The sequence below is a fragment of the Capricornis sumatraensis genome, chromosome 12 (genome assembly GCF_032405125.1).
Source record: "Capricornis sumatraensis isolate serow.1 chromosome 12, serow.2, whole genome shotgun sequence".
Taxonomy (NCBI): Eukaryota; Metazoa; Chordata; class Mammalia; order Artiodactyla; family Bovidae; genus Capricornis; species Capricornis sumatraensis.
In genome coordinates this window covers 25,958,120-26,191,146 of record NC_091080.1, presented here as the reverse complement: position 1 = coordinate 26,191,146, position 233,027 = coordinate 25,958,120, and the positions used below count along the sequence as shown (strand labels likewise).

The 233,027-nt window shown below is 40.2% G+C and overlaps 2 protein-coding genes across 4 annotated transcripts; both read left to right on the top strand.

The window, feature by feature from the left end:
• Positions 1-9,894: 9,894 nt before the first annotated feature.
• On the top strand, positions 9,895-70,295 carry CPB2 (carboxypeptidase B2). Of its 2 annotated transcripts, XM_068984786.1 has the most exons (11): positions 9,895-10,027; positions 26,785-26,860; positions 30,000-30,124; positions 32,220-32,328; positions 36,664-36,765; positions 39,157-39,261; positions 47,278-47,388; positions 50,336-50,429; positions 60,683-60,885; positions 64,575-64,662; positions 69,962-70,295. In XM_068984786.1, exons 1-11 carry the CDS (start codon positions 9,954-9,956, stop codon positions 70,144-70,146), a joined length of 1,272 nt encoding a protein of 423 aa, XP_068840887.1. In that variant the 5' UTR covers positions 9,895-9,953; the 3' UTR covers positions 70,147-70,295. The 2 variants fall into 2 exon arrangements, with proteins under 2 accessions (XP_068840887.1, XP_068840888.1); XM_068984787.1 differs by lacking the exon at positions 39,157-39,261.
• Positions 70,296-71,228: 933 nt separating this feature from the next.
• On the top strand, positions 71,229-177,738 carry ZC3H13 (zinc finger CCCH-type containing 13). 2 transcript variants are annotated; one of them, XM_068984265.1, is made up of 21 exons: positions 71,229-71,288; positions 77,044-77,169; positions 77,464-77,573; positions 80,208-80,319; positions 102,804-102,912; positions 112,717-112,856; positions 113,855-114,015; positions 119,554-119,751; positions 132,841-133,151; positions 135,660-136,124; positions 156,512-156,703; positions 160,707-160,790; positions 161,136-161,667; positions 164,867-164,970; positions 165,330-166,508; positions 167,152-167,670; positions 170,077-170,226; positions 171,897-172,097; positions 174,599-174,762; positions 176,560-176,743; positions 177,095-177,738. In XM_068984265.1, exons 2-20 carry the CDS (start codon positions 77,053-77,055, stop codon positions 176,728-176,730), a joined length of 5,019 nt encoding a protein of 1,672 aa, XP_068840366.1. In that variant the 5' UTR covers positions 71,229-71,288; positions 77,044-77,052; the 3' UTR covers positions 176,731-176,743; positions 177,095-177,738. The 2 variants fall into 2 exon arrangements, with proteins under 2 accessions (XP_068840366.1, XP_068840367.1); XM_068984266.1 differs by lacking the exon at positions 160,707-160,790 and having other exon boundaries at positions 176,560-177,738.
• The last annotated feature ends 55,289 nt before the right edge of the window (positions 177,739-233,027 follow it).

The following is a 233,027-nucleotide window of genomic DNA, read 5'->3' as shown; positions in this document are numbered from 1 at the left end:
CAGGGTACACTTAAGGTGTCTCTTGGAAGAGCTTCTCTTACCGGCCGCCCAGAGCTGCCGCTTCATTGCATTCCACCCACTTGGGATCCCACCCATCCCACCCACGTCACTTAAGTCTTTTCTCCTTCCTTACCCTTGTATGTAATGTTCCTTCCATACCCGCATCAAGCCTGCTGACTTTTCTCCCACCATCTCTGTAGCAATCTCTCTATGACGTCCAGTGCCGGTTGGGTGACTTAGTAAACTTAACTGTCCCCGAGGGAGGGGACCGCGGCCCTTCAGTGCCTACTCTTTTCTCCTCCCAAACCCACCCTTTACAGTGACTTTCTGGAGAGATAGCTGCATCACTGATACATTAGCCAGTTTCCTACCGGCAAAGAGAGAGCAAAGTGCCTTCTGATCGAACAGGTATAATATGCAAAGGTCCAGAAGAAGAAGAAGCTGGTTACTTTTGAGGAACTGAAAGACTAGAGAGCCTTATTCATGAGAAAGAGATGGACTGGGACTTCCCTGGTCGTCCAGTGGTTAGGACTTCACCTTCTAAGGCAGGGGGTGCAGGTTCGATCCCTGGTCAGGGAACTAAGATCCCACCTGCCTTGTGACCAAAAAAACCAAAACATAAAGCAGAGCAATATTGTAACAAAGTTAATTAAGACTTTAAAAATGGTCCACATCAAACAACAGGAACAGATGGACTAGTGCAAGGAGTAGGGCTGATTATCAGACTCAAGGATGCTTGAGAATCACCTGGAGAGTTTTAAAGCAAATGTTTCAGATCCCACCATGAGATTCAGTGCTTAGAGGGCTGGTGGGCCCTAGAGTCTGCATTTTCCCCAAATATCCTCCGAGATTAGGGGACTCACAGGCCACCCCTAGAGAAGCACTGGTCCAGCCCAGTTGTTTGACGCCCTGGCTGCACAATGGAGTCGTCTTGGGAGATTTATAAGCTGCTGGCGTTTATGCCCTGCCCTCTGAGGATCTGATATAATTGATCTGATGGGCAAGCAGGGCAGCTGTATATTTAAAAGATGTCCAGATGGCTTTTATTGGCAGTCAAGTTTGAGAACTGATGGGCTACAGCATCTTTAAAAAGCAGTTCAGTTCAGTCGCTCAGTCGTGTCTGACTCTGTGACCCCATGAATCGCAGTACGCCAGGCCTCCCTGTCCATCACTGCCGGGGTCCAGCCCCGGTGGATCCAGGGTGATTCGAAGGTGGGGACGGAGTCGGCATCTTTGGAAAAATACCTATTTAATCACAGATATAGAGAGATTGGAAATGGATAGTGCAGTAGGAAGATTAGTGGAGAAAAAGAGGCTGAATAACTTGGATTACGTGGAATAGCATCCATGCTCCAGATGGGAATTCAGCCAGAAAAAACGGGAGCAAGAAAGAAGCGACATGGGGGAATCAGTCTTTCCGGAAACTGATCCGATTTCTTTATTTTTAGGTTTGCTTATATACCTTTTGTTACACATAGGGATTAATACAGAGTCGCCGGGGGGTCAGCAGCCGTGACCTTTAAAATCAGGTGCTTCACATAAATGTATAAAAAAGGTCTTAGGGATATTACATCATCTTCTGGCCATGAGTGAGACCTGCTGACATTTTATGATCCTTTCTTCCTGAAAACCAAAAAACTTATTTCTTCCAAGGGTGTTTTCTCTTAAACCAGGAACCACCCTCCAAATAAAGTTGCATTCCTATAGGGTGAGGGTGTAGTGAGTTACAATCAAGAAAGGAATTTATTTAACCCAACGTTAACATGATTAATCTTAAAGGTTAATACTTATTTCTCCTATATGCTTAAAGGTTAATACTTATTTCTTCCTATATGCTTGTTATATTCATTATAAGTGTAGAGAACATAGAGATTTAGCAGCAAACATCAGCCCAACAAATGAAAATCCTTTCACCAATGCTCCCCTTAAGATCTATTTAGTCTTAAGATAGTGATAAAGCTACATTTTTACATAGCAAGGACACAGTGATTTATAACAAAGTACAGTGATCTATTACAAAAGAGAAAATCCATTAACTCAAAAAGTTTAGTATTGCTAACATCAAAAACTACTATATTTCCTTTGCTATATTCCAAATACATTGATTAATATATTCCCAAGTGCCTAAGGATATGGAGGCCTGGCGGCAATCATTGACTCAACAAGAAGAAAAAGCCCTATGCTAATTAAGACTCTCAAAATACTCCAAAACTCTGCTGTTTATGGTTAAGAGGTAGTAAACAATCATGTGGCAGGAGTATGGATAATCCTGTCACACAAGCTAGTCTGTCAGCAGAGAGGTTTGACCTGAGACATCCTTGTCCCACCCAGAGCAGGGAATTAGCAGCAATTATTGACACAACAAATGAAAAACCCTTCACCAATATAATTCCTAACCAACCCATTATACTAATAATTTCTAACTCCCCAAAAGAATTCACCTTTAATAAGTCTAAAACATCTCATGCCTCTCAGGTTGGGAGGCTGTAAACAATCACATGTGGCCGGACAAACCTATACAGGAGGGCTAGATAACCTTCAGAGCAGTCCGTAAGCTGAAACACTCTTGTCACGCCCAAGAATTTTTATTGCCTTGGAGCTGCGCGTTTACTCCTTCTCCGAGAGAAACGGTTATGGGGGAGAGCCCCCCGTAAAGTCAGAGGTGTAGGTGAGAGCATAAAACAGACTCTGGTTTTGGGGTTAGATGCTCGGGAACAGGGGGTTTCCTGAGGCTTGATCACGCCTTTGCATATGCCAAGCCTCCTTCCTCATGACCTTTGCCATGGGCGGAGTTCCTCACGCTGGCCCCCGGCACATCACCAACTCCCAGAGTTCACTCAGACTCACGTCCATTGAGTCCGTGATGCCATCCAGCCATCTCATCCTCGGTCGTCCCCTTCTCCTACTGCCCACAATCCCTCCCAGCATCAGAGTCTTCCAATGAGTCAACTCTTCGCATGAAGTGGCCAAAGTACTGGAGCTTCAGCTTTAGCATCATTCCTTCCAAAGAAATCCCAGGGTTGATCTCTTTCAGAATGGACTGGTTGGATCTCCTTGCAGTCCAAGGGACTCTCAAGAGTCTTCTCCAACACCACAGTTCAAAAGCATCAATTCTTCAGTGCTCAGCCTTCTTCACAGTCCAACTCTCACATCCATACATGACCACAGGAAAAACCATAGCCTTGACTAGACGGACCTTAGTCGGCAAAGTAACGTCTCTGCTTTTGAATATGCTGTCTAGGTTGGTCCTAACTTTTCTTCCAAGGAGTGTCTTAATTTCATGGCTGCAATTAAAAAGCAGAGAGACCAATAAAAAGGAGCAATGGTTAGAAACAGGGAATGAGAGGAGGAAAGTGTTTTAAAGACAATCCCTGCTTTCTTCACAATTTAACCATCCAGCCAACAAGCATTTACCTATTTGGGTACCTACTAACACTCCTGGTGCCACAAGTCCCCAACTCAGTATTTGCAGCCAAAGCATCAGAACCTGGGATGGAGTTCCCTGCCTTCAAGCCTCAAATCTCCTTCTTCAGTGGCTCCCGAATGGCATCATATTTCCTCCCCTTCAGAAACACAGGGGGCTGGATACACCAGCCCTTTGTGTAAATTATAAAACCTTCGCTCTGCATGAATAAACATGAGAGAGAGTGTGTGGAGGGAAAAAACATTTATCAATTATGTGTCTTCCAAACCTCCCAAGATTATGCAGCTTTAATGGCTGAATGATTTTGAAAGGAAAACTTGTAAATTGAGCTGCACCTGAACTCATGATAAAATGCCGTGAAATTAATTGACTCTCTCGGTGATTACCTAACAGGACACCTGAGCTGCATATCCAAATCCAGGCCAGGCTGGATTGTAGTGTTATTGTCGTCGTTCAGTCGTGTCCAACTCCTTACGACCCCATGGACTGTAGCCCTCCAGGCTCCTCTGTCTGTGGGATTCTCCAGACAAGCATACTGGAGTGGGTGGCCATTCCCTACTCCAGAGACCTTCCTGACCCAGGGATCAAACCTGCATCTCTTTCATCTCCTGCATTGGCAGGTGGATTTTCTACCACTGAGCCTCTAGGGAAGCCCCAGAAACAGAAGTTTACAGCTCTTGAAGAAACACTTGCTGTATTGTTTTTGCCATCTAGTGTTCCAAATTGACTCAAGAGTAAATATACAAATTAGCTGGGCCCCAGGGGGCGTGATTCATTGAAATCAGTCCCCCAGGGGCAGATTGGCTTCTGGGGCTGTGTCTCATCCTCTCTTTGGGAGCGGCAGAAGGCGAGGACAGTTGTCCCCAAGGTCACCATGACCTGGATCAGGCTCTGGGCAGAGAACACTTTGGCCCCTATCAGCTGCCTTCCTGACTTACCTTTTTCTTGATGAATGGGACATACTGAACATCTGTTTTGCCAGTCACTTTCAGATGAGATACCTCAATTCCACAATAGTCCTCAGAGATATTTTATCATTAACCTCATTTTTCTGAAGGGGAAACTGCACCTTTAAGAAGCTAAGAGATTGTCTTGTGAGCTAGGGTGGATAGAGTCCTCCTGATCAAGCTATTGTGTTTTCACTTTCTCTCTCTCTTTCTGTCTGTCTCTCTTGCTCTTCATGCAATATATTTAAGAGTTGCTGCTGCTGCTGCTGCTGCTAAGTCACTTCAGTCGTGTCCAACTCTGTGCGACCCCATAGACGGCAGCCCACCAGGCTCCCCCGTCCCTGGGATTCTCCAGGCAAGAACACTGGAGTGGGCTGCCATTTCCTTCTCCAATGCATGAAAGTGAAAAGTGAAAGTGAATTCGCTCAGTCGTGTCTGACTCTTAGCGACCCCGTGGACTGCAGCCTACCAGGCTCCTCCGTCCATGGGATTTTCCAGGCAAGAGTACTGGAGTGGGTCGCTAATGGTTGGGGGGGGGGGGCATGTAAAATGATACAACCACCTTGAAAAAAGACACTGGAGTTTCTTATAAAACTAAGCATCTCTGACCTAGCAATTCCCTTCCCAGATATTTATGCAAGAGAAACAAAAACAATTAGTCCATCAAAAAAGCTCTGTACAAGTATATTCATAGCAACTCTATCCATAGTAGTCCCCAGCTGAAAACATCTCAGATGTTCATTAGTAGGAAAATGGATAAGCAGTGTTATATTACTCAGCAATAAATAGCAATGAATTGCTCACACATGCAGCAACATGAAAGAACTTTTTAAATACCCTGAGTGAAGAAAGTTTAACCCAGATCAGCACATGCCACATGATGTAGACTGAATGCTTGTGTCCTGCCCCCGACCTGCCCCTCATTTACTTGTTGAAACCTAAGCCCCAGTGTGATGGTATTTGGACGTGGGAGTCTTTAGGAGATGATTAAGTCATGATGGTGGAGCCCCCATAATTGGGGTTGCTGCTGCTGCTAAGTCGCTTCAGTCATGTCTGACTCTGTACGACCCCATAGACGGCAGCCAACCAGGCTCCCCTGTCCCTGGGATTCTCCAGGCAAGAATGTTGGAATGGGTTGCCATTTCCTTCTCCAATGCATGAAAGTTAAAGTGAAGTTGCTCAGTCGTGTCCGACTCTTAGTGACCCCATGGACTGCAGCCCACCAGGCTCCTCTGTCCATGGGATTTTCCAGGCAAGAGTACTGGAGTGGGGTGCCATTGCCTTTTTTTTAGTGCCCTTATAAAAGAGACCCCAGAGAGCTCTCCATCTTTCTTTCTACCGCAGAAGGATACAGCAAGAAGGGGCCCAGGAAGCAGGTCCTCATCAGACATTGAATCTGTGCCTTGATCTTGGATTCCCACTCTCCAGAACTGTGAGAAATAGTGTTTATTGTTTAAGCCACCCAGTCCATGGTATTTTTTTGTTTTTCAGTAGCCCAAAGAAACTAGGATAACATATGATTCTGTGAAGTTCTAGATCAGGCAAAATTAATCTGTGTTATACAATCAGAGCAGCTATTGTTGGGGTTGGGGGAGGTAGTAATTCATTGGAAGGAATATGCAAAATTTTTCTGAAGTGATGAAAATTTTCTATACCAGACAGAAGTGTGGGTTACTCAAGTGTACGTGTTTTTTGGAAGCTCTAACTATATACTTAATATCTGTATTTCATTGTATGTACCCCAATTTTTAAAAGACATTGCCCACTGCTGTCTAGGACGGTTTATAACAGCTGCTGGTCTCTAGGAGACAAAAGAATAACTAGACAGGAGTAAATAAGCCAGTGACTAAGTCATGTCACCTGACTGATTACTGGATCTTTGAAGGTCACAGTGTTACCATGTTATGCTGCTGCTGCTGCTAAGTCGCTCCAGTCGTGTCCGACTCAGTGCGACCCCATAGACGGCAGCCCACCAGGTTCCTCCATCCCTGGGATTCTCCAGGCAAGAACACTGGAGTGGGTTCCCATTTCCTTCTCCAATGTATGAAAGTGAAAAGTCAAAGTGAAGTCGCTCAGTCGTGTCCCACTCTTAGCGACCCCATGGACTGCAGCCCACCAGGTTCCTCCGTCTGTGGGATTTTCCAAGCAAGAGTACTGAAGTGGGGTGCCATTGCATAGAAACTCTGAAAACTGCTGTGAGACCTTTGGAAGCCCAGGGGCTTCTTGAAGACTTGTGCAAAGCAGAGAGGCGTGAGCAAAGAGAAAGAAAGACAGAAAAAGAAAACAAAATGCTTCCAAATGAGTTTAGAAACCCAGGTTCCAAAACACAGAAGAAATCAAATGCTAAGGGAGGCAGCCAATAAAACCAAAGCCCAGAGCATAAAATTACCCCAAATACAGTTAAACTTCTAGAGCAGCCTGGCACAGACTTTAAAATAAGTATTCTGAGGATTCTCAGCAAGAGCTCTGAAGAAACAGTATTCATAAAAAATCAAACAATAAAATATTTTTTATTAGCGTATAGTTGCTTTATAATGTTGTGTCAGTTTCTGCTGTATAGCAAAGTGAGTCAGCCGCACATGTACATATCGCCCCTCTTCCCTAGATCACTTTCTAACACTGCACACAAAAATAAACTCAAAATGGATTAAAGATCTAAATGTAAGACCAGAAACTATAAAACTCCTAGAGGAGAACATAGGCAAAACACTCTCCGACATAAATCACAGCAGGATCCTCTATGATCCACCTCCCAGAATTCTGGAAATAAAAGCAAAAATAAACAAATGAGATCTAGTTAAAATTAAAAGCTTCTGCACAACAAAGGAAACTATAAGCAAGGTGAAAAGACAGCCTTCTGAATGGGAGAAAATAATAGCAAATGAAGCAACTGACAAACAACTAATCTCAAAAATATACAAGCAACTTATGCAGCTCAATTCCAGGAAAACAAACGACCCAATCAAAAAATAGGCCAAAGAACTAAATAGACATTTCTCCAAAGAAGACATAAGGATGGCTAACAAACACATGAAAAGATGCTCAACATCACTCATTATTAGAGAAATGCAAGTCAAAACCACTATGAGGTACCACTTCACACCAGTCAGAATGTCTGCGATCCAAAAATCTGCAAGCAATAAATGCTGGAGAGGGTGTGGAGAAAAGGGAACCCTCCTACACTGTTGGTGGGAATGCAAACTAGTACAGCCACTATGGAGAACAGTGTGGAGATTCCTTAAAAAATTGCAAATAGAACTACCTTATGACCCAGCAATCCCACTGCTGGGCATACACACCGAGGAAACCAGAATTGAAAGAGACACATGTACCCCAATGTTCATCGCAGCACTGTTTATAATAGCCAGGACATGGAAGCAACCTAGATGTCCAGCAGCAGATGAATGGATAAGAAAGCTGTGGTACATATACACAATGGAGTATTACTCAGCCGTTAAAAAGAATTCATTTGAATCAGTTCTGATGAGATGGATGAAACTGGAGCCGATTATACAGAGTGAAGTAAGCCAGAAAGAAAAACACCAATACAGTATACTAACACATATATATGGAATTTAGAAAGATGGCAATGACGACCCTGTATGCAAGACAGCAAAAAAGACACAGATGTGTATAACGGACTTTTGGACTCAGAGGGAGAGGGAGAGGGTGGGATGATTTGGGAGAATGGCATTGTAACATGTATACTATCATGTAAGAATCGAATTGTCAGTCTATGTCTGACACAGGATACAGCATGCTTGGGGCTGGTGCATGGGGATGACCCACAGAGATGTTATGGGGAGGGAGGTGGGAAGGGGGTTCATGTTTGGGAACGCATGTACACCGGTGGTGGATTCATGTCAATGTATGGCAAAACCAATAAAAAATAAAATAAAATTTATGTTTCATACACAGTATCAATAGTGAGTATATGCCAGTCCCAATCCATCCACCCTATCCCTCCTTCCCCTTGGTACCCATCCATTTGTACTGTACGTCTGTGTCACTTTACAAGTAAGTTCATCTATACCATTTTTCTAGACTCCACATATATGTTTTAATGTATGATATTTGTTTTCCTCTTTCTGTCTGACTTCACCCTGTATGACTCTAGGTTCATCCACATCTCTGCAAATGGCACAGTCTCATTCCTTTTTATGGCTGTGTAATACTCTGTGGTGTATATGTACACGACAGCTTCTTTATTCATTCCTCTGTTGACGGACATTTAGGTTGCTTCCATGACCTGGTTATTGAACAATAAAATATTTTAAGTGATACTTTGGGAGAGGGTGGGATGATTTGGGAGAATGGCATTGAAACATGTATACTATCATGTAAGAAACGAATCGCCAGTCTATGTTTGATGCAGGATACACGATGCTTGGGGCTGGTGCACGGGGATGATCCAGAGAGATGATATGGGGTGGGAGGTGGGAGGGGGGTTCAGGATTGGGAGCTCGTATACACCCATGGTGGATTCATGTCAATGTATGGCAAAACCAATACAGTATTGTAAAGTAAAATAAAGCAAAAATAAAAATTAAAAAAGAAAAGAAAATAAAACACAGATGTAAAAACAACATGAGTGTGTGTGTGAAGTCGCTCAGTTGTGTCCGACTCTTTGCAACCCCGTGGACTGTAGCCCACCAGGCTCCTCTGTCCATGGGATTCTCTAGGCAAGAATACAACATGGATGAATGTGAAAAGGAGCCAGCTGCAAAACTTGGAGAATATATACATAGCTATTAACTTAAAAAAAAAAAAAACCACCGCAATTGAGTATGAATCTAAACAAGACACAGAGAATGGATTATTGTATTTGAAGATAATGCTAAAAATGAACCCAGAACTCAGCATACCAAGACAAAGATGATGGTTTGGGGGCTTCCTTGGTGGCTCAGCTGGTAAAGAATCTGCCTGCAATGCGGAAGAGCTGGGTTCGATCCCTGAGTTGGGAAGATCCCCTGGAGAAGGATCCACTCCAGTATTCTGGCCTGGAGAATTCCACGGACTGTATAGTCCATGGAGTCGCAAAGAGTCAGACACGACTGAGCAACTTTCACGCTCACACACTTTAAAAACATGAAAGGACGTGGATCTCCAAAGGGAGATACTATGACCTTCCATACAGGTGCTTCTTCTCAGTCATAAATTTGAAAAGCTCACCTTCGATGTTTTCGCCTAGGTGGAACATATTGAAAAAGACAAAGGCAAGGGAGGAGCTCATTAGTACTCCCCAAGGGGCCTCCCTCGGCATGGGCTGTGATCCAGGGACCAATACTCTAAGGCTACGGTTCTTCAACAAACCAGACACGTTTCTGCCATATTACTGTCTTTTGTGTTCTTGGCTCATCTCCCTTGAAGACTTAAATACTTTCTAGGTAGTTTACACTGAGAATAACAACTCAGTGTACTTTCTCTTTGAGGGTGGAAATGGAAGTGAAGTCAATTGATCACAGAAATGAGAGGGAGCAGGCCATTACAGTTTAACCAGTGTGTAAAGAAGGCTCTTGTGTAACCAGCTATTTGGACCCTTCTCTTCGGAGAGTTTGGTTTTATAGCGAATTGCTGTGGGGATGAAGCTTTATAGCTTGGGAGTCCTTGTCGCCGCCGTCCTGTTCTGTGGGGAGCATGCCTTCGCCTTTCAGAGGTAATCCGCTGGACTGCTAGGTGGTGGTGGGTTTCTTCCCCCGTTTGCTTGACCCTCCTGGAATCTAGTCAGCGGACTGGGCTAGGGAGCAAAACATTCAAGTCTGAAGGTCACCTCTTCCGAAACTTTCCCTCTGTTGCTCTTCCAGACTGTAGATTTCAGCACAATGAGGCTCTCACTAGATCTAGGGTCTTCTTTTCTTTTCTGGCTCTAGTTTGATTCCTGAGAAAACTCTGAATGATACGTATATTCAGCAGCTATGAAAATTAAAGAAATCGAGTCTTCTGATTTTTTAAAGTGTTTAATTAACCTTAACACTTCACATAATTTATATTTTCCTTGTCTTCACATATATGATGTGTTGACTGCGGATGATTTATTTATTTTCATACGTGGAACATGAGACGGGGAAGAGGGTAAAGTTATCACACTGGAGGTCTGTGTTGTGCATGGGTGTTCAGCATGGAACAGGAAAGGAAGAACAGGTGTGGTATAAGAACACACGTGTGAACATATCTAGTTCTTATTTTGCTTGGCAGAGTGATCCCCTTAGGACTTTCTACTATAAACCACTCGCAAGAACTCTAGCATATATAAACATGATGTAAGTACTTCTGAGGCTATACACACTATTGTTATTAACTAGTCAGTTTTTAAGCTTTTCAAAATTGATATTATTTTCTTTGGAATTATCTTTTTAAAATTTTCATTTATTTTTGTAATTGGTAGACAATTGCTTTACAATTTTGTGTTGTTCCTGCTAGCCAACAGGAATCAATCATAATTAAATATGTGTATATGTGTGTGTATGTGTATATATATGTGTGTGTATGTGTATATGTATATTTATCTCCCTGCCCTCCTCAGCCTCCCCCACTCCATGCAACACACCCCTCTAGGTCATCACAGAATGCCAGGCTGGGCTCCCTGTGTTATTTAGCAACTTCCCACTATCTATTTTACACATAATAGTGTATATATGTTTTGTTTTGTTGATCATATACAAAGTTTATTTTTAGTAGTAAAATACAAATAATTGAATGGTAAATTCATTTGATGAGCTTGTCAAGGAATTCTTACTCACATAATAGTGTATATATGTTAACGATACTTTCTCAGTTCATCTGACCCTCGCCTTCCCCTGCTGTGTCCGTTAAGCCTGTTCTTTGCTAGGTTCATCAGCACCATTTTCTAGATTCCATGTGCATGTGTTAATATACAATACTTGTTGCTTTCTTTCTGACTTACTTCACTCTGTATAAGAGGTTCTAGGTTCATCTGCCTCACTACAACTGACTCAACCTGTCCCCGTTTATGACTGAGTAATATTCCATTGTTTAATTGTGCCACGACTCTTTATCCATTCATCTGTCGATGGACATCTAGGTTGCTTCCATGTCTTGGCTACTGTAACTATTGCTGCAATAAACATTGGAGTATATGTGTCTTTTAGAATTGTGGTTTTCTCAGGGTATATGACCAGTAGTAGAATTGCTGGGTCATAGAGCAGGGCACAACTGAACCGACGAAGCATGGACGTGTAGTGGCTCTAGTCCTCGTTTTTTAAGAAATCTCCATACTGTATTCCATAACGGCTGTATCAGTTTACATTCCTACCAACAATGCAAGAGGGTCCCCTTTTATTCACATCCTCTCTAGCATTTATTGTTTGTAGATTTTTTTGATGATGGCCATTCTGATTGGTGTGAGGTGATACTTCATTATAGTTTTGATTTGCATTTCTCTATTAATGAGCAATGTTGAGCATCTTTTCATGTGTTTATTGGCTATTTGTATGTCTTCTTTGGAGAAATGTCTGTTTAGGTCTTCTGCCCTTTTTTTTTTGATGGGGTTTATTTTTCTGATCACCAAGTGTCAAGTAACAAGTTCCACCACCAAAGGATTGTTAAGAAATTGACACAGAAGTCGAATTGCTAGGGTCATTGGTTCCCTATGTCTCTATGTCGTGTCAAGAAATGAGATGGCTATGATTTCTAAGGTTCTTGCTAGTTTGAATATTGAATTTCTTGGATAAAGGACATAGTTTATTCAAGTAATTGGATATTACTTGGGTAAAGGAGAGGGATGGAAGAACTGCTATCAACACATCCAACCTGGATGCGGTAGGCAATGGCAGTATCATTCCCAGAGAGGGAAAACGGAGGAAGTACATGAGGATTTAGCTTCTGTGTTGTCCCAGGCACTAAGACAGGCCCTTAGGAATGTTATCCTGTTAAACCCCCACAATCCTCCACTCCAGGGATCGTTTTCCCTGACATTTTACAGAGGAGGAAAATAAGCCTCCTGGGAGAATAACATTGGCCCCATATCAAACAATAAATGTAGAGCTTGGATTCAATCCCACTTTTTCATCATTTCAACTCTTCTTACTGCATACCACTGCCTCTAAAAATTATAAAAATTAGGAAGAGAGCCAGTTTGAAGGAAGGTCAGATTTAGTCACAGTGAGACGGCACAGACAGTTGGTCTGCAAGGTAGCCTGGGAGAGGGGCTAGGGCTCGGGGTCTCCAGCGGCAGGTATGATGGTGACCTTAGGGCTTCTCAGGTGGCTCAGACAGTAAAGAATGTGCCTGAAATGCAGGAGACCTGGGTTCAATCCCTGGGTCAGGAAGATCCTCTGGAGAAGGGAATGGCAACCCACTCCAGTATTCCGGCCTGGAGAGTCACGTGGACAGAGGAGCCTGGTGGACTGTAGTCCATGGGGAAAGAATGGACGTGACTGAGAGACTAACACTTTCACTTCACTTCACACTTTTAGCCCAGCCCAGCCCAGCCTAGCACAAGCATCATCACCACTGGCTGTGGCAGAGTTTGGTGGGCTCACCTACAGACCACCATTTGCATCCTATAGTGAACTAAACTCCTTGGTAAGACAGCCACTAGCAAGATATACCAAGGCTTGACCATGTTTTTACAAAATGAGTAAGTTTATAATAGTTCAGTAGGACTAAATATTAAAGAAATACACTGAAAGAAAGTAGTAAATGAATGAGGAAAATTCCCTCATACATGGCTGTTCTTTCTTTCTTTTTTGCTTTGGTTTGGCCAGAAAACTTGTTCAGGTTTTCCCATAGATGTTATGAAAAAATCCAAACAAAGATTATGGCCAACCGTATACTTTAACGTCTGATTGATTGTTGGTCAGTCCCTAAGTTGTATCTAACTCTGTAACCCCGTGGACTGCAGCAAGCCAGTCTTCCCTGTCCTTCACCATCTCCCAGAGTTTGCTTAAACTCATGTCCATTGAGTCAGGGATGTCATCCATCCATTTCATCCTCTGTCGTCCCCTTCTCCTGCCTTCGATCTTTCCTAGCATCAGGGTCTTTTCCAATGAGTCGACTCTGCACACCAGGTAGCCAAAGTATTGGAGCTTCAGCATCAGTCCTTCCAGTGAATATTCAGGATTGATTTCCTTTAGGATTGACTGGTTTTATCTTCTTGCTGTCCAAGGGACTCTCAAGACTGTGATTGATACTTATGCTTAAAAAGAGGGAAGAGACTATGACTAGTATCTTAATCAAATTATATTATATTGACAACACTTAATATTTTGTGCCTACCCTGCAGGGCCCCAAGTATTGGGGGAGGGAGGGACTGCAGCTTTGCAGGCAGATGCATATCTGATTCTTGGGTCCCCTTCCTCCACTAGAAATAAAATCACAAATCTAGCTTCTGAGTAAAAATAATTTTTTAACCAAATGTTTCTGAGCATCAGTCTTCCAGGAATTGTCTATTACTGAGGCTAAAAGAAAAATCTAATTTTATTTAGGGTGACAGACTTGGATGAATTATTTCTGGGGGTGAAATATATAACCCCTCCTAAAAAGAGCTAGGGGTCTGGCTTTTTCCTAAACCCGCTCTTTGTTATCGTTTTCTTGGCATGATCATATTCCTAATAATGCTTAGTGTTCAGGCAATCTCTCAGTGGCTGATTTGTAGGTGCATTTTGATAAATCTCATCAGTGAAATGCTCTGGAACGGAAACAAAAAAAGTTTTAAAGGCATAAATACCATATGCCAAAGAGAAAGGCAGCCAAAAAAAAAGTCTCCATATTCACTTGCTTTTAAAGGCCAAACACTATAAAGGGTAAAAATAAAATACTAGCAAGAATCTTGTAAACAGTCGTTAATTGCATTGTGTTCTGATTACCTAAGTGCAGGCAGTCAGCTGAGGCTATTTATTTGGAAAGGGGAAATGAAAAGAAGTAGGAAGAAAAGAAGGAAAACGAATTGGAGAGTAAAGAAGGGTTGAGGATAGAGGGCTTCTGAATTATTAATAGACCAGAGGAAGTGTTCCTTCTGTTGACTTCATATACTATCTGCCACCTGGAGACCAGCTTGTTCTCTTTCACTTAGCTCCCACTGATATATTATTTTCATCTTAGAGAACAGGGCACTAGTAGCTTTAAAATGCTGTAATGCAGAAAACAAAATTGCAGCCTTGGGCTATGTTCTGTTGTTCAGAGGCATCTCACCAGCTTTTTAAATTACAAAACAATCTTTCAGAGCGATGGCAAGTGTGAACCATCCCTGTAAACCATACACAGGACAGACCTTGAGGAGCATAATCATATTCTTAGAGGGGACTCAGCAGTTCAGTTCAGTTCAATTCAGTCACTCCATCGTGTCCGACTCTTTGCAACCCCATGGACTGCAGCACACCAGCCTTTCCTGTCCATCACCAACTCCCACAGCTTGCTCAAACTCATGTCCATCGAGTCAGTGATGCCATCCAACCATCTCATCCTCTGTCATCCCCTTCTCCTCCTGCCTTCAATCTTTCCCAGCATCAGGGTCTTTTCCAAGGAGTCAGTTCTTTGCATCAGGTGGCCAAAGTATTGGAGATTCAGCTTCAGCATCAGTCCTTCCAATGAATATTCAGGACTGATTTCCTTTAGGATGGACTGGTTGGATCTCCTTGCAGTCCAAGGGACTCTCAAGAGTCTTCTCCAACATCACGGTTCAAAAACATCAATTTTTCGGCACTCAGCTTTCCTTGTAGTCCAACTCTCACATCCATACATGACCACTGGAAAAACCATAGCTTTGACTATATGGACCTTCGTTGGCAAAGTAATGTCTCAGCTTTGTAATATGCTATCTAGGTTGGTCATAGCTTTTCTTCCAGGGAGCAGGAGTCTTTTAATTTCATGGCTGCAGTCATACTCTGCAATGATTTTGGAGCCCCCCCCACCAAATAAAATCTGTTACCGTTTCCTTGTTTCCCCATCTATTTGCCATGAAGTGATGGGACCAGATGCCATGATCTTAGTTTTCTGAATGTTGAGCTTTAAGCCAACTTTTTCACTCTCCTCTCTCATTTTCATCAAGAGGCTCTTTAGTTCTTCTTCACTTTCTGCCATAAGGGTGGTGTCATCTGCGTATCTGAGGTTATTGATATTTCTCCCAGCAATCTTGATTCCAGCTTGGGCTTCATCTAGCCCAGCATTTCGCATGATATGACCATGTTCAGCCTTGAGGTACTCCTTTCCCAATTTGGAACCAGTCTGGTGTTCCATGAACAGTATGAAAAAGCAGGAAATGTTGCCTAGGTATTAAAACTCAGGAGCTGGAAAGTTGAGTTTCAGCCTCAGGACTGCTACTTGTCATGAGCAATTTGAGTCGTCTTTGAACCTTGGTTTAAAGTGACCTGCTGTTTCACTGTGCTTGTATTTTTCATGCTATTTTTGATGCAAGCCTTCCCCCACCACCAAATGATTATTGGTTAAATCCTGTAACTCTATCCCTTCAGAGATGTCATCAAAACATGTCTTTATTTTTCATCCCCCATTGCCCCAACATATTATACATGGCAGAATAACCTTTCCTTTCCCTTCCATGGAAAGTTAGAAAATTCTATGGCTTTTTAGCCCACTCTTAATTATTGACTGGGAGATTTTTGCAGAAACGCACACCTATGGTGATTTTTCTTTTGGCCAGCCAAAAATTAATTCTGTTCGCTTACTAACACTTTGCGGGTTATTACATTCAACAGTCATGCCTGACACAACTGTGGAGTCTAATTTTTGTGAAATATTGTCTTCAATCCACTCTTTCATAGAAGTAAAGGAGCATTCTTCAGCACTGTGAGCTTCATTTTCACTCTCTTTATCAGAATCATTCACTAAGGTTTTTTGTCTTTTTGTGGCCTAATATTCACATTGAATCAGAACTATATTCTGAAGAATTATCATCTTCATTAGTATACATGTTGCTTGGACACTCAGAGAAAGGATATGCCTAAAATTCACCAAAAAATTCTTCTTCACTTCAGATTTCACGATGTGTCATTTTTGAAATTTTTTCACTTATAATATACACTGTGTGTGTTATTGGCTCAGTTGTGTCTGGCTTTTTGCCACCCCATGGACTGAAGTGTGCCAGGCTCCTCTGCCCATGGGGTTTTCCAGGCAAGAATACCGGAGTAGGCTCCCATTTCCTTCTCCGGGGGATCTTCCCGACCCGGGGATCGAACCCTCGTCTGCTGCACTGCAGGCAGATTCTTTACCATCTGAGCCGCCAGGGACCCAAGGTTGAAACAAAAACCTAACATAGCAAAATGTGAATGAGAACAATAATCCGAAATTATGTAATGAACCCTCGATTAATTTTAAGCTCTAACAACGTCACATGGTGATGTTAATTGTATCACCCTCTACAGGATAAAGTTACCTATTTCTAGTCAGTTGTGACTCCATCTTCAATTCTAAGAATCTCGCTTTTACCTCCAGATTCTTGCCGCTGTAAGATCTCACCACTCCTTTAGGTGGCACTATTGGATGGCATCTGAGCAATAACTGCATCCCATGAAGTGATTTTTCTTTGGATTTTATTTACCAACCTAGAGAGAAGGCAATGGCACCCTACTCCAGTACTCTTGCCTGGAAGATCACATGGCCAGCAGAGCCTGGTAGGCTTCAGTCCATGGGATCGCTAAGAGTCAGACACGACTTGAGCGACTTCCCTTTCACTTTTTATTTTCATGCATTGGAGAAGGAAATGGCACCCCACTCCAGTGTTCTTGCCTGGAGAATCCCAGGGACGGGGGAGCCTGGTGGGCTGCCGTCTATGGGGTTGCACAGACTCGGACACGACTGAAGCGACTTAGCAGCAGCAGACCCTTTTGGCTCAGCAGTAAAGAATCCACCTGCATTGCAGGAGATGCAGGAGATGTGGGTTCGATCCCTGGGTCCGGAAGATCCCCTGGAGGAGGGCATGGTAACCCACTCCAATATTCTTACCTGGAGAATCTCACGGACAGAGCAGCCTGGAGGGCTATGGTCCATGGGGTCAGAAAGAGTAGGACATGATTGAAGCAACTGAGCACACACGCACAGACAACTGGAGGCCAGTCTTTGCAGGTTTAGCTTTTCTCAGGTTTAGCTTTCTCAGGCACCAGTCCTTCTGTCTATAAACTTGAGGGCTGGCCCATCATCCTCCCTACCATGCTGAGTTGAAGGAAGTAACACCCCCAAACTTCATCCCTTTGGGAGAGTGGGAATTGAGAGAGAATCACAGCAACTTGTTGCAAAGAATGTCAACTTAAAAATAAATGCACAATGTGAGAGTCTCAAGTTAAGTTTTTTGGGGGGCACAATGAACACTGCAGCCCAGGAGACAGCACCTCAGAGAGCTCTGAGAAACTGCTCCAAAGAGGAGGTGGAGTTTAGTGTATCTGTGATTTTTGGTGAAGTGGAAATACATTCAATCAGGCACATATTTTTCCAGAAGATTTCTGCTGGTTTTGTGAAGTCTTTACTAGTCATGAGGAGCAGCTGTCGCCATGAAAGGTTTTGATGCTTTTTTAGATATGAGGAGATACAAGAACTGGGCTCTTAAATCTGGGCTGGAGAACATGTAACTATCTGAAGACCTGTCCTGACCATTTTCCCAGTTTGCCTCATTTCTGCTCTCCACCCTGAACTCCCTTCAGGGGGCTTGAAGGTCAGCAGCACCTGATTTCATGCTTATAGAAGTAGATGGCAAGTACCCTTGGCAAGTGCCAATGTGTAGTGGACAGAACTATTTTCACAAATCCTCCTCCTCTCTCCACTATGACCACTTTTCCCGGTCTCTAAGTAAGGGGGCACAGAGCCAGGGAATGGATTTTCAAAAATGGAAGGCTCGACATTAGGTGATCTCGTTACTAAATGAGACAAAAGGCCCCCGTCTTGAAGCCTGGCTGAACAGGAAGTGGGGTCAGGAAGCTCTTTCCCTGCTCTGGTTCCTGTTGCCAATGATGAACCCGAGTTTGGTGCAAGCAAGACAGGCCTTTATTCAATGGTCAGAGGATGGAGAAGGAGAACTCAAACTCCAAAGATACTTTCTCTCTGAAGGAGGGGAGTACAGGAATTTAAGGGTTAAGAGGCAGCCGAGTCATTAGGGCTCAAGGGAGTGGGCTGAGAATTCCCTGGGTGGAGAATTCCAGGGCCAGCCCATGTGCAATCTAATACTCCTTTGAACCCAGCAAAAATTGTGCCAGCAGAGTACAAAGACCCCCTTCCAGCAGAGATCTAAGCATGGAGATGAAGCAAAATTAACTCCAGGACACATCCAGGTTTTATCTGCGTGGGCATGTTCTTGTGGTCAAGTCAGAGCTAGTTGGAAGTGGTTGACCCTTGTATGTCTCAAAATGCAGCTGCAAAGCACCTCTGCCGAACTCCAGTACTTCTGAAACAAACTCAGACAGAAATCAAGGCCAGGACAGCCTTTAGCCTATTTTGCCCTCTATCTAGGATCTGGCCTGTTCAGTCCGGTTTTGTTGTGGGCCTTCCTAGCGTCCTGTTGATAAAACCCAGCTAGACTGTCTGGTTAAGACCAGTTTCTGTGCCTGGGGCCTGGGCTACATAGCATCTGACTGACCCCATCTCATTATTTGATTCTGCTGCATTGCCCTTTGGTCAAACTGGAGATAGAAAGAGTCCAGCTCACCACAATTGGAACTTGGACGTATTCTTATATTAGTGGTATTATGGTAATTACATATTAATGGAATGGTGTTTCATAGTAATGGTAAATTTATACCCCCATCATTGTACTCCTCCACATTTTTTTCTTTTTCCTTTTGTTGACTCATTTTAATACTTTCTTGTCCCTTAACACATTTTAAAATGCCCAAGCATCTTATCTTCTAGTCAACACAAAATTTCCTTTACGTGGAACTGCAATTCAACCTCTATTCGAATAATGAAGAGCTCGTTGTTTTGTAAGGCATTGTATTTCATTGTTAGGTTAACTTGTAAGGGGTTTCATTTTAAAATTTAGAAGTAAATTCTAAAAGTATAATGATTTAATTATACAAATCCCCACATCCTGTTTTTAATTGAAGTGTAGTTGATTTTACAACATTGTGTTAATTTTGGATGTATAGCAAAGTGATTCAGTTATATATTACGTATTTTTCTGATTCCTTGTTTATAGGTTATGACAAGATGTTGGATATAGTTCTCTGTGCTATGCACTAAATCCTTGTTGTTTATCTGTTTTATATGCAGTAGTGTGTATCTGTTTATTCCATACTCCTAATTTATCCCTCCTCCCACCCTTTCGCCTTTGGTAACCATATGTTTGTTTTCCATCTGTGAGTCTGTTTCTGTTTTGCAAATAAATTCATTAGCATTATTTTTTATATTCCACATATAAATGCTATCACATTCCCTGTCTGACTTATTTCACTCAGTATGATAATTTCTATGTCAGTCCATGTTGGTGTAAACGGCAATATTCCATTCTTTCTGTAACTGAGTAAGATTCCATTGTGTGTGTATGTTGTTTGTTGTTTAGTCACTAAGTTGTGTTGGACTCTTTGAGACTGCGTGGACTGTAGCCCGCCAGGCACCTCTGGCCATGGGATTTCCCAGGCAAGAATACTGGAGTGGGTTGCCATTTCTTCCTGCAGGGGATCTTCCCAACCCAGAGACTGAACCCACATCTCCTGTGTCTCCTGCATTGGCAGGCAGATTCTTTACTGCTGAGCCACCAGGGAGGGAAGCCTGTGTGTGTGTGTGTGTGTGTGTGTGTGTGTGTGTGTATCACATATTCTTTATCCATTCATCTGGTGATGGACACTTAGGTTGCTTCCATATCTTAACTTAGTGCTGCTAAGAACATTGTAATACATATATCTCTTTTCAAATTAGACTTTTCATCTTTTCCAGTTATATGCATAGGAGTGGAAATCTTGAATCATATAATAATTCTATTTTTAGTTCGTAAAAGAACTTCCATACTATTTTTCTTCGTGGCTGTACCAGTCTACATTCCCACTGAGAGTGCCAGAGGGTCCCCTTTTCTCCATACCTTCTCCAGCATTGATTTATAGACTTTACCATGAGAGCAATTGGACAGGTGTGAGGTGATGACTCATTGTAGTTTTGATTTGCATTTTTTAAATAGTGAGCAATGCTGAGTGTTGAAGAAAAATTAATCTCCCTGATCTAAGAAAGAAACAAAAAATTTTATTTGAGCCAAGTTGAGTATTATAACCTAGAAAGAGCATCTCAGAGAGCTTGGAGGACAGTTCACCTCTTAGAAGTCAGTTCAGTTCAGTTCAGTCGCTCAGTCGTGCCCGACTCTTTGCGACCCCATGAATCGCAGCACGCCAGGCCTCCCTGTCAATCACCAACTCCCGGAGTTCACCCAGACTCACTTCCATCGAGTCAGTGATGCCATCCAGCCATCTCATCCTCGGTTGTCCCCTTCTCCTCCTACCCCCAATCCCTCCCAGCACCAGAGTCTTTTCCAATGAGTCAACTCTTCTCATGAGGTGGCCAAAGTACTGGAGCTTCAGCTTTAGCATCATTCCTTCCAAAGAGATCCCAGGGTTGATCTCCTTCAGAATGGACTGGTTGGATCTCCTTGCAGTTCAAGGGACTCTCAAGAGTCTTCTCCAACACCACAGTTCAAAAGCATCAATTCTTCAATGCTCAGCCTTCTTCACAGTCCAACTCTCACATCCATACACGACCACTGGAAAAACCATACCTTGACTAGACAGACCTTAGTCGGGAAAGTAATGTCTCTGCTTTTGAATATGCTATCTAGGTTGGTCCTAACTTTTCTTCCAAGGAGTAAACGTCTTTTAATTTCATGGCTGCAGTCAACAAGGCACGGTTATATTAAATATGTTTCTTTTGAGATAGAGGGTTGACTATTAAATGACATATTATTGACAGTTTACAAAATCCAGATCTAAGCATCATCGTGACCCTTACAAGATCAAGAAGGAGTGTTATCTTTTAAGGAGTTGTCTTACTGATGTTAGGAGTATATTGCTCTTTAGATAGGTATGTCTCCTGATTGGGGATAATTCAGATGAAAGATATGGGGAGAGAGGAGGCCAAAGAACAGAGAAAATTTTTACGTTTAAATTTTTCCTGTCTTGCCATAAAAATTAATTTTATTTCACATGAGTATCTTTTCCTGTGCCTGTTGGCCATCTGTATGTCTCCTTTGGAGAAATGTCTCTTTGGGTCTTCTGCCCACTTTTTGATTGGGTTGTTTGCTTTTTCGATATCAAGCTGTATGAGCTGTTTGTATGTTTTATAAATTAACCCCTTGTCCGCTGCATTGTTCGCACGCATTTTCTCCTAGTCGGTAGGGTGTCTTTAATCTTTTCAGATAGTATTGTCTGAAGTCTGAGAGGATTCTGCCTCCAGCTTTGTTCTTTTTCCTCAGGACATATCCCCACTTTTTTATGAAAGTGAAAGTTGCTCAGTCATGTCCAACTCTTTGTGACCCCATGGACTATACAGTCCATGAAATTCTCCAGGTTAGAATACTGGAGTGGGTAGCTGTTCCCTTCTCCAGGGGATCTTCCCAACCAGGAATCAAACCAAGGCCTCCAGCATTGCAGGCGGATTTTTTTTACCAGCTGAGCCACGAGGGAAGCCCACTTCTTTATACTTCACTTCAAAAGAAATCTTTGATTTGGTCACTTTTTTGTTCAAACTTCCAAAATGGTACCCAGGATTTAAGACCTTCAGTGATCAGGTCCTAGGCTGCCCATGTATCCTGGTTATATTTCCTGGTATATCCCAACGTAAGCCCCATATTCCTGCCCACCTGGGTCACATGCCATTCCTTGAGCTCTGATTTTGTTTTCCACTTACTCATCAGCACTTAACACCATTTCATCTCCAATTCACTTGCTTAAATTCCATCTGTCTTAGTGTTAGGCCATTCACTGCCCATTCACCAGTCAAATCCGACCTATTTCAAAAGTCCAGCTCAGAATGTCTCCATCCTCTGACTACCCCAGACAACAGTAACTTCTGATGTTACATTCTTAGAGCATTGATACTGTTTGTATAGCAATTTTTCATGTTTTATCTCACACAGTAGGCATTTGTACTGCTGTGGGTGAGTTTCCCCAGGAAGCAGACTCTGAGATAGAGATTAGCAAGTAGGGAATTTACTGGAATGGGATCTCAGGAGCAACATGTGTGGAGGAATAAAGGAAGGAGATATGAGCTGAGGAGGAATTGAACTGTGATGCAGTCTTAACAAGGGCCTCAGCTGTGCCTTCAGGGCAGATTCTTAAAGACATCACCCGTAAAGATGTCGGGATGGTTGGTCTAATGAGAACCTACTCTGCAACACAGGGAACTGTGCTTGGTGGTCTCTGGTGACCTACATGGAAAGGAAATCCAAAAAAAAGAGGGGGTATGTGTGTACATAATAGCTGATCCACCTTGCTGTACTGGAGAAACAAACACAGTATTGTAAAGCAAATAGACTCCAATAGAAAAGAAAAGAAGAAAAAAACCCACCTCCACATGCTTGAGTGTTCCTTTCCCCAGTGGGCAGAGTGACCTGAGTGAATAGCCATAGCTTTCTTTTGAAAAGGACTGAGGAAGCACCTTCTCTCTACCGCACCAGGTCTGTCTTTGTGGGGACCTGACTCCTCCCTCAGGCAAGAGATCCTGGGCTAAAGAAGTGGCCCAGGCCTGGGACCTGGACAGTGGATTGAGTTTTTGACTAGGACAACTGTCCTTAGCCACTGTCACCCATCCCTGACTCCTTTCGGCTGTAAAGATTGAGCAATACCTTTCTTGGCTTCCCTCTTTCTTGCCCCTAAGAACTCTGTGTTCTCTTAACCAACTCCAGTTTTCTGAGGGTCATGTCCCTCTGGGTACCACTCTGACCTTGCTGCTTTTTATAATAATTGTGTCCAACGTGTTACAGCCGGTTAAGCACTGCCACCTGGCTTTAAAACAAAGCAATCTCATCATCCCTGTTGCTATCAGGACTTCCCTCTGTAACATCATCTCTGATTATAAGCTTTCTTCTACCTCCCCCCACTGGCCTCCAAACTAATACCTCGGGTTAAGTCATGACAGAAGCTGGATGTCCAAGTGCTGAGTGTGTTAATAAGGAAAAAGATCTCTGTCCCTAAAGGGGTGCACTTGCCCATGATACTAGATTTGACATTCTAGTTAGAGCCTTGGGAGGTGGTGCTAACCGTCACCAGGATGACTCTTGGAAGCTTGGAGAAAATAATGGCCTCCTCTAAGTGAACCAGGAATGTCAGAACTATTGTGGCGGATGTTGAAAAAGGGCATCAAAATATTCCTAGGGCATGGGACTTCCCTGGTGGTCCAGCAGCTAGGACTCCGTGTTTCCAATGTAAGGGGGCCTGGGTTCCATCCCTGGTCGGGAAACTAGATCCCACGAGCCATAACTAAAGATCCGGCATGCCGTAGTGAAGGCTGAAGGTCCCATGTGGTGCAGCAAACACTCAGCGCAGCCAAATAAATAAATTCTAAAAAAATTCCTAGGGAAGGATATGCCAGAATAAAAGTACTATGGAAGGCTAGGAAAGTCACCAGTAACTATGTTCCAGTGATGACCCAGAGACATTTGAAAACAAAAAGGAATGTGCTTGTGAGAGGGCCACCAGCATTGTTAAGAAGCTTGGTAGTGTTTTTTTTTTCACAGCCAGAGTAACTTTTTTTATGTAGTTTCCCCCTGATTAAAAAATAAAGAGTCCTTTTTGGTTAAAGAAGTAAACAATATGGGAAATTATACAATTAGGAAGAAAAACACTGAAATTTCATCACCCTGAGAAGATATCACATTCTGGTGATTGTTCTTTTATGCATTTCTCTATACATTTATGTGAAAGCAAAAGTCACTCAAAAAGTCGTGTCCGACTCTTTGCGACCCCATGGACTGTACAGTCCATGGAATTCTCCAACCCAGAATATTGGCGTTTCCTTCGCCACGGGATCTTCCCAACCCAGCAATGGAACCCAGGTCTCCTGCATTGCGGGTGGATTCTTTACCAGCTGAGCCACCAGGGAAGCCCAAGAATACTGGCGTGGGCAGCCTATCCTTTCTCCAGCGGATCTTCCCAACCCAATAAAGGGTCAAATCAGGGTCTCCTGCGTTGCAGGTGGATTCCTTACCAGCTGAGCTACCAGGATACCTGTGTACAATTTCACATTAGTTGAGTATCATCTCTCATGTGGAAGTATGGAGACCTTTCTTTTAATAACAATCTTTATTTGCTCCCTCTACTTACCTACCCAGTCCAATGATGGTGGTCATTCCCCACCATCCAAATCAATGTTAACAATGGGCTGTCTATTTGTTTAGAACTTTTCTCCTGTTTTCAACACTTAATAATTTTCTTCTTGCTTTCCAACTTATTATTTTATAAAAATGGGATAATATTTCATACAATTCTCCACTTATTTCTTGCTTCTCTCTCTTAATAAATAACATAAATCTCCCTTAAGTTAACTATTCTATTTATTTTATTTATTTATTTGGCCATGCCATGGGGCATGCAGGATCTTAGTTCCCCGACCAGGGATCAAATCCATGCCTCCTGCAGTGGGAACGCAGGGTCTTAACCACTGGACGATCAGGGAAATCCTCCAAGCCAAAGAATTGATCTTTTGAACTGTGGTGTTGGAGAAGACTCTTGAGAGTCCCTTGGACTGCAAGGAGATCCAACCAGTCCATTCTGAAGGAGATCAACCCTGGGATTTCTTTGGAAGGAATGATGCTGAAGCTAAAGCTCCAGTACTTTGGCCACCTCATGCGAAGAGCTGACTCATTGGAAAAGACTCTGATGCTGGGAGGGATTGGTGGCAGGAGGACAAGGGGACGACAGAGGATGAGATGGCTGGATGGCATCACCGACTCGATGGACGTGAGTCTGAGTGAACGCCGGGAGTTGGTGATGAACAGGGAGGCCTGGCGTGCTGCGATTCATGGGGTCGCAAACAGTTGGACACGATTGAGCGACTGAACTGAACTAAAAATTAAATCGACTCTTTCTTAATAACGGTGACACAACATTCTAGAATGTGAAGACATCACCAACATTTAAAAATTCACTTACTGATAAGCGCTCGTGTGGTTTCTGGACTTCCCAGGTGGCACAAGTAGTAAAGAATTCACCTGCCAAAGCAGAAGACTCAAGAGACACAGGTTCAATCCCTGGGTTGATAAGATTCCCCTGGAGTAGAAAATGGCAACCCACTCCAGTATTCTTGCCTGGAAAATTCCATGGACAGAGGAACTGGTGGGCTACAGTTAATGGGGGCTCAAAGGGTTGGACATGACTAAGCCCTCATATATGCGGTTCCCAGTTACTGTTACTATGAATGATCCTGCAACACATGTCCTTGGACATATACCCTTAATCACTGGTTGAAGAGTTTATGCTTGAATTGTACCAATAATTGACACAAAACCTCTGAATTTATTGTTTCCGTGAGATCCTCTTTATCTCTTTCGATAATCAGGTCTCCATAGATTTATTTCTAGAATTTAGAATTTTTTAATCAGGCTTTTCAAAATAAACCATCCTCCACCCTGTTGTCAAAATTATTCTTACAAATCACATGTCACATGATATCAGTTTCCTAACTCCTCATTGCCTACAAGATAAAGGCTAAATTTCTCAGTGTGCATTGGAAAATTTCTCTAGGGGAGAAGGAACGTAAGTTTCCAAACTCACTTCTGTTTGGCTACCATTATTCTCTTGCCCTAAACACTTAAATCGTCCACTTGGCAAAAATTAACATCTTTCCATCTCCCCAATGATGCCCTTTTGTCTTCTTCCAGCCTGCCTTTCCACTGCTAACTTACCAAGTTGCCTCTTCCGTGAAGCCTTTTCTAATAGCGACAAGCAGAAGTTATCATAACCTCTTGAGCTTCTAGAGTTCCTGGTACATATTTTTGTTTTAATTTTTAATTCAAATTTTATCTGAAATATTTTTAGATTTACAGAAAAGTTGCAAAGATATTAGAGAGTTTTTGTATACACTGCACCAAGTTTCACCTAATGTTAGCATTTTATATCATCATGGTATTATTTGTCAAAACTTGGAAACCAACATGGGTACTCTATTATTAACTAAACTGCAGGCTTTATTTAGATTTCACCAGTTTTTCCACTGTTCTGTTCCAGGACCCCATACAGGATATTGTGTTTCATCATGTTGCATACGTTCAATTTCTTAAGTGCATTGTTTTACATGTGTGTATATGTATGCACACATATATATTAGTTTTCAGGTAGAAGGAAGGGTAAACTTGGTTCCTATTTCTCCATCTAGAGTGAAGCAAAATCTAGGTTATTTAAAAATCTATGGTGAGATCCTCTTTTATTTCAATATTTTGTTTCCTTTTCATAATTACCTAGAAGCCCTTCCCTATATAATTTATCTTATTTTCGCTTTTTACTTAACTTCAAAATCCTGTGTGTGTTTTTCTCCCAGGGGCCAGGTTTTATCTGCTCTTCCTAGAACCTCCAGGCAAGTTCAAGCTCTGCAGAATGTTACTACAACATACGAGGTAATTTCTCCATCATTTATCTTCATGTTTCATATCTTTGTATTAAGTTTTATGAAAGAATGGTGTGTCACGTTCTTGCCTATGTGTTGTCTGACTTGTATATAGTTGGTTTATATCCCTCTCCTTGTAATTTTCTCTTCTTTCCCCTAATCACTTGATTCCCCAAATAACACTTTCTTCATTTGTGCTATGAACTTTTCAGCCAGTTAAAATAATAGTGACTTGTGATTGAAGTGAACTCACAAAGATGCTACAATATCAGAAGTCCAATAGATGTTATAGCAAACACCCTCTTCCAACAACACAAGAGAAGACTGTACCCATGGACATCACCATATGGTCAACACTAAAATCAGATTGATTATATTCTTTGCAGCCAAAATGGAGAAGCTCTATACAGTCAACAAAAATAAGACCAGGAGCTGACTGTGGCTCAGATCATGAACTCCTTATTACCAAATTCAGGCTTAAATTGAAGAAAGCAGGGAAAACCGCTAGACCATTCAGGTATGACCTAAATCAAATCCCTTATGACTATACAGTGGAAGTGAGAAATAGATTTAAGGGACTAGATCTGATAGACAGAGTGCCTGATGAACTATGGATGGAGGTTCATGACATTGTACAGGAGACAGGTATTAAGACAATCCCCAAGAAAAAGAAATGCAAAAAACACAAAATGGCTGTCTGAGGAGGCCTTAGAAATAGCTGTGAAAAGAAGAGAAGTGAAAAGCAAAGGAGAAGAGGGAAGATATTCCCATTTGAATGCAGAGTTCCAAAGAAAAGCAAGGAGAGGCAAGAAAGCCTTGGTCAGTGATCAGTGCAAAGAAACAGAGGAAAACGATAGAATGGGCCAGACTAGAGATCTCTTCAAGAAAATTAGAGCTACCAAGGGAACATTTCATGCAAAGATGGGCTCAATAAAGGACAGAAATGGTATGGACCTAACAGAAGCAGAAGATATTAAGAAGAGGTGGCAAGAATACACAGAAGAACTGTACAAAAAAGATCTTCACGACCAAGATAATCATGATGGTGTGATCACTCACCTAGAGCCAGACATCCTGGAATGTGAAGTCAAGTGGGCCTTAGGAAGCATCACTAAGAACAAAACTATTGGGGGTGATGGAATTCCAGTGGAGCTATTTCAAATCCTAAAAGATGATGCTGTGAAGGCACTGCACTAATTATGCCAGCAAATATGGAAAACTCAGCAGTGGCCACAGGACTGGAAAAGGTCAGTTTTCATTCCAATCCCAAAGAAAGGCAATGCCAAAGAATGCTCCAGTTCAGTTCAGTTCATTCGCTCAGTCGTGTCTGACTCTTTGCGACCCCATGAACTGCAGCACACCAGGCCTCCCTGTCCATCACCAACTCCTGGAGTTCACTCAGACTCAGTCCATCGAGTCCATGATACCATCCAGCCATCTCATCCTCTGTCATCCCCTTGTCCTCCTGCCCCCAATCCCTCCCAGCATCAGAGTCTTTTCCAATGAGTCAACTCTTCGCATGAAGTGGCCAAAGTACTGGAGCTTCAGCTTTAGCATCAGTCCTTCCAAAGAAATCCCAGGGTTGATCTCCTTCAGAATGGACTGGTTGGATCTCCTTGCAGTCCAAGGGACTCTCAAGAGTCTTCTCCAACACCACAGTTCAAAAGCATCAATTCTTTGGCGCTCAGCTTTCTTCACAGTCCAACTCTCACATCCATACATGACCACAGGAAAAACCATAGCCTTGACTAGACGGACCTTAGTCGGCAAAGTAATGTCTCTGGTTTTGAATATGCTATCTAGGTTGGTCCTAACTTTTCTTCCAAGGAGTAAGCGTCTTTTAATTTCATGGCTGCAGTCACCATCTGCAGTGATTTTGGAGCCCCAAAAAAAAAAACCCAGAAGAAAACTGGCTAACATTTTCATGTCTGGGACTGAACTCCCCTGAATGCAGAAAGCTGTTAAGAGTTACAAAATATCATGATAAAATATTGCTGGCTCCATGGTTACTGGACTAAGGTTTTCTGAGAAGATTAGAGATATAAGAGACTTATTACGGGGTCTGCTTGTGAAGGATGAAGAAGGAGCGGGAGGTGGCGGGGCGCACCCGCAGACCATTGAGCAGCCGCCACTGTGCCAAAAGGAGGGTCATATGCCTGGACAACCTCTAGACTGCAGGACAATCCTGATGAAAGTTTGACTGGACCATCTAAGTCCTTAAGACAAAGTCAGCTGCAGGAGGAAACCCTAATCTGGCAGGAATGGGCCTGCGACGATATGCCTGCAGTACGCCCTTGCTGACTGGCCGCAGCCCTGGAGCCGCGCAACCGCAGCCCGTAGGGGATCAACAGGGACAGCAGCGCACAGGGTCAGGGAACTGAGCGTCCCCAGGAGAAGAGCGGCCGCTGTGTTCCCACTGCGACTGCACCGCAGACAGAGGAAGCATCAGAGGCTCAGCATTTAGGTCTTGTTTGGCCACTGCTTGGCCTGTGATTTTTAGACGGCTTAGCTTCGAGCCTTAATTTCTTCATCTGAACAATCAAAATAATAACTCCTGCCTAGATTATGGCAAAGAATTAGTGAAAAGATCAGAGGCAATGGGTGTGAAAGTGCTTTGAAAAAGCACAGTAAAGCCAGAAAACAAACAAACAAACAAACAAACCTGTAAATATTATGGGAAGGTTTTGCCCAAAGGCCACAATTAGATTAAAGGAAAGAAACACCAATGTGATGTTAGAATCAAGGGTATGGGATTTTTATTAAAGAAAAGCACCATTAATCAACTTTCTTTCCAGACCAACCTTCATTTCTCTTTAAACATCTGACATACACCTCCAGTCCTACAGTTGGACTATAAATATTTACGTGTTCATGCATCAGTTCATTGCCTCAGCAAACATTTATTGAGTACCTAGTAAATGCCAGGCCCTCATTAGCCACTGGGGTTACAGAATAAAACAAGCCCCGTACAGAATAAATGTTCACACTACCACATGTGTGAATGGGATTGGTGACTGTGAGTGGACCAGTGACCAGAAATTATTTTTTCATTTCCTTTATAGATACTCTTTTATGGCGTTAGCTACAGATGAGAAAAACCATGTGAAAAACTGTCTTTGTTTTATCAGTTTTCCTTCTTGAAATTGCAGATTGTTCTCTGGCAGCCAGTAACAGCTGAATATATTGTGAAGGGATATGAAGTCCATTTTTTTGTGAATGCATCTGATGTAAGCAATGTGAAAGCCCATTTAAATGCAAGTGGAATTCCATTCAGGTAGGCATAATTCCATATTTATTAAGTAACTATTATAACTACTAGGAAATGGAAACCTGCTCCAGAATTCTTGCCTGGAAAATTCCATGGACAGAGGAGCCTGGCGGGCTACAGTCCATGGAGTCACAAAGAGTCAGACACGACTAGCCACTGAGCGTACACAAACCTTATAAGCACCTGTGATGCCTTTGGGGCTTCCCAGGTGGCACAGTGGTAAAGAATCCACCTGCCAGTGCAAGAGACTCAGGTTTGATCGCTGGATCAGGAAGATCCTCTGAAACAGGAAATGACACCCCACTCCAGTATGCTTGCCTGGAAAATTCCATGGACTGAGGAGCCTGGTGGGCTACGGTTTGTGGGGTCGCAAAGAGTTGGACATGACTGAGCAACTGAGCACACACACAGGGCATTTACTACTGGATGGTATCATTGCTTCCTAGAAAAATGAATACTCACATTAAACATGCCACATGGGAATCTCTGGAATGGACTTGTGATGAAGCCCAAGAGGCTGGCTCCATGACCTTGAACAAGTGGTTTACTGCTCAAGGCCTTGGTCCCTTGTCTGAAATGGACTGTTAGATTCAGTGATCTGTGGAGCCTCTTATGGTTTTTCCCAGTTCCTTCTTAAAATTCCTCTACTCTGTTCCTGGACTTAGGAACCAAAATGTCATTTACTTTTGTAGGCTTGGTGATATCACTTTAAAAAGCAGCTGCTAAAGGGAATTTTGCTTTAAGAGGTCAGTGAGCATTCTAGAATGTCTGGCTCTAAACTAAAATATGCATTAAGTATGCTTTCTGTTCAAAGCCCATGCCTTCTTCCCTTTAGAGTCTCCTGTCCATACCTCCTTTCGTATCCATTACCCAAGCATCAGTGTTTTCCTGCCGCCCTCGCACTTCCTGGATGCTAGGCAATCTTTGGATAATACACTATGATTATTATAATAACATGTTATTAGCATCTGATGCCTTTCAGGAGTTTACTGAGCTTTTCTATATGTTGTATCTTTTAACCCTTATTAAACCCTGTGAGGTGGATACTATCCTCACTGTGTGTAAGAAAAAATGTTTCAGGTTTACAAAGGAATTTCTCAAGGTCAACCAGCGAGAACGTGGCACATTTAGGACTCTTAACTCAAAACTTTCTGATGTCGAAGTCTTGGCTTTTACCGAAGTCTGAGCCACCAGGGAAGCCCACGGAGAAGGGAATGGCTACCCACTCCCCTATTCTTGCCTGGAGAATTCCATGCAAGAGAATTCCTCTTCCATGGAGGAGCATGGTGGGCTACAGTCCATGGGGTCACAAAGAGTTGGACACGATTGAGCAACTAACTCTAAATAAAAGTACAGAAAGCTTTATTAGAATGGCAGCTAACTTTTTCTTGTTCATCCCAGGTGACAGAATGGCTCAATTTCATCTTAGTTAAAATGTTTGTGCCTAAGTTAACTGTGTGACCCCTTGCTGCTGCTGCTGCTAAGTCGCTTCAGTCGTGTCCGACTCTGTGAGACCCCATAGACGGCAGCCCACCAGGCTCCCCCGTCCCTGGGATTCTCCAGGCAAGAATACTGGAGTGGGTTGCCATTTCCTTCTCCAATGCATGAAAGTGAAAAGTGAAACTGAAGTTGCTCAGTCGTGTCCGACTCTTAGCGACCCCATGGACTGCAGCCCACCAGGCTCCTCCATCCATGGGATTTTCCAGGCAAGAGTACTGGAGTGGGGTGCCATTGCCTTCTCTGGACCCCTTGCAAGAGGAATTAAATGAGATCACTTTTCTCTACCTTCCTTATTCCTGAGTTCATTTAAAAGGCACTAATAAGTCACCATCAAGAAATGTTGATAATGTTGGAGAAAGGGTCAGGTTTTGAAGGCCCTGAAAACGTACCCTACAGGAGCCACTGTCTCTCCAGCGCCCATGAGGCTCTATGCAGAGGGCTTGTGAATTTCAGCTCATGATGCTAGCAGTGTTTTCACCTTGAGCTTGCTAGATTTCTTAGTGACTTTCTGCCCACACTTCCCTGTTGTGTCTGCAATGGCCACAAGGGAAAATCAGAGCCCTGTTTGGAAACCAGCTCACACTCTTGTTTCATCACCCAGGGTCCTGGTGGAAAACGTGGAAGATCTTATCAGGCAGCAGACTTCCAATGACACCATCAGCCCCCGGGCATCCTCCTCCTACTATGAACAGTATCACTCACTAAATGAGGTAAGCTGTCACATTTCTCTCCAAAATTCCTGTTTTCGTTGAATGAGCATTGCCATTTCAGCCATGGGAAATTATTAGAGAATCATAATTTGTGGAAGAAGGTGAAAAAAAAAATCACCATTAGATTGATTCAGTTCAGTTCAGTCGCTTAGTCGTGTCCGACTCTTTGTGACCCCATGAATCGCAGCACGCCAGGCCTCCCTGTCCATCACCAATTCCTGGAGTTCACTCAGACTCATGTCCATCGAGTCAGTGATGCCATCCAGCCATCTCATCCTCGGTCGTCCCCTTCTCCTCCTGCCCCCAATCCCTCCCAGCATCAGAGTCCTTTGCAATGAGTCAACTCTTTGCATGAGGTGGCCAAAGTACTGGAGTTTCAGCTTAAGCATCATTCCTTCCAAAGAAATCCCAGGGCTGATCTCCTTCAGAATGGACTGGTTGGATCTCCTTGCAGTCCAAGGGACTCTCAAGAGTCTTCTCCAACACCACAATTCAAAAGCATCAATTCTTTGGCACTCAGCTTTCTTCACAGTCCAACACTCACATCCATACATGACTACTGGAAAAACCACAGCCTTGACTAGACGGACCTTAGTTGGCAAAGTAATGTCTCTGCTTTTGAATATGCTGTCTAGGTTGGTCCTAACTTTTCTTCCAAGGAGTAAGCGTCTTTTAATTTCATGGCTGCAGTCGCCATCTGCAGTGATTTTGAAGCCCCAAAAAATAAAGTCTAACACTGTTACAGAGGTAATTGGTCCTTTTGTAGACATCTTGCCTGGAAAGATTGTATCATATTTTGGACTTTGCCTCTCTAACTAAGCTAGAGATATTCTTCTAGCTAAGAATATCTCTGACTGTCAGGAGTAACAGTGCATTCTAAGGAACAACAGGAAATTAAAAAATAGGACCTTTTTATTGAAACTGCCACAAAAAAAATAGCAGTCCGACCATTATCCTAAATGAATTCTTACCGAGTTATTGCCGCATTATCTCACTGAATTAAAGGAATTTATCCACTTATATTTAGGACGCAGTAAAGTGTTTAAGTGTATTTTATTCCCTTTAGAAGGAACCTATTTAAAATAATAATATTAATAGTAATGATTATGATGATGCCTGTATTTTAATATTTAAGAAATTGGTTTTTTTCCTTAGTACTTACAGGTTCCAATTTTCCCAGAGGAAACATAAGCTTGATACCAACGTTCAGTTGACCTCAGTAAGCTTTCACATCATACTCTAAGAGCCATTTCCCCATATTTGTTCCCTTAAAGGGTAAACCCCTTGGAGCCCTTTCTTTTCAATATAATGTTCTCCAAGTAGTACAAATCCCTTGATACCTTTTATTCTTTCATAGGAGTACTGCTATATTCCTTAATAGAAGTATTTTTTAAAATCATTTTTGGCTAGGTGCCCAGAAACTGTTAAGAACCATATCCATATTTTTGAGACATCTAACACTTAAATAATAAGCATCAATTTTCTATTTAATCTTCAAATGCATCTGTTCCTTTCCAGTTAGTTAAACCAGAACTCAGTCTTCCCTAGTGGCACAGATGGTAAAGAATCTGCCTTTAATGCAGGAGAACTGGGTTTGATTCCTGGGTCAGGAAGATCCCCTGGAAAAGGGAATGGCTACCCACTTCAGTTTTCTTGCCTGGAGAATTCCAGAGACAGAGGAGCTGCCAGGCTACAGTCCATGGGTCTCAAAGAGTCGGACATGACTGAGTAACTAACACTTTCTTTCAAACCAGAGATCAGCGTGCTTCTAGAACTGATGTGCCTGGCTGGTAGACAGGGATCTTAACATTTCAGCCCTCTCCTTTCTCTCTCCTACCTTGACTTGGTCTGTTCCATCTAAACTATCTCCATCCAGCTGCTTACATCAGCCCTGAATGAGTAAGCTTGAGGCCTGGAGTGGAGAGGTTGGGTAGGCAGTATTTACAAGTGGAGAAGATGACAGTGTCACTGCTATGTAGGGTTTGATGGGAAGAACGAGATGCCTTAAACAGAAGTATTTAAAATATGTTTCTGGGTTGTTCCTGGCAGACCAGTGGTTAGGATTCCTTGCGTTCAGTGCCAAGGGCCTAGGTTCAATCCCTGGTCAGGGAATTAAGATCCCACAAGCTGTGTAGTGCAGCCTAAATAAATAAATAAAGGATATGAACATTTAAAAAGAGTATTTTTTTTGATATATTTTAAATATTTTGTTCAAAGAGGTTATTTTTTTTTTCTTACCCTCTCCGCAGGAAAGAGTTGGAAAGACATGGGAGGAAAACAGTATTAATTAGCTATAGTAGTGTTAGTCCTTCAGTCGTGTTCGACTCTTTGCAACCCCATGGACCGTAGCCCACCAGGCTCCTCTGTCCATAGGATTCTCTAGGCAAGAATACTGGAGTGGGTTGTCATTCTCTTCTCCAGGGCAACTTCTTGACCCAAGGATTGAGTCTGGGTCTCCTGCATTGCAGGCAGATTCTTTACCATCTGAGCTACAGTCTGTTGCAACAAAGTGCCATTTATTGAGTGGCTTAGACAACAGAAATTTATTGTCTCACAGTTCTGGAGGTTGGAAGTCCAAGAACAGGGTGTCAGGAGAGCTGGTTTTTTCTGAGACATCTCTCCTTGACTTGTGGATAGCCACCTCCTCACAAGGCCTTTTCTTAGTGTGTGCACATCCCTAAAGTCTCGCTGTCCATTCTAGTCTCCACTTCCCCAGTCGGGTTGGATTAGGCCCCTCACTGACACATCAGTGCAACTTAATTACCACTTTAAAGGCCCTGTCTCCAAATATAGGCATATTGTAAGGTACTGGGGATTAATATACGCATTTGAGGGGGAACACAATTCTTTTCATCACAGTGATCTTTCAGAAAACAGTTTGGACATCTTCATCCTTCCCATCCTGAATCTTTTCTAAGAAGTTTGTAGCAACTGCAGCAATCTTGCTCCCCTAAATCCTGCCTTTCTTCCCCTTCAGCACGGCTCTTCAGTCCACACTCATGTTCACTTGGAGAGCAAAAGGGGTTTCTTTGGTCATTGACTCTCACTAGGAACTTTTAAGTACGCTACAGTAGGGGAGAAAAACAAATGACCAAAAAACACGTCTTAAAACAAACGGCAAAAGAAGAGCATTATTCAAAGGATGTAACCTTGATTATTGCAGATTAGATGTAAAGATTTCTGTAAAGCTGCCTTACTATAATTAATATAGTACAGCCTCCCTTGTTGGAGGAAATCTACTGAGCTGTCAGTGCTGTGACACAAAATAGTTGGAGCAGTTCTCTTAGATGTGTGCACGCCTTAGAAGAGTAGCGCAGTAAACAGAGGAAATCGCGGATGGTTGAATTTTCAACACTGCGGACACTGACAGCATGGGTACTTGGCAGCAGGTAGACCTTCCAGAAGCATCTTAATTCCTCGCACAGGACAACCCGTCACACATACCACTCGCCCTAGTTACGCTCCTGTAAGAAGACCCAAGGATAAATGGTACTCCTGTTCCCTTCAGCTAGGACTGCTATTTGAAATTACCTTCAGCGAATTTCCTAGAAATGAGGCCAAGGGTTGGTTATTCCCATTACAAAAAGTGTAAACATTTTTAAATGGCCCCTGAGAAGTTGGTCTGCTTTAAAACATGACCAGGCTCCACCACTCAACACCTGCTTTGAAGTGGGGGCTAGCCTAAAGTCAAGCCTAGAATTTATTTGTTTGTTTCCTTCTACTATAAGCTTGTCAGAATCACAAATCACTAGACTTCCACCTAGGAGAGAGTTTTAGAATCAAACTCCTTCCCTGGATAGAAGAGATTCTTTTTTCTTCCAGATTGTTCTCCCCTTTGCTTCTTATCATTTCACATCCCTTGTGGTGAGTCCACAAGTTTCCAGTGGGAAACAAAGGCAGCTCCATTTATCCCATGCAAAAACAGCGCCTGGGGCTTCCTTAGGTTACTCTTGAAAAGTGAATATTTTTTTAAAATCTCGTATAAAAATGAACTCTTGAATGGTAAACAGGATTTCATACACAGAGGTGAGGATTCAATATTATCAGCCTTTAAAAATAACTTAAGGAGTTATGCTTTAAAGATGATCTTTCCCTACTTTGTCGTAAGTTTCTTAGTACATTTCCACTTTCCCTAAACCTTGATACTTCTCAAAAGTTTAATTTTATTGATTTTCCTAAGCAGCAGAAGAAACACTCTGCCTCAAGTGTTTTAGTTCCTCTTATCTCCACAAAATTTTTTCTAGAGGGATAACCCTTCCTGGAAGAATTTATCTGTTTCCTTTGTCAGAGAAATGCTTTGAACTTGTCTGTGACCCCTGGTTTCTGCTTTGATAGATCTATTCTTGGATAGAAGTTATGACTGAGCGGTATCCTGATATGGTTGAAAAAATCCACATTGGATCCTCATACGAGAAGTACCCACTTTATGTTTTAAAGGTATGGGAAGAGTCATTGATTTTTCAACTTTGGGGAGGTATTAATTCTCCAGTGGTGCTTGGTATTCCTTGGATTTTTTTTTTTTGAATTCTGGAAATATGTGCATTACAAATGATCCTCAACTTTAATGTCCAGATCTTTAGTGGTTGGTGATTACCTTTAAATTGTTTTCCTTTGTTACTACAGTGTTGATCTAGGAGCAGTAACCTCAGTTTTAGAATCAACTCTGTGACATGGATAAGCCATTTAACCTTTCTGCCCGCCTTCATAAAATGAGGAGAGTGATCTGGATTATCTTTCCAATCATCTTTTATTTATACCACCACAACCACCACTGTCAGCACCACCACTGACTGACTGACTTAGGCCAAAAAAAGGAAAGGGATCTGTTTTGAATAAACATTGACATTAATATAATTTTTAGAACCAAAGGATTTGAACAACAGGAACTAGGAAAGAATAGGAACCAGAGCAATGCTGGGATTCTTGGCAGTAGGGCTGATATGACACTTTCTGCTTCAGTAACCATCTGCTGCTAAGTCGCTTCAGTCGTGTCCGACTCTGCGTGACCCCACAGACGGCAGCCCACCAGGCTCCCCCGTCTCTGGGATTCTCCAGGCAAGAACACTGGAGTGGGTTGCCATTTCCTTCTCCAATGCATGAAAGTGAAAATTGAAAGTGAAGTCGCTCAGTCGTGTCTGACTCTTCGCGACCCCATGGACTGCAGCCCACCAGGCTCCTCCGTCCATGGGATTTTCCAGGCAAGAGTACTGGAGTGGGGTGCCATTGCCTTCTCCGCAGTAACCATCTGTTTGGTTATTTATTCTCAGTTGAACAAACTGGCCTTAGTAAAGTCAGTGAATTGGGCCACAGGAAGAATATTGGGAACCATGAAACCAAACTGATTCCTGCCTGTTCATTTCTAATTCTGCAGTTCTGTTGTTGTTTTTAAAACCACTCTTTCTCCTAAAAAAAAAAAAAAATTAAAAAGGAGGTCTGCAAAAATTTAATCATTGGAGAAATACATTTAATTTAGTAAAATTTCATTCATATATAGTTTCCCCACATGTTCTAAACTGTGATAGGTGATGCTCTTTGATTGTCCACAGATATGATTTGGAGTCAGGATTTCTGGGTTTTAATCTGTTCTGACAAGAGCTTGCAATACAAACTCAAGTCAGACCCTAGGCATCATTGAGTTCTCTTGGCAGCTGAGTTAGTCTACTAGGCTGGATCCATGTAATCATGGCATACCCACCTATGACATTTACTTTTTGCCCTGTTGTATGTACTCTTTGGAACTTGTGTTTCTGGGACCTGATATACATGTTGGAAAACCATGCTTCCTGCAAGCTTTAGTCCCAGTCTCAATCGAGGATGTGCACATCATGTGAGTCCCTAGGGTTCCTCAGTGTCGGAATGGGTACCAGGAGAATTTGCTCAGCACAGGTAAACAGAAGGTCGAATAAAGCAACTAGTCAAAACAACTCAGGATTTTCTTTTAAGTTGAGGAGATTAAATCAGTTGGGAAATTCTCTTTGTACAATTCAATCCTTTGTGGCCAAAGCTTTCCACACTTGCCTTTTTGTTGGACATCAGTAACTTCAAGTTTGTTAAGAAAACTCCCTGAGTGGTATAGATGGCAATTTAAAAATGGAACCCTCTCTTTTTCTTGCTTTGGAATTCCAACCCCACATATCTCTTTGATTTTGCAACACTCTTCTCCCTTCCCTCCATATTCTAAAGTTGTATAATATTTAAAAGTAGATGAATGATGATTCATTTTATATAGAGGTGTTTGTGAGAATTCTTCTAAAGTCATCAAAGGCTATCATTGAAGACAAGTTGGTAGTTCTTAGTTCAGAAAGTTGGCAGCTTACACTAGTACCCTATATGGTAAATCAGAATAAGGTCTCCATCCCCAGATCTGTTGATAATGAATTGATGTCAAGTTAGATGTGTATTTATTTTTGTGTGAAATAAGGAAATGATCTACACATTAAATAAAAGTGTGCACCCTGGGAAAATGGTGAGGGAGTCCAAGGTTGTCTTGGGCACCACTAACTTCCCTCTCCCAAGCCTTTCTTTGTGCCTGCTTCCCACAGAAAGCTCCCACCCAGCACATGCTCCTTTCATTCCAACTGGAGTGTGAAGATATGGCCTGAAGCACTAGTTCTCTGGTCTCTACTTCTGCAATTTCTCATGTAGCTCTGGTATCATCAGGTATTTGTTTAGGAATAAAAAGAATTTTAAATCAAGAATTCTGCAAGGAATGAAGAGAACAGGGTGTATTTCATAGATTTGCTAAAAGGATGAAATCTAAGCCCGATTATTCAGGAAGTTATTATCCTGAAGCTTCTTCTTAATTGTTTTTTGGTTTTCTCTGAGCAGGTTTCTAAAAAAGAACAAAGGGCCAAACATGCCATGTGGATTGACTGTGGAATCCATGCCAGAGAGTGGATCTCTCCTGCTTTCTGCTTGTGGTTTGTAGGCTCTGTGAGTATTCACATTCTCTTAAAGCCCAGAGCTGTGGCCTAAGGATGTGGCCTAAGACCACGTGCAGTAGAGTCAACTGGCTTGTTGATTAGATGCGTTTTCCTAGGTCACCTCCTAGAATTCTCACCTTGAAATCTCTGGGGTTGCGACTTGGGAATCTACAATTATCTCATGCTTCTTAGGTGACTTTCATGCATATTGAGAACCATGAATTTAAGCATTTAAATTACCCTAAAGATTATCTGCCTTATCTTTTCTACATTTCCAGCTGGTACTAAACCCTGGCTTCCCCAGTGGCTCAGATGGTAAAGGATCTGCCTGAAATGTGAGAGACCTGGGTTCGATCCCTGGGTTGGGAAGGCCCCCTGGAGAAGGGCATGGCAACCCACTCCAGTATTCTTGCCTGGAGAATCCTCATGGACAGTGGAGCCTGGTGAGTTACCATCCATGGGGTCACAAAGAGTTGGACACGACTGAGTGACTAAGCACGCAAACACTGGAGGGCTTCCCTGGTGGCTAATATGGTAAAAGAATCTGCCTGTAATGCAGGAGGCCTGGGTTTGATCCCTCAGTTGAGAAGATCACCTGGAGAAGAGAATGTGTACCCACATCTGTATTCTTGCCCAAAGAATTTCATGGACAGAGGAACCTGGAAGGCTGCAGTCCATGGGACTGCAGAGTTGGACATGACTGAGCAACTGAGCGCACACACCTGCAGTTGTAATACATTTACTAACTAAAAGAAAGAACTGAAGCAGTTGAGTCCCAATTAATTTTTTTCTGTTGCTTTGAATTATCCATATATCTTTTGCCATATTCTGCTCTTAGAAACTGAACATAAAGTACCCCATTACAGAGCAGATTATATATTTTTCCATATATAGCAGTAGGTACTTTTGTCCCTAAAGAAGGCCTTGTCATCAAAAAAATCCATGTATGAAACAAAGAGTATGTCATAATGGTAAAAATTATAATGACTATAAATCTATATAACAAATGAAAACAGTAAAAGTCACTTTTCTGTTCCCTATAACTGTATTTTTTTGGCCCACTTAATCAGTGCTCAACATCCACTTCCTGCATTGGAAATTTAAATTAATGCTGCAGGTTTAGACTGAAATACAACTCTGGGGTCCGAAGAGGACTTAAACAGTACCTACTATTGGGTTAAACGGGTTCTTACCATTGGATAAGGTCTAAATTATTCATCCACACACTGGGACTTGGATAGCTCTTTGTTGTATTTTTAATGGTCATGAGCAAGATAGCTTATTTCAGAATCTTCCATTCAAAATGTCTTATATGCTTTTATGTACAGATTTACTCTCTGTCGAATGGTTATTGGTTAACTTGTTGGCAGGCATTGTTATTCTTGTCTAGGATTATAAGAAAGACAAAGCTTCAGTGTCCCCCAGGCAAAGAGAGCTGAGTGATCATCTGTCACGGGATGGGAATTAGTCAAGCCTTTATCTCCTGCCCTCTAATTGCTCACTCGCTCTTGTGCTCTCTCCTCTGCCACCCTTGCTCCTCATTTTTATTCTTGTTTTTTGCTTTTTTAACTGCAAGACAGTGGTTTCAGTTATATTACTTATCTTTCTGGTGAATCATTCCATCAATGAACATTTATGTGTTGTCTTTGTGTGTCAGACATTATTTCTGTAGCGATCATCCTCACTGAGTGATTCATTCACTAGATATAGAACCATAACTGTAAATATATTTATAGATTACTGTGAAAACTCATCAGAAAACATATGCTTGGAGAGCCCCGTGATACACAGATTAAATTCATAGTAAAGAGTTAGATTCATGAACATGTTCAACTCGGTTGAAAATGTTATTTTAAAAAATCGTGTCTTTCAACACAGTTAAAGTACACCAAGTCAGAATTTTAAGGCTTATAGAGAGAGGTTACATGACTTCAGGATCATGATTAAATATCTAGATGGCATACTTTTGAAGTATAAATAACTGGATAAATGTCAGATATGAAAATATTTTTATAAGTAACAACATCATTCACAAAGTTAATTAAAAATATTGTTTTCGCCCTGGTAGCTCAGACGGTAAAGCATCTGCCCACAATGCTGGGTTCAATCCCCGGGTCAGGAAGATCCCCTGGAGAAGGAAATGGCAACCCACTCCAGTACTCTTGCCTGGAAAATTCCATGGATGGAGGGGCTTGGTAGGCTACAGTCCATGGGATTGCAAAGATTCGGACATGACTGAGCAACTTCATTGGTTCACTATCCCTCCCTGTTTTATATTTTATTTATTTTAGGTAGGTTTTTTTCAGCAAAATATATGACTTTAACCATTTGGTTTTTATTTATTTAAAAATATTCTGATTATGTATTTATTTGGCTGTGTTGGGTCTTAGTTGCTGCACTTGGGATCTTTAGTTTTGGTGTGCAGGGTTTTTTATTTTTTTCTTTTCAGTTGTGGCAGGTCAACTCTTAGTTGCAGCATGTGGAATCTAGTTTTCTAGCCAGGGATCGAACCTGGGCCCCCTGCATTACAAGTGTAGAGTCTCGATTGGTAGACAACCAGGGAAGCCCCTCCAACCACTTTCTTTTATTGAAGCATAGTTGATTTACAATGTTGTGTGAGTTTCAGGTGCGCAGAAAAGTGAATCAGTTTTATATGCATTTTTTTCAGATAATTTTCCCTTATAGATTATTAGAAAATATTGAGTATGGTTTCCTGTGCTATACAGTAGATCTTTGTTATCCATTTTATAGATAGTAGTGTGTGTATGTTCAGAGAAGGCAATGATACTCCCCTCCAGTACTCTTTCCTGGAAAATCCCATGGACGGAGTATCCTGGAAGGCTGAAGCCCATGGGGTCACGAAGAGTCGGACACGGCTGAGTGACTTCATTTTCACTTTTCAGTTCCATGCATTGGAGAAGGAAATGGCAACCCACTCCAGTGTTCTTGCCTGGAGAATCCCAGGGACGGAGGAGCCTGGTGGGCTGCCGTCTATGGGGTCGCACAGAGTCGGACACGACTGAAGCGACTTAGCAGCAGCAGCAGCAGCAGCAGTGTGTATATGTTAATCCCAAACTGCTAATTTGTTCTTCCCCAACTTCCCCTTTGGTAATCATTAGTTTATTTTCTATGTCTATGTATATAACCCTACCCTTAATCCCCACAGGCCTGAAGGAAACACAGGTTGCCCCATTACCAAGTTCCCTTGGCCAATCAGAAAAATACCCCAGGTCCTGAGGATCCCGATTAGTTACCTGACTAATCCATTCAGGTCATCCTTCCATTGGGGCCCACATCTCCACTTACAGGCATTAAGAAGTCTGCTTATTGCAGTTTCTCTCTACTCTCCCTTTCCTAATCCTCTCCCCTGAGGTACTGGTTTCATTCTGCTGTGGCTCCATAGTTTGTCACCAATTCCCACTTGCTCTGGACTGTCATCTTCTTTAATCGAAGACCTGAAGAGGCTCACCATCAGTCCCGGTGGTGCCCTTGTGCAGAATCAAAAGGGGGCATGCATTGCTGAAACAATCAGCTCCCCATATGCCAAAAAAAAAAAAAAAAAACAGAATCTGGACTCCTATCTCACACCATATGCAAATATTGACTAAAAGTGGGTCACACACCTAAGTTTAAAAGCTACAATTACAAAAATCTTAGAAGAAAACTTAGAAGCAGTGAATCTTTGTGGTTTTGGATTAGGCAACAAACTACTAGATCTGACACCAAGAGCAGAGCAACCAAAGAAAAAAGAGATAAATGAGACTCTATCAAAATTTGGGAGAATGGTATAAAAACCTTTCTGCTTTTCAAAGGACACTATCAAGAATGCTAAAAGATAACTCACGGAATGGGAGAAAATCTTTGCGAATTATAAATGATGAGGGACTCATATCCAAAATATATAAATAACCTTAACAAATAAACAATGCAAAGATAAATCTAGTTTTTAAATGGGCAAAATATCTGAAAAGACAATTCTCAGAGAAGATATACAAATAGCCAATAAGCATATGAAAAGATGCTCATCAGCATTAGTCATTAGGGAAATGTGAGTCAAAAGCACAAAGAGATACCACTTCATACCCAATGAAGTGAAGTGACGTGAAGTGAAGTAAAAGTCGCTCAGCCGTGTCCAACTCTTTGCAACTTCATGGACTATACAGTCCATGCAATTCTCCAGGCCAGAATACTGGAGTGGGTAGCTGTTCCCTTCTCCGGGGGATCTTCCCAAGCCAGGGATTGAACCCAGGCCTCCTGCATTGCAGGCGGATTCTTTACCAGCTGAACCACAAGGGAAGCCGTCCTACCCAATAGGATGGCAAAATTTTTTAAATAGCAAATAACAAATATTGGTAAGAGTATGGAAAAACTGGAACTCTCATCCATTGCTGTTGGGATCATAAAATGGGGCAACCATGTTAGAAAACAGTTTGACAGTTCCTCAAAAGTTTGAGCGTAGAGGTACCATTTGACCCAGCAATTCTGCTCAGGTATACAGCCAAGAGATTTGAACACATATGTTTACAAATGTTCATAGCAACACTATTCATAAGTCCCAAACTAGAAACAGGGACTTCCCTGGCAGTCCAGTGCTTAAGACTCCACGTTTTTAAAGCAGGGGGCACCATTCAGTCCCTGGTTGGGGAAATAAGGTCCCATATGCTGCACGCTGCAGCCAAAACATTGAAAAAAAAAGTGGAAACAATCCAAATGTCCATCAACTTATGAGCAGAAAAATACAATGTGGCATATCCTTATAATGGAATACCATTCAGCAATGAGAAGGAATGAAGTACTGATTCAGCCTATAACATGGATGAATCTTGAGAACATTTTGCTAAGAAATAGAAGTCAGACAGAAAAAGCCATATATTTTATTATTCCACTTACATGAAATGTCTAGAATGGGCAAATGTACAGAGACAGAAAGTTGATTAATGGTTGCCAGAGGCTGGGGGAAGAGAAGGGAGAAAGGGGTAACTCCTAAAGGGAGTTTTTGGTGTTGATGGGGATTGTGAGAGCTGGACCATAAAGAAGGCAGAATGCCAAAGAATTGATGATGTCGAACTGTGGTCCTGGAGAAGACTCCTGAAAGTCCCTCAGACAGCAAGGAGATCAAACCAGTCAATCTTAAGGGAATATTCACTGGAAGGACTGATGCTGAAGTGAAGTTCCAATATTTCGGTCATCTGATGTGGACAGATGACTCACTGGAAAAATCCCTAATGCTGGGAAAGATTGAGGGCAGAAGGAGGAGAGGGCATCAGAGGATGAGATGGCTGGACAGTATCACTGATACAATGATCATGAACTTGGACAAACTCTGGTAGATAGTGAGGGACAGGGATGTCTGGTGTGCTGCTGTCCACGGGGTCACAGAGTCGGACACGACTGGGTGACCAAACAACAGCAACATTGATGGGGGTGGTGATGAAAATACTGTATAATTGGATAGTGGTGATGGTTGCTTAATTCTGTGAAATATAAAACCCACTGAACTGTGCACTTTAAAATGCTGAATTTTCTGGTATATGAATAATATCTCAATAAATTGTTTAAAAAAATAGGTCCCCTTCCTCTGGGATTCCAGCTGCAGCCCCACATGAGGGTAGGGCTTGACACACAGAGTAGAGGCTGTATTTCAGCTCTCACTCACCCCTTCTGTTTGGAGCCCTGCTTATTAAACGAATTTCCGGGCTAATATTTGATCTTCTCTCAGAGACTAACTTTTTGCTGAAAGACTTCCATCCAACCATTGCTAAAGTAGGAAGGAAATAAGGAGAGTGAAAAAGACAAAGAAACTGACCATGAGATACCTATTAAAAGTTCAGCAACCACTGTAGAAATGAAAATGATACTTTCACATTTTAAAGAAAATAAGATCTCCTAATTTTTTTCTGATAATGAATGCTACATTATTCTTGAAAAAAATGACTCTAACATAAATTTACTAATTTGTAGCATAAAAATGATTTCATTAGTTGCTCAACTACTTAAAATATTGCTTCTTTCTTTCTATAAAACCGGTTCCTTTTCATGAAGCTTTCCTTTCTGACCTATAGTGGGTTAAAAATTAACTTGTACTTTTTCTTTCCTTTCTCCCATTTAGTAAGTAACCACTTACTAAATGGTTACCTATGGCAAATTATTTATTTATTTATTTATTTTTCCCTACTCATTTTCCCTTTTCCCACTGTTTTGAGGAAAATCTCAGGCTTGAATTTTGTGACTTTGGTCAAATTACTTAATAATATTAAATGTCAGTTGCCTCCTCTATAACATGGGAATGATCATATCTAGCAAATAATTTAAATTTGACTATTATGGTTGTCCTAGGGAAATAAGGATATAGTATTTTAAATATTTAAAGAAAAATGGTAATGTTTACCTATAGCAAAGGTAAGATTTAGAAGACATTTTTCTTGAATATTAGCCCCTTATTGATCATATCATTTTCAAATATTTTCTCACATTCAGTAGGTTGTCTTCTTGTTTTGTTGATGGTTTCCTTTGCGGGTGTATGTGAACCTGTATTATACACCTGTTAACTTATATAAAACTGTACAGCAACTATACTTCAATTTTTTTAAGAGACATTTTTCTTCTACCAATAATGAAAAATGTTTCTTAACAGTCTTTTGAGTAAAGTTTAAATCAGCAAAAAATTGTGAATTAATCCACGAATTTAAATGCAGCAGTGTTACCATAAATGAAGGATTGATGCCAAAGCTTTGTTGTTGTTTAGTCACTAAGTTGTGTTTGACTCTTTCGCTACCCCATGGACTGTAGCCCACCAGGCTCCTCTGTCCATGGGATTTCCCAGGCAAGAATACTGAAGTGGGCTGCCATATCCTTCTCCAGGGGATCTTCTCAGCTCAGTGATCTAACCGGTGGCTCCTGCGGCTCCTACATTAGCCAGGCAGGTCCTTTACCTCTAAGATCACCAGATGAAATCATTTAACTACCTGAAATCTGTCTTTGTGGTTCTTCTGCATCTATGTTTGGTCATTTTGGGGTTAGCTTCTTAGTCACTGGAATGTGGACGTCCCTGGATCATGTGAAATTTGTGACCCTAGCTGGGTATGAATCTAAAGCACAGAAGAGCAGGGTCAGATGATGTCTGATAGGAAACTTGTAGTCAGTACCTAGGAAAAGCTACCACTGACTTTAAAGCCAAATGACTGAATGCTTGGGAAATACACTCAATTCTAGCAAAAATTTAGCTCACAACTTATAAGACAATGCAGAAAATATTATCTAGATATGTCTGGGAATGAGACAAGGTTAGTTTAAGTGGTGACTGATGGAGATTACTATAAAAAGAGTGGAAATATATCTAGGTTTTGTTTCCTTAAATCTTTGTGGTAGGCTTTATGTATTAATAAATAATTCTTCTGTTTCTTGAAGGAAGTTTTAGAAAACACATATTTCTGTCTTCTGACTCCATTAAATAGGAAGACAAGTTGTCCCATGTCCAGGACATTTACCATCACTTGTCAGCATAGTACCCTAAGTCTAGACTTTTCAAGGAATTAATACTCTTCCTGAAAGTTAAATCTGCAAATCTAAATGTCAAATTAAAAAAAAAAAACCATAGACCAAGTTTAGTGAATGTTAGCTAGATGGATATTAACTAGACTTATTGCAGTGATTCCTTCACTATATATACAAATATTGAATCACTAGGTAATACACCTGAACCTAATATAGTTGACCCTTGAACAATGCAGTGGTTAGGCGCACCCACCCTCCATACACTCAAAAATCCACACGTAAGTTTATATGTGTTTATAAGTAGACTTTCCATCTGTGCACAGTTCTGCATCTGTGGGTTCAATGAACTGCAGATTGTGTAGTTCTCTAGTACTTAATATTGAAAAAAATGTCTACAAGTGGACTCACACAGTTCAAACCTGTGTTGTTCCAAGATTATGTGTCAATTATATCTCAATTAAAAAAAAGAAACAGGCTAAGTTTAGAAGGAGATAAAAGATACATTATCAAATATACTTGGTTTAATCTGCAGGTAACTTATTACTATGGGAAAGAAAAGATGCATACCAATCTCCTGAAGAACATGGATTTCTATATAATGCCAGTGGTTAATGTGGATGGTTATGACTACACATGGAAAAAGGTAGGTGAAGGCAAAGAAAACAAAATACACTCCTTTAGAGCATACAGGATACACCGACAGAATTACTCATAGAATCCTGGATCCCAGCATAATGGTTTTATTATGAAAAAAATTTTGTTTAATTCATTATGGGAAAGTTCAAACATATATGAGTGGAAATAATTGTATGGTAAACTCTGATGTACTTATCACATAGCATCAATTCATGGCCAATCTTTTTCACCTGTATCCCCAACTCCCTTCTATCTTGCTGCTGCTGCTGCTAAGTTGCTTCAGTTGTGTCTGACTCTGTGCGACCCCATAGACAGCAGCCCACCTGGCTTTCCCGTCCCTGGGATTCTCCAGGCAAGAATACTGGAGTGGGTTGCCATTTCCTCCTCCAATACGTGAAAGTGAAAGTGAAGTCATGTCTGACTCCGAGCAATCCCGTGGACTGCAGCCTACCAGCCTCCTCCATCTATGGGACCTTTCCGGAAAGAGTACTGGAGTGGGTTGCCATTGCCTTCTCCCCCTTCTATCTTACCCATATCCTTTTGAAGCAAATCTCAGATACCATATCATTTCATCAATGAATATTTCAGGATGTATCTAACTGAAGTTTTAAAAAATAGAAATACAATTATACCTAAAAATGAACAATAATTATTTACTATCATAAAATTTCTAATCAGTATTTAAATTTCCGATCATACCACAGCTTTTTAAAAATGTTCATTTCTTTGGTTAAGGATCCAAATGGTGTTGATATATTGTGATTGCTTTATAGCCTTTATTTTTATTTTAATCCATAGATTCTCTCCCCATATCTCTTTTTCTCTATTTCCTTGCAATTTATTTCACTGAAGAAGAGAGTCTCCTGCCTGGATTTACTCATTGTGTTGCCATGTTGTGGTTTAACACATTCCTTTGTCCTCTGTGTTTTCTGAAACTTGATATTTGAATTCTGGAAGATAAAGACGATGCAGGTTTGGCTTTTTTGGCAAGACTACTTCATTGTGATGGGGTGTTTTCCCAGCAAGAGTGGTGCAGGTCTGGTTTTACGTCTTTTTTGATGTTAGCCACCTTGATACACGGTGCCCCCATCTGTTCATTCTTACTAGGAGTTGTTTGGATGGTATTTTGATTTATAAAAATCATGAATTGCAAGAATTAGAATGGTATTCTAACAGAATGTGCATCAGAACAGAATTGCACACTAACCAATATGCAAATTTAATCCTAGTATCCTTTAACTCAATCATGAACACATATATAGGAGTATCTTGTTCAGTCTTGTCTACACTGGAAACCGTTTTAATCCAACAGCATCATGATTCACGTAAAATTACTCAAGCAATATGAAGTACGGTCCTTTCTAATTTAATGAGGAGCACATAAAAACTCTGGCCTGTACACTTCTGCAAACTTCTTGCTTGAGTTTATTCATAGGTGTGCATGTGTGCAAGTGCAAGCATATAAAAACTTCAATTTTCTGAGTTATTAATGTTGGTTGAAATAAATTAACTCTTGTGTAAAAAAAGAAAAAGACTGTATTGTAAAGTAACTAAACTCTAATAATAATTTTTAATTAAAAAATTTTTTAATTATAAAAACAGTCAAACATATATGAAAAACATACTTGAATAGCATATTTAAACACTCAGGGAAATGGGCATAATTGCAGTGATTAGAAACATAAGGAATTATACAGGAAATATTTTCTGTAGCGGTTAATTTAAGCAGAAGAGATGGGAATGGTGAAGGAGATTGATGAAAAAGTCATCTCCGGGAAGATGAATACCGTGAACAAAAGTCTTTAGGGGGTAATGAGCAAACCCTGAACTAAGTAAATGGGAAATACCTTGTACAGTATCTAACATAAAATTGGAGTTCAATAAATGGTCACATTTATAGATTGCTATTACAATAAATTTATGCCTTCACTGGACTCCCAGTGGAGTTCAGCCACACTTTAGTTAGTTTTCCTCTGCAACCGTCTTTTGTATCTTAACTCTGCCAATTAACTCCTGAAGTATGAGAACCCAATTTCCTCAGAGCAACTGTTGCCAGAATCACAGGACTGGGGTTGGAAACAGACTGGGAGGCTGGGCAGAAGGGTTGGTGGAATAGGGAAGAGGGTACCATGTCATCCCGACCCAGAACTCAAACAAAGTCTATGCAACTGTTTACAAGATTAAATACCCAGATTACCCCAAGAACCCAATGGGGTATTTTTGCTTTACATTTAGAAACCAGAGTTGAATCACTACGATCACAGGCACCATCAAACTAGAGGTATTTTCACAGCTCTGCTTCCTGTAGGTTTTAAGTGAGTGTTGAATTCAATCGAAAGAGAGCACCGAAACTCATGATTCAACAACCTTGTATTATCATCATCAAACTTGCTAAAAGACTTGATCTTAATCGTTTCCACTACAAAAAAGAGAGAATTAATGTGACGGGTTAGAAGTGCTAATTATCCCGACAGTAGTAATCCTAATATGTAAATGAATCAAATGAACATGTTGAACGTCTTTAATCTATACAATGTTGTATGTCAAATACATTTCAATTAAAAAAAAAAGAAATGCGTGACTCATAGTTTTGAGTTGAAACACCAAGTTATTTTGCTTTTCTTAGAACAACAGAAGATAGAAAATGGCAATGAGTAAAATTAAAGGAAACAAGACTTAACAAGAAGGCCAGTAAGCAGCCTACAAAAACCAGCTGACGTTTTTTTTTTAATAATCATCAAATATCACCATTTCATTTGATTCAAGTTTGAGTGAACCCAATTAAGACCTGGATAGAACAGGGGCCATGCAAGAAATACTGTGAAGACAGTGACCGGGTGAAGAGATGGGGTTAAAGGAGAGAAACACGACACCGTCCACTTTGTCATTAAACGTGGCGTCTTTCCTAAACCGCAAACATGGATGCTCCGGTAATCTGTGTTTTGTTTATTTAGGATCGAATGTGGAGAAAGAATCGTTCTTTTCATGAAAAAAATGCTTGCGTCGGAACAGACCTGAACAGGAACTTTGCCTCCAAACACTGGTGTGGTAGGTTGTTTGCTTAATTTCTAGCAACGTCTCTTCATTTAAAAGGCGGTATTCCTAAAAACCCATTAATTCAAGCTAATTAGAGGGGAGGACTATCCGAATCGGAAATAATTGAAATCAGAAACTTTTTGCTTAAATGCAATGATGTGAAGGTTGGCAAAAATCAGCAGAACATCCTTACCCTGTCCTCCTTGTTTCAATAGCCACGTCTTTAAAAGAAGGCAGTTGGACCAGTTCTGTAAGGTTCTTTCTAGCTTCAAAGTTCTAAAATTCTTTTTCTCTAGAATCATAAGGAATTGACCACTAAATCTCCTACTTTCATAAACCAATAGCATTCATTATGAGGATATCAAAGACAAGAGTTGGATGGGTACCTCTCGTTTTCAATTGTTTAGGAAAATATTTACTTCTATAGTGTCGCAAAACCTTTGTTTGTTTGTTTGGCTTGTGAAATCTTTGTTTTCCCGACCAGGACCAGGGATCAGACCTGCGCCCCCTTGCAATGGAAGTACAGAGTCCAAACCATTGGATGACCAGGGAAGTCCCAAAACATTTTGCATTCCCTGTTACCATTCGCCTTCTTAAGTTCTTTCTTTCGTGAATATCATAAAGACAAACTTGTATTCAGCACAGTAGGAATTCCTTGTTCCTTGATTCAAATGAGTTACAGTGCTCAGTGAACACTGACTTGGGCTTTCAGGAACATTGTCTGCTCTCAGGGAGGTACATGTTAGTTCGCCCACCCTCCAAGGATATTTCGTAGTTGCTACATTTAGGAAACAACTGCAAAGCTAAGCAATGAGCTGGAGGCATCTATATTTTTGACAGTGGGAGCGTGTGGCTCTATGAGGACAATACAGAGAGAGCAAAGCTGTTGAGGCCATGGAAATGTCCTCTTCTTCCCATTCCTTTACCGCACGCAGTCATAGCCGCATGGCCCTCTCTATTTCCTGCAGAAAAGAAGTGCCGCCTGCTAAGTCGCTTCAGTCGTGTCTGACTCAGCAACCTCATGGACTGTAGCCCACCAGGCTCCTCTGTCCATGGGATTCTCCAGGCAAGAATCCTGGAGTGGGTTGCCATTTCCTCTTCCAGGGGCTCTTCCCTACTCAGGGATCGAACCCATGTCTTTTATGTCTCCTGCATTGGCAGGTGGGTTCTTTACCGCTAGTGCCACCTGGGAAGCCCAAGTGAAAACTCATAATTTCATCATTGTCGCAATGTATCGGGTTGGCCAAAAAGTTCATTCGAGTAAAGCTTAAGGACAAACCTGAATGAACTTTTTGGCCAACCTAATAGATACGAAAACTTCACAATAGAGTACTTTTTTCTTGATTTCCTCTTCCCTCTTCAGTCAGAAACTCTATGAGGGTAGGGACGATTATCCATTACCTAGCTCAGTACCTGGCACACAGAGCAGGTCTCAGAAAAGTTATTCAAATGAATCTGTGCATGAAGTAAGTTGTTCTAAGAAAGCCACAGACATAGTAAGAAAACACAGGAAATAATAGCTGATCCTGCCTCAGGCTCAAGGGAATCATTTAGTGGTTTCTTTGTAAAAGCCATCATTAAGATTGTCCAATAAAAGTGCCCACCGAAGCATGAAGACCCCCACAGGCAGTGATAACTGGGGAGGGAGTCAGAGAAGCAGAAGCTAATTATCAAAGGCCTCTGAATAAACAGAGCTGACAGTTGCTAAGTGGTGAGTAGTTTATATACTTCATCCCCTGGGTTTCATTATCTACACATCACTGATGAAGAAACCCAGACTTGAAAAGGTTAAGTCCCTTGCTCAAGAGCACAGAGCTAGGAGGCGACAGAGCTCAGATATAAAGCCAGGCTGCTTGGCTTCAAATTTGCTGAAATTCTTCTGAGTCTGACAATCACTCTTCAGATATAAGTTCCTTTTTGAAACTTCTTTTATCTGCAAGGTGTTGGTTTTTTTTTTTTTACTACTCTGTTTTACCTAATGTTTTTTATGGTGAAACTAATGTTACCTAATTTGAATAACCAAGTAGTCAAAATATCTTCTGTCATTGTCATCAAAAAATGTCTCAGACCCCTGATTAGGCCTGTGGTTGTATTACTATATGTCACAAGAGTTAAAAGCAGGAACAGAAGCAGCAATAATATATTATAGATACGAGAGTTTTCCAAATAAAACAAAAAATAACAGTAAGGAACTCTTTTTTTTTTTTTTGCTGAGTGCCCCAGCATCTCTTCAGTACTTTGTGAGCAAAACAGTGAGAAAAAATGAATTAAATTTTATCTCTTCTTTGCCCCTACAACTATTAATAGAATGTGCCTTTATAATACAGTGTAAAGAATCTGAAAGAGTACCTCACTTAGGAACAGGAAATGATAATATCAAGCCTATTTATTAACTAAAAATTTTTTTTAATTCTTTTGTATATTTAATTGAATTGCTTAACAGTATTGTCTTGGTTTCTGCCAAACAACAACATGAATCAGCCATAGGTACATATGTCTACTCCCTCTTGAACCTCCCTCCCACCTTTCTCCCCATCCCACCCCTCTAGGTTGTTACAGACCCCTGTTGTGAGTTCCCATGGGCTATCTATTTCACATATGATAACGTAGGTTTCCAGGCTACCCTCTCCATACATCCCACCCTCTCCTTCCTCCTACCCCCAATCATGTCCTAAAGTCTGTTCTCTATATCTGTGTCTCCATCACTGTCCTGCAAAGCCTACTTACTCATTTTATGTTCATTTTACCTTTCCTCTGTATTAAAATTGTGTATATGTGTGTGTGTTTGTGTGGGAGCTGGAAATAGAGGTCAGTTCAGTCAGTCAGTTCAGTCGCTCAGTCGTGTCCAGCTCTTTGCGACCCCATGAATCGCACCATGCCAGGCCTCCCGGTCCATCACCAACTCCCGGAGTTCACTCCAACTCACATCCATCGAGTCAGTGATGCCATCCAGCCATCTCATCCTCTGTCGTCCCCTTCTCCTCCTGCCCCCAATCCCTCCCAGCATCAGGGTCTTTTCCAGTAAGTCAACTTTTCTCATGAGGTGGCCACAGTATTGGCGTTTCAACTTCAGCTTCAGTCCTTACAGTGAATACCCAGGACTTACCTCCTTTAGGATGGACTGGTTGGATCTCCTTGCTGTCCAAGGGACTCTCAAGAGTCTTCAACACCACAGTTCAAAAGTGTCAATTCTTCGGTGCTCAGCTTTCTTCACAGTCCAACTTTCACATCCATACATAACCACTAGAAAAACCATAGCCTTGACTAGATGGACCATTGTTGGCAAAGTAATGTCTCTGCTTTTTAATATGTTATCTAGGTTGGTCATAACTTTCCTTCCCAAGAGTAAGCGTCTTTTAATTTCATGGCTGAAATCACCACCTGCAGTGATTTTGGAGCCCCCAAAAATAAAGTCTGACACTTTCCCCATCTATTTCCCATGAAGTGATGGGACCAGATGCCATGATCTTCGTTTTCTGAATGTTGAGCTTTAAGCCAACTTTTTTACTCTTCTCTTTCCCTTTCTTCAAGAGGCTTTTTAGTTCCTCTTCACTTTCTGCCATAAGGGTGGTGTCATCTGCATATCTGAGGTTATTGATATTTCTCCTGGCAATCTTGATTCCAGCCTGTGTTCTTCTAGCCCAGCATTTCTCATGATGTACTCTGCATATAAGTTAAATAAGCAGGGTGACAATATAGCCAATCTGATCACAAGGACCACAGCCTTATCTAACTCAATGAAACTAACCCATCCATGTGGGGCCACCCAAGATGGACGGGTTATGGTGGAGAGGTCTGACAGAATGTGGTCCACTGGAGAATGGAATGGCAAACCACTTCAGTATTCTTGCCTTGAGAACCCCATGAACAGTATGAAAAGGCAAAATGATAGGATACTGAAAGAGGAACTCCCCAGGTCAGTAAGTCTCCAATATGCTACTGGATCAGCAGAGAAATAACTCCAGAAAAGGATGAAGGAATGGAGGCAAAGCAAAAGCAATACCCAGTTGTGGATGTGACTGGTGATAGAAGCAAGGTCCGATGCAGTAAAGAGCAATATTGCGTAAGAACCTGGAATGTCAGGTCCATGAATCAAGGCAAATTGGAAGTGGTCAAACAGGAGATGGTGAGAGTAAACGTCAACATTCTAGGAATCCGCGAACTAAAATGGACTGGAATGGGTGACTTTAACTCAGATGACCATTATATCTACTACTGCGGGCAGGAATCCCTTAGAAGAAATGGAGTAGCCATCATGGTCAACAAGAGTCTGAAATGCAGTACTTGGATGCAATCTCAAAAACGACAGAATGATCTCTGTTTGTTTCCAAGGCAAACCATTCAATATCACAGTTATCCAAGTCTATGCCCCAACCAGTAATGCTGAAGAAGCTGAAGTTGAACGGTTCTATGAAAACCTACAAGACCTTTTAGAACTAACACCCAAAAAAGATGTCCTTTTCATTATAGGGGACTGGAATGCAAAAGTAGGAAGTCAAGAAACACCTGGAGTAACAGGCAAATTTGGCCTTGGAGTACAGAAATAGAGGTAGGGATATCTTAGTCTGCTTGGGCTGCCATAACAAAATATCACAGGGTGGAAGGCTCAAACAGGAGAAATGTATTTCTTATAGTTCTGGAGGTTGTAAGTCCAAGGTCAAGGTTATCAGCAGGGTGGGTTTCTCTTGGGGCTTCTCTCCATGGCGTGCAGATGGCTTCATTCTTGCTCTGTCCTTACACAACCTTTTCACTGTGTGCATATGTCCCTGGTGTTCCTTTTTTCTTATATGGAAGCCAGTTATAGTAGATCAGGGCCTCACTTTTATGGCTTTATCACCTCCTTTAAGGCCCTATCTCCAAATATAACACATGATGTCTTATGGCTTCAACACAGGAATTGGGGGTAGCGTGGGGCTTCCCAGGTGGTGCTACTGGTAAAGAGCCTGCCTGCCAAAGCAGGAGTGGTAAGAGACTTGGGTTCGATCCCTGGGTCAGGAGGATGCCCCAGAGGGGGGCATGGCTACCCATTCCAGTATTCTTGCCTAGAGAATCCCATGGACAGAGGAGCCTGCTGGGCCACAGTCTGTAGAGTCACAGAGTCTGACACAACTGAAGCAATTTAGCATGCACACACGGGGAGAGAAGAATTCAGTCTCCAACAGTGGGTATTTGTAAGAACCTCTGGTCTCAAATTTCTTTTAACTACTCATTTTCTGATCTTCACGACCCAGATAATCACGATGGTGTGATCACTCACCTAGAGCCAGACATCCTGGAATGTGAAGTCAAGTGGACCTTAGAAAGCATCACTATGAACAAAGCTAGTGGAGGTGATGGAATTACAGTTGAGCTATTTCAAATCCTGAAAGATGATGCTGTAAAAGTGCTACACTCACTATGACAGCAAATTTGGAGAACTCAGCAGTGGCCACAGGACTGGAAAAGGTCAGTTTTCATTCCAATCCCAAAGAATGGCAATGCCAAAGAATGCTCAAACTATCGCACAATTGCACTCATCTCACATGCTAGTAAAGTAATGCTCAAAATTCTCCAAGCCAGGGTTCAGCAATACGTGAACCGTGAACTTCCAGATGTTCAAGCTGGTTTTAGAAAAGGCAGAGGAACCAGAGATCAAATTGCCAGTATCCACTGGATCATTGAAAAAGCTAGAGAGTTTATTGACTATGCCAAAGCCTTTGACTGTGTGGATCACAATAAACTGTAGAAAATTCTGAAAGAGATGGGAATACCGGATCACCTGACCTGCCTCTTGAGAAACCTATATGCAGGTCAGGAAGCAACAGTTAGAACTGAACATGGAACAATAGACTGCTTCCAAATAGGAAAAGGAGTACGTGAAGGCTGTATATTGTCACCTTGCTTATTTAACTCATATGCAGAGTACATAATGAGAAATGCTAGGCTGGAAGAAGCACAAGCTGGAATCAAGATTGCCGGGAGAAATATCAATAACCTCAAATATGCAGATGACACCACCCTTATGGCAGAAAGTGAAGAGGAACTAAAAAGCCTCTTGAAGAAAGGGAAAGAGGAGAATAAAAAAGTTGGCTTAAAGCTCAACATTCAGAAAACAAAGATCATGGCATCTGGTCCCATCACTTCATGGGAAATAGATGGGGGAACAGTGGAAACAGTGTCAGACTTTATTTTTGGGGGCTCCAAAATCACTGCAGATGGTGACTGCAGCCATGAAATTAAAAGACTTACTCTTGGAAGAAAAGTTATGATCAACCTAGACAGCGTATTCAAAAGCAGAGACATTACTTTGCCAACAAAAGTCCGTCTAGTCAAGGCTATGGTTTTTCCTGTGGTCATGTATGGATGTGAGAGTTGGACTGTGAAGAAAGCTGAGCACCGAAGAATTGATGCTTTTGAACCGTGGTGTTGGAGAAGACTCTTGAGAGTCCCTTGGACTGCAAGGAGATCCAACCAGTCCACCCTAAAGGAGATCAGTCCTGGATGTTCTTTGGAAGGAATGAGGCTGAAGCTGAAACTCCAATACTTTGGCCACCTCATGTGAAGAGTTGACTCATTGGAAAAGACTCTGATGCTGGGAGGGATTGGGGGCAGGAGGAGAAGGGGACGACAGAGGATGAGATGGCTGGATGGCATCACTGACTGGATGGACATGAATTTGAGTGAACTCTGGGAGTCAGTGATGGACAGGGAGGCCTGGCGTGCTGCAATTCATGGGGTTGCAAAGAGTCGGACATGACTGAGTGACTGAACTGAACTGAACTAGTCTCAAACTTCTTTTAACAACTCTACTCCTTTTCTGAAATGTTAAGTTAAACTACAAGGTTTTTGTAACTGTTGTGCGATGGAAAGTATTTATTTTCCTAGAGACCATATGGCCTTTTAATTTTTCTAATCATAGTAAAACCTATATAACATAAAAATTTTGCCACTCCAACCATTAAAAACTATAGTTCAGTGACTTTGAGTGCATTCCCAATCTTTTGCAACCATGACCAACATCTGTTCCCCAAATTTTTCATCATCCCAAACAGAAATCCTAAAACCGTTAACAATAGTTTCTTGTTCACCACCCATAGGAGCCCCAGGTGGTTTCTAACTGACTTTTTGTCTCAATGAGTTTGCTATTCCAGGTATTTTTTGATCCCACTTTTTATAGATCAAAGAATGATTGAACATGAAGGGACCTGGAAGACCAAGCACCTCTTGGTACAGATGAAGCATTTGGGCTGAGACAGATGAAGTGGCTTGTCCATATTAACATCCCTATTTAAAGGCAAAACAGAATCTGAAACACAGATTGACTCTAGATGGCTCTTTCAAACAAAAGTTTGAAATCTCTAGAAAGACAGTCACAAAATGAGAATCTGAGGCGACACTGTTCATTACAGTAGCCTCTAGCCACATGTGGGCATGGAACACTAGAAATGTGGCTTGTCCAAACTGAGACGTGCAATGAATGTGAAATATACACCAGACCCTTCCAATGAAAAAGTAACACAAAATATCTCACGAGTCATTTTTATGTTGATTACATTTGAAATGATAAACTTGTACCTATGGGGTTAAATAAAAGTATTCAAAGGTAACAACTATCAAAAATGGTTTTTCCAATGGCATTATTGATTAAAAACTAACGCAAATATTTGGAAAGACCTGAGCACAACATTTCCTTGGGTGCGAGGGGAATGTTTAACAAACGTTAAGTTTGTTTCTGTTGCATTAAAAGGAAGGAAATCAAGCAAGCTTAAGTAAGAAAGGCAGACTCTGTAAGGATAATGGAAGCCAAGGACCAGGATTCAGGCAGACCTTGGAAATAGACTGAAACTGGGCCTGGAGCACCTTAGGGGACTCAGTGGTCCTTTCTCTGCTCATCTCATCTCTGCAATGCACACTGGCCTTCTCTGTGTCCCAATCCATGTGATGATGACGACAATGATGATAAACAATAGTTACTGAACACTCCGTATATGCCAGGCACTGGGCAAAGGATTTCATGATTTTTCCATTTAATAGAGAAAAGAAATTAAAGTATAGATAGGTTTTAAAAAATTCAATATCGTTTTGCCTGTTAGGACATGTACAAGAATTCTACTCTTTCTCACCTATTTGAAAAGACCCTGGCACTGGGAAAGATTGAGGGCAGGAGGAGACGGGGACGACAGAGGATGAGATGGCTGGATGGCATCACCGACTCAATGGACATGGATTTGGGTAGACTCTAGGAGTTGGTGCTGGACAGGGAGGCCTGGTGTGCTGCGGTTCATGGGGTTGCAAAGAGTCGGACATGACTGAGTGACTGAACTAAGCTGAACTGAACTAGAAGACTGATTGAAATACAAGTGGGGGATAAACAGCTTAAGGGCCAAAATAGAAGATTAGAATTTTTTTGTTGTTGTTACTGTTGAGTCTTAACAATTAGCAGTGCCTTATAGAGTAAATGGCATTTTTAAAAATAAAGCCAAAAAATATATATTTGAAATGAAAATTTCTAACTTGTTAGAAGTTGATGGTGCCAAATACCCATGTTGTGCCAAAAGTGGCTTTTTTTTTTTTTTTTAATGCAAAGCATCCATTGAATTAAAAGAATTTGTCTTGCTTGGCTGCTTCAGGAAGCCAGAGAACATATGGACAGTCAGATTTCCTGCAGGGCCAAGTAAGTTCTGTTGATGTTATATAGAATGGGAATTCCTGACAGTCCTTATAATGAAAGTCTAAAAGTGGTGTTCAATTTAAAGCCTCATCTTTAATTACCATTATTCTTTTCTATAAAGACTAATTTAGATTATATCAACTTTTGACTCATAGGTTAAAAAAAAAATCACCCAAGCCAGATAACTATAAAATGGCAATGCCAAGATTGAAATCAAGCAATAGGCTGATTAACAGTATGCTCCATAGCATCTGTTATAAACAATGGTTACCACCCCTAATGCCCAATTTGCATCTCCTAAAATAACAGCATTTGCTTCATAGATTTGCTGTGAAGATTGAATGAGATATTCCCTATAAGTTTTAGCAGACATACAACTTGTGTTCTTTGCAAGTCAGCTGGCACTGTTATTGTTATCTTCTTTGTTTTCAAGAGAGCAGCTTGAAACTAGAAACTGCATTTCCACTTCAAGTTATCGGTGGAGGGATTCTGATTGGCAGAACACAAGTGAAGGAGGCAATTTGAGGCTAATAAACTGTTTCTAGAAGAGATAATCTTTGGGGACAGAGGTGGCTCCCTGGGCCCCAACCCTTGACTTAGGTACAGAGAAGAGAAGTGTTAAGAGTCAGGCTGCCATCTAAAATGATGCTTACTCTAATTTCTCAAAGGAATAGACATGCATTATTCTGGCACCAAATATTGCCATCCCATTTTACTTACTAATCTTTTTAGCAGGTTAGAAGAAGCACAGACAGGAGACCTGAGTTCCCAAGTGAGACTTTTCTACTGTGGGCTATGTTCATTAGTGATTTTTAAACTACACACATCTGGCTTTCCCCATGGCTCTGCAGTAAGAAATTTGCCTGCAGTGCGGGAGACGCAAGACACATAGTAGGTTTGATCCCTGGGTCGGGAAGATCCTCTGGAGAAGGAAAAGGCAATCCACTCCAGGATTCTTGCCTGAAAAATCCCATGGACGGAGGAGCTTGTCTGGCTATAGTCCAAAGTGTCTCACAGAATCTGACTCAACTGAGCACAAGAGCAACCAAACTATACACATCAGAAAAACCAGCCTTACAATAATTGGAGAAGATGGGGCTTCTTTCTCTCATGTAACCACACATTCAGAGGCAGAGCTGGCGTTTCTGACATTCTCACAGCCACTTTCTTGAGGCTGCAAGACAGCAAGATAGGCCACAACTGGTGGATTGTTTGCTATGAGGGCATATAAATTTTGAATTCAAAATAAACACAGACATTTTTAAAAAACATTATTTATCTATTTGGCTGCACTGGGTCTTTGTTGTCTCAGGAAGGATCTTCACTCTTCACTCTGGCACGTGGTTTCTTTGTTTTCCCTTTCTTTTAGTTTCGGTATGGGAACTCTTAGTTGCTGCTTGTGGTATCTAGTTCCCTGACCAGGGACTGAGCTCCAGGCGCCCTGCATTGGGAGTACACAGCATTGATGACACTGTCACAAACACGTTTAGAGCTCTCAACCAAATCCGTTTATCTAAAAATGTTACTCCCGAGATATTAGGAGAATACATTGCCAGGGAGGTCATAAATAGGAAGTGTAGCCCCTTATAATTCCACTCCATCGATTTCACTCCAGGGGAGGGTGCCTCAAGTTCCTCGTGCTCAGAAATCTACTGTGGAACTTACCCTGAGTCGGAACCAGAAGTAAAGGCGGTGGCTGATTTCTTGAGAAGAAATATCAAGCACATAAAAGCTTATATCAGCATGCATTCCTACTCCCAGAAGATAGTGTTTCCCTATTCCTACAGCCGAAGCAGAAGCAAAGACCATGAGGAGCTGGTAAGTGCTGCTTAATTCATTTTTTGTTAGCATTTCATAAGTAAAATAATACTTAGTTTAAGAATCGAAAACTGTGGGGGAAACTATTCTCCCCTAGAGTACAAAGGGGGACAGACGCTTTCTATCTTGATCTAACTCTTTTGAGAGTCACCCTGGGCCAGGGTTCATTGAGAGATTGTGAAGAACTGAGCCTTCCTCTGAGGACGTGAACTTCTGTCCAGCAGAGGGGCTACCTAGGAAAGCGTCAGACAAGCTCTTGGGATGTCAGGAGGGAACCAGTCCACCTTGACCTGACCTGCATATGAAGCCAAGGACAAGACTTTCTGGAATTACTGGTCTGTTTGTGGTGACTAGTTTTCTATGCCAGCCTGCCACAGGTCAAGTCTTGGCACAATACTTACTGATCTGATATTAGCATTGGGAATTGCTTTTATACTGACCTCCCTTACTTGCAGGGATTTGGTCCTATTAAAAGCAACTCCAAATTCAGCATTGAGGCAAGACCATCCCTCCTGTTTTGGAATGCAGTGGATGGTACAGTGAGTTCAAAGAGGACTTACACAGCCTGCTAGTCCCTCAACCACTCTTTGGTCGCAGATATTCTATGCTTGGGTAAGATGACGAAAGATGAGGATGTAAGGGTTCTTGATGGATTGTGGTTAGGTTTGAGCAAGCCATCACCCCAGATGTTCTCTAGTCAATGGAAGTGCTATGGCAACATTCTAGCTCTTGCCCAAGTTCTGATCATTATGTAGTGGTTTATTTCTCATTGACTTGTTTTGTCCTGGTTCTCTTAACAGAATAAACTATAGCCATGTTAGGGGCCAGCGATTCCTGATGACAAACATAAAGTTATTTGCAGTTGCTAAAAATAACTCCTTTAGAACAGAAACATACTTGGTACTTAGGATTCCTTTTTCTTCTCAAGGGAAAATTTTTAAGGAAAGCTCCTTGATTGGTGATTGAAGAAGTGAGAGGATATTTATTATGATCTGGAAATAGATTTAATGTGATTTTGAGTTATTTTTGGACTGCTATTATCACAACTGTTTGTTGAGTTATTACGTGTGAAACACTGGTTTGATGGACACTGAAAGAAGCACTGGATAGGGTCCTGCCCTTTAAGAGAATAGTATATGGTTAGAGAGCTCATGCATTAGCAAATGGTACAGATTGCTCTGCTCTAAGGCAGTGGTCCCCAACTTTTTGTCACCAGGGATCGGTGGGGGGGGTTAGTTTTGGGGGTGATTCAAGCATGTTACATTTATTATGCCACTGCTGATCTGACAGGAGGTGGAGCTTAGGCTGTAAAGCGAGTAATGGGGAGCAGCTGTAAATACAGATGAAATTTCACTAGCCTGCCTGTCGCTCGCCTCCTGCTGTGTGGCCTGGTTCTACTCTGTGGTCCGGAGTTTGGTGACCCTGCTCTATAGTATGAAAAGTCAGAGTGTTAGTTACTCAGTCTTCTTCGACTCTTGGCAACCCCATGGACTGTGGTCCTCCAGGCTCTTCTGTCCATAGAATTATCCAACCAAGAATACTGGGAAGAAGAGCCATTCCCTTCTTCAAGGGAATAACTGTTAGATAAGTGGCACAGATGGTACAACTCCCTTCTGACTGGGATAGCTAAGGGTGGCCTTATTAATTCATTCAGAGGGAAACAGATGAGTGAGGGGATAAAGTCTCCACCTTGAGGACTTAAAATGGCATCTGGTCCCATCACTTCATGGGAAATAGATGGGGAAACAGTGGAAACAGTGGCTGACTTTATTTTGGGGGGGCTCCAAAATCACTGCAGATGGTGATTGCAGCCATGAAATTAAAAGACGCTTACTCCTTGGAAGAAAAGTTATGACCAACCTAGATAGCATATTAAAAAGCAGAGACATTACTTTGTCAGCAAAGGTCCATCTATCCAAGGCTATGGTTTTTCCAGTAGTCATGTATGGATGTGAGAGTTGGACTATAAAGAAAGCTGAGCGCTAAAGAATTGATGCTTTTGAACTATGGTGTTGGAGAAGACTTGAGAGTCCCTGGGATGGCAAGGAGATCCAATCAGTCCATCCTAAAGGAGATCAGTCCTGGGTGTTCATTGGAAGGACTGATGTTGAAGCTGAAACTCCAATACTTTGGCCACCTCATGCAAAGAGTTGACTCATTTGAAAAGACCCTGATGCTGGGAAAGATTGAGGGTAGGAGGAGAAGGGGACGACAGAGGATGAGATGGTTGGATGGCATCACCGACTCAATGGACATGGGTTTGAGTAAACTCTGGGAGTTGGTGATGTACAGGGAGGCCTGGCGTGCTGTGGTTCATGGGGTCACAAAGAGTTGGACACGACTGAGTGACTGAACTGAACGGAACTGAAGATGTAACATACTGTAAAGAAGAAGGAGTGATAAAGTGCTAGTGAAGTCAAGGAGCAGGTACAGTTTCAGACAATATTGAAAGATAGGATTTATATAAGTGGACAGGGAGGAGAAGACTTTCTAAGCAGAGGCCACAGCTTCCCCACAGGAATTACGTTCAGGGAAATGTAGGGGCAAGAAAAGGAAGTTGATCCCTCAGAAAGCAGATGAGGTCCATTTGTGAAGAACAGTTGGCTTGTTTGAATGTCAGAATAAACTTACATTTTATTCTGTAGATCATGTAGTTCCATTGAAACTTATTTTGAGCAGGGGGTGACACAGCATCATATCCACTGATATTCCTTGGGGTCATTCAAAGGCGCAACAGTAAATACTATAATGCTAGTGCCAGTTTCAGAAAGATCTGCATAAACTAGAAACAAAAATAATGGAACAGTGAATTTAGTTACCATCTTGCTGCACTCCAGGGATATAATCTTTTTTATTTGATGAGTCTTTGCACATTTTACACAAAAAAAGAAATAGAGTGTGTGAGAAGGATGAGAAGGGAATCATCCATTACCTGAGATGTGCGTATTGTTTAGAGAAGCTGAGTTTAAAGCTTGATGATAATTTTGCCTCGTTGTTTGTCTTTGAAATATAGTTATGTCTTACAGCATAACTTTGTTATGTAGGCTTTGTTTTACAAAATAAATGAATTCCTTAAAAAGGCATGTGAGAATTCTTTTTCCTTCAAATTCAATAAAAATTTTATTATATTGGAAGGATCTGTGTTTGTAAGCCACCCAACTGTGATTTCCATAAACAGAAAAACATTTTTAAAAGTTAATTTATTCTTTTCAATCTACCTTTTGGATAAATGCAGATTTTTCATTATACCATTTTCCCTCAGCTTTATTGAGATATAACTTTTAATTTTGTGTAAATTTAAAGTGTACAGTGTGATTATTTGATACATATATATACCGTGAAATGATCAGAATAAAGTTAATTAATATATTCATCACCTCACATAATTCTTTTTTCTTTTGTGGTAAGAACCCTTAGTATCTATTCTCTTAGCAACTTTTAAGTATGTAAAATAGTATTGGTAACTAGAGTCATCAGACTATATTTTAGATCCTCAGAAATTGTTCACCATATAACTGACCAGTATCTCCATTTTCTTCCCACCTCCACCCCAGCCCCTGACAACAACCGTTCTATTTCTTTATATCTACAGCGTGATTCAAGTACTATATGATTTTCTTTTAGAAACGTGTACCTATCTTCTTTTAAAGTTGCACATTAGCTGAAATTCCATATTCTGTTGATTTCAGTCTCTAGTGGCCCAGGAAGCAGTCTACGCTATGGAGAATATTCATAGAAATATCAGATATACACATGGCAGTGGTTCAGAAAGTTTATGTAAGTATTTCTTCTTCAGATCTTGGGGGGCTGTGAGGTACTAAAGAAATTTGTGTTTGGTTTTTCTGTGTGGATTTAATTTTTCTAAGCGGAATCTTTTAAAACATGGTCACACGTAAAACAATTGGATTATAACAATTGGAAATGGAAGAATAATAGCTATGACATTGTTGAACAAAGCTACATTAATACACATACTAAAAAGGAGCCAAAATGACTCTTAAGAAATTATGCTCTTTCCTATGGAGTAGGGATTATAGAATTGGTATCACATTAGTTGACTGAAGCAGAAAAGGTCATACAAGTTCAAAAGAATGTTTAAGATGCCCAAGGCCACCATGTAAGGTTGTGCAGGTTGAACACTGTACAAATCTAGGAATGCCATTTACATTAGATGCTTTTAAGTGACAACCTGTGTCCAAGAGTATAGCTCATGGCATGCTGGAGTTGAACATCCTTTGTTTATATCACGCTGATGCGAACAGGTATGTGGCATGTTCTTAACAAATATCTTAATCTCTGCTGGGAGGTATTTATTGAGGGATTCCTTTGTATCCACAGAGGGAATAACAAACGATTTTGCTCTTTTTGAAACTGGGGGGTGGGACAAGAGAAGAGAAAACAGAAAATAAGCATGTAACAAGCCATCAGCAAACTATAATCCACAGGCCGAATCTAGCCCACTGCTTGTTTTGGGATAGCTTGTAAGCTAAGAATGGTTTTTCTATTTCTTAAATGGTTGAAGAAAACCAAAAGAAGAATAAGATTTTGTGACACGTGAAAATTACATAAAATTCACATTTCAACGTCCACAAATAGTTTTATTTGAGCACACTACACTCATTCACTTGCATATTGTCTATATAACTTTCATGACAGTGGAATTAAGTAGCTGTGTCATAGACTACGTGGCCCTCAAAGCCTAAAATATTAATTATCTGGTTCTTTACAGAAAAAGCTTGCCAATCTCTGATGTAAACAATTAAATAGTAAAGTATAGTATAATCCCAGTGATAATGAAGAACATGAAATAAGCATATTTATTGTTGCTGTTGTTCAGTTGCTCAGTCATGCCCAGTTCTTTGCAACCCCATGGACTGCAGCACACCAGGCCTCCCTGTCCATCACCAACTCCCACAGCTTACTCAAACTCATGTCCATTGAGTCAGTGATGCCATCCAACCATTTCATCCCCTGTCATCCCCTTCCCCTCCTGCCTTCAATCTTTCCCAGAAGCATCAGGGTCTTTTCCAATGAGTAAGTTCTTCACACCAGATTGCCAAAGTATTGGAGTTTCAGCTTCAGCATCAGTCCTTCTAATGAATATTCAGGGTTGATTTCTTTTAGGATCTACTGGTTTGATCTCCTTGCAGTCCAAGGGATTCTCAAGAGTCTTCTCCTAAATAAGTGTAAAGGTTTGAAAATAACTACCAGAGAGAGATGCAACTTAGCCCAGGTGGCCTAGGAAGATCTTTCTCGGTAGGTGACATGTCTGTGAGGCCTACCCTGCAAGTGGCTGCCAAATAAAGGTGTGGGGAAGATCCAGGGAGTGAGAATGGCATGTAAAAAGGCTTTGAGATAATATACTTGAAGTCCCAGAATTTCCTTCAACTGGTATGATCTACAGGGGGGGTGAAAACATTCATACTGAATAAATTACCTGAGTACATGAGGCTTTATTACCACAAAGTTCAGAATCTTCCTCCTCTTCCTCAATGATTCCAGACAATCCCAGGACAAACTGAGGCCAGACTGGTCCACATGATATTTCTGCCTTTTGCTGTCACAGTCTGTCTCTGCCTTTGCTGACCCAGGTCCTTGCTCTAGGCCACAGCTTCCTTTCATAAATCACCCCTTTCTTGATTCCCATCATCTTCTCTACTATTGTTCCTTCAGGGCTAGAGGAATTTCTAGAGAAACATCCTGTTTTGATGAAATAATTCCATCTTCATGCATGCATTCATTCAATACAAATCTGTGTGTATGTGTAAGCACAAAAATATAGTTGGAAGAATAAATGCCAGATATTAATAATAACTATTAGAAACATTTGCTGAATGAGTAACTTAACTAATGCACTGTTGATCAATATTTTTCAGTACTTCAGGAAAGACTTGTGTAATTAATTCAAGTACAGGTATTAGAAAGAAGAAAAGTGGTCACTTTGCTTCTTATATGATCGTCTACCTGGAAAACAGTAGGAAATCAACCAAAAATATTATTAACAATCCAAGAGTTGAGTAAGGTGACTGACTATGAACTAAACATATTTAAATCTATAACTTACATACCAAAAATAATTAGGAAGAAAATAAGTGGAAATAAGTTTCAACTGCCCCTTCCAATATACATGTATACACATGCAGACATATATATAGGTAGATACATATGTACATAGATTCATTGTTAAATGTATATGTGCGCACATATACAAATCCAATGATCGTGATGAAAAACTTAGAGAACTTTACTGGTGTACATAAATGAAGACAAATGAGAAACCTACTGGTTTTTGAGTGGGAAAGCAATATTAAAAAAAGTGCCAATTATCCTGAATTAGTTTGTGTATTTAATGCAGCCCCAATGAACGCTTAAATAACTTTGAACTTCATTTATTTATTTGTTTTTAATTTTTTGGCTGTGCCTCATGGCATGAGGGATCTTAGTTCCCTGACCAGGGATCAACCCTGTGCCCCCAGCAATGGAGTTAAACACTGGACTACCAGGGAAGTCCCTGAACTTTGAAAAAATATACTTGGTAGGAGAACTTGTAAAATTCTGAAAAATAAGACTAATAAGAGAGAATCTGCTCCAACCAAGTATTAAAACACATTACAGTCCTGTTGTAGTTACAGTGTTGTTCTAATTATGGTAATTATAAAGAAACAAAGAAGCAACTGTGCATAAATAAGAATATTCATTGTAAAGGAACTCAGCCTGGAAGAGACAGATCAATAGTAAGGGAATAGTGAGGACAGAAAGACAGATATACAACATCTAGTATCTCACAAAGAAGGCATTTCAAACAGTTAAGAATGTTCAACTATTGGGGTTGGAAAAACCGGTAAGTTGCTTAGGAAAAAAAAGTGTATTTGGATTACTAACATGTCTTTCTCCAACATAAATTCCAGATACATAAACCAAATTGAAAGCTAAATTACCAAATAAGACAAAAAATTCTCCACATATTACAGAAGGCTAAGAACATAAACGTTGTTTTGTAAGTAATCTATAAAATGAATCAAGAAAAATGAACAAAGAAAATGGATAAAAAATATAAAGATGGACAATAAATATATCAAAATGTCCAAATCACTCACAATCAAACATAAAGTAAGACAATTTGATATTATTTTTCACCCATAAAATTGCCAGAAATGTATGATTCCCACAGATGGTGTGGGAAGGGGAAGTGGACATATTCATACCCAGCTAATGGAGGTATAGACTGCTCAATTCTTTTGAAGGCTATTTGGCAACAGGTAGCTCATCAGTGGGAGAAGGCAATGGCACCCCACTCCAGTACTCTTGCCTGGAAAATCCCATGGATGGAGGAGCCTGGTAGGCTGCAGTCCATGGGGTCTCGAAGAGTCGGACACGACTGAGCGACTTCACTTTCACTTTTCACTTTCATGCATTGGAGAAGGAAATGGCAACCCACTCCAGTGTTCTTGCCTGGAGAATCCCAGGGACGGGGGAGCCTGGTGGGCTGCCGTCTCTGGGGTCGCACAGAGTTGGACACGACTGAAGCGACTTAGCAGCAGCAGCAGCAGCTCATCATTGAAAAGTGCATGCCTTTAGACTACAGAATCTGCTTCTAGGAAAGAATATTCTAAAGAAACAATGAAGCAATTATGGATAAACAAGGATGTTCATTGTAAAGTTGTTTCTATTAATTAGAAAAAAACTCCTAAAGCGCTCTAGCTAAATAATTATTAAAATTAATCATACCAGCTTTACAGAGCAATGCTATGAGATCATTAAAAATGATATGGTAGATTTGAACCCATTAATACATACAGCAACAGTTAGAACTGGACATGGAACAACAGACTGGTTCCAAATAGGAAAAGGAATACGTCAAGGCTGTATATTGTCACCCTGCTTACTTAACTTCTATGCAGAGTACATCATAAGAAACGCTGGGCTGGAAGAAGCACAAGCTGGAATCAAGATTGCCGGGAGAAATATCAATCACCTCAGATATGTAGATGACACCACCTTTATGGCAGAAAGTGAAGAAGAACTAAAGAGCCTCTTGATGAAAGTGAAAGAGGAGAGTGAAAAAGTTGGCTTAAAGCTCAACATTCAGAAAACGAAGATCATGGCATCTGGTCCCATCACTTCATGGGAAATAGATGGGGAAACAGTGGAAACAGTGTCAGACTTTATTTTGGGGGGCTCCAAAATCACTGCAGATGATGATTACAGCCATGAAATTAAAAGATGCTTACTCCTTGGAAGAAAAGTTATGACCAACCTAGAGAACATATTGAAAAGCAGAGACATTACTTTGCCAACAAAGGTCCATCTAGTCAAGGCTATGGTTTTTCCAGTGGTCATGTATGGTTGTGAGAGTTGGACTATGAAGGAAGCTGAGCACCAAAGAATTGATGCTTTTGAACTGTGGTGTTGGAGAAGACTCTTGAGAGTCCCTTGGCCTGCAAGGAGATCAGCCCTGGGTGTTCTTTGGAAGGAATGATGCTAAAGCTGAAACTCCAGTACTTTGGCCACCTCATGCAAAGAGTTGACTCATTAGAAAAGACTCTGATTCTGGGAAGGATTGGGGGCAGGAGGAAAAGGGGACGACAGAAGATGAGATGGCTGGATGGCATCACCGACTCGATGGTCGTGGGTTTGGGTGGGCTCTGGGAGTTGGTGATGGACAGGGAGGCCTGGCGTGCTGAGATTCATGGAGTCGCAAAGAGTCAGACAGGACTGAGTGACTGAACTGAACTGAACTGAATACATACAGCTGCTCAGGATAGATTATGTTTAGAAATGTTACTGAACTGCTTGCATAGAATGATCTTATTTATTTGGGAAAAAAAATTATGTTCAAGTATGTACTGAAAAAGAAAGCACTAGAATATAAATGGTGATCATCACTTCTTGGTAGGGTTGCATGTGTAATTTTTCTTTTCTTCCTTAAACTGCTTTCCTTCAATCTCTATTTCCTTCCAGAAACTTATATAATAATCAGAAAAAGGCAAAGCTATTTTCATTTTTAGAAAAAATAAATCCCACCTTATTGAAACATCTGTATTTCAGAAAGTAATTTCTTTTTTTCTTTTTGTAGATCTAGCTCCTGGAGGTTCAGACGACTGGATCTATGACTTGGGTATCAAATATTCGTTTACAATTGAACTTCGAGATAAAGGCAAATATGGATTCTTGCTGCCAGAGAGTTACATCAGACCCACGTGTTCAGAAGCTCTGGCTGCTGTTGCTAAAATAGCTTCTCATGTTGTCAGGAATGTTTAATGCCCTTGATTTTTTCACTCTCTTCCCATATTTTAATTTACTGATTCCAGCCAAACCATTGTACCCATTTCTTTTTGACTTTTATCAGTAGTTTTGATCAAAGATTTTCTCATTCCTTGGTTTTGTCAAAGAACAAAATAAACAGTACCTTGAAATTAACGCTGACCAGGGTTTACTTTTTTTTTTTAATTTGTGAGAGGCTAGGTACTGGGTCTTGATCCGTGACATTTGACTAGCCATCTCAAGCAATTTCAATAACTAACTTCATGCAGATCATTGTATCCTAAACAAGGAAAGAAGGTTGTTAGAAGTACAGTCAAGGTTTCTGCTCCCAATTTACAGTAAATTTCTGCTGGCTCCTTCAAAGACGCAGTCGTGCTTGCCTTTTGCTCCACAGTTAAAGGCGACAGCTGTTACTGTCTGAGAAGGCAGAGGGGCATGAAAAGCAAAACAAATACCGCGCGTCTCTCCAGTTCAGCTGCTCAGTAAAAACTTTGAGGGAAATGAATAGCTGCAGTTATTTCGACAACAAATGTGCCATTCTGCATATTTACAATAGCCGTTTATTGTAAGAAATTATGTAATAAAATGAGAAATCTCTTTCTCTTAAATTCACTTTAAAAGTGGGAGTTTCTGCTCTCCCGGATTCCTGGTTTCTTCTCCAGGGATTTCAGCTAAAGCACAGATTTGTTGATTTTACCGAACGCCTCGGCGCCGACGTCACGCCCGGGAGGTGTGTCCACGAGGAAGGCGTAGCTTACCTGCTGACGACTAATCTGGAGGCCGGAAGTTGCCTCGATCTTCTGAGGAACAGGGCAAACTCTTGACTTCCGGCGGCGTTCTGAGGCCTGACAGTGTTTTCCTTGTCTTTTCTTACTCTCCAGTCTCTTTCTTTCTTTCTTTTTTCCCCTACGTCCCAGGCTGGCTCGACCTTGGCGAAGCGGCGAGCGGGCTCTGCTTCCCAGCCATCCCGGAGTCCCTCGCTAGCCGAGGGCCTGTTCCCGGGGTCCGCGCGCGCACCTCCCTCTCGCCGTCGTCTCCCCGGGGCCGGGCGCGGGGACACAGTCGCCTCCCCCGCTCCTCGGAGCTGAGGCGGCGGTGCCACCTCCGAACTGCGCTTGCGAAAGAAGCTCGGGAAGGAGGTAAGCTTGAATCCTGTGGATTGGTGTGGGTCCCGGGGGGAAAGGGGTTGGTTGGACGGGCCCAGGCTAGGGAGGCCCAACCGGTCCTCCCTCCTGCTTGGGTCACGCCGGGCTTTTCAGCCCTCCGTGAGTGTCCCATCCTTAACTCTGCGGAAGACCCCTGTGGCTCGTGCTGGGCTTCTCGCTGTCATCCTGAGGTGTTCTCAGGCGCGTTTGCCTGAGGGGGCCAGTGAATTCAGACGGAAAAGTTTGCTAGGTCACTACCATTTAATGTGAGCCTGGGAACTCTTGCGTGGTATTCTCATTTGTGTGAGATGGAAGGGTGCCGGAATATGGTCACGCATTCCCCAGACCTCTTAAGGAAAGGTATCTTTACTTTTGGTTATATTTGGGCTTGCTTATTTCCCGGCAGTGATAACGACTCAACGTTCTCGGAGTTAAGTAGCATTTAACTCCTTAAGTAGTTTGTCTTCATAGTCTGTCGGTAGTTTTGGCAGCTATCTGTCAGAAACCAGGGAAGGCGGGATGAAAGGCAAGGCTCAGATGTTTTGGCATAAGCTCTTTCTAAACAGGTGCAAACAATTTATGTGGCTGCAACTTTGAGTTGATGAGACCGCATTGTCGCTAGGATATTGGTTGTGGAGCCTAGGGTCAAGCCATTGGGTTATAGTCTGAGATTTTCAGATCATTTGAACTGCTTTGAAAATTGTGGGCGTGTGCAGCCTCTTCAGGTTTTTTATTTCTTTTTGAAGAAATAATTTTAAAAGTTTGGAAGGATCTTCACACCTCAAGTTTTCAGAGTTTTGCCAGACATACTGTTGCAGTAAACCTAGATGCTTATGCAGGACAATTCATTCGTGTGTGGTGCCGGCTACCGGGGTCTCCTTCTGCAGTGTTTGAATTTACTGACTTTAGAATCTAGGCGTCAATATTTTGGACAGTTCTGTGGACATATCTCTTGATTTTCGAATGAGTGAGAATTTAATGAAGTATTTAGATGATAACATGACAATTTCAACTGGAGACCAAGAATGTAGATGCTGGTATGTAGCGATTTGGGTCTGCAAAAATAGTTGTGAAAATTTTGTGAAAAATACTGTGACATTAAGACTGGGGGGATCTGGAAGGATCTAGTTTTGTCAGATGCACGCCTCTTTCTCACCTCCGAACTATTGGTGTTTGGAAATGAACATTGACTGCAGATTTTAAGATATGCACGTTTATCTGATTTGCATATTTGCATATTAATTTCTGTATAAGTTATTGAAAATTTAGCAGTCATTGGTGTTAGTTTGTATTGTAATATGCACTGACATTTACTTATAGAAAGCAGTTGTTTAGCGTATTTATTTACAGAATTGGTTTTCAGGGTTAGTCTTTCCTATCCACCCCCCCCCCCACCCCACCTTGCTCTCCTTTTCCTGTAGAGTTGAGTTGGAGCTATTTCAGCAGATATTTAGTAGCAGTTGAAATGTTAACTGGTTGGTTTACAAAGTGTCTTTTATTCTTTGTTTTGGTAGTTTTGTTTGTTGTGTTTCATTTTATAGTAGTTGCCAGCCTGGGATACTCTTCTTACATAGTCTTTTTAACAAAATGTGTCTTCCACACAGCACTAGTATATTGCCTTCCTTATGCTTGCATAGTCAGTTTAGATCTGACAGTTCTGTTCAGAATTTGCTTTTATTAAGTTGTTTTAGTCTGTCCACATATAAGCGATGTGCAAGATTGTTTATGAAAATTCTTTTATTCTAAAATTGTGAAGAAAAAATTCACAGTATGCATCAAATAAACTTTTTTCTTTCAAAACCAAGACATAAATATGATGAGATCTTTAACACTTTTAGAGTGCCAGTAGATAGGGATTTATTCTCCTACCAGTTGGTACCAGGAATTCTGTAGCTTTAATTGTTTAGTTATTTGACAGTTTCCTAATATGGTGCTTCTTATCCAGATAGAAGTGTTTTCATGCTTTCATTTATGCTAGTGGAGGATGAGATCTCAAAGATGTCATTGTGGATTGAAGTGAAAATACTAGAACTAATGTTTTATTGAAAGGTTTTAGTTATCAGGCTTCAGAAATAATTGTTTAAAAAGAGGCCCATTTGTGTTTTTCTTTTCTCAAATATTTTTGTAATATGAAGCTATGAATACATTGTGATATTTGTAAGTTAATGGGGGAAGGAAGACATTTCCCATTTATTAAGACTTTTTGTTGTGTCTTAATAGATTCAGACTTTGTGGCCATGTTTTCTGGTTTTTTGTTTTTTGGCCATACCTTGTGGCTTGCTTGATCGAAGTTCCCTAGCCAGGAATTGAGCCTGGGTCCTTAGCAGTGAAAACGCTGGGTCCTAACCACTGCAGCACCAGGGAATTCTCCTTATTTTCTTCTTCAGTTGAAAAAATATTAAAGCTTCTGATATTTATTTCTCTGCAAATGGAGAGGAAAAATAGGGGAATTACGGCAATAGACTTTCATCAGTGGCGCTGTGGCTTTGATAATGCTGGTGTTAGGGAAAGGCATGATAATGTGAGTGGGAGGGTGATTCCAACTTAGAACTAAAGAATAAATTGAAAACTGAGGGGAAGCCTTCAAAGTCTCTGAGATAGGGAAGACTTTAATATTTACATTTTAATCTTATCTCAATTTTCCCATATACATTGAAGCATTTAGTTATTGAAGTCTGTTCATATATTAATTGAAAGAATTTTCCCCTTCTCAGTCAAATCTACATTTTATTCTTTTGTGGTTTGTCTTTCTCTTTGTGCCAAATCTTTAGATTGAAAATTCTAATTCTCACATTATATGCAACCTAATTTTTAATTAATATATATGAGCAAATGCTTTTCCATTGTACAGTAGATTATGTGTGTATATTTAGACAAATAGGATTTAAAATATATTTTATATTTTTAATGCAAGCTTAAGGGATTTTATCTGTACAAAATCATAAATGCTTCATAGTAATATTTAGATAATTTGTTGACTACTGATAGAAGTTCCTAAATAGATGATCAGAAAAATTTCTCTATCAATTAGAAAACTTCAATTTCTACTTTTTCCCGCAGGGTTTTTTTTTTTTTTTCTGTCTAGAACCTCCCTGTAACCTAGACCTGTTTCTGATGCTCAGTGTTATTTTAGGCCATGTTTTGGTATTGTTGACTCTCTGAGAGAAGTGACTATGTCTTTACTTCATTGCTCATCTTCCCTAAGCTGGAAGACTCAACAGTAGCATAAGTAAAATTCTTGGGATAATCACCCTATAGGTGAATCTTGTAGTACTCGATGTCTCCTGTGAAAGCTACTTCATTTCTGTGGGAAGAAACTTTTAGAGTCAATACAAAGGAGGGGTAAGGTTGGATCATTAGTCCTCACTACATTGTCTATTGCAGCCCAAACCCCTTGAGGTCTTCAAAGTTTGTGTTAGGGATGGATCTAACATGGGAGAGAAGCTGTGAGACCATGCTTCCCAGCAGTAGGTCAGAGGAGGAGAGGGTCCTGATTCAGCCAACAGGTTATAGGCAGGGAAGAGAGGCAGTTTAATATCTGGAGCCCTCAGAAGGACAAGAAAAGAGATAATAGATGACCAGTGTTTCATGTATACTAAGAAATAGCTTGTTACCCCAATTGTGGAAAACACTACTGTTGATTTTTTTTTTTTTTTTGAAGAGGGAAGGTGTGTTGGAAGTAGGGTATGGTTGGGGATAGAGGTTTGGGGGGCAGACATGATCATTTCCTTTGATACTGGAAGGAAAAATGTAAGGTTAGGGTTAGTCATCTTGATGCAGCGTGGTGAGATAGTGTGCCTGTTCCCAAGTTGCAGGTAACTAGAAATAGCTAATCAACTTTTAGAACACATTCATTTTTAAGTTATTAATGTTTTTCAATTAGTGAATGTGAATTTGTGTATGCCTATATATTTTTATAGTAACAGATAATGAAATTTAAAAACTTTATCTTGTTACATATTTTTTATTGAATCTCAGTTATAAATTATAAAAAAGTTGTTTTTCTCAGTTAAGCAAAGCTCTACATTTTCTAGATCTTTTTCAACTCCACTTACCACTTATCTTGGCTTTTAGTTCTTTATTCAGTAAGTCAAATGTATGTATGGAATTTACCCACCTTTTCCTTTATAAATTCACATTAGGACTGAGAATGAGCTCAGGAAAAGTTAAATCAAAGATGATAATATTCATTGTTGTGTGGAAGCTGAAGAACATTTGATACATAAGTGATTTTATGTTGAACATATTCTTGTTCACTTATGGATGCTCTACATAATTTTTTTAAATTTGTAATTATTCTAAAGTTACTTTCTAACTTTTTAGAATCACTAGAAATTGATTCTAACCCTAACTAATGGTTACATTGTATATTAGAAAATAATCATACATATTTCCATTTTAAAACTACCATATTGTATCATATCATATATTTTTCTTTTGGTTCATTATCTGTTTGTCAACTGTTGTCCTTAATCTTTGGACCTTTTTAAAATGTGACTTGACAAGAAGTATCTAACTGGACCAAACATTGTTTATAATTTTTTTTTTTTATAAGTTTTGATTCTGTACTGCCGTGATTTAACTTCCTTGCAAGTCATGGGACCTTACTTTGACATCACAGTAACAAACATTGTAAACTTTATAGAGACCAGTTCTTTACCAAATGGAATTTCTACTTCTTTAGCTGACATCATTCATTCTAGTAGCATTTGCCTACTAACAAAAATTCAACTAATGTTTAGTGTATAAAGTGTGATATGGTTGGTTCCTTTGCTTTCTCTTAGGCATTTCTTGCCCGCTTCCCACAGTAGTATACCATCTAGATTATTCTAGGTCTAGAATTTAAGACTGTTTTCTAATATTTATCATAGTGCTTTTATCTGATATTTTCATTTCCAGTTGAATCACCTGATTGTATATTTTAGTTTCTAATGTTTTATTTGCTTTTGTAAAATATTTTCATAATATCTTTTCTTGTTACTAATAATGGAAAATAGCCTGTTTATTTCTTTTAGCACCTTTGGCTTTTATGTCAGTGCAGTATAGATTATTAAAACATCTTCACTGTTTCTAGTTGTTCATTCATCCGATCCTATTTTGAAAGAAAGTCATTTTATCAGTATTGAGGGTTTTTTCTGTTTTTTTTTTTTTTTTTGTAATACTGCAAAAGAATATTCCTGATTATACTGTTCATCTTTGGCTTGTGTAAAACAAAGGAAATACTTAAAATTTTCTCCCAGGCTGATTTTTGGAATGTACCTGATGTTATCACTGAAGTTGTATAAAACACAATTTCTACTCTAAAATTCTTACCTGAAGAAATTTTTGGCATAGCTTTCTTTTCCAGTAGACCAGTTGATGGAGAATGATAGCACACTTTTTCTTTAGAAGATAATTACTAAATTTTGAAACAGCTTTTATAAGGAACTTAGAAACTTTTTTATAGTGTTTTCTGAAATTAAATGTACTGTGGAAACTGTGTGAGTAGAATCTTATTCATTCTGTAGAAGAGGTAAAATTCTAGCTCCAAAGAATCAAAGTCCTAACAAATTACTAACAAGGTGTGTCTTAGAAGATAGTTTCTTCTGTTCCTCTGTTTACTTGTGACCTCTCCTGTCTTTTTTCCTTCTGAGAAAAATCCCTTGTAATTTTATAGTGTTATCTACCAGCTTATTTACTTGTAAGTTATTGGCTCAGATATTTAAAACTAAACAATTTTACAGTTTGCCTCTCTCTTTTTTGGTTAAAGTAGTACAAAATGTCAAAAATTAGAAGGAAGGTCACGGTGGAAAATACCAAGACCATATCTGATAGCACATCCCGAAGACCCAGTGTATTTGAAAGGCTTGGACCCAGCACTGGCAGTACAGCAGAGGTGAGTTGTCACTAGTATAGTCACAGGGGTTCTCCTTACTGTTCCTCAGATCCTTATTTATATCACAAAAGGGAATAGGATGTTGTAGGAATATTGGTTAAATGTGTTTGATAGCAAAGGAGTGAGATGGGCATTAGGGTTTATAGGCCTCTTTTTCCTGATGTTTTCATTATTTGGGGAGTAACGTAGCTGGGTTTTTGATAGCATTTATTTTAATTTTGTCCCTCTAGCATTTTTTTTCCAGAAATAAATATGACTAAATATGAAATTCACATAGTAATATCTGTCTCTTAGACACAGTGCCGTAACTGGCTGAAGACTGGCAACTGCCTCTATGGAAACACATGTAGATTCGTACATGGCCCTTCACCCCGTGGTAAAGGTTATAGCAGCAATTATAGAAGGTAAATTGAGAACTTTGAATTGTTCCTATGCTATTAGAAGATGGCTATTGTAATTTTTTTTTTTGGCTTTTGTAATTTATCTAGTATAAAATTTGAAATACTGCCATATATTTGGTCAGGTTTTATATTTTGGTGGTAGTCTTATCAGTAGTCAAGATTGACAAGATTATTTTAGTTATTAATTTCAAGATTAATAAAAATGTTTGCTTTAAAATTTATTTGCTCAAAAGTTTGTTTTTATAATATGTGTATGGCTTACTTTCATGCCCTGCTCTCCAGTTGTATATGTTAAAATGCTGTTTAAGATGGCAGAGTTTCATGGATTTGTTTTTAGTGAGGAGAGACTACTTTCAACTCTTGAAATAGTAAAATTTAAATAGAATATAATTTTTGGCTTTTTAAGATGTTCAAAATTCAAAACTTCATTGCAAAAAATAATATAATGCAAGCTTCATAGGTTAAAATACATTAGCCAAATCTCTTATCGCAATATACTGAGGTAGATGAAAGTATGTATTTATATGTGGATAAGTATACTACCTATTTAGAACGTCATTTTGCCTTTAATAAAGGCATGGCTAAATTAGACCTTCCCAATAAAAAATCTTTTACTTTTCTTTCGGCTCCCTCATGATGATTTTGTTATGGTGTTTAAAGATGTCACATACATAAAGATTGTCACAAGAGTTTAAACTTGATTGATAAACAACTAATTTGCCTAGTCTTAAAATTGGATGTGCTGATTGCTTTGACTTCAGCATCAGTATGAAAACCGCACATTAAGCTTTGGAGGTGTGTTTTTTAATTGGGTGAATTTTTGTGTATGTGTACTGAGTTTGAAGTTTAATACAATTTAAAATTCAAACCCTTAACATTAGCTGATGTTCTGTTCACTTAAATGTTGTACATTTTAGTTTACTTGTGATGCTGAATACTGTTTTATTTGTATTTAGATTGTCATCTGTCCTTTCTGTCAATGTGGGAAAATTAATCTTTATAAGTTTAATATGTATAAGTAAATACATATCTCGGGAAACTGTTACAGTAATTTTAATGTCTTGCTTATATTACTGTATTTTTAGTACATGCTTTATTTCATCTTTGACTTTTATTATCAACTTACAGAACTTTTATACAAGTGGTTGTAAGGAAAATGGGCACATAAATTTGTCTAAAATGGAAAAAAGTAGTGTCGTTACTAGATTTAGAATAAAGGATTTCTGTTATAATTTTGCTATTTTGTTCATTTTCCCCGTGATAACTTTCTTTGTATTTGTGTATTTTCCTTTTTTTGTAAGGAAGAAAAATATAGTTCATAATGTGATTCAAAGATGAAAAGAAAAGCATTGTGTTTCAGAAATACTTGTTTAGTCACAAATGATTTAAGTCACTGAGCATTTACTATATGTGGAGAATTCTGTTAGGTACTATTTAGGATAGAAACAAGTTATCATAAACTGTCTTATTATATAAAGGAAACTAGGGTACATAAAATTGACATGTGCACATAATTATAATTTAAAGCATTTAAGTGCTGGTTCTTAATAAGAAATTCCATTTGCCAGTTCAGCTTTAACTGTTAAAATATTTAATATAGATCTATATAATGTGCATGTAAATGTAAATGTTATGAGATCCCTTAAAAAGAATTGACTGAAATTATTTTTTCACTAACCATGTGATTTGTATTAGTGATTGATAAAGGAGTTGATTGGTCAACTATTACTTGAAATAGATGTGAATATTTATATAATTTGTTTATATCTTTTAGAAATATTATACACAGTATTCTTTGGTGGCTAAAGAGGGCCATAGTGTTTCTTAATAATTCTTGCCCTCTTTTAATGGTGCTCTAGGAATATTTTTAAGGCAGTGTGTTTTCTGTCTTTACTTTGTTTTTCTCCTTAGTGATGGTGTGAAAATGATCGAACAGCCATTTATCAAATGGCTAGTATAAATTATGAAGCTTTACCAGTATTGAATATAAATATGTGTATTTTTCCTAAATAAAACCAGTCCATAGCAAAGTATAAAAAGTATAAAATTCAAATCTTACTTGGAATTTTGCAACTGCTTTTTATTCTGAAATAATTTCAAATTTAAGAACAATTAAGAATAACATTAAAAATTCCTGTATTTGCTTTGATTCTTGAGATGCATAAAATATTTTCATAGTTGTTGATGTTGCATCCAACCACATACATGTGTAAATAATATTGTTGTTTCTAGATTAATTTTGCAGTGTTGTGGTTTAAAACTTCACCTTCCTACTGTTTGCTTTCAAATATAACTAGCATATTTGTGTGATTGATAGGAAAAGAAACTGTTAATGACAAATCCTTTCTCTCAGCTCATGTATAGTTACTTATTACTATCACCAGCACCTGCCACCCCATCGAATTTTAATGTATGCCTTTTGATTGGTGTTGGGAGAAAACTTGTTAAGTGGTGCTCATATTTTTAATATATGAATGTTTAAGCTGAAATTTACCTTTCTGAACTTTAGTAGTCATGGATAGTAGAAAAATTAGAGTTTTGTAGGGTTGTTTCTGTAAATATATTCTTATGAAATGTTATATAAATATAGATTTTTGTTTTGTTTGTTTTGTTTTGTTTTTGTTTTTTGGTTTAAAGGTCACCAGAAAGACCTACAGGGGATCTTAGAGAAAGAATGAAGAACAAGCGCCAAGATGTGGACTCTGAGTCCCAGAAACGAAATACAGAGGAGTCATCCTCACCTGTTAGGGTAGGAATGAATTTCCTGAAACAAAGTTAAATTTTAGTAGTGATTTATTATATATGTTCTATTTTAAATATTATCTTATGTGCTAAATGTATGATAAGTGTATATTACATTATAATGTTCTATATGGATAATGTAGTTTAGAGGAAAAAAGTCCTCTGGGAAAATTCATGATTTCACCATTTTAGTTCTTGGTTAAGATGATGGGAACTGGTTGGCAAAGCGCCAGCTGCACTTCATAGGATTTCTGTACCTTGGTGGATATCATGAATATCTAAATGTATTCTTAAGTTTTCAGAATTTAGCCAGCCATCAATTCCTGCCTCCTTCCGAGAAAGACTGTAAAGGCTTGCAGTAGAACACTTTTAAATTAAAACAATGAAGGCAAGGCATGGTGGTGGCAGAAACTGAACTATGATCACAGAATTTAGTGTGAATTTCCTGCCAGTGAAATGAAAAGAGAGCACAGTTTATGATATAGTTTATTGATTAAAAGAAATGATAGATGTTTGTCAGGAATGGAAATTTCCCAGAAGTAAGTATTTTTAAAAGAAATTTATCATGCTCTTGTGTGTACATTTGCAACAAATTTATAGAGATACAGTTGACCCATTTAGAGTGTACACTTGGGTGGTTTTTCATAAAATCGCAAGAGTCCTACATCCATCACCACAGTCAGTTTTAGAACAATTTCATCACCCCAGGAAGAAAACCCCATACCTTTAGTGATCATTTCCCTGGCCCCTCAATTGACCACCAGCCTTCGGCCACCACTGTTCCAGTTAGACTGTCACATAGACGTGCCTGTTCTGGTTATTTCATATTAATAGAGTCATATAGCATGTGGGTTTTTTTTTTGTGACTGGCTTCTTTGACTTAGCATAGTGTTCTCAAGGTTCATGAAAGCGTATGGGATGTAGCCGTATTTCATTCTTTGTTTTTGCCAAACAACATTCCATTGTATTGATATATCACATTCTGTTGATCCATTCATTGGTTGGTGAATATTTGGGTTGTTTCTGCATTTTGGCTCTTATGAATAACGCTGTTACGAACATTGGTATACAGGTTTTTGCGTGGCCATGTGTTTTCATTTCTCTTGAGTTTATGTCTGGGAGTGAGATTGCTGAGTCATATGGTAACTATATTTAACCTTTCAAGGAATTGCTGGGATGTTTTCCAAAGCAGCTGCACCATTTAAAATCCTTAGTGTAGTGTGTGAGATTTCTAATACTCCACATCCTTGCCAACATTTGTTATCCTACTTTTTGATATAGCTGTTTTATTGGTAATGTCATTGTGGTTTTGACTTATATTTCTCTGATTGCTAGTGATGTTGAATATCTTCTTGTGTGCTTATTGGCCATTTGTTTATCTTTGGAAAAATGTTCAGATCCTGTGTCCATTTTTAGATTGGGTTATCTTTTTATTGTTGATTTGTAAGAATTCTTTATGTATTTTGGATCCAAGTCCCTTATATACACAGTTTGCATAAATATTCTTCTATGGGTTGTGTTTTCATGTTCTTGATGGTGTCCTTTAAAACACAAATGTTTTTAATTTGATGAAATCCAATTTATATTTTTGTTGTTACTTCTGCTTTTGGTGTCATATTTAAGAAACTATTGTCTGATTCAAGATCAGAAAGATTTATGCTTGTTTTCTTCAAAGAATCCTAGAGCTTTAGTACTTGCATTTGAATCTTTGACCGATTTTGAGTTAATCTTTAATGGGTTGACCAAAAAGTTCATTCAGGTTTTTCCAGAGGTGTTATGGAAAAACACAAGCTTACTTTTTGGCCAGTCCTTTTTTTATGGTGTGAGAGAAGGGCTCAACCTCATTCTTTTGCATATGGATATCTAGTTGTCTCATTATAGCCTTTTTATGAAAGCTACTGAATTGTTTAAGCAGCAACCTCTTTGATAGTTTTAGAAATATAGAAGCTTTCTTATGGCTGTTTTGATCCTGAAAAAAGAGCTGTGTCACAATTTTATATTGTAGCTTGTAAAAACTTATCTTTGGGGACTTGAATACAGTCTTAAGTATGTAGTTTTCTAATGTCTGATGTGATATGTAAAGCCCTTTTAGAAATCTCACATGGTAGTTCTCAGCTGGTGATATGTATCAAAATTCTTTTGGAGGAGAGATGGTCTCTTTCAAAACACACATGCAGATACTCTACCCTTAATCTACTGAATCAGAATTTCTGGGTAGGAGCTGAACAAGCATGTGTATTACATATGTAAGGGACTTGGATCCAAAATATGTATAATGAAATGTATCAGAATAATGAGTGGACCCCGTGGTTTGCTGGTAAACGTTTGACAACCGCTCAGGAAAAAAAAAAAAATTGTAGGATTTACCAGTTTCTTTGGTGTACATCCTCCTATCATGGTTAGTTTCAACCTACTAAAATGGTATCACTGAGTACAGAGTTGGAAAGTGTAGGAATACACACAAATACACACACATACACACAATAAACCACAAGAGAAAATATACTAAAATATTTAGGAAATGAGTTTTGAATAATTATTGCCTTTGTTTTTAATATTACTTACTTGTTAGTTTAGATGATTTAATTTTTAATTACAGCTTGTGCATTTCCTAAAAATTTAACAGTTGCTTCTTATGAATCAATGTGAGCTGGCGGTAGATTGTACTTAATGTAAAGGGCAGACATCTAGAATTCATATTCTGAACACATTACTTTAGGAATTATTATTTAATGGTACTGTCATTTTTCTTATCTGTAAAATGGAGGTGATATCCATATTATTGTATTACTGTGAAGAAAATATATGTAAATCAAGTAACATGACTGACTATGATGACAGCTTAATAAATGATATGTTCTTGTATAAGAATAGCTCTTTAGCTTCTTCTCTCTAATATAATTTGAGGCTGTTAATAGAAGATGAATGTAGACATTGGAGATTTAGGTTTTTAACAGATACCTAAATGTAAGTAGTTGTTGATTGTAAAAGTTTATATGTTCATATCATTTTAGTAGACAGCAAAGTTGCTATTTTGTTAAGAAATTCAAAGCCTGATTCTCGCTTTTCCTCGGTGAGAAAGCCCTCAAAGACACTGAGCTTCATGCACACCTAAGGGATAAAGTCTCAAGATTCACAAGTAGTCAGGTTTTAGGGAATCCACTATCCAAATTTAGAGAAAACTGTTAATAAGTTAGGATGCCAGGTATTAATTATATTGAGTCACATATCTGGCATGAAAATGGATGTTGATCATTTCTGTGATGCATTCCCTACTGTAACGTGTGACTCTCGATCTTCACATGATGAATGTCTATGGGCAAATCAGATGTAGTTTAGGTGGGGGCAACTATAGCAGATAACATAGCGTAACTAAGATAGCATGTGTGTGGTTTTCCACAAACTAACTGTGATTCCACTGTTTCTGTCACTGGTCTCAACTCCAATGTGTCTGAATTATGAGGTTGATACACCCTGATTTTGTGGAGAGACAAATTCATAGACTCTAATTCTATAGACTATGGTAGTGTTAGAGAGATGAGCAAAGCTCACAATGGAGGGGAAAAAATAACTGCCTGGGGAAGCAGAGTACACTTCAGAGAGAAGTGACATTTGCAATGGGTATTGAAGAATAGATGGAGGGGAGAGGTGAAAGTCTAGGAAGAGGAAGAAAACCAACACAATAACAATACAGGGTTTTAGAGGGCTGCCATGTTTGAGAACCTGTGAAACTGAATTAATGGCATGTGTATGTGAGATGAGGGCTGACGAGATCTATCTTGTTTACCAGCTCACCTCCATACCCTGGAACTAGTAAGGACACTTATTGAATAAATGAAAGGTGATTCTAATGTGTAGCCAGTGTTGAGAACTCCTGATGACCTGAAGTGTAGCTAGTCTAAATTGAGATAAGCTGTAAAGTATAAAAAACACACTGAATTTCAAAGATTTAGTATGAAAAGAAAGTCAAATATCTTGTTAATACTTTCATGTTGGTTGTATGAGCAGTATTTTGGACATATTGGCTGGTCTGGGTGATCTAAACTAAAGTTGATACAGTGGAACTGAATTTAACATGGTGAGAGGCTTATGTGAGTTATAGCAGGTAGGATTTGATGAACAAAAGAATGAGTGGAAGGAAGGTGTTAAGTCTGACTACAGTCTTTCCAAGCCATTAACCAAGATGGAAATGAGAGAAAATTGCTTTCTGGCTATTTTGTACACTCTGCTCATAGCATCATGGACAACTATTTTTTGACACTGTTTTCTGTATTTGCACAGACACTGTTATGCGATTTTAGAACATTTATGAAATAATATGTGTATTCTTATGGTGCTAGAAACTTTCACCCAATCTGTACAGCTTTCCAGATGCCGTAATTGAATTGTGTTTTCTCTAACAGAGATTTGTTATTTTATGTAATTCGAATACAAAGATAAATAGCTTTGAAAGCCAAATTCTGTTACAGAGTCAGGAGGAATATTTGAGCATTTGTTGATGATTAAGATGTGCATTTCTAATGTGAAGTTTTCTATCTCTGGGATCTGTACCTCCCAGAATGTACACAGAATTATCAGTTTTGCTTCACAGCCCCCCACACAGTTCATTCCTGTTCCCCATTCCCATCCCCTCATCACCTAAAAAAATTTCCTCGTTCTTTTTCTGCATCTTGATACATCTGGCTAGATGAGAAAGAAGTTTCACTGACTAAGGAAGAACACAGGACTAGATCTGTTACAAAAAGCTGACTCATATAGTGGAGGACTTTAAGTCACAAAGGGTAATTAAAGTTTTATAACTGTTCTTAAGTAGTCTCTTGGCTTTGCTTTTTATCTTTGCAATAAAGATACCTGCACCAATATGTCACAAGTTATAGTGAGAACATAACTATAACTGCATGTATGTGAAAATTCTTTGGAATTTACATACATGTGAAAATTCTTTGAAAAGAATGAAGCACAGTAAATGTAAAACAGGAAGAGTAGAGAGTCATCAAATTAAAAATTTGAGAAGTGAATCTATAGGATTAAGTAGAATGGGTGAGTAGTGTTGTTTATTTCAAAGGAAAATGTTTAGAAGAGAAGGATAAGGGTATAAGTGGAGATACAGTATAGACCACCTGGAGCCTCTTGATGAAAGTGAAAGAGGAGAGTGAAAAAGTTGGCTTAAAACTCAGCATTCCAAAATCTTTAAGATCATGGCATCTGGTCCCATCACTTCATGGCAAATAGATGGAGAGACAGTGAAGCAGTGAGACACATTATTTTTTGGGGGGCTCCAAAATCACTGCAGATGGTGATTGCAGCCATGAAATAGACTCTTGCTCCTTCAAAGAAAAGTTATGACCAACCTAGACAGCATATTAAAAAGCAGACATTACTTTGCCAACAAAGGTCTGTCTAGTCACAGCTATGGTTCTTCCATTAGTCATGTATGGATGTGAGAGTTGGACTATAAAGAAAGCTGAGCGCCGAAGAATTGATGCTTTTGAGCTGTGGTGTTGGAGAAGACTCTTGAGAGTCCCTTGGACTGCAAGGACATCCAACCAGTCCCTCCTAAAGGAAATTGGTCCTGAATATTCATTGGAAGGACTGATGCTGAAGCTCCAGTACTTTGGGCCACCTGATGCAAAGAACTAACTCATTTGAAAAGACCCTAATGCTGGGAAAGATTGAAGGCAGGAGGAGAAGGGGATGACAAAGGATGAGATGATTGGATGACATCACCAACTCAATGGGCATGAGTTTGAGCAAGCTCCAGGAATTGCTGATGGACAGGGAGGCCTGGCTGCAGTCCATGGGGTCGCAAAGAGTTGGACAATACTGAGCAACTGAACTGAAGACTTTGATAATGTATAGTACAGGAATGATTATGATGATTTTTAAGTGTAGATAAAAATGTTCATTTTATATAAAAAATTAGTATGTTTTTAGTCTTGCATGATCTGCAAATACATTCTTTGGTAGCATTAAAAGGAGTTCGAGTTAGCAAACCTTGGTGTAAAACAACCATTTATTTTGTTCATGAATTCTGTCAGGAAATAAGGAAGGATACAGTAGGCACAATTACCTCTTCCTTTATGTCTAACCTCAGTAAAGTACTAAAATGCTGGAGGTGGGAATCATTTGAAAGTTTCTGTACCCACATGTCTGGCTGTGGATGCTGGCAGTCAGCTGGCATCTTCAGTTTCCATGTGGGCCTCTTTGTATTGGTAGCACAGGGTTTTTCTCTGATGGCTAGAAGAGAGCAAAAATCTGGGTGCTAGGTGTGCTTGTTCCTGCTGGATTGGTGTTTCTTTTAGGCCCTCTCAGCTGACAGAGCAAAGAATAGGTGTGTATACTAACTGATGTATATCCATATATCTGTAAATATTACTAGTAACAGTCTTTATCTGTATTGAGCTAAACATGAGTTCTTATTGATGTCTCTGACTTAATCTAAGACTGCTACTATTCTTATATTCTTTTTTCTCTCTTTTTTTTTTCTCAAATGTTCCTTCCTTAGCTTGGGAGGTCTTGGTATTAGATCCTGAGCTCTTAAAAAGTTTACTGTGAATAATTTGCAAAGAATAAAATGTATTTAAAGTGTACCATTTGAGTCTTGTCAAATGTACACACCAGTATAACCACCACCACAGTCAAGATACAGAGCATTTCCATCAACTCCAGAACCTATCTTCATGTCCTTTTAGAGTTAGTTTCCTCCCAAACCAGGCTCCTGACAACCTCTGATCTCTCATTATGTGGAGTCAGATGTTATATATTCTTATATCTTGGTTCTTTTAGCATAATGCTTTGAAATGCAGCCATGTTGTAGTTTGTGTCAATAGTTTATTCCTTTTATTGTGGACTGGTGTCCTATTATACAGATAAAATAGGACAAATGGATAAACAATCAGAATTTGTTTATCCATTCCCCAGTTGATGGATACTTGGAGTTGTTTTCTAGTTTTTGGCTATTATGAATAAAGCTCCTATTAACATTTGTGTACAGGTCTTTGTGTGGATGTATGTTTTCTGTGGGTAAATACCTAGAAGTGGAATTGCCGAGTCTTATGTTATGTGTACTTTTAGCTTAATAAGAAACTGCCAGATAGTTTTCCCTAATGGTTATTTCATTTTACATCTCAGCCCGCAGTGTATGGGAGTTTCAGTTGCTCTACATTTTGGCCAACACTTGATATTGTTCTACTGGGTATCTAGTGGTTATGCATTTCTCTGTGTTTAGTGATGTTGAGCATCTTTTCATGTGTTTATTGCCTATTTTTTTGTGAAGTGTCTGTTTACATCTTTTGCTTATAAGTTGTGCTGTTTGTCTTATTACAGATTTATGGTTCTTATGTATTCTGAATGTCACCAGTCCTGTGGAAGATATGAAAGTGAAAATGAAGTCGCTCACTTGTGTCCGACTCTTTGCAACCCCATGGACTGTAGCCTACCAGGCTCCCCTGTCCATTGGATTTTCCAGGCAATAGTACTGGAGTGGACTGCCATTTCCTTCTCCAGGGGATCTTCCCAACCCAGGGACTGAACCCGGGTCTTCCACATTGTAGACAGACGCTTTACTGTCTGAGCCACCAGGGAAGTCCATGGAAGATACATGTATTGCAAATATATTTTCCTGGTGTGTGTGTGTGTGTGTATATGTGCACTCATTTGTGTCTGACTCTTTGCCTGACACCACCGCCAGGCTCCTCAGTCCATGGGATTTTCCAGGCAAGAATACTGGAGCAGGTTGCTGTGTCTTTCTCCAGGGGATCTTTCTTACTCAGGGATGGAACTCGCGTCTCTTGTGTCTTCTGCCTTAGCAGGCAGGTTCTTTCCCAGCTGAGCAACCAAGGGCGCTGTTTCCCAGTATTGTGACTTGCTTTTTCACTTTCTTGGTCATGTCTTTTAAGATATGTTTTAATTTTGATGAAGTCCAATTATTACTATATCCTGCCTTATATTGACACAGCTTCAGTAGTCCTTGATAGTTTCTTTGTTTCTGTTAAGATGTCCGCAGCTGATTTTGTGTATTTTATACCCTCTATTCAGTCAGCCATTTTCCGCTATAGTCCAGGTTCTTTTATTGGGAGATGGTATTTCAGGACCACTTGGAAACCACTAACTTAGTCATTTTTTAGGGACTTTTCATTGTATTTCAACTGGGAAGTACAAAAGTACAAGTAGTTTTTTAAAGTACTCTTTAAAAACATGCAAACAAGCATGAATTCAAATAATTCAAATTTAGAATTGAAAGGCTTTTACCTAATTCTTTGATTTTTATTGTTGTATCACTTCTGTGCTGAAAATTTTAGTCCCTGTTGACATTCAGTTGCATTATCTTACTTTTTAATAGTTCCAGAATAATTAACAATAGTATTACTAATAATATGGTTACTTAGAACAGTTTAAGATCTTTGTAGTTCTTAGACTATAACCCATGAGGGAAATATCTGTGAAATTGATGTTAGGGATGCTGTGCTTAGTCACTCAGTAGTGTCTGACTCTCTGCGACCCATGGACTGTAGGCCTGACAAGGCTTCTCTGCCCATGGGGATTTTTCTGGCAAGAATTCTGGAGTGGGTTGCCATGCCCTCCTCTAGGGGATCTTCCCAACTCAGGTATCCAACCCAGGTCTTTTGCATTACAGGTGGATTCTTTACCATCTGAGTCACCAGGAAAGCCCAAGAATACTGGTGTGAGTAGCCTATCCCTTCTCCAGGGGATCTTCCTGCCCCAGGAGTTTGTTAGGGATAGATAGTCAGATTATTGTATTTTTTTAAATTAATTTTTATTAATTTACAGTGTGTTTCTGCTGTACAGCAAAGTGCACCTTATTGTATTTTAAGCCACTTGAGCAGTCTGTGTGGTTAAACCACAAATATGATGTGGTTGAGTTGATTGATTACTTTTTGATTCTAGTTTTAGGGTTTTTTAAAATTTTGCTTGTTAAATATGTAGAACATTTCCATGGTTTCAAAGTTATAAGACTGATTCCTACTGCTCTAATGAGGACCTCATGGTTTCACAGTTAAATCTACAGAATGGGTTACATTCAGAAAAGTCCAGCTTTTATCTTCTTGACCTCTCTACTTTTTTCTCTATCGATAACCTAGAAACTAAATGATTGGATTATCCTGCCACTTAAATATACCAACATATGTACACACACATATACCTGACTATTTGCAGGTGACATGGTAGTATATATAGAAAACCCTAAAGATCCATCAGAAAGGTGTTAGAACTAATAAATGAATTCAGCAAAGTTGCAGGATGTGAATACAGAAATCTGTAGCATTTCTATACACTAATAATGATCTATTAGAGAAATTAAAAACCTATTTACAGCTGGATCACAAAGATTAAAATACACAGAAATAAATTTAACCAGGGAAGTAAAAGATCTGTACACTGAAAACTGTTAAGACATTGATGAAAGGAATTGAAGGCAACACAAATGGAAAGATATACTGTACTCATGGATTGGAAGAATTAATATTCTTAAAATATCTGTGCTATCCAGAGCAACCCACAGATTTGTTGATTCTTTCTACATAGACAGTCATGTCATCTGTGAACAAAGACATGTATTTTTTCCTTCTCAATCTGTATACTTTTTTCTTTTATTGCATTAACTGCTGCTGCTATTGCTGCTAAGTCGCTTCAGTCGTGTCCGACTCTGTGCGACCCCATAGACAGCAGCCCACCAGGCTCCCCCATCCCTGGGATTCTCCAGGCAAGAACACTGGAGTGGGTTGCCATTTCCTTCTCCAATGCATGAAAGCTAGGACTTCCATTATGATGATGAAAAGGAATGGTGAGAGAAACAGCCTTTTGTTCCTTAATATCCTCTTGTTAGCAATCCTATTGGAAGAAAACTTCTCACCATTAAATATAATGGTAACTGTAGGTTCTGTATAGATGTTCTTTATCAAGTTGAAGAAGTTCCCTTTTTAGTTTGCTAAGAATTTTTAATCACAAATGTGAGTGTTGCATTTTGTCAAATAATTTTTCTGTGTTTATTGATATGATCATGTCATCTTTTCTTTCTTTTTAGTCTGTTAATGTTACAATTACCTTGATTGATTTTTGAATGTTGAACCACCTTTGCATATCTGGTATAAATCTCACTTTGTTGTGGTATAGAAGGCAATGGCACCCCACTGCAGTACTCTTGCCTGGAAAATCCATGGACGGAGGAGCCTGGTGGGCTGCAGTCCATGGGGTCGCTGAGGGTCGGACACGACTGAGCGACTTCACTTTCACTTTTCACTTTCATGCATTGGAGAAGGAAATGGCAACCCACTCCAGTGTTCTTGCCTGGAGAATCCCAGGGACTGGGGAGCCTGGTGGGCTGCCGTCTATGGGGTCTCACAGACTCGGACACGACTGAAGTGACTTAGCACCATAATTATTTCTATATGTTGTTGGATTTCTTTTGCTTATATTTTGCTAATATGTTTAGGGTTTTTGCATTGATGTCCGTGAGAAATAATTGTGTGGGTTTTTTTGTTGTTGTTATGTTGTCATCTGGTTTTGGTATCAAATACTTAGATACTAATGCTGGCCTTAGAATAATTCAGAAAGTATTCCCTCTGCTTCTGTCTTCTGGAAGAAATTGTAGAGAATTGGTATAATTTCTTTCTTAAATGCTTGATGGAATTCACGCATGAACCCATATGGGCTTGGTGCTTTAGGTTTTGAAAGATTATTTTTTATTAACTCAGTTTCTTTAATAGATATAATTCTATTCAGATTGTTTATGCTTGACGTGTGTGTTTTGGCAGATTGTCTTTCAAGTAATTAGTCCATTTCATCTAGGTTATCAAATTTGTGGGCATAGTATTGTTTATAGTATTGCTTTATTCTTTAAATATCCTTGGACTCTGTATTGATGTCTCTTTTGTTTCTGATGTTGGTAATTTTTTTCTTCTTTTTTTCTTAGCTTGTGTAAAAACTTGATCTTTTCAAAGAACTGATTTTGATTTTGTTGATTTTTTTCTTTCCTATTGATGTCCTGTTTTCAGCTTCATTGATTTTTCCTCTACTTGTTATTTTTCTTCTGCTTTAGATTTCAGTTGCTCTTTTTATAGTTTTCTAAGGTAGAAACTTAGATTATTGGTTTTAGAACTTTCTTCATTTCTACTATATGAATTCAGTGCTATAAATGTCTCTCGAAACAGTTTTCACTTCACCCCACAAATTCAGAGAAATTGAATTGTATTTTCATTTAGTTTAAAATATTTTGAATTTTCTCTTGAGATTTCTTCTTTGACCCATGTGTTAAGTAGAAGTGTTTTGTTTAATCTCCACATATTTTGGGATTATCCAGCCATCTTTCTGTTACTGATTTTAAGTTTAATTCCATTGTGGTTTGAGATTAGACATTATATGATTTTTATTCTCTTAAAAGTTTGTTTTATGGTCCAGAATGTGGCCCACGTTGGTGAGTATTCTTTGTGAGCTTGAGAAGAGTGTGTATTCTACTTAAGCTGCTTTACAGTGTTGTTTTAGTTTCTGCTGTACAGCAAAGTGAATTAGCTGTATGTATGAGAGTGAAAGTTGCTGAGTCACCTCTGACTCTTTGTGATCCCACCCATGGACTATATAGTCCATGGAATTCTCCAAGTGAGAATACTGGAGTGGGTAGCCATTCATTCCCTTCTCCAGGGGATCTTCCCAACCCAGGGATCAAACCCAGGTCTCCCACATTGCAGGAGGATTCTTTACCAGCCGAGCCACTGGGGAAGGCTGTACATATAGCCCCTCTTTTTTGGATTTCCATCCTGTTTAGGTTACCACAGCATTGAGTAGAGTTGCCTGTGCTATACAGGAGGTTCTCATTAGTTATCTGTTTTATACATAGTAGTTGCTCTATAATATCTTAAGTGGTATTGTGATTTTTTGCTCTTGAAAGATTTGGTAGAATTCCTATGTGAAACCACCTGAGTCTGGTACTATTGTATGAAGAAGTTCTTTATTTTTAAGAATTTATTTGTCCAGTGGAAATGAATAGACTTGATCCTTAAGTCAGTTTTGTTAAATATTTTTTTTTTAGCAAATTGTGTATTTTGAATAGATTTTTAAACTAGTTTGCATAGAGTTGTGTGAAGTCACATTTTTCCTTTTTCTCTTTTCTAATAACTGTTTTCACATTGTCAGAGGATTTTGAATACTTGTGATTTTCTCCCTATTTTCTTCATTAGGTTAGTTGGTAGTTTATTTTCAGAGTAAGCTTTTGGATTTATATGTTCTTTCTCTTTTCTAACACATTTATTTCTCTTTTATTAGTTCCTTCTTTAGTTAAGTTTCTCTCTTTTTTGAATTGGTTGAGCATTTATTTTCATATATATGTATATATATACACATACACAAGTACTTAATGTTGTAACCATTTTTCTGATAACTATTTCAGCTGAATTCCATGCATCTCATGTATTATGCTTTTATTGTCATTCTTTTTAAGGAAGTCTCATCTTTAGGTTTGTATTTCATCTATGGTCCAATAATTGCTTAATGACATATTTAAACTTTTTCAGATTCGAGAGCTTTTTGTTTTATGTGTATATTCTTTTAATTAAAAAAATAACTTCTATATTATTGCTTTTTGTATTTTGGATTTCATGAGGTTTACTTTGTAGCCTAAGATATGGTCAATTTTTCTGAATTTCCTTTGTTAAAATAAAGGTATATTTTATGCTTTTTGTCTTTCAAGTACTAAATTACATCTGAAACATTTGTTGTTTGGATCTCCTGTATTTTTCATATCTTTGCTTTATCTATCTTGGTTTGAGGCTGTCTTTTTTTTTAACGCTAAAAGATGTTTATCAGTTTTCACAGTCAATAGGCAGACAAAAAAAAAGATAATTACAATTGCAAGCCATAATGGAAACATGATTAACCTAATAATATAAAATACATACATACAATTTGAGGGGTTAAGTAGAGTGATGTGGTAAATACAAGTGCATACATGCACATGTTCTCATCCACCCAGCCAGTCTGTGTCTTTTGGTTGGTGAATTTATTCCATTTGTAGTTCAGGAAATTATCCTATTAACATTTTCTTAATTGTTTTAGAAGATTTTGTATAGGTCTTTTCCTTCTCTTGTGGTTCCTGCCTAGAGAAGTTCCTTCAGTATTTGTTGTAAACCTGGTTTGGTATTGCTGAATTTGCTTAACTTTTGCTTGTCTGGAAAGCTTTTGATTTCTCCATCAAATCTGAATTAGAGTCTTGCTGGGTAGAATATTATTGGTTGTAGGTTCTTCCCTTTCATCACTTTAAATATATTCCATGCCAGTCCCTTCTGGCTTGTAGAATTTCTGTTGAGAAATCAGCTGATAGCTTTATGGGAGTTCGCTTGTATGTTATTTGTCATTTTTCCCCTTTGCTTTTAATATTTTATCTCTTTGTTTAATTTCCATCATTGTGATTACTATGTGTCTTGGTATGTTCCTCCTTGTGTTTATCCTGCCTGGGACTCTGCTTTTCCTGTACTTGGTTGACTATTTACTTTCCCATGTTAAGGAAGTTTTCAGCTGTTACTTCTTCAAATATTTTCTCGAGTCCATTCTCTCTTTTCTCCTTTTGGAACCCCTATAATGTGGATGTTGATTTCTTTAATATTGTCCCAGAGGTCTCTTAGGCTGTCTTCTCCTTTTTTTTCTTCATTCTCTTTTCTGTATTCTGCTCTGTGACAGTGATCTCTACTGCTCTGTCCTCCAGGTCACTAGTGCATTCTTCTGCAGAAGTTCTGCTGTTAATTCCTTCTAGTGTACTGTACATCCGTTTGTTCCTTAGTTTGTCTCGTTCTCTAGTTAACACTTCTTGCATCTTCTAAATCTTTGTCTCTATTCTTTTTCTGAGATCCTGAATCATATACCCTGTAACTATTCTGAATTCTTTTTCTGGAAGGTTGCCTGTCACCACTTCAGTTGGTTATTTTTCTGAGGTTTTATCTTGTCCCTTCACCTGGGACAAAACCCTCTGCTTTTTCATCCTGGTTAACTTCCTGTGATGTGGTTTTGGTTCTGTTCTCTGTGGGATTGGGTGGTTCTTCTGTCTGCCCTCTTGGTGGATGAGACTCAGTTCAGTTCAGTCACTCAGTCATGTCCGACTCTTTGCGACCCCATAAACTGCAGCACGCCAGGCCTCCCTGTCCATCACCAACTCCCAGAGTCCACCCAGACCCATGTCCATTGAGTTGGTGATGCCATCCAACCATCTCATCCTCTGTCATCCCCTTCTTCTCCTGCCTTCAATCTTTCCTAGCATCAGGGTCTTTTCCAATGAGTCAGCTCTTCGCATCAGGTGGCCAAAGTATTGGAGTTTCATCTTGAACATCATTCCTTCCAATGAACACCCAGGACTGATCTCCTTTAGGGTGGACTGGTTGGATCTCCTTGCAGTCCAAAGGATTCTCAAGAGTCTTCTCCAACACCACAGTTCAGAAGCGTCAGTTCTTTTGCGCTCAGCTTTCTTTATAGTCCAACTCTCCCATCCATACATGACCACTGGAAAAACCATAGCCTTGACTAGACGGACCTTTGTTGGCAAAGTAATGTCTCTGCTTTTCAATATGCCATCTAGATTGGTCATAACTTTCCTTCCAAGGAGTAAGCATCTTTTAATTTCATGGCTGCAATCACCATCTGCAGTGATTTTGGAGCCCCAAAAAATAAAGTCAGCCACTGTTTCCCCATCTGTTTGCCATGAAGTGATGGGACCCGATGCCATGATCTTAGTTTTCTGAATGTTGAGCTTTAAGCCAACTTTTTCACTCTCCTCTTTCACTTTCATCAAGAGGCTTTTGAGTTCCTCTTCACTTTCTGCCATAAGGGTGGTGTCATCTGTGTATCTGAGGTTATTGATATTTCTCCCGGCAATCGTGATTCCAGCTTGTGCTTCATCCAGCCCAGTGTTTCTCATGATGTACTCTGCATAGAAGTTAAATAGGCAGGGTGACAATATACAGCCTTTTCGTACTCCTTCTCCTATTTGGAACCAGTCTGTTGTTCCATGTCTAGGTCTCACTGTTGGTTCTTGACCTGCATATAGGTTTCTCAAGAGGCAGGTCAGGTAGTCTGGTATTCCCATCTCTTTCAGAATTTTCCACAGTTTGTTGTGATCCACACAGTCAAAGGCTTTGGCATTGTCAATAAAGCAGAAATAGATGTTTTTCCAGCACTCTCTTGCTTTTTCCATGATCCAGCGGATGTTGGCAATTTGATCTCTGGTTCCACTGGCTTTTCTAAAACTAGCTTGAACATCTGGAATTTCACGGTTCATGTATTGCTGGCTTGGAGCATTTTAGCCTTGGAGCATTGAAACCTGGCTTTGAGAATTTTAAGCATCACTTTACTAACGTGTGAGATGAGTGCAGTTGTGTGGTAGTTTGAGCTACCCCACGTCCAAGGTCAGGGCGGCGGCCAAGAGGAGCTACCCCAAGCCCGAGGTCAGGAGCAGCAGCTGAGGGGATGACTAGGAGGCTTGTATAAGAGTCCTGATGGGGGACTGGTAGTGGGGAAAACTGGGTCTTGTTCTGATGGGCAGGGCCATGCTCAGTAAAAGCTGTGACAAACCTAGATAGTGTATTAAAAAGCAGAGACATTACTTTACCAACAAAGGTCTGTATAATCAAAGCTGTGGTTTTTCCAGTAGTCATCTATGGATGTGAGAGTTGGACCGTAAAGAAAGCTGAGTGCCAAAAAATTGATGCTTTTGAACTGTGGTGTTGGAGAAGACTCTTGAGAGTCCCTCGGACAGCAAGGAGATAAACCAGTCAATCCTAAAGGAAATCAGTCCTGAATATTCATTAGAAAGACTGATGCTTAAGCTGAAACTCAATACTTTGGCCACTTGATGTGAAGAACTGACTCATTGGAGAAGACCCTGATGCTGGGAAAGACTGAAGGCAGGAGGAGAAGCGGGTGACAGAGGATGGGATGGTTGGATGGCATCACCCACTCGATGGACATGGGTTTGAGTAGGCTGCGGGAGTTGGTGATGGACAGGGAGGCCTGGCATGCTGCATCCATGGGCTCGCAGAGTCGGACGACTGAGCCACTGAACTGAGCTGATGGTGGGGTTGTGCCCCCTCCCTGTTAGTTGTTTAGCCTGAGGTGACCCAGCCCTGGAGTCTAGAGGCTCTATTTTAGAGGTGATGGCGACCTCCAAGAGGTCTTATGCAAAGGGACCTCTACCAGAACTGCTGCCAGTGCCGCTGTGCTCATGGTGAGCATCTACTGATGCACGCCTCCACAGGAGACCCTCCAGGACTAGCAGGTAGATCTGGTTCAGCCTCTTGTGGGATCACTGCTCCTTTCATCTGGGTCTTGATGCACACATTATTTTGTTTGTGTTGCCCTCCAAGAGCAGAGTCTCTGTTTTCCCCAGTCCTGTGGAAATCCTGTAAGCACATTCCACTGACCTTCAAAGTCAGATTCCCTGGAGATTCCCTGTCCTTTTGCCACATCCCTGGGCTGGGAAGCCTGACATGGGGCTCAGAACCTTGACAACGGTGGGATAATTTCTTAGGTATTATCGTTCTGCAGATTGTGGGTTGCCCACTTGGTAGGTATGGGATTTTATTTTATCATGTTGGTGCCCCTCCTACCATCTCATTGCAGCTTCTTTGTCTTTAGACTTGATATACTTTGGGGTATCATTTTTTGGTGGGTTCCAGCATCCTCCTGTCAATGGTTGTTCAACAGCTTGCTGTGATTTTGGTCCTCTCACAGAAGGATATAAGCGCACATCGTTCTCCTCTGCCATCTTGAACTGGAACCCTGAGAATGCCTTTTAAAGTATCTTAGTAGTAGTGTGTTTCTCTCTAGCTCTCTCCCTGTTTCCTATAGTTTGTACTGTTCAGTGCAATATTATTAGGTACATAGATACAAAGATATTAATAATTGTCCTCTCCTCTTTGTATTTTTAAAATGTGGTGTTTGAAGATGACCTGATCTTTGTTATCTGTTGAATGGTTTTTGAAGTTTATAATCTTATTTATTTGTGATGCTGCTTATTCTGAGACAAGCTAGGTTTCCTTTTTCTTCATAAAAGAAAACCTCTGATAACCCTATTATGAGATTTTTCTTCAGTATAGTACAAATAAAATATAGTTTCCTAAATGTAGATCTAAGTTTCTTTGCTGTCCATCTTTCTATAATGTTGAAATAATCCAAAATCACACATCTGTGAATCATTTTAAAATTTCAAAATGTCAGTTATACGTATCCTAAAAGCTATATACTGAGCTAAGTTGTTGGGCTCGTGTTCAGGCCAAAAAGCCACAATAAAGCATTGTTCATTAAAGTTTTCAGCCTTGGTCAAAAGTGTCCCAACTGAAAAGGTTTGAAAACCTTAAGGTGAGACCCATAATCTCCAAAGAGAGAATTGGTGAGTTAGAAAGTGGTGTTGAAGAGTTTATCCAGAATGTAGCTTATAAAGACAAGGTTATAAAAAAATATACAAGAAACTCATAATTGCCCGTAAAAACTTAGTAAATCTAATGTGCATCTAATTGGAATCCTTTGGGGGGGGTATAGAATATGGGAAAGGCAATGTTGAAAGAAATAGTGGCTGAGAATTTTCCATAATTGATGAGACATATGCCTGCAGCTATAGAAAGCACGATACATATCATCAAGTAGAGTATTATAACTGCAGAACATGAGAGGCATAGAGAAAATATTGGAAACACCTAGAGATAAAAGACAGATCTTTCTACAAATAGATGGACAACATCAGTAACAACAGTGGAAGCCAAAATACAGTGGAATGATATTTTCAAAGCTGAGATGAATATGTGAACTCATAGTTATTTGCCCAGAAAAACTTTTTCAAGAATGAGGATATAATAAAGAAAATTTTTGGTAAAATTGAGGGTGTTGATTACCAGGAAACTTTGATTACATAATTTCTAAAAGGATATACATCAGGAAGATGGAAAATGGCCTTAGAATGAGGGTCCAAAATGCATTAGTAAAGGTGAGCAAAGAAAATCTTTAAGGTTGGAAAGTATAATTTTTTAGTTTTATGGCCTCTGTGGTTGGCAGAAGTGTTGCTGGTCAGTCAGTCCATCAGTCATGTCCAACTCTTTGCAACCCCATAAACTTCTGCAGCATGCCAGACTTCCCTGTCCTTCACCATCTCCTGGAGTTTAACTCATGTCCATTGAGTCGGGGATGCCATCCAGCCATCTTACTCTCTGTGTCATCCCCTTCTCTTCGCGCCTTCAATCTTTCCCAGTATAAGGGTCTTTTCCAGTGAGTCAGCTGTTTGCATCAGGTGGCCAAAGTATTTGGAGCTTCAGCTTCAACATCAGTCCTTCAGTGAATATTCAGGGTTGATTTCCTTTAGGATTGACTGGTTTGATCTCCTTGCTGTCCAAGGGACTCTCAAGAGCCCTCTCAAAAGTGTTGCATTGTACAGTACTTTGAGGAGGTAAAGTGTAGTTCCAAAGGTATAGTGTAAATAACCTTGAACTTCCTAGAATCCATTCGCTTTTTTGTTTTGAAGCTGCATTGCTGTTTGGGGAATTGACCCCAGATTCACTGCTGGACCCTCACTGGCCTAACCTAGTCATAACAATCCCATTCCCCTTGCTAATTCAGTTGACTTAGGATCCAGGTCTAATTCATTTAGCTGGTGGTGGTTATCTTTATCAATTATTGATTCAGATGTTGCCATGTGACTGAAGTTGGCTTACTTAGACTGAAAGAAAGCATTATATTTTGATTGGAGAAAGGCACGTACTGGGTGAATCTAGATTGCTTGTCCTTGTGGTAAAAGAAATGGGCCTTCATGTGAAGTCAACAATAGGAATAGCAGCATTGTGAGAAAGGAGAAAAACAATAAGAAAATTTGATCTCTAAGGATTTCAGTGTATTACTACTTAAGTGTATCACTACTTTACCCAGCCCTGAAGTTTACCCTATTTCTAGGCTTTGTTTTGATGGGGCTTCAGTGATAACTCCGTGGGTGAAGAATCTGCCTGCAATGCAGGAGACCTGTGTTTGATCCCTGGATTGGGAAGATCCCCTGGAGAGGGAGATGGCAACCCACTCCAGCATTCTTGCCTGGAAAATCCTGTGGACAGAGGATCCTGGCAGGCTATACACAGTCCCTGGAGTTGCAAAGAGTTGGACACGACTGAGCAACACACAGCCTTCATTATATGTGAGATTATAGTTTACATTTTTATAGCTTTAAAAATTATAATTTATTTAAACTCCACCCAAAACACCTCTCCCTCCTCCAAACACCTTTCCCCCCCAAAACAAGTTCATTAATACAAGAATAATTTCAGTTCTATACTGGGGGAGGTAGAAGCTATATACTCAATGCTACTGTGGCAAGACTAAATTAATTTTAGTTATCACATTTTATTGAAGCAACATTGCGAGATTAATGTGCTCAGAGAAAATGACAGAGTAGTGAAGGGTATGAAAATATGAAATGTTAATATATGATCAGTGTGAAGAGTATTTTTGTCCTGATATAAGAAGATATTGAAAAGATTTAGTAACAATGTTGAAATATTTAAAGAGCTATTATGTGGAAGAATTACTAGATTTGTTTTATATGATTGTAGACATAAAAAATAGTTCCAATCAGTAGACATTCTGGAGAGGTATCAATATAAGAAAGTTGTGGTCAGTATATGAAATAATTTTATAATGTTTAGAACTGTCTAAAAATGGGAGCAAAGAATGCAGCAGTGGAGAACCATCAGTGGAGACCTCGGGAGTAACTTTTTTTGCCTGAAATTCTTGTAATAGAAGACTTGTACAACTGCTCAAAATTTGGGGAAAGATTTTCTACATGGGGTATGAGGTTGGATTATATTACTTCAAGGACCCATAATATTTTATTATTATGGTTGCTAATCACTTACTATATTAGTAATATTGTCTTTCTGTTCTTTTAGCCTCAACATTTCTTTTCAAATCATAATCTTGTTAATGGCTCCTTACTAGCTAGAAATAAAATTTGTAATAAATATAATCTGTCCATACATGTGTTTAAGAAATAAATATGAGTGATATAAAGTAGAAATAAAGTGAAAGTAAAAGTTCACAATTATTTACTGCATTTCTGAAATGTAAAAGACTTTTATTAAACGAAACATTTTTCCCAAGTTAGGTAAAGACTTATTTGGCAGCAAAACCAGATCTTAATTGATAGGAAGCTTATTATATAGCCTTTATCCAGTTGGTGAATTCATATGTTTTGCTGCAAAAATAACTGAATGTTTGATCACAGGTTGCTACTCCAGACCCTGTTGGCATTGTTACTTAATATATTTTGAAATCCAAATAATTCTGAATTCATAAAATATCTCATCTCATGGGTATTGGCTAAAATATTGTGGTTCTTTAACAAATATTTCAACATGTACATGTTCCAGAATGATTAGTTTAGAATACATAATAATCAAATGGTCGTACTTGTAATTAAAATATTTGCATTTAAGAGCAATAAGTTGACAAACCACATGCCTAACAAGTTATACACTGTTGTTTGAAGAGGAAAAAATGAGGAAATACAACATTTTAAAAGATGACCTGAGCCTTAGGTGTTATCAAAATTGTTTCCTCTGTTATGATTTGAGGTGTGCTCAATTGATCAGTCATGTCCAACTCTTTATGACCCCGTGGACTGTAGCCCACCAAGCTCTTCTGTCCATAGGATTTTGATTTGAGGTGAGATAGTGACAAAGTTTTAGGCAAAAGCGTATCTCCTAACTTGAAATTCCACCACATATTGAAGCCTACACTAGTACTTGCTGCTGCTGCTGCTGCTAAGTCGCTTCAGTTGTGTCCGACTCTACGACTCCATAGACGGCAGCCCACTGGGCTCCGCCTTCCCAGGGATTCTCCAGGCAAGAACACTGGAATGGGTTGCTATTTCCTTCTCCAATGCATGAAAGTGAAAAGTGAAAGTGAAGTCGCTCAGTCATGTCTGACTGTTAGCGACCCCATGGACTGCAGCCTACCAGGCTCCTCCATCCATGAGATTTTCCAGGCAAGAGTACTGGAGTGGGGTGCCACTGGCTTCTCCAACACTAGTACTTAGTAATAGTTATATGTGATCTCTGGGGACAGTATTAGAGTCATATTGGAAAGCAAAAATTGTGTAATTTCAATATGTAGGGTAAATGTTATTAAATATTTACATAAATATATGTATATACACACATTTGTATGTGGGTTTAATTCACAGAACATTCAAAAGTTGCATGGCATATAGAATAATTCTTCATTGATATTTCACAGAATATATTTTAAGAGTAAAAATAGATGGTGTTCCTTTTCCTCCTTTTTCCTCTTTGTGTCTCATGTACCAATAGGAGTGCATTTATTTTTTCCTTTTCTTTTTTTGATCTGTCACCATTTTGTCATGACTGGTTCTATTATATAGTCTTTTAATATTTGTCAGCCTCTGTTGTATCAGCAACTATATATGTCATTTAGCAAGTAATACTTAAAACATGACTCCCTACCTAAATAAGTAAAATTTCGGGCAGTTATATACTAGAGTTCTTTAAAAATGAGACAAAGATAAGTTAATTTGTGTTGTAAGCAGCCAAATTTTATGTCTGGTAATGCCTGGAAAGAACTTTCAGCACTTAATATCCTTGTGTATTAGTGTCTTTCATAGTCAAGATTTAGTGTTAATAAAAGTGAGACACTGTGGTGGGAAGGTAGGAATTCCATGACACAGGTTATGTTTTCTTTCCACTTAGTGAAATGTGGTTTAGAGTTTTCATCTTATATAATAGGATATTTCATTAAATTTTACAAGCTGAATTATTATTATCCTGCTTTGTGTATAGGCTACTGTTATACCTGGAATAAAATGTTAAACTTTTTTGCTTTTGGGCAAGAATACTGGAGTGGGTTGCCATTTCCTTCTCCACAATATAAAGATAACTTTTCTAAATATTGTAGTTACCACACCAAAATAGGGAAAATCCCTTCTTTTAAGGCATTTATAAAATTATTAGTTAAGTTTGGATTTACCTTTAGGTGTCTTTAAATGGTCGTTTGTTAGTGATATATAACGCATCCTGGATCAGCAGTTATTTTTGAGAATCTACTGTGAACAGTGTAACCTTTTTCTAGTTGTTTTAAAATATAATCACAGTTCCTCCTGTTGTATTTTATCCATTTTAAACTTTACCCCTGTAATGTTCGTGTAGAAACTGAATATGTAGTGTACTACCAAATGTGTATTAAAGTATTTGATTTTCATTGTATCTCTTAAAAACTTAAACTTCATACATTTGCCATTTTTAGTAAAATAGATAATAGTACAGTCTTTTCATTGTGATGATACTCTAGAATTTGTTACTTCCTCCGCTTAGTGGATGAGCGTTTGCAAAACTGATTCTTTAATGAAACAAAGATGAAGTTAGAAATACTCTGTATTATAGTAACTAACTCTTACAGTTTTTATAAATGTAATAACCCATATGTATGTATGTATGTACTTTTTAGAAAGAATCTTCAAGAGGGAGACATAGGGAAAAGGAAGACATAAAAATCACTAAGGAGAGAACTCCAGAAAGTGAAGAAGAAAATGTAGAATGGGAAACTAATAGAGATGGTGAGTTTCAAAAATCTTTGTTTATGTAGTCAGTATATTGATTGTTCACTTTGTAGGTTTTTCTGTGGGCTTCAAACACTTTCCAGCCATGATCTCCCTATTGTTTCAGAATCTAATTGACTTGTGTGTCTTACTGAGTTATAAGGCAGGAAATGGCATGTAGCTGAATAAAAGCCGAGAAAGCTGTTCTCTCTAGAACTTACCTGTTCAGTATCATAGTACTTTGAAATTTATTGCACTTGTCAATCTTTAAGTTTCTCAGTATCAAGGTTTAAGAGAATTGAAATTTATGTTTATTGTTTTGCATAAAATATTTAAAGTGAGATTTTTAAACCTTAAAGACCTAGGAAGATTATTTCCAAGAAATCATTGGATTTCATCTTTCAAGAAAGTGATATCAGATGATAACTGGGGGATTTGTTCATGAAAAATTAGGAAAATCACCTTTAAGTCATTGTCTTTTAACAAATAAGCATTTATTTCCCATACCATGAGTGTTCTGTCTTCTCTTCTTTTGTGATCTAGAAGTTGAGCACTATAGTCTCACACTACCAAATACAGAGAGAAGGAACTCACATCTGTAGATATACTGGGCATTTTAATATAATTTATATAATTATTTCAGTAGTTCAGCTTTGTTACTCTACTATACTTGTCAAAGTATAGTAGACTTTAAGAATGTAACTTCCTTCCTCATCAGATAGCCAAAAACTTAGACCAGGGGCTAGAAAATTATACCTTGTGGGCCAACCACCTGTTTTTGCAGTAGAATTTTATTGGAGAACAGCCATGTCTGTTGGTTACGTATTTTCTGTGCCTTTTGAGCTGCGGTAGATGAGTTGAATACGTGTGACAGCAAAGAGACTGCAAGCCTAAACTATTTACTACAATATTTAAGAAATATCCCTGAAAACTTATAGACTTGAAAAATACCTTAAGAGTTCAGTTCATTTCAGTCACTCAGTCGTGTCCGACTCTTTGTGACCCCATGAACTGCAGCACGCCAGGCCTCCCTGTCCGTCACCAACTCTTGGTGTCCACCCAAACCCATGTCCATTGAGTTGCTGATGCCATCCAACCATCTAATCCTCTGTCGTCCCCTTCTCCTCCTGCCCTCAATCTTTCCCAGCATCAAGGTCTTTTCCAGTGAGTCAGCTCTTCACATCAGGTGGCCAAAGTATTGGAGTTTCATCTCAAACATCATTCCTTCCAATGAACACCCAGGACTGATCTCCTTTAGGGTGGACTGGTTGGATCTCCTTGCAGTCCAAGGGACTCTCAAGAGTCTTCTCCAACACCATAGTTAAAATACATCAATTCTTCAGCACTCAGCTTTCTTTTATAGTCCAGTGTTCACATCCATACATGACCACTGGAAAAACCATAGCCTTGACTAGACAGACCTTTGTTGACAAAGTGATGTCTCTGCTTTTTAATATGCTGTCCAGGTTGGTCATAATTTTCTTTCCAAGGAGTAAGCGTCTTTTAATTTCATGGCTGCAATCACCATCTAAAGTGATTTTAGAGCCCAGAAAAATGAAGTCAGCAACTGTTTCCACTGTTTCCCCATCTATTTCCCATGAAGTGATGGGACCAGATTCCATAATCTTAGTTTTCTGAATGTTGAGCTTTAAGCCAACTTTTTCACTCTCCTTTTTCACTTTCATCAAGAGGCCATTTAGTTCTTCTTCACTTTCTGCCATAAGGGTGGTATCATCTGCATATCTGAGATTATTGATATTTCTCCCGGCAATCTTGATTCCAGTTTGTGCTTCCTCCAGCCCAGCGTTTCTCATAATGTACTCTGCATATAAAGTAAATTAGCAGGGTGACAATATACAGCCTTGACGTACTCCTTTTCGTATTTGGAACCAGTCTGTTGTTCCATGTCCAGTTCTAATTGTTGCTTCCTGGCTTGCATATAGGTTTCTCAAGAGGCAGGTTAGGTGGTCTGGGATTCCCATCTCTTTCAGAATTTTCCACAGTTTGTTGTGATCCACACAGTCAAAGGCTTTGGCATAGTCAATAAAGCAGAAATAGATGTTTTTCTGGAACTCTCTTGCTTTTTCCATGATCCAGTGGATGTTGGCAATTTGATCTCTGGTTCCTGTGCCTTTTCTAAACCCACCTTGAGCATCTGGAAGTTCACGGTTCACATGTTGCTGAAGCCTGGCTTGGAGAATTTTGAGCATTACTTTACTAGCGAGTGAGATGAGTGCAATTGTGCAGTAGTTTGAGCATTCTTTGGCATTGCCTTTCTTTGGGATTGGAATGAAAACTGACCTTTTCCAGTCCTATGGCCACTGCTGAGTTTTCCAAATTTGCTGACATATTGAGTGCAGCACTTTCACATCATCAACTTTGAGGATTTGAAATAGCTCAGCTTGAATTCCATCACCTCCACTAGCTCTAGCAATTTGAACATCAGTACTTTTGAAAGAAATCTATTCCATCTTTATACAGTATTGTCTGTTAAAAAGTTGTTTCTAAGAACAAATAGGAAACTTCTCTATTAGTTCATTGGGATTTCAAAAGTAATACTAATACCTCCTATAGAATAGCAGTAAATATTCCAAACCTTGACTGTTCAAATCTGAATGGCTTTTTCTAAATTCTAAGGGATTAACACTGAAGACACCCAACATTGTTCCTTTTCATTTTAATTATTGTTTTGAAAAAAAATCTGAAATACATTGGATGCTTATTTTTTAAAACAGAAATTTCTGTATTTCCATTACAGTAGTACATGCTAATTGTTGAATATTTTAAAGGTTCAGAAAAGCCTAGGTCAGTTTGCTTCTTTTTTCATAGTAGCTCTTTCAAACCCTCTCCTTAAATGTCCACCCTTCCAACCCCTTTCTCCTACTTGCTATTTATAACACACAAGTGATGTAACTCTTTATCCACAGACTCTCAGCTTCCTGCCAGCACATCTGTAAACTAGTTTTTATTCACTAAACTTATTTTATTTCCTTCTTGTTCTTAATAAGAGGCTTCCCTCCTTCTGCATGAGGTTAGAGTCCCCTGATTTCCTTCCACCTCTGCAATCTTATTTGTTTATCTTACACTCTCTTTTTTAGCTTTAAGATCCATCTTGGCACATTTTCTCTTTTCACATATTATTTTTAGTCATTTCCTTGTTTATTCCCACTTTACAGCTAAGTTGTACCTTTTCACTTCATGTTTATTCCACCTTCTGATGTGCATCTTCACTAAAACTGCTCTTTAAAGTCACAATAACCTCCTTTATGCTAAATAAATGAAGACATACTTGTCTCTTTCTCCTGTAATCTTCTGCAGCATGTGATACATCCCATAACCTTCCTTCTTGAAACACTTTCCCCTTGGCATCCATCTATCACTGGTGGGGTTTTCTGTCTTCATATTCAAACTCTTTGTCCTTCCAGAGGCTCCTTGTGTACTATCTATCCCTTCCCAATGCTTTGCTCTAAACTCATCTTTAAAAAAACTAAACTGATTTTTACTGCAAGAGTCTTTTATATGTAAAATTCTTTTAAAAGGTGAGTAAACGTATTTTATAGTACTTTTATATGCAAAATATTCACATGTCTGATTGATTTTAAAACTCATAGGTTTTCTCTTGATTTTAAAACTCATAGGTTCTGATTATTATAAATTGCTATGGTTTAAAAGTTTCTGTTTGAAGAAATATTGAAGTATAGAGTTAGAGAGTGAGACTGACCTCATTTAATATGCTTACCCTCTACATTTTCAATCTAAATAGCAATTTTAGCTAGACTCAGAAGAATTTTGGTCTGTATGAGTAGTTCTTAAACATTTCGGTCTCAGGACACTTCTCACTCTTTTTAAGGACCCTTGAGAGCTTTTCATTTTGTGGATTATCTGCTTCAGTAGTTTCCATTTTAGAAGTTAGTTCTGAGAAAAATTTTAAATTTTAATTTGTTAAATAGTGGCAGTAATAAATCTAGCATACAGTTTTATGGAAAACAGCCATGGTTTGCAAAGCAAAAATAAAAATTGGAGGAGGTGGCAATGTTTTAAATGTTTTTGCAAATCGTTTTAACTTCTTAAAGTAAACTTCTTAACTACCTTAATGAAAGATACCTAGATTTTTGTGTCTGCTTCTGCATTCAGTCTGTTAATGATGTGACATCTGGAAAAAGCCCCAATATACTCTAGAGATTGAGTAAACCAGGCAAATAATGTAGAATTATGGAAATACTTTTGATCTTCTGGAACTCTAGAAATTGATCTCCCTTGGGGATCTCAAGGAGTCCTCATACTGCTCTTTGAGACCCACTTGTCTTTAGAAGCTGCTTTAAAAACTTTTAGTTGTTTCTCCTTCCCACTTCCCAAGACTTTTTTTCCCCCCCTCATTTTCAGTTTTTCTCTCCAGATGAAATCATGCTCCCAGGGCATCATTAACATCTACATATTAATAACTCCAATATGTAGAGCTCTTAATCGATACATTACCAATTGGATATCTCTGCCTGAGTTCCATATCTTAAAGGCACCAGTTTTCCTACTGGTTTCCCGAAAGTCTAAGGGTCATTGTTGAGTCTCCTTCTGCTCAACCCAGACACTTAACATAAATCTTAAACGTTTCTGTTGAGTGTCTTTCAAAACCACCTGTTTCTCTAAATTACTAGTACTAATATTCTAGTTCTTAAGATACTTATTTGTTGTCTATAAGTGTGTTTTACAAATAATTCTCTAACCTCATGTGTTGAGGTTAGTCTTGTCTCCTAAATCATTTTCCACTTAAATCCCAGACTAATCTTCACAAAATATTTCTTTTTATTAAAGTATAATAATAACTTTCAGAAGAGTACATGATTCATTTGTACAACTTACTGAATTTTCACCAATAGAACAGGCTTGTGTAAGCAGCCTGTTCTTCATCAATACATAGGAAATTACTCATCTCCCATAAGCCCCTTCGTACTCCCTTTTTTCAGTCACTACTTTCCCAACCTCCACCTCCTGAAGGTACCTGCTGTCTTGATTTTTACCAACATGGATTAGTTTTGTCTGTTTTTGAAGTCTACATAAATGAAATCTTTAGCATGTACTCTTTCTGTACTTAGCCAAAAAAATATGTGAGATTTTTGAACAGTTATAGTTCATTAATTCTTATTGGTATATAGTAGTTCATTGTATGAGTATACTATAACTTATTCATTTTTCTGTCAATAAACATTTGGTTAATTTCTAGTTTGGGGCTATTTTGAATAAGTTGCTACTCCTAATCATACCTTTGATAAACATGTACTCATTTCTCTTGAGTTTATGTTTGGGAGTAGGATTGTTGGGCCATTGAGTCTACATATGTTCATCTTTAGTAGATAATGTCAGGTCAAAAATAGTTCTCCTTTCTATGGTATTTTTGCCTTTTTCACCATAATCATTCTAGAGATAGGTGGTTGTTTTCTTACTGTGGTGGTTTTAGTGTACATTTCCTTAATGAGTAACAAGTTGACAATTTTCTCAAATTTACTGGCAACTGTGCCACCTGTTTTGTAAACTCTATAGACTTTTGCCTACTTCTTTATTGTTAACTGCTTTTTTTGATTGTTGAATTTTCTTTATATTGGAGAAGAAAATGGCAACCCACTCCAGTATTCTTGCTTGAAGAATCCCATGGACAGAGGAGCCTGGCAGGCTACAGTCCATAGGATCATGAAGAGTTGGACGTGACTGAAGCACACAGCACGTTCTTTATATAGTCTGAATATGAAATCTCTTAATCAGTATACATATTATAAATATCTTCTCTCACTCTGTGAGTTAGAGTGAACTTATAAAAGAATAAATTAGTTCATTTCACTCACCTGTTTAAAATTCTCTGATTTCCCATTGCCTACAGGATCAAGTATAGATTCTTATGTACCTATAAAACTTTTGATTATCCCCAGTTGTTTTATGTGTTTCCAGCTCCCATTCCCCAAGTCTTTATTTTTTGTTTGGTTCTCTAAACTTACCATATTTGTTTATCACAAAGAACAATGCAGTAATATAAAAAGCAAAAGCACCATTGTAGTAGAAGAGAAAATGTGTGAACATATTTGGAAAACCTTGGAGGTATGTACATTCTCCTAAAATAAGCATAAAATGCAGAATCCATAAAAGATTTGATTGTATAAGGATTTAAAATTTTGTGCCTAACTAAACATAGATGTCATCTATTAAAAACAGATCACAAAAGAAAATATTTGACATGTGTCATGTGTAAGCATATAGTAAAAACACTGTATTAACATATAATGAACTTCCACAAATACATAAGGAGTTCAGTTGAAAAATGGGCAAAAAATAAAAAAATTGAATATGTAATTCATAGTGGAAATAGAAATGGCCAGTAAATGCTCAGCTTTACTATAGGGGAATACTGGTGAAGACAGAGAGATAATAGTCTTCACCCATCATACTGGAAGAAGTGAAAAATACTAATATTATCAAGTGGAAGTTTACTTTGGTAAATCTGTTTCTGAGTATAAAAGTGGAAGTGTGGTCTCTTAGTCATGTCCGACTCTTTGTGACACCATGGACTGTAGCCTGCCAGGCTCCTATGTCCATGGAATTCTCCAGGCAAGAATACTGGATTGGGTTGCCATTCCCTTCTCCAGGGAATCTTCCTGACCCAGGGATTGAACTGAGGTCTCCCATATTGCAGATAGATTCTTTACTGTCACCAGGGAAGCCCCCAAAATTTCTGAGTATAGTTTGGCAATATTATAAAATTATAATATAAATTATATTAATATAAATATTAATATAATCAAATTCTGAGTATATCTGGCAATATACTACTACTTGGCAATAGTATAGTTTGTCAAGAAAAAAAAAATATTGTTTGCCAAACAAACAAGTGTAGTTTGGCAAATTAAAAATTACACTTACTCCAGCAAATTTAATTCAAGAAATCTGTTCTGAAAAGAAAATATTCACACTTGTAAACCAAAATAGGTATCACAGTGTTCTTTGAAGTCTTCTTTATAATAACAAAATATTGAAAACAAACTAAATGTCAGAAGGAAAATGGTTAAATAAACTGATATGTTTATATCATGAAATGTGTTGCTGATGTTAAAATGAAGTTGTTTGACCTTGTGTATGACATGGAGAGATCTTTCTGTAGGGCAGTGTAGAAGACTATAAATTTAAAGCTTTATTTTTATATCTATTATTAGTTGCAATAGATTTCTAAAACTAAAATTGTCATATTAAAGGGTATGAATGTTCTTAAGGCTTTTACTCATGGCTACCAAATTATTGTCCAGGCTGGATGTATTAGTTGCCTCTACCTCCAGAGAATGAACATGCCTTTTATCTGTACCTCTGCCAGTACCAACTATTACCATTAAGGGGGAAAATGGCTCTTTAATACATGAGAAAGACTTATTTATCTATCATCTGCATTTCTTTTTATGAATTGCCTGTTCATGTCCTTTGACCATTTTCCCTTTTAATTAGTAGGAATTCTTTATATATAAAGAATGTGAGTGATGTCCATATTTTTGTGCTTTAAGCAATCAAGTAGGACTCCTTTATCTTTTTTGGTTTTTAGTTCTTCATTTTATTTATTTACCCCAGGTTAAGAAATGATGATCTTAAGTGCTAAAAGTGTGACTTGAGAAGGTTCTTCAGTTTGTAAGTAGTCAGTCCCAGTGTGGTCAGTTGTTAGGATAGCAGTCAGTGAAATTTCCTCCTCTAGGCTTGCTGGCATTAATAACAAAGAGATAACAGTGCCAGTTGGCTCTGAAAACATCTATATGCATTTGTAATGAAATAGTCTGTGCATCACTCTTCCTTGTTTTCCCCTCTTTAATCTTCATATTCTTTTCTTTGAAAGGGTAAAAAGAAATAGATGCATGGTATCAGATCTATTGAAGAGATGGACAGTTCTAATCTAAGGAACTGCTACAAACCACTTATAATGAAAATGTTATAGATCATTCAGAAATAGCTCATGTACACATTAGTATTAAAAGTACTTTTAGTAATGATATTAAAAAACAAAACTACAGAAACAGGATTGTACATTTACTGTAACCTTAATACTAATGAGTCTTTAGGAAAAGCAGGGAGATAATGAATCACATCATATACAGTATGAAATATTAAAGGTTTTGGTAGCCTTAATACTGAGAATTTGTAGCTGAGTATTTTAATTATATCTTAAAAAAATTGCAGCTAATCAAAAACCCAATCCCCAGTTCAGTTCAGTCGCTTAGTCATGTCTGACTCTTTGCGACCCCATGAATCACAGCATGCTAGGCCTCCTGTCCACCCAACTCCCAAAGTTCACTCAGACTCACGTCCATCGAGTCCGTGATGCCATCCAGCCATCTCATCCTCGGTCATCCCCTTCTCCTCCTGCCCCCAATCCCTCCCAGCATCAGTCTTTTCCAATGAGTCAACTCTTCGCATGAGCTGGAGCTTCAGCTTTAGCATCATTCCTTCCAAAGAAATCCCAGGGTTGATCTCCTTCAGAATGGACTGGTTGGATCTCCTTGCAGTCCAAGGGACTCTCAAAGAGTCTTCTCCAACACCACAGTTCAAAAGCATCAATTCTTTGGCGCTCAGGCTTCTTCACAATCCAACTCTCACATCCATACATGACCACAGGAAAAACCATAGCCTTGACTAGACGGACCTTAGTCGGCAAAGTAATGTCTCTGCTTTTGAATATACTGTCTAGGTTGGTCCTAACTTTTCTTCCAAGGAGTAAGCGTCTTTTAATTTCATGGCTGCAGTCACCATCTGCAGTGATTTTGGAGCCCCCCAAAATAAAGTCTGACACTGTTTCCACTGTTTCCCCATCTATTTCCTATGAAGTGATGGGACCAGAAGCCATGATCTTCGTTTTCTGAATGTTGAGCTTTAAGCCAACTTGTTCGCTCTCCTCTTTCACTTTCATCAAGAGGCTTTTTAGTTCTTCTTCACTTTCTGCCATAAGGGTGGTGTCATCTGCATATCTGAGGTTATTGATATTTCTTCCGGCAATCTTGATTCCAGCTTGTGTTTCTTCCAGTCCAGCGTTTCTCATGATGTACTCTGCATAGAAGTTAAATAAGCAGGGTGACAATATACAGCCTTTACGTACTCCTTTTCTTATTTGGAACCAGTCTGTTGTTCCATGTCCAGTTCTAACTGTTGCTTCCTGACCTGCATACAGATTTCTCAAGAGGCAGGTCAGGTGGTCTGGTATTGCCATCTCTTTCAGAATTTTCCACAGTTGATTGTGATCCACACAGTCAAAGGCTTTGGCATAGTCAATAAAGCAGAAATAGATGTTTTTCTGGAACTCTCTTGCTTTTTCCATGATCCAGCGGATGTTGGCAATTTGACCTCTGGTTCCTCTGCCTTTTCTAAAACCAGCTTGAACATCAGGGAGTTCACGGTTCACATACTGCTGAACCCAATCCCCAAACAACCCAAAATGACTTACAGAAAACCAGGAACCTTAAGACTGGTTTTTCATAAAGAAATCGGCTATATCAGTTTTAAGTGTTTATAGAAACAGTATGTTGCCATGCTTAGTCAATCGGTCCTGTCTGACTCTTTGTCACCCCATGGACTGTAGCCCGCCAGTTTCCTCTGTCCATGGGGATTCTCTCAGCAAGAATACTGGAGTGGATTGCCATGCCCTCCTCCAGGTAGAAACAGTATATATTTCCTTTATTTTTTAGAAGTGTGTTACTCTTATTAAAGAATCTACAATTTTAATTTGTGTAAAAAATCGTTGAAAAAATTGTTATAATTTTTGGTATAGATAACTAATAGTTTTTGAGAAGTAATGGAATTTTTATTTTAAAGATTCTGACAATGGAGATATTAATTATGATTATGTTCATGAGTTGTCATTGGAAATGAAGCGTCAAAAGATACAGAGGGAATTAATGAAGCTGGAACAAGAAAACATGGAGAAAAGAGAAGAAATTATTATTAAAAAGGAGGTATGCTCTTTATTGAAATATGTTAGTAATTAACATCAACCTGGATATTGATTGCAGAACTCATTAACTGCTTGCTACATCTAAAATTGTATTGGGATATTGATACTTCATACATGTTAATCAGTTAATCTTCACATTACTCTATTAGATAAATAGGGCATATTTTTAATATTGAACAGATAAACAAAACTGAGTTTCTGTTGCCTGGAGTCACCAACTAATGTGAAATGGAACTTGAATCTAGATACACCTGATTTTTAGGCCCATGCTGTCTCTATAGAGTACTTACTTCTTCTAAAGAGTAGAAATAGGTAAAATATATTTGAATGTAATTTGTGATTTTTCTGAGGAGATTTTGAAATTTCATAATTTTAGTTTGCTTAATTGATACTAATGTTAATAGTTGTGTGGCAGATATAGAAGGGGCTGGAGAACCTAATGCCCCAGGTGCTGAGCAGAGGTCTATTTTAGACTGTCTGTGATAAACTTGGACATCCTACCCCAGCCATGCCAGCTCCAGTCAGCTCTCTCTGCAACCCTGCTGTCGCTTCCCTGTTAACAGTCATAAGCTCCAAATAAGAGCCTGCAAACTTCCTATGACTTCCCTGGTGGCTCAGATGGTAAAGAGTCTGCCTGAGGTGTGCAGGAGACCTGGGTTCAATCCCTGGGTCAGGAAGATCCCCTGGAGAAGGAAATGGCAACCCACTTCAGGATTCTTGCCTGGAGAATCCCGTGGACAGAGGATCCTGGTGGGCTACAGTCCACAGGGTCACAAAGAGTCAGACATGACTGAGCAACTTCACTTTCACTTTTGATATTAATGTTGGGGCAGTTAGCATATTGGTTAACAGTATACGTTTAGGAGCCAGGCTGATAGTAATGTGTGGTGGCTGTTATAACACTTACTGTTTTATCTGAAGTTTATTGTTGTTGCTTTGTTGTCTGATTGTAGCAACCGTGATTGGTACACTTTCTGACTTACTGAATTCTTTTGAAAGGTTTCACCAGAAGTGGTTAGATCAAAGTTGTCTCCATCACCTTCTCTAAGAAAGTCTAGCAAATCTCCAAAGAGAAAGTCAAGCCCTAAGTCATCATCTTCAACTAGCAAGAAAGACAGGAAGACAACTGCAGTTTCCTCTCCATTGTTGGACCAGCAGAGGTCAGTAGGGTGATAAATAGTGCCAGAATGAACTAGCTTTTTCTGACATGATATTCAGAAGAATTACTTAGTAGATTACAAAAGGATTCTTTTAATACATTGAGCATTTAATATAAGCTTTTTTCTTAAAAAAGTATGGAAAGTTTCCACTTAAAATTATAGAGAACGATGAAACAGAGATCTGTGTCATACCTATATATGCTTCAGAACTTCCCCCCCCGCCCCAAAACTAAGCAGGTGTATTTCCTGTCCTTCCGTCTTGAATTTGTTGTTTGTGATACTTGTGCCTGTGTGTTTATACTTCCATATCATAATATCTTAAAATATATAATATTTTCATTTATTTAATCTTAATATAGATATAACTTTTCTTCTGCAATTTACTGTTTTACTTAGCTTTTTTTTTGTAGTTTTTTACATTTACCTATGTTGATATATATATATATAGCCATAGTTCTTTCATATTAACATTTATATATTTACTTTTTTGATGTTGAACATTTAAGTCATTTCCAGGTTTTAGTTATTACAAATTATGCACAGCGAACAACATTCTTCTTGTCTCCTGGTGTATGAAGCAGTAGTAATACATTTTTTAGAATTGTTGTAGTAGCCAGTTGAAAGAGTAAGGATAGAAACAAATTACATTGGGGGGTTGAAAATAAGGCAGGAGATAGTTTTCCATATAGTGTCATCTGTACTCTTTAAATTTTATTTCAATTAAAGGGCATACACTAATTTATTATTTAAGAACAAAGCTAAACCTTTTCTCAATATTTGACCAGTTGGTAGATGTCTGTATGATCCCATAATGAAATTTATATTTGTTCTCCCTCTAGTTGCTGGAGGCTTTAACCCTATTCTAGACTTCATTTACTTCTTGCCTAGTTTATTATTAATATATCATCCTACACACTATATTTACTTTATCTAGGGTCCATTCCCTCACACATGTAAACATAATCATTCAGCTGGCATAACTGTTCACTTTACAGATGTTGTAAGAGATGTCTTAAAAGAAAAATTCCTGTTAATTTATTATGCCATTGAAAAACTCAGTAGTTTTCCATTCTATTGAATGAAATTCAGATTTTTTTAGAGGGGAATTCATACATTGATCTTCTCGGTCTTGTCCATATTTTTGTCCAATGTTCCTCCTACACTCATCATCCTGACTCATAGTCCTTGAGTGTCTAGTTCAAATTCTGTCTTTCCATTAAGATTTCCCATTTCTTCTTACTGAACATAATTTCTGCTCTCTTTGTATATCTATCAGATTTTATTTATACCTTTTGCATAATACTAACTGCTATTTCCATTATTATATTTTAGCCGTGGCATACATGTTTTACAACTTCTATTAAATTTAAGCTCCCTGAAGACTGGCATCTTGATGGTTCACTATTCTGTCTTTCCATAGCATCTACTCTTCAAAGAGCTTTGCGTTTTAATAAGGCACTCTGTAAAGCAGGCTTAATTCTCTCCTTTGCTCCTGAAATTGAGTAAAGGGATATGAAAGAAGTCAAACTGCAGAGTGGTACGGTTTAACCCACCTGCTCTTTTTCCTTTTAACTAACCAATTATATAAATTCCCCTAATTCCATTTATTTCTCCCCAAAACCCAGGATGCCAGAAATACTCTTTTTCATTTTCTTACCCTTGTTATTTATGAAATCTTCAGTATTTAGTCTCTTCATAGAAAGTTTTGATACCTATTTAGTTGAAGGGTTAGTTTCATTTTTCCTGTAGTCTTCTCTAACAGTCTTATTGGTAATTCACTTATCCTTTCAATATTGAGCATGAATTATTGGGGGCTGCCCAGGTGACATTAGTGGTAAAGAACCCACCTGCCAATGCAGGAAACTTAAGAGACGCAGGTTCAATCCCCAGGTTGGGAAGATCCCCGGAGGAGGAAATGGCAACCCACTCCAGTGTTCTTGCCTAGAGAATCCTGTGGACAGAAGAGCCTAGCAGGCTGCAGTTCATGGGGTCACAAAGAGTCAGACATGACTGAAGCAACTTAGCATGCACACATGAATAATTATATTGATTTAACTATTATATTTTTGTATTATGTGATCCTGAGTTTAAGATGCATCATTAATTTAATAATAGAAACAGAAGTACCTGGAAAACAGTACATTGAAGATACAAAGAAAACACTGAGTTGGATATAGCACTTCTGTAGTCATGCAGTTTAAATTGCCTAGAGTGTGTCAGGTCATCAACTTATAGTTTCATTGTGGATCATACGATAAACTGTTTGAAGACATTCAACAACAAGTAATGATTAGAATTTCAGTTAAAATTCAGTGGAATATTGCAACCAATGCCAGTAAGTAAACCGAGGGGGAAATCAGGTAAACTGACTTCTTGTTTTTACGTGGTTATCATATTGAAGGGGCAGAGATAATCACAGACAAATTAAGACTCAAACTTCTCCCTGAAAGTTAGCAGTTTTCTTTGACATTTGTTGTGAGAGATAGTCTGATACTAAGCTTTATGCTAAGATGATATGCGAAGTATGTCAAAAGCTATTCAAAAGAATTAAGTTTTGGGGAGAGAGAGATAGGCTCTACAAAGTGATGGAAGTGGATAATTGAGCTCTGTGCCACAAATAGGAAGTGGGCTCTGTGCCCCTAAAAGGACGATCATTTGACTTAAAAAATGTTGAGAGATCTTGCTGACTGCAGAGTGCACAAGACCAGTTTGGCCCATTCTGTTGGAAGGCACTTGCAAACTCTGTAACACAACTGTTTCCCAACTAGTGAATGCGTACATATATTTTTGAAGGTATTTGAAGAAATTCTGCACTTTAGTGAGTGTAGTGGCATAATCTTGGTTGTTATGATAGCTTACTCCCAGAATGTGAATTTAACACAACCAGAAGTTTCTCACTCAAGCAAAAAATGGGTATTTCTGATTAAGAGGTGACTCTCCTATACATGGATTTGAGTAACTAAGCTCTTTCTGACTGTGGCTTCACTTTCCTGTATTATTGAGGATCAAAAAATGAAATATGCAAAGAAAAGAGTACTGCACTTATTTAGTTATATAGTTTATAATTACCTGGAATATGAGAAGCTTTTTTATCAATTAGGCCTGGAAGTGGTATACATCACTTCTTCTTATGTTCTTTTGGCCAGAACTTGGTCATTTGGTCACATATAACTTTATAAATGTCTAGAGTTATTGTTCAACAGTATGGCCTGAACAAAAGTTTAGTAAATACCTGGTTAGTCTCTGTCACAGGCAGTAATGTGAAAATACAGTTTGTGTTAAGAATTCCTCTATCATTTTGAAATGATAATGGTTGAAAATGGCTTTTTAGTAATTTTGATACTATCTGTACCAACTATTGATTAGTGTGTCATTTTTTTAATTGGAAGACAATTACTTTACAATGTTTCGGTTTTTACTATACAACAACTAGAGTCAGCTATAAGTATACATGTCCCCTTCTTCTCTGCTTCCCTCCCCCACCCCCAGTGTGTCTTTTAAATGGAAAAGACATTTATCACTTGTCTGTTAATACATTAAAAGTTTCAGTCATCTCATAAATATGCAGTGAGATAATGTAGCTAATAATGGTTCTTGGCAGGAGATGAGGATGAAAAGCAGATTTGGTCATATTTTAATAATTTCTGACTTGCTAGATGGTTTACCCTATTTTTGATAATAAGTAGGGAGAAAGACTAAGGCAAATTTTCTGAATGCCCACTCTGAGTCAGTTGCCTTTTTAATCTGTTTTTAGTCTTACCAGCAATTCTGAGGAAGATACTACCTGTTACTTTTTAATTTAGCTGAGGAATCTTGGGTTAGAGAACTCTAGGTCACAGGTAGTAAGTTCTGGGATTTTGGCTTAGGTAATCATTTATAAATATCAGTAGGTACTGAAATAAGTAGCTAGTGAAAACTTTCCAGATACCTGAAAAGAAAGGACTCCTTTAAAACTCAGTACCAGACTGACCATTCCATGTTTCAGAAAATAGGAATGAATTGAAACAATAAATTCATTCAAAATTTTAGTATGATTTGAGAGGATATTGCATTGATCTGTTGAGAGCAGTTGATCATGAAAAAATTAAAGCAGTCTGTGAACAAGGATATTTTGGAACGAAAATGATTTTTATACTGGGAATAGCAGAATAATGAGATTGCCAAATTTAGAATTAAAAGAAAACTTACTGAATTTGAAAACACATTTAAGATACTGGAAAGCAAAAGGAGAGATGGGAATAATGAAAAATAATGGAGATGTGACCTAGGAGATATGCAGTCATTGCAATAAAGCAAACTAGAGAATTGATGAAATAAGAATAGGAAAAACAATGAGCAAAACACTTAAGGTTTCAGATTGAAACAGCACATCAAGTACTGGAAAAGGTTAAAAAAGAAAACCTAGATTTATCTTGGTGAAATTTTTAATTTCCAAAGGATAATGTATTACAAGCATACCAACAGGAAAGCTGAAAAACCTGCATAGCAAAAGTAATTAACTCTCTTTGGACTTTTCATCCAAAACACTAAATGCTGCAAGATACTGTAACAGTATTTATAGAACTCTGAGGGAAAAGGATATCTTTCTGAAACCCTCTAGTATTCAGTCAGACCACTGTCAAGGTATGAAGACAGACAATTTGTAATGTGTAAGGGCTCAGAGTTACAGCAATTAGTCAGTTCCAGATGGATTAAAACCATGAAAGACAAAATTCTAAAATTTAAAGGATCATCTTTGTAGTCTAAGAATTGGAAAAGGTTTAAGTGAATGTTTAAAATATAAAACAAAGATTTAAATAAATATTTACTAACAGTGCTTAGGGTTTCATATATACTTGATGTCATTGTCCTTTATAATGCTGAAAACATGGAAGCCACCTAAAAACCTTATGAATGTGAAATTGTTTAAAGAAGTTATAGAGCATATCTATTAAGGGAATTCTGTACAGTCCATAAGAATAATTATAGGAACCCACTTTTTGTTATAGAAATATACCAATACTGTATTTAATACAAACAGTTTTTAAAAAACATTGCATTATGACTGTGCATATGGGGGTGGGCAGGGAGGGAAAAAGGAAAAGAGACATAGAAAAAGTGTGGACGTTTGTCCATAATGTTACTATGGGCTGTCCTTGGGTAATGGAATTGTAGGTGATGTTTACTTTTCTATCTACTTTTTTATAATAAGCTTAAAATTTTTCCAGTTCTTTTTTTTTTTAATGACATTTTCTTTCCTGAATCTCTTCCTAGTCCACCTCTATCTTTTCTCAGAAATCTACCTTTTAAAAGTATATAATAAGCACTGTTAATGAAATAGGTAGCAAGTAAATCTTTGCTCATTTCTCTGTTTTTTTTGTTGTTGTTGTTGGGGGGGATATTGATTACTAGTATATAAAATAGTAAATGGCAAGTTATTGAAAGGAATGCTAACAATTCTTTAATCATGCTTTGTTAAAATGAAAAAAAAAAAAAAAACAAACCTTATTTCACCTTCTAAAAGTCTTTAGACTTCTGACAGCTTTGTGTTAACCTTAGGAATTCAAAAAGCAACCAAAGTAAGAAGAAAGGACCTCGAACTCCTAGCCCACCCCCTCCTATACAGGAAGATATTGCTCTAGGGAAAAAATACAAAGAAAAATACAAAGTGAAAGACAGGATAGAGGAAAAACCAAGAGATGGAAAGGACAGAGGACGAGATTTTGAAAGACAAAGAGAAAAAAGAGACAAGCCGAGGTAAGTAGGATTTTTAATAATCTTACTTTCTTAAAATCTGTAATACTATTCAGAAGCTTTTAGGCATTACTATCCTGGATTTTTTAGTGTTTTTTAAACTCTACCTAATAATTAACCATATTGAAGTATGACAACTGCAATAAATGTTAATAACATAACAAATCATTATTATCTAAGAAACATAAAATTTCTAATTTTACCCACTTTTAAATGTGCAGTTCAGTATTGTTTTATATATGTGTGTGTGTATATATATATTTTTTCAGTGTGTGTATATATATATTTTTTCAGTGTCATGAAACAGATTTCCAAAACTTTTATCTTACAAATCTGAAACTCTGTACCCCTAAAACAACCTATCCCCCACTCCCCAGTCCCTAGTAACCGCTATTCTGTCTGTTTCTATGAATTTGACTCCTTTAGATACCTCATATAAATGGAATCACTTTGTCTCTTTGTGACTGGCTTATTTTACTTAGCATTAGGTCTTCAAGGTTTATCCATGCTGTGCACATAACAGGATTGCTTTCCTTTTTAAGGGTGAATAATATTCCATCATCTATATGCCACATTTTGTTTATCCATTCATTTGTCAGTAAACATACAGGCTGCTTCCACCTCTTGGCTATTGTGAATAGTGCTGTTATGAATATGGGTATGTAAACATAACTTTAACACCCTTCTTTCAGTTCCTTTGGACATAGACTCAGAAATGGGATTGCCAGATCATATGGTAGTTTCGTTTCATTTTTAATTTTTGGAGAAACTTTCATACTGTTTTCCATACCAGCTGCACCACTTTACAGTCCTGTTAAGAGGGTTACAAGAGTTTGAGTTTCTCCACATCCTCATCAACACTTGTTGTTTTCTGTGTTTTGGATAGCAGTCACCTGGACTGGTGTGAGATGATACTGTGACTTTGATTTGTATTTTCATAATGATTGGTGATATCGAGCATCTTTTCATTGCTTTCCTGCCACTTGTATGTCATCTTTGGAGTGATGTCTATTTAAAGTCCTTTATGCATTTTTAAATTGAGTTAATTTGATTCTTCTTGTTGAATTATAGAAATCCATTATTCTGGATGTTAACTCCCTATCAAGTACATGATTTACAGGTATTTTCTCCCTTTTCATATGTGGCCTATTCATTCTTTTGCTGGTGTTTTTTGATGCGCAGAAGTTGTTAAAGTATGATGTGTCCTATTTGTTGATTTTGGTTTTGTTGCCTGTGCTTTTGGTATCAGAACTAAACAAAGAACTGGAGTTTCAGCTTTAGCATCATTCCTTGTACTTTGGCCACCTCATGCGAAGAGTTGACTCATTGGAAAAGACTCTGGTGCTGGGAGGGATTGGGGGCAGAAGGAGAAGGGGACGACCGAGGATGAGATGGCTGGATGGCATCACCGACTCGATGGACGTGAGTCTGAGTGAACTCCCGGAGTTGGTGATGGACAGGGAGGCCTGGCGTGCTGCGATTCATGGGGTTGCAAAGAGTCGGACACGACTGAGCGACTGAACTGAACTGAACCGAACTTGCAAAGAAATCCCAGGACTGAACTCCTTCAGAATGAACTGGTTGGATCTCCTTGCAGTCCAAGGGACTCTCACAAGTCTTCTCCAACACCACAGTTCAAAAGCATCAATTCTTTGGTGCTCAGCCTTCTTCACAGTCCAACTCTCACATCCATACATGACCACAGGAAAAACCATAACCTTGACTAGACGGACCTTAGTTGGCAAAGTAATGTCTCTGCTTTTGAATATGCTATCTAGGTTGGTCATAACTTTTCTTCCAAGGAGTAAGTGTCTTTTAATTTCATGGCTGCAATCACCATCTGCAGTGATTTTGGAGCCCAAAAAAATAGTCTGACACTGTTTCCACTGTTTCCCCATCTATTTGCCATGAAGTGATGGGACCAGAAGCCATGATCTTCGTTTTCTGAATGTTGAGCTTTAAGCCAGCTTTTTCACTCTCCTCTTTCACTTTCATCTCCTCTTCACTTTCTGCCATAAGGGTGGTGTCATCTGCATATCTGAGGTTATTGATATTTCTCCCGGCAATCTTGATACCAGCTTGTGTTTCTTCCACTCCAGCATTTCTCATGATGTACTCTGCATATAAGTTAAATAAGCAGGGTGACAATATACAGCCTTGAGGTACTCCTTTTCTTATTTGGAACCAGTCTGTTGTTCCATGTCCAGTTCTAACTGCTGCTTCCTGACCTGCATACAGATTTCTTAAGAGGCAGGTCAGGTGGTCTGGTATTGCCATCTCTTTCAGAATTTTCCACAGTTTATTATGATCCACATAGTCAAAGGCTGTGGCATAGTCAATAAAGCAGAAATAGATGTTTTTCTGGAACTCTCTAGCTTTTTCGATGATCCAGCAGATATTGGCAATTTGATCTCTGGTTCCTCTGCCTTTTCTAAAACCAGCTTGAACATCAGGAAGTTCACGGTTCACATATTGCTGAAGCCTGGCTTGGAGAATTTTGAGCATCACTTTACTAGCATGTGAGATGAGTGTAATTGTGTGGTAGTTTGAGCATTCTTTGGCATTGCTTTTCTTTGGGATTGGAATGAAAACTGACCTTTTCCAGTCCTGTGGCCACTGCTGAGTTTTCCAAATTTGCTGGTATATTGAGTGCAGGACTTTCACAGCATCACCTCTTAGGATTTGAAATAGCTCAACTGGAATTCCATCACCTCCACTAGCTTTGTTCGTAGCGATGCTTTCCAAGGCCCACTTGACTTCACATTCCAGGATGTCTGGCTCTAGGTGAGTGATCACACCATCGTGATTACCTGGGTTGTGAAGATCTTTTTTGTACAGTTCTTCTGTGTATTCTTGCCACCTCTTCTTAATATCTTCTGCTTCTGTTAGGTCCGTACCATTTCTGTCCTTTATCGAGCCCATCTTTGCATGAAATGTTCCCTTGGTATCTCTGATTTTCTTGAAGTGATCTCTCGTCTTTCCCATTCTGTTCTTTTCCTCTATTTCTTTGCATTGATCGCTGGAGAAGGCTTTCTTACCTTTTCTTGCTATTCTCTGGAACTCTGCATTCAGATGCTTGTATCTTTCCTTTTCTCCTTTGCTTTTTGCCTCTCTTCTTTTCACAGTTATTTGTAAGACCTCCCCAGACAGCCATTTTGCTTTTTTGCATTTCTTTTCCATGGGGATGGTCTTGATCCCTGTCTCTAGTACAGTGTCACGAACCTCTTTCCATAGCTCATCAGGCACTCTATCTATCAGATCTAGGCCCTTAAATCTATTTCTCACTTCCACTGTATCATCATAAGGGATTTGATTTAGGTCATACCTGAATGGTGTAGCGGTTTTCCCTCCTTTCTTCAATTTAAGTCTGAATTTGGTAATAAGGACTTCATGGTCTGAGCCACAGTCAGCTCCTGGTCTTGTTTTTGTTGACTGTATAGAGCTTCTCCATCTTTGGCTGCAGAGAATATAATCAATCTGATTTCGGTGTTGACCATCTGGTGATGTCCACGTGTAGAGTCTTATCTTGTGTTGTTGGAAAAGAGTGTTTGCTATGACCAGTGCATTTTCTTGTCAAAACTCTATTAGTCTTTGCCCTGCTTCATTCCGCATTCCAAGACCAAATTTGCCTGTTACTCCAGGTGTTTCTTGACTTCCTACTTTTGCATTCCAGTCCCCTATAATGGAAAGGACATCTTTTTTGGGTGTTAGTTCTAAAAGATCTTGTAGGTCTTCATAGAAACTTTTCAACTTCAGCTTCTTCAGTGTTACTGGTTGGGGCATAGACTTGGATTTCTGTGATATTGAATGGTTTGCCTTGGAGATGAACAGAGATCATTCTGTTGTTTTTGAGATTGATTTTAGAAAAGTATTTTTAGGTGCATAATAATTTAGGCTAGGGATAAATATAGCTGAACAGAATTATATGCTACATTCATAATTGTTGTTTAGTCACTAAGTTGCAGCTGACTCTTGGAATTCCATGGACTGTAGCCTGCCAGGCTCTTGTGTCCATGGGATTTTCTAGCCACAAACACTGGAGTGAGTTGCCATTTCCTTCTTCAGGGGATCTTCCCGACCCAGAGTTTGGACCTGTGTCTTCTGTGTCTCCTGCATTGGCAGGCAGATTTTTTACAACTGCACCACTTGAAAGCCCCTATTCATGGTAGCCTTGTGTTAAAATGAAATTATTTTATAAATATCAAAATAATTGCGTTGGGGGGGTGAAATCTTTTGTATTTAGTCCAGTTGATCAAGGCTTGGGCTCTCTTTTAGTCGTGATATTGAGAAAATTTGTTGAACCAAAAGAGAAGCTTGTATTTTGCCTCCAAAATCTAGAGTGGTATTTATGTTCTGAAACATTGTGCTCTCAACCCTTTGTCTATCATGTTTAGAGAGTAAGAAGAAAATTGTTTTTCAGGGAAGTTTTCAGTAGCAGTAAGTAGTTGCAAAATTTAGCCCTATTTAATGATTTGTCCAATCATAAAATAGCATATAGAGGCCGAAAATTCAATCCAGTAGATATGTGGACTGTGTTGTATGTAGTGAGATTAATGAAATAACAGGTAACCAGCCACACTATCGAAATCTATTGCTGGCTGTGGTTCAATGCTGTCTGCTGGTAATTTTTTTTTCTTTTTTTACTGGCAGTTAAATGACCTCTCATTGGATAGAACTTCCGAGATAGTGGCAGGGATTTCAAGAATCTCCCTAATTTGACATACAGTTTGTTGGCCTGAGCTGAAAACATTATGAGTCTGAGTAGTTGGTCTAGAGACTTGAAAACCATGCTTTACCTCTCTCTCCCCCAAGCCTGGATTGCTTGCTGTTGCTTGGCAGGGGCTGATTCTCAATCTTCACCAGCTCATCCTATTTCAGGAGAAAGGGATAACTTTAACTTGACGTTCCAAGTAGAAGATAGGAGCCAGTTGTCCTAAATTTGTGTTATGCTGGTGTGCTTTGTTTCTGGGCTTTATTGAATTTTAACTACCAGCTCTTTTACTCTTCAGTTCAGTTGAGTTCAGTCACTCAGTTGTGTCTGACTTTCCAACCCCATGAACCGCAGCACGCCAGGCCTCCCTGTACATCACCAACTCCCGGAGGCTACCAAAACTCATGTCCATTGAGTCGGTGATGCAATCCAACCATCTCATCCTCTGTCATCCTCTTCTCCGCCTCCCCTCAGTCTTTCCCAGTATCAGGGTCTTTTCAGGTGGCTAAAGTATTGGAGTTTCAGCTTCAACATCAGTCCTTCCAATGAACACTCAGGACTGATCTCCTTTAGGATGGACTGGTTGGATTTCCTTGCAGTCCAAGAGCTTGGAAACAGTCTCTTCATGTGCCAGGGATGCTGGATATTGTTTTCTTCTGACTTTTGATCACAGTGATGGGTACAGTTTTTGGTTCACTCTAGTCATGTAAGTCTCTTGAACCAGATTCTGAAAAATCACTTTATTTAAATGGCACATAATTCTGGGCTTGAATATGGTTGAAGGATGTGCTGATAATAAGTCTTAACATTCTTCTTTATTCTTTAATTGAGGTTTTTGAAATAATTCATTTCTACATAAATACAAAAATGAAATTGAACCACAGTTATTAGTACTTGGACAGAGGAGCCTGGCAGGTTATAGTTCATGGGGTTGCAAAGAGTCAGACGCAACTGAGCGACTAAGTACATACTCTACAAAAATATTGAATCACTATGTTGTACACCTGAAACTTATTAATAAAGAAGACTTCTCTGTTCATGGAATTTTCCAGGCAAGAATAGTGGAGTGGGTTGCCATTTCCTTCTCCAGGGGATTTTCCCAAGTCAGGGATCGAACCGAGGCCTCCCACTTTGCAGGCAGATTCCTTACCATCTGAGCCACCAGGGAAGCCCCTGTTTATATAGAGTCCATTTAGAGCTATTATAAAATATTGGCTATATTCCCTGTACTGTACAATAAATCCTTGTAGCTTATTTTATACCTAGTAGTGACTTACTTTTTAAAATAAGTTTCTTATGTAAACAATAAACCCTAAATATTTCTATGTGTGAAATGTGTACCATTTTGTGTTCTATTTTACCACTGAGAGTTGATTTTGATAGTGTCCATAGTTCATTTAGTGTTTTTTAAGTGTGTTTTTTGCATGATTTTAAAGGTTGAATTACGAATTTTAGCTATGATAGCTTACAGTGAACACTGTTAGATTTGTGATCTCCGAAGAAGGTTTAGCTTTGGGATCAGGGACCAGGCTTGATCACTCAAGAGCTTTTGTGTAGCAGAGTTTTGTTAAAGTGAAAAAGGGACAGAGAAAGCTTCTGACACAGACATCAGAGGGGGATAGACAATGCCCCCTGCTAGTCTTAGCAAAGGGAGCTATATACTTTTGTAATTGGTTATTACAGTAAGTCAAAAGAATGTCTCAAGGTTGTAAAGGCCCACTCCCATAATATACATTTTAAAATAATGGGATTAGAACTAACAATAAAAAGATTTTATAAGACCCACTCCCACAATATACATTTTAAGATGACAGGATTAGTCAGAAGGTTCTCAAGAAGGAGAATCATGTCCTCAAGCAAGTTACATTCAGTTCAGTTCAGTTCAGTCAGTCAGTCTTGTCTGACTCTGGGATTCCACGGACAGTAGCACGCCAGGCTTCCCTGTCCATTACCAGTTCCCGAGCTTGCTCAAACTCATGTCTATAGAATCGGTGATGCATTGTTGTTATATAATCCTTAGTACAGAGTTTAAGCTGAGTTGTTTTGTTGTGTAATCATCAACTCTGGGCTTAATGAAAAAAACATGTGTCCTTTTCTCCTCCTCCTCAGGGTCCCTGGACTTCTTATCAACTTACCTAAGAATTGACTCTCAGTTGCATTATATAAGCATATTTTTGTATTTGAGAAATAGAAACCATTTATTGAGAAAAATGGGTGTTACAATTTTTACGAAAGTCTGGAGTAAACATATCAGTTTGTAGGTGGAATTACTTGCATCTCAAATGAAAGGAACTTTCATTTTAAATTGCATAAATTTTCACATCTTTTCTTCAAGTATACCCTGAATATTCTCATTCCATGTTGTGTCGTAATTATAGCAGCATTAAAAAGCTTTTGAATGGCATCAACTCAAGCTAAAGACTAGCTTTCCTTGTGTTTTATAAATCACAGTGCACTTGCTGACCGTCTACAGTTTTCTGTTTTAAGATACCGAGGCTTCTATTTGTGCAGTCAGCTTTCCTTTGTTCTTTATTTCAGTGTCAAATGTCACCTCTTTTTTCCCTTCTGATAGGAAATCATTCAGTTTTAGAGTGTACTCAGTTCAGTTCGATTCAGTCGCTCAGTCATGTTCAACTCTTTGAGGCCCCATGGAATGCAGCACGCCAGGCCTCCCTTGTCCATCACCAACTTGCTTGCTCAAACTCATGTCCATCCAGTACGTGATGCCATCCAACCATTTCATCATCTGTCATCACCTTCTCCTCCTGCCTTCAGTCTTTCCCAGCATCAGTGTCTTTTCCAGTGAGTCAGTTCTTCACATCAGATGGCCAAAGTATTGGAGTTTCAGCTTCAGCATTAATCCTTCCAATGATTATTTGGGACTGATTTCTTTTAGGATGAACTGGTTGTATCTCCAAGCAGTGCAAGGGACTTCTAAGAGTTTTCTCCAACACCACAATTCAAAAGCATCAATTCTTCGGTGCTCAGCTTTCTTTATAGTCCAACTCTCACATCCATACGTGACTACTGGAAAAACTGTACCTTTGACTAGATGGACCTTTGTTGGCAGAGTAATGTCTCTGCTTTTTAGTATGCTGTCTAGGTTGGTCGTAGCTTTTCTTCCAGGGAGCAAGCGTCTTTTAATTTCATGGCTGGAGTCACCATTTGCAGTGATTTTGGAGCCCAAGAAAATAAAGTATGTCACTGTTTCCATTGTTTCCCCATCTATTTGCCATGAAGTGATGGGACCAGGTCCCATGCTCTTAGTTTTCTGAATGTTGAGTTTTAAGTCAACTTTTTCACTCTCCTCTTTCACTTTCATCAAGAGGCTCTTTAGTTCTTCTTCACTTTCTGCCATAAGGGTGGTTTCTTCTGCATATCTGAGGTTGTTGATATTTCTCCCTGCAGTCTTGATTCCAGCTTGTACTTCATCCAGCCCCACATTTCTCATGATGTACTCTGCATATAAGTTAAATAAGCAGGGTGACAATATACAGCCTTGACGTACTCCTTTTCCTATTTGGAACCAGTCTGTTGTTCCATGTCCAGTTCTAACTGTTGCTTCCTGACCTGCATATAGGTTTCTCAAGAGGCAGGTCAAGTGGTCTGGTATTCCCATCTCTTTCAGAATTTTCCACAGTTTATTGTGATTCACACAGTCAAAGGCTTTGGCATAGTCAGTAAAGCAGAAATAGATGTTTTTCTGGAACTCTCTTGCTTTTTCCATGATCCAGTGGATGTTGGCCATTTGATCTCTGGTTCCTCTGCCTTTTCTGAAACCAGCTTGAACATCTGGAATTTCACGGTTCACATACTGTTGAAGCCTGGCTTGGAGAATTTTGAGCATTTCTTTACTAGCCTGTGAGATGAGTGCAGTTGTGCAGTAGTTTGAGCGTTCTTTGGCATTGCCTTTCTTTGGGATTGGAATGAAAACTGACCTTTTCCAGTCCTGTGGCCACTGCTGAGTTTTCCAAATTTGCTGACATACTGAGTGCAGCACTTTCACATCATCATCTTTTAGGATTTGAAATAGCTCAACTGGAATTCCATCACCTCCACTAGCTTTGTTCGTAGCGATACTTCCTAAGGCCCACTTGACTTCACATTCCAGGATGTCTGGCTCTGAGTGAGTGATCATGCCATCATTGGTTATCTGGGTCTTGAATATCTTTTTTTTGTATAGTTCTTGCCACCTCTTCTTTATATCTTCTGCTTCTGTTATGTCCATACCATATCTGTCCTTTATCGAGCCCATCTTTGCATGAAATGTTCCCTTGGTATCTCTGCTTTTCTTGAAGGGATCTCTAGTCTTTCCCATTTTATTTTTCTCTATTTCTTTGCATTGATCGCCGAGGGAGGCTTTGTTATCTCTCTTTGCTTTCTTTGAAGCTCTGCACTCAAATGGGTATGGCTTTCCTTTCCTCCTTTGCCTTTAGCTTCTCTTCTTTTCTCAGCTATTTGTAAGGCCTCTTCAGACAACCATTTTGCCTTTTTGCATTTCTTTTTCTTGGGGATAGTCTTGATCACTGCCTCCTGTACAATGGCATGAACCTCCATCCATAGTTCTTCAGGCACTAGAGTATACTAGTTAATGTGAAATGTATTTTACTACATCCCTGCAATATTCTAGAAGCCTAATTGCTAACAGTTTTGGTCAGATTTCAAGACAGTTTTCTAACCTAGAGTCACCTCTTTTATATATGCAGAGTGAACATAGGTGTGGGAGCAATTAGGCTTATATCCATAATTTGACTCATCTTGTTTTGGTAATAGATCTTCTCTTTTCACTATTTTTCAGTCTTCAGACTTAAAAAAAAAAAAAGTAACAGAAGAAAATGTAAAAATGCTGTGATTTTTACATATCATAGACTGGGTAACTTAAACAACAGGCATTTATTTCCTGCAGACCTGGTTTCTGGGTAGTCCAAAGTCAAGGTGCTAGCAGATTTGGTGCCTGGTAAAGGCCTTCTTCCTGGTTTGTAGATGGCTGTCTTCTCACTGTGTCCTCACAGGGGAGAGAGAACTCTATAGTCTCTTTGTCCTCTTATGTGGACACTTATCTCCTTATGGGAGCCTCACCCTCAGGACTTCATTTAAACTTAATTATTCCCAAAGGCCCTGCCTCCAAATAGCATCACATTGGAGATAAAGGCCTCAAACATATAAATTTGGAGTAGAAGGGGGAGGGGACACAAACATTCATTTGATAATAGATGATTTAATCAACAAACTCCCCTCTCCCTGCCCAAAAGGATAAGTAGAAAGATATGGTTAAAATGCTGAAGACATAACTTGACAACACATTGGGGTTCTGTCCTTAATATGATAGCTTGATTATCTAAGCTTGAACTGAAGTTTTTCTTCCATTTTTGTGTGGATCACAACAAATTGGAAAATTCCTAAAGAGATGGGAGTATCAGACCACCTTACCTGCCTCCTGAGAAACCTGGATGTGGGTCAAGAAGCAGCAGTTAGAACTGGACATGGAACAGCTGATTGGTTCAAAATTGGGAAAGGAATATGACAAAGCTGTATACTGTCACCCTGCTTATTTAATTTATATGCAGAGTACATCATGTGAAATGCTGGGCTAGATGAATCACAAGCTGGACGCAAGATCGCTGGGAAAAATATCAATAAGCTCAGATTTACAGATGATAGCACTATAATGGCAGAAAGTGAAGAGGAACTAAAGAGTCTCTTGATGAGAGTGAAAGAGGAGAGTAGAAAAGCTGGAGTGAAACTCAACATTCCAAAAACTAAGATCATGGCATCCATTCCCATTACTTCATGATAGTTAGAAGGGGAAAAAGTGTAAGCAGTGACAGATTTTCTTGAGTTCCAAAATCACTGTTAATGGTGACTACAACCATGACATTAAAAGATGCTTGCTCCTTTGAAGGAATGCTATGACCAGCCTAGATAGTGTATTAAAAAACAGAGACATCACTTTGCCAACAGAGGTCTGTGTTGTCAAAGCTATGGTTTTTCAGGTAGTCATGTTCGGAAGTGAAAGTTGGACCATAAACAACGCTGAGTGTGGAAGAATTGTTGCTTTTGAATTGTGGTGCTGGAGCAGACTGTTTAGAGTCCCTTGGACTGCATGGAGATCAAACCTAAAGGAAATTCACTCTGAATATTCATTGGAAGGACTGATGTTGAAGCTGAAGCTCCAATACTTTGGCCGCCTGATGTGAAGAGTTGACTCACTGGAAAAGACCTTGATGGTGGAAAAGATAGAAGGCAAAAGAGAAAGAAGCAACAGAGGATGAGATGGTTAGACAGCATTACCAGCTCAGTGAACATTAATTTGAACAAATTCAGGAAGAGAATGGAGGACCAAGGAGCCGGGCATGCTGTAGTTCATTGGGTCACAAAGAGACGTGACCTAATACCTGAACAACAGCAGCAGTAGACACCAAATTTGTACAGAGATGTGATTAGACTGTAATGTGTTTTTTAAAAGACAGTATTGTGAACTGTTTAAGTTTTGTGAACAAGTCACCAAAAGGAATTGCAGACATTCCTGAAACAATTTTATCTCAGAAATAAAGCTAACCAAAATGTTAGTTCAGTGGAGAGCCACATTGTTTATTTTTTCAATTTAGGTGTTTACAAATTGATCAGAACCTAACGAAATTGAATTTGGAAAGCACCAAACAGTAGTCAGTTAGAATGAAAATTTCTCAGTCCTGCAATAATTTTTCTGCTTAGTATATGAGTAGCCTTTGGTCATAAATGGTTTTCCAGATTTGGCTCAGACCCATTGAGCATTTCTGCTCATATCTGTTAGTAAATAGATTCCAGTTTAGAGTCAGTTTAACTCTGGTGGTTTATGTCTTATTTTTTGTATATGATTGAAAGCAGAACAGTTTTTATTAAAAGTATGAAAGTTTTGTAATCATAAATAGCTAGAATGTTTAGATAAGTGTGGTATTCTAGTTAGCTGATATTTAATGATTTTTATTGTTTTACTGTCAACTATTATCCAAAAAGTGTTTCTGTTTGTTCAACTCGTTATTTTACAAAATCCTTTCCAACATATTAGACCACTTACCTGGCTCAGCAACATGTATTTCATAGATTTAAACCTTTTATTGATAAAAGTTCTACTAAGGCATCATTTATAAACAACATAGTTTAGGGCAAGGATTCTCCAGAAGGCTTGATTTTACCTCCCTGGAGACATTTGGAGCTATATGAAGTAATTTTTACTGGTATGAATTGGGGTGGGAGTTAGATGGTACTGGCTTCTCATGGGTAGGGGCCAGGCATCCTCTCAACATCCTCCAATGTACAGAACAGCCCCCAGCACAAAGAAGTACTGCATACAAAATGCCAGTAGTTGCAAGATTGAGAAATCTTGGTTTAATAACTTTGTCAGCATTGCAGAAGTTAAAAAATACTCATCATAGGTACTGAAGGTAATTCCATAATACGTTGACAGGAACTCATAATTTTTTTGAACAATCATGTAGCCTTGAAATGATTGCTTTGAGAAATATGTATCTCAGTATGTGATGTCTGGAATGCTGTTTTTTTAAATGCTCGTCCTGTTTCTTTTCAGTTAACATGCAAGTGCATGTATTCTAGCTCTCCATCACACTTTGCTTTTGCATATTCATTGTAGACAGAGCCCAGGACCTAACAGATCATAGGAGTGATTCAGATATGCTTCATGTGTTTTTAAGTTACTTCTCTTGTAGCAGTCAAGCAAGATGATTTGAAGGGAGTAGAGGAAGCCTTAGTTAAACCAAAGCTTATGAACTAAATCTCAATTTGTACTGCCCGAGAGTGAAAGGTAGGTTATTTAAGATAAAGACAGTATAGGCAGTATGTCCTTTCCTTAACCCTAGTGTTCTTTCCCCATCCTACATGTCAGCCCAGGCAGTCAAACTTTACGTTTGGTATAGCTGGTGATAGCTTTTCACTTCTCCCACAACCCTGAATTATCAGCATTCTCACAGCCAGTAATATCTGTCTAGATCTCACTAGTATGTTTTCTCTTTAATTCTTTGTGGATTCCATCCTCTAAGTACCCATTCACACTGTCAGAGATCATCTCTGGTTAAGAGTGAATTCCATACTTTATGTGATAATAAGAACCGTTTGTGATCAGGGAGAATGTTACCTGGAAAAAGGAAGTGTGCCTTGGAGCCAGAGCTCAGGAGGTCAGTATGTGTCTCATCTAGAACTGTTGCCTCAAACTGACTTAAAAATCAACCTGTTAATGATTTTACATCATTTTGAATTAAAATTATTATTCACACTTTTAGCTTTAACTTTTATATTCAGGGTTTTGTTGTTGTTTTAAAATACTTTCCTTTGGCGGGAAGTGAAGGCTCTTGAACCCAGTTTTTTATTGTGTTTTCTCTTTACAGGTCCACTTCCCCAGCAGGACAGCATCATTCTCCAATATCTTCTAGACATCACTCATCTTCCTCACAGTCAGGGTCGTCGATTCAAAGACATTCTCCTTCTCCTCGCCGAAAAAGAACTCCTTCACCATCTTATCAGAGGACAATAACTCCACCTTTACGCCGCTCTGCTTCCCCCTATCCTTCACATTCTCTGGCTTCTCCTCAGAGGAAGCAAAGCCCTCCAAGACATCGCTCTCCAGTGAGAGAAAAGGGGAGGCATGAGCATGAGCGAGCTTCACAGTCTCACGATCGGCGTCATGAAAGGAGGGAAGGTAAATACTCGGCAGTGTTGTGGGTTTTTTAGAGTTCTTTTATGTAAGTGGATATTTTCTTTATTAAAAAATCGGACGTTCAGATTTATTGTTAGAATAAGGGATAGAAGAGAATTGTGTTATACTACATTTTCTGTAACACATGGATTAGAGCTCTTTAGGGCAATAGGAGGTGCTTAAGGACATGGAAATGTAAGCTACTAGATATATGTAATTGGGCGTTTATATGTATATTAAGTTGTTGCTTTCTTTCGATACATTGTTTTGCTTGAGTATTCTCAAGTTCTAGAAATTTGGAGCTCTATGATTCTTAAGAGTATCAGTCTAATTGCTTAGTTAATTCTTTAAAAACAACAGAAGAGGTTAAAAGAGAAGCAACAAACCTAGGGAGCAGAGTTGGAACATATCAGAGAAGACTTAACAAAGAGGTGTGGGCTGGGGGAATGTTCAGAAGGTCCGTGGGATTGAAGTGATCAATTTTCCAAGTCTAACTCAACAAAGAAGTAAGCGAGACAGTTTTTAGATTCCTGAGCATTACATTAACTTTGAATTTGCTATTCTGTCTTCAAGCTGAGATTGAAGTAGTACAATTGAAGCAGTACCATTGAATCACTCTCATCTCTTTCTTAATTCTTGTCTAAGCTTCTTGTTTATTTAACTTAGCAAGCCTTTTTCCTAAATTCTTCTAAGTTAGTTTTTTTAACATAAAAATACTCAGGAAATACATGCTTACTTGCAACAGCATTTCTATTTAATGTGCACTTTTAAAGTCTCTGTATCACATAGCAGTCTCCTATGAAACATGTTGAACTTATTCTCCTCCAGTCAATAGTGCAAGAAATAATTATTTTTTTCTAGAAATGATGGATGCATAGATAGGACTAGACAGAGCACATATTTTAGAGAATTATTCATTGTATACATTATTTTGGAACCATATCAGCACAGCAGTATATATAAAACATTGGTAAGTGGAGGAAATGCTCTTACACCTATCAACAACTAGGGTTGACTGGGAATATGGTATATTTTTAGTGACTACTTATTGAATGAAAACTCTATTATTTCAAAATACTATTTATTAAACACAGTAACCCTAATGAAAGGAAAATTTAGTATGCAGTTGATTCTTATAAGAATGCTTTTTTTTGTGGTAAGGGAGTTTTATGTTCTATGAATCCTTTTAATAATAAACCATACACTTTTTGATTCTTTGTAAGGAGGGTGTTTCTTTAATCTTCTGAAAGTCATTTTTTGAAATAAGAATAATTTTAGTGAAAGAATGGGGAGGTAGGTCAAGAGCAAGCACTGTAACTGGGTGTCTTTGTAAAGACAGCTGGGGACATCATAAAAGAAGAACCTAGTGCTAAGTGATCAAATTTCTAGGCACCCTTGGTATTGGAGGAGGACTTGAAGTCATAGATGTAGTCAAAAAAAATTGAGACATTGTCGGATTCTTGCTTAGTGCTTCTATCCTTAGATGGCATTTATGGACATAGGCAGAGGAGATAAGTTATTGATGAGGATATTGTGGATACTAGATGGGGAAAGTCTACGGACCTAGCCATAGGTCCTAGGCTACTATAAAATTGCTAAAATAGCATCAGATCTTGTGGTTGTTCCAGAGTATAAGAGTAATTTATGAAGGAATCTGATAAAAAAAAGTATAGGGGTTGTTCTTTGAGGATCTCTTGTTAATTCTTTCAGTTCATTTCAGATTTATGGTGTAATCAATTTATGTTTCTCTAGACATCTCTAAAGAATAGTTTCTAATCTTGGCAAATTTACACGATGTATGGGGCTGACTAAACCGCTTAAGCTCTTGACCTCTGTTCCTTCATGTATACAGTGACGAGTTTGAATTAAATAACTATTGAGATTCATTCCAGCTTTTTAAAACTGAAGTTGTTTTTTAAAGTTTTCCCATGAAATGTTAGAAAGCGCTTTAAGTAGAAAAAGCTTTAGAGATGGGAGTGTGAGTCCATTAAATAGCTTAAAAAAAAAAGGAAAGAGAGAGAAAGAAAGGGTGAATAGCAGTGTCTCTTTGCCAGCCAGCTTACTAACTATAGGTTACTCTCAAGTGCTTAAGTACTTTGGAGGTCATGTGTGAACTAGTCTGGCCTAATACTTAGTAGAGATGAGTTAAAGTCACTTGTACCTTTGAATCTAAAAGTGATTTCTAAAAGTAAGCCAGCATTGATAGGATTGATAGGAGATCAGCTTACTTGTTTCAGATCTTGTGTATGGGTATGTTGATACCAGAATATCATATTCAAAGTTTGTTCAATCAAGACAAATAATCCAGGTGTTAATAAAATTACCTTTGGAATTTTAGCTTACAGATAGGTTTAATTTTCTTATTTGCCCATGTTTTGTCCTTTTAATTTTTGTAAAAAACGTGAATTACCATTGTAATAAAAATTTTAAAGCTCTGTATTGAATACACTGTCTAGTTTCCTACAATTTTGTGAAAGGAATTACAGTGTATTTCCAAAATTATGTTTACAGAGACTAGAGGTAAAAGGGACAGAGAAAAGGACACAAGAGAAGAACGAGAGTATGAACAGGATCAGAGCTCTTCTCGAGACCACCGGGATGACCGAGAACCTCGAGATGGGCGGGATCGGAGAGATACCAGAGATGCGAGAGACCGAAGGGAACTAAGAGACACTAGAGATGTTCGGGACTCCAGGGAGATGAGAGATTATAGCAGAGATAACAAAGAGAGCCGCGACCCCAGGGATTCTCGGTCTGCTCGTGATGCCCACGACTACAGGGACCGTGAAAGTCGAGATGCTCATCGAAAGGAGGACACGTATCAGGAAGAATCCCGAAGTTATGGCAGAAACCATCTGAGAGAAGAAAGTTCTCGCACTGAAATAAGGAATGACTCCAGAAATGAGTCTCGAAGTGAGATTAGGAATGACCGGATGGGCAGAAGTAGAGCAAGAGCTCCAGAGATGCCTGAAAAGGGTAAGGTTTTTGACTTGTCAGTGAACTGTATCTTGTGTGTTCATATAGAAATTATGAAATCTCCTAAGATTTATTTCTGACATTATCACTTTGTCAAAGTAATTTTCAATTAATTGAATTTCTCATCTTCTCTATAAATTCTGAGTAGGAATTATTAGCTAAAGTAGCAGAAGATAAATGGGGCCTGACTTAGGGACCCCTCCCCCCACCCGCTCCGACCCCCCCACACCCCCCGATTGAGTTATGTCCAGTCGTGGCTACCATCTTGGTTAGTGTGGAACACTAAGAAAATTGCTATCAGGCAAAAAAAAAACAAGAAGTTATTTCTAATAAATAGGTAAATATATGATAAAATGATCATTAAAATGGGATTTAAAACAATCGACTTTCAAAGTTGGTGGTGTCAGAAATGACTTACTCGTGTTCTTCAGTACTTGTGCTTGCTTCAAAGCCACCTTAAACCATCCCATGTCAGGATCTTGAGTCACTATTTCTTATCTTCCTCTAAAAAGGATTTGGCATCACCATTATCATCAGTAACCACCTACCTAAGTGAATTTGACTATCTCCACACAGCCTGGACTGGGTCAACTTTGACATCTCTTCCTCCACCCACTTTGCTCCCCTCCCCAAAACACTGCTGGAGAATTCTGACCATTCTTACTCTTTCTGTAGGCCTGTTGGTTTATTGTAGTGTCACAGTAAGATGAAGGCCAGTCACCTTCTCTTTCATAGTTGTCTTGGCTTTTCTTAGCCCTTTGCTTTTTCGTATATTTTTTTAATATATAAATGAATTTAGTTTAATTGGAGGCTAATTACGTTACAATGTTGTATTGGTTTTGCCATACATTGACATGAATCCACCACGGGTGTACATGTGTTCCCCATCCTGAACCCCCCTCCCACCTCCCTCCCCATCCCATTCCTCTGGGTCATCCCAGTGCACCAGCCCTGAGCACCCTGTTTCATGCATCAAACCTGGACTGATGATCTGTTTCACATATGATAATTATATATGTTTCAATGCTAATTATATATGTTTCAATGCCATTCTCCCAAAATCTTCCCACCCTCACCCTCTCCCACAGAGTCCAAAAGACTGTTCCATACATCTGTGTCTCTTTTGCTGTCTCGCATACAGGGTTATCATTACCATCTTTCTAAATTCCATATATATGCATTAGTATACTGTATTGGTGTTTTGCTTTCTGGCTTCAGTCTGTATAATAGGCTCCAGTTTTATCCACCTCATTAGAATGGATTCAAATGTATTCTTTTTAATGGCTCAGTAATACTTCATTGTGTATATGTACCACAGCTTCCTTATCCATTCATCTGCTGATGGACATCTAGGTTGCTTCCATGTCCTGGCTATTATTAACAGTGCTGCGATGAACATTGGGGTACACGTGTCTCTTTCAATTCTGGTTTCCTTGGTGTGTATGCCCAGCAGTGGGATTGCTGGGTCATGTGGCAGTTCTATTTCCAGTTTTTTAAGGAATCTCCGCACTGTTCTCCATAGTGGCTGTACTAGTTTGCATTCCCACCAACAGTGTAAGAGGGTTCCCTTTTCTCCACATCCTTTCCAGCATTTATTGTTTGTAGACTTTTGTATAGCAGCCATTCTGACTGGTGTGAAATGGTACCTCATTGTGGTTTCGATTTTCATTTCTCTGATAATGAGTGATGTTGAGCATCTTTTCATGTGTTTGTTAGCCATCTGTATGTCTTCTTTGGAGAAATGTCTATTTAGTTCTTTGGCCCATTCTTTGATTGGGTCATTTATTTTTCTGGAATTGAGCTGCAAGAGTTGCTTGTATATATTTTTGTTTTGTTTTGTTTTGTTTTTTGTTATTTATTTTTTGTGTGTATGTTCATTGCCTTTTTTTTTTTTTTGTCTTTTATTTTTACTTTATTTTACTTTACAATACTGTATGGTTTTGCCATACATTGACATGAATCCCCATGGGTGTACATGCGTTCCCAAACATGAATCCCCCTCCCACCTCCCTCCCCATAACATCTCTCTGGGTCATCACCGTGCACAAGCCCCAAGCATGCTGTATCCTGCGTCGGACATAGACTGGCGATTCGATTCTTACATATAGTATACATGTTACTATCATCCCACCCTCTCCCTCTCCCTCTGAGTCCAAAAGTCCATTACACATCTGTGTCTTTTTTGCTGTTTTGCATACAGGGTCGTCATTGCCATCTTTCTAAGTTCCATATATATGTGTTAGTATACTGTATTGGTGTTTTTCTTTCTGGCTTACTTCACTCTGTATAATCGGCTCCAGTTTCATCCATTTCATCAGAACTGATTCAAATGTATTCTTCTTAACGGCTGAGTAATACTCCATTGTGTATATGTACCACAGCTTTCTTATCCATTCATCTGCTGATGGACATCTAGGTTGTTTCCATGTCCTGGCTATTATAAACAGTGCTGCGATGAACATTGCGGTACAGGTGTCTCTTTCAATTCTGGTTTCCTCGGTGTGTATGCCCAGCAGTGGGATTGCTGGGTCATAAGGTAGTTCTATTTGCAATTTTTTAAGGACTCTCCACACTGTTCTCCAAAGTGGCTGTATTAGTTTGCATTCCCACCAACAGTGTAGGAGGGTTCCCTTTTCTCCACACCCTCTCCAGCATTTATTGCTTGCAGATTTTTGGATCGCAGACATTCTGACTGGTGTGAAGTGGTACCTCATTGTGGTTTTGATTTGCATTTCTCTGATAATGAGTGATGTTGAGCATCTTTTCATGTGTTTGTTAGCCATCCATATGTCTTCTTTGGAGAAATGTCTATTTAGTTCTTTGGCCCATTTTTTGATTGGGTCGTTTGTTTTCCTGGAATTGAGCTGCATAAGTTGCTTGTATATTTTTGAGATTAGTTGTTTGTCAGTTGCTTCATTTGCTGTTATTTTCTCCCATTCAGAAGGCTGTCTTTTCACCTTGCTTATATTTTCCTTTGTTGTGCAGAAGCTTTTAATTTTGATTAGATCCCATTTGTTTATTTTTGCTTTTATTTCCAGAATTCTGGGAGGTGGATCATAGAGGATCCTGCTGTGATTTATGTCTGAGAGTGTTTTGCCTATATTCTCCTCTAGGAGTTTTATAGTTTCTGGTCTTATATTTAGATCTTTAATCCATTTTGAGTTTATTTTTGTGTGCGGTGTTAAAAAGTGATCTAGTTTCATTCTTTTACAAGTGGTTGACCAGTTTTCCCAGCACCACTTGTTAAAGAGATTGTCTTTACTCCATTGTATATTCTTGCCTCCTTTGTCAAAGATAAGGTGTCCATATGTGTGTGGATTTATCTCTGGGCTTTCTATTTTGTTCCATTGATCTATATTTCTGTCTTTGTGCCAGTACCATACTGTCTTGATGACTGTGGCTTTGTAGTAGAGCCTGAAGTCAGGCAAGTTGATTCCTCCAGTTCCATTCTTCTTTCTCAAGATTACTTTGGCAATTCGAGGTTTTTTGTATTTCCATACGAATCTTGAAATTATTTGTTCTAGTTCTGTGAAAAATATGGCTGGTAGCTTGCAGCCATAGGGATTCAATGCAATAGGGATTGCATTGAATTTGTAAATTGCTTTGGGTAGTATACTCATTTTCACTATATTGATTCTTCCAATCCATGAACATGGTATATTTCTCCATCTATTAGTGTCCTCTTTGATTTCTTTCATCAGTGTTTTATAGTTTTCTATATATAGGTCTTTGGTTTCTTTAGGCAGATATATTCCTAAGTATTTTATTCTTTTCGTTGCAATGGTGAATGGAATTGTTTCCTTAATTTCTTTTTCTACTTTCTCATTATTAGTGTATAGGAATGCAAGGGATTTCTGTGTGTTGATTTTATATCCTGCAACTTTACTATATTCATTGATTAGCTCTAGTAATTTTCTGGTGGAGTCTTTTAGGGTTTTCCATGTAGAGGATCATGCCATCTTCAAAGAGTGAGAGTTTTACTTCTTCTTTTCCAATCTGGATTACTTTTATTTCTTTTTCTGCTCTGATTGCTGTGGCCAAAACTTCCAGAACTATGTTGAATAGTAGCGGTGAAAGTGGGCACCCTTGTCTTGTTCCTGACTTTAGGGGAAATGCTTTCAATTTTTCATCATTGAGGATAATGTTTGCTGTGGGTTTGTCATATATAGCTTTTATTATGTTGAGGTATGTTCCTTCTATTCCTGCTTTCTGGAGACTTTTTATCATAAATGGATGTTGAATTTTTTCAAAGGCCTTCTCTGCATCTATTGAGATAATCATATGGCTTTTATTTTTCAATTTGTTAATGTGGTGAATTACATTGATTGATTTATGGATATTGAAGAATCCTTGCATCCCTGGGATAAAGCCCACTTGGTCATGGTGTATGATCTTTTTAATGTGTTGTTGGATTCTGATTGCTAGAATTTTGTTGAGGATTTTTGCATCTATGTTCATCAGTGATATTGGCCTGTAGTTTTCTTTTTTTGTGGAGTCTTTGTCAGGTTTTGGTATTAGGGTGATGGTGGCCTCATAGAATGAGTTTGGAAATTTACCTTCCTCTGCAATTTTCTGGAAGCGTTTGAGTAGGATAGGTGTTAGCTCTGCTCGAAATTTTTGGTAGAATTCAGCTATGAAGCCGTCTGGACCTGGGCTTTTGTTTGCTGGAAGATTTCTGATTACAGTTTCAGTTTCCGTGCTTGTGATGGGTCTGTTAAGATTTTCTATTTCTTCCTGGTTCAGTTTTGGAAAATTGTACTTTTCTAAGAATTTGTCCATTTCTTCCACGTTGTCCATTTTATTGGCATATAACTGCTGATAGTAGTCTCTTATGATCCTTTGTATTTCTGTGTTGTCTGTTGTGATCTCTCCATTTTCATTTCTAATTTTATTGATTTGATTTTTCTCTCTTTGCTTCTTGATGAGTCTGGCTAATGGTTTGTCAATTTTATTTATCCTTTCAAAGAACCAGCTTTTGGCTTTGTTGATTTTTGCTATGGTCTCTTTTGTTTCTTTTGCATTTATTTCTGCCCTAATTTTTAAGATTTCTTTTCTTCTACTAACCCTGGCATTCTCCAGTTCTTCCTTTTCTAGTTGCTTTAGTTGTAGAGTTAGGTTATTTATTTGACTTTTTTCTTGTTTCTTGAGGTATGCCTGTATTGCTATGAACTTTCCTCTTAGCACTGCTTTTATAGTGTCCCACAGGTTTTGGGTTGTTGTGTTTTCATTTTCATTAGTTTCTATGCATATTTTGATTTCTTTTTGATTTCTTCTGTGATTTGTTGGTTATTCAGAAGTGTGTTGTTCAACCTCCATATGTTAGAATTTTTAATAGTTTTTCTCCTGTAATTGAGATCTAATCTTAATGCATTGTGGTCAGAAAAGATGCTTGGAATGATTTTGATTTTTTTGGATTTATCAAGTTTAGATTTATGGCCCAGGATATGATCTATCTTGGAGAAGGTTCCATGAGCACTTGAGAAAAAGGTAAAATTCATTGTTTGGGGGTGAAATGTCCTATAGATATCAATTAGGTCTAACTGGTCTAATGTATCATTTAAAGTTTGCGTTTCTTTGTTGATTTTCTGTTTAGTTGATCTGTCCATAGGTGTGAGTGGGGTATTAAAGTCTCCCACTATTATTGTGTTATTGTTGATTTCCCCTTTCATACTTGTTAGCATTTGTCTTACATATTGCGGTGCTCCTATATTGGGTGCATATATATTTATAATTGTTATATCTTCTTCTTGGATTGATCCTTTGATCATTATGTGGTGGCCTTCTTTGTCTCTTTTCACAGCCTTTGTTTTAAAGTCTGTTTTATCAGATATGAGTATTGCCACTCCTGCTTTCTTTTGGTCTCTATTTGCGTGGTATATCTTTTTCCAGCACTTCACTTTCAGTCTGTATGTGTCCCTTGTTTTGAGGTGGGTCTCTTGTAAGCAGCATACAGAGGGGTCTTGTTTTTATATCCATTCAGCCAGTCTTTGCCTTTTGGTTGGGGCATTCAACCCATTTACGTTTAAGGTAATTATTGATAAGTATGATCCTGTTACCATTTACTTTATTGTTTGGGGTTCGGTGTTTCCTGTCTAGAGAATATCCTTTAGAATTTCTTGGAGAGCTGGTTTGGTGGTGCTGAATTCTCTCAGCTTTTGCTTGTCTGTAAAGCTTTTGATTTCTCCTTCGTATTTGAATGAGATCCTTGCTGGGTACAGTAATCTGGGCTGTAGATTATTTTCTTTCATCACTTTAAGTATGTCTTGCCATTCCCTCCTGGCCTGAAGAGTTTCTATTGAAAGATCAGCTGTTATCCTTATGGGAATCCCCTTGTGTGTTATTTGTTGTTTTTCCCTTGCTGCTTTTAATATTTGTTCTTTGTGTTTGATCTTTGTTAATTTGATTAATATGTGTCTTGGGGTGTTTCGCCTTGGGTTTATCCTATTTGGAACTCTCTGTGTTTCTTGGACTTGGGTGATTATTTCCTTCCCCATTTTAGGGAAGTTTTCAACTATTATCTCCTCAAGGATTTTCTCATGGTCTTTCTTTTTGTCTTCTTCTTCTGGGACTCCTATAATTCGAATGTTGGAGTGTTTCATATCGTCCTGGAGGTCTCTGAGATTGTCCTCATTTCTTTTAATTCATTTTTCTTGTTTCCTCTCTGATTCATTTATTTCTAGCATTCTATCTTCTATTTCACTAAGCCTATCTTCTGCCTCCGTTATTCTGCTATTTGTTGCCTCCAGAGTGTTTCTGATTTCATTTATTGTGTTATTCATTATATATTGACTCTTTTTTATTTCTTCTAGGTCCTTGTTAAACCTTTCTTGTATCTTCTCAATCCTTGTCTCTAGGCTATTTATCTGTGATTCCATTTTAATTTCAAGATTTTGGATCATTTTCACTATCAATATTCGAAATTCTTTCTCAGGTAGATTCCCTGCCTCTTCCTCTTTGGTTTGGTTTGGTGGGCAACTTTCCTGTTCCTTTACCTGCTGAGTATTCCTCTGTCTCTTCATCTTGATTATATTGCTGTGTTTGGGGTGGCCTTTTTATATTCTGGTAATTTGTGGAATTATCTTTATTATGGAGCTTCCTCACTGTGGGTGGGGTTGTATCAGTGGCTTGTCTAGGTTGCCTGGTTAGGGAGGCTTGTGTTGGAGTTCTGGTGGGTGGAGCTGGGTTTCTTCTCTCTGGAGTGCAGTGGAGTGACCAGTAATGGGTTATGAGACGTCAAAGGTTTTGGAGTAACTTTGAGCTGCCTGTATATTGAAGCTCAGGGGCGTGTTCCTGTGTTGCTGGAGAATTTGTATGGTATGTCTTGTTCTGGAACTTGTTGGCCCTTGGGTGGAGCTTGGTTTCAGTGTAGGTATGGAGGCATTTGATGAGCTCCTATTGCTTAATGTTCCCTGAATTCAACAGTTCTCTAATGTTTTCAGGCTTTGGACTTAAGCCTCCTGCTTCTGGTTTTCAGTTTTATTTTTACAGTAGCCTCTAGACTTCTCCATTTATACAGTACCGATAATAAACATCTAGGTTAAAGATGAAAAGTTTCTCCACATTGAGGGACACTCAGAGAGGTTCACTGAGTTACAAGGAGAAGAGAAGATGGAGGGGGTAGTTAGAGGTGACTGGAATGAGTTGCGGTGAGATCAAAAGAGGAGAGAGCAAGCTAGCCAGTAATCACTTCCTTATGTGCGCTCCATAGTCTGGACCGCTCAGAGGTATTTACGGAGTTATACAGGGAAGAGGGGAGGGAGGAAGTAGACAGAGGTGGCCAGGAGGATAAGAGAGAGGAATGAGAAGGAGAGAGACAAATCCTGCCAGTAACCAGTTCCTTCGGTGTTCTCCACCGTCTGGAACACACAGAGATTCACAGAGTTGGATAGAGAAGAGATGGGGGAGAAAAGAGACAGAGGCCACCTGGTGGAGAAAAAGGAGAGTCCAAAGGAGGAGATAGTGGTCAAGCCAGTAATCTCGCTCTCAGGTAAAATTGGGTAGTGAAGTTTGGGTTTTTAAATACACAAAATTGACAACAAAAACCAAAGAGCAAAGATTAAAAATCTAGAGTAGAGGTTGGATTTTCAAAAATACAATATTAAAGAAAAGAAGCAGAAGGAAAAAAGAAAAAAAAAGCCACAAGAATTATTAAAAAAAAAAAACACCAATAACCACCCAAAGACTATATATGGTGTTTGCCGTAAAAAAAAAAAAAAAAAGAGTCGTTTTTTTTTTGAATAATAATAATAGGTTATAGAAATAAAAATTAGAGGAGAAATAGAAGACTTAACTATTAAAAAAAGAGTTAGAAGTAAAGAAAAAAAAGGAATGATTTTAAAAATAGTAAAAATATATCTGGCTCTTCTCTGATGTTGTGGGTACTGTGGGGTCACTTCCAAGGCGGTTCCCTCTGTTTAACTTCTTCTGTTTGCTGGTTTTTTAGGCTCACTAGTTCAGTCGCGCTCTGGGGAGGGGGGATGCTGCGAACAAATAGCACTGTCGTGTGCACACCTTGTCTCAGCCCCGCTGGACCTGTCCCTTCTCGCGGCGTAGAAACCGCTCCGGCTCTACGATGCTCAGCTGGGAACCGTCTGAGGCCGGCCCTAGGCTGCGTGCACTTCCCTGGTCTAAGCCGCTCAGGTTCGGCGCTCAGGTAGCCGTCAGAGGCACAGATTCAGTTGGGACTGCATTTTGTGCCCTTCCTGGTCCGAGTAGCTCAGGAGTTTGACGAGCGCGATCACTGCGACTTGTCGCCTTTTCTGCCTCTGCTGCTCAGTTTTCTGGGTGGACCGCTGGCGCCCCTTGTGAGGCAGATGGTGACTGTCCAGCACCCCCAGAAGTCTTAGCAAAGAAGCCTGTTTGCAGTTTGGTAAGTAAAGTCTCTCCGAGTCTGCAATTGCCCCTTTCCAGCCCTTACGGCTCTGGCTGCCTGTCCCCGGCGGGGCATGGTCTGCAGCCGGCTTTTTCCGTTCCGTCCTTCGTTCTGTGCTGGGTCCTGGCGGTGTCTTATGTTCCAGCTTTTCGCGTGGTAGCTATCCCACAGTCTGGTTAGCTAGCCCCAGTTAGATCGTTCTGGTTGCGCGTGGGGCGTTCCTGCCGGATTCTTACAAAGCACTGCAGCCCGCGCCTCCCGCGCTTCCCTCCCCTGCCCCCACTTCCTAGTGGCGGATGCAGGCGTCTGTGCTGCTTTTTTCCGCTGGAGGAGTTACTGTTGGGCTTGTAATCTCTTGGTTTTAATTATTTATTTATTTTTCCCTTCCTGTTATGTTGCCCTCTGTGTTTCCAAGGCTCGCCACAGACTCGGCAGGGAGAGTGTTTCCTGGTGTTTGGAAACCTCTCTTCTTAAAATTCCCTTTCTGGGACGGGCTTCCCTTCCTGGGACGGGCTTCCCTTCCTGGGACGGAGCTCCCTCCCCACCTCCTGTCTCCTTTTTCGTCTTTTATATTTTTTCCTACCTGTTTTTGAAGACAATGGTCTGCTTTTCTGGTTGGCTGATGTCCTCTGCCAGCCTACAGAAGTTGTTTTGTGGAGTTTGCTCAGCGTTGAAGTGTTCTTTTGAGGAATTTGTGAGGGAGAAGGTGGTCTTCCCGTCCTATTCCTTCGCCATCTTAGGACCGCCCCCTGCTTGTATATTTTTGAGATTCTTTGCCAGTTGCTTCATTTGCTATTATTTTCTCCCATTCTGAAGGCTGTCTTTTAAAAATGAATTTTTTTTAAGCTTCATGAAAAAACTGTTGGATTTTTACTTCAAATACATTAAATTTATTGATTAATAACTTTTTCTTTTAAGGTCTTGTGGATGTTTTATTCCTGGGTAGCTTCTATTTTTGTTGCCATTGTAAATGGTATTTTTTTAAAATTCTCTCTTTTTTTTTAAAACATGTATTTTATTTGGCTTTATAAAATATAAAAATTTGTTATGCATTGATATATATGTACCAAAAAACTCACACTGAATGGTAATTATAGGGTATTAGCTAGAAGCAATAGAGTATTATAAATTCTGTTTAAACAATAGACTTTCATTTATGTTAAAATTATCCTAACCCAAACTCTAGTGAAATAAAAACAAAAGAATAATTTATAGGTGGAATTTTAGCACCACAGTATATATTTTTATTAGCGGCAACCTCAACATTTTCTTTTCTTAAAGAACTCTATTCAAAATCACATATGTATCAGCACGTGGATACCAAGCAGATGCTTCTGGGTTTCTGTTCTGGAGGCCCCACAGGGTAGATCTGCTTTTATTTTGCTTTTATTTAGAAATTTACAAAAAGTTAATAACTGATTGATACCAAATCAGTGACAAGTTTGAAGTCCTTAACAACATTTTGCCTTAGAATTTACAAATGATAAATAAGACATTATGGTAATTTTCTGTGACCCGGGTCATGAGTCTTATGGTTTAGCCCCAGCCAGTATACCAGTAATGAATCAAATCTCCCACTTGACTTTTAAACTACTTTGTGTGTGTGTGTTAGTCTGTCAGTTGTGTCTGATTGTGTGTGACCTCATGGACTGTAGCCCACCAGACTCTTCTGTCCCTGGAATTCTCCATGCAAGGATACTGGATCAGGTTGCCATTCCTTCTCCAGGGGATCTTCCCAACCCAGGTATTGAACACGCATCTTCCACAAGCAGGTAGATTCTTTACTATCTGAGCCTCAAGGGAAGCCCCAAATAAGGCATTGCTGCTGCTGCTGCTATGTCACTTCAGTTGTGTCCGACTCTGTGTGACCCCATAGACAGCAGCCCACCAGGCTCCTCCATCCCTGGGATTCTCCAGGCAAGAGCACTGGAGTAGGTTGCCATTTCCTTCTCCAATGCATGAAAATGAAAAGTGAAAGGGAAGTAGCTCAGTCGTGTCCGACTCTTCGCGACCCCATGAACCGCAGCCTACCAGGCTCCTCTGTCCATGGGATTTTCCAGGCAAGAGTACTGGAGTGGGGCGCCATCATTACTCAGGGCATTATAGAGTATACAGAAGGAGAAATAAACCAAGATTTCATTAATTCTCAAATTCCGTATGTTCTTTCCATTGGATATAGCGTTGGCTTCAGAAGAGGAAGATACAGGGCAGGAGAAACTCAAACACTTTGACGCCTCTTGTCTTTCTCTTCCATAGGGATGTAGTTATTTTGGTCAAAAGTGAAAGTGAAGTCGCTCAGTTGTGTCCAATCTTTTGCGACTGCATGGACTGTAGCCTACCATGCTCCTCCATCCATGGGAATTTCCAGGCAAGAGTACTGGAGTCGGTTGCCATTTCCTTCTCCAAAAGATTCTCTTTCTAATAATGCTTTCACATGGTGCAGAATTTCAGAGCTATGAAAAGATATATAGTGAAAGCCTCCCTTCTATTCCTGACCTGATCCTAGCCAGTTTTGTATGTATCCAGCTGATCTATTACCAAATTCAGACTTAAATTGAAGAAAGTAGGGAAAACCGCTAGACCATTCAGGTATGACCTAAATCAAATCCCTTATGATGATACAGTGGAAGTGAGAAGTAGATTTAAGGGCCTAGATCTGATAGATAGAGTGCCTGATGAACTATGGACTGAGGTTCGTGACACTGTACTGGAGACAGGGATCAAGACCATCCTCATGGAAAAGAAATGCAAAAAAGCAAAATGGCTGTCTGGGGAGGTCTTGCAAATAGCTGTGAAAAGAAGAGAGGCAAAACACAAAGGAGAAAAAGAAAGATATAAGCATCTGAATGCAGAGTTCCAAAGAATAGCAAGAAGAGATAAGAAAGCCTTCTTCAGCGATCAGTGCAAAGAAATAGAGGAAAACAACAGAATGGGAAAGACTAGAGATCTCTTCAAGAAAATTAGAGATACCAAGGGAACATGAAATATGCAAAGATGGGCTCGATAAAAGACAGAAATGGTATGGACATAACAGAAGCAGAAGATATTAAGAAGAGGTGGCAAGAATACACAGAAGAACTGTACAAAAAAGATCTTCACAACCCAGGTAATCACGATGGTGTGATCACTCATCTAGAGCCAGACATCCTGGAATGTGAAGTCAAGTGGGCCTTAGGAAGTATCGCTACGAACAAAGCTAGTGGAGGTGATGGAATTCCAGTAAAGCTATTTCAAATCCTGAAAGATGATTCTGTGAAAGTGCTGCACTCAATATGCCAGCAAATTTGGAAAACTCAGCAGTGGCCACAGGACTGGAAAAGGTCAGTTTTCATTCCAATCCCAAAGAAAGGCAATGCCAAAGAATGTTCAAACTACTGCACAATTGCACTCATCTCACATGCTAGTAAAGTAATGCTCAAAATTCTCCAAGCCAGGCTCCAGCAATACGTGAACCGTGAACTTCCTGATGTTCAAGCTGGTTTTAGAAAAGGCAGAGGCGATTATACAGAGTGAAGTAAGCCAGAAAGAAAAACACCAATACAGTATACTAACACATATATATGGAATTTAGAAAGATGGCAATGACGACCCTGTATGCAAGACAGGAAAAAAGACACAGCTGTGTATAACGGACTTTTGGACTCAGAGAGAGAGGGAGAGGGCGGGATGATTTGGGAGAATGGCATTCTATCATGTATACTATCATGTAAGAATTGAATCGCCAGTCTATGTCTGACGCAGGATACAGCATGCTTGGGGCTGGTGCATGGGGATCACCCACAGAGATGTTATGGGGAGGGAGGTGGGAGGGGGTTTCATGTTTGGGAACACATGTAAGAATTAAAGATTTTAAAATTTAATAAAAATAAATAAATAAATAAATGATAAAAAAATTAAAAAAATAAATACAAAAAAAAAAATATATGGAAGGGGAAAAAAAAGAAAAAAAAAAAAAAAAAAAGAAAAGGCAGAGGAACCAGAGATCAAATTGCCAACATCTGCTGGATCATGGAAAAAGCAAGAGAGTTCCAGAGAAACATCTATTTCTGCTTTATTGACTATGCCAAAGCTTTTGACTGTGTGGATCACAATAAACTGTGGAAAATTCTGAAAGAGATGGGCATACCAGACCACCTGACCTGCCTCTTGAGAAATCTGTATGCAGGTCAGGAAGCAACAGTTAGAACTGGACATGGAACAACAGACTGATTTCAAATGGGAAAAGGAGTACCTCAAGGCTGTATATTGTCACCCTGCTTATTTAACTTCTGTGCAGAGTACATCATGAGAAACGCTGGACTGGAAGAAACACAAGCTGGAATCAAGATTGCTGGGAGAAATATCAATAACCTCAGATATGCAGATGACACCACCCTTATGGCAGAAAGTGAAGAGGAACTCAAAAGCCTCTTGATGAAAGTGAAAGAGGAGAGTAAAAAAGTTGGCTTAAAGCTCAACATTCAGAAAGCTAAGATCATGGCATCTGGTCCCATCACTTCATAGGAAATAGATGGGGAAACAGTGGAAACAATGTCAGACTTTGTTTTTTGGGGCTCCAAAATCACTGCAGATGATGACTGCTGCCATGAAATCAAAAGACGCTTACTCCTTGGAAGGTAAGTTATGACCAACCTAGATAGCATATTCAAAAGCAGAGACATTACTTTGCCGACTAAGGTCTGTCTAGTCAAGGCTATAGTTTTTCCTGTGGTTATGTATGGATGTGAGAGTTGGACTGTGAAGAAGGCTGAGTGCTGAAGAATTGATGCTTTTGAACTGTGGTTTTGGAGAAGACTCTTGAGAGTCCCTTGGACTGCAAGGAGATCCAGCCAATCCATTCTGAGGGAGATCAGCCCTGGGTGTTCTTTGGAAGGAATGACGCTAAAGCTGAAACTCCAGTACTTTGGCCACTTCATGCGAAGAGTTGACTCATTGGAAAAGACTGTTGCTGGGAGGGATTGGGGGCATGAGGGGAAGGGGAAGACAGAGGATGAGATGGCTGGATGGCATCACTGACTCAATGGACGTGAGTCTGAGTGAATTCTGGGAGTTGGTGATGGACAGGGAGCCCTGGCGTGCTGCGATTCATGGGGTCGCAAAGAGTCGGACACGACTGAGCAACTGAACTGAAGAACATGCTATACAAGCAAATATGTATGTTTATTCACCATCTCTTCTGGTTTTACAAAGATAATTTTTAAAAATATTTTATTAAAAAAAACCAACTGTATATTCTGTACTTGCTGTTTTCCCTTTAAAATATCTTGGAGATAGTTACATATCAGTCAGCTTGGTAAACAGCCACATCCTCCTTTTGGTGCATAGTGTATATCGTAGGGTAAGCCGTAAATTATTAAATCCTTTATGTTTGAGCTTCCCAGGAGGCGATGGTGGTAAAGAACTTGCCTCCAGTTTAGGAGACTTGAGAGACACGGGTTCGATCCTGGGTTGAGAAGATCCCCTGGAGAAGGGCACGGCAAACCACTCCAGTATTCCTGTCTGTAGAGTCTCATGGACAGAGGAACCGGGCAGGCTATGGTCCTTAGTTGGACATCACTGAAGTGACTTTTTTTTTTTGGTTTTTAATAGTGCTTAAGTGAATGCATACAGGCACACCAAATGATATATTTTAAAACATTTTCTGATGCTTATTGCTGGTGTATGGAATGTTAATTAAATTTTTTATATTCATCTTACAATATGATGTTGCTGTATTTTCTTGGTAGATATAATTAGATTCTCTTATACATATTTTACATCTGGGAATAAACATATTTGGCTCTTCTTTCTGAGTAATATTTATTCATTGTCAGTAAACTGCTGAGCAGCTGCTTCAGTGCATTTTTGACTACAGTGGGCTTCTTTGCTTTGTTTTGGATTTTAAGGAATTATTGCTGACATTTTACTGTTAAGCATGGTGTTTGTAGATTTTTGTTGTCTGTTTAGTTGCCAAGTTGTGTCCAACTCTTTGCAATTCCATGGACTATAGCCCACCAGGCTTCTCTGTTAGTGGGGTTTCCTTTTCCCAGGTAAGGCTACTGAAGTGGGTTGCCATTTCCTTATCTAGGGAATCCTCCCAACCTGGGAATTGAGCCCTAGTCTTCTCCCTTGGCAGGGGAGTTCTTTTCCACTTGCAGATGCTTTTTATTGTGTTAAGGGTGCGTGCGTGTGTGCCAGGTCGCTTCAGTCATGTCCTACTCTTTGCAGTCTCAGGGGCTATAGCCAGCCAGACTCCTCTGTCCATGGAATTCTCCAGGCAAGAATACTGGAGTGGGTTGCTATGCCCTCTTCCAGGGGATCTTCCCGACCCAAGGATAGAACCTGTGTCTCCTGTGGCTCCTGCATTGTCAGGAGGTTTCTTATAGCTAAGCTACCAGCAGAGGGTATCTCCTGTTTTACTAACTTAGCTGGCAGCTTCTGTCATGCCTGTTTTTTGTATCTTGAGAAAATCATATAGTCATCTCTTTTACCTTGTTACTTATGTTAATTTTTTTTTTTAATTTACAACTATTCTTCTAAATAGGTTTTCCTGGTGGCTCAGATGATAAAGAAACCATCTGCAATGCAGGAGACCTGAGTTCGATCCCTGGGTCGGGAAGATCCCCTGGAGTAGGAAGTGGGATCCAGTATTCTTGCCTGGAAAATCCCATGGATAGAGGAACCTGGTGGACTGCAGTCCATGGGATTGCAAAGAGTCGGACACAATTGAGCAACTAACACTTTAACTTTCAGAACTATTCTTCTATTTCTAAAATAAATTTACATTTCATTTCTTTTAAAAGTTCCAAAATAGGTTTGTTAAAATTTAATTTTGACATAAAATCTTTTTTTATAATTGAAGTTGCCATATAATTAGTGTATGAGTGTAAATATTTAACAACTTACTCTTCAGGAAGAAAGCCCTGGCTTGTAGCTAATGCTTGTTTCTATAGTATAAATTACTCCTACCATAGCAGATTATGAGCTGCTAACAACGCCACTCAGTGTGAAGATGAGAAGAGAACCACACTGGTTGCTCTTTGGAACCAGCGTACCATTGCATAGGTTTTAATTTTTAATATTGTCTTTGTTTGGTTTGGAGATCAAAATGTGTTGGAAAGTGTTGCTTCTGTTTTTTCTCTTTTCTAAAAGAAAACAGTTTATGTATAAATGAGCATTTATTTGTTCTTTGACAGTCTGATTATATTTATCTGTTCTAAACACTTTCTGAAGTTTGGTATGGTTTTTTTCTTTGACTCATGAGTTGTGTATAAATAGGATTTTAAATTTCCAATCATGCTTTTTAAAATAAATCCCCTCAGTTCAGTTCAGTTGCTCAGTCATGTCCGACTCTTTGTGACCCCATGAATTGCAGCACGCCAGGCCTCCCTGTCCATCACCAACTCTCGGAGTTCACCCAGACTCTTGTCCAGTGAGTCGGTGGTGCCATCCAGCCATCTCGTTCTCTGTCATCCCCTTCTCCTCCTGCCCCCAATCCCTCCCAGCATCAGAGTCTTTTCCAATGAGTCAACTCTTCATATGAGGTGGCCAAAGTACTGGAGTTTCAGCTTTAGCGTCATTCCTTCCAAAGAACACCCAGGGCTGATCTCCTTTAGAATGGACTGATTGGATCTCCTTGGAGTCCAAGGGACTCTCAAGAGTCTTCTCCAACACCACAGTTCAAAAGCATCAATTCTTCAGCACTCAGCCTTCTTCACAGTCCAACTCTCACATCCATACATGACCACAGGAAAAACCATAGCCTTGACTAGACGGACCTTAGTCGGGAAAGTAATGTCTCTGCTTTTGAATATGCTATCTAGGTTGATCATAACTTTCCTTCCAAGGAGTAAGCGTCTTTTAATTTCATGGTTGCAGTCACCATCTGCAGTGATTTTGGAGCCCAACGAAATAAAGTCTGACACTGTTTCCAGTGTTTCCCCATCTATTTCCCATGAAGTGATGGGACCAGATGCCAGTCTTCGTTTTCTGAATGTTGAGCTTTAAGCCAACGTTTTCACTCTCCTCTTTCACTTTGATCAAGAGGCTTTTGAGTTCCTCTTCACTTTCTGCCATAAGGGTGGTGTCATCTGCATATCTGAGGTTATTGATATTTCTCCTGGCAATCTTGATTCCAGCTTGTACTTCATCCAGCCCCACGTTTCTCATGATGTACTCTGCATATAAGTTAAATAAGCAGGGTGACAATATACAGCCTTGACATACTCCTTTTCCTATTTGGAACCAGTCTGTTGTTCCATGTCCAGTTCTAACTGTTGCTTCCTGACCTGCATACAGATTTCTCAAGAGGCAGGTCAGGTGGTCTGGTATGCCCATCTCTTTCAGAATTTTCCACAGTTTATTGTGACCCACACAGTCCCCTACCCTCAATTTTAATTGTTATTGGAGGAGACTGTTTGAACTCAGGTTTTTGGCATTTTTTTTGGTTAGGACTTATTTTGTGGCTCATCAGTCAGTTTTCATGTATTCTGCATGTGCTTTTAATGGTTGCAAAGTATGTAAAGTGTGTCTCTGAGGTCAGGTTTGTTAATCATGCTTTCAAATCTACATTTAATTTTCTTTCTAGTCTGCTTTTTCTATCTTAACAGATGTGAGCTGAATCTTCCATTATTATTTTGAATTTGTTGATTTTTGTGTGATTTGATCAAGTTTTGCTTTGAATATTTTGAGGCTTTGCTCATAGGTACATATAAGGCAAATTATTCCTTTTGTTGTTACAGAATGATCCTCTTCATCCTGAATGTTATCTTTTTGTCTAAAAATGATTATCCGACTCACAGATTTCTTTTGGTTAGCATCTGTATGATGTAGCTTATTCTATCCTTCAATCTTTATTATCTTAGCATATAATTAGATATATGTTTGAGCCCCTCGTGGCTCAGACAGTGAAGAGTCTGCCTGCAGTGTGGGAGACCTGGGTTTGATCCCTATGTTGGGAAGATCCTCTGGAAAAGGAAATGGCAACCCACTCCAGTATTCTTGCCTGGAGAATCTCAGGGATATGAGGTCGCAAAGAGTCAGACACAACTGAGTAACTTTACTTTCACTTTCAGACATTTGTTCAGTCTTCCCATTGTGTTCTCCTTGATTCTTAACTTTCAAGTTTTCCATCTCTGTTTCTCTCTTTCATTTTCTGAGTTGTATCCTCAGACATGACTTTTTTTTTTAACCAATTTTCTCTTAGCATCTATCTGTTTACCTTTTCATTCCTTGATGTTATATGTAGCTCATTTGTAGTCTTTTTAAAATTTCTTTCTCGAGTCTTTAATTATTAAAATAGTCTTTATATATATTTTGATTATTAAAACATCCCAATTAAAGTATTTAGAATTATACTATAATTCTTTCAGTGCTCAAAGCCTGTTACCTGTAAGATGTGTGTGTAGCTCTATGCAGTTTTTTTAAATCACTTTACTGAGGTATGATTGACATTACAGAAATCTATACACAGTTAGTATATACAACTTAATAAGCTTGGAGATAAGTGTATACCCTTGAAAGCACCACCACAATCTGTGCCGTTAACATGTGAAAGTTTCCTCTCACTCTATCGTTATTTGTATGTGTGTGTGATGAGAATGCTATTGATGTAAGATCTGTCCTCTTACCAGATTTTTGAGTTTCTGATACAGTATTATCGACTGTAGACACCATGCTGTACAGTAGATCTCTGTGACTTACTCATCTTGTACTAAAATTTTGTACCCCTTGACTAGTCCTCCATGTTCCCCCTCTCACCAGCCCCTTGGTAAAACCATTCTATCTACTCTCTGATTCAATGAGTGTGACTATTTTAGTTTCCACATATAAGTGGTATCATGTAGCATTTGTCCTTCTGTGTCTGACTTATCTCACTTAGCAAAATGTCTTCCATGTTGTTGCAAATGGCAGGACTGTGTTCTTTTTAAAGGGTGAATAATCCTTCATAGGGCTTCCCAGGTGACTCAGGGGTAAAGAATTCACCTGCCAATGCAGAAAATGCAGTTTCCATCCCTGGGTTGGGAAGATCAGTTGGAGAAGGAAATGGCAACCTACTCCATATTCTTGCCTGGGAAATCCCATGGACAGAGGAGCCTGGCAGGCTCTATTCCATGGAGTTGCAAAAGAGTCAGACACCACTTCGTGACTAAAAACAACAAAGACAAATCCATTATATATATATATCTGTTGTTGTTCAGTCGCTGAGTCATATTTGACTCTTTGTGACCCCATGAACTGCAGCATGCCAGGTTTCATCATCTCTTGGAGCTTGCTCAAACTCATGTCCATTGAGTCAGTGATGCCATCCAACCATCTCATCCTCTGTTGTCCCCTTCTCCTCCTGCCTTCAGTCTTTCCCAGCATCAAGGTATTTTCCAATGAGTTGGCTGTTCATATCAGGTGGCCAGAGTATTCTATGTATATATGACATTTTTTCCGCATTCATCTATCATTGGACATTTAGGTTGTTTCTGTCTTGGCTGTTGTGAATAATGTTGCAGTGAACCTGGGAATACAGATATGGGAGTACAGATCTCTCTTTCAGATCCTGATTTCAGTTTCTCTGGCTCTGTACCCAGAATGGGAACTGCTGGATCAGGTAGTAGTTCTGTAATTTTTTTATGAATTTCTATACTATTCAATATTTTCCATAGTGATTCTGTAGTCTTGCATTACCGTCACCACAGTCAGGATCCTCAACTGTATCGTCACAGGACTCCCTTTGTTATCCCTTTGTAGCCACATTCAAATCCCCTCCCTGTCCTTGACCCCTGGCCACCGCCAATATGTCTATCATCTTGTAATTATTATTTCACAAGTATTACATAAACTGAATCCTGCTGTGTGCATCCTATTGAGATTGGCTTTTTCACTAGCAGAATTTCCTTAAGTTTCCAAGTAATTGTGTGTATCAGTAGTTTGTAACTTATAATATTCTATGATCTGGATGTACCACAGTTTGTTTAGCCTTTCACCCATTGAAAGACAATTGGGTACTTTACGGTTGGGGCTATAACAAAGCTACTGTGAACATTCATTTCCCAATTTTTTTAATGAAAATTTTCAGGTATCACCTACTGTCAACAAAGTACCTTGGTTCTGTATTAGAATGTTTTCATTATAAAGTGTAGTCAATGTGATATATCCATAATTCATATTTTAGATGTTTTTATGGTATTTCTGTAATTTAGATATGCATTAATAGTTTTTAATTTTTGTTCCATTGTTTTTTGGGTTAATTGAAATGACTCTGTTTGCTTTATGATTTAATTATGTGTCCTTTTTTTATAGGAAGGGAAAATGAGGACTTAAGCTTACTCAAGTCAGTCATTAGACACTTTGAGTATTCTAATCCAGCATATAATACCGTTTTCAACAATGATTACCACACTTTCAAATATAAAAACTCACCAAAAAGAACCCAACAACAACAACCCACACATCTTTATATGTCTTGGGGGAGGAAGGATTGTGACTGACAACTTGTTGAATGAAGTATATGTGTTAAATATTTGTGTGAATATCCTTTGTTTAGGAAGTCGAGGCACAAGAGGTTCTCAGATTGATAGTCACAGTAGTAGTAGCAACTATCATGACAGCTGGGAGACGCGAAGCAGCTATCCTGAAAGAGACAGATACCCTGAGAGAGACACCAGAGAGCAAGCAAGAGATTCTTCCTTTGAGAGAAGACACGGGGAGAGAGATCGTCGCGACAACAGAGAGAGAGGTTTGTTAACTGAGATACTATTAAATAGTCACCAACAGTGATTGGGAGAATTGTAGTTTTTTCCAACCATTATCAGTTTACTTTTTAACATAAAATATCTTTTAAGACTTTTGTTTGTTGGTACACTTTAACCTATTTATTCATATAATCTTTTTTTTACTTAGTTTAGTAGAGATTATCTAAATAACTGGCTACCAGTACTCACTTGGTAACAGAGCAGGTACTGAATTGGTAGGTACTTGGATACTGCAAGAGTTGAGGTGCCTTGCTGTATGTCTCTTACCTTAACCAAACCGCTCACAGTGTTTTAAAAAACATAGGTGCTTGGGTGCTGTTTCAGGTATTTCGGATTCAGGAGATAGCTTCTCATCTGAGTGTCCTGACCACTCACTCACTCACTGACTGTGACACACAGACTTGTAAGGACTGCCAGAGAGGAACAAGACAAAGGCAGTGATGATAGGGTTAGGGGCTGTCTGGAGAAACAGTTTGTGTTCCTTCCTGAGAATATGTAATACTTAGTTTAGCTAACTTTATATTCTTGTATATTTTAAGCTAAGCTAAAAATTTTCTGTTATTCTACTAGAAGACCTCTTAAATCAGTATTGAAGCAAGATACTAGAAAGCAGTTCAGAAGGGTTATAAGTACTTTCTTAAACAAGCTTCTATTGTCAGTACGTGTTAGGCCTTTGAGCATCTGTGACCTTATGAAGGTCTTACTAACTTTACCTAGTTACTAAAGTAAGGTTTGCTATAATGCTGAAGTTAACATCATATAAGACCTGACGGAGTAGGGAACTCAGTGTTGATGCTTCAGAGTGGGCTGTTTTATATATAAGGCAACATTCATCTTGATATGGGTAGGAATAAGAGGTGAGCGAAGACACTAAGACAGCTTGTACTTTTGAGAGCATAGATGAGATCAGAGACATAGATTCGTGCTGCTGAGTTGAGCTTAATGCGTTTGGGTTGAAAGATGTGTATGATTTCCTTAGTTACAGATGAGGCTGGAGTTGATATGATCTGTGTTAATGCCTGAAATTATTTCTTCCCAAACACTGATTCACCAGTCTTTATTTTCTTTAATCTAACACTGTGTCCTGATAATGCTTTTTTAATATCTTTTTTTCTTTTTTTCTAGTTTGATGTCCCTCTCAGATTTTTTTCATCTCATGCCTGAATTCAGTGTAACATTTGGTTTCAGTCCACATATGTATTGAGTTACCAAGAACTTTGAAAGTTGCTCTTTATATACTCTCTGGCTTAATATTCTTTATTAAGTCAGAAAATGTATGTTTTAAATCCTTTTATCTTTCAAAATCTGTGAGCTTAGGTATGATAAGGAAATCTGTGTTTATAATTCAGGAGACTTGGGCCAAGAGAAAGGTAATGATTCTTTTCATTGTCAGAGAATAAAGTTCTAAAGCTAAAATTCAAACTGTAGGTTTTCTGACTACATGTCCTGTTGTTTCTATTTTATTTTACTATAAGTACCTCAGTAAATATCAGTTGTACAATTGAAATAGAAATATACTTTTGATTATATATTCTACAAATGATTATTGAGTACCCCTGCACTTTGCTGGGTTTGGGGAGTACAACAGTTCTTACACTTATAGAACTTTATAAAAGGGATGATATGCCCCCTGAAGAAAGAAATGATTGGTGGATGCTATCAAGGAAACATACAAGAGATCCAGATAGAAATAAAGGATGAGTGGGACCTACTTTCCTTAAACAGTGTGCTTATGAAAAATTTGAGATGACATATATGCAGAGGCATAAATGCAAGGAAAGAAGTTAGCATTGTAGGTATTGAGGGTAAAAACATTATATGCAGAGAAAAGAATATGTGCCAATTCTCTGAGATGGGAAATAACTTCATATGTCCTAGAATTTGAAAGAAGATCAGTGTGACTAGAGTATGGTGAGCAAAGGGAGATGGGTAGAGGTCAGAGGTAGAGATGTGCTCAGGACCTTGTTCTTGTGCTCAGGAATTTTCTTCACAGGCTGATTAGGGTAGACCGTCAGATATGATAAATACTATTACTGTGTGAAGTCCTGTGAGAAGACAAAGATGCACCTAGAATTCTGAGGCAATCCACAAAAGCATCCTGAAGAGACATCTGAATTAGGGCCTGAGGGATGAATAGGAGTTGGCTAGAAGGAGCCATGGAAGAAACACTGTCAGGTAGAGAGTCTAGCATGTGCAGACACACAGGACTGAAAAAACATATGCTTTGGAGAGTAAAGAATCATGAGGTTGGAGCAGAGGTGTGCTACAATTGGAAGGAAAGGAAAGAAGCTAGGAAAAAGGACCATGTTGTAAATGGCCTAATAAGTCAGGCTAACAAATGTGGATTTAATTGCCTTTTTCACTGCCTATAATAAGTACTTTTAAACAGCCTTTTTTTTTTTTTTTAAAATCAGTTGGGAAAAAAATAGTTTTCATCAATAAAAATAAAAACATTAGAGAGTCTACAAACAGACCAAAGACAACATGAGACCACTGATAACATGGGCATCCAAGAAGGACTGACCAAAGTCTAAGTTAATAATATGAATTGTAGGAATTGAGAGAGGAAATGGAAAAAAGAAATATTTTGAGAGTGAAATTTATGGTACTTGAATACAGTGGGACTTGGAAAACTCAGAATGGGTTTCATGAGTGGGCATGCCATTCATTAAAAAGTAAGGAAATATGTGAAGAGAGGTATATCTTTGAAAAACACATTTTTGGGGAAGGATACAGAAGATGAGATGTATTAAGTGATGTTCCTTTCCATTTTCTTTGAAGTATGGAACTTTGTCAGTGTGGTTGGGAAGATGAGAGTTTTCATTTGTCAGAAAAAGCTTGCCTGAATAAAGCAGTCTATTCCCTAACATTGCTATAATCATAAATTTCAAATATGAATTGCTATAAATTACAGTATTGAATTTGTTTCAGGTTGTTTTGTAATCTTTGTGACATTAGTATGACCCCCAAACCAGGAATTCAGACAAAGACATGAGTATATAGTTTTCCAGGAACTAGAGTATAGTACATGGAACCATTTTAAATTTAAATTGATTTCAGCAAAAGTAAAAAAAAAAGGGGGGGGGTGGAGTGTAAGGGAACTGACTTCTAGTCCCGAGAGCCTCATGTATTTACCATTTTTGTGACTTTGATAAATCAACTTTTGGACCATATATTCTAAGAAGAAAAAGAGGAAAGGGAGGGTAGACAGAGTTTAGTTTTCTTTCAGTTTTAAAATTCTATGAACTTTCATAGCTTGATATATAACCTGTAAAGAATAAGCATGGATAATTCTTATCTCTTTTATCTGTGATAAGAAAGGAAATTCAAATTACTATATTGACCCCTTCCCTACAAATATCCTAAAATTATTCTGCTTAATAAGTTGATGCTGGAGATTTCATGTACAAACCCTGTTGGCCATATTGTATTAGGACCTTTATGACTGACTAGTAAACATTACTTTGTAGTGTGAAAATAGAGACATTGTAGTAGCCTAGATCCAGGCACAGTGACCTGCTTTTCAAAAATGGCTATCTCTGTGGAAAGGTTCATGCCATTTTCTTAGACATTTTTTGATCCCAGACTAGTTTCTTGCTCAGCTGGGCATATTGGGCAGCATGCATTCAGTCTGTGTTTATATGATTCATGTATTAAAAATATATATATATAAATTTGATGAGGTTATCATTTAACATTTTAAGAAAACAGCTCTTCATCTGAGTAATTATATGATTAAGGTTTTCAGTTTATTAGTAGTTATTTATAAATATAGATCACTAATAAACACTTTTTATATTTATTTCAAGATTGCTAAGCATCAGTACCCTTAATATTCTAGTTTATGATAAATTGATATCGCAGCAACAAATACTGACAGATGTTTTGTTCTTCTGTATTTTCCTCACATAGTAGCTACACTTTGTGTATATATTTTCGGCCTGAAATTAGAGGTGTGACTTAAGAGGGAAATTTTTTTTTCTTCAGCTCCTATGTTCGACACCTCCTGCTGCCCCTATTCTTTGCCACCAGTGTTCTCAGGGCCTGCTGGGGGGACAGAGACGATCAGAGGTGAAGGGTAGAGATGGCAGAAAGCGGGGTTGGAGCAGTGGGCTGGAGGCACCGTAGGGAGCACGCAGAGAAAGATGAAAGGCGGAACAGCGGGAGGTGGGAGCGGGGGTTGATGGGAGCAGAAAACGCATTAGAGGGCAAATGAAAGTTACCTTTAAGAAAAGAATATTTTTAAACATCGAGTGGTGATTATTTGGATGATTAAAAGTAAATATGGTACCTGATTTATATTTGTTGCCAGTGTGACCCTATACACAGATAAAATTTAAGATTTGCCATACTGTCTTAATATAATAGCTTTAATCTGTCAAATTAATCACTGATGAAACTTGATTTTCATTGTAGATCAAAGACCAAGCTCACCAATTCGACATCAGGGAAGGAATGACGAGCTTGAGCGTGATGAAAGAAGAGAGGAACGAAGAGTAGACAGAACGGATGATAGAAGAGACGAAAGGGCTAGGGAGAGAGAGCGAGAGCGGGAGAGGGACCGGGAGAGAGAGAAAGAGAGAGAACTGGAAAGAGAGCGGGCGCGGGAGCGCGAGCGCGAACGCGAGCGAGAAAGAGAGAAGGAGAGAGACCGGGAGCGGGAGCGAGAGCGAGACCGGGAGCACGACAGAGAGAGGGAGAGAGAGAGGGAGCGCGAGCGGGAGAAAGAGCGCGAGCGCGAAGAGAGGGAGCGGGAGCGCGAGCGCGAGAGGGAGCGGGAGCGCGAGCGCGAGCGCGAGCGGGAGAGAGCGAGGGAGAGGGAGCGCGAGCGCGAGCGCCAGAGGGAGTGGGAGGACAAGGAGAAAGCTCGCGAGGACCGCAGGGAAAAGCGGGAAGACGTCCGGGAAGACCGGAACCCCAGAGACGGCCACGAGGAGAGAAAGTCCAAGTAAGTGACTGCGAGCCGGGCCTTTACAATTCAGAAAGTCCCGTACATTAAGTTTCTCAAGGGCCCGCAATACCCTGTTCATTCTTTTTCCTCTCTGCATTTTCGTGTATCCCAGCTTTATTATCTATACTTGGCAAGCAACATCTTTTGAATTGTCGGGGAAAAAGTAACAGTTTTCTCATTCTTTTATTTCTGTATCCAGCGGATACAGTTAATAATTTTTGTTTACTGTTTGACTGCAGCCATTTTTGATGGCACGTTGGTTTGACTGCTAGAAACTTGTTTTTAACAGGAATCCAACCTAACAGTGGTAGAACCAGTGGATTTGTATCTCATCCCTTCATATCCGCTGTATAACAAGTTAATAGAGTTGGCTTATCACCAGGACATAATGCTTGACCTGTTCCTGATAGTCCTCAATGAGTTTTGTGTACTTAGAAGTTTAGAATCACCGCCTGAAGGCTGCAGAAGCATTCATAATGTCTTAGAACTGAGGAACTTCTGGAACCACCGAAGAAGATGAGAGAGAGAGAGGGGTCCTCTCTGGACTGTGGAGTTATAGTTGTTGTTTTGTTTAGTGTGGGCTTCCCAGGTGGATCAGTGGTAAAGAACCTGCCTGCTGAGCAAGATACGTGTTAGATCCCTGGGTTGGGAAGATCCCCTGGAGAAGGAAATGGCAACACACTCCGGTATCCTTGCCTGAGAAATCTCATGGACAGAGGAGCCTGGCCGGCTACAGTCCATGGCATTGCAAAGGTTACTGCAATAAAAAGATGTGTTGTTGTTATATACTGAGGGCATTTTCTCTTCTTTTCCCCCTTACTCTCACTTTTTTTTTAATACCAAAAACTTAATTTGCTCAGATATGTGGGAAGTCCAGGGTTTTTATTTGTTCTGATGTGATTATACTCAGTTTCTCAAAGCATCAAGAATGGTATTTCTGCACTATTTTCTTATGTATTAGTTTTAGACTCAGAAAGCTTTTCCCCAAATGACGGCTAGGATGACCCCAGGGTTATAGCTGTCAGCTCAGTTATAGCCTTCAGTTGAGGAGTAAACAAGAAAGCTAAGCCAGTCACTGTAGCCATGAGAATCCCAGACTCTGATTGGTCAATTTTGAGGTTTTACAGACCTAAAACCGAACATCCGAATTAAAGGCCTTTCTTTTTTTTTCTTTTAATGCCAACTAGAATAGAGGATACGATTAAATTTGTTAAGACAAACTGAAAATCATTTATATAGCTTCAGTTTCTTTGCCCCTACTTCTAGCTCATTTGCCTCATGGTGAATACGTTCTCTGCTTTAGGTATTTTCATCATTGCTGTTATGGATTTTGGTTATAGACAAACAACATACCACAGAAATGGAGGCTTCTTCCATTAGGTCTTGCCTTCCCTTCAGTCTGTAGCCATGGTTTTCTATAGTTCACTCTCTGGCTTCCCTCACTCCACATTAAAAGAAAATATCTCACATTAAACATAAAATTCAGATATTACCTTTAACACATGTAGGCACAAAATATGTATTCTTTCTCTTTTCTCTGGCCTCTTTAACTCTCTATCTTCTAAGATTAAAATTCTGAAATATTTGTTATTTATTTTTTAGTCCTATGCTTTGATTTTATTTTTCATGCTTCTAATCTCAAAGTACAGTGTTTCTTGGAGCTTGTCATGGTTAAATATTCCAACCATTGACAAGGGGCCCAGAAATTTAGTAGTCAGCTACTCAATAAAGTAACTTAGTATATGAGATAAATATCTTGATGTTTTTATCTATTGTCATCTCAGTATATTGTCATGGTAGAAGTTTAAAACCACCACCGTTTATTTGGTCATGATTCTGTGGGTTGGCAGTTTGACTCAGCTCAGCAGAGTGGCTCTTCTGCTAGTCTCATGTAGGATCACTCTGTTTCTCCAGTCAATCTAGCAGGTCAGCTAGGTCTGAATGACCCCAAATGGCCTTCCTCACATGTCTGGCGATTGGTGCTGGTTGTTGCTTAGGGCATCTTGACCTCTTTTCCTCTAACAATCTAAACTCTGTTTTTGCATATGATAGTAGACACATACCAAGAAGGCAAAAGCAGAAGCTGAAAGGCCTCTTGAGTCCTAAATCTCCAGACTTACACAGTGTCATTTTCACCACATCCTCTTGTCGAACATAGTAAGTCACTGGGTTAGCCCAGATTCAGAGAATGGGGAAATAGACTACCTGATGATGGCAGGAGCTTTAGATAAGGAATTGTTACAAGCTTGGGCCTGTCAGGTGTCATACTACATCTGGGGCCTCATTTTCTACCTGGTTGGTCATCTGTATAAATGGGCCATCAAGGAGGTACATGTGCTCATGTGCTACAGTGTTACTCAACTTCTGGCCATAGTATTTATAAACAGTATTTGTTAAAAAAAAAAAAAAAAAAAAGTGGTCAAAATTCAGTGAAAATATAGGAAAACACTAGAATAACTTAAGTATCCAGAGATACAGAATACTAGTCATCTAAAGTTTAACTAAAGAGTAAAAAATAGTGAACATATGAATTATTTTATTAATTTGTCATTAAGTAGATGATTTAGTTCTAAGAGGTGAGTTAGAACTAGTTTTTATCAGTGTGCCCACAACATGACAGGCACTGGGCTTATGACATAACAAATTTATTCCTCACTGCAGTTTTATGAGATGAACCCCCATTTTTCATCTATATTCAGATGAAAAAGCTAAGAATGACTTCAAGGAATTTATCTAAAATTGCACAATAAGTAACATGACTAAAAGTTGAACTCAAGTCTTATTTGACCCCAAAGCCAATACTAGGTTTTCTCATTTGGCTTTCCAACAAAAGGTATTTCTGTATCATAAAACAGTAAAACTGATGAATAAGTTTTAGTAGAGTTGAATCCTCTGCTGTGTTACCACTTTACAGTAATTAAACCTGGTGACTTTCAGTGAGCAATTTTACATGTATGGTGAAAAAAGCAGAGATGGTGCCATGTATTTTAAGTCCACGATCGTTAAGTCTCAACAAATGAAGAATTTTGTTAATGATGCTAAATAAATGCCCTTTGTATGATACAGATAGCTCTGATAGTATTGTTATCCTACAATTATATATTCTAGTTATAGTAAGAAATAATAGTAAAAAAAACCCAAAAAACAAATCTTTTTCATCCCCTGAAATCTTACAAATTACGTTTGTGTGATTTAGGAAGCGCTATAGAAATGAAGGGAGTCCTAGCCCTCGTCAGTCACCTAAGCGCCGGCGAGAGCATTCTCCTGACAGTGACGCCTACAACAGTGGGGATGATAAAAGTAAGCAGAATCTGTGTTCCCTGTTTCTAGAGTCAGACTCACTTGTAACCATGAGACAATTCTTTTACATCAATAGGGAATGATGAATTAAGATTTAAAATTTTTACTTGCTCTGCTGCTTCTGAATATATCACATTGTGACTAAAAACAAGTATGTGTTTGAAATATGTAGTCGTTTTACCACAGTGGCACTTGTCATTTCCCACTAGTTGTAGTAAAGCTGTACTTCGGTTTTTACGGAAATAATTGTTATTTTTAAACTTTTAAAATGGAAAGGGAGACACTGGTTTGTTACTTATAGGTAACATGCAGTATTGTTAACATGATGAAAGTCTGATGACTTTTATCTTTTGGTCTAGATGAAAAACACAGACTCTTGAGCCAGGTTGTTCGACCTCAAGAATCACGTTCTCTTAGTCCATCACACCTTACAGAAGACAGGCAGGGTAGATGGAGAGAAGACGATCGTAAACCAGAAAGAAAAGAAAGTTCAAGGCGCTATGAAGAGCAAGATTTCAAAGAGAAAGTTTCTTCTGTAGATAAGCAGAGAGAACAGACAGAAATAACAGAGAGCTCCAGAACTCGTTCACAAGACCTGACAGGACACCACCCATCCGAAGATCGAGACACCTCTGATGGACCTTATGAGGACAGCAAAAGAAAAGCCAAGATTCAGAAGAAGCCTATTAAGAGAAAGAGAGATGATGATGTTGGAATGGGGAGGGGTAACACAGAGATAGCGTCTGAAGATTGTCAAGTATTTTCACCAAAAAAAGGGCAGAAGAAGAAAAGTGTTGAAAAGAAGCGTAAGAGGTCCAGAGGTGATTCTGACATCTCTGATGAAGAAACGGTGCAGCAGAGTAAGAAGAAAAGAGGCCCGAGGACTCCGCCTATCACAGCCAAAGAGGAGCCGGCTGACATGCCCAGTGATAAGGATGGCGCTCTGGAGGACCCTCAGAAGAAAGAGGATACAGCGTTCAGTGACTGGTCGGATGAGGACGTGCCTGACCGCACGGATCTGACGGAGCCAGAGCATGCCGCCACTGCCACCACCCCTGGAAGAACCCCTTCGCCGTCTTCTCTCCCTCCTCCCCCGCCTCCTCTGTCTGCTACCGCGGCCACCCCTGCCACGGCCTTCAGCACATCGACCACCACCATTTCCACCTCCGCCCTCCTCACCACCAATACATCTTTTACCAGTGAAGACTCCCATAGGAAGTGCCACAGAACACGAGCGGAAAAGGTAGAGGCGCCTCATGTTACTATAGAAGACGCACCGCATCGCAAGCCAGTGGATCAGAAGCGGAGCAGCAGCCTCGGCAGCAACCGGAGCAATCGCAGTCACACGTCTGGCCGTCTCCGCTCCCCATCCAACGACTCTGCTCATCGAAGTGGGGATGACCAGAACGGTCGAAAGAGAGTGCTGCATAGCGGCTCAAGAGACAGAGAAAAAACTAAAAGTCTGGAAATCACAGGAGAGAGAAAATCCAGGATTGATCAGCTAAAGCGTGGAGAACCTAGTCGAAGTACTTCCTCAGGTAATAAAAACAAATTGTAACCTAACCAGTGTTTCTTATGTGAGTGTATTTTGTACATTTTTATGTTCTGTTTGAATTATAATTTTAAAGTAAATGATAAGTTGTTTATACACTGCCTTAAATTTTTTCAAGGAGCTTAAAAAGCTTAGCCATCCCACCATGATGTTACCTATTATCACATTAATACCAGTAGAGTAGAGGTACATTCAGTGATGTCACTCAGTTTAACACCAGCATCTTAGTATATCTTGGTGGAAAGCACTTACATGTTCAGGTTCTCTATTGATGCCTAAAAATTTTAACCTGGTTCTGCTTCTTGCAACCAGTGCTTTTTCTCTTTTGACTGCGTAAATGAGGTAGGGGGAGAGGAGGAGGTACATAATGAAATGGTCAGTTCTGTTAATGCTTACTTATTTTTTACATATTTCTTTAAAGATCTTTTGTGGTTATAGTGGAAATAAGGAAACAAACATGCTTTTTGCATATTTGACACTACTGAAGAGTGGTGGATGTTTTTCTTTGAGATGAATTTTTTTCCTTAAGATGAGTTCTTTGGATAATCTAAAATAAGTACTGAAAAAGAGAAATTGTAAGTTTTAATTTATCATGTGTTAAGTCTTTGTATATGGTACATTGATTTTAGATCGCCAGGATTCAAGAAGCCATAGTTCCAGAAGAAGTTCTCCTGAGTCAGATCGACAGGTCCATTCAAGATCGGGGTCGTTTGACAGCAGAGAGAGGCTTCAAGAGCGCGACCGTTATGAGCACGAGAGAGAGCGGGAGCGAGAAAGGAGGGACGTCCGGCAGAGAGACTGGGAGCGGGATGCCGATAAAGATTGGCCCCGGAATAGGGAACGGGATCGACTGCGGGAACGGGAGAGGGAACGGGACAAAAGGAGAGACTTGGACAGGGAGAGGGAGAGACTACTCTCCGATGCCCTGGAAAGGGACCGGGAGAGGGACAGGGACAGAACGTTCGAAGGTTCTCAAGTAGAGTCTGTAAAACGCAGTGAAGTCAAACTGGATAGTGACCATGACAGAGAACTAGAAGGCGGTTCCCGAGACTCTGGAGCTTTGGATAAAGAAAGGCTGGATAAAGATCTGGGATCTGTGCAGGGATTTGAAGATGCAAGTAGAGCTGAGAGGACTGAGAGTGTGGAAGGTGAGTGTCACTCGTTTCCGTCTGTTTCTCTCCTGGTTCGTCTCAAATCTCATAGGAAACCAGTACTTCCTTTTGAAGGGTTATCTGATATGATGATTGACTCCATTGTTTTAGGGAAAATAGATTTTGTAAGGAAAAGGCCTATGATACTTAAACACTTGTACTCGTTAGTACTTTTAAGGTAGACTTGGTTCTAATAAGCCTAAATGAGAGAAAATTATAGTCATCCTTCAGTCTCTCAGTATCTGCAGGAATGAGTTCCAGAGCCCGCCACAGGTAGTAAAATCTGCGGATGCTCAGGTCCCTTATTAAAACTGACTACCAGCTCCTAGAATGAGGGACTCTGAGAAGGCCACGTACACCCTTTTACCCAGTCAGAGCCAGCCTCCACTGTGTGGCCCTCTTGTCCATCCTTCACCCCCAGCCTGCTGTACAAACTGACTCACCTCTGTTCTCTGGATGGTCTCCCTCCTCAAGCCTTCTCTGAGCCTGCTCTTCCCATTGCCTGACAGACTTTTTCCCTTCTATCTTTTCTTACTCAGACAACAAGTCCCAGTTTATAGATTATTTCCTCTGTGAAACCGTCTCTGCTAAAGGTGCTCTTTAAAATTGCCAAAGCACCTTGTTTATACATCTTTAATAGCATCTCTGCACCATATTGTAAATTATTTTTCCATGGTTCTCTCCCCATTATATTGTACTCCTTTGTTAGGCACCATAGGTTTTTATTTCTTTATCTTCACGCCTCTAGCAAGGACACAATAAATAGCTGATGCATGAAAATGTGTCCTGCCTGTCCATACCTGTCCTACATCTTATTCTGTGATGAATTATAGCCCAGGGTAACAATAGTAATGGCCTCTCCTGAGAATGCTCCTGGAAATTCTGCCTCCATGAACTGTCCAATTCTGATACCAGCGCTTATGTGCCCTTTCCACTTTAAGCCCCCAAGAAACTTCTTGGATGCTTAGTACATGAGCAGTACTATTTTACATTCCTTTCATTTGCTGTACTGTAGCACTAGTCCCAGAATAACGTTGTTCACATTCTTCTAAAACTATAAACATCCTTGTATCTTTTGGTTATTTGGTTAGATATATTTCAGTACACCAAACTGTTAACATATTTTTTTCTACTTGACAAAAACATTTCTACCTCAGTGGTCGTCACATTCATTTTTATCTAAAATTTGAATTTCAGTAGCATCAATTTGTGAGCCATAGTACTATTGGAGGTACAACCTTGGGGTATAATTGAATGTAATTTGAACTAATCATAATCACTCTCCTGTGATTGGAATTTGTGCCCTTCATCCCTAAAATATACCATTCATTGGTTGTGATCATGGATAATGTGGCATGGAGATTTAGAAGTGAAATGAAAAACTTTACCCACTTAAAGTAGGATAGTTTAATAAGCTTGAAAAGTTAAAAACCCTTTTATTTGCATTTATGTTTAGATGTATATTTGTATAATAAAGTTGTTAAAATTGTTTAGAAGTGAATTGGTGGGGGTATGAGGAGATTAGTACAGAATTAATAGAGTAGAAAATTATTAGAAATGACTAGAAACATCCCATAGTTTATTTGCTGCAAGTTTATATCTGTAAAAGATAGTGTTGCATTTTGAAACCTAGTTTTGTAAACTCGGTAAAGTATATGGATAGAACCTGCTTAGAAATCTTAAATGTACTGTGTAGTACTATGATAATTCAGGTTTACAAGTAACTCGCCAAGAGACAAAGCTTTAGCATAGGTAGTTGAGACAAGTTGGTAAATAAAGAAATGGAAGATACAGTAGTGGTTAATAACAAAAATACTTTAAAATTATATTACAGCAATCTTTTAAAATTGCATTTATTAATTAAAGGAAAACATTGGCATAGGGAAGATGAATTGGGAGATCAGTGGCGGAGGGGGATGGGGATTAATTATTTCTACCTCACCACTGTAGAGTTCTTCATATCATGAATAAAATATTATGAGCTAAGATTTAAACTTCAAATTAATCCTAGTAATTAGTTTGCAAGCTTTTAAAAATTGAATTTATTTTGATAAAGAAATTAATGCATCCTTCTGAAATTAGTGGATCTTCTGAATTAGTTTTATTATAAAAAGTTAACTAGTATTTGTTAGTGGAAGATTTTATTTCTCATATTTTAATTGTAATCTTATAACCTATTTCTGTATTGCTGTCCATACTGTGTTCTTGTGATTAAAACTAAATTCATTTTTAAGTTTTCTTTTGGAATTATCAAGTGTTTTGACTAATTAAGAAATGTAGTTTTAAATTAAAAAATGCTTCTCAATTTTTTTAGTGTGCCCAGCCTCTCCTCTTTGTTTTCACTTAGATGTCCCTTTCTTTTAATGCTCTCTTTGGCATGAAATTAATTTTTCTGTTTAACAGGAGATGACGAATCCAAGCTAGATGATGCGCATTCATTGGGATCTGGTGCTGGAGAAGGATACGAGCCAATCAGTGATGATGAACTAGATGAAATTCTGGCAGGTGATGCTGAAAAGCGGGAGGACCAGCAGGATGAGGAGAAGATGCCAGGTAATCATTGCAGAGGTGGTTGAACATAAAAGGTGTTTAATTATGATACTGAGGTATTCTTTGTTCCCTTTCATGCTGTAAGAATTGATAAAACACAGAATCTTCCCAGTTGTTTTAATTAACATTGAAAGGCCAATAAAGTGAAAATTATAGTTATTATGCTCTGTTCATATTTAAATAGACATTGCTTATAAATTGAAAAGGGCAGTATCTAAAATAGCACAATTGTAAGATTTCCTTTCCAGGGTTTGATTCCTATTGTAGGACCTAGAATTTAAAACAGATGGTAGGTATATGGTACAGAGCTTCACAACTGTGTTCCACAAACTGTTGACATGACCATTCAGAAACCTAATAAGTTAAGGTTGTATTTGAACACTATTTCTATACTTCTCTTGATTTTCTAAATTCAGTAATATTTTCACTTACAGTATTTTATTCATTGCCAGAGCTTACTCCAGTGACTACACCATGAATCGACAACCTTTATTGTTCTTGAATCATCCCAATTAGTCTAATTGTTACTAACAATTTATCATAGTAAGGGTTTTGGGGTATGTAGAATATCAAAGCTTTATTTTGACTTAATTTGCTCTTGTATTTTACAGTTTTTTATACTAATGTATAATGTATGTATGTTGTTTTTATTATTATCAGCTATTAGGGGTTTCTGAATAGAACATTATTTTATTAATTTCCTAAACTGTTCCTTGTCAGTCGATAGATTATTCTCAATTTTAATTATAGCCACTGCCTGATTCTTAAAGTTTTCATAATGAATTATTTGGTTTTTTAAAAAGTAGTGTCTGTGTGTTTGTCTGTTGTGCATGTACTCATTCAAACTAAATACATTCCTAGATTTAATTAACCCTTGGATGATTCCGGTACCAAGTGTCAAAATGTTAGACCTAGTCTTAGTGAAATAGTGGAATTCTTTCATTGAGACTCTCTCAAGCAATGTAAAGGCATTATTTGTAGAAATGGGTTTGCTTAGGTGCTTGTTTGGTTGCTTTTTGTTTGTTTCGGATTTTTCTTTATTGAAGTATAATTGACATAAAGTACATTAATTTCAGGTGCACAACATAGTGGTTAGACATTTGTATATACATTGCAACATGATCACCACATTGTCTAGTTACCTTAACATGGTGTCGTCTACCGCCATGCAAAGTTAGTTTTTTTCCTTGTGATGAGAACTTTTCATACTTTCTAGCAACTTCTAATGTTGGAATACAGTGTTGTTGACTAGAGTTACCACACTCTAGATTGCATTGCCATGATTTATTTATCATTGCAAGTTTGTACCTCTTGATGCCCTTCACACATTTTGTCTAACCTTCATATCCCTCCCCCTCTGGAAACCACCAATATCTGTATCTGTGAGTTTGGATTTCTTTTTTTTTGTTTGATTCTTTTAGATTCCACATATAAAAGAAATGTGGGTGGGTGGGAGCATTTGCCTATGACCTCTTTACTATTTTCCTTTGGTGAGGAAGTTTATTTGTAAAATTTCTTAGATTCTAAATACTAGTTTTTATAGAAAATCTTTTAAGAATATGCCTTTTTAAAATTAATTATTGTTTGCTTTCCTGTGTCTTGCAATCTGTATTTCTCCCTGGATAACAGGAATGGTATTTCTTGGTGTAAGAAAATTGTATAACTTTTTGTAGATCCGCTAGATGTGATAGACGTGGATTGGTCTGGTCTTATGCCAAAGCATCCAAAAGAACCACGAGAGCCTGGGGCCGCGCTCTTAAAATTCACACCTGGAGCTGTTATGCTGCGAGTTGGCATTTCTAAAAAGTTGGCTGGTCCTGAGCTCTTTACAAAAGTCAAAGAAACATGTCAGAGACTTTTAGAAAAGCCCAAAGGTAATTCCATCCCAATTTAAGTGTGTAATGTCTAATATAAATATGAAGATGCCTTTGAAAAGGATTCTGTTCTGTTCTTATGTAGCAGTTATAAGAATTTTTTTTAAAGAATCATTTATTTTCATTATTTAATCCTCATGGTCAAAGTTTGTTTTATTTTGAGAGAAATTTAAACCTACAGATAAGTTGTAAACATAGCACAGTGATCTTTCTGCATCAAAATTAACAGGTAAGTGTGAAAGTGCTCAGTGGTTTGCCCAGGGCTAAATGAGGTAGATCTTAGGAAAGTGAACTTAGATATTTTTCATATCTAAGCAGATTGATAATCCCGGCAGTGCTTTCCCCTGGGAAATGGAGAATTTTGCTCAAATGCAGATGTTTAGATTGAGCCTTTTACAAAGTGCTTAAGAACTCAGTCTGTGAACCAGATGGCCTGGATTCCAACAGGAATCTATATGTTACTGTCACCATCTGCACACTGGGAGTAATTATACTGCCAAGCCACCTGATTGTTAGGAGGAGCAAATGAGTTACCACAAGTAAAACACTTAGAATAGTTTTTGACATGCAGTGGTGCCTAGTATATACTCCTACTGTATTTAGTTTGAAAATACTTTATCACATTGATTTTAGACAGTGAAAACAGCTACAGCTTTTTATTATTCCAGAACATTTTTAGTTTGTAGAATTTTTTTTTCCCCTCCTGTTATCTGAAACCTACCTCACTGTGTTTTGGCAGCTTATTGGGCTTCCCTGGTAGCTCAGCTGGTAAAGAATCCACCTGCAATGCGGGAGACCCCAATTTGATTCCTGGGCCAGGAAGTTTCCCTGGAGAAGGGATAGGCTACCCACTCCAGTATTTTTGGGCTTCCCTGGTGGCTTAGATGGTAAAGAATCCACCTACGATGCAGGAGACCCAGGTTCAGCCCCTGGGTTGGGAAGATCCCCTGTGTTTTGGCAGCTTATTAATACTTTATTAATGGGGAAGAGGAATGTGAAAAGGATAGGAGGTATAAAGGTGAAAGCAGTAAGATTATTTAATGTTCTATCATGTTCATGAGAGTGAAAAAGTTTGAGGTAAAAGAATTGAGCTTTTTACTGATATAAAATTGGAAAAAGTTTGTTTTATGTTTCATGAATACATGTTGTCTCTTCAGCTTAGTATAAGCAGAAACTGTCTTGATTTTAATATGGCCCAATATACATAGACTGTATGTGTCAGAAACATAAATTATAAGTGAATATGTGTTAATCTGACAAATGACCACTGTCTTAAGTTCTTTCCCCATTCTTTCTCCCTTGTTTGATTGGCTCTGTGATCTTAAGCACGTAACTCCTGTGGGCATAAAATGATGTAACGAAACCCCTAAGGTCTTATCCACATCTGCAGCTATTTGCTTCTGTGACTTTTGTTAATGGCATTTCAAGTTAAAACTGTTACATAGTTAGCAAAATCAGACTATAGTTTGTCCCTGACTAATGATCACTGTAAAGAGGGATTTGATTTTTCCTTACCAAGTAGTCCAGGCTTCCCTGGTGGCTCAGACAGTAAAGAATCTGTCTGCAATATAGGAGACCCGGGTTCAATCCCTGGGTCAGGAAGATTCCCTGGATGAGGAAATGGCAACCCACTCCAGTATTCTTGCCTGGAAAATCCCATGGGCAGAGAAGCCTGGTGGGCTACAGTCCATGGGGTCTCAAAGAGTCGGACACGACTGAATGACTAACACTTTACCAAGTAGTCCTGTTTTTTGGTGGTGAGATAGCTTTATTAGAGAACTAATATATGATACTGAATAGAAGCTCTCTCAGGAATAGGACTTTATTTACTGCTATATCCAGTGTCTGATGATCTGTACTACTAATTTTGCCATTGCTTTGAATAGTATGTGACACATAGTATTTGGTAAATATTTGAGAAATAACTGATACTGACTTTTTTTTCTAATCCATTTTGTCTGTTTCTGTGTCCCAATACTGAAGAAAGTATATCCCTGCTCAGTATGTAATTTTTAAATTGGAGTATAATTGCTTTACAGTTTTGTGTTAGTTTCTGCTGCGCAGTGAAGTGAATCAGCTGTATGTATACAAATGTCGCCTCCCTCTTGGACTCCCCCCCGCCATCCCACCCCTCTAGGTCCTCACAGAGCACTGAGCTGGGCTCCTTGTGCTGTACAGCAGCTTCCTACTAGCTATTTTATGCACAGTTGTGTGTATATGTCAATCCTAATTTCCCAGTATTACCCCAGGCTCCCTTGTCCATGGGATTCTCCAGACAAGAGTACTGGAGTGGGTTGCTATTTCCTTCTCCAGGGAATCTTCCTGACCCAGGGACTGCACCCGGGTCTCCTGCATTGTAGGCAGACGCTTTACCATCTGAGCCACCAAGGGAAGTCAGTGTTGGTAACTTCGATAATATATAGACTTTGTGGAATATTCATCCAAGCAATTGTTAACACTTCTGTTTTCAGAAGCCTTAATGTGTTCTTTTTTTTTGAAAGATACAGACAGTCTCTTTGAACATGAACTCGGGGCTCTCAACATGGCTGCATTACTACGAAAAGAGGAAAGAGCAAATCTGCTTAGTAATCTTGGACCATGTTGTAAAGCGTTATGCTTCAGACGGGATTCTGCAATCCGAAAGCAGCTTGTGAAAAATGAGAAGGTACTGTTATTTCCTTAGAAAAATCAGAAAGTGTTGAGTCGTATGGACATATTTTTCATTTGATTGCTTTACGGTGAGGTTGAGGTCTCATTATGTTTTTATGAGTTGGTTTCCCAGTCATATACACATGTAAGAGAAAAAATTTTATTAGAATTTATAATATCTTTTATTTTACTTTAATACTATTGAAGAACATTTGTTTTGAATAGCAAATTGTTACTGAGACTTAAAGAAAATTTAAAATACTCTATTCCTGTGAAATACTTTTCATTTGCAAAGTTTCTTTCAGTAATAAAATACACTAGAAATTTATTTAAATTGAAGATCAAGGAAAAACATTTCCCAGATAGAGTGGTAAGGAGATTTTATTACTATATAGAATGTGTTTATATATATAGTGTTTATGAAAATATACCAAGTTGAAGAGAGGAAATAAATAGAAGTGATTACATGTAAGCATTTACTTGAGCAGAATAAAAGGACTTGAAACCCAGCTATTTTCTGTTTGCTTCAGGTAAGGAACCCCAGTTGAGAGGCTGTATGGTTTGCAGTGTCATCAGACTCCTGCTCCCTTTTTATAAAAAATATTTTATAACATTTCCTGGTTCCTTCTCTAATGTGCCATAGTACCCTTCAAAAATTATAGCTAAAAACACCCCTGCAAATTTCTCGTTGAGAACCATTGTTCAGAACCTTGTAAATCCTTCCAGTTGAGGGCAGATCACAGACATGACGTTATCAAAGTTCTGTTATGGTTTGGCCATTATATCGTTGGTTATAAGGGGTTAGAGTAGGGAAGAAGGTGGAGTTCAGAGGGAAAGCAAAGGAAGGGTTTCTTTTTTTTTTGAATGATGAAATTTCTCTCTTCTATTCTGATTGTGCTCATGGTTTCTTAACTATAAACATGAGTTAAAAACTCATAGAACTGTATACATAAAAAGCCAGTTTTAGTGTATCACAACTGCAAAAAAAGGCATCATTGTTCCTATAAGGATTCTAGAAGAGAAATAGCAGAGTGCTGGAAATAGCAAATCTTACCCTATTTTCATTATTCATGGTTGGAGAATGTTAAACAAAATTTCACGACAGTAACTTTCAAAACTTCTAAGATAGCTTTAGGTTCCAATAATAGAGGTCTACCTCTTAGAACAAAGAAGGTGGTAGTTTCTCAGTAGATTGCGTGGATCAGCTGTCTTTGGAGAATTTGTTCAGTTCTAGAGCCTGCATCTTATGGCACATTAGCAGACCAGTAAGGAGTGTGGAATGTTCGGTGCCCTGTGAAAGTAAGATTGAATTAGTGTGGAACTTCATATAATGTGCCATGTGTTTTTGTTGTTTTGTTTTGTCATTGGAAACAATGAAGTGAAAGCTACCTGATTACCTGTCAGGGATTGTCAAGATTGCTTTCTTTTCTAAGATTCCTTGAGTCTGAAAACAGCATTTCTTAATTTTGCTTTTAAATATCCAGTACAGCCCACGTGGCACTACTAGTAAAGAACTTGCCTGCCAGTGCAGGAGATGTTTGATCCCTGGATTGGGAATGCCCCCTGAAGGAGGGCATGGCTACCCACTCCAGTATTCTTGCCTGGAGAATCCCATGGTCAGAGGTGCCTGGCGGGCTACAGTCCATGGGGTCACAAAGAGTCTGACACGACTAAAGCGACTTAGCATGTACGCACAGCTAGCTTAATGCCTATCCCAAACTGATTTTTCTTATAACTGATCTTTGTTAGCAGCTAAACCTGTCTTTTCTACTGTCACCTAATCTACCTCTTTTTAAACTTTTTCTCCAAATAGGGCACAGTAAAACAAGCTTATACAAATGCTCCAGTGGTAGACAATGAGCTGTTACGACTGAGTCTTCGATTATTTAAGCGAAAGACGATGTGCCAAGCCCCAGGACCTGAAAAGACTGAAGATAATAAACTTTCACAGTCCAGTATCCAACAGGAACTGTGTGTGTCTTAAGACTGAAGTCCAGGTACATTTTTGGTACTATTTTCCTTCAGCAGTGCTTATTCTTTTTCAAACTTCTTTGGTTAGACAAGCATTATTAGTGACAAAGACAGAAAAGACTTACCAGTCATGCTAAAATAGTGCTGAACTTTTGATAAAGTTTAAAGACACTAGTTTGGCGAGCTTAAGATTTTACATAAATTTTTACACTGTCCAAAATAATGTGAAAGCATCTAGATTGAGTTGTAATTTATTCTGTACCTTTTGGTAAAACTGAAGCTTTTGAAAACAGTCATCCTTACGCTTCTAGCCTACACGAATTTTTTTATGAAATGGAGCCAGAGCCACTGACTTATGTACTGGATCATCCTTACAGAAACTGCGATTCTGCTGTTCACTGAATAAACACACACACACACCGTGCGCCACTGTGACGCAGGACACAGAGGGGCTGCTGGGTGTGGGCCGGCCTCTGCAGGAACAAGCCACAGTCCTGTTTTCTGAAATTCTAAGCAGAACTGCTTAATGACTCTTCAGTTTTTTAAAATATATGTGCATTGTTACAATGTATATTGGATATATTTCAATTCTCAATGGTTTTGTTTGTTATCAGAGATTGTCAACTATTTTTATTTTTAATAAATGTACCTTCCCTTGTTCTAGATTTACTTTGTTCATTAATCTTATTCCTGATGTTCAAAAACATTTGTCATCAACATTATGTTTTTATACTTCAGATATTTTACTGCGTTATTGGACAGCTGTAAATAATGTGATAAGAGTTGAGGATGTACTTTAAGTATATAGCTCAGTAATACTTGAAACAACCATACTTTTCAGAACTGTAACCTTTGATTATATTAACCTGCCTCCAACCTATAATATATAAAGCAATTTACTTTTAATAAGTTACAGTATATCTGCTTTATTTTGTATATACATATTTAACTCATGAAGTGGACTCTTAGAAGTATCTGAAATGGACTCCAAACAGCAGTATTTGTGGGCAGACAGTAAAAATAATGAAGGAAACCAATCAAAATTGTAATTTGCCAATTGCCTTTCACAGGTTTTTGTTGAAACTAATTCTACGTTACCTGTCTCAGTAGTTTTGTACCTTTTCTCTATGGGTAATATACTGTCACAGGTTGAAAGTTTATATTCAGGAATATTCATTGTAGTCATTGTACACTTAATTTTTATAAAATACTTACCCAGCAAAGGAAGTAGTCATATTTCCAAATGACCTGGAAAGCGTGTATAAGAAAACTGCAAGTAGCAAAGCAAAAACCAAAAAGGTAAGCAAAAAGATTTTTCAGGTGTCTGTTTCTTCTTACCAATTGGTAAATCTTTTGAATAAGGAAAAAATGTAAAATTCTTCAATGACCTGGAGAATGAATACCCTTTAGAAAATTACCTTCTGTTTTAGTGATTAATAGTGTTCTCTGTAACATAAAGATTTATAACAAAAGTTATGGTTATCTTGTTCTGTCCAGTGACTTTTAGGAGTATTTCTTTACAGAATGAAAACTATATAGGTAAATTTGCCATTTAGTCAAATCTGTTGCCTTTTTAGTTTGAATACCTTTTGTTATGTTGTAAAAGAAAAGTTTAAAACTCTTTCTTTGCTTAGTCACAGTACTCAGAGCTTTATGCTCCCAATGGGAATGTAGTGTTAAGTCTCATAATATTTTTAAAATTAAACATTCTGTGTATCGCTAATCATACACCCATAAAATTTTTCAAAAGTGAACTTTTGTTGGATTTTCCATAAAATTTCTTGGACCAGTATTCGTGGAAACATCTTTTGATCTATAAACTGTTTGTTAGTAAAGTCTTCTGTCTCGTAACTGATGAATTTTGTCCACTTGCCACACCTGGACTATAGCTGCTCGCAATAAGGAGTTGTCCAGCTAGGGAAGAGGCAAGACTATGTCTGCAATCCACAGTAAATAAAATGAGAGTTAACAGATACTTACATTCTGTGGAATCAGTTGGTTTCTTTTGGGAAGGGCAGATGTCCTGTTTTGTAAAGTCTTGTACTAACTTTTTCATAAAAAAATTCTCACCATACTCAAGTAGTACCTTAATATGTTAAAATCTGACCTGTCACTTCTCTTTATTCTGATCAGTAATTGCAGGTTATCTTTCCCATCCTTCCCCATGACCACTTGTGACTTAGCTCCATTAATCTGAGAATTTGTGGCGTCAGCAGAACATCCCCTGTTATTCCTTACTGTTCAGTTGGGTAAAGATTAAGGTAAACAGTATCTATAGTGTCAGTGATGCTTTCAATTTGTTATTTTAAAAGGATATGGGTTCCAGCTCAAGATAGAAACAGTTTCCTCTGAAAAAAAGAAAAAACAACATTAGCCGAGAGACTCCTACAAGGAAAAACCCACTTCTAAACTGGTAGAGGCTGAGACAAAAATCTCACCGTCAACTCCACTCTCAGTGTGGAGACCCACAATCAGGAGGGAAGTTGCAACCCTGCCTTCTCCCTGAGGATTGGAGAGTTTGAACTCCACATTTTGCATTCCAATTTTTAAGACCTGCCCTGGAGAGACAAGGCCCCTAAACAACAACATAAAGAGACCCATACTGAGACATCTTGTAATTAAGGTTCAGGTTAAAGACCAAGAGAGTATCTTAGCAGCAGCAAGGAAAAGACTGCTTGATACTTAATAAAGGAAGCCCTATACTACTATCAGCAGACTTTATCAGTAGGAACTTTACATGCCAGAAGGAAGTGGGATGAGATATTCAAAGTGCTGAAAGGAAAAAAACTTCCAACCAAGAATTCTCTGCCTGGCAAAGTTAATAGAGAGATTAAGACTTTCCTACACAGGAAACGCTAATGTGGTTAATCACCACTGGTCTCAGCCTTACAAGAAATATTAAAGGGACTTTAAGCTGAAGTGAAAGCATACTAATTATTAGCAAGAAAAGCAAAATATAAATCTCTGGTAAAGGTAAATATATAGTAAAATTCAGAAAAAGCTAATGTGACAGTAATGGGTTAAGTCCTTATAAGGCTAGTGTGTAGGTTAAAAGACAAAATTAGTAAAAATAACTTCTGCCATAATGATTTGTTAAAATTTGTACCTTTTTATTAACAAACATTAACACTTATTTATAAATAAATAAATTTTAAAATAAAATGGTGGGGATTACAGTGTAGAATTGTAATTACAATTAGCTTGAGTTCATAGGTACCACAAAGCAAAAACCTATAAAAGATATACAAAAGATAGAAAAATCTAAGCATACCCACTACAGAAAATCAAATCACAAAGAGAGCAAGAGGAAAAAAAGGAATTACAGAGTAGCCAGAAAACAACAAAATGGTAATAAGTACACACCAATAATTATATGTAACGAGACTACATTCTCAAAAGACATCAAGTGGCTGAATGGATTAAAAAACCAAGACCTAGCTATATTCTGCCTATAAGAGATTCACTTCAAATCTATGGACACACACAGACTGAAAGCAAAGGAATAGCAAAAGATATTCCATGCATATGGAAACCAAAAGAAAGTTGGAGTAGCTATACTTATATCCAACAAAATAGACTTTTAAGACAAAAACTGTAGTAAGAAGCAAAGAAGTTCATTGTATAATGATAAAGAGGTCAATCTGACAAGAGAATATAACATTTTATAATATTTACATACCTGACATAGAGCACCTAAATAAAGCAAATATTAATAAACCTACAAAGAAATTGATAATAGTAGTAGGTGACTTTAATATTCCATTTTCATCATGGATAGATCATCCAGATAAAAATTAATGAGGCAATATTTGCCTTAAAAGGACATATTGTACCAAGTGGACTTAGAAGAAACATAATACAGAATATTCCACTCAAAGTAACATTCTTCTTAAGTACACATGGAATATTTCCATGATAGATCTTATGTTAGGACACAAAAAATATTAGTAAGTTTAAGAGCAAAACAGTATCAGTCATTTTTTCTGAGCACAATAGTATGATTAGAAGTCAATTACAAGAAAACTGGAAAATTCACAAGTATTTGGAGGCTACTTCAGTGGGTCAAAGAAGAAATCAAAAGAGAAATTTTAGAAGCTTTGAGACAGAGTGTTTCAGAGACATGCCAAAGATGTGTCAGTTGGCTCATCAGGAGCTCAGAGCACAGGACAGGAAACTTCAGGTTATGGCTTCTAGGTCAGATTTTCCTCCTGACATTAATGTACATTAGATATATCTGTTAGCTAGGTAGATAGCAAACTATCTACCTACCTATCTACTTCTCCAATTAAGAGAATGGAATGGAAAAAATTATTTACAATGTGACTCATCAATGGCTTAATTTCTAAAATAAACAAATAGCTCATACAGCTCAACAAAAAAACCCCAAACAACCCAACCCCAAAATGGACAGAAGCTCTGAGTATACATTTCTCCAAAGAAGACATACAGATGACCAAGAGGCATGTGAAAAGATGTTCAACATTGCTAATTAATAGAGAAATGCAAATCAAAACTACAGTGAGATACGTTTAAAAGTCTGTAAACAATATATGCTGAAGAGGGTGTGAAGAAAAGAGAACCCTCCTACCTGTTGGTGGGAATGTAAATTGGTGCAACTGTGTGGAAAACAGTATGGAAGTTTCTCAGAAAACTAAAAATAGAATTACCATATGATCCAGCAATCCCAGCCCTAGGCATACATCCATGCAAAAACTAATTCAAAAAGATACCTGTATCCCTATGTTCATAGCAGCACTATTCACAATAGCCAAGACACAGAAACAAGCTGCATGTCCCTCGACAGGTGAATGGATAAAGAAGATGTCCATATATGTGATGGAATACTACTCAGTCATAAAAAGAATGAAACAGTGCCATTTGCAGCAACATGGATGAACCTAGAAATTATATACTAAGTGAAGTCATAAAGAGAAAGAAAGATACTGAATGGTATCACTTATATGTGGAATCTAAACTAGGACACGAATCTATCAATAAAACAAATAGAATCACAGACATAGAGAATAGACTTATGGTTGCCAAGGGGGAAGGGGTTGGAGGAAGGATGGAGTGGGAGATTGGGGTGAGCAGAGGCAAGCTTTATATATAGGAGGATAAAAAAGATCCAACTTTATGACACAGAGAACTATATTCCATGTCCAGTGATAAACCAGAATGGAAAAGAATATTTTTTAAAGTATATATAACTGAATCACTTTAATTATCTAAGTCAACTATACTTCAATTTTAAAATAAAATAATTATGGGAACTCCCTGAACATGGACTGGACTTGACTCAAAACAAATGGAGAAACATGAATGGTAAAGGTGAGTGACTCTAAGCCTAGATCATAAGACACTATAGTTTCTTATTTGCTCTCTTAGATCACTTAGTCTGAGAAAGCCAGCTGCCATGTCATGAGAACATTTCAAACCATTTTGCAGAGAAGTCCATGTGGAGAAACCGAGGCTTTGTGTCAATAGCCAGTTGAGTGCACCATCTTGGAAACAGATTCTCCAGCCCCAGTCAAGCCTTCAAGCCTTCTTTATAGTTCCTTGGCTTAGTTTAGTGCTGTTTTCACTGGATTTGTCCCTCATCAGAAGAGGTAAAAGATATGTCGTTTAAATCACAGTTTCAACATTTGTGTATTATCCTCAATATAAGCTATATCTAGAGCTAGCTGGGATTTGAAGATTACTGGAATATATTTTGCAGATCCTGCAAGCTGTATCCTTTAATCATTCCAGATAAATCTGTCAGCAGAATCCTTCTGTAGGTACATCTATAACCAAGAAAACTTTGGACCAGATAACAAAGGTCTGTTCAAATTAAATGAGATAAGCATGTAAAACTGCTGTGTAAATTGTAATCTACTCTACAAATACAAGATACCTGCAGCTACTTTGTAATGTTAATGGGCTGAATTTCATCCCTCTGTCAGGTAGATATGTTGAAATCCCAACCCCCAATACCAGTGAACAAATACATCAGAAGGTAACATATTTGGAGATGTGGTCTTTAAAGAGGTGATTAAGTTATGATGAAACAGGATGGGCCCCTAATCCAATATGACTGTTGTTGCCCTTATAAGAAAAGGAAAAGACACCAGGAGTAGTGTGTATGCCTGAAAGAGGCAGCAAGAGAGAGAACCATCTACACACCAAGGAAAGAGGAAATCGCCCTGTCGGCACCTTGGTCTTGGATTTGCAGCCTCCAGAACTGTGAAAAAATAAATTTCTGTTTTACAGCCAGTCTGTGATGTCATGTTATGGCAGCCCTAGCAAACGGGTACAGAGGGTCACTTCACTTATCCATCCTGTACATCCTCACAGCCATAGTCCTAGTATAGGTCCACAGCATTATTGTTAAAATACTCAATGTATTTTAAAACTCAGAGTTTTTTATTAAGCATTACAAATTGCATCCAATAACTGTTAAGTATACCCCCCAACAATCTACTAATTAATCAAGCGCAACAATAGTTCATTCTTGCAAAACCAGTAAGTTAGGGCAAAACACCCTACAGTTTATACAAGACAGCCCCTAGCACTTGCAGGCAGGGAGTAGGAATTCCACCTTATTTAGTGCATCATAACAAACATCAGATGGCATCCCTAATAGCTCAGCGGTAAAGAATCCCCCTGCAGTGTAGGAGAAACCGGAGATGAGAGTTCGATCTCTGGGTCAGGAAGATCCCCTGAAGGAGAAGATAGCAACCCGCTCCAGTCTTCTTGCTTGGGAAATCCCATGGACAGGAAGCCTGGTGGGTTACAGTCCATGGGGTTGCAGAGTCAAATGTGACTAAGTGCACATGTGTGCACAAGAAGCATCAGGACTATATGAAAAGGAATATGAACGATGGTTCTGATTTTAAAGCCCATTGTGTTTGGAAACTAAACAAAAACATCTAAATGACAGAGAAACATCCGCTAACACTAAATCCTAGGTCTCATTTCTTGATTTGGACCATGCTGCTTAATATTCAGACACGCTGTCTTAGCCCCAGCTTCCTCATCCATTCTCCATGCTGCCATCAGAATAAGTTACTCTAAAATACAGACGCGATCGACTTGTTTTTCTGGCTGGGGGCTTGCCACTGTCAAGTAATAAGCAAGTCACTTAATCTCTCGAGTGTCACTTTCTCAATCTATAAGGGAGTTGGGTTGTAGACTATTTTAAGTTTCCAGGACTTTCTCTGTCACTCCTCCACTTAGAAATCTGTGAACAGTTCCTGCTTTCCATAGAACAAAATCCAAATACAGAGTTGGTTTGTGAAGGCCCTTCACAGTCTCTCCCCAGTCCACCTTGCTGCATCTCCCTCCCATCACGATTTTTCTTTCACACCCAGTGGACCTCCAGTGACTCCATGTGCTTGGCTCATCCTCTGTGAGACTGAGCATCGTGGATACTGTATCTTACCCACCTTTGTGTGTCTGATATAGGACACTGACAGGGTTCAGAACAAGCTACCCCCAAATATGCCCCCTTGGTGTATTAACTATTTTAAGCTCAAGGAATTTGAGAAAAGCAGCAGAAGCAGGAAGATCTCTGACCTTCTCCCACTCCCTTTCCCGTGAAACAGGTCACAAGACCGTCATGGGAGAGGTGCCCTCCCTATCTCCAAGATGGTGAGATATGGAGAAGCATCTATGCAAACAGGTCTTGCAAAGTTTTCACCAGTTTCTTACATTTAGGTCCTAGTCCCTTTGTCCTGTTGTATTTCTCCACAACTTTCCACTCTTCATCAAACCTAGTAGAAAAACTTGAGTATACATGCAGCTTCAAGTCACTTTCTTATGTAAGCTCCTGTGTTGCATCCATTTATATTAAATAAATCTGAATGCTTTTCTCCTGTTAATCTGTTTAATTTTCAGACCTAGCTAGGGGTCCTAAGAGGGTTGAGGGAAACTTTTTCTCCCCTACAGCCAGACGTATAAATACTTTATTAATAAATGTTGGATGTTTGCCACTTCCTCCTGAAGACACCTGCCTGCTCATCACTCCAGTGCCTCCTTTATTATTAAATTGGTGTTTATCCTTTAGATACAGTTAAATGCCACTTTGGTGAATTTTTCCTTTTCCTGTTTCCAGTCAAATACTCTCTCCTCTCTGCACTTTTTGTCTGTCACAGCACATCTCGTCTGTACGTTATCACAGCCCCTGGTATGTCACTCCTGTAGTTACATTCTAGTTGGTGGGATGCATGTCCAGATTGTTTTCCAAATTAGGAACAGCTTGTATTCAAAACACCATTTTTAACTGTACCTTTTAGTCCCCATTCCCATCTCATTATAGTGGTTTTTTTCCCTTGAACACAGTATTAATTTAACAAGAAGGCCATTAGACTGAGGAGGTTGTAATGCCTTAGCAGCTTCTATAAGCCACCTGAAACCTCAGCCCAAAATGCTTCAAGGTTAAGAAATCAAAATCTAAGGACATACCATGTACTGTCACTTACACGTGGAATCTAAACTATGACGCAAATGAACTTATCGACGAAACAGACAGACTCACAGAGAGAACAGACTTGTGGGTGCCAGCGGGGAGGGGACGTGGGAGAAGGATGGATTAGAAGTTTGAGGTTAGCATACAGAGGATGGATAAAAACAAGGTCCTACTGCATAGCACAGGGAACTATAGTCAATATCCTGTGATAAACCATAATGGAAAAGAATATGAAAAGGAATGTATCTATGTGTAACTAAGGATTCCCAGGTGGCCAGGATAGTAAAGAATCTGCCTGCCAATGCAGGAGACGCAGTTCGATCTGGGTCGGGAAGATCCCCTGGAGGAGGCAGTGGGAACCCATTCTACTATTCTTGCCTGGAGAATCTCATGGACAGAGGAGCCTGGTAGGCTACAGTCTGGGGTTGCAGTCGGACATGACTGACTGAACACACACACATGAATAAATTATTACTGCTACACAGCAGAAATTAACATTGTAAATCAACAATATTTCAATAAAATTAAATTTTTATGAAACATCAAAGAAAACCCTAAAACTTAAGGATAACCAATCACAGCCAGCCAACAAAGGTTTCCCAAATGAGGCAGCTGCTTAAGCTACAGCCCATCAAATAATTTCCTTGCTTTGCTTCACCCTCTTCTCTATAAAAGTCACGTCACAGCCCCCCTTGGAGAAGGGGCTTCTAATCACTTCCGGTTTGGTGCTGCCCATTTGAAACTGTAAAGAATTTTTTAAAACTGGGCTTCCCTGGTGACTCAGATGGTAAAGACTGCCTGCAATGCACGAGATACAGGTTGATCCCTGCTGCTGCTGCTAAGTTGCTTCAGTCGTGTCTGACTCTGTGCGACCCCATAGATGGCAGCCCGCCAGGCTCCTCTGTCCCTGGGATTCTCCAGGCAAGAATACTGGAGCCCTGGGTTGGGAAGAATTCCCTGGAGAAGGGAATGGCCACCCACTCCAGTTTTCTTGCCTGGAGAATTCCTTGGACAGAGGAGCCTGGCGGGCTACAGTCCATGGGGTCGCAAAGAGCTGAACACTTAACACTGCTACTGCTTTAGTTGAGTTACAATGCTGTGTTAATTATTGCTGTACCATAAAGTGACTCAGTAATATACATTTTTAAAAATATTCTTTTCCATTATGATTTATCACAGGATATTGACAGTAGTACCCTGTGCTACATAAAAGGACCTTCTTGTTTGTCCATCCTATGTATAACAGTTTGCATCTGCCAGTCCCAAATTTCCTATTCATCCCTCCCGCCCTTTGGCAACCACTAGTCTAGTCTCTATGTCCCTGATTCTGTTTCTGAATTTAAGATTATTAACATGCTTTAGTTTATCTTTTAACAGTAGTGAACACAAGTGTTTACTGAATCCAGTCATGGGAGGAGCTAAAACGTCTACTCTGTCATACAATTTGTGGACAGTTTTTTTCCTTTGGATTTATTCCTCTAAGTAAGGACAGGAGTTTTGTGATAAAACCATTATAAATGGTCAGATTTTAGCTGAGTTCACTTAAAATTGCCATCCTTTTAGTGTAGCTTTTTTTTTTCTATATTAACATGCAAATATAGGTCATGGAGATTTCTTAGGCCTCATTAAATTGTACTCTGTAGTTCCCAGACTTTAGTTCTCTGCATTATTTTTTCCGTATCAGTTTCATCTGTAAGTGATGGGGGGGAGGACAAAATGATTAAAATAACAATTATTTTTTAAATGTAAACTAGAATACAGGTTTTTACATTGGTGGCAGCAATCTTGTCTCGATTATGATCTTCATTCTTGCTCTGTCTCAGGCTCCCCATGGATAAATGCCAATTCTTTCCATCTGCATTGCTGTCTCATGCGAAGTATTTATAAATTCATTACAACTGTTCCAAACTATCAAGGGCAATTAAATGCAGCAATAAACTTTGTCAATACTGTTACTATGGTTAACCAGCTGCCTAGAACATTCACCACCATGGATTTAGCTTCAGGAAGTTAACTAGCAAACCTGGTAACAACCACTGGTGAGGAGCCTTGATGAGATGATTGCTTAATTAATCTTTGAATTGTGCTAATGAAAATGTTAAATAGGTTCATCCTTGAATTGGATGGTTCAGAGAGAATGTGAATTCCCTAAAGGGCAAATGTGGACAGGTTTCCTATTAAAGTCAGGCATCCAACCAAGAAGCTCTTTTAGTCATTTTGAAGTTAAAAGTGCTAGTTGATAATTTCATAATAAGTCGATGACATTTCTAGTGGCTACATATGAGAGATTATTACCATCTTGCCCGAAGATCTTTGTTCCTTTGGAAACGAATCTCATATTACAATTCTTAAATAGGTACTGGCTTTTATTTTCTATCAGACTCCACGGGGTATGGCATAAATTAAACTTGGGGCACTTATCTTTAACAAGCAGACTTGGCAGGGATGGGAAATAGCACATGCCAGTGGTGTCACTGTTCAATCAAGAATCTGTTAGGTTAGCGGAAAATTCTAGGCAAAACTTTATATAATTAAACCAGAGGAAGCTGGTTTGTTTTTTTAATTGAGAGAGACCTGTTTACTGTGCACTGGTCTGTCACCTGGGGGGGTGACAGGTGACAGACCCCACGTGGGGTCCCTGTGGGTCAGGGCTTGTACCCGTGCCCATGCACACTGCTAACTAGTGTTGCACGGGCTTTCCTTCCCATTCAAAATGTGAACTAAACTACTTATTAATGGAAACATGAAAGGCCCTGCCCCCAGGGGTGGGTGTGCGCAGGGAAGGAGACTTTAGCAGCACAGATAAGGTAGGGGTGCCTATTTTTGATGTGGCTGATAATTAATTGCTGGCCATTAACTCCTTTCTGCCATTTCCCCCACCCACACTCCAAAAACCATCTGTGTGGAAATTTCTTTCCTCTTTGTGTGGGAAGAGAAAATTCCTCTGTTGATACGGAAGATGGGTAGGAGGTACTTCCTTGATCTTGAACATGTTTTGTATGCATAAGTTGAGAGTTGCTTCAATTATGAAAATGGTTTTTCATGCTGTTGGTACATAATGTAGAGTAAGCCTTTTTGGTATTTTAACTGTGAAGAGCTTAAATACTGGGAATTGAAATGAACCTGCTGAGCGTAAGTAATATCAGCCTTTAGTGACTAACAGTGAGTTCATAAAATATAAGTTTAAATAAGAACTCTCTAAGTGCATACATACTTTAAGCTGTAGATAGCTTAAGCTGGTTTAAGACTTCTTCAGTTGAAAACAGTTTTTAAAACATTAAAAATGGGGAACTAAAAACATTATATTGAATCATAAGGACTTCAACCTAATCTTAATCACAAGCAGGCTGAAATTATATTTTTATTTGAATTAAAATCCCAAATGCCAGAGGCTTTCTGGATAACACTGAAATGTAACATTACTGTTTCATAACTCATAGTATTGTCCTAATCCTGGTATACTTTGTCCTAGATGCATATCCTTTTTAGCATTATGATGTATTCAAATAGATCAGAGAAGTGAAAGTTAACTATCAAGAGTCAGCTGTTTTCTTTCTATCATTGTAGACATTTTACATAATTCTTGGTATTCAGTTGACAATGTTGAACCAAGCTTTGTCCTATGAGTCCCAGAAATGGCTTCCTGCAAAGAAACACCGTTGCCCACAAACTTAAAAATAGACTTGTGGATGACCTGCTTGTTTATCCATGACAAGGCTAGACTTAGATCCTCCAAATTCCCACTCTCTGTCTCATAAGTGATTAGCTGAACTGTTTGGTCCCCATGGCCAATTAGCGCTACACGTCCACTAATTTAACCTAACGAAACTTCAATCAGGCTTTCTTTCCCCTCCCCACAAACCCCTGGATCTTGACCTTCATCTTGAAGAACAAGGAGCCGTCCCTCCTTACACACCCTCCTGAGAATCACCTACCTTGCCTACTGCAGAGACGAACACTCCCTGATCAACGCTCCAGTCGCACCACCCATTCATCCCTAGTGCTCACTCTTGTCCTCTCCAGCCCTGTTTCTTGTCCCATCAAAGAAAAGCCGTCTTCTGGGCCCTTCCCTGGTGGTCCTGTGGCTAAGACTCCATGCTCCCAATGCAGGGGGACCCTGACTTTAATCCTTGGTCAAGGAACTAGATTAGATCCCACATGCAAGTGGTAATGCACCAAAAAAAAAAAAAAAAAAAGTGGTAACCTCTTTGAGAAATAGTGGCCTGAATACAATGAAATTAGGTGATTTGGGCTAAAATACTTCATGAGTGGTTGTGTGTACTTCCAAGAGGAACATGTACTATCTGCTCATGTTTTGGTTTGTGATAATACCAGGCATTGACTATTATTATCTATATCCATTATTTTATTATATGTTGAAAACATAATGATATAATTACATTCCATCATTCTCCATTTATAAATGGGAAGCCTTTCATAAGGAGAAACTTTCCTCATCAATTGTTTGACTATAATAAGATATAATTCATATAGGTAAAAAGATAAGCACTTACAGTTTCCTTCTATTCACCCATCACCACCACCCCTCAAAAGTAACTTTTTTTTAATTGAAGTACTGTAGAGTTGATTTACAATGTTGTGTTAATTTCTGCTGTACAGCTAAGTGATTCAGTTATATATATATATGTATTCTTTTTCATTATGGTTTACCACAGGATATTGAATATAGTTCTCTGTGCTATACAGTAGAACATTTTTGTTTATCCATTCTATATATAATAGCTTACATCTGAGGATTTTTTAAATACAATCAAATACTCATGCATTTACACATCTGATCTGACTAAATCCAATGGAGTTATTATTCCTGTTGATGCACAGTTAGACCCATCTGGACAAAGGGAACCTTTTGCAAAATGGCTACTAAACTTTTTTACATGACTCCATTCTTTAAGTTTCCCTATTTTCTAGTATAAGATGTTTCCTGATTATTTTTGTACATTTCTTGCCATTTTTGGAGAATCAGCCATTTCTCGAAACGTCCATCTTTCTTTTAATGAGGGTGGTATTTAAAGACCAGTAGCTTGCCTCTAGGCCCTTTCAGTGGAGAGATCTAGGAAATACATATACTTCTTTGGAAAGATGAAATACATTTTATGAGTTTACACTTAGAACTGATGCTTACAATTCAATTCACAACTACAAAGTTTCCACTTAATCTTTTCTATCTTACATCAGTATCGTTTTTCTTTCATATTAAAAATTCTGCTTCCTCCCACTGTAGCCACTTTTATTTAATATATTATTGAAAGTCCTAGCAAGAACAATTAGGTAAGAAAAAGAAATAAAAGGCATCCAAATTGGAATGGAAAAAGTAAACTGTCTCTATTTGCAGATGACATGATAGTATGTATAGAAAACACTGAAGATGCTGCCAAGAGAAGCTGTCGGACCTAATAAACACATTACATAAAGTTGTAGGAGGCAAAAATCAAGGCGCAAAAGTCAGTTGCATTTATATATAATACAACAACCTATCAGATACAGATTTTAAAAAATCCCATTTATAAGTGCATGAAAAAGAATAGAATAAGGAATTCCGTGGCAGTCCAGTGGTTAGGACTCCATGCTTCCCCTGCAGGGGGCAGATTCAGTCCCTGGTTGGGGAACTAAGATCCTGCAAGTTGCATAGTGTGGCAAAAAGAAAAAAAAAAGGATAAAATACCTACAATAAATTTAACTGAGGAGGTGAAAGACCTATGCACTGAAGATTGTAAGATATGGATGAAATTAAAGACACAAATGGAAAGATATTCCATGCTCAAGGATTGGAAAAATTAATATTGTTAAAATGTCCATTCTAAAGTGATCTAAGAGTCAATGCAGTTCCTCTCAAAATACCAACGGCATTTTCCACAGAAATAGAACAAAATCCTAAAGTTTGTATGGAATCACAAAGACCATTAAAAATCAAAGCAATCTTGAGAATGAAGAACAAAGCTATAGGCAATCACACCTCCCAATTTCAAACTATATTATAAAACTACAGTAATCAAAACACGGTATCGGCATAACACAGACACATAGATCTATGTAACAGAATAAAGAGCTCAAAAATAAACCCATGCATACACAGTCAATTAATTTACAAGAAATAAGTCAAGATTATACAGTGGGGAAAGGATAATGGATTAAAAGACTTAAATGTGAACCTTGAAACCATAAAACTCAGAAAAAGAAACCCAGTTGCTAAGCTTCTTGATGTGAATCTTGGCAACCATCTTTTAGATTTGACATCAAAAACAAAGGCAACAAAAGCAAAAATAAACAAGTGAATCAACATCAAACAAAAAGGCTCTGCACAGCAAAGGAAACCATCAACAAAATGAAAACGCAACTCATCAACTGGGAGAAAATATTTGTAAATCATATATCTGATAAGGGGTTAATATAAAGAATATGAATTACATAAATCAATAGCAAAAAAACCCTAAATAATCAGATTAAAAATGGGCAGAAGATTTGAATAGACATTTTTTCCAAAGAAGATATGCAAATTTACATGAAAAGAAGCTCAACATCATTATTCACCCAGGAAAATGCAAATCGAAATCATGAGATATCATGTCACACCTGTTAGAATGGCTATTATCAGAAAAACCAGAAATAAGTGTTGGCTAGAGTTTAGAGAAAAGGAAACCCCTTTTCACTCTTGGTGGGAAGGTAAGCTGGTGCAGCCACTACAGAAAATAGTATGGAGTTTCCTCAGAATACTAAAAAGTATCATTATCATATGACCCAGCAATTTCATTTCTGGGTATTTATCTGAAGGAAATGAAATCACTATCTTGAAAAGATATCTGTAATCTCATGTTCATTCCAGCATTATTTATAAGAGCCAAGACATGGAAACAACCAAAGTGTCTATCCGTGTATAAATGGCCAAAGAAAGTGTAGTATGTGTATAGTATAGTGTAATACAACTGAGTATTATTCAGACATTAAAAAGGAAGCCCTATTATTTGCAAAACCATGGAGAACATTGAGGGCCTTATGCTAAATGAATATTTAGCATCAAAGGCAAATACTATATAATCTCACTTATGTGTGAAATCTTTAGAAACTCGCTAAAGACAAACAAAAAACTCATAGATACAGAGAACAGATTGCTGGCTGCCAGAGGCAGGGAGTAGATAGAGGTGGGCAAGATGAGAGAAAGTGATTCAAAGGCACAAACTTTCAGTTATAAGATAAATAAGCCCAAGGATACATTATGGGGACCACAGTTAACAATACTGTAGTGTATATATGAAAATTGCTGAAGAGAGTAGATCTTTAAAACTCACCACACACAAAATTGTAACTGTGTGGTGATCAGTGTTAACTAAGCTTACTGTAGTAGTAATTTCACTATATATACAGCTGAAACTAATACAATGTTATTTGCCTGTTGTGCTCAGTCACTCAGTCATGTCTGAGTCTACGATCCTATGAACTGTGGCCCTTCTCCAGGGTATCTTCCTGACCCAAGGATCGAACCCGAGTCTCCTGCATTGCAGGCAGATTCTTTACCAGCTGAGCTACCAGGGAAGCCCCACAAACACTTACTACATGATTGCTAAAATAGGTTTGCATTTTTTTCAGTTTTCATCCTTTTATTTTTAACCTATATGAATCTTTGTTTTAAAAGCAATTTTTAAAATACAGCCTAATTTTAAAATTTTGCGTTGTTAGTCAGTCTAAAAAGTGAAAGTGGCTCAGTTGTGTCTGACTCTTCGTGACCTCATGGACTATAGAGTCCATGGAATTCTCAAGGCCAGAATACTGGAGTGGGTAGCCTTTCCCTTCTAGGAAATCTTCCCAAGCCAGGGATCGAACACAGGTCTCCTGCATTGCAGGCAGATTCTTTACCAGCTGGGCCACAAGGGAAGCCCAAGAACACTGGAGTGGGTAGCCTATCCCTTCGCCAGTGGATCTTCCCGACCCAGGAATCGAACCAGGGTCTCCTGCACTGCAGGTGGATTCTTTACCAACTGAGCTATCAGGGAAGCCCATCTGAAGGCCTTTTTAATGTTTATTGGTAAATCAAGCTCATTAACTTTTGTCTGATATATTTTGCCTCATAGTCTTTGGTTATGTAAATTCCTGTCTTATTCACTGTGTTTAGGAAAGTTTGTATTTTTGTCCTTTAAATGAATGCTTCCTTTTCATACCCTTATTCCACTTTTTTGGATACCATCATCTTTTTTTGGGGGGGGGGTCAGTACTGGGTTTTCATTGCTGCATGCAGGCTTTCTCTAGTTGCAGCGAGTGGGACCACTCTCTAGTTGCACTGTGCGGGCTTCTTGCTGCAGTGGCCTCTCTTGTTGTGGAGCACAGGCTTTGGGGTGCACAGGCTCAGCAGCTGTGGTGCATGGGCCCAGTTGCATCTTCCTGGACTAGGGATCAAACCTGAGTCTCCTGCAGTGGCAGGCAGAGCCCTAACCACTGGACCACCAGGGAAGTCCATATTCTTTGCTTTGAGCCATCTTGACAGTAGCAAGTAACCTCTTTCCCTATCATTCGGCACTTAATTTGAATATTATGTTTACTCACAATAATTATTATAAAGTCATCAGTTAGCTTTTCTGCTTTCCATATGCTCTCCATCTTCTCTATATATTGATGGTTGGGCTCCACACAGTGTCAACTCCTAGTTCTTCGTACACCATATCTCCCTTATTTCTACCATTTAGTATTAGTTCTATGCATTAATATTTCCCATCAGTTTTTATGCCCATGTCTCATTCATCATTTCAGTTGGTTCAAGCTTGTTCTCAAAAAGATTCCTCATGGGAATGATATTCCCTAGATTCTAATATATTCATAACAACGTGTCTGTGGACATTCTTTTTGAAGGCCAGTTTGTCAGTTTACAGTGCTTGGCTTACATTTTCTTCCCTTGGCTGTTTTAAATTTGCTACCCCTTGCCTTCTGGTGTAAAGCATTGTAGTTCAGAAGTCTGACATTAGTGTTTTGTCCCTTAAAAGTGACTTGATTGCCAGTCTCTGGTGAGTATGTAATTTTGAAAATGACACTCTGTCTCTGCAAGCTTGAAAGATGGGTTAAACCCTCCCTCCTCTGAATTACAGCTGCTGTGACCTCTGCTGAGTTAATAACCTGTTTATGCCTCAGCTGCAAAGTGGGGATGGCAGTAAGATGATTCTGAGGACTCTTTGTAAAGGACCTCAGCCTTTCCAGGAAGCCTGCTGTGCCGACAGGTTCCCTCTGAAGAGGACTTCTCTTTCTGCTGAGTTTTAAAACTTAAGACTAAAGTTTTTGGCGCCACTGACAAATGATAGTCAATAGTGACTCATATTTCAGTAACTTTATAAAATGCTTTTGTGACTGGAAGCAACTTAAAGAGAAATTAGCTTAATATTGAAGAAAAATGTGTATCTTCTTTTCTGTTATAGTCCTTGTATTTTAATAGGATTTTTTTTTTTTTTGGCATTGCTCCTTTCAACTCTTGCCCTTCTCCACGTTCTGAAAAGACTCCCAATTAGTGCAGTCCCTTGAGTTCTTTAAATAATACTGATCAAATGATCAATATTTAGCCAGCTTTATCAGTTCTTTGGGGCAGACCCATTAACTAATGAAAATATCCTGTTAGCATGAAGGATGGCCTAACAGTCACAAGAAATTTGTTTGCTAGATTCTGTCTCTCGCGCACAATTTCTTACCAGTTATCTAAATTTCCAATCAGCAAAGCACTCTGCTGGATGTTCCCTAAAGATGCATTTCTATTACTCAGAACAAGAATAATCTCAAAATGTGTTTCTGATGAGCAGGGTTTATTCTGCAATGGGCTGACACACACAGTGACAAGCATCTGGGAACTCACAGCATCACTGATAGCTTGACATCGCCTCAGAGCTTCTGCATCTAACAGTCTGATGAACAAGTTTTAACCTTGGAGGTCTAAGCTGGAAAAGGGGAAAGTTCCTAACCTTGGATGGATGAAGCAGCCCCTCCCTGACTCCATTTTTCTTTCTCACTTTATATGAACTTTCAAAAGTTCTCACTGGGGGACTTCCCTGGTGATCCAGTGGGAAAAGAATCTGCCTTGCAGTGCAGGGGACGTGGGTTCAATCCCTGGTCGGGGAACTAAGACCCCACGTGCCGAGGAGCAACTAAGCCCTTGTACCACAACTAGAGGGTCTGTGTGCCACAGTGAGATGTGTATGACACAACTAAGACTCGGTGCGTCCAAATGAATAAATACTAAAAAATTAAACATTCTCACTGGAACTAATCTTTTGAACAAGCGGGGCACTGATTGGGCCCAGGGGTTGCAGATATACTCTGCCAATCGCCTTTTTCATGCAGGAATAACCGCACACTTCCCTGTCTGGTTGTGAGCACAGCATACACGGGACACCCCTGGCTTTGGTGAGCAGGACCTCTGCCTCCCCTTTAATTATCAAAGGAGCGCCGCTGGGAGTACTGCTCCTTCAAACACCACTGACCTGTGTTTTATATACACATAAGCGGGCTTCCCTGGTAGCTCAGTGGTAAACAATCTGCCTGGCAATGCAGGAGAGGCAGGTTCAATCCCTGAGTGGGGAAAATTCCCTGGAGGAGGGCATGGCAACCCACTCTGGTATTCTTGCCTGGGAAATCCCAGGAACAGAGGAGCCTGAGAGGTTATAGTCCATGGGGTCGCAAAAGAGCTGGACGCAACTTAGGGACTAAACAACAAAAAGGTTAAAGAGACATTCCGTGTATGGTTCCTTTGCTTGTCAAATGAAGCATCTTACATTAAGCGACCCCAGCAAAGGAGCTCTTTGTCGCAAATGGGATGAACCCTGAGGACAAGAGAGCCTCACACTCTCCCACTGGGTTAGCCCCCCAGCTCCTTCACCTCCAGGCCTTCCCTGGTGGAAAGGGAAGAATCCGCCTACCAATGCAGGAGACCTGGGTTTGATCCCTGGAGAAGGAAATGGCAACCCACTCCAGTATTCTTGCCTGGAGAATCCTGGGCTGCTATTCATAGGATCACACAGAGTCAGATACGACTGAAGCGACTTAGCATGCATGCATGCATTGGAGAAGGAAATGGCAGCCCACTCCAGTATTCTTGCCTGGAGAATCCCAGGGATGGAGGAACCTGGTGGGCTGCCGTTTATGGGGATGCAGAGTCAGACACGACTGAAGCGACTCAGCAGCAGCAAACTGTATTGAGGAAGGGGCTCTGGAATCCAGATTCCTCATCTATGGTGGTGTCAGGAGAGGCCCTTTAACTTAAGACTCTGCCAAAGCTTCTCTAAAGGCACCTGCTGGGGTAGAACAAAGAAGCCAGCCTCTCCTTATGTCCAGAGGTGGAGACAGCAAGCTACCTTATGTGACCCTGGTGAATAAGCCTGAAGAGTGCAATGGCACTTCTGAGTTTTTCCGGCTTCGTTGTCATTTCTGGTAAAGTGGAGGCTGTCCTTCCCTGGCATGCAGACTTTTGGGGTGGGGCTGACTACGAAGCTGCAAAACAAACAAAAAAAATCCAGGGGCTTCCTGAGACTCCAGGGACAGTCCCCAACCTCCCCTTTCTGATGCCTGAAGTTAGGAGCCCCTGTCGGTATAAACCACTGCCGTCCTGAACATGCTCTGTGGAGTAGCTGCCTGAGTCGGGGGTGGGGGAGGGGGCACCACTGATGTTGTACAACCTGGAATACTAGTGAGAACAGGACCCAGGATCCCCACGGGGACTTGCTGTCATCTGCACACAACCAACCTTCCTTTCACCCATGCCCCCTTTTCCATTTCCACGATGAGAACTTTAATGTCCTTTCTGGGACTTGGGTGATATCCCCTCTTGCCTTCTCAGGAATCTTCCATGGCTGAACAGTCCCCTTCTCAATCCTCCAATACCCCTGTACCTTCCCCGCACCCTCAAGGTCAGCTGATGAGCAGATCTTTGTCCGTTTCGGCTGCCATAAGAAATTCCGATAGACTGGGTGGTTTAGATAACAGAACCTTGTCACCTCACAGCTCAGGGGGCTGGGGGGGTGCCCAGATCAGGGCACCAGTGGATCCAGAGTCTGTGCTGAGCATCCACTTCCTGGTTTGCAGATGGCCATCTCCTCCTTTTGCCCTCATATGATGGGAAGGAGGGGAGAGGGGGGATGAGTGGGGAGAGAGGGCACACACACACAGAGGCTCTCACACCTCTTCTTATAAGGCCACTAATCACATTCATGGGAGCTCCATCTTCCTAACCGAATCATTTGCCTCAATACCATCCCCTAGGGCGTTAGGTTTCAACATATGCATTTGGGGAGGACACACACTCAGGCCATAACAGCTGGCCTCCCATTTTATCAAGAAGACAGGAGTAAAAAACACAAGAATGTCCACAACTCTCCCACAGACTGTTATCTCTGTTCGCCTAGATTTATACAGTAGCTTCCTTGTCTTTCCATTGCCCAACACTCACACCCCGCCAGAATAATTCTTTCCACACAATTCTGAAGTCCTTTCCTGCCTGAAACTCTCCATGGTTCTATGCAGCCATCAGGATAAGCTTACTCTTTGACATCACATCCTAGGGCCTCACACTCTGCCCCTTCTGGGTCTTGCACACAGGTTTTCCTTCTGGCCTTTCCTCTGCTCAACCTTCAGATGCTACATGTGGCCCCTTTCACAGCCCTGTGTGGTTTCCCACATGCTGCTCCTCTGCCTGACATCACTTCTTCCCCCGGTACTCTCGTGTGTGTGGCCAGTCATGTCGGACTCTCCGAGACTCCATAGACGGTAGCCCTCCACAAATGGAATTTTTGAGGCAAGAATACTGGAGTGGGTTGCCATTTCCTCCACCATAAGATCTTCCTGACTCAGTGATTGAACTCCTGTCTCTTGCATTGGCAGGTGGATTCTTTACCACTGTGCCATGTGGGAAGCCCTTTTACTCTAAATAATGATCATTTTTCAAAATGCACCACATCCAAGAAATCTCCTGGGATCGCTATCTCTGACCAGTTCTTTAGATGGCAACTTCCTCTGCTGTTGGAGCATCTGTGACATTTTGGACATTATTTGACTCAAATGCGTGAGGATGAGCAATGAAGCATGGAGGGCCCATGAGCTGGGTAAAGATACATGTGTGATCAGCTAGAGGAGGGGTCTTGGTAGCGTGTAAGCAGCTCACAACAGCTGCTTCACCACCCCTTGGGTGAGTGCAGAGATGAAGAGGATAAGAATGGTTTTCCTGGGGAGTTTGAAGGCAGTGGACGCCATAATCCGGGTTTTGAAAGATTCTTGAGAACCAAAGAACCAGTGACCAAAGGCACAGTATGAGCCACTGTCTTGTGCCCAATGAGGAAAGTACTCCTGAGCCAACATCCCAAAGGGAAGCTGGATAAACAGCTCCCACAAGGAAACATTCCCTGGCTGGGGGAGCCAGTCTCCAGGCCTTTGTTTCCCAGAGGACCTGAGGGACCTTCTGGGGAAGACCTTTGGTTTAGAAATAATTAAGATTCAAAAGAAGTTGCCAAAAGAAAAAAAAGCATCAAGAGTTCCTATGTCCCCTTCCCCAAGCTTCTTTCCAGTGATAACATTTTATACAACCACAGTCCATTTCCTCAACTAGGAAATTGCCATTGGTACGAAACTATTAATTAAACTGTAGGTCTCAGATGGCTACAGGCACATGAAAAGACGCTCAACATCAGTAATTATTAGAAAAATGCAAATCAAAACTACAATGAGGTATCACCTCACACCAGTCAGAATGCCCCTCATTAAAAAGGTCTACAAACAAATGCTGGGGAGGGTGTGGAGAAAAGGGAACCCTCCTACATGGTTGGTGGGAGTGTAAATTGGTGCAGCCACTGTGGAAAACAGTATGGAGAGTCCTCAAAAAACTAAATACAGAGTTGCCATATGATCCAGCAATCCCACGCCTGGGGGTATATCCAGACAAACTATCATTCAAAAAGATACATGTGCCCCTGTGTTTATAGCAGCACTATTCACAATAGCCAAGACACAGAAAGCTAAAGGCCCATTTACAGATGAGTGGATAAGGAATACATGTAAGTGTATCAATACAGTGGAGCACAATGCATACAGAAGACGAGGGAAACAACGCCATTTGCAACCACACGGATGGACCTAGAGATCACCATAGTACTAAGTGAAGTAAGTCAGAAAGACAAATACCATGCGATATCACGTACATGTGGAAACATAAACTAGGTCATAAAATCTACGAAACAGACTCAGAGACCGAGAACAGACTTGAGGTTGCCAAGGGGGAGGGAGGGCGGGGAAAGGATGGACTAGGGGCTGGGGATCCGCAGATGCAGACGGTTATGTATAGAACGGATAAACAACGAGATCCTGCTGTGTGGCACAGGGAACGCTATTCAATATTCTGTGGGAAATTCTACTGAAAAAGAATGTATACGTACATAGAACTGAATCACGTTGCTGTGCAGCAGAAATTAATGCAACACCGGAAATCAACTATATTCAAGAAAACAATTTGTTTAAAAGAAGAAACTGTTTCAAGATTTACGGACAAGGGCAGGGGAGAGGAAGGAGAGGGCGAGATGAATGGAGAGAGCAGCATGGAAGCATCTACACCACTGTCTGCAAAAGAGACCGCCAACGGGAATTCGCTGTGTGACTTGGGGAACCCAAACCGGGGCTCCGTAACAACCTAGAGGGGTGGGATAGGGTGGGAGGTGGGGTGGACGTTCAGGAGGGAGGGGACGTATGCACACCTATGGCTGACTCATGTTGATATATGGCAGAAATCAATATTGTAAAGCAATCATCAATCAATTAAATATAATTTAAAAACAAGAAACTTTCATTTGGTTTTACCAGCTTTAATATGCACACGTGTGTGTATATGCACAAGCGCGTGGTGCCACAGAATGACAGCACGTGCATAGATTTGAATGGCCCATTACGACGTGGAACCGTGGTGAGACACTACTGCAACGTCAGTGTCTCGAATGTCAGTCCTGAAACCGATCCTGACAACCGGTAAGACCGGGTCCCTCCTCTGCTGCGCCTCCCTCTTGGCCAGCAAGGAACTTGAGACAGCATCTGGCGGTGGAGAAGGGAGGGCTATGTCCAACAAATACCAGGAAACATCTGTCAAGGTGGCTGTAAAACAGGGGTGCAAATGCCCAAAGCAAAGCCACAATTTGGAGAGTCTGGTGACTGCTGTTCAGTAGAGAAAAATGTCTCATCACCACAGGTGAAGGCAGGTACGGTGACCCCAGACCGTGAGGTCATCTCACCAGCAGGCTCTGCAGCTGGAGGGCACACGGGCCACCAAGGTGCTGGCGGTCACCACTACCCCGCCCCTGTCTGGAGTTGGGAGGAGCTCTCAGGACACTTGGGATGACCTATGTCCCTTCCCTCCATCATGCCCCCCAGGGAGTGACCAAATTATAAGAAATGACAGCATTTCATAAAAAATGACAGCATCACCAACTCAATGGACATGAATGTGAGAGAACTCCGGGAGACGATGACGGGCAGGGAAGCCTGGCGTGCTGCAGTCCACGGGGCTGCCAAGAGTCCGACACAACTGAGCGACTGAACAAGAAAGTGCCCATGTGAAGGCGAACGTTGGGGTGTTCTCTGGAGCTTTGCCTGACTCTCTATAGTCTGCTGAGAGCTTCCAGCTCAGGAAGTTAAAAGCCCCAGAGGTCTTTCTTTTGTGAAAGAAACTGTATTTGCCCCAAAGTACTGATAAAGTATAATTGTTTTCTTTCACAAAAATTGGTTGAAAACCCCAGGCCAGACGAGGGCACTGCAGAGAAACATCTAAAGAAAAGAAAGCCCAAGAGGTTAGATGAGAAGTGATTTCATGGTAGGGCTGGGTGCCCCTAGCCAAGGATCTCGGGGGAACAGGCAGTCAAGGTCACAGCTCCTCCCGGGTCCCATCCCAAGGTGTGGCCGTGGCTGACCCTGAACAGGCTGGACAGGCAGACGCAAGGGGGTGGCCCAGAGGAGACACTCCCTCTGTTCTCAGTGGGGTGTCCTCCTCTCACTCCCCAAGGACCTGCAGGGTCTGCATCACATGGGCTGAGTTCAGGGGCTCCTCCTGTGGACCCACTAGGTACCAGCCTGGTGTCAGCCATGACGCTTTTCTAGGGCTTCTGGTCTAAGGAGGAATCTGCCTTGATATTTTCTCCCAGAAATTTGGGGCTCAAAACACTTCCATTTCCCAGAGCACGAATCTGGGAGATGCCTTCGGTGGTTAAAACGTCAGCTCTCTGAAGACATCACCTGCCACTGAAAATGCCATCGGTGCCATCCACTAGGCTCTGAGGAGGGAGACAGAGGCGGGAACAGGCATTTGTTACAACCTTGCTATGTGTCAGACATGGAGCCAGATGCAGTACATGTTATAGCATGAAGTTCTCATAAAACTGTGTCAACAAAAAAAATTAATCAGTCGATCCAAGAAAGAAATGGAAAGTTTTATTTGAGCTGGACTGAGAGTTATAAGCCGGAATCAGCCTCTCAGAAAGCTCCAGGAATAGTTCTACCCATTAGAGGTCAAAGCACACTTATATAAATTTTGGAGACAGAGGCCTGTACATTAAATGATGTGTTATTGACTGTTTATACAGTCTAGTGAGTAGTGAGTCATGGGTCACTGTGGCTTCTTACAGGATTAAGAAAGAATTATCTTTTAAGGAGTTGTCTTGTTGATGCTAAGGGAATGTTGCTCTTTCTGGATGAGCAGGTATTTCTGCCAGTGGGGAGGGCTAGTCAACGTGTAAGGCAGATACCAGGGCACGGTAAGGGGTGAGAGAGGTCATCAAAGGGCAGAGAAAAAAATGTATGTTTAAACTTGTCTTGCCTTGCTATAAAATATGAATTTTATTTCACCGCTGCAATGTGGGCTCTTGCCCCATTTTCTACCAAGCAGATGGAGGTGATTTGCTTGGTAGGCCTTCCAGGTAGAAGGCTGAAACACAGCTCGAACCCGGGTCAGCCTGCCTCCAGTTCTGCCTGCTGTCCGCTGCCTGGACACAGCTCTCAGGAAGTCATTTCAGGTCATCAGATGGGAAAGGCAGGTGCCAGACCCAGCGAGAGAGCGAGGCTCCCTCATACCACTGCCTTCAATTTTCCCAACGCTCTCATACGCCTTCCTGGAGCCCTTAGCAGTGTGCGCCCAGGCTAAGGGCAATCGGGTGAGTGTTCAGGTGCTCTGCTCAGGCCTTTTTTCAAACCAGAGAAGCCTCCTTTCAGCCTCTCTCTCTGTCCCAGGACCCTCCCTTCTCTCCCAGTCCTCTCCTCCAAGTGCTCAGATTTCCAGCGACCTTCAGATGTGATATATTGAACATCTCCAAAGGATATTCCCATTGACATTGAGCATGCCGCGGTGTGGAGCTCAGCAATAAAAAGGGGAAATTAACGGGCATTTAAATTCTGAAATTAATGATGAGAGGTCAGAGATTTCCGAACATCTGTTTCCAGCATTTTCAAGGGGGCCTTCAATTTGCAGGCAGCATTGAGCCATGCGATTATCAGCAGTTGCTGGTGACTCCCCACCGTGCCGTGTCCAGGAGCTGGGAGTGGACAGTGTGACCCAGACACCACACTCACGTGCTTTGTGGCCCGCTTGGAGCCGTGTGCCCACCGTGATGCAGGGTCCCAGCCCCGAGGCTAGATTTCCCTAAGTGTCAGAGATCTGGAAACTCAGCATTCAGAAAGGAAGTCCTTGTGCCAAAGAAGGGATTTAACGTTTTCTAGGGCTGCGGCATCCAACGAGGCTGTCAAGTATTTACAATGTGGTCAGCCTGAACTGAGGTGCACTGTGAGTATAAAATGCACACTGGATTTCAAAGGCTTAGTATGAAGAAGAGTAATAACCTTTTATGTTGATTATGTTGGTGAAATTGTAATTTTTGGCCAAACTGGGTTAAAGGAAATATATTATTAAAGTCAGTTTCATGCAAACTATTATGTATAGAGTGGATGAACAAGGTCCTACTGAATAGCACAGGGAACTATTCAATACTCTGTATAAACCAAAATGGAAATATGAAAAAGAATATATAACTGAATTACTTTGATGCACAGCAAAAATCAACACAACACTGAAAATCAACTAAACTGGAATAAAATAAATTTGGAAAAAGTCAACATTAACTGCTTCATTCTTTTTTTTTTCCGATATCATTACAACAATTTAAAACTACATTGTGTGACTCACACTTCTGTAAGACACTAGTGCTCTAGAATTTCTGTAGCTTGCTGTTTCTTAGGTGGGGGGAGGCTGTTATCACTCCTAGAAGATCTTATGGAAATTTTGGAGAGTTCTTTTGGGTCACACTGCCTGGGAGAGATGCTCCTGACATGTAACGTGTTGGATGTGAGGAAGGTGGTTAGTCCCACAATTATCAGAACAGTCGGTGCAACAGAAAAGTTATCCATGACGTGGATCATTGAGTGTCCCATCAGATGTGAAACAGATGAAAAATTGGTTATAATGAGCTAAGCCTAGACCAAACTGCATTTTACATGTAAACACAGGTTTGTTTGTTTTTTTGGCACCAAGATTTCCAAGGACACAACTACTGTGTAAATCAAAGAAACAGTGCACTTTGTGTCATCTGGAACACTACCAAAAATCGTTCATTGCTTTAGAAATTCCCAGTAGTGTTGGCAACACAGCTCATGGTGTCTGAGTTGCCAGCATAACATGATCATCACCTTCCACCGTCATTCCACCGGGAGGTGTGAAATTCTGCCTACTTCATCGGATCTTCTAGTATAGTTGTGCTTGAGCACTTGTAAATGGAAATGCAGTCCATTTTATTTAAACTACTTTCCCTTGGAACTTTCCTGGTGGTCCAATGGTTAAGACTCCATGTTCACAATGCAGGAAGCATGGATCTGATCCCTGACTGGGGAACTAAGACCCCCACGTGCTGCACAGCATGGCCAAAAAAAGAAAACAAAAACCAAATACCAAAAAATAAAACAAAACAATCTCAAACTATCTTCCCTTTGCTTCTTCTATATTACAATTAGAACATTATATTGGTTTTTTTTTTTAATTATACATATAGAAAAATTACAACTGAAAAGGGCTTTCATACAATTTCAAAATAAAACAAAACAGAAAATGGCATATTGCATCTGATAGAATTACCAACCATCAGGCTTCCCTGGTGATCCAGTAGTTAAGAATCCACCTGCCAATGCAGGGGACACAGGTTTGATCTCTGGTCCAAAAAGATCCTACATGCCTCAGAGCAACTAAACTCAAGAGCCAAAACTACTGAAGCCCACATCCCATAACAAGAGAAGTCACTGTAATGAGAAGACCAGGCACTGCAATGAAGAGCAGCCCCTGCTCACCACAACTAGAGACATCACGTGCACAGCAACCAAAACCCAGCACAGCAAAGGGGAAAAAAAAGAATTACAAACTATCACTCAAACCTAGTCATGCCTCTCTTGACTCAGAAGAGTTGAGTCTTTGCCTCTTCAGCACCTTCTCATTCTTTAGGTTTCAGATGAAGTGGCCCTTTCCTCCAAACAGCACCAAATATCACCGCACGCTGCTTCCCCTCACCCCATCCTTCATCACGCGGACATTTCTGCCTGTGCAGTTGTCTTCCTTCCTGGACTGTGGGCTCCAAGAGAGTAGGTTATGCACATTTGATCCACTGTCAACACCCCATTCCCAGCTCACAGCTGAGCACGCTAGTACACGCTCAATACTTGGTGAATCAATGAACAAAGATGAGGATGAGTTGGGATCTAGAGATCCATGAGGGTGAATGGGAATGGGGGCCAGCAGCAGGGAAGAAATGGTTGATGGTGCACAGTCCAGGGCCTTGGATGCTGGTAAAATGGGGAGCCCACAATGCCTAGAGCAATGAACGCACTTTTCAATCAGGTAGATGTGGCTCTGAGCCCCCGTTTTGCCTTGCACTATCTTGATCATCTTAGCAGTTGACCTATCAAAGAGTGAAGAAAGTACTTCCCTCATTTGTCGGGAGACTTAACTGCTTGGAAAGCACTTACTGCCATGTCCGGCAAGTAATAAGAGCTCCATACATGTTCTTGTTATTAAAACTCTTCATCGAGATTGAGTGTGACCCTAACAGAGGCCCTGGTTGGCCCAGTGTCAGCACCCACCCCCACGTGCAGGGAACTCCTACAATTCAAGGGCCAAAAAACAAGAACAAATGACCTGATTCTGAAATGAGCAAGGGAACTGAAAAGATATTCTCCCAAGACGGCATATAAACGACCAGCAGGTATGAAAAAGATATTCAACATTAGTAATCGTTAGGGAAATATAAATCACAATGAGATTTCACCTCAGCAAATTAGGATGGATACACACAAATATTTTATATAAATATTTATATATATTATATATATTATATACACATCTAGCCATCATCTGAGCCTTCAGTGAATCATGATTTTCTTGCAATAATAAAGATCACTGATCACAGATCACCATAACAAATATAATAATGGAAAAGTTTGAAATATTACAAGAATTACCAAAAATGTGACATCAAGAGAGGAAGTAAGCAAATACTGTTGAAAAAATGGTACCAATAGATTTGCTCAATGCAGGGTTGCCAAAAACCTTCAATCTGTTGGAAAAAAAAAAACAACAACATCTGCAAAGTGAGATAAAGCCAAGCTCAATAAAAACGAAGTCTGTCTGTAGAACTACCATAGGACCCAGCAATCCCAATTTCTGGGTATATACCCAATGAGTATACTGGTATACTCTGGATATTGTGCTTTGCTTCATTGCTTTGCTTGGGATTGAAACCAAGATCTTAAAGCTCTATCTACACTCCCATATTCCTTGCAGCACTATTCACAATAGCCAAGATGCGGAAGCAATCTAAATGTCCACTGAAAGATGAATGGGTCAAGAAAATGTGGTATATTCTTAAAATAGAATATTTTTCAGCCATAAAGAAGAAAATCCTCCTTTTGCAACTACGTGGATGAGTCTAGAGGATAATATGCCAAGTGAAATCCATCAGACATGAAAAGGAAAAATGCTACATGACACCACTTGTATGAGAAATCTAAAATACTCGAACTCAGAGAAGAATTTGGTTGTCAGGGGCTGCGGGGGAGGGGGAAACAGAAGTACTAGTTGAGGGGTACAAAGTTTCATTTATGCGAGGTAAGTCTTAGAGATCTCCACCTCCACCTAGAGCTAACAATACCAGTTTGCATACTTAGTAGATCTTATATTAAGTGTTCTAATCACACACAATAAATGATGAGGTGGGAGGACACTTTTGGGAGTGATGGACATACTCATGGCACAGGTTGTGTGGTTGTGATAGCTTCACGGGTGATAGACACACTCATTACACAATTGTGTGATGGCCTCATGGGTGTACACTTATCTCTGAACTTATCAGGTTGTATACATTAAAACTGTGCCAGCTTTTAGAATATCAACATACCTCAATAAAATGGTTATATGAGAAAAAAATAACAAAGATCAGTTGACTAAAAAGTTATTAACCTCATCCAAAAATGCCCTCACAGAAACACTAGGAATAACATTTGGAAAATATCCAGGCACCCTGAAGCCCAAGTCAGGTTGACACCTAGAACCAACCGTCACAGTTTATGTAAACTCATCCCCACTAAACTGAGTTCTTTGAGAACTGGTAAGAGTTCCTGAGGTAGCAAAGAGTCGGACACAACTTAGTGACTAAACAAAAACTAGTGTCTGCAATTTCTGAGTGTCAAGGTGGAGCCCAGACAACACCACTTACTGACCCTGTGGACAGTGGTTCTGGCCCTGATCCGTGAACTTGAATTTCTAGGTAATAAAATGCTACCTCCTCATGGATACTTAGTTTTATAAGTCTTCCTTCATCCAAAAGTCATTAATTCTTAGGTCTAAAAGGAAGCCTTGAACTGTTCATGCTGAAATGTGAGCCCATTAAATTTTGTATAATTTTCAATATGGGAAAAGGGATAGCTTACCATGGTGTCTCAGTATTGTAACAGCATCACCCCAGGAAGAGTAGGGCCATCTTCCCTGTTCACCCTCCACTTGTGCATTCAAGATCACCATGCCTTCCTCATGGAGGAAAGTTATCTCATGACACATCTGTACGAAGAAAGGGACTAAGATTTCTTGAAGGATACTATGTGCTACATACTGTATGTATATTATCTAACTTGATCATCATCACAGCCATAAGTAGTACTCTTTACTCCGACAAATGAAGAATTTCAGAGAAATTACTTAATTTATAGTTCAGTTCAGTCGCTCAGTCGTGTCCGACTCTTTGCAACCCCATGAATCGCAGCACGCCAGGCCTCCCTGTCCATCACCAACTCCCAGAGTTCACCCAGACTCACATCCACCAAGTCAGTGATGCCATCCAGCCATCTCATCCTCTGTCGTCCCCTTCTCCTCCTGCCCACAATCCCTCCCAGCATCAGAGTCTTTTCCAATGAGTCAACTCTTCGCATGAGGTGGCCAAACTACTGGAGTTTCAGCTTTAGCATCATTCCCTCCAAAGAAATCCCAGGGCTGATTTCCTTAAGGATTGACTGGTTGGATCTCCTTGCAGTCCAAGGGACTCTCAAGAGTCTTCTCCAACACCACAGTTCAAAAGCATCAATTCTTTGGCACTCAGCTTTCTTCACAGTCCAACTCTCACATCCATACATGACCACTGGAAAAACCATAGCCTTGACTAGATGGACCTTTGTTGGCAAAGTAATGTCTCTGCTTTTCAATATGCTATCTGGGTTGATCATAACTTTTCTTCCAAGGAGTAAGCATCTTTTAATTTCATGGCTGCAATCACCATCTGCAGTGATTTTGGAGCCCAGAAAAATAAAGTCTGACACTGTTTCCACTGTTTCCCCATCTATTTCCCATGAAGCGATGGGACCAGATGCCATGATCTTCGTTTTCTGAACGTTGAGCTTTAAGCCAACTTTTTCACTCTCCACTTTCACTTTCATCAAGAGGCTTTTTAGTTCCTCTTCACTCTCTGCCATAAGGGTGGTGTCATCTGCATATCTGAGGTTACTGATAGTTCTCCTGGCAATCTTGATTCCAGCCTGTGCTTCTTCCAGCCCAGCGTTTCTCATGATGTTCTCTGCATAGAAGTTAAATAAGCAGGGTGACGATATACAGCCTTGACATACTCCTTTTCCTATTTGGAACCAGTCCGTTGTTCCATGTCCAGTTCTAACTGTTGCTTCCTGACCTGCATATAGCACCAAGTGTTGTCTACTATATGGTGGGAATGGTCCCTGAATCCAGTTTTACCTGGTTCTGTGGCTCCTGGTCTTGCCAGGACTCCACACTGTCCCCTTACAGGCAGTACAACTGCCCTTGTCATCCATGGAAATAAGAAGGGTTGCCTGGAAAGAGCCCGAGGACTCTCTCTGGGTGGCCTATGATGAGCCAGCAGTCATCAGACGCTACAGGAGTACATCAAGGCTGTATATTGTCTCCCTGCTTATTTAACTTATATGCAGAGTACGTCATGCAAAATGCCGGGCTGGATGAAGCACAAGCCGGAATCAAGATTGCTGGGAGAAATATCAACAACCTCAGATATGCAGATGATACCACCCTTATGGCAGAAAGTGAAGAGGAACCAAAGAGCCTCTTGATGAAGGTGAAAGAGGAGAGTGAAAAAGCTGGCTTAAAACTCAACAGTCAAAAAACTAAGATCATGGGTTGGATGCCATCATTTCATGGCAAATAAATGGGGGAAAATGGAAACAGTGACAGACTTTATTTTCTTGGGCTCCAAAATCACTGAAGATGGTGACTGCAGCCACAAAATTAAGACACTTGCTCCTTGGAAGGAAAGCTATGACAAACCTAGACAGCATATTAAAAAGCAGAGTCAGTACTTTGCCAACTAAGGTCCATATTGTCAAAGCTATGGTTTTTCTAGTAGTCGTGTATGGATGAGAGAGTTGGACCATAAAGAAGGCTGAATGGCATAGAATTAATGCTTTTGAACTGTAGGGCCGGAGAAAACTCTTGAGAGTCCCTTGGACAGCAAGGAGATCAAACCAGTCAATCCTAAAGGAAATCAACCCTGAATATACATTGAAAGGATTGATGCTGAAGTTGAAGCTCCAGTCCTTTGGCCACCTGATGCAAAGAGCCAACTCACTGGAAAAGACCTTGATACTGGGAAAGATTAAAGGCAAGAGGCTAAGTGGGCAACAGAAGATGAGATGGTTGGATGGCATCACTGACTGAATGGACATGAGTTTGAGCAAACTCTGGGAGATGGTGAAGGACAGGGAAGCCTGGTGTGCTGCAGTCCATGGGGTCACAGAGTCAGACTTAGTGACTGAAGAGCAACAACAACCTTTTTCCCCAGCAGATGGTCTGAGCCAAGCTCCCCAAGGTATCCAGCTGGGGGCAGCTGACTTTCCCAAGCATGGCTGCAAACAGCTGGCACCAAAGCTAAGATCATTTGCTGCCCAAACATAGACTGGTTTTGCTCTGAGCTTCAGCTCCACCCTTAAGCTCATTCTAATGAAAAGGGAGCTGGTGGGACTTCCCTGGTGGTCCAGTGGTTAGGACTTGGTGTTGCAATGCAGGGAGTGTGGGTTCAATCCCTTGCTGGGGAGCAAGATCCCACATGCTCTGTAGCCAAAAACAACCCCAATCCAAAACATAAAACAAGCAATATTGTAATGAGTTCCGTAAAGACAGTAAAACAATGGTCCACGTTAAAAAAAAAAAAAAAAAAAAGTGTGTTAGTGGAAGGAGTTTCCTCTGCTGGCGAGTATACCTGCACACCCACCTCCCAGCACCTCAGCCCAGGGGCAGGGTTGCACGACTGCTGGCCCTTCTAGTGGTGGTTCTGTCTGTACCAGTGAGGCTTCCAGATGTGTATTTGACCTTGCTGGTTCAGCCTCATCACCCCGCAGTCCCTTACTTTTCAATGACACTTTACAGTTTACTTTCAAATCCATTTCTGGTCTCATCGGCTAAATCAGGAGCTGGCAAACTGCCCCCCACCCCCCACCAATGGAGCACATCCTGCCTATTTTTGTTCCTGGAACTCACCCAACCCTCTTCTCCCACGTTTTGTCTATGGCTGTTTTCCCCAAAATGGCACAGTTGAGTAGTCGCTGCAGAAACCATTATGCAAAGCTTAGGCTAGTTGCTAGGAGGCCCTTCATAGAAAAGTTTCACCAGCCCTGCTATGAACAGTCCCAGGAGGCCAATGCAATTACTATCGTTATTTCCAAGTGACAGGTGGGGGAAAAAAAAAACAACCTGGGATGAAAGCAAGTGGCTCAGAAATATTTTCTTAAGGACACAGAACTGGTTGGCAGAGCCTAATGGAAAGCCAGATGTTTTGTTCCACATAAAGATTCACATTGAAGACATCCAGACACAAGAAAGGTTCAAGCCACAGGGTAGTTCTTTGAGCAATTCTTTCCAGCTAAGTGACACTGTCTTGGTGGAAAGAAAGGCAAGTTTGTTCTTAAAACATGTCAGACAGTCAACACGGAGCCTGTAGCTGTTGGGACCCAGCCCTGAACTCAAGGCCTACAGGGACTGAAACACCAGCCAGAAGGGCCTGGAGTATTCACAGTTGATATATATGTTATTATTATTGGCTACACCATGTGATTTGCAGGATCTTCGTTCCCCAACTAGGGATTGAACCCACGTCCTTAGCAGTAAGAACATGGAGTCCTAACTACTGAACCACCAGGGAACTCCCCAGAGTTGACATTTTATTAACTTCTTATCTTCCGATTGAAAAAGCAAACAAAAGTCTTGCAAGCCATAGGTATGTGAGAAATAAATGGGAAAAAGATACACGTAGGAAAGGAAGCTGTAAGCTCTTCCGGTGTCACCAGGGAAGCAGACTTTCAGGGAGTGGTGTTTCTCCTGTAAGAGTCTCTCCTCCCTCTCACCCCACCCCTCACTGTGAACAGTGTTTGAGTGACAGTCATGGCCAGAGTCCTGGCAAAGGAAATGACAACCCACTCTAGTATTTTTGCCTGGGAAATCCCATGGTCAGAGGAGCCTGGAAGACTACAGTCCATTGCGTCACTAAAGAGTGGGACACGCCTCAGTGACAACAACAACAGAGCCGGAGTCACCACTTCCCCACGCTGTCTAGGACTAGAGATGCTTCTCCTAGGCGCTGCTGGTGCTGACTGGTGTGTAAGAACCTGCCACTTCCTAATGGTGTTTAGTGGCAGGCAGATGCCATCTCCTTGGGGCCTTACCCAGAAGAGTGTCACCTCCTCCGTCCTCCTGGGGTGATTAGAATAATCTGGGAATGATGGTGAAGGGTGGAGGGGGCCCACAGGAAACTTTGTTCTTGATCCTAGAAACCAAGAGTCTGTGGAGCTCTGAGCAGGCAAACCCAATACTCTGTTGAGGCAAACATTTAAAGCAGGAATGCCAAAGGAGAGAGGGGGAAAAAAAAAAAAAAAAGGCAGGCTGGCTGGCCTAGGTCAGAGGCTGAGGCCAACCAGGAAGGGAGAAGGGAGGAGGTGGCTGACAGGAGTCAACCCCCCTGGGTCAGTTGAGTGGTCACATGTGTAAATGGTGCTTCCTGGATTGGGCAGTGCACACCCTTAGCAACCATGCATGGCAGCTCTGAGAAGCACCACCATCACTCAAAACCTTCCAGAAATACCTTTGGAAGTAGAAGGCTGAGTCAAGATTAGTGAGAGAGAATACACACATGCATACATACACATATACATGGATCTTTTGTAAATATGTATGAAAGGAACAGAATAAACATAAAATGAGCACCTCCAGGCTCTCTGTACTGAGCTGCATTATTAATCATCAAGGCTGGGAGACAGTGAAATAAAAGGTTTTAAGAAGTCACTTTCCAAGAGCAGGTCAAAGGTGAGGAACAAGAAAAAGGCCAGTTTGAGACTCAGGTTTCTCCCTGGGAGAAATGGTTCCTCTTCTCTCAACCAGAAGCTCAAACCAGCCAGCCCCACTCTTTGCCTTCACATCAATATTTTCCATCAATTTCCTTCCTGTACCCTAAAAAACAAGATGCTATCAGCTGTAGCCAAGTTCATGCGGACATTAAGGAAATTAAACCTCGGACTTGCTGGAAGACCTGAGGGCAGTAGTTCTCAACGTTCTCTGTGCTCAGAACGTCCTGGAGAGCCTGGGAACACCTCGATGAGGGGGCTCCAAGCTCCGAGTTTCAGATTCAGTAGTTCCAGGTGGCGCCCAAGACTTCTGCATTTCTAATATATTCCCAGGTCAGGGCGATGCTACAGGGAGCACACTTTGGGAAATACTGGATGACAGACTAGTCAGTTTAAAGCACAGGCTTGGGAGTCGGACGGCCTGTGCGTGAGTCCTGGTCCTGTCTTCCACCACCTCTGTGACCCGGAGCAAGGTGCTTACACTCTTCACATCTATTTCATCAGCGACAATGTGGTGTTTTGACAGGGATTAAGTTAGTTAATAATCTACGCAAAGATCCCCAACCCTAGAACCCTCACTTATTAGAATGCAGTAAGTGAGCCACTGCCTATCTCTGCCTCATTTAAAAAGGAGAAAGGTGGTCCAGGGGTTAAGAATCCAGCTGCCAATGAAGAGGGGACACGGGTTTGATCCCTGGCCCGGGAAGATCCCACATGCCGCGGGACAACTCACTCCTCTGTGTGTGCTGCTAAAGCCTGCGTGCCCTAGAGTCCATGCTCTTCAACAAGAGAAGCCCAGCACCGCATCTAAAGAGAGGCCCCTGCTCACTGCAACTAGAGGAAGCCCACCACAGCAACAAGACCCAGGGCAGCCAAAAATAAACAGCTTTTTAAAAGAAATAAAGTTTTTTTTTAATAAAAAGGGAAAGGAAGAAGAGGAGGTGGTGCAACAGAGGGGGGGCAGGAGGGCAGACAGGCAGGGCCAGGGGTGGCCCGGGACCTTCGGCCTTGTCTGCACGGTGGCTTGGGCTGTCCCGGCCGCCACCACCCACTTCCTGCCCGAAAGCTGCCCCCAGACAGTGAAGGTGCTACCTTCCCACCGCCAGCAGAACAGGAAGAGGAGCGAACTGGCCTGACACGTTACCCACAAGGCACGGCCACCCCTGCCCACGTGGCATGGTCTTCTCCACCCCAGGCTGTCAGATGCAGAAACCTGAGGCTCAGGAAGGTCGGGTGACATCCCAGCGTCAGGAAGCAGTGGCCCCGCTGGGCGCGGAGGGGGGGGACCTTACTGCACGACTGGCCAACATCTCTGCCAGACCCCCTTCCTTTTCTCTTTCCTTCCAAAGCCAAAGGTCAGGGTCCAAGGGCTCTTCCTGGGAGAGGGCCCTGGCAGGATGGCAGAGGGTGACGCTCCGTGGGGCAGGCGGTTGGGACCTCCCAAGACAGCGCGCGGAAGCGCCCCCTCCCCAAAGAGGCGAAGGAGACAAGCGCAGAGCGGCCCCTGTCCCTCAGCGCGCCCTGAGGGGACAGGCCAACTTCCCAAAGCGCCCGGCACAGGCGGCAGGGCCGGCCTGAGGGCAGCCACTCGGCCCTGGGGCCGGGGAGCCACGCAGGGGTTTGAGCCCGGTGTTTGGAGAGAGAAGGGTGGGGTGGTAGCCGCGGGCTGGAGGTGCCAGAGTGTCTCAGGCTGGAGCCCCCTGCCCTGGGCCGTCCTCAGGCTGTGGAAGGCTGCCCACTACGGTGTGTGCGCGTGTGGAGATGGGCAGGGAAGTGGCGGCAGAGGCGGAACCTTCCTCCTCAGCCCCGCCCAGGGTGTCAGGGACTCTTCCGGCCCCTCGGCTGGTCCTCACTTCCGTCTACCCCCTCACTTCCTGTCTCACCATTGCCGGGTCCCACGCTGCTGCTGCTGCCAATGCTTGGCATTTGACCTCCCCGCTCATGAACTGGTGTGAGGACATCCCTGGTGCCTACCGGGCTGGAGGTCAGATAGGCCAGCTTCCAGGCTCACTCTTTCTTCCCTGCGCGAGGGAATGTCGGGGAGGTCCTAAGAAATTCCCCAAGTCCTAGGACACATGCCACCTCTTTGTCCTGACCTATGGTGTCTCTGTTCAGGGAAAGGTGTCATTTTCTTTCCAATCTGATTTCAAACCAAGCAACAACCATCATCAGAGGGACTTGAAATGCCTGAAGCCACATACACTGTTATTGTGAATCTCTCTCTGACCCACTCAACCCAAAGTATGATTCCAAGGAACGCTATAAATTGCAGCTAGGTGACAGCTAAATACAAACAAGTCACAAACCTTATAAGCTCAGTGAGAATGACAGAAACAGGCTGAAAAATTAATATGTCACACACATATCTCTGCCTTGTCTCTTGTTTTCTGCTTTAACCACACTTACACTTCTATGGGATAATCTTAAGCCACGAAATTGTCCTTTTGGGATTGTAAATGTCTTTTGAAGTGAGCGTTTCCACACCGAACTCCCCTGATGTATCAGAAGAGTTTGAAGGAGTTTCATGATGTGATCTGAAAGGTGCTAAAAGGCAGCCCCGTATCCCAGAACTTCTTCTTGCCACAACGCCTGAAATTCCCACAGTTAAAGGCATGTGGTATTGAGTTCAGAAGTCATCTGCTAAAAGTCAAGTCCATTACTCAGAACAGACCTTTGGGCTAACACAGTCCTCTCTCCCTCTCGCTTTCACTTCTTCCTTCTTAAAATATTATTGGGTGACCATCTGTATCTCAAGGGCTGTTAACTAAGGCCTGCCCTTCAGTGGTTTCCTGACAGGCTCTGTCACTTTAGTGCGTGTGTTACAGACACACAGCCCTCTAGAGAGAGGTCTCTAACTCCCATTGTATTTTCAAGGCAGTCCATGACTCCCCAGAGGATGTGTGTTGTGTGCGTGCTAAGTTGCTTCAGCCATGTCCAACTCCTTGTGACCTCACAAACTGGAAACCATTTTGGAAAACTGCTCGGGAGCATCTAGTAAAGCCAAACATATGGTTACCCTACAATCCTGAAAGGTGAAAAGGTTAGTCACTTGGTTGGTGAAACAGTTGGTCTGACTCTTAGCTACCCCATGGACTGTAGCCTGTCAGGCTTCTCTGTCCATGGGAGTCTCCAGGCAAGAATACTGGAGTAGGTTCCCATTGCCTTCTCCAGGGGATCTTCCTGACCCAGGGATTGAACCCAGGTCTCCTGCATTGCATGCAGATGCTTTCCAATCTGAGCCACCAGGGAACTCCATATAATATAGCCACACAATTTATTACATGTGTATAGCACGACAGGTACTCTGCTTAGCACTACACTTCCATTATCTTATTTAATACACGCAACTAAAGATCTATTACTCCCCCATTTTACAGATGGTGAAACTGAGGCTAAGAGTGATTGATTACCTTGGTAAAGTCACCCAGGTAATAAACAGCCAAACTGGGTAGTCTTACTCCAGAATCCATGCTTTTAACCAATGTGTCAATATTTCTCAGACATGAGTGAGTCTCACAATCACCTGGAGAGTCTGGGAGGCACTCAGATATCGTGGCTCCACTCTAGAGTTACTGATTAAGTAGCTTTGTAGTGGGGCCCAAGAACTGGCATTTCTAACAAATTCCCAGATGCTGCTGCTGCTGGCCTGGGGACCCCTTGCCATATGGTAAGTCTCCTTCTCTTACAAAGACCCCTAAAACATTTTCATAAGATCACGTATTTTTTGTAAGATTATTTATAAATTTAAGAAGACATTTGTATGTTGTTTTCTCAAAGCAGATCCTTAAAGTTGTATAAGCTTGTGTCCCCCTCCCCCGCCACCAAAGCCTTGAGGTGCCCCAGACCCTGGTGTCTTCTTTCAGTCACACGGCTCCCGATTTTATCTCAGACATGTAACCTCGGGTTACAGTCCATCCCTGGGAGCAGGAGCCACCCCCAGTCCAGGAGGCTAGGATTTCACCAAGTTCTTCAGTCTGTCAGAGTCTATCTGCAAACATGATCTGTCTGCAGGTTTCAGATAAAGAGGGGATGAACCTAGTTTAATGTATTAAAGTGACCGTCTTAGCCATCCAGCCACCCTGGCAAGCACAGGGATCTTAAGAATGCTGCCAGTGTCCCTGAAGAAGGGAGGGGAGATGGGGAGGTCCCTGGACCAGGGAGAGAAGCCCTTCCTTAGTACAGGATGGTGAGGAGGGGGAGGGGCCCTGCATGCTGGTTGCTTCAAATCTTCCCCTGGGAAGAGCTCACCCCACAAGTCAGTGAGCATGGTGTTTAGGAAGTAGGGAAAAAAGGGGGAGAAATAAAAGCCTGACTGGACCTCTCCACAGCGACTCAGGCCTGGAAGATCCCCCAGGAACCTGGCTACCCCCCACCCTTCTCCACCATGCAGCATGCTCTTGGCCAGCACTGGCCAACACAAACACAACACCAACCCAACAGATGTAATTTTACATTTCCTCGTAGCCCCATTAAAAAGGCTGGAAACAAGGCCAAATCAACTTGAAATAATAAACTTAATCCACTATGTTCAAATTTTGATCACATCAACATAATATAAAAACCATTCATGAGAGCTTTTACGCTTTCTCATAAGTAGGGAGGGAAATCTGGCATCTTTAGACTCAGAGCACATCTCCATTCACATGCAAGGTGTTCAACAGATGATGTGAAATGTGGTTCTAACAAAACAACAGGGTTGTGTTTAATGGGAAAATATTTCATGTTGCTCCCATTTTAAAATTTGTATCGAAATAAGTTACATTAAAACTTCAGATCCTCAGTTGAACCAGCAGTATTTCAAGTGTTCCATGCATGCATGTAGGTAGCATTGGGACAAACTGACATCCTAGGCCTCTGGAAATCTATACGGAGTAGAGGAGGATTTCCGTCCCTGAAATAGTGTTAGAAGTGGTACCAGCTGTCTCAATATATTATAGGAAAGAGAGAGGGATTTTGGAATTTGGAAAAAAGCAAAAGGAGAAACTTCAAGATGGTTAGGACTCCTATTATAGAATCTCTTATCTCTGAAATAACTCATTTTTAGCAGTAATTACCACATCAAGCCTAAAGGAAATCAACCCTGAATATTCACTGGAAGGACTGATGCCAAAGCTGAACCTCCACTACTTTGGCCACCCGACGCAAAGAGCTGACTCATTGGAAAAGACCCTGATGCTGGGAAATATTGAAGGCAGGAGGAGAAGGGGACGACAGAAGATGAGATGGCTGGATGGCATCATCGACTCAATGGACACGAGTTTGAGCAAGCTCTGGGAGTTGGTGACGGACAGGGAAGCCTGGCGTGCTGCAGTCCTTGGGGTTGCAAAGAGTTGGACACGACTTAGCAACTGAACAACCACCACCACATTAATACGTTTTGTGATGGGTTGTTTTGAATCCAACTCTGCTGTCAGCTCCATAAGAACAGGAACTGTATCTCTTACTGTTATATCCAGTTACCATATCTCTCAGTAGTGTTGAAAGAATAAGTGAATCACATTGAATCTCTGCAGGACAGGTGAGGTGTGTGATTCTGCCCATGCAGAAGCAAATCAGTCCAAACAGAAGTGATCATCTGAGCAAGAGTGTACCCAAGAGATTACCAAGCTGACCCAGCCTTCAAGCCAGATGGGCCCTCCTAACCCCTGTGAGATGACTGGAGGGAGAGAGGGGGACAGTGATTTGGGCTTAGACCTCATGTGGATGGAGTGAGATCATTCAAGGAGAGGGGTGCTCTCCTGCCCGCCCCCCACCCCAAGTCAAGGGAGGCACTGAATCACACTGGAGTGATTCAGTGAGGAGGGGAGCCTGGCAACTCAGGGCCAGCTTTGCGGGCATGAGAGCTGTGCAGTCACCCAGGGCCAGCACTCAGGAGGGTCCCACTCGATTTAATGCTCTGCTGTGGCCATCTTGGAATGCTTAACAGCTCAATAGTTTTGCGCTGGGTCCTGCAAATTAAGTGGCCCATCCTGAGGGCCATCCATCATCTGGGGACACTGCCCAGGCAGTGGACTTGCTGTCTATCCTTGTGGCTCCACGCAGAGCAGAGAGAGGGTGGCACTGGGGCACCCAGTACTGCCCTCCATTTGAGATGGCAAGGATATAGTGGTTTCCGTTGGTCAAGGAGACACAGTGATGGAGGGCTGACAGCAACCATCTTGCTGATACCCTAACGAAAATCATTCCCATGCAAAGCACTCTGATAACAAGAAAACTGAGGTCTCTTGATGGTAAAGGCTGAATAGAATAGGGAACGATTTTGGGCTGAGCAGGCCCTTGCACACCAGGGAAATGAGCCCAGAGGAGGCCCTACAGATGCTTCAAGAACTCAGAGTCTTCACACACTTTGTGAGAGGGCCACTGATGGGACGTCTGCCTAACTGAGGGCATCAGAAAAATAGTGCTGGACCCCAGGGCAGAGAAGTCTGCCTGCCCCGACTCCATCCAGCCTCCCTTCACTCCCCCCAGTTCCTGAGAAGAGAGGTGAAGGAGGCAGCTCAAGGGCGGATCATGCTGCCATTCCTAACGTCCCACCGCAGGTCCTGGCATCCTGGGAAGAGGACAAGGTGAGCTGGGAAATCCCCATGAGACCAGAAGTCTGAAACGAGACCGGAAGTCTCAAACCGGGCTGGACTGCACTTTAAAGTCCACAGTCATCTGAAAGGTACCTCTACCCAACAGGGGTATGGGGAGCATTCACACGGCCCAGCTGGGACACTAAGTGGGGGCGGGGGGAGACACAGCTGGTTTATGTAGACAGGCGGCCGGGCTGAGATCACGGCACTGACATGGCAGCACCACGGCACTGTGGTGAAGGGGCCCTGGCACACCTTGCCGGATGTGCCCACATGGTGTGTGTGGGGTGGGGGGTGTGAGGCAGGCTCACAGCCACTCATGCCCTCTGATGTCCTTGGGGGACCTAGCATCACCTAGGGATGGTGCACCCCGAGATGGCCTGCTTGGTGTCCCCCTGCTGCACACATTCTGGGGCTCTGCATTCAGGAGGCACTCACTAAGTGCGCTGAGTTACCGCCCAGAAGAGCATCCAGTTCTTTCCACAACGGTTGAGAACCGTGGTTCACCAGCATCAGAATCTCCCACGGGATGACCTGTGAAAACACTCAGCTGGGCTCCACAGCTGGTGCTTCGGATCAACAGGTCCAGGGTGGGGCCTGAGAATCTGCATTTATCACACGTTCCCAGGGGACCACGTTGAGACCCAGGGGTTCAGGGCTGCCCCCTCTACCTGAGAGCCACACCCTCCACATGGGGACTGCTAACAGAGGCAGCAGGTGGGCAAGTGCGTCTCTTCCTGGCCTGCAGGCCTGGCCTGCCAGTGGGCCACCTGAGTGTTATCTCCTTCCCGCAGCCCCTGCCCGAGTTGAGGGCTCCAGGCCTTTCTTACTCCACTGGGGACTGCGAGGTCTGTCCTGGAGGTGCCAGGGGCATGGAATTAAAGGCAACCTCTGCATGCCCGCCTCCCCAGACCTGGCATGATCCCCCTCTGCCTCCACAACCCTCTGGTTTGTTTGAAATAACATCTAAGAGCAAGGGGCTTATCAATCTCTTCTCAGCTTCCTGTAGGCTTTTTTTTTTGGAGATTACAAAAAAATGTTTTAAAAGTTTAATTAGATTCTAATCCTTCACTGTTTTGAAAGTATCTTTACATTCTGATCCACTTTAGTTTAAACTTTTTATTTTGTAATGGAGTGTAGCTTCCCAGATGGCGCTAGTGGTAAAGAACCCTCCTGCCAATGCAGGAAACATAATGATCCCTGGGTTGGGAAGATTCCCCTGGAGGAGGGCATGGCAATCCTCTCCAGTATTCTTGCCTGGAGAATCCCATGGACAGAGGAGCCTCGTGGGCTACAGTCCATAGAGCTGCAGAGTCGGACATGACTGAAGTGACTTAGCATGCAGAGCTGACTCACAATGCTGCGACAATTTCAGGTGGACTCAGCCTTACACACACATGTATCCATTCTTTCCCAAACTCCCTACCCATTCCCATGGGCTCCTTTTTTACTGTGATAAAACATATGCAACACAAAACTTACCATTTCAACTGTGTCAAAGTGTACTACTCAGTGGCAGTAAGTACATTAATATTGTTATGCAACCATCACCATTACCTATTTCCAGAACTTTCTCACCCCAAACAGAAACCCTTGTACTTAAACATTAAGTCCACACTCCACTCCCCTCCGTTCTACTTTGTCTCTATGAATTTGCCTAATTTAGGTACCTCATATAAATAAGACCATACCATATTTATTCTCCTGTGTCTATTTTCACTTAGTATAATGTTCTTAGTATAATGCTTCAGTGTGTGTCAGGACTTTATTCTCTAAGGCTGAATAACATTCCATTGGCTGGGTGTATACTCCATTTTGTATATCTATTCATATATTGTGGGCATTTGGGTCGTTTCCACCTTTTGGTTAATGTGAGTAATGCCGCTGTGAACAGTGTTATAGAAATATCTGTTTGAGCCTCTACTTTCAACTTCTTGAGCTACTAATATATACTGAGAGGTGGAATTGCTGAAGCATGTGATAATACAATGTTTAACATTTTCAGGAACTACCATACTGTTTTCCATAGGCTTTAATCTACCTAAGAATTATTCACCAGGAACAGGGATCTTAGAACCAGTATCCTCTGTAGAGGATCTGAGGCTGCCTCTACCAATGGGCTTATGGCCCCAAAGTGCTGTTGGAAGTGGCGTAACCAAGCTCCTTATTGATAAACATGGAAAATCTAGTCCTGGCCTGTCACCCCAGTGCCCTCGCTCTTTGAGATGAGCAGGTTGTAGCCAAGAGAGGTGAGGCTGCTCTGTGGCTTTGCTGGTGCCTCACTCCCCAGGTTTAGCCCAAACACGGTCTCCACAGAGACCCTGGCTAGCCCTAATGATCCTATAGCTTTGTTTTACTTTTTGCACATAACAAGATTATCTGTCTCCTTGTTTATTCTCCTTCACTTCCAAATAGATATGAGTGAGGGCAGGAACCTTATCTGTCTTAATCATAGCACAGCCCTGGCATCTAGAATTATGCCTGGCACATTGTAGGCAGTCAGAAAATTTGACCGACTGAATAAAATATAAACAGCCTATAAGAAAGTATATTTGTTCGTTGTTCAGTTGCAAAGTCATGTCTAACTCTCTGCGATTCCATGGAAAAGCCTGTCAGGCTCCTCTGTCCATGGGATTCTCCAGGCCAGAATACTGGAGTGGGTTGCCATTCCCTTCTCCAGCGGATCTTCCCAACCCAGAGATCAAACCCAGGTCTTCCGCATTGCAGGCAGATTCTTTACAGTCTGAGCCACCAGGGAATGTACATATAACTCCAATATTTGCAAGAAATATTCTGCAACTTTTGTAATTCTCCCAAACACATAATCTTCCCATAAAACTAACCTTTTTTTAAGATGAAGTCATACTGAGGTGCTCGCTAAGTGACTGACTCCAGTTCAGCAGTTTTGAGCCTTAGACTCTATGCAATGTTAACTCTGCAAATGCCAGATTGGCCACTCTTTCCACAGGCCTGGGATGGTTTGGGAAGGGTTACCATTCCATCAACCAAGGTCTTTAATTGGGACCAGGCTGAAATCTTTCTTTCCATTAAGATTTTAAAGCCCTATGATTTTCTAAGTAATGCGTCCCCCCAGTGTAAAAAATGCTATGGGTAATGGGAAGAAAGGAAAGAGGAGCTTGGCTTCTCACCCCATCTATGTAGTCAGTTGGCATCACCATCCTTGGTCCTGATGTTTTCACAGGAGCACACGGCATGTAGATTGGGGCAGAATTTCCAGGAATGCAGACTGGGGCAGAATTTCCAGGAATGTAGATTGGGGCAGAATTTCCAGGAATGCTACATATGGTTTTACTAGTTTCATGTCAACTGGTTGAAAACTGAAAGGTGAGACTTTGTCCTGAGCCTGAAGTAGAGCTACCTGGGGGCTGGACGGGAGGCAGGAAAGCATGGCCAGGACTCATATGGCACAGACCCTGCAGTTAACGGTGCTTGACCTAGGAATTAGGAATTTCAATAACAATATGAAAACCCATAATGATATAAAAAACCCACAGCATTTGTTGTGGCTTGGAGCTCCTCTCTGGTTCCCACAGTCCACACAGGACACACTGTCTATGTCCTGGCCTCTTGAGTTCCCTGTGCTCCACTGTGGCTGAGTTGCTAGCCCTTTGCCAGGCTCCACTGTCCACCTTGCCTGCAGAAGCAATGGGATTAAAAGGGAAGAAGGGACAAGAGATCCAGGCTGGAGCAAGTGGGTCAGCACAACCAGAGCACAACCCTGCAGGGGTTCCACGTGGTGCCGCCAGGACAGTACCTGCCTGTCATACCTCCTTCTCAGTGTGGGCTGTCCTTTCCCTTCCTCTTCACCAGCCAAACACTCCCTTCAATAAAGCCTCCTTCCCCTGATAGCTCAGTTGGTAAAAAAAATCCACCTGCAATGCAGGAGCTGCTGCTGCTGCTAAGTCGCTTCAGTCGTGTCCGACTCTGTGCGACCCCATAGACAGCAGCCCACCAGGCTCCACCGTCCCTGGGATTCTCCAGGCAAGAACACTGGAGTGGGTTGCCATTTCCTTCTCCAATGCATGAAAGTGAAAAGGGAAAGTGAAGTCACTCAGTCATGTCCAACTCTTCGCGACCCCATGGAGTGAGTTACCATTGCCTTCTCCGCAATGCAAGAGACTCTGGTTCAATTCCTGGGTCAGGAAGATCCCCTGGAGAAGGGCTAGGCTACCCACTCCAGTTTTCTTGTGCTTCCCTTGTGGCTCAGCTGGTAAAGAATCTGCCTACACTGCAGGAGACCTGGGTTTGATCCCTAGGTTGTGATGATCCCCTGGAGAAAGGAAAGGCTGTACCCACTCCAGTATTCTGGCCTGGAACTGTATAGTTCATGGGGTCTCAAAGAGTTGGACACAACTGAGCGACTTTCACTTTTCCAATGAATCTGCCTATTTGACTTAGGTTACCACACTTTCAGGTTTTTAAGATTCCATATGTTTATTTTCCATTTGTGTTTAGGGCTTCCCAGGTGGCTCAGTGGTAAAGAATCTGCCTGCCAAACAGGAGATGCAGGTTCGATCCCTCGGTCGGGAAGATCCCCTGGAGAAGGAACTGGCAACCCGCTCCAGTATTCTTGCTTGGGGAATCCCAGGCACAGAGGATCCTGGCGGGCTACAGTCCATGGAGTCACAAAGAGTCAGACATGACTTAGCAACTAAACAATATGTCTATTTAAGATGGGCCTGACTTCTCTGAGGACAGTATCTGCCTCTTCTCCTCCCTCATAAACCTTTCCTGTATTCAATAAAGTCCCAGAGGGGTCATGGGGAACTGGAGCAGTAGAGAGTGAAAGATGCTGAGGAAGAAGAGGGTTTTGAGGGGAGATGAGGCAATCAAACATAGCAGTCACACCCACACACAGCAGGAGAAAGAGATGGAGAGGGAGAGAACAGAGAAAGGCATCAGAAGGGGAATTCTGGATTCAAGAATTAGAAACTCAGAGAACTTGAAGAGCAAATTTGACATAGTTGTAAGAAAAGGCTGGATTAAAAGGCATTAGGAAGGGAATGAAGGATGGTACCCAGTGCTGGTAACACGCACCTTCAAACACAGCTCATCAAGTATAAATTTGTGTAACCATGTCTTGAGAACTTTAAAAATATTCATACCCGTTGGCTCAGGATTTCATTTCTAAGCATGGCTAGAGACAAAGATGCAGGCATAAGAATGTCTATCACAACAATACTTACAACCGTGAGAAAATGGAAACCACTTCAGTGTCAAAATGGGATCTCAAAGACGAACTATTAACCACTGTTATGATGACAATATGTAATCACCTAGGATTACAATATCATGTTGAATTCAAAGTTCAGAATATAAGATATTTAGTATGATTTAAACTTTGTAAAATACACACAGGTATCTATTGATCTATTTACTTACTTACCATTTAGGCATCTAGTCTCACAGACAGAGAAAGACTGAAAAGGAGGCCTGCTAGAACACTAGTAGTCTGTGGTTATATCTACATTGTGAGCTTAGAAGTGATTATCTGCTGTGTCTATATTTTCTGTCTTTTCCAGATTTCTGTATTAATTATGAGTCATGCGTAACACTCAGGGATACCAAAGGTTGCTATAAAAATAGAATGAGACTGTGGTGAGAAAGTGGAAGGATAGAATGAAGATTATCTTAGAAGTTCAGAAGAGGAAAGAGGCTTTTGACTCAAGATGTCAACACAGAAGTCTCCTGAATTCACTTCCTTTCAAGGAACACCACATATCTACAGTTACATATGGAACAATTTCCTCTGAAATACATCTGGAAACTAGCTTAGTGGTTCTTACACTTTTGGTGAATGAGCCAATAGCTAACATCAACCTCAAAGGTGAAACACTAGGAGCTTTTCTTCTAAGATAAGGAACAGGACAAGGAAGCCCACTCATGCTGCTTGCACTCATCACAGTCCTGGAAGTCCAGCCAGTGCAATGAGGCAAGAAAAAGAAATAAAAGCATCCAGATCAGAGCAAGAGAAGTAGACCTGTCTCTATTTGCAGATAACGTGACATTATACATAGAAGACCCTAACGACTTCTCTCAGAAATTGTTAGGACTGATCAATACACTCAATAAAGGTGCAGGATATAAAATCAATAGACAAAAATTAGTTGTGTTTCTATACATTAGTGACAAGCCCATTTACAATGGCTTCAATTGTGGGAATTGTAAGAATTCAATTGTAGGAATAAGTTTAGCCAATTAGGTGAAAGATCTGTACACTAAAAACTGTAAGACATTAATGAAAGGAATCGAAGATACCAATTAGTGGGAAGAATATTGCAAAAATATCCATACTACAAAGCAATCTGCAGATTCAGTTCAATCCCCATCATAATTCCAAAGGCATTTTAAAAAAGAGAAATGAACACTCCCAATCCTATATGGAACCACAGAAGACTCAGAATACCTAAAGCAATCTTGAAGAAAAAAAGAACAAAGCTTTTTGCTCAAATTGGGAAGCATTCATACTCCCTGATTTCAAACTATGTTATAAAGTGCTAACAATCAAAACAGCATGGAATTGGCCTAAAATAGACATGCAGTCCCTGATAGCTCGGTTGGTAAAGAATCCACCTGCAATGCAGGAGACCCCGGTTCGACTCCTGGGTTGGGAAAATCCTCTGGAGAAGGGAAAGGCTACCCACTCCAGTATTCTGGCCTAGAGAATTTCATGGACTATACAGTCCATGGGGTCACAAAGGGTCGGACACGACTGAGCAACTTTCATTTCACTTTACAATGAAACAGAAAAGAGACCCCAGGAATAAACCTATACATATATGGTTAATTTATGATAAAGGAGCCAAGACAATACAATAGGGAAAGAACAGTTTCTTAAGTGGATGGTGTGGGGGAAAAATGTACAGCCACATGCAAAAGAATAAAACCAGACAACAATCTCACACCATAAACAAAAATCAACTCAAAATGGAAATAAAGACTTGACTGTAAAACCTGAATCTATAAAACTCCTAGAGCAAAACATGGACAGTCAGCTTCTTGACATAGGTCGGTGATGATTTTTTTTGATTTGGCAACAAAAGGAAAAAAAAAAAGAAAAAAGGGCAGAAAATAAACAAGTAGGGGACTGTATCAAACTAAAAGGTTTCTGCACAGCTAAAAAAATCATCAACAACATGAAAAACAAGTCTACTGAGTGGGAAAAGTATTTGCATATCTGATAAGGGGTTAACAAGCAAAAAATATAAAGAACTCAATAGCAAAAAGCCAAACAATACCATTAAAAAATGGGCAAAGGATCTGCACATTTCTCCAAAGATGACACACAGATGGCCAACACACACATGAAAAGATGCTCAACATAATTATTCATCAGGCAAATGCAAGTCAAATCCACAAGTTTATCACTTCACACCTGTTAGAAAGGCCATTATCAAAAAAATTATGCTTGTGAGGATGTACAGAAACAAGAACACTTGCGCCTTGTTAGTGGGAATGTAAATTGGTGTGGCCACTATTGAAAACAGTATGGAGGTTCTTTAAAAAGTTAAACATAATTCCACTTCTGAGAATTTATCCAAAGGAAACGGCATCACTGTCACAACAAGATATTTGCACCCCCCATGTTCATTGCAACATTATTCACAATAGTTGAGACATGGAAACAACCCGAGTGTCCGCTGACAGTGAATGGATCAAGAAGACATGGCATGCATACACAGGGATTGCTCAGTCATAAAAATGAAGGAGTCCTGCCACCTACGGCAACGCGGAAGCACATTACGGGAATTAAGCTAAATGAAATAAATCAGACAGCAAGCGACAAAGTGTATGCTATCACTAATATGTGGAATCTTAAACAAACCTGACTCACACACAGAGAAGACACTGGTAGCTAGCAGACACAGAGGGTTGGAGTGGGTAGTCAAAAGTTTCAAACTTCCAGTTGTAAGATAAGTGTGTACAATGAACAACATGCTTACTTTTTTTTTTTTTTAATTGAAGGGATGGGGAAAGAAAGAAAACTAATTCAAGGGATAGCAATGGTTGGGAAGGCTTGGTTTGGGGTTATTTTTTTTAAGCTGATACAATAAACCATCCCTTCAGACAGAGGAGACTACAATAGGGAGGGTGAAACTGAAGAACCAGAGGGGAGAGTAGAGGGAAGAGGGCCCCTTCTTCCCTGCGATGATCCAAGACAGAGAGGAGGCAGCAAGGAAGAAGCCGGAGTGGCCTTGTTCATGACCTTGATGATGACCTTGTTCTGCTCTGGTGCATAGCAGAGGACCCGGGGGGTGGGGGCGCTTGGGCTTTAAAGCGGGGTAGGTACGTCACTTTGCACAGCCACACCTGGGACCGGAATCCTTCCCAGCTTCCTAATAAAATAGGTTCCACAGCTCTGTGCTCTCATGTTTCTACCTTCCAGAGACTCTTGCAAAAGCAAGATATATGGACAAAGTCTGTTACTGGTTGGCACACTGCCCTGGGCAGGTGGCTCCTGGGGGGAGTCTGGGAGAATATAAAACACAGCCTTCTCCTGGGAGCCCCTGGGAACTCCGCGGGTCTAAACCTGACACCTTCGATCTGCCTGCTGGAGCCAGCTCCTCTCAGAGATCACTGTTCCTGTTAAAGGCACTGATGTCCAGACAGTGCTGGAGCCGAGTCACCTCTGACAGCTTCCTCCTCCAGCAGCTTTTCACCTCTTCTTTGTGGTTTCCGGTGCCCACCTCGGTAATATCCCCACTCCCAGCTCCTCGTCACCTCTGAGGATGACGGCAATACAGACCAGCTGGTCTCCCCACCTCCAGCCTGTTCCCTCAAGGCCTTGTTCTCTCTGACCCAGCGGCATTTGGATACGCTGTTCCCACCTTTTCTGCCTTCTCTTGGCCAAGGTTAATCATGGCAACCCACTCCAGTGGAATTTTCTTGCCTGGAAAATTCCATGGACAGAGGAGCCTGGTGGGCTGCAGTCTATGGGGTCACAAAGAGTCAGACATGTGTGCACGTGACAATCAGCCTCCAGACTCCGCTCTGACCCTCCTCGTCCCTGATGCCGAGGAGGCTGTACTGTGCAGTCTGGAGGCAGGAACACAGTTCTGTTTTAACCCACAGTCATGTTATTCCATTGTCTTAAGCTGGTCTCTGGCACATAGTGAGTGCTTGGAAGTGATGAAGGAAGAGCTGAACAAAAAGTGATGCTCACAGCTTGTTCTCCTCAAGTTAGATGACCAGGGAACTAACACCTGTGTTACGCCTGCTCCAGGAATTGTACCAGGTATAGTTATCCCAAGTGCTTTGAATACACTATTTCAATGTCTCAGATCAACACAGAGGTAGAGGTTATTACTCTTTTGCAGGTGAAGAAACGGGCTTAGAGAGGGAAAGCATTTACTCAAAGGCACCCTCCACAGTTAGCACCCCCCACTATCTAACTCCAAAGTCCCTATAATCATGATCTCTATATTTTCATACTCTCATCTCCTCCAGTTAAATTCCTAGTGATCGCACACCTCAGGGAACTAGGCAGTCACTCCTTTGCACAGAAGTTTAGGGTTTCTAAGAAGTAACTTTATGCTATCTACACATCTGTCAATGTTTATTTCTTTTTTTTACATCAGGCTGAGAGGTCCCTACAGACCAGGACTGTATCTTAATTCATCCTTGTACAACATACAATTCTTGGCAAGTTACAACTATTTCGTAAATAGTTACAAATTGATTTGATAATCAAATTATTTGTTGATTTATTAAGTGAAGTTACTATGGTGAATTTTCTCACGTCAGGGCAGGAAGTCCTTTGGAGCAGATGGCCCATTCCGGCACCCATCAAATTGTACTAGATCAGTCATTTTCTAAGCACAGGGCAGCCCTGGGGTTGTAGACAGAACAAATTTAAATTCATGATAAATTCATTGAAAAATCCCAAGGCAAGAAATCTTTCAGGAGCACTAACAGCATCCCCATTTAAAACTGGATTAATTCTGTATGGATTAAATATTGCTATGCTGCTGCTGCTGCTGCTAAGTTGCTTCAGTCGTGTCCGACTCTGTGCGACTCCATAGACGGCAGCCCACCAGACTCTGCTGTCCCTGGGATTCTCCAGGCAAGAACACTGGAGTGGGTTGCCATTTCCTTCTCCAAAGCATGAAAGTGAAAAGTGGAAGGGAAGTCGCTCAGTCGTGTCCGACTCTTCGCGACCCCATGGACTGCAGCCCACCAAGCTCCTCCGTCCATGGGATTTTCCAGGCAAGAGCACTGGAGTGGGGTGCCATTGCCTTCTCCGAAATATTGCTATAGTGAAGTGCAAATGAACACAGTTGTGATGAAACGCTGCTTCTGAAAAAAGAACTCGTTAAGTCAGTCAGTCATCATAGCTTAGTTGTTCGTTAATACGATGACCTCTTCTATCTCACATCTCTTTTTCTCAGCTCATTTATTCCTTTCATATTTATGGAGCACCTGTTCAAACAAAGCAGGGGGCTGGGTGCTTGGGAAGTGGCACGGAAATGTGTGTTCCATAGGTCTTTGCTGTTCCAAGAGGCATCTAAGATCCAGCACGTGAAGAGTTCAGCGAAACTGCTCTGTGATATTGTGGCCATGGCATCAGTCTTGTGTGGTCAAGTCCTGAGGGGGCCTTAAATTGACATTAGCCCCTCATGCAAGTGTACACCCTGGACTACAGCCCACAGAATCACAGGTGAATATAAATTCCCTGTGACTTCCCCAGTGACAGTTGTGGTGAAGTGTCCCCGATTCCCATGGCACTCCTTTTGTATGCCCCTTAGATAAGACCCCTCAAGAAGCTTACAAAAACCCTGCTCTTTTGGTCTGAACTCACCAACTCACCAGTCTTAGCCATGAAACCCCAAAGCATGGCACCCACCAACCCTGGAAAGACCTGTGGCCCAGGTTCTTGCCTCTCAGCCTGCAGCCTGCCTTAACTTCCCCCCTCCTGGCCCTGCAAGGCATGCCAGGTACCACCTCCTGTGGGTAATAAACCTCTATTTCAACTTCACTTGCGGTCTTTTGTTGAGCCTCACCATTGCACACCCCAGGGCTCTACTTAACAGGCGTTAATCCAACAGAGACACAGAACAGCAGCAGCTTCACCTGGGAGCTTGTTAAAAAAGACAGGATCTTAGACTCTGTCCCAGGCCTACCGAATCAGAATCTCCAGCTTAACAAGATCCCCAGGGGATTGGAATGGCCATTAAAGTTTGAGAAGAACTGTGGAACCAACAGCCTGTGGGCCATACAGGACAGTCCAGCGAGACCGTTTCTTAATGACATAAAGCCTTTTCAATCAGGTCTTCCCTATACGTATATCAAATCATTGCCCACCACAGACTTTCCCAATATTACATGTCAGTTGTATCTCAGTAAAGCTGGTGAGGGGAGGCCTAACCTGACTGCCTTATTTATTCCTACAGCTTGAGCCCCCACCTTAAGATGCTCATAGTCTTCTTACCCAACTTTTTCCCCCCACGGTATTCATCACCTCAGGTGGTGCTAGTGGTAAAGAATCTGCCTGTCAGTGCAGGAGACCCAAGGAATGCAGGTTCAATCCCTGGGTCAGAAAGGTCTCCTGGCATAGGAAGTGGCAACCCACCCCAGTATTCTTGCCTGGAAAATTCCATGGACAGAGGGGCCTGGCGGGCTACGGTCCATGGGTTGCAAGGAGTCGGACACATACATATTTATTGTGTATATAGATCATTCTATCTCTTCCTGCTAGAATTTAAGTCCACAAGGGGAGAGACCTTTGCCTGTGTGGCTCACTGGTACCCCCAGCACAGTGGATTTGAGTTTCCAGAGCTCAGGCGTGCTTCTAAGTTTCCTCCAGCTCTCAGCTCAGCCTGAGGCTAAGTTGAAAACAAATGTTTCTTAATTATCAGATGAAGAATAGCTGGCTGCTTCCAGGGCCCAGAGACCCTTCCTAGTGCGGGGCTTAAAGCCTGTCTGCTGATTCTGGGTCAGTGAAGAGCAGCCTGCAATCCGCACACCATGTGGGTAGCATGTTGTGTCATTTAAACTGGGACACTTTTGAGATGGGGAAGGAAGCACTATTAATAATTCTGCAGATATGAGAGGTATACAACTGTGACCTCACTTATGGGGCCCACTCTGTTACAGCTACAAGCCAGTTCCCGGGAAGGGATCATGTCATATATTTTTGTCTTAGTCTGGACTCAAGATGCAAGAAACAGAATCCAATACAAATGAGGTCAGGTTTAAAAGTGCCTTATTGGAAGCTTATAGGAACAGCTTGTGGAAACTAGTACAGGAGTTGCAGGCAGGTCAATGAACATGAATTTGAGGAAACTGTGGGAGGTGGTGAAGGGCAGGGCAGCCTAGTGTGCTGTAGTCCATGGGGCCACAAAGAGTGGACATAACTTAGCAAGAGAACAACAACTACCTGGAGCCTGCTCTAGCTCAGGTATGAAAAAAGCAGAAGAGCATGCCCTGGGATATTTCTGGTTTACAGCAGTTTGGGAAAGCTAAATAATTTATTTCCAAAATTGGGAAAGGAATACGTCAAGGCTGTATATTGTCACCCAGCTTATTTAACTTCTATGCAAGTACATCATGTGAACTGCCAGAAGGGATGAAGAACAAACTGGATTCAAGATTGCGGGGAGAAATATCAATAACCTCAGATATGCAGATGACACCACCCTTATGGCAGAAAGTGAAGAGGAACCAAAGAGCCTCTTGACAAAAGTGAAAGAGGAGAGTGAAAAAGTTGGCTTAAAGCTCAACATCCAGAAAACTAAGATCATGGCATCTGGTCCCGTCACTTCATGGCAGATAGATGGGGAAACAATAGAAACCGTGACAGAATTTTATTTTCTTGGGCTCCAAAATCACTGCAGCTGGTGACTGCAGCCATGAAATTAAAAGACGCTTACTCCTTAGAAGAAAAGGTATGACTAACCTAGAGAGCATATTACAAAGCAGAGACATTATTTTGCCAACAAAGGTCCCTCTAGTCAAAGACATGATTTTTCAAGCTGAGCACTGAAGAATTGATGGTTTTGAGCTGTGGTGTTGGGGAAGGCCGAAGACTCCCTTGGACTGCAAGGAGATCAAACCAGTCAATCCTAAAGGAAATCAGTCCTAACTATTCATTGGAAGGACTGATGCTGAAGCTCCAATACTTTGGCCACCTGATGTGAAGAAATGACTCATTTGAAAAGACCCTGAAGCTGCGAAAGATGGAAGGCAGGAGGAGAAGGGGACGACAGAGGATGAGATGGTTGGATGGCATCAGCAACTCGATGGACATGAGTTTGAGAAAGCTTCAGGAGTTGGTGATGCACAGGGAAGCCTGGCGTGCTGCAGTCCATGGGGTCACAGACAGACACACAGAGGGAGCGACTGAACTGAAGTAATTTATGGAACTAAGGGAGAGAGGCGGGGACTTGATGCTGATATTTTGGCATATGCCAGTGTTTCCTAAAGCTTGGGCCAATTAATATTTCTTTAACCTGAAATGTTTTTTTCTTGCCTGTCCCTTTAAGTAGCCTACGTCCTCCACCCAGCCTTTTCCTGAAGGACTGTTGGGATGGGACAACTCTTTACTGAGCCCTTTGTCCTATGCAGAGGTGATGGATATTTAGTGTCTCCTGCCCGGTAAATGCCAGTGACATCTCCTTACCTATTTGTTATTACAACCTAAAATACATCCAGGCTTTTCCAAATGCCCCCACTTACATGATGATATAGGTGCAGCATCCATATCCAACAGAGCATCAGTGTCTGAGTTCAAATTCCCGGAAGAGAAACTGATCTGAAACTGAACTGAACTGAAATTCTGCAGCCACTGAATTGGACCCTGGACCATCCAGCCGTGGCTGGAGGTGTGAATGGTCAGTCACAATCACAGGATATACCCAAGGCTGCCAAGACCGAGCCCCTCTACAGAAGCTAAGGGCAGGGATAACTCCCAGAGGGGGGACTGTGACAATCAGCCTGTTAGCTTGGCTAAGGATGGGGCCAGTGAAAGGCGTTCTCAGGGATAATTACATTTGCTCAGGAGACCCCGGTGACACTGCTCAGTATCTTGTCATGCCTTTGGGAATCAATGCCTACAAGGTCATCTCTTTTCCCTTCTCTTCTCTTCTGAGAGCAAACCTCACCCCACCCTGTAACTTCTCCATTTCCACCTTCCCTCATCTTGTACTTGTCTATGCCTCCTCCAACCTTGTACATCCACAAACATGTGATGCCAGCAGCTCTGGCTTCTCTTGCATACAGACAACATATCATTAATTTGCGGAAACTTGAATGAGCTATTTCATAGTCGTAAGGATGCAGGAAAAATGCCTAATTTACCCTCAATTAATACACTTTTGGCGTATGCATTTGCCTTGCACAGCTGTTCACTATTTGCAGAGGCCATCACGA

Coding starts and splice junctions, on each gene's coding strand:
- CPB2 (XM_068984786.1), top strand. CDS start 9,954: ATGAAGCTTTATAGCTTGGGAGTCCTTGTCGCCGCCGTCCTGTTCTGT. Junction 32,329..36,663: donor AGTATCACTCACTAAATGAG/GTAAGCTGTCAC, acceptor CTGCTTTGATAG/ATCTATTCTTGGATAGAAGT. Junction 47,389..50,335: donor ATGACTACACATGGAAAAAG/GTAGGTGAAGGC, acceptor TTGTTTATTTAG/GATCGAATGTGGAGAAAGAA.
- ZC3H13 (XM_068984265.1), top strand. CDS start 77,053: ATGTCAAAAATTAGAAGGAAGGTCACGGTGGAAAATACCAAGACCATA. Junction 102,913..112,716: donor ATGGGAAACTAATAGAGATG/GTGAGTTTCAAA, acceptor TTTATTTTAAAG/ATTCTGACAATGGAGATATT. Junction 133,152..135,659: donor GCGTCATGAAAGGAGGGAAG/GTAAATACTCGG, acceptor TTATGTTTACAG/AGACTAGAGGTAAAAGGGAC.